The 288,358-nt window shown below is 40.7% G+C and overlaps 1 protein-coding gene and 1 pseudogene across 6 annotated transcripts; one reads left to right on the forward strand and one right to left on the reverse strand.

Annotated features, from left to right (window-relative positions):
* The first annotated feature begins 113,600 nt into the window (after positions 1 to 113,600).
* Positions 113,601 to 220,955, forward strand: LRRC3B (leucine rich repeat containing 3B). Of its 6 annotated transcripts, none has more exons than XM_070072881.1 (3): positions 114,119 to 114,207; positions 115,774 to 116,039; positions 219,695 to 220,955. In XM_070072881.1, exon 3 carries the CDS (start codon positions 219,855 to 219,857, stop codon positions 220,632 to 220,634), a length of 780 nt encoding a protein of 259 aa, XP_069928982.1. In that variant the 5' UTR covers positions 114,119 to 114,207; positions 115,774 to 116,039; positions 219,695 to 219,854; the 3' UTR covers positions 220,635 to 220,955. The 6 variants fall into 6 exon arrangements, 5 of the variants coding, with proteins under 5 accessions (XP_008264298.1, XP_008264300.1, XP_008264299.1 ...); XM_008266075.4 differs by lacking the exons at positions 114,119 to 114,207; positions 115,774 to 116,039 and adding exons at positions 201,280 to 201,341; positions 217,561 to 217,616; XM_008266076.4 differs by lacking the exons at positions 114,119 to 114,207; positions 115,774 to 116,039 and adding an exon at positions 113,601 to 113,738.
* Positions 132,853 to 133,549, reverse strand: LOC100352939 (signal peptidase complex catalytic subunit SEC11C pseudogene; annotated as a pseudogene).
* Positions 220,956 to 288,358: the final 67,403 nt, after the last annotated feature.

The following is a 288,358-nucleotide window of genomic DNA, read 5'->3' on the forward strand; positions in this document are numbered from 1 at the left end:
ACTTAGTATACAGGGTTTTTCTTGAATTTCAAGTAAAATGAGCTGATATGGTCTAATACACTGCTCCAGGGTTCAGTAAAGGAAAGCCCAATGATAATTAGTTATGTCTATATGGACATATAGAGACAAATGTTCTGAGAAATGTTAGCACTATCACTCAAGGAAACCTTTTAAATTGCAGATTCCCAGGCTCCACTCAACACTACTGTACCAAAACTCTGAAGGTGGGACCCAGCTGTCTTTTTTCAGTGTGCCCTCCTGATAATTCCAGTCCTTAACAAACCTGGAACCTCGAATTTAGAGAATATCAATAACCAAACTACCTAAATGTATACAATCATCCCAAACAGTGATTTCTTGTGTTTCTGTCACTATTAGAGGGCTTCAGAAAGCTTATAGAAAATATACACTACATTTTAATTCTATTGTTTCATAAACCTTTTGAAATATTCCATTAAAAAATCCATTTCATTGCCTTTCCGTTTCCTCATGCCCTATCTTATGAATCCTTAGGTTCAAATTTAAGGCAATTTTCTAATGGGATAGATATTATGTGATATTTTGACAGTGGTGCCTCTGGCAAAGTGTGATATTTTGGTCTGACAGACATTTTATATATCCAAAAGAAAGGATAGCACTGCAAAAATATTTATTCAGAACTACAGAAACTACTTGGAATCAGGGAAAACTAAAAGCAGATGCAGTTCCTAGATTAGGAGAAATGAAGCAAGAAAAAAAGGTTTTCCAAACATACCCAAAAAGTCATTCTGACAGCCATTAGGTTCTTTGGGTGTCTACTGCTGTATAATAAACTATCCCAAAGTGCCTTAAGAAACAGCCATTCTGCATGCTCAAGACTCTGTGGAGCAGAAATTGGGACAAAGCACAGCAGGAAGGGCTCACCCCTGCTCCAGGAGACACATGCCGAGCAGGATACACAACACAAGATTCTCCTTCTCTGGTAGACCTGGACTCTCAGCCATGACAGCTTGGAAAGCGGGGGCGGGTGGGGTTGGGGGAGGAGGCCTTGGTCTTTCCAAGAGAGTGGATGGGATGACAAAAGCAGAAGGAGACAAAACTGCCACTTAAAGGCTAGGATCCAGACTGACACAGCCGTATGCCCCCCACATTCTAGTCCAGTTCAGGAGAATATTGACGGAAAGCACATGCTGACAGCAGGAGGATATGTATAGCCATACTTTGTTACTTTTTTAATTTATTTGAAAGACTGGGGGTGGGGAGATCTCCCATCCTCTGGTTTGCTCACCAAACGGCGACCACAGTCCAGGTTGGGCCAAGCTGAAGCCTGGAGCCTGCTACTCCATCTGCTGAAACTCCATCTGGGTCTCCCAGGTGGGTGACAGGGGACTAAGTACCTGGGCAGCCATCCACAGGCATGTTTGTGAAGAGCTGGACTGGAAGCTTAGCAACCGGGACTGGAGCTGGAGTTTATCTGGGATACCAGCATCTCAGGCGGTGGTTAAACCTGCTGTGCCACAACACGGACTCCTCTTACTGCCTTTAATCCACTATCCCAATGGGTAAATTCTGTCTGTTAGAGGATTTTACTAATTACTTTGAAATAATAAATTTTTTTGCAGTAATCTTTGTTGTCATAATTAATACAATATACACATTGGACACTTCAAAGACAATAATTGAATTTTTGGAGTTTGAAATACATTATCTGGTACATTCTAAGCATTTAATAAATGGGTGTTGGGAGAATTAATATGTTTTGTAAATAAATGTATATCATCATACATTAGGCTATACTCTGGTAACAAATGTCACCTTGTTGTGATTTCTCTTGTTACAGTTTCTTTCCAACTTTGTGCTGAGTGTAGCCCTAAACAGAGAGAGCCACTGTCAAGGAGAACCCTGTTTTGGAAGGAAAGAAGGGAGAGTGAGATTTAGGTATGGATGTCAGGGAGACACCAAGGAAGTTACACCAAAGTGCATGAAACCTAAGACGTTTATTTTTCACAGGCTAGGGATGCTGATGGGAGACTGGCTGCCCAGAAGAGAGAGGCCCTCAACCAATGAGTAAGAAGAAGCAGCAGTTAGGGAGAGAGACAGAGACACAGAGCCTGTGCTTATGGGATTTTGCCTTGATAAAGCCGCATGGACATTTGGGTATTATCTTTAGGCTTTCCTATGGTAAAGGGAGGGGTCTGAGGGGTCTGGTGAATTGACTGATCTGAAAACAGCTGCATGAGAGAACTTATTCACATGATTCTCGTATTGACTGTTGATAGATTTGTTATCACCAACAGTTGTGATGTGTGTTGGATTTGGGGTTAGTGAGACGGGGATCATGGAGAGTATTTCCCAAGCAACCATATATGGAGGGAAGTTTTGAGCAGGCCACGAAAGAAACTCTATTAAACAGAATTGTGACGCTCTATATCTTACAACCTGCCTGCCTGGGGTGATTTAACGCTCTGCTGGGCATAGTCATCATTTTGGGACCCAGAGTGATAGGGCAGGGATTCTCTTTGGGATGTCACAGGCTTGGTGGAAGAGGGAAAAGAGAATGGTGGACGCCCAAGTGGTACTCATCACTTCTTAGCATTTCATACTGGCCAAAGCAAGCCCAGGATCAAGGCTGATTTCAATAAGATAAGGTTGTATATTCCTCCAACGGGAAGAAGAAATGCATAATAATGTTATCCACCATGAAAAAGAGGTCTAGAGCGAAAAAAATACACTTAGTGGCTTTATTTTTTACAACATTGTTTGTTCTAGTGTTCTTCAGCAGTGGGATGATGACAGTTTACAATAATTTATCATTTATTTTATAAAGAACTGGAACAAAGGACCTTGAAGGTTCCCAATACAAAGAAATGATAAACATTTAAGGAGATGGGAATGTCAACTACCCTGATTAGATCTGTTGTATACCAGTCTTGAATTATCACAATGTTTCCAAATAAATATGTACCATTTAAAAATGTAAAGGAAAAATATTTAAGGATAATTAGAACATGATCATATTGTTACAGAAGCTCTTTAAAAAGAATTACTATGGTGTATCATTCTTTCTTTGAAGGAAGATATTGACACAGCATAAACACTCAACAATGAACTTATTCAACAATGATACTGGAAAGTAAAGTTGCTAACTCACTCCTAATGGCAATGTTTTGTTTTAAATTAATGGAAAACAGGAAATATGTTAAGTTCAATTCAATAATTTGATCCTTTGCTCAAAGGATCAAAGCATTGACAGCTGCTGTCTGAAACTAAGCCGTATTGAAGGGACCGCTCTACAATCAGAGTGGGCCAGGGCATGTCAACAAGTTCTTTTAATTTTTTTTAAAAATTTTTTAACTTTATTTAATGAATATAAATTTCCAAAGTACAGCTTATGGATTACAATGGTTTGCCCCCATAACGTCCCTCCCACCCGCAACCCTCCCCTTTCCCACTCCCTGTCCCCTTCCATTCACATAAGATTCATTTTTGATTCTCTTTATATACAGAAGATCAGTTTAGCATACATTAAGTAAAGATTTCAACAGTTTGCTCCCACACAGAAACATAAAGTGAAAAATACTGTTTGAGTACTAATTATAGCATTAAATCTCAATGTACAGCACACTAAGGACAAAGATCCTACATGAGGAGTAAGTGCACAGTGACTCCTGTTGTTGACTTAACAAATTGACACTCTTGTTTATGGCGTCAGTAATCACCCTAGGCTCTTGTCATGAGCTGCCAAGGCTATGGAAGCCCCCTGAGTTCACCGACTCTGATCATATTTAGACAAGGCCATGGTCAAAGTGGAAGTTCTCTCCTCCCTTCAGAGAAAGGTACCTCCTTCTTTGATGACCTGTTCTTTCCACTGGGATCTCACTCGTGGAGATCTTTCATTTAGGTTTTTTTTTTTTCCCCCAGAGTGTCTTGGCTTTCCATGCCTGAAATACTCTCATAGGCTTTTCAGCCGGATCTGCCTGCCTTAGGGATGATTCTGAGGCCAGGGTGTTGTTTAGGACATCTGCCATTCTATGGGTCTGCTGTGTATCTCACTTCCCATGTTGGATCATTCTCTCCCTTTTGATTCTATCAGCTAGTATTTGCAGACACTATTCTTGTTTATGTGATCCCTTTGGTTCTTAGTCCTATCATTACGGTCAATTGTGAACAGAAATTGATCACTGGGACTAGTGAGATGGCATTGGTACATGCCACCTAATTTTTTATAGATTTATTTATTTAAAATCAGAGTGACAGACAGAGAGGGTGAGACACAGAGAGAAAGAGATCTTCCAACTGCGGGTTCATTCTCTAAATTGACACAATTGCTGGGGCTGAGCCAGGCCTAAGACCGGAGCCTAGAACGCCATCTGGGTCTCCCATGTGGGTTGGCAGGGACCCACGTATACTTGGGCCATTTTCCACCGCTTTCCCAGGTGCTTTTTCAGGGAGCTATACTGAAAGTGGTGCTGCCGGGACTCAAATAGCTACTCGGATACGGGATGCTACTGTCACAAGCAATGCTAGCTCCCATTCTTTTAATTTTTAAGTTGCTTTTGCACAATTCTAGCAATTCTTGTTTTATGAAAGCCAGTTTGATGGTGAGGAAATGTTCCACATGTTATGGATTGTGTTAGAGGAAAGGGTACTTCCGAAGGATGTCACACACAGTTGATCTGAGTTTTTCTGAGGCAAGCTGTGCTCTGTTTATAAATGCATGCATTAAGCTATTATTTGGAGATTTATCTATGCATGATATTTTTCTCCAACAGATTCAAATAAGCATCTGAGTAGCTTAGAAACATTTTTTAGAAGATTACACCAAAATCCTGCATTTAATCTGGAAACATTAGTGAGTTTCCTTCCTTACTGGTAGCATTCACATTCCTTTTCATTTTCTTCCTTTAGTCCAAAGGCCACAAGGCCTGGAAAGGAAACAGTCTCTGTGATTGCAAATGCCCGTGACCGCCCAATCTCTGCCCTGCCTGTGTTGCTTTCTTTTTTTTTTTTTTTAATTTTTTTTTTTTTTTTTTTTGACAGGCAGAGTGGACAGTGAGAGAGAGAGACAGAGAGAAAGGTCTTCCTTTTCCATTGGTTCACCCTCCAATGGCCACCACAGCCGGCGTGCTGCGGCCGGCACACCGAACTGATCCGATGGCAGGAGCCAGGTGCTTCTCCAGGTCTCCCATGGGGTGCAGGGCTCAAGCACTTGGGCCATCCTCCACTGCACTTCCAGGCCACAGCAGAGAGCTGGCCTGGAAGAGGGGCAACCGGGACAGAATCCGGCGCCCCAACCGGGACTAGAACCCGGTGTGCCGGCACCGCAAGGCGGAGGATTAGCCTAGTGAGCTGTGGTGCCGGCCATGTGTTGCTTTCAAAACAGAATAATGCAGTCTGCCAGCCAAAGAACCAATGACTACTCTGAAGTTGGGTGGCAGGTTAGTTTACAGATTAACATTCTGTGGATGCATATTTATGGCCTAGAATCCCAAGTACTCACTTTATAATAGAACGTGTGAGAGATGATAAAGTGGCATAACCCGGCACATCATCCCCATGGCAACCGTATCACAATGAAAAGTTACTGCTGGTGTAAAGGAAAGATGTTTTTCTCCACAATGCAAAATATTGCCTTCAAAATCTGTAAACTGGGAAGGGGCTCAGACGAGCTATTTCACTCTCTATCTTGCTTTCTCCTTCTCAACTGCTATCTCTCTGTCTTTTCACATTTTTCCTCTTTCTCCTCTTTTATGTAACCATGAATAGTCAAGGAAAATGGATATCTTTTTTGCTAAGCTTTTTCACCATTCCTAAGCTTAATAACCACAAAGTCAGTTTCAAATGATGCAATTATCAGATAGCAGAGGATTCTTCAAAACCAAGCAGACCTACAAAAAGTTTGTGGTTTTTAATTTCTTCCACAGTGCTCTGGACTTCCAAATAACATGTTATAATTATGCACATACAGCAGTATTTGCCTAACAATTGACTGCATTTTTTAATTTGTTAAGTAAATTATTCTGAGCCCTAAAAGGGGGCAAGCTTCCACCTAGCTTGAAGAAAAAAGGTGACTGTGATCATCACGTGATCTCAGAATATTCAGAATATCAGTGAAAGAAACTTAAACTGATACTGTGAACTAAGCGTCATTTTCTCTTGCTTATACCAATTTCTTGTCCCCTAGAAAACTGTTTCTATGTGGAAAGATTTCCAGTTTCCCTTAATAAAAGCCAGGATTGTCTAGATGGCTTCTTCTCTTCTAAGCATTGATAGTTTCTTTCTTTTCATGTGTTGGGCATTCAAAGTGCCTCCTAGTTTTGATAATATTAAGTCAGTCACCTTTATCTATAAGAGAAAATAAGAGAGGAAAAATTCCTTCCACTATCACAACTATGTAAGTGCAACTATGTACAGTAGTATGTATGCACTCATGTCAATATTTGTTGGGTAAGAGTAATCAGGTGACAGAGAGACAGAAAGGGTATCCAAATTAGAAAAGAGGAAGTCTATTTGTCACTGTTTGTAAATGAAATAATCCTATATTTAGAAAACCCCAAAGACTTCACCAAAAGCCTATTAGAACTAATAAATTCAGCAAAGTTGCAGGATGCAAAATCAAAAATCAGTAGCAATTATATACACAAATAGCAAATTACCCAAAGAAGAAACCTAGAAAACATTCATAATTTAAAAGTTACAAAAATACCTAGGAATGAATTTAAATAAAGACTTGAAAGATGCTATCATGAAAACTATGTAACACTTGTTGAAGAAACTGAGGAAGGCACAAATAAATGGAAAATAAAACCATCCTATCCTCATGGATTGGAAGATTTAATTATGTTGGCATGTACATACTACTCAAAGCAATATCTGAATTGAATACATTCCCTGTGAAAATACCTATGAGATTCTTCACAGAACTAGAAAAAAATCCTAAAATTATCATGAACTGCCCTCAAAAATCTCAATAGTCAAAGTAATCTTGACCAAAAAGAACAAAGAAGTAGTCATTAAGCTACCTTATGTCAAAATACTCTATAAAACCATAATAACCAAAATAACATGTTAGCATAAAAACAGACACATCATTGGAGCAGAATAGAAAAGCTAGAAGTAAACCCTTGTATCCATACCCAACCGATACTCAACAAAGTTGCTAAAAACATGCATTGGGGAAAGCGTAGTCTGTTCAAGAATTGGCATCAGGAAAATTGGATATCCATATTTGGAAGAATGAAACTATAGATCCATCTTTCACTGTGTAAAATGAACTCAAAATGGATTGAACACCTAACAACCTCAAGCTATGAAATTACTAGAATAAATCACAGGGAAATGCTACAGGATTTTGGAAAAAGGCAGGATTTTTTATAAGATTCCAAAAACACAGGAAACAAAAGCAAAAATGGGCAAATGGAATTTTATCAAACTAAAAGTTTCTGCACAAAAAAGGAAACAACAGAGTAATACGATGACTTATAGAAAGGAAAAAATAAAGTACACATCTGAGGAGAGGTTAATATGCAGAATATATAAAGAACTCAAACAACTCAGTGGCAAAAATACAAGTAATCTAATTTAAACATGCACAGTAGACCTAAAGAGACATTTCTCAATTACATCCAAATGGTCAACAGGTATTGCAAACAACGGTAAACCGTGCTAATCATTAGGAAAGTGCAAATTCAAACTGCAATGAGATATCAGCTCACTCCAGTTGTAATGGCAGTTATCAAAAATACAAAAGATAACAAGTGGTGGTGAGAATGTGAAACAAAGGGACTTCTTGCACACTGCTGGAAGGAGTGTAATTTGACACAACAACTACAGAAAACAACATACATTCCTCAAAAATTAGAATAATGTATGTTCCAGCTATCCCACCACTAAGTATATTTGAAGGAAATAAAATCAGTATATTGAAAACATATCAACATTCCTGTGTTTATTATGGCACTATTCATAATAGCCTACAAATTAAACAGTCCACATGTTGATCAGTTAATGAATGGATGAAAAATATGGCAGAATACTATCAGCAGAATACTATTCAGTCATAAAAGGATGAAATCCTGGATGGAACATGGGTTCTTATATTAAGTGAAATAATCCAGGCACAGAAAGAAAAGTACTGCATGATCTCATTCATATGTGGAAATTCAGAAAGTTGACCTCATAGAAATGTAGAGTAGTATGGTGGTTACCACGGGTTATGGAGAATCAGAGGAGAGAGGGATGGTAAAAGGTTGACCAGTGGGCATTAAGTGATATTTACATAGGAGAAATGGGTTCTGGTGTTGTAGAGCATGGTAAAGTGACTGCAGATAATGATAATTTATGATATATTTCAAAAACAGCTTGGGGAAAGCATTTTGAATATGGAAATTGGTAAATTGTTGAGATAAATATATTTACTCTGATTTGAGCATCACATAATGTATTCATATATTGAAATATCACATGGTACCCAATAGGTATGTACAATTTGCATGTGTCAATTTGAAAAATAAAGATTTGAAGTATGTGTTGATAAGTACCACCACAGATTTGCCTTTTTCCCTGTGCTAAATGTAAACTGGCAATTAGACAATAGCACATTAATTAACAGCATATCCAAGCACTAAATATTGGGATAAAATTTTGAACTAGTGGTATGTTGCTTGCAAACTTCAAAATTCATCAATGCAGCTTATTAATGAGTTTATGACTTTCTCTCACTGAGCACAGACAAAACATCAGAACTCTTTTAACACAGTTCTCAGCAGCTACTATCAATTAGTTGGAACTGATCCATAATACAAATCCTGTTTTCTATTTCCTAAAAAGATGATGAATCAACTTTAAAATATGCAATACAGCACTAGACTTAAAATGGAAATAAATTAGCACAAGTTCAGCAACATGAAGGAAATCTAAGGGTATGTTATTAGATACAAATTGAAGGGTGTCATAGGACATAGCTTCCACAATTCATGGTTAACTCTTCAAGGGCAAGGCACAGAGATTATTTATCTTCAGACTCCTCGGCTCTCTCTCCAATAATTTGCATTAATTCTCTTAAATGAATGCTTATTCAATTCAGCTGAAATTCCAGAAAGGCTGGCCAAAAGAAGATGGTGTGTGAAATACACAGTCATTCAAAGAAACATGTGAACACTAAGATAGACATGAATCAAGGTAACTCTTGATAAAAGCCATTTCTCCATTTGCAATATCTGCATTACTACCTCTTTTTCTTTCACTGCTTGCTTTGACATAAGGGTGGACATAGGACCCATTTACATGAATCTATGCATCTCACCTCATGGCTACAGGTGAAATGCCCAATGGCTAAGCATAAAATCTAAGCAAAATCAACCAGAGGCTTCATTAGGTTATTTCATACTAAATTATGAAACACTCTTGAGGTGGCTCCAAGATGGCAGAATAGGGAGGGAGTGCACTGATAGTCCAGGAAAAGATAGTTCAATAAAAGTGGAGCTACTGTAGTTTCAGGGAAGAGTTAGGGAAAAAATTGCAGAGGAAACTCTTCTAGAACTAGTGGGACATGGTGGAGGGCACGGGCACCCACGGCGTGGGACCCCAGCCGCCAAATCTACGCACCAACGCTGGAAAGGGAGGTGGGGTGAAAATGCAGTAGCCCGAGACACTGGTGCGGCAGGGGCAGGAGCCTAGAGGGAACGAGGCTTGAAGCCCCATGGGGGAAAGTTCACCAGGCTAACTACAGGAGAGATAAATAAATAAATAAATAAATGGGACCAGTAAGGACATGATTCTCTCTCTCTACACACCTTACAAAGGCAAGCAAGACAAAGAGCAGGCACCACTCTGTACATACATAACAGCTGTGCTAGCTCAGGGCTGCACCCGCCCTCAGCCAAACAGAAAAACCTGACTGTGGTGGGGAGAAACAACAGGAAGTTAAGACCTAATGAATGTGTAGAGCTATGAACTGGGAATGTGAAAAAAAAAAAAAAAAAAAAAAAAACAAAAACAAAAAAAACAAAAACAACAACAACAACAACAAAAAAAAACAGAGGGTGTGTGGGAGAACTCATGGAATGCCTGAGACATAGTCTCGGTGGGAGACGCTACATACTCCATAACCTTGGCAACCCAGTGGGAGATTTCAGGGGAATCTGAGCTTACACTGAGGACTGCATAGACCCTTTGTGTGGTCCTTGGGACAGAGCAGAAGAATATTATAACCAAAGGGGCTAGTGCTCAGGCACTGATTGCCATCAAGGACAAAAGCTCAGCTGTGTGGAATTACTTCCCTTCTGAATAAGAGAGAGAGAGAGAGAAAGAGAAGGTTTACCATGCCAAACCTGGGTGTGTCACCTTAGGCACAACTTTAACCCTGAAGAACTGAACAGAGCTCTCTGGCCACACCCACCACAATCCTCTAAAGAATCTCCAAAAACAGACAGTCCACTTAATCTAGAGTCAGAGTATAATGAGAAAAGCCACCACAGCAAGGGAAAAAAAAAGAAGAAGAAATCAAAGAATCCTGTACCAGGGGACTCCAATTCAATCCCATTAAGGTGGCATGTACCAATGCCATCTCACTAGTCAAAGTGATCAGTTTCAATTCACAATTGATCATACTGATAGGTCTAAGAGTCCAAGTGATCACATAAACAAGACTAGTGTCTGCTAATACTGATAGAATTAAAAAGGAGAGAATGATCCAACATTGGAAGTGCAATGCACAGTAGACTCATAGAATGGCAAATTCCTAAACAGCACTCTGGCCTCAGAATCAGCCCTTAAGACATTCGGATCTGGCTGAAGAGCCCATGAGAGTATTTTAGGCATAAAATCCAAGACACTCCAGAAAATAAAAAAAAAAAAAAAAAACTAAATGAAAGATCTCCATGAGTGAGATCCCAGTGGAAAGAACAGGTCATCAAAGAAGGAGGTACCTTTCTCTGAAGGGAGGAGAGAATTTCCACTTTGACTATGACCTTTTCTAAATAAGATTGGAGTTGGCAAACTCAAAAGGCCTTGGCAACTCATGACAAGAGCCTAGGGTGATTACTGATGCCATAAACAAGAGTGTCAATTGTTAAGTCAACAACAGGAGTCACTGTGCACTTACTCCCCATGTAGGATCTCTGTCCTTAATGTGCTGTACCTTGTGAATTAATGCTATAACTAATACTCAAATAGTGCGTGTTTCTGTGTGGGAGCAAACTGTTGAAATCTTTACTTAATATATACTAAACTGATCTTCTGTATATAAAGAGAATTGAAAATGAATCTTGATGTGAATGGAATGGGAGAGGGAGCAGGAGATGGGAGGGTTGCGGGTAGGAGGGAAGTTATGGGGGGGGGAATCCATTGTAATCCATAAGCTGTACTTTGGAAATTTATATTTATTCAAATAAAAGTTAAAAAAAAGAAACACTGTCTTTCTCCTCCAGTCATGAAGCTATATGGATAGTAAGTCTAAATCTCCCAGTGGACATAGTCCATGCTAAGGAGAGAAAACTAATATAAGGTGGTGGAGCAAATAGACTGAAAGAAATAATTGAGGATCAAACCATGAGGTTATTTTCTGAATCTGGTTCTCATTTTTCTGAGCCCAGAGTCACCCCTCCCCTTTCTGTATTTGACTCTGCTTACCAGTACCTCTTTTTCCATAAGCTAATTTGGCTTCTATTTGAATTTTTTGAAGATTTATAATTAATGCAGTAAACATTCTGACTGCTTATCAAAGGGTCCCCTGCAGAAGTGTGAAGCATGCAGTCAAGCATGTCTTTAAATTAGCAGTATATGGAGCACCCTCTAGGCCGTCAGGTGACCAGACCAGAAAGGTGGGAAAGCAGGAAGCAGCACAAACCAATGGATGAGGCTAAAAGACAGGCTGGTGGAGTAAAGCAGTACCTTCCAAGGAGTGGTCTATCAGGAGGATTATCAAGAGAGGCATTTAGATGCTAAGCAGTGAGGGTAGAGGCTTAGCCATATCTCATAAGAGAGAATCTTGTCCTAAGACCAAAACAATGATGTCAGGGCATGATTTGATGATAATTTACTTTTAAGTTATGGATTTCATCATTTTACTCTGGCTATAGGTCCCAGTCAGAGCAATACACACATCCTAGGCAGAAGTCAATCTAGGGACCAAAATGATCTGAAATTCAGACTTCCCAGCTCTGCAGCTACAACGGCTTTCCTGCCAAAGTGCAAACAGTGAGTACGAAGGATTAGGATCCTAAAAATTAGAATGGGAACTCATGAAGCTGGGGACCTTCAACCCTGGGATTCTTCTGCTGGTCTTGACAGCAGATGTAACCCTTCCCTTCTATCCCAGGAGCTCCCATTTCCTTTACCAAAAGAATCTATACTGGCCTTCCCTTACAAGGCAATGCTATTCTTCCTCAGGCCTTCTTCCCATGGCCTTCTCTGTTTTCAGACGTGTGACTAGTCTCAGATCTCAGCAGGAACCAATGGATGAGGTACAAAGATTTACAAAGATACAATACAACCCAAAGAGCTGAATTTTTTTTTCTAACTATATAGACAGAAATCTGGGTGATATTTCTAAGAATGAACACTTAGAATATGAGTTTGTGGTGAAAATGTATAATATTGGATCAGGTTGAATTTACTGATATATCCCAACAAAGCAAAGAATTTAATTTGAATTTTTTATCTCAAGGGGTAGGAATGGTTCTAAGATTTAACTAAAATATAGAGTTGGGGCTCTTGTAGTATAGTAGGTTAGGCTGATACCTGCAAAGCTGGATCCAGTATCGGAGCACCAACTCTGCTTCTGATACAGCCTTTTGCTAATGTGTCTGGGAGAGCAGTGAAAGAAGACTCAAATATTGGGCCACTGCCACCCAAGTGGGAGACTGGGTGGAGTTCCAGGATCCTGGCTTTGGCCTGCCCTCGTCCCAGCCATTGAGGCCAGCTAGGGAGTGAAAAAGTGGATGTAAGATCTCTCTCCCTCTTTCCGTGTCGCTCCATCTTTCAAATAAATAAATAAATCTTTGAAATATAGAGCCAGTAATAGTCTACATTAAATAAAGTCAAAATGCCACAACTGCCTGAGTGTTGTATTGAGGAAGTATTCAAAGATTTAGGGTGATAGGAATATCACTCTTGAATTGTCATGCTGATATGGCATGTTGATCAGCTGATCACAGTCTTAGAAGTGAAAAGAGATGGATCAGACATGAAGGACAGCGGTGAAATGAAATCCTCTTGGGTTCAGAACTTTGAACAGTATACTTGATTATTCATTTGGCCTAGAAGGTGTGAGTCTGAATCAATTCATGGACTGTGGCCAATATTTTGGCTAGATGATCAAGGGCTTCTGAGAAAATTTTTAGAAGATTTATTTATTTATTTCAAAGGCAGAGTGACAGAGAGAAAGTGAGACACACACACACACACACAGATCTTTTAATTTCAGATTCACTCCCCCAAATAGCTGCAACCAGATCTCCCACGTGGGTAACAGGGGCACAAGCACTTGGGCCATCTCCGTCTGCCTTCCTAAGCACATTAACAGGGAGCTGGATTGGAAACAGAGTGGCCAGAACTCAAACCTGTGCTGAGACATGGGAGGCTAGCATCGCAAGTGGTGGCTTAACCTGCTGTGCCACAACACTGGCCTCGATATAAGAAGGTGGGGCCTTTAGGCAGTATTAGGTCATGAGGGTAGAGTCTTCTTAAAGGAGATCTGTCCCCTGTAAGAAGAGACCAGAGATCTAACTGGTTTTCTGCCATGTGAGGACACAACAATAAGTTGGTGGTCTGCAATTTAGAGAAAGACCCTCAACAGTTCTTGACAATGCCAGATGTCAGCCTCCTGAACTGTGTAAGATACATTTCCATTTGTATAAGTCACCAGTTTATGGTACTGTGTTATAGTAGCCTCAATTAAGATGGCATGTGTATATACGAAAAAAAAATTATGAATATTTATTCACATGTACCTGAAATACTTTTCTTTGCTCTTATGCCATATCAGCTTATATATATATATATATATATATGTATATATGTATATTAAAAGTTGTCAATTTTATATCTCAATTTTAAGTTACAGGATATCAAAGAATAATGAGAAGACTCAGTATCACCCAACAATTATTCATCCTCATCTAGGGAAAGAGAATGTTTTGGTGTGTGTGGTATACTTCTATCATATGAGTCTGTAATTTGACTTTGTGTCTTTTTTTGGAGATTAAGTTTGGTTTAAGAAGATGTTTATGAATTTCAGGTCGATAAGGAGTAGACTGTGCTGGTTCTTGTGATGCATTAACTTGGCAACTAGGCTAGGGTCCCCAGTCAGTTTTAGGTGTTAGTATAAAGTTGTGCAAATGTAATTAAGGTCCCACATCAGGTGACTGTAAGTAATGGAGATGGTCCTGTATAAAATTGATTGTCCTTAAAACCTGGGCTGGGACTTTTCACAAAGGAGAAAGAAAAGAAGCAGTTAGAGAGAAAAGGGAGAGAGAGGGAGGGAGGGACAGAGGGAGGGAGGGAGAGAGAAAGAGAGTGAGAGCGGGAGATTCCACCTGTCGACATTTGGCTCATGACTGGTCCTTCCCTTCCTGAATGCATGCTCTAAAGTATACAAAGTTTGGAATTCCAGACTTGCTTAGGTAGTACCCACAATGATAGAAGTCAGTTTCTTATAATAAAAAAATTTGTAACAGGGATTTGTAGTCTGTGTCTTACATTGAAATACCTGGGTTCAATTCTCAACTTTGGCCCCTGACTCCAGTTTCCAGTTAATGCAGATCCTAGGAGGTAACAGCGATGGCTTAAATAACTGGATTTCTGCACCCACGTGAGAACTGACATTAAGTTGCCAGCTTCCAAACTCAGCCTTGCCCTCAGACATTACAAGAATTTGGGGAGTGAACCAGCAGATAGTAGCTGTGGTGTGTGTGTGTGTGTGTGTGTGTGTGATTCTCTTTCTGTGTCTCTGACTCTGAAATATAGAAAATTTAAATAAACTAATTTTGAAAGAGACATATATACCTACGTATATTTCTGTGATTGTGTGTTTGTGTATAAGTGTGTCTGACTGGTTCTGCTTTTTTGCTTAAATTCTGGCTGATGTGTGTGATTTGCAGAATCCCCACCCCGGATTCACAAAGTAGAGTTTAGAAGAGCCGGTTTGAGGCTGGGAAATAAGGTGAGAACCAGCATGTGGAGCTTTCCACCAAAGGAAACTGCAAACTGAGGTGAGCTTGGAGAATGCTGAGAGCTTCTCTTTCTTAGGCTCAGGAAGATGAAGACTTAGATAGGTGACTGCCCTGGAAGTCCCTTCCACCTCGCTCTCTAGGAGCTGTCAATATAACAAGGCGATTGTGTGGCTTGTGAAGCTTGGAAAAGCTCAGTATTCAAAGCACTGTGGGGTGTGCAGCTGGATCTATGGTAACCCAGCACATCCAGGGCAGCAACTAGCACAGAGATACTTCTAGTTGCATCCTTGATCAGAGAGCCATGGGGAGGCCACCAGCAGCAGATGGGACCTCTGAGTTCTTTCTAGCCTCCTACATTGCTGCCCTCAGTGGTAGACCCAGCAGGAACAGAACCTATGTCAGGATTCAAGGTGAATCTGGTGATAAAGGTAGCTCACCTGAGCCCCAGTCCTGCCAGCAGCATCAATGCAAGAATGAATGACCTAGAGGAGCAGAGGAAACCTGGATAAGACGGAAAGAATTAGGAGAATATTCTGACAGTAATAGGATGTCTCTAGTACATTCCGGAACTACCAGAATTGTCATAATTCTAATCAGGAAATTTTGAGGTTTTATAAGTAAAGAAACCAAAAGCATCAACTTCAGTACCCAGAGGGACAACAGGTAGTATAAATGCACAGAGTAGTTCAAGTGTGAACTAGAGAGCGTGCTCCATCCAAAACAGCAAATTCCACACAGCCCCGGCCCACTGAGGCCAAGAGGGAGCTTGGGCCTCTATTGACAAATATTCTGATTTTCTTTTTAAAAGAAGCCAAAAAGTAATCCTGGTTTTGATACTTTTTCCAATTTTTAAATTTGCATCATTTTTTTTTCAAACACGGTATAGTTCAAAGAAAAATACATCTGTGGCCACAGCTGTGTGCATCTCAGGACTAGTCACTGGGGAAATTGGAGATAAAGTAGGATTATCTTTAATCTCATTTTGTTTTCTCTCCTTCCTGTCACTCCAAGTTTGTCTGATCTGAAATGGCTTCTCCATTTGAGGGCATTTTTGTTGACCAGGCATCACAAATCACATTACAAAGTAATTTGAAAGAGGAAATAATGCTCAGTTTACCAGATATGAAAACTCATACAGAAAACCATGTAGGCAAACCCTAAGACTCACCCAACACATCAAGTTTGAATGGATTTATTGGTGAATTCAAATGGAGCTTGAAATTTGAAGAGTGTATTTTTGAGGATTTTATTCTTTTTTTAAAAAAGGATTTACTTATTTATTTATTTGAAAGGGGGAGATATATATGTGTATATATATGTGTATGTATATGTGTATATATGTGTGTATACATATGTGCATATATACATATATATGTATGTGTATACATATATGTGTGTATAAATATGTGTGTATACATATATATGTATGTGTGTGTATATATATATGTGTGAGTATGTGTGTGTATATCTTTCCTCCAGTGGCTCAAACTCAAAGCCCAGAACAATCAAATGATCAAAACTGCCCTGGCTGAGCTAGGTAGGCTGAAACCAGAAGCCCAAAACTCTGTCCAGATCTTTAGTGTGGGTGGCAGGGGTCAAACTTCACTGCTTTCCCAGGTGGGTTAGCAGGGAGCAGGGTAGGAAGCCGAGCAGCATCCTTTGTTTTGTGGATATCTGTCTTCCAACCATATTCAGCATCATGAAGATTTAAATCAACTTTTAAGGGAAGCACTTAGAATTCTCCTGAAAGCAATTATCTGAAAGTGCTTATTTTGATGTGGCTTCCTTGAAAAGTAATTAACGACTTGCGTACTGAGGGAGCTGTTGGCTCTGTCTTAATTTGTGAAATGTGCTGCTTAATCCTAGTCTGCAGTGAGCACTTTACTAGATTTTTTCAGAAATGCTACTTCAAACTTAGATCCAAAATCTATCTGTGGGTTGCACTGATTAAAAGAAAAGAACAAAAGAGTTTTAAGTAAGGCTCTCATAGAGAAGTTGAGTATCAGTTAAGTTACTTTTAAAATATTTCCCCAAACCTGAAGTTGAACATTGGCAGGTATGTAAAAGAGATGAGCTATTTCACATCACAAAACACAGCAGTAAATTTATCTCTATAAATGCTGGCAAAGAGAATAGAAGTTTGAAATGGATTTTCCAATATGCACAAAGAATGAAAATATCTTTTAGTGTTGTGTCTGAATGTTTTCCATGTAACTAAAATCGAACACAGAACAATTTAAAAAGAATCTGAACATTTCCCTGTGGGGGATTTTGTTTTACATGGATCACTGCCCTCACTAAGGTAGAAGAAAAAATAAAATGCAGGGCTAAAGGTGTGAATCTTACAAGATAATGGACACAACATCTGACCTTGGCTTTAGGGCCCCACCTACCTAGAGAGTAGGAATTCGCATCCAAGGAGATAAAATTGTGAAAATTATATCTTCTTTCACATTTAGTAATGCATGATTATTTTAATTACAAATATTGATGAAGATATTTCATTACCTTCTTATTACAATGTTATTAAAGTTATTTATACTGATATTTGAGTGTAACAACATTAGGCTTGTCATAAAGGAAAAGTAAGACAGAGAAAGGAGGTGTATATTTAGCTGAGCAAGAGAGAAGCCAATGTATTCAGGCAAAAAGACTTAGAATCTCCAAAGCCACTTTCAGCAGTTCTCATTGATCATGAGCTGTTTCATCTGATTGTATGTTTAAATTACGCGAGGGGCTGTCAAATTATTCCATTGTTTAGGAAAACCCAGTAGCTGGCTCATCTACTAATCTTTCTTTGTTGCTTGCCCACATAATGGGACCTCCTGCTACTGCTTGTGCAGATCAGAGTCCAGGAATCCATGTCTCTGTAACTGGTGTCTTCTTGTGTCTTCAGTATTCCAGCAGCTCCTGTTACGGCCCTCAGTTAAGCTCAGAATGCCTAAGGCACAAGTAGAAGTGGAGCAGTGTGCATGTTCTTAGTAAGGATGTGAAGGTCAGAAAACTTGAAGCTTGTCCTCCTCTTGTCCACTTTCTGTTTTTGAATATCTGTTCCTCTCACTGTTAAATAGATAGAAAATAGAAAACAATATCAGTATCCTGCAGGGGAAAGAGCTTTGGCTTCAGATAAGTGGACAATCCCATCTCCTCTATTCATTGCAAGAAGTCCCGTGGTGCATTCAATCACTTTAGAGCGGGTATTCTCTTTGTCTAAGAGAATACCTCTCCAGGGCATTGCCAATTGGCCAGGATAGTGTGTGGCTTTTAGAAAGTAGTCAGAAAAATGGCTATTATCATCACTGTTGAAACAGCCACCTCATCTTCTGCTTACATTTTCCTTCCCTGCCTGTGATGCTGTGGAGGTTGCAGCTATTTTATATAAAATGTTCCAGACACCATACAGTAGGATAATACAAAATAGTATTTATAGTACTACTGATTCTCTATAATTTAAACTACTTTTAAGTTTTATTCTTTTATTTTCAAAAGTCCTTAATAAAATGAGAAAAGAGCGTTATCCTCATGTTCGGATGTGCAGTATAATGATTGGTCCCAAACTCTACAGCCCAGAGTAACATTGATTGTGTATGAATCTATGAGTCAGGAATCTGGGTTGAACTCACAGGGAAAATTCCATTTCAGTTAAAAGGCTTCAAACATGTGGATTATGTTGGACTGGTGGAGCCAGGACAACCTTGCTCATATGCCTGGGCATTGGTCTGAGTTGAGAGATGGGTGATGAGATGGTTTGAATATTTTGACCTTCAAATTCATGCAGATGTTCAAATCCCAAAGTCGTAACTTAATGATACCAAGCAGATGAACGATATTCCAATTCTGATCTCTTTCTTCAATAAGAAAGCCTTATTCCAAAAGAACAAAGCAAAGCTGTTGGTCCTCTTATGGCTGAAGCTGCACCTGACATAGCATCAATTCTGCTGAATCCTGCTGAACAAGCCAATTCATAGGAATTGGATTAAGGATTAAGAGGAGAGGACAAAGATTCCACTATTTGCTGTGAAGAATGATGTGTGTGTGTGTGTGTGTGTGTATAGGCAGAATTATTATTTGTTTAACGTCACATAGTCAATATATGGCAGAACTAAAATGAAAACCCAGCCCTTAAATAAGCCCAAGTGCAATGGTTAAACAGATATGATGGTGGTAATATTTTTACAGAGAAACAGAGGGATGGGAATGGTCAACCCTAAATAACTCAGTTATGGAGGACTTAGAGATCTGCGTAGACCTTCCATAACCACTGGTTGAGGATGTTGGAAAAGAAGTGACAGTGTGGCCCCCCAACTAGTATTATAGTGTCCACAAGTGTTTACATCTAGAATTTAGTATTGCACTTAGCTCTGACTCCTGGGTTCTAACCAGCACAGCAGTATGAGCAAATACCACCACTGCCAATGTCATTCTAGGAAATATTCCATTTCAATAATGTATAATCTGGCTCCAAGTATGGACATTGATCTTTATTCATCTGTAATCAGAAGAAAATGTTTTTCTTGGGGTTCTACCCAGTATCATAACTGCTGTATATTCTAGGAAAAATAAATAAATTTAAAATATGCTGAGATCTACACTATCCACAGAACATTATTTTGATCATCAAGTAGCCATGACAATAAGTCTTCCTTGTAACTTTATTTCTAATGAAAAATTATTCCCAATAGAAAAAGCAAATATGGCCGGCGCCTTGGCTCAATAGGCTAATCTTCCACCTGCAGCGATGGCACTCCGGGTTCTAGTCCCGGTCGGGGCACCGGATTTTGTCCCGGTTGCTCCTCTTCTAGTCCATCTCTCTGCTGTGGCCCAGGGGTGCAGTGGAGGATGGCCCAAGTGTTTGGCTCTGCACCCACATGGGAGACTAGGAGAAGCACCTGGCTCCTGGCTTCGGATCAGCACGGTGCGCCGGCCACAGCGACCATTGGAGGGTGAACCAATGGTAAAGGAAGACCTTTCTCTCTGTCTCTCTCTCTCACTGTCCACTCTGCCTGTCAAAAAATAAAAATAAAAAAAAGCAAATACTCAGAAGAATAAGAATAAGCAAGTGAGATTCTTGGATTAATGGTCAGGAAATTCAAATGGAAGTCAGACAATACAGATCCTATCCCAGGAGATTTTGGATGAATGCTGTAAGATAATTGAGAAGTGGTTATGAGTGTAGGCTTTTCTGATTCAGTAGCCAAAGGAACTGCTGAGCTAAAGCCAGCCCAAGAGTGTAGGCTTTTTTTTTTTTTTTTTTTTTTTTTTTTTTTTTGACAGGCAGAGTGGACAGTGAGAGAGAGACAGAGAGAAAGGTCTTCCTTTGCCGTTGGTTCACCCTCCAATGGCCGCCGCAGCCAGCGCGCTGCGGCCGGCGCACCGCGCTGATCCGATGGCAGGAGCCAGGAGCCAGGTGCTTTTCCTGGTCTCCCATGGGGTACAGGGCCCAAGCACCTGGGCCATTCTCCACTGCACTCCCTGGCCACAGCAGAGAGCTGGCCTGGAAGAGGGGCAACCAGGACAGAATCTGGCGCCCCGACCGAGACTAGAACCCGGTGTGCCGGCGCCGCTAGGCGGAGGATTAGCCTAGTGAGCCGCGGCGCCGGCCGAGTGTAGGCTTTTCTAAATAGTCGGTCACATGTGTAATGTTCATGGAGTCACTGTGGTCAGTTATTTTTTGAGGCCAGCTTCAGGACACCATGGCCTTGGCCTCCTCTGTGTGATAGGAAGAGCCCAAACCAGTGTGGGGTCGCAGAAAAACCAAATTTATTCTATTTCAGGAATTCTTATTTCCTTGGCTCCCCAATCACTCTAAAATGAGCAAACATGGATACACATTCTTAAACAAAGCCCTGATTGATGTGGGCATGTTTCAGCAAAGGCGGTATTATTGCTTCGTTTGGTTTCCAATCCTTTGTGCCCTGACAATCATATGTGTCCCTGTGAGTGGACATGATTGTGGATGGCTGCGATTCTCATGGACCCTCTCACCAAGCCTAGGCTGCTGCTGTGCCAGTACTAAAGTGTTTTGTATGAGCAAGAACACTCAGCTGACCACTGCAGCCCAGATGTGGCAGGGGCCAATCATATTGTGCTTTTTTCAGCTCCTCTCATCAATCAAGAGGCTGGCCTCTCAGGATCTGTCAGCTCCAAATGTACTCCATTAAAGCTGAGACTCATTTCTGTTTGGATTAATTGCTCTTCAGATTGCTCCACTAAGTGAGGGGCATGCTTACTGGCTCAACCACTTTACATTTTATTTTGAAAGACATTTTGATTTCACTTAGTTATCACTTTAATTGCACTAATAATTAAAGCTTTCAATAATTTAACATTTGTCTACACATAGTACTACATTGTGCTACACATAGTACTTTTAATTTTCGATATATCAAGTACTACCTTAAAGCCTTGAGTAATTTCAACTATTCATAGTTCCTACTTTTCATTTTTGTTCCTAAGGTCAATAAATTCTGTAACTACTATTTAAAAGATAAATAAGATTTAGGGGCTGTCACTATGGTGCAGAGGGTAAAACTGCCGCTTGCAGTGCTGGTTCCTATATGGGTGCTGGTTTAAATCCTGGCTGCTCTACTTCCAATTCAGTTCTCTGCTGTGGTCTGGGAAACCAGTAGAAGATGGCCCAAGTCCTTGGGCCCTGCACTCATGTGGGAGAGCCAGAAGAAGCTTCTGGCTCCTGGCTTCAGATCAGCCCAGCTCCAGCCATTGTGGCCATTTGGGGAGTGAAGGAGCAGATGGAATACCTTTCAAATAAAAAGATTTATTTATTTGAAAGGCAGAGTTACAGAGAGAGAGAGACAGGAAGACAGAAGGAGAGAGAGGGAGAAAAAGATCTTCCATCTTCTGGCTTACCTTGTAAATGGCCAGTGCCGGGACAGGCCAAAGACAGGAGCCAGGAGCTTTTTCTGGGTCTGCCACATGGGTCAGGGACCCAAGTACTAGGGTCATTCTCCGCTGCTTTCCTAGGCACATTATCAGGGTGCTGGATTGAAACTGGAGTACTTGGGACCTGAGCTGGCACCCTGTTTAAGTCGGTACACCATAGTTCTGGCCTCTGCAGCTATTCTTTAAATGACCCCTTATGTAGATTCCTAAGCAATACTCTCCAGATAGGTGGGGCCCTAAAGCCAAGGTCAGATGCTATGTCTCATGGCAGGGTTATACTTCAGTACAGGAATCAATGTCTAAAATATTATCTTGCAAAGATTTTAAGGAGTTGTATGCCATCAAATTGGGAAAACTAGAAGAAATGGATAGATTCCTGGACACATACACTCTACCAAAATTGAGTCAGAAAGACATAGGAAACCTAAACAGACCAATAATCAAGACAAAGATCTCTATAATGAAAATTACAAAACATTAAAGAAAGAAATAGAAGAAGACATTAAAATGGAAAAATATTCCATGTTCATGGATTGGAAGCATCAATATCATAAAAAATTTCCATATTATCAAAAATAATTTACAGATTCAATGCAACCTCAGTCAAAATATCAATGACATTCTTCTCAGATCAAGAAAATATAATGCTAAAATTCATATGGAAACCCAAGAGACCCCATATAGCTAAAGCAATCTTATACAACAAAAACCAAGCCAGAGGTATCACAATACCATATTTCAAGACGTACAACAAGGCAGTTATAATCGCAACAGCCTGGTACTGGCAGAAAATCAGGTGGATAGACCAATGGGACAGAATAGAAACTCCAGAAATCAATCCATGCATCTACAACCAACTTAACTTTGACAAAGGAGCTAAAATGAATCCATGGAGCTAGTACAGTCTCTTCAGCAAATGGTGCTGGAAAAACTTGATCTCCACATGCTGAAGCAAGACCTTTCTCTTATACCTCACACAAAAATCCACTCAAAATGGATTGAAGACCTAAATCTATAACCCAATATCATCAAATTACTAGAAAACATTGGGGAAACTCAGAAAGACACTGGCATATGGAAAGACTTCCTGGAAAAGACCCCAGAAGCACAGTCAATCAAAGCTAAAATTGACATTACATGGGATTGCATCAAGCTGAGAAATTTCTGCGCTGTAAAAGAAACACTCAACAAAGTGAAGAGGCAAGTTACAGAATGGGAGAAATTATTTGCAAACTATGCAACTGATATAGTGTTGATATATAGAATCTATAAAGAATTTAAAGAGTTCAAGAAATTTAAACAATAATGAAATAAACAATCCAGTAAAGAAATGATTGATGGATTTGAACAGGCATATTTCAAGAGAAGAAATTCAAATGGCCAACAGACACTTAAAAAAGTGTGCAGGGTCACTAGCCACCAGGGAAATGCAAATCAAAACCACAATGAGATTTCACCTCACCCCAGTTAGAATGGCTCTCATACAGATATCAACAAACAATGAATGCTGGCGAGGATGTGGGGAATAAGGTACTCTAATCCACCGTTAGTGGAAATATAAACTGATACAGCCACTGTGGAAGACTGTTTGGAGATACCTCAGAAATCTGAATGTAGACCTACCATATGACCCAGCCATCTCACTCCTGAGAATTTACCCAAGGGAAATGAAATCACCTTATGAAAGTTATCTGCACGTCCATGTTCATTGCAGCTCAATTCACAATAGCTAAGGTACGGAATCAACCCAAATGTCCATCAACTGAAGACTGGATAAAGAAATTTTGGTATTTATTTACTATGGAGTACTACTCAGGTGTAAAAAAAAAAATGAAATCCTGCCATTTGCAACAAGATGGAAGCAACTGCAAACCATTATACTTAGTGAAATAAGGCAGTCCACAAAAGACAGATACGTTTTCCCTGATCAAAGTGCCTAAAAGGTAATGTATTGAAGTGAAGTGGACATTTTAAGATTCACTGATTATTTATAGCTCTTGTCTCTTCTGTTGAGGATCTTTTTTTTTCTTCACACTATTTGTTGAACTCTTTTACTTAGTGTAAGGCTAACCTTACAATAATTAAATAAACTGAAAGTAGATCACTGCAAAAAAAAAAAAAAACAGTCCAAATGTGTATTTATGAAATACTTTTTTAAAAATGTTAAAACAAAACAAAATAAAGGAGTAGCTAAGAGGCCAGTGGTTAAGGGAAGAAACAAATCCTCATGGGATCTACCCGGCATAGAGCATTTTCTTTTTTTTTTTTTTTTTTTAAACTTTTATTTAATGCATATAAATTTCCAAAGTACGACTTATGGATTACAATGGCTTTCCCCCCATACCGTCCCTCCCACCCACAACCCTCCCCTTTCCCACTCCCTCTCCCCTTCCATTCACATCAAGATTCATTTTCGATTATCTTAATATACAGAAGATCAGCTTAGTATACATTAAGTATGGATTTCAACAGTTTGCTCCCACACAGAAACATAAAGTGAAAAATAATAGATGATTTTTTAAAATGATGATGAAATCAGAGCAGACCTATTGTCATGTTTAATCCCAGTGAGAATCAAGTTGGGAATTGATAATTTCTTTTTTTTTTTTTTTTTTTTTTTTTTTTTTTTTTTTTTTACAGAGGATCAGTTTAGTATGCATTAAGTAAGCATTTCAACAGTTTGCATAGAGCATTTTCTACTTTACAGGTCTCTGATGTACATTTGCCATACAGAATTTTACTTCACCTGTATAGGTGATGCCTATTTAACATGCAAAAACTGAGGCTGTTGGGTCTAACTTTCGCTTGTTCTGTAAAAGAGCTAGCAAGTAGAGCTAGCAATAAGCAGTAGATTTAAACAGGACCTTAAATCCCATTCTGTCTGACATCAATGCATTAAACTGAGCTTTAAAAATAACAAGGCAAAAGCCAAGAAGTTCAACAAGCCCTGCAGACAAGTGTTAAAGAACTGAGCACAAATGGAGAATCTGGTGTCAGGTCAGAGTGAATGTTTGCAGAAGACAAGAGGGAGAACTAGGAATTGTTCCCCAGCAGCGTTCCTGCAGTTGTTTAGAAAATGTTTCTGAGACTGAGACTGGGCTGGGAGGGCTTAAGGCACAAATTGAGAGTGAACAGAAGCCTCAAGGGAACCCGCTACTGCAGAGCAGCACACGTGCCGGAAAAGCCTAGGGCCGGGTGCACAGCAGATGCAGGCTCCGCTCTCTAAGGAGTTCTGAACACGGTTCATCCTCTCTGGCCCAGCCACAATGAAACTTTGTTTTAAACCTCTCGACCTGTAAGTTGTTAAATGGTGAAAAATATTACTCACATACATTACATTTTTAAAAATTTTTTGACAGATGTGTGTGTTTTGCCTAGAGGTTAATAAGACAGGCTTGGGATGCCAGTAGCCCCCATCAGAGAACCAGGTTCAAGTCCAAGCTTCTTTTCTGATTCCTTCTTTCTGTTATGTGCATCCTGGGAGGTAGCAGGTGATGGCTCAAGTATCTGAAACCCTGCCACCCATGTGTAAGACTAGCATGAGTCTAGGCTCCTGACTTAGGTCAGGCCCAGCCCCAGCCCCCACTGTGGCCGATATCTAGGGAATAAATCAGGATGAAGAATTCTATTTCTCTCTGTCATTCTCTCTCTCTCTTTTTTTTTTTTTTTTTTTTTTTTTTTTTTTGACAGGCAAAGTGGACAGTGAGAGAGAGAGACAGAGAGAAAGGTCTCCCTTTGCCGTTGGTTCACCCTCCAATGGCCGCCGCGGCCGGTGTGCTGCGACCGGCGCACCACGCTGATCCAAAGGCAGGAGCCAGGTACTTATCCTAGTCTCCCATGGGGTGCAGGGCCCAAGCACTTGGGCCATCCTCCACTGCACTCCCTGGCCACAGCAGAGAGCTGGCCTGGAAGAGGGGCAACCGAGACAGAATCCGGCGCCCCGACCAGGACTAGAACCCAGTGTGCCGGCGCCGCAAGGCGGAGGATTAGCCTAGTGAGCCGCGGCGCCGGCCCTGTCATTCTCTCTTTGTTTCTCTGCTGTTCAAATAACAAGAAAAATAGCACAAAAATTAGAAATAATTTTATTGACATGTAGTAATTATTATATATATTTATGGAGTATAATTTATGTGTACATGCTTAAACTCCTCAAATTCCAATTTTAACCTTCAAAGCAGAAAATAAGGATTCTTATAGCATAATGCATTTTTATATAAGTAAAATTTTATAACATGATAAAAGAAAGTATGAGGCCGGCGCCATGGCTCACTAGGCTAATCCTCTGCCTTGCGGCGCCGGCACTCTGGGTTCTAGTTCCGGTTGGGGCACCGGTCCTGTCCCAGTTGCTCCTCTTCCAGTCCAGCTCTCTGCTGTGGCCCAGAAAGGCAGTGGAGGATGGCCCAAGTGCTTGGGCCCTGCACCCGCATGGGAGACCAGGAGGAAGCACCTGGCTCCTGGCTTCGGATCGGCGCAGCACTGGCTGTGGCGGCCATTTAGGGGGTGAACTAACAGAAGGAAGACCTTTCTCTCTGTCTCTCTCTCTCTCACTGTCTAACTCTGCCTTTCAAAAAAAAATATGAAACGAGACATATTTGTGTTTTTCTTGGGGAAGGGATATTTTACACAATAACAATAATTATAATGTGAATTATTTATCCATCATTCTTCATGTAGCAGATATTCTACTAATTACTTTACATCATGTCATTTATTCCTTTGTGCAATTCAGTTGGATAACTAGTAGCCTCATTTCACAAGTGAAGAAACTAAATTTTAGTAGTGGGGCCAAATCTTCATAGCAATTGTCATTCCTTTTTAGCAATTAAATTGTGTCCTGTTAGCAAGGTAAGTATTTCCCTTGGCCTGTGTATGTCTATATGTCTGTTTCAATAATCCTCAGGCTTATAGGGCAGAAATAGGCATGTAAGTACCGGCATTCAAAACAGGCTGGATGCTTGTCCAGTTATTGCATTTCCTACCATAGTGGCACTTTGCCAATGTTATGTGCGTGTCAAGCACCCAATTGTCTTGTTTAAATGCAGATGAATATACAGCAGATCTGGATTGGGTCCTGAGGTTTTTGTGTTTCTAACAAGTACAGAAGTGACTATTCTGAGGGCCAGACTTTCAGTAGCAAAGATTAAGGTTTTGCTTCCGATACATTCCGATATGTTCCATTCTGCTTGCTGAAACATAATATCTTAGACTACATTATTTGTAAGCAACAGAAGTGTGCTGTTCACAGTTCTGAAGGCTGGGAAGTCCAAGATTGAGGCAACTGACAGTTCTGATAAGGCCCCATTCCTCATCCATGCACTTTTTTTTTTTTATTTTTAGTACTTTTTTAGATTCATTGTATTCATTTGAAAGACAGAGTTACAGCGAGAGAGACAGAGAAAGAGAGAGAGATAGAGGTCTTCCATCCGCTGGTGCACTCCCCAAATGGTCTCAACAGCTAGGCCAGTCAGAACCTGCTGTGCCGCAGTGCTGGTCCCTGCACTTTCTATCTGCATGCTTCCATAATGGAAGAGCTGTCAAGGCCCCTCAATCCTCTATTAGATGGGCATTGAGTCCATTCATGACAGTGGAGCCCTCATGACTTCATCACTTCCCCAAAACCCCATCTCTTAATACCACCACACTGCAAATTATGTTTTAAGGTATGAATTTGGGGAAGACACAAACATTCAGACACTAGAAGCCTCCAAATTCAGACTGGCAGTGTCAAATGGATTCTGGATTTGCTGAGGGCAGCCCCATCTCAGATGTCTCTGTGGGTCCTTGTGTGTTGCACTGAAAACCTTGTCAAGACATGCGCATTGAGGGGTAAGAGGACAGCATTCCATGGGCTATCAGTTTACGGTAAGCAAGGGAAGATTTCCTTCTCCTTGGCTCTACAGGGGCAGCTACAGGTTTGGACGGCTATGCTGCTATGAGCTTGTGTTAGAGTGCTTGCATCAATACCAGACCCCGGGGTTATTTCTGTTCTATTGGGCTAGTGATTAAGTGCTATTCTAAGATTAAGAGTTCATAGCTGCACGGCTAGTATTGGTAAATAAAAGATTCTTCAGTATTATTTTTTAGCTTTTGCTGGAGGCTGAATAGAGACCAGATGCTTCATACTACTTTGCGTGGCAGTGCAGTTTTTCCCAACGAATATGTAGTGAGGATGAGTACTGGCTTGCCTTGCCTTACATGACTACTGTGCTGAGTTCACTTTAAATTGGATTTGTGGCTGTAAGTATAAGTTTCCCAATGACTTATATACCATGATTTCAGATTGATCATAGTTATTTTTTAAAGATTCATTTGTTTATTTATTCATTTGAAAGTCAGAATTACAGAGGGAGGGAGACACACAGAGAGGGAGATCTCTCTTCTGCTGTTTCACTCCCCACATAGCCAACAAAGGCAAGTCTGGGCCAGGCCAGAGCCAAGAGCCAGGAGCTTCTTCTGGGTCTCTCATAAGGCTATCAGGAGCCCAAGCACTTAGGCCATCTTTTGCTGCTTTTCTGAGGCCATTAGCAGGGAGTGGGACCAGAAGTGGAACAGCTGGGACATAAATCAGCATCCATTTGGAATGCCAGTCTTGCAGGCAGCAGCTTTACTCACTACACCACAATGCTGCCCCGAACCTTATATTATTTTTATATTGCTGTATAGTAGGCAGTGAGCCTTAGCTGATTTTAATCTTTTTGTGTGATTATGTAACCTTGAGCAAATTGTCACCTTTCTTGGGAAAGAATGTACCCAAGAGGATTAGCATCCACATAACCACAGACAGCACACAAAGCTCAGGGCGGCAGTTTTCTTACCTGTCAAATGACAGGGTCCTTTCCATCTTTATGAATCCATAATATTATTAAATTTTATCACTTATTTTAAAAAGTCTATTCAATTTTTATCTACTTTAAAGGCAGAATGAGAGAGAGAGAGAGAGAGAGAGTGTGTGTGTGTGTGTAAAAGAGAGAGAGAGGGAGAGACAGAGAGAGAGAGAGATTTTCCATCCACTGGTTCACTCCCCAAATGCCTGCAATAGCTAAGTCTGGGCCATGCTGAAGTCAGGAACCAGGAGATCCATCAGAGTCTCCCAGATGGTTGGCAGGGGCCTAAACACTTGGGCCATTATCTGTTGCCCCCCAGGATTCATTAGTTGAAAGCCGAATCGGAAGCTGAGGCATTGGGTCTCAAACCGGCACTCCAGAAGCTGAACCTGCGGCACTGACACAGATGATTATTAAATGTGATTATTAAATAATTATTAAATGATTAAATGATTATTAAAGACTGTAATGCTTGGAGTTCATTTTGGTATTTTGTTATGCTATGAATCACTATTTAACATTTCTGGGTTAATGCCCCAGATTCTTCACTGCTGCTTCTTTTTTAAAAAGAATCATTTATTTATCTGAAAGGCAGAGTTGAGAGAGAAAGAGGGATCTTCCATCCATTGGTTTACTCCTCAAAAGCTACAACAGCTGGGCCTGGGTCTAGATGAAGAGAGGAGCCTAGAAATCCATCCAGGTCTCCCACATGGGTGTCAAGGGCCTAACCACTTGAACCATTCTCCACCGCTTTCCCAGGGATCTAGATCAGAATTGGAGCATTCAGAACGTGAATCAGCACTTCAATATGGGATGCAGGTGGCAGCTTAACCTGATGCACCACAATGCAGATGACAAGATTCTTCATGTCTAATAAGTACCTAGGAAGATGGGGTATGGGCTATGGAATCTTTGTACTATCTTCCAAATTTTTGATTATTCAGTTTTAATATCAGTACTTGTCTTATCAAGAATTGTCAGACTTTTCTCCAAGATGGCAGCCATGGTTTGTATTATATGCTCCTTGCTTTTCCATCCTAGGTATAGCTGAACATATGCTGACCCACAGCTTTGGCATGAAAGCACGTGATGAACAAGTTAGGTTTTTTCAGTAATTTGAACTCAAAAACATAGAATGTGTTTGGTAGTGAGCATGAGAGCTGAAGATAAAAGGACGTTTAACTAAAGCTACGTGAAAGTAGAAGTTGGTAGGGAGTCATGAAAATATGCATGAGCAACTGAAAAAATCAATAGGAAGAACAAACATGTGCCCCCTGGAACAAGGAGAGATCAATCATTGGATCTGCCTCAATTCTCAATCAGATTCATGACCAAACTCAGATACATTTACCACAAAATATTCTTTGTACAGAAATTTAGGGTCAGATATTTCCATAAAATTTGCTAAAACCAAGTAACATCATTCTGAGACTGACTTTGATAGTTTGACTACGCATTGAGTGATTTTATCTACTCTTTTGAATAGAGACAAGTCTCCTAAAGACTGACGTTTTTGCACGTCAGTAGACCCTTCTAATCTATTAGCCAATAAATGGTGTGAGTGGTTAAGCTTATGGAACTAAACTCCTTACTAAATCCCCGGGCACACAATTTATTGGGCAGAGAATAAACATGCAAAAGACTTTGATATGAGGGTAAATATGTGATAGTTTCCAGTTGCAATGGATCCTTGCTGACAAATGATAAATTTCCAATCCTGGGCAAGTTTTCTCATGAAACATATGCATGGAGTATATCAAGGCTCATCATTATAGGAACTGAACAATGATTATGTAAAAATAATATGGATGATTTTCCCTAGTTTCCTATAACCCTTCCCTGCTTCTGTCTGGAAATCCTAATTCTTAAATGAGAAATTTCAGCCAAACAAATAAAATACTAGGAGTGAACTATACTTCCTCTTTATTGTAGCATGCTGAGTTATCGTTTATGGACTAGTTCAATGAAATGGAAGTAGCATATCAGGTACTTGTACCACTCCTGAGATATTTTTTTTTTAACTTTTATTTAATGAATATAAATTTCCAAAGTACAGCTTATGGATTACAATGGCTTCCCCCCCCCCATAACGTCCCTCCCACCTGCAACCCTCCCCTTTCCCACTCCCTGTCCCCTTCCATTCACATCAAAATTCATTTTGGATTCTCTTTATATACAGAAGATCAGTTTAGCATATATTAAGTAAAGATTTCAACAGTTTTCATCCACACAGAAACACAAAGTGAAAAATACTGTTTGAGTACTAGTTATAGCATTAAATCACAATGTACAGCACATTAAGGACAGAGATCCTACATGAGGAGTAAGTGCACAGTGACTCCTGTTGTTGACTTAACAAGTTGACACTCTTGTTTATGGCATCAGTAATCATCCTAGGCTCTTGTCATGAGTTGCCAAGGCTATGGAAGCCTTTTGAGTTCACCAACTCTGATCATATTTAGACAAGGTCATAATCAGAGTGGAAGTTCTCTCCTCCCTTCAGAGAAAGGTACCTCCTTTGATGACCTGTTCTTTCCACTGGGATCTCACTCATGGAGATCTTTCATTTAGGTCATTTTTTTTTTTTGTCAGAGTGTCTTGGCTTTCCATGCCTGAAATGCTCTCATGGGCTCTTCAGCCATATCCGAATGCCTTAAGGGCTGATTCTGAGGCCAGAGTGCTGTTTAGGACATCTGCCATTCTATGAGTCTGCTGTGTAACCCACTTCCCATGTTGGATCATTCTCTCCCTTTTTTATTCTATCAGCTAGTATTCGCAGACACTATTCTTCTTTATGTGATCCCTTTGGCTCTGAGTCCTATCATTATGATCAATTGTGAACAGAAATTGATCACTTGGACTTTTCCCTTTGAATCCCCAGCAAATTTACAGATTTTTTATTGGTTCCAAGTTGAAATGAAGCTCACATAAATTAGGTGAACAGACTCAATGATCTAATTTCTTCCATTACACACAGGCAACATACTTCCTATTTGGAGAGTGCATTGATGACGTTTTGTCACTAAGGACTGTGGCCTGCTATGTGTCCCTAAAGACAACAATGGTATTTAAAAGGGATTACAATTGCCAGACTGTGTTAATGCTCCTTGAGATCCTAGATATGCCTGGTAGTTACCTAATACCCCAACATCCCCTAAGCAAATGAAACCAAAGACTTCCTGTGCCATCTGGTATACAATATTTTTATGCAGAAAACTAAACAAACCCGTAAGCATGAGGTTTCAATGCAATTACATTGCCTGTGAAAGCGGCAATAATCCAATCAATAATGAACACATTAAAATGTCTTTTTGTTCAAAACTGCCAGTGAGAAGGACATGAAGATCAGAAAAAGATGGTCTCTAACCTCAGTGAACTCACAGCAGAGCAGGAAAAATAGAAGCACAAAGTATCAATTTCACAAAAAAAATGCTTAATTGTGTTTAGAAATAAAGTTAAGGAGGAAGGACTCACATTTAGAGGGTGAAGATGGGTCAGATAAAGGATTATAGAGGAGGTACAAGAAATTTGGGCCCAAAAGATTTCCCAAGACAAAAGGCAAGAAAAGGACATACTAAGGGCAGCAAGTAGAAAAATCAAAGATGTGGCAGTATAAAAATGTCGATATGGTGGGTGAAATTGGGTAAGAGTAGAGAGCTAGAATGGTGATCTTCAAAATAAAGTCCATGGCCCAGCAGCATGAGCACTGTAACCTGGAAGTGAAGACTATCAGACCTTGTTCCATTCTGCCTTAAGGAGTAGAAAAAGCACCCTGCCATCTGGATTGTATCTACCTGTCTGGATGATTCTATTGAAAGTTTAGGTAGCATTAAAGCATTAAAATTATGGAAACTGGAGACAGAGAAAAGTTACAGAGCAGACTGTAAGTGGGACCAGGTTTTGAAAATCATTTTCAATAATTAAGCCAACTAAAAACATAATGAACAGAATGAGTGATCAGCTTTAGAATAGTAATACTAAATGAACTCAACATAAACAATCTTGGCTTATGAATGTCACAGTGATGACTCAAGAACAAGGAACTAAATAAATGCATGTGACTTATGAAGACAAAAGCAGAATCAACCCAAATTAAACCTTAAGAAAGGGATATGAAATAGACTGAAATATCTATCCTGAAAAAGAGTACAACAGACATGGGAGTTGAAATAAAGCTAGAGTTTACCTTTCATTGGCCAAGTTCTCTTAACCATCCCTTTCATTCAACATGTATTGACATCTACTATGTACTAAATATTTTGCACATACCAGGTATATGAAGCAAATTAGATATTACCTGGTCTCAGGGATATTAGAACTGCTTGAGTAATGACTATTGTTATTTGTGGGTTGTCCACAAAGTACCAATCACTACTAGTGTTAGAAACAGTCTTAATCTCTGAGCCACATGTTGAGTAACTTCTTCAAATCTGTGTGATCCTAAAGCTCCTACTTACTTTTTAAATCATGTCATGTCTTTGCATGGTCAGAGGAACTTCATTAGTAACAATGCTGCTAAATACATTTCTAGACTGAATAGATCAAAGACTGAACTACTGATAGAGTGGAAAGCCGGCCAGTGGGACTGAAGCACAATGAGTGAGGAGACTGAGATGTGGTGAGAGAAGGAAACAGGACTAGATCCCACGGGACCTTGTAAACTAGTATGTAAGTACTTTGGAAATTACATTATAGGCAATAGAAAGCCAATGATGTGTATTGTTGATAATACAATTTGTTTTTAAGATATCCTACTCTTTACTGTGTGAGAATGAAGAGTGGATGATGCTGAGGGAACACCTAGGAATTATTGTAGTGGACCAGGTAAGACATAGTTGTTACTTGAACTAAGAAGCTGGCTCTGGACTTGGGGAAAAATAAATAGGTTAGAGATTAATTTTGAAGATAAAATGGACAGAACCAAGATAGTAGAAGAAGAGCAAATCAAGGATGATTGAGGGCTTTTATAAATAGAGAAGACTAGGGGGAAATGTAGGCTTATGGCAAAAGAGGTGAGAAGTTATCCAAAGCTTTGATTTTAGCCACAGTAACTTTGAAGGAACTATTCCAAGAACTGCTGGAATGTTAGATAAACAGGTACGCGAAATGTTTGAGTTGGATTCATGGGAATGGGTAAGATTCCACAAGGAGGTAGTGTTGGTACAAAAGAAGAGGGCATTAGTTCAAGCACTAAGAAAGGTGATCAGAAAGACTAGAGTGATGGAGAACCTGTATATGGCAATGGGAAGGGGCAACTTATGAGAGGAACCTAAAAGACGAGTGCTTCAAGAAGGAAGGAGGGATGAGCTGTGCTGGGAGTTACTGAGGATGAGTAAGAACATGGAGCAGATATTCATTTGATTTGGCAACTTGGAGGATGTTGACAGAATTATCAAAAACATTTTCTGTGACTGAAAAGTGGAGAACTATATGAATAGTGAACAATTTCAAGAATTTTTAGTAAGAAAGGAGAGAGAGTGGATAATGTCTGGAGAACAAGGTGAGGCTGAAAGGAAGGTGTTACAGTTATTTCTTGTTTTGTACCTTTACTTATTATCAAAATAGAACATATACTTATCTCAAAATATTAAATAATATTAATAACCTTAAATTAATAAAAACAGCAACAGCAAAGAAACCCAACAGAACTTTGCTGGTCCTACCAGAGACAACCATTTTTTTTTACTTTTAGCTGTTCTGGTCTTTGTCAATGATATTTGTAAACTATTAAATAAGGAGGAGGTCATCAGTCCGAAATATCTCCATACATTCATTTACCAGGTAATGAATCACTAATAAGTCTAACTTAGTATGTTAATAAAGGAAACCTAACTAGGAGTGTAAACAATGACAGTCTCAACCAATCGCAAGTAGCCAAGCTTCAGCCAGTTATAGGCAGCCGCCTGATCCAGCCATGCCCCATAAGGCAACTCTCTAGCTATATCCAGTCAAGCTATTTCTGTACTTACTTTGATGTACTGTCCAAAAATAGTCACTGCCCACTGTTACAGAGCAGAGCTCTTGAGCCTCTCCTTGTTCTGAGTGCTACCTAATTCATGAATCACTCTTTGCTCAAATGGATTCTTATATTTATCTAAAGCTTTTATTTTAACAAAGCAATATACTCATAAACTATTTATCAGTTTATTGGGATAATTTCTCCTAACATACTGATCTAAGATACTAACTGCGGTTTTTCCTCTGTTCCTTTAAATGATATATACTAAATCAAAGATTGGTAAGATTTTTCTGTAAAGGGCCAGATATTTTAGGCTGTGTAGATTATTTGCTCTTGATTGCAACTATTGAACACTGCTGTCGTGGCATGGAAGAAAATACAGACAATCCATACATGAACAAACAAAACCGAGTTTCAATAAAACTTTATTTCCCAAAATAGGCAGTGGGCCAGATTCAGCCTGCACACTGTCATTTGTCAACCTGTGTTGAGAGCATGTGCTTGTTTTGGGACTGATTCAGAAGAGCCATGGTGACTAATGATGCAGCTCCTAACTAAAGGTTTTGAAATGGTAAAGTACAACACAGCAGTTCATGTGCTGTCCAGGCCCGTCTGTCTTCGTGTCTCACTGCATTCTCAGCACTGTGGCAATAGCACAGGAGCTGCTTGACTTCCTGCAGGTGGATATTCCTGTCCCCTTGGGCAGGGCTCTTATTCACACACTATATTTAGATAGAACTAATTTTTCCACTTGGTAATGCAACAAGTGAGCTCATCTCTTCCATATGGCTCTATTTGCAGACCCTGCTCTCCCTCCCACCCAGAACTCAGAAATCAGAGACAATTGGCATCAACTATTACAGTTGGTGGAACCAAAGAATACACACGAGACCTGTATGTTCCTTTAGAGAAACTTGCTTTAAAAAGGTTACACACCAGGTTTCCATGATCCTACTGTTAAGCTATAGTTCTTCCCTAAAAATGACTTCAGTTTTTCCAGGCCATAATACCCAGTTGTTCAAGGACAGGATATTGTCCTTGACAAATTGAGTAAACTGTAAACAGCCTTAAAAATAGACACTGCTAAATTATCCCTGCATCCTGAGGGCCTTCCTTGTTCCTGTGGCTGTAGCATGGCAGAGACAAAATGAGAGCCCCAGTGCCACCCATCTTGCCTGACACGGGTGACTCAAGACAATGGTACCTCATAAAATGGTCACTTAGTTCTAAGTTTGGTGGGGGATATACAGCTTGCTGGTCAGTATTATTTTTAATAGACTACATTTAGAAGAGCTTTGGGTTTACCCAAAATTGAGCATAAGGTACAGAGATTTCCCATCTGCCCCTACCTTCACACACGCTCATCTTCTCCCACTATCAAATTCCCAACCAGAGTGGAACATTTGTTACAACTGATGGGCCTGGATTGACACATCATTACCACCCCAAGTTCATAACTTACAACGGGGCTCACTCTTGGTGTTGCACCTTCTGTGGGCTTTGGCAAATGTATAATGCCATTTACCACCATTGGGAATACCATACAGAATAGTTTTACAGCCCTAAAAATCCTGTGTTCCACTTTTAGTTCTTTTATGGTGATGTAGAATTTACACTATGATTATTTACTTAAAATGTCTCAGGCTTGACCAAAATAAAATGTAATCTTCTACCAAAATATGCTTTCTTGGATATTTTAAAAATCCATTAGTGATTTATTTAAAGTCACTGCTTATTTTATTTATCAGGGATGTTGCACTGTGTTATATAAAGCAAAGAATCTCACATGGATTTCATGGTAATATTTTTATATGGGATGGTATATGTTTGTATATGACGTGAAAACTCAACTTCCTGTGGCTTAGAATCTAGGAAAATTCATATCTTTAAGAATAATTCATTATCCAGGGGTTGGAAGACCTATCTGGATTTAGAATTTTCTTATCAGCCAGCTACATGTTGAGGCAGAGAGACCTGGCATACAAGTATTCTTTTTGTCCTCGTTCTAATTTGTAGTTGTAAAAATAACTAAAGTTACATATTCAACCTGTACTGACATTTGTCCAGGGTCAATGGGGATTTTCTTGGACAGCAAATCTGGTTTGGAGCTCCAGTTGATCTGAGGATAAGGCTATGTGAGGCTGGTCACTGAAACCTCATGGGTAAAGTCCAGACTTAGGAAAAAATGGTCAGGGCTGGCACTGTGGCGTAGCGGGTAAAGCCACTGCCTGCAGTGCTGGCATCCCATATGGACCCCCGGTCAAGTCCTGGCTGCTCCACTTCCAATCCAGCTCTCCGCTATGGCAGAAAGCAGTAGAAGATGGCCCAAGTCCATGGGCCCCTGCAAGTGCGTGGGGAGACCCAGAAGAAGCTCCTGGTTCCTGGCTCCTGGTTTTGGATCAGTGCAGCTCCGGCTGTGGGGAGTGAACCAGCTGATGGAAGACATTTCTCTCTCTCTCTCTCTCTCTCTCTCTCTCTCTCTCTCTGCCTCTCCTTCTCTCTGTGTGTAACTCTGAGTTTCAAATAAATAAATCAATCTTTAAAAAAAAGAAAAGAAAAAATGGTCAGAGCAATCTGGCTAGCCTAGTGTTCTAAATCCTACAAGTTAGAAGAACTATGCCATTCTGGCTATGGTGGGAGTCTAGTCAGAGCTCACCTTGGAACAGCAAGCTCACATCTGCTGCAAACCAAGTTAGCTGACCTTTCAGAGAGAACAAGTGTCCACTGCTCAGTGCTCCCAGGAAACGATTTTTGATGGTGACAGTGAATGAATGAATCCACCCTGAGGTATCTAGTACTTTACATTAGACAGAAAGAGAAAATTCACAGCAGTGGAATCTTCTACAGTCTCCACTGGCTCCACATTGTAACAACCTCAATTCCTCCTCACAACACCTGTCACCACCTATTGTCCATTCCACTTCTTTTAGATCTATTTTTTGCTGCCCTTGTTGCTGCTTTGAAGTTGCAAAAAGCAGGAGATGAAATTGGAAAGTGAGGCAAGGGACATGTCTTGTGTCTGGTACCCAGTATCAGACCTTAAGCTGAGGCTTCACGTGCAGGTTGTTTATTAAGGAAGTGCTCTCAGAAGGAGTGTGAGAAGCAAGGAAGGAAAGAGAAAGCCAACTGAGGGATGATCTCTGGCAATTTCAGGAAGAGAGGATCTTCCTCTTCATCCCAGGGGAAACTATGCAGTGTAATCTGTGCCCATTGCTAGCATTGTCCTTGACTGAGGCAAGGGGACTAGGCTTCCAAACACTGACTGGCACATTTACTGCTTTCAAGTGGTCAGCAACCTAAAGCAAGTTCATTGAGGAACTGCCACAAAGTACAGCCGTGGATAGCATATGGAAGCCAGGGAGGGCACACGGTCATGATCAAAGTATCCAGGAGGATCTGGACAAACACTGACATGGTACTGCTTAGAGCAACTATAAAAAGGTTTATATCTGTGAAGCTCTCTACTATGTGTAAGACACTGTTCTAAATACTAGTACACATCATCTCATTGACTCTCCACTCAAGGATGTATATTATTGTTCCCCTTGTATTATGCAAGAGGAAAATTAGGCTCAAAGCAATTAAATAACTTGCCTGATGTCAGTATCAATTAAGTTTTTGCTACTTATTTAGAAGAATATTTCAAAATGTTTATGGTAAGTGGAATTAAAACATAAGCTTATCTTGGTGCAGAAATATTTTGAAATCCATGCATTTCTCAATCATATGCATTTCAATGAACTTTTTGAAGGTTTCTTGTATGTAAGGATTTTGAAATTTCTACATCAAAATAAACTTAATTTTAATCCCATTTTCCATTAACTTTATGAGATATCCTCATATTCAGTCTAACTAATCTCCCCTTGCAATCCTGCCTATCCACCCCATACCATTCATCCAGTCACCAACACTTAGGTTTTCCTGCTTGAAATCATAATACTATTGATGGAACCATGGTAGCTGGCAGCAGTGGGGGGAGCTACTATATCTCACAGAAGATAAAACATCCATCACAATTCAGGATTGCAAAATTAGCAGTGCAATCTAACAATGCAGCCAGAGAGCATGGTCAGGTAGGCCACTCCATGGATGGGTCTCCTCCAGCTCTAACACAGGACTGTGTGTGTGATTTATAGCTCATTTGCCTTGTGATGAATGTTGGGGTCATCCTTCATGTATCTGACAGACTTGAGAAGACTCCATTATAACTGGGTTGACTTTGGGATAATACCTTGAGAATTCAGGGGAGTAAGATCAAAAGTCTAACAAATACCTTTCCCATTCTGTTTTTACCTAACTTACACTAAAATTAATTCTGTCAGTGACAACTCCCATTCTCCACACATCTGTTCCCGCAAACCTAGCCTCTGTTTCTCATCGCCAAGTCCACTCTCAATCTGGTTAATCTAAGTTGACTTCATCTAACAAGAAGAGATTAGAGTCCATCAAACAAGAGCAGTGAGACTTAGAGTCTGCCCATCTGCTAGGAACACACTCCTTCTGCAGAAAGCACATTTCTGAGAGGCTTTCCAAAGATCTTTCTTCACCCCTTACTATCATGCTTTGCATTTTCCATATTCTGTGATTTTGAAAGAAATTACTCACCCTTTCTCCAAGTTTGGATCTTAATTGGTTTAAGCTTATCCTACTCTTCCATGCAGTTCTTCAGCTAGTGACTCAGCAATGAGTATGTGGTCCAGGTCATGCCAACAACAGACAGGTCTTTTTCTTTCTGACAGCATTAGATCAAAGAAGCCTCTCTCCGGCAAATACACAGCCATTGCATGGCCATGGGATTAAAGAAGCTTGTAACTGAAAGAAAAGCCGAGAACAGTCTCACTGCTTGAATTTTAGATAAGACCAGACTTCAGGACATTTCTACCAATGATTTTCCAGTAATGACTGATTTTTAGCTAAAGCAAATAAAACAAAACCACCATCTTATACCAGTTTATATACTTCTTTCTGTTATTTGCAACCCAGAAGCCCTGATTGATGTATTCTGAGATCTATTGCTTCAAGGGCTTGCTTAGATAGCTTGCTTAGATAGCTTGAAGTATACGTACTACTGTCTACACAGCCCTCCCTCTCTTCCAGAATGAACACATACAGTTATTACAAGGAAGGTATGTTATAGGCAGCTTGGAAGTAAAAAATTATAGATAGGTTACAAATAACCTAGCATCAAATTTATCCTACACTGCAGGGGATAGTGGCAACCCTGAGTCATCCACTGCCTTATGGTTAAACTGACAGTTTTCCCTTCATGTTGAATAAGATACAATTGATTTCTTAGCTATATATAACATTTTTCTTTATGTTAAAGTTCTTCACTTAAAATGATGCATTTTGAATTATCCAGTAGACAATTAGTTTACTCACAAGACATTCCTGATCCATCTACCTTATTATCTGATAAGCTCAAGTTTGGTGGGCAAATTCAGCTACTTAATAATGCCTTTAACAAAGCCTTGTATTTATCTAAACTTCATTTTTAGAAGGTGAATTTACTTATTACTAAATACTGATATCTGCTCATTTACTTCTTAAAAAAAGACAGAAAGATGAACTTTAAATCTACTTTGGAGAAATAATTTACAAAAAGTGAAAGAAATCATGTTAATGGAAGGATTTATCTAGCACCACAATGCTGATGACAACCTAATTTGCCAATTATATTTTAAGCCAACGAGAAGCTTTTCTTAAAGAGTTGTTTCTAAAGTACACAGAGCATCAGTCTAAATGCTATCCCAATGCAGGAAACTTCACATCAAGGGACACTCATTAGGACTCAATTTGCCAAATGATACATTGTAGGAATTTGCTTCTGATTTGGGGGCTTGGAGAAAAAAAAATATTCAACATTTTATATATATATATATATTTATGTATGTATGTATGTATGTATATGTATATATATGTATATATTAAATAAAAAATGTATCTCCACATTATCCTAGCAAAATGTTGTGCCAGGTAATCTCACAAAAGCAGCATAGTCTATAAACTAACCCAGGGGTTTTGTCCTGTTGTTGGTTTCTGGTAACCCAATGAAACTGGTGGACCCCTTGTTGGGGAATGCTTTTAGGTCCATAAAATAAAGCACATAAGACTACAAAAGAAACTAATTGCATTACCATACAGTCATCCAAATATTTAAAAATTATGATTATTACTTTTGGTTTTTTATTGAAGAATTAAATAATAAGACCTAATAGGAATTCTGATAATTACTATAATTTCAAAGTCATGTCAAGGGTAAACAATATCTCATGATGTTTGTAAGAACTCTAATGTGATGTGAAAATTAGCGTTTTTGAGTCTGACAAAATTACAGGTGATATTTAGCAGAACTGTGGGTTGTTATCATATTCACAATGAAAGCAAATACTAAATTTCACTTAGAAGTAAAAATAAAGAAATAACTTTTTCTCATTCAAGTTCATGGACTCCCAGAACTCCTAGCTGGAAACCTTTGTTCTGAGAGCATCGGCTCTGGAATGAATCTAGTTTTTCTAACTTTTTGGACTTCGTCTTGACAAGGGGTCTTGGGTCCCTCTAACATTTGAATTAAAGCTGTGGACATGCTTTACTTTTACATACACAGAGATGTTTGCATGCACTCTCCTGGTGGAGGGTTTAAGGGAATTCACGTTAACAATCATAGTGCTGCATTCCATACACAGTGCATGAATGAGCCCATTATCCAGGTCTCATGCTTACTAGCTTGCTTGATTGCTTCACCATGGAAATAAGTGCTTTCAAGTAAAGATTATGACAATGATGACAAAGAGAATGGAGAATATAAAAGTGATGATAAAAAGTAGAGACAATAGCAGGCAAATGTAAAAGATTCAAGCCATCAGGAAATAAGTAAAATATTCTGAAGAAATTTTTTTCTGTGGCTCATGTAGATACAGTGGATAACATTCTGGTCACCTGTGTAAAATATTTACCGCTTTTACCTGCTAGGTGTCCCTTTCTTTTTCATTTCATATTCACATTTTTCCTTTTCATATTCACAATTTTCCTTTGGAAACAAATACCCCCACTCTTCACCTCTCTTCTTAGTTCATGTTAATTGAATGGGGTTATGTTTACCTTCAGTCACAGAACTGGTCCCATGTCTTGTCATTCAGAAAATTCCCTTTCCTGTTCTACAGAAGTTAGATCAGACATTGGCTTGCAATCTAAGTCAGACAGATGATTCTCAATTCCAAGACATTTGGTGGAAAATGTAGGCAAGGGAAGTCCTACAAGGGATGAAGGGGAAGAAAGATAATTGGCCACTCTGAAGGAACAATTATCTATCAGCTATCTATTTAAAATATATGAAAGAATTGGTAGAGGCATCACAAGATCCATGTCTAAGACTGCATGAATGAGCCCACGTATGCGGGTATTTCAAAGCCAGATAAAATCCATGTTTACCATGACTTCACATTATTCCTTACTTATTTTTTACACATTTGAATTTGTTATTAATAGCTATGAATGATCAAAATAATATACAATCAAAACAGTGTACCTTTTTGGAAAAGGAAGGTATACCTGAGATGAATTGGAAGTTTTGTAAAGCTTAACCAAAGTGATCCTGATATATTAAAAGTCCTTTAGAGAAGATAGGTTAAAAAAGTGGAGAGTGCAGTCTCAGAGAAGAGTTAAAGAGAAAACAGCAGGAAAGTAAAGAGGAAATGGACAGAATGGGAGAAATAATTTGCAAACAATGCAACTGATAAAGGATTAATACCAGAATATATAAAGAGATCAAGAAACCCCCCAACAACAAAACAAACAACCCAGTTAATAAATGGGCAAAAGACTTAAACAGACATTTTTCAAAAGAGGAAATCCAAATGGCCAACAGGCACATGAAAAAATGTTCAGGATCACTAGCCATCAGGGGAATGCAAATCAAAACCACAATGAGGTTCCACCTCAACCTAGTTAGAATGGCTTCCATACAGAAATCAACAAACAACAAATGCTGACAAGGATGTGGGGAAAAAGGTACACTAATCCATTGTTGGTGGGGGTATAAACTGGTAAAATCACTAAGGAAGTCAGTTTGGAGATATCTCAGAAACCTGAATATAGACCTACCATATGACCTAGCCATCCCACTTCTGGGAATTTACCCAAGAGAAATTAAATCAGCAAATAAAAGAGCTATCTGCACCTCTGTGTTTATTGCAGTTCAATTCACAATAGCTAAGACATGGAATCAACCTAAATGCCCAGCAATTGAAGACTGGATAAAGAAATTATGCAATATGTACACTATGGAATACTACACAGCAGTACAAAAAAATGAAATCTGGTTGGTCATTTGCAACAAAATGGATAAACCTAGAAATCATCATACTTAGTGAAATAAGGCAGTCCCAAAGGGATAAATACCATATGTTCTCCCTAATCTATGCTAACTAATAGAGCACCTAAAAGGAAATCTGTAGAAGTGAAATGGAAACTTTGAGAAGCATTGATTTGAATAGCATTGACTTTTCAATGCTTCATCATCTGAATACACATGATGCCAATGGAGATCCTTCTTGATTTTTCTTCCTCTTCTTTCTACCAGGTTTGTAACTAGATTACCACATTCAAGTCTGATGTTGTAGAAGATAGTTTGAATATGGTATGACCTTGTGATAACTTGATTATTGAGGAATAGTTTTTTTTTTCTTAATGGAGAATGGGACTGTGAATGGGAGAGGGAGGAGGAGTTGGGGTGGGAGTGAAGGTGGGAGGGTGTTTATGGTGGGAAGAATCACATTCCTACAGTTGTGCATATGAAATTCATACTCATTAAATAAAAGGTTTCTTTGCAAGAAAAAAAAGTTCTTTAAAAGAGACCAACACTACTGGAGCTGGCGCTGTGGTGCAGTGTGTAAGGCTGCTGCCTGCAGTGCAAGTATCCCATATGGATGTCATTGGAGACCTGGCTGCTCCACTTCCGATCCAGCTCTCTGCCATGACCTGGGAAGCAGTGGAAGATGGCCCAAGTCCTTGGGTCCCTGCACCTGTGAGGGAGACCTGTAGGAGGCTCCTGGCTCCTGGCTTAAGATCGGTTGCCGCCAATTGAGTACTGAACCAGTGGATGGAAGACCTCTCTATCACTCTGCCTCTCCTTCTTTCTCTCTATGTAGCTCTGACTTTCAAATAAGTAAATAAATCTTTAAGAGAGAGAGAGAGAGATACCAGCACTGCAGTTGAAAATCTAATCATTTTATACCTTCTTGTATTCCTCAGATATTAATTAAGCAGTTAATATTATGCTTCCCACTATTCCAGGCTTAAGGGAATCAATGATTAACAATTGACAGTCAAGGTCCCTACTCACAGATAGCTTCTGACAGTAGGGGAGGGAGAAAATACATAACAAACAAATGAATAATAAACAAATGAACAAGATAAATTGAACTATAAGTTAATGCTGTGAACAAAATCAAAAGGACAATGTATCAGAGAATGACTTAGTAGGAGGGAGTAGTCTTTAGTATACAGCTTCTGTCATTAGAGCTTGGCTTTGCTAGCCAACTGGAATTTGCATATGGCCCTCTTAGGGGTGTAAATTCATGCAAACACTTTGCAAAACTGAACTATCTACTCAGGTTGCATGCTTTTATTGTGAAGTAATTTCTCAATCAGTAACTTTTCAATCCTTCATCGTCTGAATACACATGATGCCAATGGAGATCCTTCTTGATTGTTCTTCCTCTTCTTTCTACCAGGTTTATAACTAGATTACCACATTCAAGTTTGATGTTGTGAAGACAGCTTGAGTATGGTATGACTTTGTGATAATAGTCAAGACCACAACATAATATTAGCAATAGTAATGCAGACTAAGTTACCTAAATACGTGCACTGAAAATTGAAACAAGTTTATTTTGGTGAAATTTTAAAAAATTCCATGTATATGAAATTCACAAAAAAGCATATTATGAAAACTATGGATTTCAAAATGTGTATTTTATTTGTAAGATTATCTGAGAAAGTAGCAATGAGGGAGGTACACAAAACAAAGGGGAAAAAAAGGCTACCTGAAGATATGTTATTAAGGTTATGGGCACTGGGAAAGTTAATTATTCCATGACCTTTTAAGAATAATACAAAAGCTGCCTCTTAGATTTGCTTACCTCCATATCATGAAACTGAAGCATTTATCCACCACCTCCTAGGTCATTGATTGAGTCATGTCCTGGGATGTTAACTTCAATGGAATTTCAAATTGTCTTTGCAATGCTAGTTGAACACAAACTTTCTGACATCAGAGAAGACCCTGCACAGCATGCTGAGATTTCTGGTTCAGAATGTCCAATAAAGCAGAAGTTAAAATAAGAGGAAGGTCAGGGGGATATGCCATTAGGCACCAAAAATATCTGCAACCCCTATTTTTATCAGGTCAGGTTACTTTTAGAGATTATCCAGAACAGATTGTCTGAATATAATAGACAAATGTTATAGCTGCACATCTTTCAAAGAAAACAAATTAGTCTGTAATTTCCATTACCTTCTCGTCTCTACTATTGTGATTGAACAATTGAAAATTCATAGGCAAAAATGGGCTTTGTTCTATTTTTCACATTATACAAAAATTAATTCAAAATGTATCATATAGTTAAAAATAAACTCTAAATCTGTAAAATTATAGATAAAAACATAAAAGAAAAATCCTATGACCTAACATTAAGCTAAGCATTATGCATGAAAGAAAAAAAGAATGAATTGCACTTCATCAAATTTAAGAAATTCTTTCAAAATGTCACTGTTAAGAGAATAAAATGACAAACAACTGTTGGGCAGAAAATATTCGCAAATCAGATACTTACAACAATAATAATAAAGCAAGCAACACAATAAAACAGTAGACAAAATATTTGAACAGACATTTTGCAGAATAAGTTACACTGATGGCAAATAAACACAGGAAAACATATTCCATGTCATTAGTCCTTAGGGAAATTCAAAATAACATCACAATGAGATCTATAAAGTCACTGACCACACCAAGTGTTTGCATTGATGTGGGATGTCCAGAATGCTCACACATTGGTAGTGGGAGAGTAAAGTGCTAGAACCACTTTGGACACAGTTTAGGAGCTACTTACAAAGTTAAACATATGCATAACCATACACCCAGCCATTTTTCTCTCTCCCAAGGGACTGAAAGCACATAAATGATGTGTATCAATGTTTAGAGGGGTGTTATCGGCAATCACCAGAAACTGGAAACAACTGGAAAGTTGAACAGGTGATTGAATAAATTTAACTCTAAAACTCATGGAAAAGTGCTTAGCAAGAAAAAAGAATAAGCCATTGATCCAAGAAAATAGCATGGGGTAATCTCAATTATGTTTCATGTAAAAAGTGTACAAGAAACATTGTATAAGTCTATTTAAATGCAGTCCTTTAGAATGTAAACTGATCTATGGTGATAGAAATAAGCTCAACGTTGGGGAGAGAGAAACAATAAAAGGACATTAAAGAATTTTGGGGGCTGATGGAAATGCTCACTATTTTGATCATGATTATTTCACAGCTATATTCATGTTAAATTTTAACAAATTGTACAATCAAAACATCTACAGTTTACTGAATGTAGAGTAAAATCATTGAAATTCATTATGATGAAGTTGCCACTGACTTAAGAGTGGGGGAACTGCCAGTACAGTCTCTCTAACCCATGCATGGCTGCTCTTGAACGGAAGTTATAAATGGCCACCTATTTTGTCTGCTCACAAGGCCACATTTAACGTGTTCCTTCCAGATCTCTTATGAAAGGAAAGTCATTAAGTAGTCTTTAGGCCTGATTTGTGCATATGTTTATGTTTGTGCATTTGCCATTGCATTGGGATTAATGCTTTAGATACCTCACTGTTACGGTCATTAATCCCAGGTCCAGATGGCAATGTGTCTAGAGAGAGATTAAATTTCATCCTCATCTTTCTTCAGAAGACTGGGCAAAGGCTTCACTGGGAGGGGCTCTGGGTCTCACTGGAAAGAAACACGCTCCTCAGGAAGAAGGTTATCCTTAGAAAGAAATCTGATGTCTTGTGAATGAAAGAAGGGGCGCTCAGTTTGTGGCAGATGCTTAGAATGCCTCATGTCACATACAGGCACTAATTTTAGAGCAGCTGTGGTATACAGTTGCATGTACCGGCTATTGACATAACTCTGACCCAAGCTCACTTTTTTTTTCTTCTGTGCTTGTAGAAGTTAGGCAGCCCCCCCCCTCCCCAGCCTGTAACCTGGTACAGACTAGAATTCAGAGGAATTTAATATGCCTGAGAGCAACCCTGAAATAACAGGGCATGTGAGTTGACAGAAAATGCTACAACATTGACATTCCGTGACCTTTGAGAGAGGAATTCTATGATATGTTGTATATGAGGCACGGGAGGATCTATCTTAGCCTGTTTTGTGTTGCTTTAATAAAGTACTTGAGGCTAGCAACTTACAAACTGAAGAGGTCTATTTGGCTCATGATCCTTTGGCCGGAGGGTCTAAACAGCATGGTGCAAGAATCCTGACAAGGGGTCCCTGGTAGATAAGCAGAAAGAGAAAGCAGCTATGGACAAAAAGAATGCATATTTAAGCAAGGGAGGAAATGAGTGGAGAGGAGCCAGGGCCACTCTTTAATAGCAATCTGCACTCACAGGAAGTGACCCAGTCCTGTGAGACCTGACCCACTGTCACAAGACAGAAACAATCTATGAGCTAATTACCTTCTCCTGGGCATGACCATGTAAGGAATCTACCACCTGAATACCACTACACAGGGACCAGACTTCCAACACCTGAAACTTTGCAAACTCAAACTAAAGAAGGTTCTCTGAAATGACTGAGTCGCAAAATTCATACGGAAAAACAGATAATAGTAACCCTTATCCAAGGTTCCACTTTCTGTGGTTTCAGTTGCCTATGGTCACCTGTGATCCAAAAATAGTAATTGGAATTTTATAAATAAACAATTCTTAAGTTTTAAATTACCTGCTGTTCTGTATGATGGACTCTTGTGTCATCCTATCCAGCATGTAAATTATCATCTGAACATTATATACACACGATGTATATGACTTTCCCATTAGTCACTTAGTAGCCATCTTTGTTATCAGTGTGACTATTAATTAGTGCAGTGTTTGCATTCAAGTAGCCCCTAGGAAGTAGCCTGATGCAATGTCAGTTCATATATCATTCACCTCACTTCAGCTCATTACATAGTCTTGTATAATTTCACATCATCACAAGAATGGTGAGTATAGTACAATAGCATCAGTTTCATTACACTATATAGTTTTAATGATTCTATTTTATTACTAGTTGCGTTGTTAATTTTTACCCACATTATGTACAAATTAAACTTTACCATCAGTATGTATGTATAGGAAAAAAAATCAGGATCACTACTATCCAAAGTTTTAATCAGCCATTGGAGGTCTTGCACTATCTTCCCCAAGAATAAGGAGGACTATTGTGTATACCATGATTGTTTGATAACTTCTGCTTCCTATTCCTGATAACTTATTCTTCTAGAGATCACTTCCCAAACCAGCTACCTTGTATTCCTTGTATCAAACTCTTCTTTTCATTGTTACCACACCAGAATCTGTACTTTTGAACAGTAAGTTGAATATCTAAATTATATATTAGTCTAGAAAATAAGTTCAACAAAGAACTTTAGGAGTGGAGTATGTTTTTCATTACTCTAATTACTAACATAAACTTGATTATTTCCTTTGACCTCTTATCCTCTTTTTATTAAGACAGCTTCAATATTCCACTCACAGGTTAAAAATTTACTTGTGTATGGGGCCGGTGCTGTGGTGTAGCGGGTAAAGCTGCTGCCTGTGGTGCCGGCATCCCATATGGGCACCTGTTCTAGTCCCAGCTGCTTTACTTCTGATCCAGCTCTGTACTATGGCCTGGGAAAAGCAGTGGAAGATGGCGCAAGTGCTTGGGCCCCTGCACCAGTGTGGGAGACCTGGAAGAAGCTCCTGGCTCCTGGCTCCTGGCTTCGAATCAGCCTAGCATTGCAGCCATCTGGGGAGTAAACCAGCGGATGGAAGATCTCTCTCTCTCTCTCTCTCTCTCTTTCTCTCTCTCTCTTTCTCTCTGCCTCTGCTTCTGTGTAACCTTGCCTTTCAAGCAAATAAGTAAATCTTAAAAAAAATTTAATTGTGAGAATAATGAGGAATAAATATTTTCATTTAAAGGCAAGACCAGTGGGCCTGGGGTGTTGTGGCTCAGTGGGTTAAGCTAGCATTTGTGATGCCAGTATTCTATATCAGAGTGCTGGTTTGAATCCCAACTGCTTCACTTTTGATCCAATTCCCTGCTAATATACATGGGGAGGCAGAGTAAAATGTCCCAAGTTCTTGGGCCCCTACCACCCAACTAGGGAGTCCCTGCCACCACATGGGAGACCCAGAAAAAGCTCTGAAATCCTAGCTTCAGCCTGGAGCAGCCCTGGCCATTGTGAACATCTAGGGGGTAAACCAGCAGATGAAATATCTCTTTCTCTGTCTCCCTCAGTTTCTGTTACTTTTTCAAATGAATAAGAAAATCTTTTTAAAAGTTTAAAAATAAAATAAGAACCAGTTTTACAAGAGAAATCAAATCCAATAGGGTTTTGTCAGGCTCATTGTCATCGGCAATCAATGTCACAGAAGTCTGAAAACATTATCTGCAGGGAAATCATACTGTGCTGCCCTAAACCGTTAGAGCAGCATTAGAACTCTCATTCCACACTACGAAGTCTATTTTCGCTTCACCTATTGACTACTCATTTTTGCCTAGGAGACTTCTGCTGTCACTAGTTATGACTTTAAAACTAAAACTTAGATGCCAAATGTTAGTTCAATTTATTATTTAGAATAAAATCATTTGTGTCATACTACACTTGTGATGATTGTTGGTTATCCTTGAAAGAAATCAGTCCATGGAAAAATATCATCTATGGATGTCTAAATGAACCCTTTTATTTAACAGTGCATACATTGTTATCACTCAAATGATGAGTTTTCTTTGTCTAGTTCAGAATATATAACTGATAACTTCAACACAAAGAAACTCAATCAAGCTATGTTAGGTCATCATGCTCTTCAACATTTCCTTTATATGAAGTGAACATATTTTTGCTTACTTTAAGAATATCATAAAGAAAGTTACATAAACAGAGTTGAAATAAGAGACTGAATGGAAAGATAAACAAATGAAAGCTGATTATGTGATATGAGTGCTTGAGAGTACTCTAATATTAATTTGTGAGTTGCTAGGAATACATGGCCACAGTTCCAAGAATACAATCTGGAGATATCAGTCCTGCTTTTCAATTGTGTCCTAAAAGAAAACAAAGCATAGTGGTTAAAAGCCAATGCTGTGGAATCACACTTAGGTTCAAATCTAAGCTCTTCTCTTTATTAACTAAAGGACCTTAGTTAAATTACTTCATTTCAGAGTTTTAGTGTCCTTTAATCTAAACAAAGGTTTATAATACCTATCTGACTGGGTTATTGTGAGAACTGAATGAATTAAAGACCGAATAAACTTATAAAATGATTGGCAAATGCAAGCATTCAAAAATTGTCTACTGGAATGAAAATGTGGTCATCATTAGATTGCTTACTGTGTGTAAATTGTGTTCCATTCTCCCAAATGTTCATAAGTTGAAATATTAACTCTCAGTACAACAGAAATGGACCATATTTAGGAGGGAATTTAAAGAGAAGTTTCGGTTAAAATGAAGTCATTCTTGCAGGCCCTAATCCAAGATAATTATTAGAACATAGGTACCTAATGGATATCTAATAAAAATATTCAGAAATGAAGTGGCCATATACAAACCAAGGTTAGAAACCGCAAAAGAAACCTATGTGCCAACACCTTGATCTGGCACTTCTAGCTTCGCAAATAATAAGAAAATAAGTTCCTGTCCTTAAGTCTCTCATCTGTTGCTTTATTATAGCAGCCCAACAGATGAATACACATAGATAAAATGACTGTTTTCAAACACTGTACAACAGGAAGCAAAGTAAGGGATCCATGAGAAAAGGAAAATAAAATAGTTGAAATCAGTACTTGTCCTGGCTTTCTGCCTGGTGACATTTTTGAAAACGTAGTGTCGGAAGGGGAAACAGTGAAACTTGGTGACCTCCCCAGTTAGTAGAGACAGATCAAAGTCCAGAGGATTTGAGATACATAGAGTCTACGGGAGCAAATTTTACTGAAGTAAAGAAAGGACTCAGGGGCCAGCACTGTGGTGTAGTGGGTAAAGCCGCCACCTGCAGTGCCAGCATCCCATATGGGCACCTGTTCAAGTCCCGGCTGCTCTACTTTTGATCTAGCACTCCTCAAAGGCCTAGGAAACCAGTAGAAGATGATCCAAGTCCTTGGGCCCCTACACCCACATGGGAGACCTGGAAGAAGTTCCTGGCTCCTGGCTTCGGATTGGCACAGCTGCAGCCATCTGGAGAGTGAACCAGCGGATGGAAGACCTCTCTCTCTCTCTCTGCCTCTGCGTCTTTGTAACTCTGCCTTTCAAATAAAATAATCTTAAAAAAAAAAGAAAGGACTCTAAAAATCTGTAAAAGATCCCTGTACATCATTGGCTGAAGACTAAATTGTATACATGTGGGTTACAAGTTCATGAGGACAAGAAAGAATAATTCCTAGAACAACTTTCAGGGAAAAACAACTACCAGGCATCTGTTAATTCCTGAATAATTCCCAGAATCCACATGGGATTGGCTAGCCAGAGGGGAGCATTCTCAAAGCACATTGACTGGTGGCCCTAGGAATGGAGTAAATTAACTGTAGAGGAGATCTTGTCCTCATAATTCTTGGAAACAGGCAAGAAAGAATAAGACTGTTCTATAAGTAAATTAAAGAAAGTCATTCATAATAATAAATGATTCTATTCACTGAATCATAGTAATTTTAAATGTTTGTACAACTAAAACAGTGCTTCAGAATATGTGAAGCAATAAATAGCAGAAATAAATGAAGTGGAAAATCAGCAATTATATTTGCATATTTCAGTGTAGAAGAAAAAGCATAATAAACAAATAAGCATCCACCTTAAGAAGCCAGGAAAAAGCAGAGCAAATGAAATTCAAAGATAGAAGAAAAGAAATTTTTAAAGATAAAAGTGGAAGGTAACAAAATAGACAATAAACATACAACTGAAAAACAATAAAACTAAAGCTTTTTCTTTAAAAAATCAATAAATGCATAAATCTCTAGAGATATGAATAAATAAAAGGGGGAATTCACAAACAAAAATATCAGAAATGAAAGAGGATATCACTACAAATACTATGTACCTCTAAAGAATCTAGAGGGAATGTTATTCATAACAAAAGTAATTTGTAAATTTATACTAATAAACCTAACAATTTAGATGACATTGACAAATTCCTTGATGCAAAAAAAATCAAAATGATATAAAACAGAAAATTTGGGTAGCTCTGTATCTACAAAAGTGAATTGATTTAATTAGTAAGATCCTTTCCACAAAGAAAACTCCAGGCCCAAATGATCTTACTGGTGAATTCTATCAAACACAAAGGATGAGGGGCAGGTGCTGTGGCGTAGCAGGTATGATGTACAATGAGGTACCCCTGATGGGAGACTGGGAGACTAGAAGCAGAGAAGAGATTGTGGTGAAGAAGAAAAAAAAAAGTTAGTAGACCTATAATTAAGTCCCTGGTTTAGTTAATAGTGTTGTACCAGTATTAAATTCTTGCATTTGATAAATTCATCATAGATATAAGATACCAACATTATAAGAAAATAGGTGTAGAGTGAAGGGGAGAGAATACTTCACGCAATCATTGCAACTCTTTTGTAGGTCTAGAATTATTTTATAATTTGTAAAGATTAAATCTGTCCTTAATGTGCTGTGCATTGAGATTTAATGCTATAACGAGTACTCAAACAATATATTTCACTTTGTGTTTCTATGGGGGTGCAAACTGTTGAAATCTTTACTTAATGCATACTAAACTGATCCTCTGTAAAAAAAAAAAAAAAAAAAAAAAAAAAAAAAAAAAAAAAATTATCAATTCCCAACTTGACCCTCACTGGGATTAAACATGACAATAGGTCTGCTCTGATTTCATCATCATTTAAAAAAAATCATCTATTATTTTTCACTTTGTGTTTCTGTGTGGGAGCAGACTGTTGAAGTCCTTACTTAGTGTATACTGAGCTGATCTTCTGTATATTAGGATGGTCGAGAATGAATCTTGATGTGAATGGAAGGGGAGAGGGAGTGGGAGAGGGGAGGGTTGTGGGTGGGAGGGACGGTATGGGGGGAAGCCATTGTAATCCATGGGTCGTACTTTGGAAATTTATATTCATTAAATAAAAGTTTAAAAAAAAAGATTAAAAAGCATCCAAATTGTAAAGGAAGTTGAAGAACCGTTGCTATTCATAGGTAACATGGCTGACTCTGAAGAAAATGTTAAAGATAAAATAGGTACTAGATAAATATGTAATTTTAGTAGACTTTTTAAATAAGAACTTATTTTAATATCCATATGAAATAGAATGGCTCTATATTAGCCAACTATGAAAGTTTATCCTACATAACTTTAAGATATACTGCATAGCTACAGAAATCAAAACAGTATGGAGTCAGGATAAATGTTGTCAAATAAATCAATAGAATAGAATTTAGAGTCCAGAAATACACTTACACATATATGGTCTGGTGATTTATTTATTTATTTATTTGACAGATAGAGTTATAGACAGTGAGAGAGAGAGACAGAGAGAAAGGTCTTCCTTCCGTTGGTTCACTTCCCAAATGACCGCTACAGCTGGAGCTGCACCAATTTGAAGCCAGGAGCCAGGTGCTTCTTCCCAGTCTCCCATGCTGGTGCAGGGGCCCAAGCACTTGGGCCATCTTCCACTGCTTTCCCAGGCCACAGCAGAGAGCTGGACCTGAAGAGGAGCAACAGGGACTAGAACCCGGCGCCTATATGGGATGCCGGAGCCGCAGGCGGAGGATTAACCAAGTGAGCCATGGTACTGGCCCCTGGTGATTTTTGAATGAGGTTCAACAACAATTTGATGGAGAAAGGACAGACTCTTCAACAAATAGTACTAACATAATTCAATATCCATATGCAAAAAATAAATCTCAATTCATACCTCTAGCTATATAAAAAAATCTCAGTTGGTCTGCTAAATGTAAAACCACAAACTATGAGGCTAGTGAAAAGAAACACCAGAAAAAATTTATAGGCTCCAAGACTTGAGCTCTGCTTTGTTGAGACTCCATTCCTTCCCTTGTGCCATCTTTAGTGGGTATGTGCAGCCATGCAGGTCACCCTGGACTTCACAACCCACAACTCCAGCTACTGCCCTTAGGACCCATGGTTCTGCACTGCTAGCATTGTTTATAATGAAAGTGGATATAGAGGGATGACACTTCAGCAGCCAAATGGGACCAAAGACAAAATAGCCCACCAAATTGGCCCCCAAATGCACATCTTCAGAGAGAAACTTTCACTCCACGAAAGCCACCATTTTAGAGCAATAGAGGCAAGTGATCTGCCAAATGTGCAAATACCACTGTAATAACATGGAAGTCTGAAAAAGTAAGGTGTCATGATGCCTTGAAAGAAACACACTAGCAGCTTAGTATCAGACTTCAATGAAAAGGAGATTGATGGAACACTAAAGAACTCAAAAGAATAACTATAAGGCTATAAAGAGATGCAAAATAATACAAACAGGCAGTTTGATGATTAGAAAATAAGTGCATGATATGGATGAGGAATTCAGTGAGGATATAGAAATGAGCAACTCAATGAGTCAAATAAAAAGTACAGTTGAAAGCTTAAACATGAGACTTGATCAAGCAGAAGAAAGAATATCCAAATTTGATGACAGGTTTTTTGGAAAGATTTCAGAAAAACAAATTAAAAAGAATGAAGACAGTCTCTGTGACATTTAGGACAATATTAAATGATCAAATGTTGGAATCTAGGGAACTCCTGAGTGAGAAAACAGGTCTAAAGACATAGGAAACTAAATTCAATGAATAATAACTAAAAACTTCCCCATTCTTGGAAAAAGATTTGGACATAAACATATAGACAGCATAGACATGACCAGAAAAGATCCTGACCATGATATTGTCAAACTGTAAAAAGTACAAGACAAGGAGGAATTCTAAAAGCTACAAGAGAGATTGGTCGGGGCGGAGCCAAGATGGCGAAATAGTGAGGGCGCGCACCAATAGTCCGGGAAAATTTAGTTTAATAAAAGGGGAGTTACAGTAGCCGCAGAAAAAAGAACCAGGAAAATATTGCAGGGGAAACCCTTCTGGATGAATCGCAGGACCTACTGGGAGTACAAGGTCGCCCACCGCGCGGAAGCCAAGTCGCGGGACCGAGCCGCGGAAGCCCCAGGGTCTGCGCGCCAGTGCTCGAAGGGGAGCGCATGCCACACAGACAACAGCGGGGAGACTTGGGACGCTCAGGGCACCGAGTCCACACATCGGCGCTGGAAGGGGAGGTGAGCTCAATAACCCGAGACATTGATGGGGAAACGGGGGTCAGAATCTAGAGGGGGGCCGGAAAGTGCAGCAAACTCACTACCGGAAAGAAGGAAAAAAAAAGCTTCGGGGTTTCTCTTCCCCTAACCTTGCAAAGGTTACAAGGCTGCAAGGCTTGAAGAAGTCCCAAGAGACAAAGAGCAGGCCTCCTCTCTGGATTTACATATCAATGGGGGAGAGCTAAGGAACTGAGTCACTACAATTCAGTAGCCTAGGCAACCCAGTGGGAGTCCAGAGGAGCTCAAAGACTGGAAGTGAAATACCATCAATTCTGCACGGCCATGCCATGCGGTGTTACCCCCTGAATAAATTAAATACATAAATAAATAAAAAGAGAGAGATTTACCACGCATAACCTGAGGGTGTCACCTTTGCACACCCTTAACCAGGAAGAACCAGGCAGAGCTCTCAGGCCGCACCCATCTCAAGCCTCCAAGGCTCCTCCAACAGCAGGCAGTCCACTTAACACGGACACAGTATAAAAAAAAAAAAAAAAAACAAAAAAAAAAAACAAAAAAAAAACAACCGCACAGTGACGCTAGAAGAATTAACTATGCCGAGTAACAAACACAGAAATAGAGGGAGCAAGATCAACGATGACACTATGATGCCTCCAAATAAACAAAACACCCAAAGCAAAGATTATGAAGATGATGAGATAGAAGAAATGCAAGATACGGATTTCAAAAAATTTATGATAAGAACATTTAGAAGTTTTCAAAAGCAAATCCTTGAACTACAGAAATCCTTAATGGACAAGATTGAAAATCTCTCTCATGAAAATGAAATTTTAAGGAAGAGTCAAAATGAAACTCAGAAACTAGTAGAACAGGAAAGTGTTATAGTGAAGAGAAATCAAAATGAAATGAAGAGCTCAATAGATCAAATGACAAACACATTAGAAAGCCTTAAAAACAGAATGGGTGAAGCAGAAGAGAGAATATCGGACTTAGAAGATAGAGCACAGGAAAACATACAGTCAAACCAAAGAAAAGAAGAGGAAATTAGAAATCTAAAAAATATTGTTGGGAACCTACAGGATACTATTAAAAAAAACCAACATTCGAGTTCTAGGAGTTCCTGAAGGCATGGAGAGAGAGAAAGGATTGGAAGGCCTTTTTAGTGAGATACTAGCAGAGAACTTTCCAGGTTTGGAGAAGGACAGAGATATCCTAGTACAGGAAGCTCATAGAACCCCCAATAAACATGACCAAAAGAGATCCTCACCACGACACGTGGTAATTAAACTTACCACAGTGAAACATAAAGAAAAGATCCTAAAATGTGCAAGAGAGAAACGTCAGATTACTCTCAGAGGATCTCCAATCAGACTCACAGCTGACTTCTCATCAGAAACACTACAGGCTAGGAGGGAATGGCGAGACATAGCACAGGTGCTAAGAGAGAAAAATTGCCAGCCCAGAATATTATATCCTGCCAAGCTCTCATTTGTGAATGAAGGTGAAATAAAGACCTTTCATAGCAAACAGAAATTGAAAGACTTTGTGGCCACTTGTCCGGCCCTGCAAAAGATACTTAAAGATGTGCTACACTCAGAAACACAGAAACACCGCCATCAATATGAAAGAAGGGAAAGGAAGAACACCTACCAGTAAAAGAGCATGGGAAGCTCAAAGCATATACTAGAAAATATTTCCGGGAAAATGGCAGGGCAAAGTCACTACGTATCAATACTCACATTGAACATTAATGGTCTGAATTCTTCAGTTAAAAGACACCGTTTGGCTGACTGGCTCACAGAACACAACCCAACTATTTGTTGCCTACAAGAAACACATCTCTCTAACAAAGAGGCATGCAGACTGAAAGTGAAAGGTTGGAAAAAGATATTCCATGCCAACAGAAACCAAAAAAAAGCAGGTGTAGCCATATTAATATCAGACAAAATAAACTTTAATACAAAAACTGTTAAGAGAGACAAAGAGGGACACTATATAATGATTAAGGGTTCAATTCAACAGGAAGATGTAACTATTATAAATGTATATGCACCTAATTACAGGGCACCGGTCTATTTAAAAGATATGTTAAGGGACTTAAAGGGAGATTTAGATTCAATACAATAGTACTGGGGGACTTCAATACTCCACTCTCAGAAATAGACAGATCATCCGGACAGAAGATCAACAAGGAAACAGCAGATTTAATTGACACTATTGCCCAAATGGATCTAACAGATATCGACAGAACTTTCAACCCTATATCTACAGACTTCACATTCTTCTCAGCAGTGCATGGAACCTTCTCTAGGATTGATCACATACTAGGCCATAAAGCAAGTCTCAGCAAATTTAAAAGAATTAGAATCATACCATGCAACTTCTCAGACCACAGCGGAATGAAGCTGGAAATTAGCAACTCAGGAAACCCCAGAAAGTATGCAAACACATGGAGACTGAACAACATGCTCCTGAATGAACACTGGGTCATTCAAGAAATCAAAAGAGAAATCAAAAACTTTCTGGAAGTAAATGAAGACAACAACGCAACATATCAAAACTTATGGGATACAGCAAAAGCAGTATTGAGAGGCAAATTTATAGCAATAGGTGCCTATATCAAGAAATTGGAAAGGTACCAAATAAATGAGCTTTCAGCGCACCTCAAGGACCTAGAAAAACTGCAGCAAACCAAACCCAAATCTAGTAGGAGAAGAGAAATAATTAAAACCAGAGAAGAAATTAACAGGATTGAATCCAAAAAAACATTACAAAAAATCAGCCAAACGAGGAGCTGGTTTTTTGAAAAAATAAACAAAATTGACACCCCATTGGCCCAACTAACTAAAAAAAGAAGAGAAAAGACGCAAATCAATAAAATCAGAGATGAAAAAGGAAACGTAACAACAGACACCACAGAAATAAAAAGAATCATCAGAAATTACTACAAGGACCTGTATGCCAGCAAACAGGAAAACCTATCAGAAATGGATAGATTCCTGGACACATGCAATCTACCAAAATTGAACCATGAAGACATAGAAAACCTAAATAGACCCATAACTGAAACAGAAATTGAAACAGTAATAAAGGCCCTCCCAACAAAGAAAAGCCCAGGACCAGATGGATTCACTGCTGAATTCTACCAGACATTTAAAGAAGAACTAACTCCAATTCTTCTCAAACTATTCAGAACAATCGAAAAAGAGGGAATCCTCCCAAATTCTTTCTATGAAGCCAGCATCACCTTAATCCCTAAGCCAGAGAAAGATGCAGCACTGAAAGAGAATTACAGACCAATATCCCTGATGAACATAGACGCAAAAATCCTCAATAAAATTCTGGCCAATAGAGTACAACAACACATCAGGAAAATCATCCACCCAGACCAAGTGGGATTCATCCCTGGTATGAAGGGATGGTTCAACATTCGCAAATCAATCAATGTGATTCACCACATTAACAGACTGCAAAAGAAAAACCATATGATTATCTCAATTGATGCAGAGAAAGCATTTGATAAAATTCAACACCCTTTCATGATGAAAACTCTAAGCAAATTGGGTATAGAAGGAACATTCCTCAATATAATCAAAGCAATTTATAAAAAACCCACAGCCAGCATCCTATTGAATGGGGAAAAGTTGGAAGCATTTCCACTGAAATCTGGCACCAGGCAGGGATGCCCACTCTCACCACTGCTATTTAACATAGTTCTGGAAGTTTTAGCCAGAGCCATCAGACAAGAAAAAGAAATCAAAGGAATACAAATCAAGAAGGAAGAAGTCAAACTATCCCTCTTTGCAGACGATATGATTCTGTACTTAGAGGATCCAAAGAACTCTACTAAGAGACAATTGGAACTCATAGAGGAGTTTGGCAAAGTGGCAGGATATAAAATCAATGCACAAAAATCAACAGCCTTTGTATACACAAGCAATGCCATGACTGAGAAAGAACTGCTAAGATCAATCCCATTCACAATAGCTACAAAAACAATCAAATACCTTGGAATAAACTTAACCAAGACGTTAAAGATCTCTACGATGAAAATTACAAAATCTTAAAGAAAGAAATAGAAGAGGATACCAAAAAATGGAAAAATCTTCCATGCTCATGGATTGGAAGAATCAACATCATCAAAATGTCCATTCTCCCAAAAGCAATTTATACATTCAATGCAATCCCAATCAAGATACCAAAGACCTTCTTCTCAGATCTAGAAAAAATGATGCTGAAATTCATATGGAGGCACAAGAGACCTCGAATAGCTAAAGCAATCTTGTACAACAAAAACAAAGCCAGAGGCATCACAATACCAGATTTCAGGACATACTACAGGGCAGTTGTAATCAAAACAGCATGGTACTGGTACAGAAACAGATGGATAGACCAATGGAACAGAATTGAAACACCAGAAATCAATCCAAACATCTACAGCCAACTTATATTTGATCAAGGATCTAAAACTAATTCCTGGAGCAAGGACAGTCTATTCAATAAATGGTGCTGGGAAAACTGGATTTCCACGTGCAGAAGCATGAAGCAAGACCCCTACCTTACACCTTACACAAAAATTCACTCAACGTAGATTAAAGACCTAAATCTACGTCCTGACACCATTAAGTTGTTAGAGAACATTGGAGAAAGCCTTCAAGATATTGGCACAGGCAAAGAATTTCTGGAAAAGACCCGGGAGGCACAGGCAGTCAAAGCCAAAATCAACTATTGGGATTGCATCAAATTGAGAAGTTTCTGTACTGCAAAAGAAACAGTCAGGAGAGTGAAGAGACAACCGACAGAATGGGAAAAAATATTTGCAAACTATGCAACAGATAAAGGGTTAATAACCAGAATCTACAAAGAGATCAAGAAACTCCACAAAAACAAAACCAACAACCCACTTAAGAGATGGGCCAAGGACTTCAATAGACATTTTTCAAAAGAGCAAATCCAAATGGCCAACAGGCACATGAAAAAATGTTCAAGGTCACTAGCAATCAGGGAAATGCAAATCAAAACCACAATGAGGTTTCACCTCACCCCGGTTAGAATGGCTCACATACAGAAGTGTACCAACAACAAATGCTGGCGAGGATGTGGGGAAAAAGGGACACTAACCCACTGTTGGTGGGAATGCAAACTGATCAAGCCACTATGGAAATCAGTCTGGAGATTCCTCAGAAACCTGAATATAACCCTACCGTTCGACCCAGCCACCCCACTCCTTGGAATTTACCCAAAGGAGTTTAAATTGGCAAACAAAAAAGCGGTCTGCACCCTAATGTTTATTGCAGCACAATTCACAATAGCCAAGACCTGGAACCAACCTAAATGCCCATCAACGGTAGACTGGATAAAGAAATTATGGGATATGTATTCTTTAGAATACTATACCGCAGTAAGAAACAATGAAATCCAGTCATTTGCAACAAAATGGAGGAATCTGGAACACATCATGCTGAGTGAAGTAAGCCAGTCCCAAAGGGACAAATACCATATGTTCTCCCTGATCGGTGACAACTGACTGAACACCAAAAAGGAAACCTCCTGAAGTGAAATGGACACTATGAGAAATGGTGACTTGATCAGCATAGCCCTGACTGCTAATGAACAACTTAATACATTATCCCTCTTAGTATTTTTTTTTTGTCTGTTCTACTTAATATGACTGGTCTAATTCTGTAATTATCACACAGTTATTCTTACGTGTTGAAAATTAACTGAAATGTGATCCCTGTTAAACATAAGAGTGGGAATAAGAGAGGGAAGAGATGTATAATTTGGGGCATGCTCGGGCTGACTTGCCCCAATTGGTAGAGTTGGAAACATACCAGGGGATTCCAGTTCAATCCCATCAAGGTGGCATGTGCCAATGCCATCTCACTATTCCAAGTGATCAATTTCAGTTCACAATTGATCATAATGAAAGGGCTAAGAGTCAAAGGGAGCACATAAACAAGTCTAGTACCTGCTAACACTAACCGATAGAATAAATAAAGGGGAGAGTGATCCAACATGGGAAGTGAGATACTCAGCAGACTCATAGAATGGCGGATGTCCTAAATAGCACTCTGGCCTCAGAATCAGCCCTAAAGGCACTCGGATCTGGCTGAAAAGCCCATTTTCAGGCATGGAAAGCCAAGACACTCTGGCAAAAAGATCTCTGTGAGTGAGATCCCAGTGGAAAGAACAGGTCTTCAAAGAGGGAGGTGCCTTTCTCTGAAGGGAGGAGAGAACCTCCACTTTGACTATGACCGTGTCTAAACAAGATAAGAGTCGGAGAACTCAAGGGGCTTCCATAGCCTTGGAAACTCATAACTGGTGAATAGGGAGATTACTGATGCCATAGACAGGAGTGTCAATTTGTAAAGTCAACAACAGGAGTCACTGTGCACTTACTCCTCATGTAGGATCTCTGTCCTTAATGTGCTGTACACTGAGGCTTAATGCTATAACGAGTACTCAAACAGTATATTTCACTTTGTGTTTCTATGGGGGTGCAAACGATTGAAATCTTTACTTAAGGTACACTAAACTGATCTTCCTAAAAAAAAAAAAAAAAAAAAGAAAAGAAAAAGAAATTATCAATTCCCAACTTGACTCTCACTGGGATTAAACATGACAATAGGTCTGCTCTGATTTCATCATCATTTAAAAAAAAATCATCTATTATTTTTCACTTTATGTTTCTGTGTGGGAGCAAACTGTTGAAATCCTTACTTAAGGTATACTAAGCTGATCTTCTGTATATTAAGATAATCGAAAATGAATCTTTATGTGAATGGAAGGGGAGAGGGAGTGGGAAAGGGGAGGGTTGTGGGTGGGAGGGACGGTATGGGGTGGGGAGCCATTGTAACCCATGAGTCGTACTTTGGAAATTTATATTCATTAAATAAAAGATAAAAAAAAAGCTACAAGAGAAAAGTTTCAAGCTACTTTAAAGGACATAAAATAGAACTATAAACCAAAAAATATAGCATTGGAAATACTGGAAATACATTTTTATGCATAGGCCAATGTAAAAAAAAAAATAGAAATCCCAGATGAAGCACCAAAAACACTCACTGAAGAAAGAATGGTCTCTTCCATAAATAAACTGGATACTTACATGCAGAAGACTGACACTTGATTAATCTCTGTAGGCCTGTACAAGAAAATGGATCAAAGACCCAAATGTAACATCTGAAACTATTAAATAATTAGAAGATAATGTAGAGAAAACACTCCAAGACACTTCAAGTTTAGGCACAGATTTTTTTTTTTTGGATGAGACCTCAAAAGCACAGGCAATAAGTGCAACAATAGACAGATGTGATCATATCCGACGAAGAAACTTCTTTGAAGCAAAGAAAGCAATCAACGTAATTGGAGAAAATATTTGAAAACTGTTCATTTGAAAGTTTTCATATCCAGAATATTTGAAAAAAAAAAACCCTCAACAACTAAGAATCCCTCACAACACAAAATTCAACAAATATATGAAAAAAGAAGTTCAATAACTCTAGCCATCAGGAAAATGTAAATCAAAACCCAGCTGTCCCACTTCTGGGTTGCTATCCCAATGTCATGAAACCAGCATATCAAAGAAATACCTGCACTCCCATGTTCATTTCAGCACTACTTATCATACTCGAAATAGGGACTTAACCTAGATGTGAACCAGTAGACAAATGGAAAAAGAAACTATGGTACATGTTTGTAATGGAATATTATTCAGCCATAAAATGAATGAAATCCTGACACTTGCAGCAAGAGGAGGTCATTATGTTAAGTGAAATAAACCACACATAGAAAGATAAATAGTACATAGTCTCCCTTTTATGGAAAATCTAAAAGAAACCCAAAAAAAGTACTAGATTTTAACTTACAGTATCTGGGAGAGGTGTGGGGAGAGGGGTGCAGGAGGATAAAAGGAAGTTGGGTAGCAGGTACCAAAGCCCAGTCAGGTGTTCCATAGCATAGCAAGGCAACCACAGTTTGCAACAGTGTATTACAGACTGCGGAAATAACTGAAAGAGAGGGTATAGTAGGCTCCAAACCAAAGAAAAGATACAGAAATGGAAAAACTGGTTGCCTGATTAGTTCAGTTTACACTGTGTTGCAATGTGCCACAAGAAAAGGCAAAAGCATTATTTGCTGATCAGTAATTTTTTTAACTAAAAATAAGAGCTCATACAGGAGAGAGAGAGGGAGAGGGAATACTAGGTATCAAAACACAGTTAGGAAGAAAATACAAGAAGTCCTGGTGCTCTACAGCACAAAACATTATGTAACCTATTATACATTTAAGAATAGCTGGAAAGAGGAGCTTGAAGTCTCTGAACAAGGAGTATGATGAGGAGATGGAGCTATTGATTGCTGTAACTTAATCACTACAGCCGGTGCACTCATGCATGTGTCTGTGTTACAGTTACTCCAGCAGTACATATTAGTAAAAATTTATAAAGAATTATATAAGGCAATGGAAGTACCAGTTACCCTCTGTCTACTACATATTATATCTATGTAATGATCTATCACACTGTATTCCACAAAAATTCACAATAAAATTAAATGTTTTTGAAAAAAGAAAATTCAGAAAGCAAAAAGATAAGGACAAAAGGTTTGAAAATATACAAATGACAAATACACACATGAAACATGTTCACATTGTTATTAGAAACTGTAAATTAAAGCAAAAATGAGATACCACTAATAGAAATCAGAGTGCCTAAAATTAGAAAGACTTGGTGATACTAAGGGTTGGTAAAAATGTGGAGCAACTGGAACTTTCTGGAACGCAAAATGATATAATCACATTGGAAAACAGCTTGATAATTTTTCAAAATATTAAACATACACTCACAATATGACCCAGCCATTCTTCTCAGGATTTTTCCAGAATAATTGACAACATATGCTCACATAAACATTTGGTCATAAATGTTCACAGCATCTTTATTTCTAATAGTTAAAAACTAAAAAAAAAAAATCCAAGTGTTCATTAACAGCTGAAAGTATAAACAGATTATGTTACAGCCATAAAATGGAGAACCATTCAGCAAGAAAAAGAAATGTTACTCCCTGTATGAAAAAATATGGATCTTTAAATAATTAAGCTGAGTGAAAAAAAGCCAGACTGCAAGAATACATAACATATAATTCTATTTATGTATAATTCCAGAAAATGCAGACTAATCTATACAGATAGAAAATTAATCAGTAGTTTCCTACAAATGAAAACATTGATGATAAGGGTTTGGAGGGAAGAAATATAAAAGAAGCCCTGGGGATGTTCATTTTGTGGTCTAGATGATGATTTCCCATATGTACATGTCAGAATTCATCAAGTTGTATATTTTGAAGGTGTCTAGTTAATATATTTCCAATATATCTCTAAGAAACTATAAAACAGCATAGAAAAACCTAATGTTTGACTAAGTAGTGCTTACATACATTTATCAAATTGTATATACTATCTAATACCATGCACTTTGTGTAGATGGCTATATACCATAAGTATCATCCAAAACAACTAAATATTAGATGAAAAATGCAGGATGTTTGCGCTTAATTCTACTATTACATTTCCAGAATGAGAAGTGAAAAATTATGTGAATTGTGAGAAACAGAGTGGGCACATTCGTTCTCTTTATGGCTTTACCATTAACCCTGTATTCAGACAGGATCCATTAGTCTGGGAAAATTAGCACCAGAGCTTCTGAATTCACTGATTCACTCCTAAAATACCTGCAACATCCAACACTGGGCCAGGCCAAAATCATGATCATGGAATTCAATCTGAGTCTCCCACGTAGGCAGTAGTGACCCAACTTACTTGAGCCACCCTTGCAGAGTCCTAGAGTGCTCCTTAGCACCTGGAAACTGAAACACAGAGTAGAGCCAGGAACGGAACCCAGACACTCTTATGTGAGCTGCAGGCATATCCAGCAGCAGCTAAACCCCTGTGCCTGCGCCTGCCTCTGCTTTTGCTATTCGTTGTCTGCATCTACAGCTGGCTCTGAACAACTGCTCTCAGACAGCTCTACGTTCCTGTATGGCCTCTCGGGGCAGTTTTTGCCAATGACATATTAACATCTGTTGTGAAGTCCCAGCTTACTTGCTTTGAGTTAAAGACAAACTACGGGCCAGCGCCGCAGCTCACTAGGCTAATCCTCTGCCTTGTGGCGCCGGCACACCGGGTTCTAGTCCCGGTCGGGGCGCCGGATTCTGTCCCGGTTGTCCCTCTTCCAGGTCAGCTCTCTGCTGTGGCCAGGGAGTGCAGTGGAGGATGGCCCAAGTACTTGGGCCCTGCACCCTATGGGAGACCAGGATAAGTACCTGGCTCCTGGCTTTGGATCTGCGCGATGCGCTGGCAGCAGCATGCCGGCTGCGGCGGCCATTGGAGGGTGAACCAACGGCAAAGGAAGACCTTTCTCTGTGTCTCTCTCTCTCTCTCACTGTCCACTCTGCCAGTCAAAAAACAAAGTCAAATTACGAGAACCTTACTAAAAAATTTCCCTTCAGGATAAGACTGCAACTATTTGCCTGATATCACACCTTTGTTTAGTTTCTTCTTCTCAATCCTGCTCTCTATTCTCCAAGGTTTTTCCTGGGATTGCTGCTTTAACAAGGAATTTGCACGTGAATCCTGGTCTGAGTTTGAGTCTGGGAAATCTGAGTTAATAAAAACTAAATACTTCCAAAGTCACTAGCAATAGAAAATGCATCTCAGATGGGTGTAAACAATAAAAGAAGCTTATTGGCTTTAATAACCAGAAATGTTCGCAATAGGAACAGTCTCAATGATCAGTAATAACATGGAGGACATGGTTTCTCACCTCCCTCTTGTTCTGTCTTTAAGCTGCCTTCATTTATGGTACAAAACTGGCTGAAGCAGTTCCAGCCATCGTATCTACAAAACCTTACCCCTAAGAAAAGAAATCTTCTCTTGTGATCACTTCTTTACAAAGGCATACCCCGCCCCCACTAGGTTGCTCTCAGAAAACATCTCCTTGCATCTTTTTGGCTCTAGTTGGGTCATGTGTTCACCACTTAAAAGTCTCTGTGGATGTGGTTACGTTATACACAGGCAGATACGTGAATGTCCACCTGGCCCTATTAAAAAGTGGGAATTAGAGGATAGGTGCTAACCTGGCAACAGATTCTCCTGTCTTGGAGTCACAGGAAGTGTTCAATGACATGGAGTTAGCAATAGAAAGAGAGAATCAGGACCTCAAGCTCAGAAGACCACATGGACTCTACTTTGAATATTCTACTGCCTGAAATTTATTCAGGTCCAATCAATTTTGCTCTATATTTCTACATTCTAAAATTTAGATTCCTCAGGGAGCAACTTTGATTGGTACAACTTGCATTAGGGGCAGGATCTGTAGAGGATTTGCTACCACCAAGGCACTCCTGCATGTGAGACTGTTCCTAGAAAAGGCAATACAGTTGCCAGACTGGCACCAGCTCTGGGGGCTGGTTATAACCAGGTAATGCTCTCAGTGTTCAGAAATTAATTAGGCTCTGATTAGGGGTTCACCGTCCTCGTGCTATGGTAACATATAATCTCTGATTACCATGCCCCCCAACCACCACATCTCATCAAAATGAAAAAAAAAATTACCATAACATCCAAAAGGATTGATACAATTGTAATATTTCCTATGATCACAGTTTCAGTGTTTTTCCTCCCTTAGGGAAAATAAAAAAAAAAATACTATTAGAAGGAGGAGAGAGGGAGAGAAAGTGAGAAGCATTGTTATGTTCTTAAAACATGCATACATGTGGGCGGCGCAGCGGCTCACTAGGCTAATCCTCCACCTTGCGGCGCCAGCACACCAGGATCTAGTCCCGGTTGGGGAGCCGGACTCTGTCCTGGTTGCCCCTCTTCCAGGCCAGCTCTCTGCTGTGGCCAGGGAGTGCAGTGGAGGATGGCCCAAGTACTTGGGCCCTGCACCCCATGGGAGACCAGGAGAAGTACCTGGCTCCTGCCAGCGGATCAGCGCGGTGCACCGGCCGCAGCGCGCCAGCTGTGGTGGCCATTGGAGGGTGAACCAATGGCAAAGGAGGACCTTTCTCTCTGTCTCTCTCTCTCACTGTCCACTCTGCCTGTCAAAAAAATAAAAAAAAATGCATACATGTAATTTGTTCTCTTATATTAATTAATAATAAATTTTTTTGATGGCCCCGTTCTTTCCACTGGGATCTCACTCGCAGAGATCTTTCATTTAGGTCTTTTAAAACAGCATTAGTTCCTCTGTGATCTAACATGGATCTCTATCATGGAGTTTATTAAGAATTCAGAATCAAGCTCCAGGAATGCAGTAAATGAGCAGGACAGCCTGCAGAGCCAGATGCAGGAAATGCAGGAGAGCAGTCTCAATTGCTGATGATGCTGGAGGATGCTATAGCAGACACTGCCGCAGACCCACTCAAATCACAACAGCACTCACCGTTCCCGGGGACGTGAGCCTGCCAGCACCTACAACTCTCTGGCTGAGAGCTTTCACTGGCCAGAGCAGTGTGCTCGGCAGACGGTAATGCTTCTGGGAGCACTGACAATGTGATATGTGGGACAACTGTGGGAAGCCACAACCATCACGGCTCCTTTCAGCAAGATGGAGCCTGACTTGGTCACGCAGATTCTCCACTCCCCTGACTTACTGCTCCTCTTCCCTTTGGGTGCTCTGAGGGATCATTGCCATAACAAACTACTTGCAGTGAAATCATTATATCAAGATTCTTTGGAACCTAACCAAACAGGCAGCCAGGAGGAGCTATAACCGAGGGAAGGCTGGGACCTGGCCATCGGGAAGCCTCACAGGTGCTGTTTCCTACCTGAATTCACGACTGGAACATGACTATGCAGACAGAGAAATGAGATCGTCTCAGTTCACTGGCCCGATTAGTGTCCCAGACTTCTAAGTACACTTGCCTAGTAATATGCCAGAGATCCAAGGAGCACTTTTGTACCAAGAGAAGAGTTTGTTCTGGAATCATTATGCTTTTCTTTCCATCAGTAGTACCCTTATTAAAGTGTCTAAAGCCCAGTGAGTCATCAGAAAGTTGCCAGGTTGGCGTTGATACAGAACAAAGGGAAATGGTATTTGTGGCGTTATTGATCCCAGCCATGGCAAGTTCTGCAGGCACTCCCTTGGCCTATAAGAGAGACCTCTCTTACCAACAGCCAGGATTCTCACGACCTCAGGTTGAAAAATTCTCTCTGCAGCAATAGTAAACTGTCAGATGGGCTTCTCTGAGTCCAGTTTCCACCTGAGTTAGCCCTTACAACTGAACTATTCCTTCTGCACATGGAGCACCCGTCTGTAAGTACACTCCCCAAAGCACTGTCTCGCTTCCACCATGTGGGCTGTCTTTATGTCCCTTCCTCGAGGACAAGTATTTTCACTTCTTCCAAGAATTGAGTGAACCTCCAACTCCCAGTACTGCCTGCAAGCAATTTTTGAAATGTTTGTACGAGGGGACTTCAAAAAACCTCATAGAACATATAATGAAAAGATATTTATCCTGGTGCAAGAAATTTTGAAATCCCGCATGAAAGTACCTGGATTGGATTCCCGGTTCTGACTCCTGGCTCCAGCTCCTGGCAAATGCACATACTAGGAGCCATCAGCAATGGCTCAAGTAGTTGGTTTCCCACCACCCCTGTGGGAGACCTGGGTTGCATCCCTTGCTCCTGGCTTCATTCCCAGCCTAGCTCAGCTGTTGCGGGTTTTGGGGAGGTGAAACAGCAGATGGGAGTTCTCTGCCTGTCCGGCTCTCTGTCTCTCAAATGGGCAAACAAAAGTTAAAAAAAAAATAAAATGAAGTCACTATGACATGCCAATTTTATTCTAAGTTTCCTTAACACGGTAGGGGATTAAATCTACAAATATCAAGGCACCCATAGAAGCCTCAGTGTCCACAGCTCCTGGAAACCAGCGTTTGTTCCCCATGTGGGACACAAGGTCTTTTGCTCATCCACACAGGAGCCTCTGTTAAATTGAAGGGAGAGCATGCTCATAGGCCTTACAGGCTTCCTTGCCACCTCAAACCCAAACAGCAATAACCAAAGTTCTCCTTCCCTTCTTAGATCCCCTCCTGCCAAGAAGAAACAGAATCAGAGAGGTGCCATGAAAATAAATGGACTTAGTACTATCTATTTATTTCCAAAGCCTCCACTCTGACAAACAGCAGCTAGAGCCTTTGTCATTTGAAAAGAATGAAGCTGAAAATATGAATGGTGCTGCTGCTTTTCAGACGCATGCAGGCACTTTCCCTTCCCTCCCTCTGCACGCGCCCTTCCCCCCCTCAGCATGCACCCTTCCCCATTTATTTTCATGGTGACAATTTCCAGATCTTTCCGGTTTGATTTCCTCCTAATGAAATTTTGCTAAAAGGAGATCACAGGGGTTTTCAAGAGGAATTTCTAGCTTGACAGACGATGGCCATTGCAATTACTTTAATTAAGTCCTAAATGCTTTAAGAAAACATAGCAAACCAACAACAATAACAAAGAAAGAAAAGAGCCTCAGCTTTCCCATCAGCAAAATATTAAAGTGAAGTAATGCCATTTTATCTTTTATTTCTGATGCTGTGCTCAAACTGGGGCTGTCCTGGAATTTTTTGCTACGTGACCTACGACGGAGCAATGTAAAAGTAACCCTCTCTTTCCAGAGCCTACCTCATCTGTGGGATACGACTTTGCAGGTTGAACTACCTATCTCAAGCTTTCCTTTGCTTTTTTTTTTTTTTTTTTTGACAGGAAGAGTGGACAGTGAGAGAGAGAGACAGAGAGAAAGGTCTTCCTTTGCCATTGGTTCACCCCCCAGTGGCTGCCTTGGCTGGCGTGCTGCGGCCGGCGCACCGCGCCTATCCGAAGGCAGGAGCCAGGTGCTTATCCTGGTCTCCCATGGGGTGCAGGGCCCAAGGACTTGGGCCATCCTCCACTGCACTCCCTGGCCACAGCAGAGAGCTGGCCTGGAAGAGGGGCAACCAGGACAGAATCCGGTGCCCCGACCAGGACTAGAACCCGGAGTGCCGGCGCCGCAAGGCTGAGGATTAGCCTAGTGAGCCGCGGCACCGGCCTCCTTTGCTTCTTTTTTTTTTTTTTATCTTTTATTTAATGAATATAAATTTCCAAAGTACGACTCATGGGTTACAATGGCTTCCCCCCCCATACCGTCCCTCCCACCCACAACCCTCCCCTTTCCCACTCCCTCTCCCCTTCCATTCACATCAAGATTCATTTTAGATTATCTTAATATACAGAAGATCAGCTTAGTATACCTTAAGTAAGGATTTCAACAGTTTGCTCCCACACAGAAACATAAAGTGAAAAATAATAGATGATTTTTTTTAAATGATGATGAAATCAGATCAGACCTATTGTCATGTTTAATCCCAGTGAGAGTCAAGTTGGGAATTGATAATTTCTTTTTTTTTTTTTTTTTTTTTACAGAAGATCAGTTTAGTGTACATTAAGTAAAGATTTCAATCGTTTGCACCCCCATAGAAACACAAAGCGAAATATACTGTTTGAGTACTCGTTATAGCATTAAGCCTCAGTGTACAGCACATTAAGGACAGAGAGCCTACATGAGGAGTAAGTGCACAGTGACTCCTGTTGTTGATTTTACAAATTGACACTCCTGTTTATGGCATCAGTAATCTCCCTATGCACCAGTCATGAGTTTCCAAGGCTATGGAAGCCCCTTGAGTTCTCCGACTCTTATCTTGTTTAGACACGGTCATAGTCAAAGTGGAGGTTCTCTCCTCCCTTCAGAGAAAGGCACCTCCCTCTTTGAAGACCTGTTCTTTCCTCTGGGATCTCACTCACAGAGATCTTTTTGCCACAGTGTCTTGGCTTTCCATGCCTGAAATACTCTCATGGGCTTTTCAGCCAGATCCGAGTGCCTTTAGGGCTGATTCTGAGGCCAGAGTGCTATTTAGGACATCTGCCATTCTATGAGTCTGCTGAGTATCTCACTTCCCATGTTGGATCACTCTCCCCTTTATTTATTCTATCGGTTAGTGTTAGCAGATACTAGACTTGTTTATGTGCTCCATTTGACTCTTAGTCCTTTCATTATGATCAATTGTGAACTGAAATTGATCACTTGGAATAGTGAGATGGCATTGGCACATGCCACCTTGATGGGACTGAATTGGAATCCCCTGGTATGTTTCCAACTCTACCAATTGGGGCAAGTCAGCCCGAGCATGCCCCAAATTATACATCTCTTCCCTCTCTTATTCCCACTCTTATGTTTAACAGGGATCACATTTCAGTTAATTTTCAACACTTAAGAATAACTGTGTGATAATTACAGAATTAGACCAGTCATATTAAGTAGAACAGACAAAAAAAAAATACTAAGAGGGATAATGTATTAAGTTGTTCATTAGCAGTCAGGGCTATGCTGATCAAGTCACCATTTCTCATAGTGTCCATTTCACTTCAGGAGGTTTCCTTTTTGGTGTTCAGTCAGTTGTCACCGATCAGGAGCCTCCTTTGCTTCTAACAAGAAGAGAGAACTGCATTTCAGAGATGCATGGAAATCTCATGCTGCAAACAAGCCTAAACCTTTCTGGCCCCAGATGACTCTAACCATGCACCCTGCTTACAGAATGAAATGACCCAGGGACTAAGTCTTCTTTGACATTTAATTGTAATCATTGATTCACTAAAGTAGTAGTTATCCAAACTATGCTCAATCTCTGTAGTTTCTTTTTTAAATTTTTTTGAAAATAGAATGATGCAACCATTATGGAAAACAGTGTGACAATTTCTTAAAAACTAGAAATATACTTGCCATGTGATCCAGCAATCCCTCTACTGGGTATACACATACCCGAAAGACTTGAACACAATGCACATACCCGAAAGACTTGAACACAATGCATCAAAGAGATGCTGCATCACCATGTATATAGCAGGACTGTTCACAATAGCCAAAAATTGGAACCAACCAAAGTGTCCATCATCAGTTGAGTGGATAAAGAACATGTGGTATACATACACAATGGGTTATTATTCAGCTATAAAAAAAAAGAATAAAATGCTACCATTTGCAGCAAAATGGATGTAACTGGAGGATATCTTGTTGATTGAAATAAGCTGGATCCAGAAAGACAAACACTAAATGTTCTCCCTTAAATGTGGTATTTAAAATTAAAAAAACAAACAAAATAAAATATAAATAACCTCTGTATTTATCAGTGTTAATGAAAATATAGTTTAGTAAAGCTTTGTTTTATACTTTTGTCAAACCAATGGTTAAGAATGTTATACTGTTATAGTTTTAATGATCTGTGATTATTTTAAAATGTACTATATATGAATGAAACTCTGTCACTTTTCCATTCAATGATTATTTATAGCTATTCTCTATATTCCCACTAAACCAGGGTCTTTTTGCTTTATACTTGTTAAATTTCTTATTCAGTGAAGTATTAAGACTTATTACTGTAATGTAAACTTAAAATATGTTATCTCAGCTGGCGCTGCAGCTCACTAGGCTAATCCTCCACCTGCAGCTTGGCACCCTGGGTTCTAGTCCCAGTTGGGGCGCTGGATTCTGTCCCGGTTGCTTCTCTTCCAGTCCAGCTCTCTGCTGTGGCCCGGGAAGGCAGCGGAGGATGGCCCAGGTGCTTGGGCCCTGCACCCACATGGGAGACCAGGAGGAAGTACCTGGCTCCTGGCTTCGGATCGGCACACCGCGCCGGCCGTAGCAGCCATCTGGGGGGTGAACCAACGATAGGAAGACTTTTCTCTCTGTTCCTCTCTCTCTCTCTAACTCTGCTTGATATATATATATATATATATATATATATATATATATGTAATCTCAAAAACTAAAAAGAGGAATGAAAGGGAGAAGAAAGAAGGGTGGGAAAGAGGAGAGGAGGGAGGAAGGGAATATGATTATGTTCTTAGAATTGCATCTACAACTCACATTGAATCTCTTAAAAGCTAAATAAAATTAAAATTAAAATTAAAAAACAAAAGTGTGAAAGCCATTCTGAAGAGTTTTAAGAGATAGCAAAGTATTTCTTTTATAAGTCCTCATTTTAAAAAATTATTTTGAGTCTCCTGCATCTCTATACTGGTGATAAGGACAGCCTCTATCACATAAGATGCATATGAGAATTTAAAGAGATAATAGGGACAGGCATTTAGTGCAGCAGTTAAGATGCTACTTGGGAGGCCCACATCTCATATAAGAGTGTTTGGGTTCTAATCTGGCTCTGTTTCTCATCCAGCTTCCTGCTACTGTGTGCCCTGGGGTGCAGCACATGATAGCTCAAATACTTGGGCTTCTGCCACTCACATGGGAGACTTGGACTGAGTTCAGAGCTCCCAACTTCATTCTGGTCCAGCCCTGGCTATTGCTAAGCAGATGGAAGATCTCTCTCTCTCTCTCTCTCTCTCTCTTTCTGTCTCTCTCTCTCGGTCTGTCTCACTCTCTGCCTTTCAAATAAACAAATATTTCTTAGAAGAGAAAATAAATGTCAAGTTTTGGGCACCGTGTCTGAAGCATGGTAAACAGTAACTTAGTTATTTTTAGTAGCAGTATTTCTCTTTTTAATAATCATACATTGAGCACATCTGAGTCATGGACTTTTAATGAACACTTAATAAGCGCTTTTTTTGCACAGTTCTCTATTATCTTCACAAGAACACTGAAAAATTAGCTCAATAAGTTTTTCTTTTTATTGATTATGGAGTAATACATACTCTTTGTAGGAAATTCATAAAATGAAGAAAAGTATATATAAGAAAATAGAAATCATCTATTGTCTCATCATCAAGAATTAATCACTCTTAAATATCTTGGCATATTTTCTCTCAATGATTACTCCTACCTATAAAATATATAGATGCTTCACACAGTTGGAGTCATACTATAAGTAGGGGGAGCTCAAATGGTTTGTGGAAAATAATATCAAAATATAAGTTTATTTTAGTGCAAGAAATGTCTAAATCCTTGTGTAGTTTTTTTTCATAATACACATTTTACATGAATTTTTTGAAAAACCCATGCAAATGTGACCTCTTTTACTCACTTAGTTTGTAACATCAGTCTTTTCCCAGAGCATTTACTGTTTTCAAACAACTTTAACTATTGAATGTACCGCTGAGAAAATGCATAACAATTCATTAGACATTCTGCAAGGTAGCTATTATTGTCTACAATTTACAGCTGGAGTAATTGAAGCTAGGAAAGCAGGGTGATATGCTGAGCCAGAGCTAACATTCAAAGTCCAGTATCCTGCGCTCAAACCACATGTTTCACTACTCCTCCCATGTGCCTTTGGCCTTCCTTGGAGGTCACCAGCTGACATGCTGGGCACAGGAATGGTTTCTGTTGCTTTTCTGATGAAGTTGCTCTCTAGCCATAGGGAATGTGCTTGGCTGCACATGTCACAACTGGTAAGTGCCTGGATTAAGACTCCAGGGTGGGGTGGGAGTTGATGCCTAAATACCTGGGCTTACTCACCTCTGCCTCTCTCCTGGACAATTCCAAGGAGTGCCCTACACACTTCAGAAGATCCACAGTGGGATTATGCACCTGCTGCCCACAGTAGTAGCTGAGTTATTTGTGTATACCCTTTACTGCTTTCTTCCTGCCCTTTCTCCCTTCACCATTCCTTCACAGTGCTTCCCAAAGAAGCGATGTGAACAAAAGCCTCCTCTTGGTGCTTTCTTCAAGCTAAGGCAAACTCAGGCATATTAGATGTGTCTAATATCCCTCACAGTTCTTGGTGACCTACCCCCACATCCTCTTTGGTGTATCTTATCATTTCATTAACACAGGATCTTTAAGGTGATGATGGCATTTGCAACTGTGAAAACTTTCTTGTCTATTGGTTAAATGGCTTAGAAAGTTCTTTTATATGTTATTTCAATTTTTAGCTGTAATCTTCATATAAAATCTAATAGATGAACAAGTCAATTATCATCAGACCCATTTTAAAGATGAAGTAAAATTGGCCCAGATGGATGAGTTGTGCTATGCAGGGCCTCAGAGAAATTTAATTATTATTTTCTGCCGTTTCCTATTGAATTCTACCAGCTATAGATCTTGTGCTGAGTACCCCTGGATTTGTCTGTAGTTCATAGTCTAGAAGAATATGGAACTATGATTGATGGGCGATTGTAGAGAAAAAATTAATGAAAAATAAAAGATGGTTATAGTTTTAATGCTCTTAAGTTTGCTTTCCCCATGACTTCAATGAATTAGTGATACAGTTCAAACAGTAAGGAATTTTAACCTTACTTGCTACAAAGGATGAATAAAATATGAAAATTAAAAGGTCACAGTATGGAGAAATAAGCATTCTCTCTCCTTTGTGTATACATTTTTCCCCTAACAAAACTTCCTGATTGAACTAATTGGTCAACATAGGGAAGTGTGAAAAAGAACTCCCTTCTGTGTGGAAAATTTTGACTTGTTAGCCTAAGACGGAGTTGCTCTGCATCGAAGTCTGAGACTGCAATATCACTAAAGTTACTCAGGAATTATTTGTATGTTATGTATGGCTACACAAGCACATGGCTCACACAGAACTAACCCATTGTTAATTGCATTTCTTGTTCCCCCGACTGCAGCCCTGTGCTCTGTTTTTCATAGGGTCTCAATCTTAGAGCGCCTATCATTCCTACCCCTTTAGACCACACTCTTCATGGATCTTTCTTAAACTAAAACTCAAATTCCCTCCTTTTATTCAGACTCCAGCTTATTTTTAACTACCAGCTAGAATTTTTATTTAAATGCCCTAGTATGGCTTCAAAGTCATTGGGTCTGGTAGTAAATAGTTGTATTATTTTCCAACACCACAGTCTATGTCCATATTCTCATTTACTCTACAAATCTTATATCTTTAACTCATATTTCTTAGTTTTCCATTTCCAAAGATTAATTTCTATCATTTTTTCTATACATAGTGGCACCCCACTACCACCACGTCATGTAATCACATCTGCCTTTGTTACAACAAGGTCTCCCTCCATCCACTTGGCCTTTCCATGTCCTCCAGTTTCATTGCTACTCCATATATCACTGGGCTCCTTGCACCAGGTGCAATATCCTCGATTTTGTTTTTAAGACCCTTCTTAACACATCCTTATTTGTGTCCAATTTTATTCTTGTTATTCTACTATGTGTATTTTCAATGTTGATTAATGTTCAAAGCCAGGAGATTTCCAATCTTTCAACTCACATTTAAAGAAATTTTGACTACTACTGTTTATTTATATGCATAATTTTTATTTTTTATGTGTGAGAGAGTGAAAGAGAGACAGAGTGAGAGATAGTCCAAAACCATCCCAGATAATGATTTGGTAGTTTGAAGTGGAGACCAGGTATGAGCAATTGTTAAAAGCTCCCCAGGAAATTCTGAGAAACATCCAGAATTAGAAATCATTGTTCTAGATGTAGCAGTATTAGGTAGGTATATGTTTCTTTTCTGCCTTAGAAGTCTAGGATTTGAATAAATAAACCAAGATGTACCTGTGCTACGAAAATGAAGCTTTGTGGAGGAAGATTAAGTTATATGCTCCCTATCATTTATTTTGATTCTCCCACATAGCAGAATATATTACAGTTAGATGTTTCTGCTACTCCCCTTCAAAAGGTTGAAGGAAATAGGCCTATGGCTCACATGAACTTTAAGGATTCGGAATGAGTAGAATTTTCAACATCTATTGAGCTCACATCTCAGAGCAAAAAGTATTTTAAGTCTAATTGGAAATATTCTTTCAATCCTGTCAAGTAGATAAGGTTCAACACTGAGTCAAGGAATAGGACATCTTCATGTAGAAATCTGTGAACCGGGACAAATTCAAATGGCATCCACTTAAAGGAAATTGACGCATTTATAATGAAGGAAACAGAAATTTCTACTTTCTCCGAATAGTTTTTAAGAAAAAATAAACCTCCATAGTTTCTATTTCCTGAAATGTCTATCATCTTCTCTTACACCCTTTTCCATTTTCCTTTTCAGTAATATGCTTTAATTCCCATATGGAATGTCAGATTACATCACTAGTCAACCTATTAACAAAATTCTATGGGATATGTTGATCTCACACAGAGAGGCTTGATAGATCCTTGCCTCCACCTTCAAGTGTGTTTTGAATTTAAAACATCACCAAGTGGATTTTCACTTTGAAATGAGGAAAATTACTGTCTCAGAACCCAGCTGCCCATTGCTGGAATTGAATGCACAACTGATGACCTTCCTGGGACTCTCCTCTATAGATCACTCTTTTGCAATCAACAGAACATTACACTCTTGGTGTCAGTTGATTTAAGAAGCCCCATAGAGAAAAAAAGATGTATTTTCCTCTTTAGAACAAAACCATGAAGACCTGAAATTCCACAAACTATTCAGTCCTTTGGATTAATATGTTTCTAGGTTTTATATAGTTAACCTGTTCATAGTCATTTACATCATAGTGGGAGCTAGTTCATTATCCACTTTCTGCTGTGCCCTCCAGCTGTTATTTTCATCTGTACCAGGCAGAATAAGATGGATAGAGTCATTTCTAGGATATAATGAATTGAAGAAAGCCCAGTGGTCACTTAAGGAAGGGTCAGGAATTCTACTGTAGCAATTAAACTTTTCTGTATGAGCAGTGAGGTAGCCTCTCCTGGGAAAAAAATTATTCCTCCCGCAGAAATAAGAAATGATCTAAGGTATAAAAACATACACTTAGCCTCTGACATTCTCTACCCACTTAGCCACTAACTGGAAAAAGAAAATTAGTAATCTCCTGGATTCCAAATGTCTCCACCTAGATTTGGGTTGAATTTGGAAGGTCCTGTTTGCACCTGTGCTTGACTTTATTTGTACAAAGTTTTCAGCTGTATCATGGTAAGTAAACTGGGGAGAACGAGATGGAGAGTGAATTCTCTGCAGCCTTCTCCCTCCCCCACCCACCTTGAGATAGTCCTAGACAGATGATGAGTTTTAGAGTGAAATCTCCCCATGCTTGATTAAAGAACCCTGGTGGTCTGAGCAATTGGATGCAGCAGGAGTATTAGATATGAGAGCACCTATGCACAGAGATTAAATGCTTGGGAGAAAGTGAATAGACAAATTCAGAAAAGAGAAGTAGGGTATTCCTGGCAGAATTGCCTCTACCTATGATGCCATCATCTTTCCACTCAGACAAATGAGCCCATGGAAGGCATCCTGGATTCTTCGTCAGCACCATCAGTTGTCAAGCAGAAGCTGCATTGATGAATATTCCCCCGCTGGCATCTCTCTTCCCAGGCACAACACTTCTCAGTTGAGACTTCATCACCCTATCCTGGGCTAGAGCAACTTCTTTCCACCTGCTCTGTGATCATCTCTTTCCCATAAATAATACACCATGATATAGCCAGAAACATTCCCAAAGATATACATTTCCTATCCCAAAGTATCTCAAAGACTTTCATACCATTCCAAGACAGTTTCCCTAACAGTGGGACATTTTCCATTAGCAACTCACAGAGTATTTTCAGAGACACAGTGACAGCATCACTTCTTTCCTGATCTCCTAGTAGCTACCCCCAAGATCCTTCTCTATCCAAGTGAGAGTTTTATTAAAGGCACGCTTTGTGACTGTCACACTCCTAGAAAACCTTCTTAGCCAATAAGTAGTTAATCTCAGGACCAGAGGCTTTAGCTGGCAAAAGTTATCTAGCAAGAGTTTAATAATAATATAGTTTTCATATTGTTTGTTGCATTATTGCATAATTATGACAAATGGTACATGTTATTATTTACAATAGCAGTGAATTTTTCTTGTAAACTAAATTTACTAGGTTAAAAAAAGATGAGAACTTAAAGATATTAAATAAAAGATTAAGAGCTGCTGCATTACTCAGATTTGGCAAACCCTTAGAAGTTGCTACTGGCTGATTGAAGTTTGAGAAACCCTGACATCGGGACTTACAGTCCATGCCACTTACCACACAATTCAAGGCCTTTAGCATCTGCTTGCTCTTTTCTCCCTCTCCAGCCATACTGCTGACTACCTTGTCTTCTCCCATTGCAACTTGTCACTGAGCTGGAGTCCTGCAGTCTGCCTCCTCCTGCTTGGTATGCTTTAATTCCTTTGAGTCTAAGCTCAGTGTTCTGTTCTTCTGAGTTCTTACACTTTCCCTTTCCGTTCCCATTGGCTGAGGTAGCTCACCCTTCTAATCTCATTTATTCTTGATCTACTGCATGCCAGGGCCACCCTCCACCCCATGAAAGACTCAGTCTAGTGGGACTGTGACAAACATGAAGGATTAGTGACTTTTTGTCATTCAACAATCAGGATGCTAATGAGGCTAATGCTATTGAATGCATATTATGTGCCAAATTCCTACATACAGTGCTTAATAATCTTCACAACATTAATACTATGAAGGAGATTCTGTTAATATAACACTAAAGATATGAGAACACCTACGCGCAGAGATTAAACGCTTGTCTCATAGAACTACAAATGGACAGCAACTAATTTTGTAAGGAAGGGATGCAGTGGAGGGGATGTTTTGGATGCATGGTGTTGACTCAAAGCACATTTTCATGTAAATGTGGGACAGGTATTTAGCTAAACTGCCACCCAGAACATAGACAGTCTGAATTCAATTGTTGGCTCTGGCTCCTGACTCCAATTTCATACTTCACAGGCCCTGGAAGACAATGGTGATGGTTCAAGAATTTGGGTTTCTGCCACCCTTGTGGGAGACTTGGACTCAGTTTCTGGTTCCCAGTTTTGGCCCTCCTGAATGTAAGCATTTGAAAAGAGAACCAACTGATGAGGGTTCACTTTTTTTCTCTCCTCTGTCTTTTTCTATGGCTCTCAAATTAAAAAAGTAATTTTGAAAATAAATGTAAATGAACTTGAGTGTCACAGCCTTGAACATTTGCCATCCTGCAGGGGGGCATGAGGGCGGTTGGATATCGTGGCTGTAGCAGGAGTCAGCAGTGCCTGATTGTGCTTTCCCTTCTGATCTGAGAGCACAAAGCTGCTTGTACTTAAGGGGGTGAAGCAGCAGAGGACATGTGACAGTGCCAATAGCATTGCGACTGCACACCTTAGAAGAGTTGATCGTAGAAGCAGGCTACATTTTCCTCATATTTTAAAATGACTTCATTATCTCTAAATGCTCCTGCTTTAGAATAGCAGTGCATTTTCATTCACATTATCTCATTTCTGCTCATTCCCACCCTGGGATAGCTGGCCTTTGCTTACAACATAAGGGATGCTTTTTAAGTCCCGCTTAGTAGCTAAGAAAACTGAAGCTCAGAGAAGCTAAGCATTTTGTCCAAGAGCACACAACTGCTTAATCATAAGAGTTAAGACTTGAATCTGAACAGTTAGTCCCTAAACCAGTGTTTTATTTATTTTTTCCTTATGGTATAATACCTGTCCCCCAAGTAAGAAGTCAGAGTTGTTGATTTGGATTCACCTTACCTCTGAACATGGCATATTATCCAGCTGGGGATTTTTTTTTTCTAGTGTAGGATGGTAACAAAAAAGAATAGATTGTTTAATGAGTTAACCTAGACCTGACGTCTTCATGAGCCACATCAGTAAGTAAAGCACTGGCTTCTGTGGAACAGTTGTGTCTAGACTGGCATTGCTATTGAAAACCACTGGTGTCACTACAAAGAGCCAGAAGGGATGCCCCCCGGGCATAGCCAGGCACCTGCTCTCCTTTGAGATCCATCAGGTTGGAGTCCAAGATTCAACTCCCTCCTACTTCTCTTCCACTGCTCAGTTCCTATCATTAGGTCGAGTGCAGATGATGAAGGTTTTACCACTCTCTAGAATCCCAGCAGTGGGGCTCTGTGCCATGGTCTTCCACAATGGGAAACTGAACATCAGTCCCAGGCAGAGGCTGCTGGGGATATCTTGTTGCCTGATGGTGCTGCATGATGGGATAGGAGCCATTCCTTCAGTTCCTCTTGCACTTCCAAAGATGGCATTTCCACCTTGGTGAGGGAGCAGATGACTCTTTTTGAACTTTTCCCCATCCAGCTTTATCTCCCTGAATTTTCCCATGATTTAAGCTCACCAGATTCCACCACATTTCCCTAGGAGATCTGTGACTCTTGTGGCCTCATAGCCTTGAGCATTTCTTGGTCTAGAATAAGCTGCTTAAATATCCTGTGTCTAAAAAGGCCACCTATCTGTAACATTCAACTCAAGTATCACCTCTCGGGGAATTGCTCACTGTTTCTGCCCGCCTTCTCTGAAGCTCCCTAACTCCATTGTTCCAACACCTCTATACACAGGTCATGAGCACTTGTTTTAGAGTCATATGAATCTTGGCTCAAAACTCAGTCCCTCCAATTACTGATAATGATACTGCTTACTCATTGTGCTGAATTATTCTTTACTCACTTTGAAATGAAAAAAAAAAAAAACAATTACATTAGCTTCCTCAGGAGTCCACTTTGGTGCTAACTGGCACAGAATAGGAACACATATCTAGCAATCTAGAATGATGCCACAATACAATAATGAGATTATAGTGGTTAGTTTTACTTCTCTTGTTACAAGATTTTCTACTCCATACTTTGCAAGAGAGTTACTTGGACACATGTCATACATTGATTGCAGCCTCAGCTTCCCCTATGCGTTCAATCTCTGGGTCTCCCAAAGGGAGTGAGTGTGGAAGGGGATCAATAATGAGGGAATGGAGACTGAAGGCAACACAGGTTCCACCTTGTCATTTTTGTCCTGTGGAAGGCTACTAGACTCACTGACATGCTCCTGCTACCCAAGCTTGTAGTCATTTATGTCAGATTTATGAACTTGTCAGTACAGTGGCTTCCTTTTCAAAGCCTGTGATAGTGTGAGGAATCTGAGATAACTTCAGCTTTCCTCTTTTAGGAGTTTTAATTTTTATTCCCAAAACCCAGGAACATCCCTGAGAGGTGTGGTCTAGGAGGTACTGCAGTGAAAAATGTGACAGCCTCTTTGTGTAAATAGAAACAACTAATACTAACTTGGAGTTTCCCGTGTGTTTGGTATCCTTTTGAGCACTTTACAGATATTGTCTTGCTTAATTCTCCTAATGACCTGAGAGAGTCATCTCTATTATTATCCTCATTTTACAGATGAGGAGACTGAGGCATTAAAGATGCTGACTTACCCAGGTTGGACAGCTGAGAAGTCACAGAGCTGGGATGCAAGTGACAGCCCATGATTGTAACCTCTAAACCACACCCCATCAATAGACAAGCAGATGGAATGTCACTCCCACAGACATGGATCTGAAGATCGGTTTCAGTTCTCTGTGAGGCACAACCGCATCCTTATCTCTCACCTCGGGATTGCTTCCCTCTAGAAACTTCCTCTAGCACCTGCTGCATCCTCTTTCCTAAATGGATGCAGGTTCTCCTTCCTTCTTTCTCCTCATTCTGGGTCCACCTCAGTTTGGTTCCCATTCCATCCACACCTAGACTATGCGTTCTGGAGAACATATGTGTTTGCTCTTCTTGGCCACGTCAGTGTCCAGCACAATGCCTAACATAGCAATCTTGGTGAATGAATGAGTAGATGATTGAGGTTATTTATCTATTAAGTCTCTGGCAGTCCATCTATCGTATCTCACTCTGCAAAGCCAGATCTATGCTTTACATCTCCCAAATGCCAGATAGCTCTCTCATAATGAGAGATCCATAAATGCTGGTTAAAGGGATGCATGAGTAAATAACACTTCTCTGGAATTCCAGGTAAAATTCAGTTTGCCCCTTCTCCCTGGCTAATGCTTTAGCCTGCACAAGTTTCATCTGTGCAGCTTATTCATTTTTAAAAATGAAAATGACACTTTACCATCTTAGAAATACTCTAGACTCTGCTATTTTTAAAAGGGACAAGTGCAATTGTGGTTACAGATCTATGCAAGAAACAGCAGGAGTTTATCATTTGTTGGTACTGTGGAATAATTCCAACATTTATGGTTCATTTCTCCCTTTCTCTCCCCCTTGGATTCTCTCAGTTCCTGAGCTAGATAATGTCCCTGCCATATTATGAGAAAAATTGTACAAAATTGGTTAGTGAGCCAGTGTCCAGGGAGTCTGGAAATGTGTCCTTTCTCTCTCTTCTCAACAAAAATGGGGATGAGTGTATGTTGAAAGAGGTTAACTGCCCTGAGCTTATCGCATGCAATTATAGTTCCTCAAAGAAGCATCCGTCTAAGATACTCTTAGATTCCTGACCCCTCAGAAGCTGAGTAAGATCAAAGCTATTTGTTGTTTTAAGCTGCAAATTTATTATTTTAAGATTTTATTGGGGCTGGTGCTTTGGCATAGTAGGTTAATCCTCCACCAGCAGTGCCGGCATCCCATATGGGCACCAGTTCTAGTCCCAGCTGCTCCTCTTCTGAGCCAGCTCTTTACTATGGGAAAGCAGTAGAAGACGGCCCAAGTCCTTGGGCCCCTGCACCCACATGGGAGACCCGGAAGAAGCTCCTGGCTTCTGGCTTTACAGACAGTGAGAGGGAGAGACAGAGAGAGAGGTCTTCCATCTGCTGGTTCACTCTCCAAATGGCTGCAATGGCCACATGGGTGCTGGGGCCCAAGCACTTGAGCCATCTTCCACTGCATTTCCCAGGCACATTAGCAGGAACCTGGATCAGAATTGGAGCAGTTGGGGCTCCAACCAATATCTATATGAGATGTTGGTAATCCAAGGCAGTGGCTTTACTGGCTATGCCACAGTGCCAGACCCCTAAGAATATTTTTAATCTGTGGTTGTTTGCACCTAATGATGCACACACACACACACACACACACACACATTTTCTTTATCCTTTCACCTATTGACAGATACTTAAGTTGTTTCCATAGCTTGACCATCATAAAAAATGCTGCAACTTACATGATTGCATCTATTTTTTTCAACATGTTTATTTCCTTTTCTTTGGGCAAATATTCAGTAGAAGGACTGTCTGATCACATAATAGTTCAATTTTTAGGTTTATAGGAACTTCCACTTATTTTTCATAATGGTTGGACCAATTTATATTCCTACCAGCAGTGTAAAGTGTTAATTTTCTCCACATTTTGCCAAAACTTCTTATTTTTTATTTTTTTGTTAAAAGTCATCCTAACAGTTGTGCTGTGATGTCTCATTGTAGTTTGGATTTGCATTATCCTGGTTGTTAGAGATATTGAGCATTTTTTGTGTATCTGTTGGCCATTTTTTATGGTTTTATTTTTTATTTTTTTGGTAACAATATCTATTCAATTCCTCTGTCCATTTTTAATCAGGTCATTTGTTTACTTTTGCTGTTGAGTTGCATGATTCCTGATATATTTTGAATACTATCCCCGTTCATATATACAGTTGGCAAAATATTTTCTGCAATTCCACATTTCTTTTCCATTTTGTTAAGTGTTTCCTTTGCTGCTCAAAAACTTTTTATCTTCATGCATTCCATTTTTTTTTGTTTTGTTCTTGTGGCCTGTGCTTTTAGCATCATATCTAAAAGTTCACTTCCAAGACTAATGTCAAGAAATATTTCTTCTATACTGTATTCTTACATTTTTGTAGTTTCAAATCTTATCTGAAGGTCTGTAATCCATGTTTAGTTAGCCACCTCAATGGTATCTGACACTCTTCCCTCAAACCTGCACAACCCTCCTTGCTACCCACCCCTATTGGAATTTACCACCCTCTGTAGCTTACTAATTTGCTTTACACTGTAAGTCAGGCAAGAAATTCTGCTTGTTGATTCAGCCTGTGTTCTCAGAACCTATGTCTGGTACCTTGAATACACTCTGTAAAAGCTTAGTATGTTAATCAATATTGGCAGGACTTTGAGAATGGACATGTACCCTATTTTGTCATGTTTCAATGTCATGAGTGTGTGATAGCAACTTAATATTCATAAAATCTTTCCTATACCTTATCCCATCTTGATTCTCACCTCAGGCTGACATAGCCACTACTATTATCATATTCACTCTGTGAAAAATCAGGCTCAGACATGACATTATGTTTCCAAATTCATGCAGCTAAGAAGTGACATCACTTTGACCTGAGCCGGGTATTGGATTATAATGAGCTATGACTTGAACATTTTCTTAGATATGTGGGCAAAGAAGAACTCTAAAAGCCAAAAGCTTTCATGTTTTTCTATTACTAAAACCTTGCTCTCCCCTCCCCTGGCTTTGGAAAAAAATTAAAGTCATCAAGCACTTGGTCTTCTATTGGGATCAAGGATAGATAGAAAGCAAGATTTTTTTAGTTAAGTAATTTCACTTATTGGAAAATAGCCAGATGAGCACATTGAGCAGCTTGAGGCTACCTGGTAGCTTGTGATAGACAAGGGTCTTGGTGGGGTGGGGGAATCTCTCCAGGAATTTGTTTCCCTCTCAGCACAAGATTGTGGAGTGGAGTGAACCATGGACTGCTTGACGGAGTTCCTGGAGACATGGTCAGGCCTGTTGCACTAGCAAACCCAGTGGGAGGCTGAATTCATTCAGAGACCTCCAGGAAAATGTTTGTTAATTAGAACAAGTACTTGGCTGCAGACAGACATGGGTTCTGATCTGAGCCTTGTGACTTGTTACCATTGGGACTTGTGGCAAGTTAATTAAGCTTTCTAAATCTTGATTCTTTATAAGAAAAATAGCATCAAACCTGGCCCAACATTACTTGACCTAGAATCCTGGCTTCTCTATTAACCAGTTGTGCAAACTTGAACATGAATGTTAACACGTATGCCTTGCATTTCTCATCTGTAAATGGGGACGATTTAGTGTCCTTATTGTTACATGACATACAGATTAACTAAATTAAAATGTGTACAAATTTAGAAGAGTGAATAGTCATTCTCGTTGTCATATCATTTGACCCTATTTACTTCTTGGCATCAGATGGAATACATATATTGTCTTTACTGGCTTCCTTCAAAAGCAGACCTTGTGGCAGAAGCTTAGATGTAAGTAATTTGTCTGGCGGCATTGCTAGTGGGGGTCAGGAAGTGAGAGAGAAGGATGGCAGTTCACAATGTATGTATTAGGGGTCGGTCAGTGTACTGTTGTGGGCATTGAAGCCGCAATCTTGCAGACATTCTCTGGGGAAAAGAGAAGGAATGCCTGAGAACTCCCTCTCCCAAGAGTTGAAGGACTTGCTTACGCATCCACTGGTTGTAGTCCATTGTTGGTTGAAAGTTGCTTTGGGTATATTCATTCTTTCTCAATTTCTAGCGACAGAAAAAATATACTTTGAAGGGCAGAAAAGCCAGGCCTTAGGCAGAAGGTGTAAGGCATTCCTGTTGAGAAATTTAGGGGTTCAGAAGTGAGTTCTTGGGGCAAGAAGACAGTCTTGCCATAGGCAAGTGTCAACCTGGCTCCTAACTGGTTCTTAATAATTTTCTGAAACCTTCCTTCTACCATTTAAAAAAAAGTTCTTCAGGTCAGATTCTGTTCTTGCAGTCTACGTAAACCATTGTCTCAGAAAGAAGGAGACAGAAATTTGAGGGCAAGTAACCGACTTGAAGGATGACACTGGAAAACAACCTTGAGATTGGGGAAATGAGCCAGAAACTAGATTTCAACCAACAGGAAATGCACTGTTGTTGAAGGCACTGCTGTGGTCACTGGGCCTCATTCCTTCATGGACACTCTGGGGGCAGTGCAGGGAACACCTCAGAGTTGTCTCTGGCAAGGAGCAAGGAGGCTGCAGTGATACTGATCTACCAAGTCCCTTTCAGTCAAGAGATGGATGACAGCTGCTTCAGAGCATTAACTCTACAGTGAGAGGGAGCAGTTTGCTAATCCTGCTCCTCATTGCAGTATCTGCTTACGAATTAGAGGTTAAAGAATGTTGCCTTCTGCCCAGCGCCGTGGCTCACTAGGCTAATCCTCTGCCTTGCGGCGCCAGCACACCGGGTTCTAGTCCCTGTCGGGGCGCTGGATTTTGTCCCAGTTGCCCCTCTTCCAGGCCAGTTCTCTGCTGTGGCCAGGGAGTGCAGTGGAGGATGGCCCAAGTGCTAGGGCCCTGCACCCCATGGGAGACCAGGGTAAGTACCTGGCTCCTGCCATGGAATCAGCGCAGTGCGCTGGCCGCGGCGGCCATTGGAGGGTGAACCAACGGCAAAGGAAGACCTTTCTCTCTGTGTCTCTCTCTCACTGTCCACTCTGCCTGTCAAAAAAAAAAAAAAAAGAATGTTGCCTTCTCTTCAGCACATATCCTCTGTTGTAGCAAAAAGCTGATCACTGAAAAAGGATAGTGCACTGAGTCATCACTAGTCCCATCTTTTGCCTCCCCTCCCTATTGATGCAACATCACATGAGACCTGTGCCCTCTGATCTGCAAGATAGAGACATATTTGTCTGGTCCCATAAAGTCCTACATTGACACTTATGCGATCCAGACAGATTTTCCACCAGGCTCTTAGGATAAACCTCCTATCATTAGGTGGCATTTCCCATGTACTGTTTACAAGTCACATTCATGTGACAAGTGCATCCCAGAGACCTGAAGTTCTAACTGCAAATGCCAAACATGTTTTCAAGAATGCTTTGGAGTTGAGTCACATTGAATGAAACCTGAACTCAGACTTCTGGTGGGCCCAATCCAGACTGAGTTATGTTTCCTTCATAACAACATAAAAACACAGCAATGAGATATTGCAGGAACAATTCTGATGGCTCAAAGCTGCTCTCTATACCAGGGTGCATTCACTGTGATGGGCTGAGGAGCCTGCAATGTCAATCCAATGTCATCACCCTTGGTAAACTCATTATCACAAGGTAGTTCTGGTACAACTGCTTTGGAAAGAACTTGGTTTGACATCATCTTAATTAACATGGACTCTTTCTCCTGCAAAGATGAGAATTAAGCCAAAATCCTATACCTAGCTACTGTTTTCTAGCCCCCTGAAAGCCACTCTGGTTTATACCCAGAAAGAGAAATGAACACATTCAAACTGCTAAATTTGGCCCATGTCATTCCTACACCTGGATTGCCTTATTTCCAGGCAATGCTGCACGTGCTGCCAGTCCCACTCAAACGAGCTTCTTATCTGTGTGCGCACAATCCTTCCTATCACTTCTCATGGAATCGGCTGGTGGTCTTTCACTCACAAGCATGCTACAGTCAGTCAATACATGTGAAATATGTAACTTCTTCTCTTAGGTTTGTCGCTCCCCGTCTTCGTGGAGGAACGACACAGGACCCTGCGCTGTTCTTTTGTCTGCTCGGCCCTCCCCGGGTTTGCTGCTGGTTCTTCCCGGGTTGGCTACCAACCCTTCCACCTCTGTGGAAGGGCGGTTCCCCCTAGTCACTTTCCCCACTTCCGCGGGGGAGCTGCACACCGCCGGCCGGCTCTCTCGGGGGCTGCTCAGATGTTCCTTCAGATAGATGTTCCCCTTAGATGTTCCTGGTGCATGTTGTCTCTCTCCTCCTTTATAGTCCTCTTCCGCCAATCCCAACTCTGCTACCCACATGCCGAGTACGCTGCCCTCCTCCAATCAGGAGCAGGTCCTGCTGTTTATTGGTTGAACTGGAGGCAGCTGTGTAGAAGCTGTTTCTCCCTTCTCAGCGCCATATTGTGGGAGAGCAGATGCATAGAATAAGTCTTAATTCCAGTAACTTAGTCTAGTCCGAGTTGCTCCCCACAGATCCCCCTTTCTTTTTATTTTTTTGGCGTTGATACGCGCCTGTCTTCGGTGCCCCGCGGCACACACTCTGCTCTGCGTGCTAGAGTTGCCCACAGGTGCTTACAAGTCCTACCAATCAGGCAAACAGAATCCGGGTCCTCTCTTCGCCATGTTGTGAGGAGGTTTTTAGGCGCTGATGCGTGCCTGTGTTCGGTGCCCTGCAGCGCATGCTCTGCTCTGCTAGAACTGCCTGCAGGTGCTTACAAGCCCTACCAATCAGGCAAACCAAATCCAAGCCTTCTCATTGCCATATTGTGGGGAGACTTATTGGTGTTGATTCGTGCCTATCTTCGGTGACCTGCAGCTCATACTCTGGTCGAGCTGCCTACTGGTGCTTATCGCCTTACTAATCAGGCAGACCGAATCCAAGCCTTCTCATTGCGGTATTGTGGGGAGACTTATTGATGTTAATTCGTGCCTGTCTTCTGTGACCTGCGGCACATAAGCTGCTAGCCGCCCGCAGGTGCTCACCACCTCCCTAATCAGGCAGACCGAATCCAAGCTCTCTCATTGCCATGTTGAGGGAAGGCCTTATTTTTCTCTATTTCTCTACCTCCGGGCATTCCTATTTCTCCTATTTTACTTCTATTTACCAGCATTCCTATTTCTCTCCTTTTACTTCTAAAACTTCTGTTTCTCTTATCCCTGCGGCTTCCTGGCGCCCGCCCCGAGGCTGCTTCTCGGTGGCTTCCCGGCTCTGAGCCGCTTCAGCCCGCGCTTCTCTCATCTGCACGGCTTCCCGGCTTCGCGCCCGCACCACGGCCTCGCACTAGCCCCACGTTCCCTATCTATTCACGTCCCGTGCTCTCTCTGCACGCCGCGGCTTCCGCGAATCACATAGCCTAGCTCACGTTTCCGCCACTGGTATTCAGTCTAAGTTCCCCGGGCTAACCTGGCGAATTCAACCTAGCTTACGCGTCTCCGCCTTATGGTTTGGCTTCCCGTCTTTTGCTCCCCGGGCTAATCTGATGGATTCCAACCTGGCCTATGCGTCTCCGCCTCTGGTTTTAGATTTTCGCCTTTTGCTCCCCGGGCTAACTTGATGAATCCCAAGCTGGCTTCCGTCTCCGCCTCAGCCTGCCCCCGCGGCTTCAATTTCCCTAACATTTTTCTCTACCTGGTATGTTTCCCTAAGTTTTCTTCCAACAATATTCCTCCCTCATTTCTCCTGGCTTCTCCCCACAGTCCGTATCCGAGTCTGTTTGTTCTAGCTTTCACTTTCGCTTTCAACCTTAGAGATTTCTCCCAGCTTCCCCCCGTAGTCCGTATCTGTGTCTATGCCTAGGCTTTTGATAGCTTCTTCCGGCACCTTTTCCGTCCGGCTTTTCCCTAGGCTCTTTGCTAGTCTCTCTCTCCGGTATTTTCCCACTTCTTCCCGTTTCTTCTCTCCTAAGTTTCCTATCCGAGTCACGGCACCATTATGTCGCTCCCCGTCTTCGTGGAGGAACGACACAGGACCCTGCGCTGTTCTTTTGTCTGCTCGGCCCTCCCCGGGTTTGCTGCTGGTTCTTCCCGGGTTGGCTACCGACCCTTTCACCTCCGTGGAAGGGCGGTTCCCCCTGCCACATTCCCCACTTCCGCGGGGGAGCTGCACACCGCCGGCCGGCTCTCTCGGGGGCTGCTCAGGTGTTCCTTCAGATAGATGTTCCTGGTGCATGTTGTCTCTCTCCTCCTTTATAGTCCTCTTCCACCAATCCCAACTCTGCTACCCACACACCGAGTACACTGCTCTCCTCAATCAGGAGCAGGTCCTACAGTTTATTGGTTGAACTGGAGGCAGCTGTGTAGAAGCTGTTACTCCCTTCTCAGTGCCATATTGTGGGAGAGCAGATGCATAGAATAAGTCTTAATTCCAGTAACTTAGTCTAGTCCGAGTTGCTCCCCACAAGGTTGATCACTAATTTCCTGAGTGCAGGAAGTCTGCACCATTGATATTCCACACTTGACTCTTCATAAATGGGTGCTGAATTGAATGTAATCCACACAGCTGAACTGAAGGATATGTTATATCAAAAATAACCAAATAGCCTAAAAAAAAAAAAAAACATAAAAATCTGAAAAAATTGGCGGCGCCACGGCTCACTAGGCTAATCCTCCACCTTGCGGCGCCAGCACACCGGGTTCTAGTCCCAGTTGGGGTGCTGGATTCTTCCCGGTTGCCCCTCTTCCAGGCCAGCTCTCTGCTGTGGCCCGGCAGTGCAGTGGAGGATGGTCCAGGTGCTTGGGCCCTGCACCCCATGGGAGACCAGGAGAAGCACCTGGCTCCTGCCATTGGATCAGCGCCGTGCGCTGGCCGCAGCGCGCCGGCCTCTGCGGCCATTGGAGGGTGAACCAATGGCAAAGGAAGACCTTTCTCTCTGTCTCTCTCTCTCTCACTGTCCACTCTGCCTAACAAAAAGAAAAAAAAATTATGGGACACCTCAAACCTACAAGAAAAATGTTAAGATCTAAAAGACATGGATCATACATAAAGTTATTCAAGCAATTGGAGATTTATTTGAAAAGATACGTATATGTAGAAAGACAAATACACAGTAACTCTTGGCATTACATAATCAGCACCAAAATTACATAAACAGTAAAAAGAATCCAGGATGTAAAGGAAGGCAATAGAGACTCACCAGATGAGGAGACCAAGGATAAACTTATAAGGCAAAGCCTCTGCTAAGCCTTGAGGAATGCCTGGGATTTAGATAAATGGAGAAGAAGCTGAAAAGACAGAGAAAACATATGTCAAAAAAGCAAATCTGAAGCTCTCCATTCTGTCAGTTAGAGCCTTTCTTTTTGTATTATTAAATTTTTAAAATTTATGTAAATGGAACAAATTTCATGTATCTCATACATAGAATTTTAAGAACATAATGACACTTCCCACTGCATGCTCCCTCCTTCACTCAGTCTCACTCTTCCTCCTACTTCCTTTCTTATTTTTCTTTTAATTTTTGTAATAATATGCTTTTTTTCTTTGAGAACAAGTTTTATCATTAATTGAAGAAGCACCTAAGGAAACAAGCAATGGCATTGGACCCTTAGGCTTATTTAAAACTTATGAGACATAAGAATATCCTCTACTTAATACACTAAAACAAAGTAAATTTTTGAGAACAAGTTTTGCTATTAGCTTTCATATTATAACTCTTTGAGGACAGAGGTCCTGCATGGGAAGTTAGTGCACAGTGACTCTTATTGTTAATTTAACAATTAACACTCTTATGTATGACATCAGTGATCACCCAAGGCTCTTGACATGAGCTTCCTAGGCTATGGAAGCCTTTTGAATCCACAGATTCCATCAATATTTAGACAAGGTCATAAGCAAAGTAGAAGTTCTTTCCTCCCTTCAGAGAAAAGTACATCCTTCTTTGATGACCACTTCTTTCCATTGGGGTCTTACCCATAGAGAACCTTCATGTAGGTCAATTTTTTCCCCAGTGTCTTGACTTTTCATGCCTGAAATGCTCTTGTGGGCTTTTCAGCCAGACCAGAATGCCTTGAGGGCTGATTCTGAGATCATAATGCTACTTTAAGCAATTGTTGTTCTATGAGTCTGCTTTGTGGACTGCTTATAGGTAAAGGCAGTACCAACCTATATACATGTATTCTGATCCAGAACTTCTCAGTACTTACTACATCCAGACATTATTTTGTGCACTAAAGATGCAAAAGCTAAACCTACAGAGGAAGCTTATGTCCTGGTAGAATAACAGAATAACATAAATGAATATGTAAACCAAGGTAGCATTATAGAAAATGATAGGGTGATGTGTTTTAAACTAGACTCTTGGGAAAGTTCATTCTGAAGAGGAGACTTTTGTGCTGAGGCTCCAATGTTGAGAAGAACATAGTCATTGAAAGAAAGGGAGAACTTCAGGCAGAGAAACAGCAAGGCTAAAACCTAGAGAAGGTAACAACCTCATCTAGCTCACAGGGCATGAAGAAGACCATCATCACAGAGATAAGGGCTGTGATTTATACAGATTTGCTGTACTGAATCCAAGATGCTACAAAGCCTTTCAGGCCAGAGAAAGGGATTTGGATTTGATTCTAATAGAAATGGGAAATATTTGAGGGAGGCTTTTTAAAAAATGTTTTATTTATTTATTTGAAAAGCTGAGGGGAGAAAGAGAGAGAGAGAGAGAGAAAGAGAGAGAGAGAGAGAAATCTTCTACCTGCTGGTTTACTCCCCAGCCACAATAGCCAGGGCTGGGCAAGGCCAATGTCCAGAGCCAGGAGCTTCATCCCTATCTCCCACAAGCGCTTGTACCATTTCAGCTGCTTTCTAGGCACATTAGCAGGGAGCTGGGTCCAGAAGTGAAGCAGCTGGGATGTGAATTAGCTAATGTGACATGATTTCTTCTTTGTTCAGTGTGTGGACAAGATTATGAGCCAAGGGACAAAGGGAGATGTGGAAACAGGAAATGCCCACAGAAATCCTTTAAAGAATTCCAGGTGAATGAAGGTGGTGGTGTTGTCTGGAGCTATAATGGTAGCAATGGGGAAAAAAAGAGATGATTTTGAATTTCATTTTAAATTAGAATGAGTAGAACATGCTGAGACCTTTTCCAAACCAATCCATCAGTAATCCACATTTTACCCTGTTCCTGCCACAACAGACAGCCATAATAGACAAAGCTGTCATTACTTAACCTCTCCCTCTTCCGGCCACATCCAACAATCAAGCTGTTTCTCAAACAGAGCTTCTCCTTCATAAATGTCGCTAAAGGCGCCTTCCCATTCTCAGGATGAGTCCGATCTTACCTTTTCCTCAAAGGCTCCCAAATTTATTATATGTAATATGATTTGATACATCATATTATATATAACCTGAGCATAACAATAATTTCTCATATGTTTTTATGTGATCTCATCCACAAGAAATACTACTGAATAAAGAGAACTAGATCCAGCTGAGAAAAGTCCCATTGAAAAACCCAAATTCATGCCCAGGTATACCTTAAACATATACCAACTACCTCAGTTCAGAGCATGCATTATGAACTACAGCCATTCATATCTGACATCATAAATTTCTGATTGATTTCATATAACCCTCTTTCTACCGCTTCACAATAATTCACAAAGTTCAACCATTCCAAAGCACATTTTTACAAGCAAATTTCAGGTGTTGATTGAGGTAAAGTTCCATAATTATTGCAATATGTGTGTATCCATTAACTTTATTATGACTGCTTTCCTATATTTGTATATGTTATTGTCTTGGTCTATCATGGCTAATATAACAACATGTCATAAAGTGTTTGGCTTTTAAGCAAGGAAATTTATTTATTACAGTTCCAGAGGCTAGGAAGTTCAAGATTCGGATGCCTGCAGATTTGTTGTCTGGGGAGCGCTCATTTCCTGATAGACAGCCATCTCCTTCCCAGAACCTCATATGGTGGAAGGTGTGAGGGATCTCTTTGGGGTCTCATTCAGGAAGATTCTATTTTCTTGATCTGATCACATGTCAGTAGCCCTTCTTAAGAGCATCACCTTAGGGGTTAGCATTTCAACATGAATTTAACAGGGGTGGTTGGATATAAATATTCAGACTTTGTAGTTGCTGATGGAGCTTTTATTGTTATTCTCCAGACTCCATGTTTCCTATAAGTCCTGTTTTTTCTTATTGAATAAGTTTTTGTGCAATATTGGAATGCGTATGTTGCATTACAGCAGAATTTACTGTGGTTGGTTGGAAACAGGAATATGGATCTAAGAAAAAGTTAAGATATACAGACTTTGCAATCATCAGTGGGTCAACAGTAGTCAAGTCTGTGGGAATTAATGAAGGTGCTCTGTGAGAACTTGTAGAAAGAGACTGATGAGGAATTCAGAAAACATCACATTGGTACAAAAAAAGAACCAGTGAATGAAATTAAGAATAAACTGTGTAAAGAAGAGGAATCTGCAGAAGACAATTCTGTGGAAATCATAAGGAAGCGAAATTCTAGAAGGAAGAGAGATGGCTATAAAAAGAAAAGTTCAAATCAAGTAGGTTGGTCAAAGAGTGAGAAAGTTAAGAAATGGCCACTAGATTTAATTTCCTCTATCATTAGTCCTTCTTGTTAGCCACAGGTGAGAAGAGTCTGACCACCCAAAGGAGCACAGTAATCAGAGCCATTTGGCACTAGACTCAGAGACATAGAGTGAATGAAAATGCTTATTCAAACCACAGGGGAAAGAGCATTAGAGAAAAATGGTAAAATGATACAGTGACAAATACCAGATTGAGGCTCAGAAGCTCTATTCAATTCTTGAAAATGTTGCCAAATAGTGGAATGGTTTTAAATACTTTTTCTAGGCACATTCTCTAGCATTTTCTTTAACAAAAATTCATCTTTATTATGCATGCATTTTGTAAGTCTAACTCGAGTAATAATTGTATTTTCCTATTTTACAATGAGTTGCCTATTTGGCATAAGTGATGGGAAACCACTTCTAGGAAATCCAGGCTTTCTAGATCATAAGGCCAGAAATGACACATCATTGACTTGGCAGCAATATCATCTAATTGTAGGCAAAGTGCTGGGTTGAAAGCACAGAGAATTGATGGTAGACTGAGAAGACACATAAAACATGACTTCTGATCAGAGGTGGGACAAACTATGGCCCAAGGGCCTTGCCCATTGCCTGCTTTCATTAATAAAATGTTACTGGAACACAATCATGTCAATTTGTTTATGTGTTGTATATGGCTGCTTTTGAAATGCAGTGACAGAAGTGAGTAGTTGTAACAGAGACCGCATAACCCACACGACCCAATAAATTCACTTTCTGGTTTTGCACAGGAAAAGTCTGCTGCTGCCTGTCTATGTCAAGAGGAATACGGAGAATCCAAATAAGAATGTACATCCAAAGTTGGGAGAATTAAATTAAATTTTCTAATTACTGGTCATGGCATTTTTTCCAATTAAAGGGAATTCACTTTAATGTTTCCATCTTAAATCTTTAAAGTTAAACCATGGGCCGGCGCCGCGGCTCAATAGGCTAATCCTCCACCTAGCGGTGCCGGTACACCAGATTCTAGTCCCGGTCGGGGCGCCGGATTCTTTCCCGGTTACCCCTCTTCCAGGCCAGCTCTCTACTGTGGCCCGGGAAGGCAGTGGAGGATGGCCCAAGTGCTTGGGCCCTGCACCCCATGGGAGACCAGGAGAAGCACCTGGCTCCTGCCTTCGGATCAGCGCGGGGCACCGGCCGCAGCGCGCCAGCCATGGTGGCCATTGGAGGGTGAACCAACGGCAAAAGGAAGACCTTTCTCTCTGTCTCTCTCTCTCACTATCCACTCTGCCTGTCAAAAAAAAAAAAAAAAAAGGCATATAAAGTTAAACCATGCATCATGTCCTAATTTATATAAAATGGCTCTTAATGATAAATATTACATATGTAAGAATACAAATGACTTTAGAAAGTAGTTTAGAAGAAAAGAAAGAAGGAATTAAGATTAACTGATGTGCCGGGTTCTGTATTATACCAGTTTTCCTGTTTCCCAGGAAAGAAAATCAATGCTTCAGAGCACCTTTTCAGCTTTATCCACAGAGATAGTGGATCGGCTTGGAATGATCCCAAAGATTGTTCCAAGTTCTCTATTAATGGTTCTCAACCAGGGTGATTTTGTCCTCTGGGGACATTTGACAATGTGAAGAGAAACAGATAGGGCACATGCCACCACTAACACCTACACAGCAGAGGCTAAGATACTGCTCAATAGACTACAATATACAGGATTTCTCCAAACACTGATGAGGTTGAGAAACTCCGGGCTACCTGACACTGTTTTAGACATTTATTAGGTAGCAGTGGGAGTTTGATACAATGCCTTAAGTCACCGCTTGGGACATCTTTATCCCATATCAGAGTGCCTGGTTTGAGTACCGGCTATTCTGCCTCCAGTCCAACTTCCTGGTAGTGTGCATCCTGGGAAGAACAGATAATGGCTCAAGTACTTAAGTCCTTATTACCCATGTGGGAGACCTGGATAGAATTCCTGGTTCCTGGATTTTACCTAGCCCATCCCTGGCTGTTGCTGACAGTTTGGAAGTGAACCAGCAGTTGGAAGCACTCTCTCTCTCTCTCTCTCTCTCTCTCTCTTGCTATTTCTCAATGTGTGTGTGTGTTTCTCTGTCCCTCTCCTTTTCAAATAAAATGAAAATAAGTAACTAAAAACTTTTAAAAGAGAGTTAAAAATAAATAAATGAGAAGAAAATATATGCAAGTAAAACTTCTCAAGGACTTGCTGAAATGGTTTCAGTTAATTACTGTTCAAAATTTTTGACAAAATGGACACTAAAAAAATCTTCGTTTGATGTTTTCACATTTATTCACCTTATCCACTCTTCTCTGAGATTTAATATGTCTCTTTGTAAAATGCTTGGAGTGATTTGTCACTGCAAGTACTGAGTGGACATTGTCCTACATTGAAAGAAGTTCAGAGTGATAGACATTGTCCTCAGGCCATGAGGAATAATTCTGTGCCAAGCATTTACGCCAAGAGAGAGTGCTTTGGGTTGGTCTTTGTTTTTAAATGGTCTGTAATTCATGAACCATTGTGACTCTGGCATATATGAGGCACAAGCAGTCAGAGAATCATCCAAGCCCTTCACAGAACAAGGACATCTCTTCCACCGAACACTCAGCTTTCTTCTTGGAGAAATAGCATCCATGGAATGGAAGCTCCTCACCTGCAAGGGTAGACCCCGCCCTACTGAGCTGCCAAAGACTAAGGACTGATGACAAAGGAATGTGAAAGAATGTTCTTGTGTATAGGTGTGTCCATTCTGTGGAACACCAGCACTGCATATTCCAGGCTAAAGAGGACTTCAGTCAAGAATACACTTTGGTTTAGATTTCTTCCTATTCTCTATTCTGCTTCCTATACTCCCCATCTCCTGGGAGTAGCCCATAATAAATCATTTTCACAAAATTACCCACAGTAGGCTCTGATTCAAAACACATTGGGAGATAGGTTGTGCTATGTCACAGCAGGTAAAGTTGCTGCTTATAGTGCCAGCATACCATACGGACACTGGTTCTAATCCCAGATGCTCCACTTCCGATCCAGCTCTCTGCTATGACCTGGGAATGCAGTGGAAGATGGCCCAAGTCCATGGGCCCCTGCACCCGCATGGGAGACCTGGAAGAAGTTTCTGGCTCCTGGCTTTGGATCGGCCCAGCTCCAGCCATTGCGGCCATCTGGGGAGTGAATCAGCAGATGGAAGACCTCTCTCTGCCTCTGCCTCTCTCTCTCTCTCTGTAACTCTGCCTTTCAAGTAAATAAATAAATCTTTAAAAAAACACATACACATGGGATCACAGGGGCCTCCTCCATGCTAAGCTAACCTTCCCATTGTCTTTTAGCCAGGAGGCTAAAGGAGTTGCCTAGAGCCAATCGTTCTGGTTGGAGATGACATTATATTCTGTCTGCTGATCAAGGGACTGTTGGGAATCTGTCTCTTCAAAGTCAAACCTTTTCCTGAGTGGAGGAATGTTTCCTGGGCTGGAAACCAGACTCTAAGGCAACTGCAGTTCTGCCAATCACTCAGCACCCACCATTGTTAATGTAAAGAAAATGCCACCATTCCTATTGAAATTACACATTTAATATTGTCAACACAATGTATTCTGAACTTTGTATCCCATAATAAGACATTTGATTGCATCTGATGTGGCTAGATCTAATTGAACATTCTTAATTCCTGAAGCACTTGAGAAACACACTGGCCTATTCACAAGGATCAGGATTGGCCGCCAAATAATTAAAATAACAATTAGGACTTTTTTTTTAAGTACAATTTTGCCACAGTCCTTGGTGAATGTGGGATTTTTTTCCTGCAATATTAGGTTTTTCAAGCGTGCAGATATCAAGTCAATGGTAGTTTATTATTTTTCTCATATTTTCAGTATATTTTTATCTCTATGTTGACATACATTTATTTATTCAGTCCCTGTATATTAGTCTGATGATTTCTCTGTGCCAGAAGCTATTTTAGGTATTGAAGAGACAGAGATGTGCAAAAGCACAAAGTCCCTACCCTCCTGGAGCTCATTTTGTAGTAGAGGGGGGGGAATGATAATAAACAGAATACACTACTGAATGACCATTATAAAGCAATATCAGATTCTGACCAATGAAATGAAGAAACAGTAGAATTACCCATTAATTGAACAAAGGGAAGGACAATTTAGCTAACAACACTGCAACTTAATGTTTCTTTCCTGAGATGACAATTTAGGTGAGACCCAAATGAAGGGAGAGAGAGCAAAGATGCATGAATATTTGAACAGAGCTTTTCAGGTAGTGATCAACTTGTGCCAAGTCCCTGAGATCGAAAGATGATTGGCAGGTTGGAGGAACCCTAGGGTGGTCAATGAGAGAGCAGAATGAGAAGAAGAATACATTAGGCAGTGAGTCATTGCATGTTACTGGAGATGCCAAAACACCTGGAGCAAGTCGGTTCTTTATGATTTCTGTCACTGCGGGACAATTAGCTTATTTGCACCCAGGCACAAAATGTTAGTAGCATCTGTCTTACTGTGACAACCAAAAACATGTCTCATACTTTTCCAAAAAACACACTAGGATATGACATCAGTACCAGTGGAGGACTAAGCTTTAAAATAAGGAAGTGACCTGATCAAGTTTAAACTGTTAAGGACATCATAGCTGCAGAGCAGAAAACAGCCCGAATGAGCAGAGAGTTGAGGACAAATAACTTAGGATGCTATTGCAGTGGCCCACGCCAAAGGTAAGGATGGCCAGGGTAAGTGTTATCAGAGAAAGTGGTAAGAAGCAGCTGATTGGGGAACACAGTTTGAATGTGAAACTGGCAGCAAATGCTCATGTTGGAAGTGAAGCCAAAGTGAAAAAGAGCATCCCAGAAAACTGACATGAGCTCGTGTTAGTATTGTGCTTTGTTTTGTATATAACCAACTGTTGGAAAAAATGTAGACAGTAATGTTACCCTTTTTGGTCATCTTTCTGCATGCATTCACGTCTGTGTGTGAAGATATGCACGAAAGCCTTTGCAAAAGTGGCAATGAGTCTGTGGCCATAAGTTTTGTATTTACTAATGTGAACTTGGGGAAGATGCTAACTCTCACAGGGCTCTGCTGCTTTATGTGAATTTATCGTCAATGTCAGGCTACCTCAAAAAGCTCATAGAAAATCTAATGAAATTATGTTTATTTTACTTGACACAAAAATTTTTGAATTCTGTGCATAGTTTTCCATACTATGCATGATCTATGTGCATTTTGAAGACCCATCACATGCATAGAGTATGAGAAAGGCAGCTGTTAACCCAAGTAAGAAAATCTACAACTTCCTTAACAAAGTTCTACTTTCTAGGGAATCAATTTCCACTGAATTTCAAATGAATAGTGCCCCTAAAAGCTTATTATTATAACTACAAAATTAGCTTTTCTTCTGGGGGTGAAAAAAATGGCCCCTCCAATTATAGGACTGATTTTTTTCTATCTAGATCATAATTTAAATAGGGGAAATTTCACATTAGGCAATTTCACATTCTGAAATAACTTTTACAATTTTCCTATTTTCAAGACAACTGGGGATTTACAGCCACAGCTGTCTACATACGGGGCTTTATCAGGTAATTTGGTCAAAGTTTAACATTAGTTCACACAGCATTATATTATTGTAGACACTGCTGGGGATTCTTTTGCTACATTCAGGTACATTTCTTTGCCCCATGAGGTGTCTGCAAACAGATAAAATTGTTTCAATAGTGGGGGAAACTTTTTTTTCTGTCAAGGGCCATTTGTATATTTATAACATCATTAATGGGTCATACAAAATGATCAAGTTAAAAATTAGCTGCTATAGATTTATTTAATTTTAAGGCCCACTGAAACCCTGGCAGAAGCAGACCAAATGATTACACAGGCCTTATATAGCTTGTGGGCTGGACATTCCATACCCCTGAACTTCAGTAGCAATAATTTCTAAATTATCTCACATAACTCCCAAAACTATTTTGAAATGACTTCCTCTCAGTAACTATACAATTTTTCTTATCCCCTCCAAAACTTGAGATTGATGGGTGTTCAAAATCAGAAGTTTGGTCCTTATCTGAATATATTGAGATGGATATAGGCTCATCTCTTCTCTAATCAGAGCAGAGTTGGGGGAAAATCCGACATGTCTTTTTCTTAAGTATTGAAATTTGCTTATCTCATCTTTAGTGCCTGTTGCTTCACCAGATATTGAGAAAGCAGGCCTCACAGAATTATAGGATGACCTATGAAGGTTTATTTACAGGTAGATAAAATAGAAAGTCAAATAACATTGCTGTGTATCTGTGCATGTGTTGCTAGATGGCTAAAAGCTATTATGTGTGTGTGTGCACGTGTGTGTGTATGTCCTCTATTGAGATGACCTATGTGCAGGATTTCTACATTATGAAATCTATAGATGCTTTTTATTAAATGAAAAAAGTTAAATCAATTTTCTATATTTATCCTAGTATTCTTGCTTCTCTAAGCTTGGCCACTGCCAGAGCCTTTTAAGGAAAGCAAAGTCAGCTAACATTCACCTGAACTTTTTGGCTTTTGCTGAATTCTAGGAGGTCAGGATTTCCTCCTTGGTCTTTGTTAGTGGTCAATTATTGATTTTCATAGATGAATTGATTCAAGATATTGATTACTTTAAATTAAGGCACAATTTTTTTTATCAAATAGTCCCAACAGGGATGGATCTCATGACTTCACAAGGGTAAACTTTGAGATGACTTTCATTATTTTGATGACAACAAGGCAATTAAAATACTAGCCATAAGGATCCTGAATGGCTAGGAATGCCTCACTAAGTCAGCACATGGAAGAAATGATTAAAATCCATCATAACATGGGTCATGTAGCTAACTTCAGATGCCTTAATTTATCTCAGAACCATTTGCCCTCTTTGATGCATGCATGCCTCACCACCTCTCCTTCTGTTGTTTTGATGTAAAAAGACTGACATTTCTCACACTTTCAATGGCAGCCCTCAACCTGGAATTGTCCTAGTGAATGCACGTGTGACCATCTTAACAGAAGACTGTAAGAATCCTGAATGGTCTTTCTATCCTCATCCCCCATTACGTTCCAAACATCCTGAGTGAGCAATCAGAGACTTCCAGCCTGCAAATGCAACTGACACACACCTGCTCAAAATTCTAAAATGTTCTCATCTTCCATGATAAAATATTAACTCTACAATATAATATTTAAGTCTCATAATTTCTTCTCTGTTATTGTCAAGCCTCATTTGCCAATACTTCTCACTAAAAAGCAAAGTCAAATTCTTGGATATTTAAAAGAATGTGAGAAAAATTTTGTTAAAACTTATGATTAAGCTAAATGGGTATTGATGGAACAAAGACCTACGCCTCGGCCATTCTTGCCCATTGCCCTAAAGAGATAAACATTGGAGTGCATTCCTTGCTCTTGAACCTCACTTGGGTCTCTGCCTACTGCCTTCATCCCCACCCTGCATTCTTTTCCAGGTCCCCAAGGCCCCGCCCAGTTCCAGGAATTCACCTCTGCCTGCTGCCCCGAATCCCCACCCCCATCCCATCCCTAGCCCTCCTAAGATATAAAAAGTCCTGGCCCAGGGGATGGGGCCTTCTGCCACGTGTTCTATCAATGTGCATGCGGGCAGTTGGCCACCCACCTCTATGAATTCATTTTCTCTGAATAAATTCAGTCGGGCTATAAAGCTGTACACTGCCTCCTTTCTATTATGCAGCTCTTTTCCTAACATTTATGGTGCCCCGTATGAGGAGGCACCAATCTGCAACTCTTTTCCTAACAGGTACAAAGATATCAACTTAAGAATTTCTTTAAATATCCTGCAGCCCTTGAAGAGTGATTCCTGGGCTTTCTTTGATTCGGAACATCTAAATTTTCCAATTCACTCCATATGCTAGACACTTGGTCATTAAGGTCATCCTCAAATATGCCAGGAGGCTGCCAGAGTGATGACTACAGGGCCTTTCCATTCCCTGCTGGGCTGAGAATCATTTGCAGTCAAGTTTCTTATTTTCTTAATATTTCCTCAGTTTGTCTTCTGTTCCATTATTTATTAACTTCTACCCAAGACCAGAGGACTCTCTGACTCATTGACTTTTCAGTACACATGACTTTTACTACTAATATATCTTCTCACTCTCTCATTACTTTTGTTGTTCTGCCAGGTATAGCTCATATCCTGTTTATTTTCTTCTCCTTTCCTCCACCCCAAGTATGATACTTTTAGTAAAAATCACCAGCATGCCGCCTAACATATATTAGATGCTTCATGAATGCTCTTTCCATTCTCTTCTTTATGCATTTGATGAATGCCTCTTATCCTGTTCAGAGTTAAAGAGATGAAGATCCAACACATGATCTCAAGAAGATGGTCACTTTTGAGTCCACCAGTAAAACGCTGATTTGATTGTTGACATGTTGGAAGCATAGAGATAGAACTATAAGAATTGTAAGGCCACCACAAAACACACCAAACACCGGAGTAAGGGAAAGAGTTTATTGGGAGAAGCCCAACAGACTGGATGGAAGGGGCAAAGAAAGAAAAGAAGGAGAAGGAGAGCATTAGAGAGAGAGAGACAGAGACAGGGAGAGAGAGATCAGGAGATGGAGAGAAAGAAAGAGAGAGAGAGAGAGAGAGAGAGAGAGAGAGAGAGACATGTGTTCAGGAACAGATCCTTTTAAAACTTTGCAGGGGCGGGGGTGGTGGGCAGGGAAGTGGGAACAGCGAATCCCAATAGGATGGGGGTGGGGCTGACACCGGTGGTTGGGCCATATGGCCACCTGGCTTCCAGAAATGGCGGCCGGGGGCTAGAGCCTAGGATGGTGTCAGGGTGTAGATGACCCATAGATGAGACTGTGCCATTTTACTAACAAGAATGAGAACCAACTAGCTCTCAGGTCTGCCTGGAAAGTTAGGAATGCCATCTCTGGAGGGTGTTGGTGAAGGACCCAGACAAGGTAAGGAGTAATCATCTGCATGAGATGGAGATGCCAGGTGCTATTCTAGTGACAGGGGCAAGATTGTGGTGAATTTGGGGGAACTGTGAGCATCTGAGCTTGGTTGGACCTAGAAGAAGGGAGAATGGCAGAGGGTTGTAAAGAGACTTTTACACCACGTATTGAATTTGAATTTGATCATGAGCCACTGGAAAATCTAGAGGGAGGCAGATCAGAGGTGTATTTGCAGGCTAGAAGCTGCTGTGCAGAAAATGGAAAGGGGTAGGGCAGCGAGAGCTGAGGATGGGAGAGGCCTTTTAGGAGAGTGTTGTCCTGCTCAGGTGAGGAGTGATAATGTTCTGAATCAAGATCCCAATGGGGAAGGGGAAGGGAAGTTGTCCTGTGGACCATAAGGTATGTAGTAGGTAAATGTGGTTATGTTCAGTGATTCCTGTGAAGGGTAAAGGTGAACTAAATGTGCATATGTGTTGTGTGAAGTGAAGAATACCACTTCCAGTGCCTTCATTGGGAAGAGATCCCTCTTTCTTTAATGCATGGTTCCTTGGCTACAAATGTGTGACAGACATATCCAACAACCTGTGTACTAACTCAGTCTTGATTCCTGAAAAAACCCTAGCAAGTGTCCATCTCCATTTAACTATTGGAGAACTGAGCATCTTGGCTTATAGAAGAAGAGCATTGGCCATGTATGAATATTGCGCTTTTTTCTCTTGGGTACAATCTCTATTTTTATTGAACAACTGTCAGTAGGCCATGCAGCATTGCCAACAACACACTGAAAATAGAATGAAGCCAATTACCTCAGCAAAGATTAACGCAGAAAGTAAAATTGCACTTATGTAATACTCATCTTCCAGGCGCTGAGACCAGCTTTGGCTTGCTTTCTCTGTATCTGTGTCAGTACCTTAACAGAACACCACCACCCATGCCTATGGTGGAAACTCCCCCTGGATTCCATCCCTTTTCCTGCATTCTCTAAACCTCTAATCAGAGCAGACACCACAGCCTTGAATGGCTCCTGGTGATGATTTCCCAGCAAGACACTGCAGACAGATGAAAGATAATATTAGCTAACAACATATCAGCACTCCTCTGGTGTTTGGCAACTACTTGTCAGTAAACTTCAAGAAAATGCTTGTATTTCAGAGCATGTCAGACCTGAGCGGAACTTCAGAGATGAGTTAGACCAACTGTCTTATTTTACAGAAGAAAACAGTGAAAGCTGGGGGATTAGTTATCTCATCTGTTACTTCCTTTTGCCCTTAAGTTTAGAAAAAGGACTGAAAACCCAGCCTCCACTCTAGCAGGGGCATGTCCCCCACGCCCTTGGCTTCTTACAAAGAAATGGAGATGATAGGGAAAGCTTCCTTGTCAAATCCCTGAAACACCCCCAGTGGGTGGAGAAAAGCTTCACATAAAAGAAGAAAAGCAACCCCATAATTAGATACAGAACTGACTCCAGACCAACAAACAGAAATTTGTGTTGGCTTCCCTAAGTGCTACAAGGGGGAAGGAAACCCTGCATCAGCAACTTGAGGCTTCCATGTGGGTCTGGTGGAACAGAATCATTTTCATAAAACACCAATAATAATGATAACAGCTGCAGGGTGTGGGGGAAGGAACAAGAACAAATAATTGCTAAGGAGGACCACTTTGGCACCAATTATTAATGTCACTCTGATTTTCCCTGCTTTGGACCTCTGGCATTGCACACTGGGCAGGCACATTACAACTATTAAATTGTAGTAATATAAATTAGTAATATAAATACTAACCCCATGGCTGGAACTTTGATCCCATCTTCTCAGGCCAAATTTTACATCTTGAAAAGTAATGGGAAGATGTGAAGGATAATGATCTTAGGAAGAATAGGAATATCCTTGACACAGAAATGGTGCCCTGTATATCAGGGTCCCTATTTTAGTTAGAAAAATAGAGCAAGGAAGAGAGGAGAGAGAGACAGAAACAGACAATAGGCAAGATATAGTGGTGTCATATACATCATCTGAACTGATTCTTAGAAGCACTGTATACGATTAATAGTTTATATTTACAGAGAAATTACAGACCATATAGGGTTCTCATTCATCTTTTACCAACTTCTCCTTGTATTAACACTTTGCATAGGCCTAACATAGCAGCTCCCACCCCCACTTATGTATAGTAAATTTTAAAACAATCACAGATCATTAAAGCTATTTAAGAGCTTTATTAGAATGCAAATCACATACCATACAATTCATTTATTTAAAATTTATATTTCAACAATTTTTAGTATACTCACAGATATGGACAACCATCATTTCAGTTGATTTTAGAACATTTTTCATCACTGCAAAAGGAAATCCCACACACTTTGGCTATCACTCCTTTTTCCCTCCCCAACCCACACCCCAGCTCTAGGCAACCGCTGATCTAGTTTCTGTCTGTATATTTCCTGTCCTGGATGTTTCATATGAATAGAATCATGCAATGTGTGTCCTTTTGTTCCTGGTTTCCTTCACTAACAATGTTTTCAAGGTCCATTCATATCATTGCATATATTAACACTTTATTCCTTTTCAAGGCCAAATAACATTCTGTTGTATAGATATAGATACAAATGGATTTTGTCAGTCCATTTGTCAGTTGATAGGCAACTGGGTTGCTTCTGCTTTTTGACTGTATTGAAGTTTGTGTACTAATTTTGATGGAGATAAAAATGCCTAATGTATTACTAAAAAGCTTACTAGGAAATATGATTTTTAGATCTGTAAAGATCCAGAAATGTCCTAATGCATCACTCCCAAGTTGAAGTGATTTGTCAACAAGATCTTCCCAGGAGGAAAAACCCTTAAGAACAGGGCAGAGGGCAAAACAAATACGTGTGTACTATGAACTTGCTATATCCAAAAAAGAAGAATGTGAAGGAAAATGCTCAGTTTCTTTTCTTAAACTCATTGGTCAGATAGTTTGACTCTTGTATGAGTCAGGAGTGAACGGGCCAGAGAGATGCCTTAATCTGGATTATTCCAGAAGCAGACCCTTACAATAAGAGTGTGAATTAAAGTAGTGTATTTGAAGATTCTAAGAGATGTTTATGGAAGTGAGACATGGAAAGTAAAAAAGCTAAAAAAGTATCGATTTTGAGCCAATTAATTTTGTGGGTTTTTAGCAGTCATGCGTATGGGCACTGGTTTAAGACCTGGCTGCTCTGCTTCCAATCTAGCTCCCTGCTAATGTGCCTGTAAAACACTAGAAGATGGTCTGAGTGCTTGCGCCCCTGCACCCACATGAGCGACATAGAAGAAGCTTCCTGGTTTCAGACCAGCCCAGCCCTGGCTGTTGTGGCCATTTGGGGAGTGAACCAGTGGATGGAAGATTCTCTCTCTCTCTCTCTCTCTCTCTCTCTCTCTCTGGATGTGTGTGTATTTGTCTATGTCTGTGTGTGCGTTTCTCCCTCTCTCTAACTTTCAATCATATTGAGGTCTTCTGGAAGACAGTGTAAAACATTCCTTAGAGGCATAGCAAAGGAAGAGTAGTGTGTGAGATACTTATCCCTCAGTTTCCATGCCTAGCACTTCTTGGATACTCCTCAAAGGAGTAGCAGGTGCCTACAGTTAAAAGCTATGAGGTTGAAAATGGTAATATCAAAGGGATGTAGTGGGACACCAAGAGCTAAAGGCATCATGGTGTTATGAAGTTCCCTTATGGAAAGGTATTGAGCGTCCATCTTGATAATGAGAGTTTTCCAAGGGGACCATGTCTCTGAATCCAACAGGCAGTCCCATAGACCTCACTTGTTTGTCCATAAAATGGGGACTGAGTCTGTTTTCATTAAATCCTGAAACTGGAATCATATGTGAAACAAAATACCAGTCCAATTATACTTCTTCTGCTTACTGCCCCAGAAGAAATGTTTGCCATCTAGATAAATATTACACGTGATTATGGTGCTGTAGAGAAAAGTACACATGTTGGAGACAGATTATCCTAGGTTCAAATCCTGGCCTCAACATATGAAACCTGTTTCTCTCAAATTGTTTAACCTACTAAAGCAAGTCTTCTCAATCCATAGATGCTTTTCATTTCCATTCCAAGGTCTGGTAAGAAATTAACTGACATTTTTGGTACTTTATCATAATGGATGCATAATAGTATCAGTTTAATAAATAATGGCATTTTTCATATTTCTACAGGAAATAAGGAAGAAGTATGAGAAATATATACATTAACTCATTGAATAAATTAAGTTCCTCCTGTGAGAGGGGTTCTATTTCAGTTGCCATGAGAAGAGTGGCAAAAGACCCAAAGCTCTGCCTTCTTGAAACTTATATTCTTGTAAATCACAAAGTCTGGGATTATGTTTTTACTTTTAAGGTCCTATTTTTTATTATATGGAAAGATGGTTTCAATATTATTTTTCACTGGGTTTTTAACCTCAAAAATTGTAAGCCTCATATCAAAGCATCCCCAAGTTCTCTCTCTCCAAGCTTTCATCAAACATTTTCTGAGAGGCATTTCTCAAATCTTTCTTCAGTGTAGTGTTAGTTGGAGTTCTCTTGGTCCCAAGTGACAGAAATCAAATTTGAACTACTTTAAACAAAAAGGATAACTTACCAAAATGAAAAGATGGATAAAAATCTGTGGAAAAGCAGAATAGAGACAGAGTTGGACCTCCAAATAACAGGACCAGGGACGCAGAGCCTACAGAGAATCACTGTGTGTTTCTGTCATCATCACAATATGGCAGCTTTATCACTTACATGGAAGTGTGGCTTCCTCCAATTATAGAAAATATACCTGCTCCAGATTCCGCCAATTTACATCTTGCAGGTTTGACAGCCAGAGAGGCTAACACAATCTTCCCAATTTTCTTGTATAAAATTCCTGGGGAAGAGAGACACATAATTTCAGCCTGGGACAGGGCTTCTCTATTAGATCCTGTACCTTTGTAGTTACATGGTAGTAATTACATAGTTAGAGCACTCCTAGAATCCTGTAGACAGCTATACTATTTATTAAGACACAGAAACCCCAAAGGCTGATTCTCATGTGATGGTCATCTTTCCAGCAACAAGAAGGTCTAAAGAGCAGCTCCAAAGGCTGGAGAACTGAACAAACAGCAGAGTCAGAAGAAGCTTTGTCTTACTCAGTCTACACAAGGTGTCCATTAGTAAAAAGGAGCCAACAATGCACTACTTTCTGCAAATTTGTCAAGTATATTCAAAACAACCACATTAAAAAGGGATTACTCAATATTTATGTGCCAAGGAAGTAATAATAATGTCTTTATTAAATATATGAATGTTCTTGAGAGCTTCTAAAGTGCTATGGAACTTCAAAATATTTTCCAGTTTCAGAGAATTAATTAGCTCCCCTGTGGAGTAGCTCACAAGCAATCTTGCCATTTTGGAGATGGAATGATTGAGTTGGAGAGGCAAGAGGTGTTGAATTATTCATCTTTTCAATAAGTAAGTATCAAGTATATACTCCATGCATGGCTCTGTGCTGAGGGCCATGAAGACATAAACTGGGAGAAGTGTCTGTTCTCAAGGAACTTACAGTCTAATACTACAACAGGCAGATTTGTCAAATGCTAGCCCTACTACCAATCAAAACTCAGGGCCCAAATGAGACAGAGAAACATGAGAAGCTAGAGGAAGTGATGGGATACAACTGGGAAGACAGGTGAACTGCCGAGGTTTTTGAAAACCATGGTCAGGAATTTGGTCTCATTATGTGGATTCAACATTAAAATTTAAAACATATATATATATATATATATATAAGAAATTATTACTAAGCCATTTAATTGACTAGTCCTCCAATTCTTGATGAAATTATCCCAATAAATGGAAAAAAAATGATCTATTTGCCTAAGTCATCCAAATGATCAGCAGTTCACTTTGCCCGATGTGTTCTGGATTCAAATTTATATCAAATGAAGACCAGCTCAACTTGTATAATTGACAATGCAAGTCATTCAGGTTTCATTCTCCAGGCAAGAGTGATCCTTACTGGGACTTTCTTTGTGACCCCAATAGCATGCAGTGAGGATGTCATATGAAGACCTGTGGAGAAGTATACATAGAGGAAAGTCAAAGTCCCAACCTTCAGCTCCTACCAAGAACTTAGCCAACAGCCAGCAAATAGCCTGCCAGACAAAAGAACGGGACATGTAGCATGGGGATTTTCCTGTTCTTCTTCAAGGGACTCCAGTGTGACTTGTGTGTGGCCAAGGTAAGTCTTCCTCCGTGAACCTCATCCAAATTCCAGATTCAGATTAAATAAATGACTCTCGTTATTTTAAGCCAAAAGGCTTTAGGATAGTTTGTGGTTAACTGGAATACCTTCCACAAAGAGTTCTTGATAACAGTATCTTCATGCCATGAGCCCATGAAATTCATTAGATAGCAGGATTTCAGGTTCTGCATTCATATTTCAAGAACTCAATTCATGTGCTCAAGGAATATGTTCCTATCCTTGTAGAGAGTTCCAGGGGGGAATACGATTCAACATTTAAGGAATTTCCTTACATGAAGAATGTTCTGGAACTTATCGATTTTAACAATGTACTCCAGTTTCTAAAGAAAATTAAAGTGAAAAAAATCAATAACCTATGTTCACCTTTATATTTCTATAACATTTTTAGTATACACAGAGAACATTTATGAAAGATCTCCCTCCAACCCAGAAGAGCCACTACTATAGATGGGAAGGTCATTGAATCCCATGACCATTCTTCTCTAGTCTTCTTTCACTAGGCTTTCTTCTCTAGTTCATTCATTGTAGTTACAAATACAGTGTTTGATGTCTCCTTTCTCCTCTTTCTTTTAATTGGCTGTCAAGACAAGGCAGAGGTAGCAACCAATCAGCTCTTCATATTAAACAGCATATTTTGCTGAGCCGGACTTGACTCCTGGTTGCTACAAAACAAATCTAAGTTTATATCAGAGGTGACAAACTCCATGCCCTGTCATTTATCCTTTTTATAGCATGGGTGACACCAGCAGTCAGCAAGTCATGTTGATGACTTGTTGATGAATCAACTAAAGCAGAAACCAACCAAATGTAGAGGTTTCCTAAATCAGTAGTTGGAAATGTTTTGTTATTTTAATTAAAAGGGAACTAAATTAAAAGCAAATTCCATTGTTTTTTGGTATAGAAATTTTACTTTTTGGTTATTATAAAATATTTAAAAGACATCCAAAACCTCAGTAAGAAAAGAGATGACCACTTTTAACACTGGAGTACTACTGTAATCACTGTAGGAATATCTTACTTATTATATGTATATATACATACATATAAACTAAATTTTATATATTTCATGACTGCCAAAGGAGTGAGATTTTACTATGTACAAGGTATTGCACTAAATGTGCTTTGAATACTATTTCATTTAAAGCACAACACTGCCATGAGATAAATAACACTAACCCAATTGCATCGTTGAGGAACTGAAGCTCAAACTCAAGATTACATAGCCAAAAAATAGAAATGCCTAGTGTCAAACCCAGATCTGTTAACTCCAGACTTTGATTTTTATTAATCTATGTCTTATCTCAACACCAAATTTCTGTTAGGACAAATAATACCAAATTATATACTTACTTTAGATATAAACCTATGTCTGGTCCTCAAATCTCATTAAAAAATACTTCAAACTACACCTTTTCAAATATAAATATAAAATCTTAGAAGATCTGTTAGGAGTCATTTTGTCTGATACCCAGTATTATAGACCTTTTCCATAGTGCACTGCTGCTCTGCAGTTTCAATCCTGTAATTCACAGGAGATGGGACAGAAAATGAAGAATGAGTCAAAGTATCCCTAAAAACTACCATGTACACTTTTCCATTTCTCAGAGATTGTTCAAACTATTCTAAAATTCATCCAGGATAAGAAGTCTCATTGGAAATGAGGAACCTTTGGCAGGCTTTCAACATACTTGACACAGGTCATGAAATGATAAAGATTTTTTGGTCATTCTCCACCTGGAATGGGTTTGCTCTAGGTGCTGGCTGGTACTGCATGCATAACTCTTGCTCAATGCAGTCACTTTGTAGCTAGGATTCCTTTGGCCTTTGGGAATTCAGCAAACAGAAGCGGGATGGGCAGTAGGAGAAGCAGACTGTCTAAAAGAAGAAATGAATTAAATGATTTTACATTTTTAGCAAAGGGGCTGTGAGTGTAATGATGTGTTCCCACCTCCTCCAGAAGCGCTTCAAAGTTTTATCATCCGAGTCCCTGCAATTCTAAGGACACTGGGATTGAGTTGTTCTTGAAGGAGAAAATGACCTTCAGAAAAGCACTCCTTCAGTGCCCAGTAGATACAAAGCACTGCTGCACATTGCAGTGGGAACAGAAGAAAAAAGATACAGATCAGCGAAATGATAGAAATCTACAAATATGTAAGATTTGCAAGCTATTGACAAATAAACTATTATAAAAAGAGATAAAGGGAGAGATTAATTTTACCTAGGAGCAAGGAGAAGGGCAGAAAGGGACTTTAGGAAGAAGGAGATGTTTGTGGAGTCTTGGGATTTAAGTTCATATGTCCCAATATATTATCTGATAATTAACTAAAATCGTGAAATAAAAATATCCCTAAAGCCAAGTTTCCCGTATTCCTGAAAACCACAGGCACACACTTTCTCAAGAGGCCCACGGGCTCCATTTCAGCAGCACATGGAAGGTTATCACCGGAAGGGGAAGGTAAAATTGAGGGCTAGCATCTTCTGCTTTGGGAAGATGCACTTGTTGGGGGCAATGACAGGGGCCACAGGACAACCTCAAAACTTTGAGGTTCAGCAACTGCAGGGGAGACTGATTCTGAAACAATGGAATCTTGGGGAGAGGGAGGGCAACCTTATTCACCCCCCCCCCAATAGCCTAGCACAGTATTTCGCACCCACTAGACAACCATCTGTGGGACTGATTTTAAGCGTTCACTTTCTCCCCATTGGAGGCAATGAAACATTGCCACGTTTTGCTTCTATGAGCTTGGGAGCTCAGTAGTTAGAAAAACAGGAGAAAAAAATAGGGTTATAGAATCCTGCAAGTGGAGCTGTGCAGGGGTATGAGAAAAGAAGGCGAGAGCAACGGAGGGGCTCTAACGCCCACCACGGCTGGCTCCTCTCCTCCCGAAGCCACAGCTCAGCCCCCGCCCCGCCCCCTCTCTCGGTGCCGGATCCCCTAAGCCCGAGGCGAAGGAGCAGGGCCCGCGGAGCGACGGCAGGGCTCTGCCGTCACGTTCGAGCCCTGCTGTTCCGTGAGTCCCCAGCCGCCTCGCCCCTCCTCCCTCAGCCCCAGCCGAGGCTTGGAGGCGATTCCCCTCTAGTGACTGAGCCCGACTGACTGCATCTGGGCGTCTTTGTCTCCTCCTCCCGGCGCAGGGTCTGCAGCAGCCACCGCAGCAGCCGGAGCCCAGGCGTGCCCCGCACGGCCGCCCTGGGCCGCACCCTCACTCGGTGACGGCGCCCCAAGACGCCCGCCGCGCCACGCACTGCCTGCGTCCCGCGCCCAGCCACCTCGCGTCAACGCCGCCGCCGCCGCCGCCGTAGCCCGAGAGCCGAGCCCGCTCTGCCAGCCGGGTCTGGGGTGGGCAGCCGGGTTTGCAGTCGGTTGGAGGTGGCGGCCGCTGCAGCCCTTGGCCGGGCGCACACCGGTAGGCAGACGCACCCAGCGCTTCCTCCCTACGCCACGAGGATGGAGCAGCCGCCCCGGCCCGGGACTGGCGCAAGGTAAGGTGCAGCCGCCTGTTGCTTTTCGCAGAGCGCGGGATCGTCCCTGTGTCCGGGTGCCTAGGCCGCCCCACCCGGAACAGGTAGAAAAGAACTATCACCCCAGTTCTGATCCATGTCTGCCCAAGCCCCGTGGTCGCCTTGGCGCAAACCTTTGGGGAGACCCCGCCTGACGAAGGGGAGTCGACCCTCTCTGCTCCCGTGCAGCAGCCGGCTGCCAGGCACTAGTCTGCAAAGTTTTGTGGACCCCCCTCCACCCCCCCGCCTCTTCTTCCCTGTGCGTTGATGGCCCGGCGCCGTGCAAGTTGCTCGCCTAGTTCTCACGTGCACGCTCCCCCACCCGCCTTGCCGTATGCCTCTGCCCGTTTGGCTCTGTGTTCGTACCGGTCGACTTTTCACTCCCTGCAGCTCCCGCTCGAGACCCAGCGGTGCTCATCCTGCCTGTGGGAGCTAGGCAGGAGCAGAGAAGGTGAACTAGGAGAGGTGGGGCGCAGAGGAAGGCAGAGGCCACCCCGGGGCTCTGTCCAGCGCGGTGGGAGTTGGGCCACCCGGGTGCACGCCACCCCCAACTCGGTAATGAAACCCTTGGAGTGGCTGTGGGCTGTGCGCCGGTGGGAACTGCCGGTGCAGATCCGGGTGTGTGTGGGGGGAGTAAGTGTTTCGGGGAGGGAAGGGTAGCTAGTGGGGGTGGGAGAAGCTGAGGGTCCTGGCAGATCTGCCCACAGGTGAGGGGGACGAAACGGCTCTGCTCATGTGGGCGAGGGACCCACTCGGAGCGGTCATCTGACAAGGAGGGAATGGGCCAGGAGTCTGGAGGGCGCTGGCCTGGGTGTGTAAATACAGGTGGGGGAGGGGCTGGGTACCTGGCGAGGCTCAGAGACCTGGAATCAAGCCTCGGAATGGTGGGGCGAGGGGCGGGGGAGCTGCGGGGGGGGGGGGTGCTGGAAAAGAGAAGCTGCTGGGTGCCTGGGATGGGGCTATCTCCCTCCCCAGGAGCAAACCAACCTCCCCTGGAGAATCTGAATGCGCTGGCATCTGGGGCGGTGACTGAACGGTCAGATACTGGACCAGGGATGCTTTTCCTGGCTCTGAGAAGATCACAGCCCCTTCCCTTCTCCCATACGGGCTACACCCGTTCACCTCCGCAGCCCAGTCGGTAGACCCACGCCCACCTTCCCTGTCAGGAGCTTGGAAGTCAAGGATGTCTCCACAGCCGCAGGGAGCGAAGGGGACTCCTGGCCTCCAGGGGGAGACGAGCGAGCCGGGTAGGAGGGTAGTGCCCAGCGCCAGGCGAGTAGGCAGGGGTCCTAGCTGAGGGGGAGCGCAGGGACGGAGGCTGCAGGGGGAGCCCCCGGCTCGCCTCCCACCCCCTCCCTTCCCCGCCCCGCGCCTCTCCACAAATCGCACCTGGGCGGAGCGAAGGAGTGGGGGAGCCCTGCGCCGCGCCGCCGGGGAGGATCCGGAGCTCAGAGCTGGAGGGCGTGCGGGGAAACGCAGCGCTAGGGGGTGTGGACGTCGGGTGAGGGCAGGCTCCGCTCGCAGATTTGGGGCCCCAGGCAGAGGTGGGTCTGTGCGCCTTGCAGCTCCTAGGTGCATCCTTCCTGTCCCAGATGCTTTGGCAGGTGCACTAAGGAGAGGGTCTTTTTTCCTTTTGCGCAGGAGGACAAGACCCTTTGAGGTAGGGGACCTAGCGTGCTGCTGCGAATAAGAGGCAGCCTCCCGGCTTCCAGACTCCAACCCCCGCTTTTCCAGATGGTCGTGGTGGGGGGCACACTGGATTGCCAAGGCCAAGAGGCACCTCACTTAACCCTTTTCTCCCCAAAGAGGTACACGCCCCTCTCCAGGTGGAGCCTTGAGTTGAGAGTTGCTGGTTCTTACTTGCCCTATAGAGAAGCAATTGGAGGTCCCCTGGGTGGGGAGCAGGTTTCCAACTTCAGGTACTCTGGGTTCAGGCCCTCTACATACAGGTTTTAAGGAGCACAACCATCTCTCTGCGGGTGCTCGTTAGACGCCTCCTGCTCTCTTGTACCAGCAGAATTCCGTATAGTCCACTTTTCTGGGCTCCACGACTTGGCCAGACCTTCAGGGGAAGTGACCCCACAGGGCTCCTGGGGGTGATCACGAGGCCGATCACTCCTATTCCGGAACATACTTGGAGCAGCGAGCCCCAAGGCACAGCATCGGGGGATTCCCTCCCTGCAGGGTCTGGGTGCAGCGCCCAAGCAGAAAGGCCGCATCCTCTAGGCCAGGTCTCTCCGGTGATGGAGCGCAGGCTTCCTCCGAATTCCGTGGATACCTGAGGTAGGATCCCAGCCCTCAGCCCTTGCTTCATGCCCCCAAATTTAGTTTCTGATGGCCGTTTCTTTTTGGAAATTTCTCGCCTGGGTTTGTGCGCTGTCCACTCCCGTTTGCATGTTGAAACAGGCTCGAACAAGTAGGGACTTGTGGAAGACTCACATCCACACTTAGTTTTCTCAGGTTGCTGCAGAGGTATGGTTGCTGGTGTATATTGAATTTTTACTATGCACCAGGCATAATTCTAGATATCTCAGGGGGTTGTGTTGGTTTCAAGTTATGCAACAATCCTGAAAGATAAGTAAATTAACTTTTCCGATTTTATGGGTGACAATAACAAGCCATGGAGGAATTAAGTTCTTTGCCTATTATTGTCTACTAGTAAGTGGTGAGGTTGATTCCTCTTCTGAGCAGAGATCACTGGGTGCATCCCATGCTCCCAGCCCAATTTGTACTTAGCTCTTTTAGTCCATAAGGAAACATAGGTGAAATCCTGTATAACCCTTTACTCCAAATCCCAGAAACATAAAGATAAGTAAGTGCCTGTCCTTAATTGGGGAGACTGATGTTGCAGAGCACCTGCCTTGGCGTCTGTTGGGTTGCACCTTGGTAAGATGGAATACTAGAGCTGGAAGCTGGTAGAGCATTGGCTAATGGCACTGGGCTTCTCTTCTGAACCTGTTGGTAGATATTCCTTTTTATAAAATACAAGGAGGAATGGGAGGAGGGATCTAAATGTGAACAGACATTTGCTTCAGGGTCAAAAACCAGAAGCAGTTTGAGGTATTACTGTGTATATTCTGCAAATGAGTGCTTCTCTGGAGATTGGATCACAGAATGTTAGGGCTATAAGGGGTCTCAGGTAGCATCCCTCCCAATCCAGACTCCGAGACAAGATTGCATGGTGAGTTCAAGGCCATTCACTGCATTTGCCGCGTAACTAATGCTAGAAGCACTCTCCTTTGACATTTGGTCAAATAAAGTATGTTTATGAATATATAGATTATGTTCACTGCTGCTGTTTTCTACATCTTAAAATTAATTAGGGAAAGGCCTTTTTATTAAAAGCAGAAACTCTCCCCCCCCCCGAAATTCTTCTCAATCAACATAATCAGAAAAGTCACTATCACATAATAGATCAAGTATCAGCAATATGCCTCTTTAGTAAAAATTGAAGTAGAATATTTATAAGCCTTCAGATCAACACAAATTAACCATGCAACCCTTTCAATGATTCTGAGTAAGACATAATGGACTCCCAATCACTGTAGCAAAGCCTGGTTTAGTAGCTCTGTCCTACCATATTCCCAATTATTTGTGAAAGAAAGAGAAAATGTAGTGCAGCAGAGGGAAAAGCCCCTTTGAGTGTAGTGAACTGCATTGAGGTGTTTTTTTCCTGGATTTCTGATCCTTGGACTAAACTTTATACTGATGTGAATTGGGAGCAAAGCAGTATATTTCTTTTTTTTTTTTTTTTTAAGATTTATGTATTTATTTGAAAGTCAGAGTTACACAGAAAGAGAAGGAGAGGCAGAGAGAGAGAGGTCTTCCATCTGATGGTTCACCCCCAAGTTGGCTGCAATGGCCAGAGCTGTGCTTATCGGAGCCAGGAGCCAGGAGTGTCCTCCAGGTCTTCCCACAAGGGTGCAGGGGCCCAAGCACTTGAGCCATCTTCTACTGCTTTCCCAGGCCACAGCAGAGAGCTAGATCTGAAGTGGAGCAACAGGGACTTGAAGTGGCATCCATAAGTGATGCCAGCACTGCAGGTGGCGGCTTTACCTGCTACGCCACAGTGCTGGCCCCAAAGCAATATACTTCTGGTAGATATACTTAGGGTACAGAAAAGGGGGAAAAATTCTTGGCCACTTCCTCACTCATGGTATCCCTTCATCCAAGAGATTTTGTCCAGACACTAAGGGATTCCATAGACCCCTGGAATTCTGGTTTCTCAGAATATCCCAGGTCTTTTTTGGGTAGCTTCAGTACCAGGAAACTTCCCCTTAGATTTAAAACAATAGGACATCCACTGGAATAAACAGGGGCAGAGAGTGAGAATAGCCTGCTTGGCACCACATCAGGGTGGCAAGAATCACAGGCAGATATGCAAACCTGACGCCTTGGGTGTCCCCTAGAACAAGATCACTCTCCCTAATGCTGTGACACACCACATCAGAGGCCCTTGGGCAGTGTCTGGGGTGAAAGAAGGTAAAGTGACAGGGAGGGAATGGCTTGGCTGAGGAGGGGCCCGCTGTGACAGAAATGCCTTCCGAGAGCAAGCAGGCACTAGAGCGTTTCTTCTTCCCCACTTCCTTTCCTGCCCATGACCTCAATCTTCCATCCATGTCAGGTTGGCTGATCCAAGAGCTCCCAGTTATGTCAGGGGGAAGCATTCGCTTTCTAGAGAAATCTTCGGGAATGAATGTTGTTTTTATGTAAGCAGGAAAAAAATTGCAAAGCCACGTCCCTCTTCAGGGAAAGCCACTGGGAAACCCGGTGGTGCAGAGGGGCGACCCTCTGCAGGGGATGCTTTGGTAAGCTGGATTGCAGCATTGTTAAGGAGATGAGAGGTAATATGGAAATCAAGTGAGACAAAAGAAACATTCTCTCTTTGGAAACCACAAGAAGAATACTGTTGGCCATGGGCAGAGCATCCTGGTTTGCAATTCCTCTTTTTGTAGTGGAAGTAGGAGAGTGAATTGTATCTTCATCCTATTTATATGGTAGATGTTCCTGCTCATTGGTTTTCTGTAGCTTCTGTGCAGTGTGGTAACAAAGGACTCACAAACACATTCTTCTGGGACAGATTTTTTGGGGGGTGTGTATCTTAAATCATATAAATATGAGTGTGTTGACATTTAGCGTGTTATATAGATATACATGTCTGTTTATCTTAAATCACATAAATATGAGTGTGTTAACAATTACTCTTTGAGTTGTGTGTTGTGAACAAAGGATATGAAAAGTCTTTAGTCAGAATACAAAGAATAAGTACGTTTGTGCCATACATCATGTGAGTTAAAATTCTCATTTCAGATTAGATATTTAAAAATAAAAAACACTCAAGATCCAGAGCATCTGAACTTGACCCATCTTTAATAACAAGAGAAGTCAAATGATAAGATTGTGTGGAAAGAGTTTGAAAAAATGATGGAAACAAAAAAAGTAAAAACTGGAGTAGAATCTGAGAAACTATGGATTTTATCCTAAATAAATATATAATGACTTAGTCTGTGTATATATTTGAATGATCCATAAGATAAGTAAATTCAGTACTCGTTTAATTGGCAGATTGTGACTGATGATCTTTTGCAAACAGTTGGGAGCCATCATGGAAGCTCTTATATCTGATATTCTAGTATACATTTGAAGGCATCGGGTTCCACTATCTGCCTGTGACTCTTGCCGCACTGATGTGATGCCAAGCAGGCTTTTCTCACTCTCTGCCCCTGTTTATTCCAGTGGATGTTCTGTTGGATTGTCTCCAAGGGGAGGATTCCTGGTACTGAAGCTACCCAGAAAAGACCTGGGATGTTCTGAGAAACCAGAATTCTAGGGGTCTATGGAATCCCCTGTGTCTGGACAAAATCTCTTGGATGAAGGGGCACCATGAGTGAAGAAGTGACAAAGAACATTTCCCTCCTTTCTGCACCCCAAGTATATCCACTAAATATATATATATATATTTGCATATACTTTATAAAAACTAATAAGACATGAGATCAGGCGCGTTCAGGGTGGTATGGCCGTAGACAAAACTAATAGGACATGAAATAACCATTTCTTATGAGAATGAAATCTGAAATTTCAAGCACTGATGCTTGTGGGGCACACTTTCTGCAAAGGTGTCAAGTTAATACTAAGAGTCATACCATTCTTTCAAAATAAACAAATGAATCAATACTGAAGAAAGAACAACCTCTAATCAGAACAGATTTTCTTCTTTAAGGGGATCAATGGACAGATTAGTAAAGGTTATGACATATATAGTTTCATTTTATCCTAAGCTCTCTAAGCTGTATTTTATGTTAATACTTATCCAGTGCAAATGTCACTACACTTTACGTTTTTTAGAAAGTGTTTTGTGACTTTTATTAGAAGTAAAATGAAAACAAATATTATAAAAAATATGTGCAGCCATTCTCAAGTATGAAATAACACTTGACAAAGCAGTAAATATGTTACACATATATGTTAGTTTCATTAATTTCTTTTTCCATCCCTCTCTAACTTCCTTTTCCATATCCTTCCTTCTTTTCTTATGTTAGTGATAAAATAAATGTTGAGTGTCTTACTGGGGCAGATTGATTTTTCAGAACAAATGTCTCCCCTGATAAAGGCAGGGTTGAAGGTACAGTGCACCTGTGTATTTGTCCAGAGCTAAGGCACAAAAATCCCAAGGTCTCATTGGCTTTCTCCCAGTTTTCTATCCTCTGCTCTGATTCAGAGACGCAATCCTTGTGGAGACCAGCTTTGCAGGGACTCCCTCTGTTAGCAATGACTAAGCAAGATGCTTTTCTCAGGCTACACTAGGATTTTTTCTCTGAGAAGAGTGCCAGTCCAGCCTGCTGATCTTCCCTAGATGTTTGGTCTTCAAGGATTACCAAGCAGGAAACTTTCCGTCTTTTCTACATACTGTATTTATGCATTAGTTTTCAAGTTCTTGTCTTCCCCCTATGGAATGTTACATAGTCATTTAATGGGGAGGGCAGTCTGTTTTCAGTTGTGTCTCAGAAATACTTCCTGTAAATAAAATGAATATTACTCCTTAGTAGAAAGTATAGTAAAGACTGAAGCTGCCCAAAGCATCTGCTACATTTATGCAGGAGGGATGCTGTATGGTCATGGTGAGTGGCATCAGATAGGGCAGGTGAGTGGTATATAAAGGGTAATAAGAGAGGCATGGATGCAAGCGAAACAAACCACCTAGAGGGAGTAAGCCCAGCAGATCATCCCAGGAGGAGATTCCTCTTACTGGAGAAAAGCTAGAATGAAGGACATATGGGAAAGGCCCAAGACTAAGAGAAGACAGAGAATGGGATTAATAAAACCTGAAGAAGAGGTATGAAAGGAAAATGAATGGACCCAATGACTTCTACTTTTCTGGACAAACTCAAAGGCAAGCCAGCTGCTCAGCCAGAGGGCAAGGTGTCTCTCAGACCCTAGAGAACCTTATTTATGCGGCTTCTCAGTCACTCAAGGTTCTCCGTGATGTCCTTTGACAATCTGACAATATATTGGTGTGCTTAAATGCATAAAAGGTAGTACATAAGACTATAACATAAGCCCATTTTATTTAACTGTCTAGTTACGGACTGTAAAAAGTTGTAACTAATGTGTATGTTTCTTACATAAGTGCATATGACAAGATCTAGTGCTGGGACTAAAGACTACACCATCATTTCAAAGTAAGGATGAGCATAAATGCTACTGTGAGATAATGATAGCAATTGCATTATGATATGAAAATACTTGATTTATATTGGTGACAAAATCCCTAGTATTGCTCCTACATTTGAGGCTTATGGTCCACTTTCATAATGGAATGAAATGCTATGTTGCATTTTAAGGCTAATGAACAAAGTTAAAGTTTGTTCATTTTTTTTCCCTTCAAGTTCTTAGATCCCTGGGATTCTGTTGGTAGATGCCTTGGAGGTTTGCGCTGTCAATACTTCCAGACGAGACTGGCTATGTATCACTGGGATTCTTCAAAGAATGACAGTGATCTTAATTCCTCCAAGACAATAGCTATAATATAGAATCATCCTATATGCTTTGAGCTCCCTGGGATCTTTCTCCCCAGTATTTCACTTCTGGGGCCCAAGAATTTGATGTATCTGCCAGACTCATGGGGATTAAAGCTGTGGATACTGATGGGCACTAAGGACTAGAGAAGACCTTCAGCTGAGAGAAGGTCCCATGTCAAGGCCACAACCAGTTTATGAGATGCCTTTGTAAGAACTGAAAAACTGGATTTTCAAGGAGCAGCAGAGGCCTTCCAGATTCTGGCTGAATGAACACTGGCTTGCATTTTAGTTCCCAATGTCCCCTTTGGCTAGGTTCCTTGTGGTGTTGGCCAATATCACCTGAATTGAGGATGAATTATCAGACTATATTGCATTTCAGCCAAAAGTTTCAACTTCCCCTCCAACAAATTTTTTTTTAAATAGAACTGCCACAATACTTTTGAAAGGTTTACTTCCTTTCCCTGCCCACTACCTAGTTATCAGGAAATGGCCTCAAGGAGGGAGGGTGGATGGAGACCCGTGGGAAAATGTCAGCATCTGAATAATTCGTCAACTGAGTGATGGAGAGGGGTCTGTGGTCATGGAGTGTTTCCAAAACAGATGGCTCACATTGTTGGCTGTTGGGGGAAGATGACAGAGTGTCCCTGCTCCTGGAGAGCGACACATTTTATCTTTCTTAATTGGTGAAATGGCACCTGATTGATGGAAGGAACTATTCTCCTAAGAAATTCTTTGACTTTGCAGGGAGAAGAAACATGATAGGCAACACTCTCTTTATGTGCTGTAGACCATTTGACTAGGAACCAGGCAACCTGGTATAGTTCCAGCATTGGCACTAACCAGCATGGTGATGTTTGGCTGGTTCCTTCAACTGCTCTGTGCTCTACTCCTGCAGAAGAGTGCGACTGGGAAGTAAATGGTTTTAAAATCCCTTCTGGCTCTCTGGCCTTTGATGTCAAGGATGTATCAGACACTGTTTTATTTATCTTCCATCTGCTGGCTTTCCTGTTGAAGCTGTTTCAGGCTTGCACTTTCATTTAGGCCTCTGAACCTTCACATGCCACAGATTCAATAATAAGAGATGGCATTGTATAATCCTCAGGGTCTGTGACACCTGGCACACTTCTGGGAGCCTAGACAAACGAGGTGGGAGTGGGGATTATGGAGGAAAGACCACTGACTGGTAAAGGTACAGGGTTGCAAAGGATGAAACAACTGATCCCTCTCTTTGTAATTGTCATGCAGGCCAGATATAGGAAAGATGGAGAGGTTCTTAAAATGTTGTCTGTGTACCCATCTTGTGTCCAACTCTTTTTGCCTATATGACAACATAGCCCTCTGTTAAAAACTTGGGAGTTACTCTTCATTATCTATAGGAAGCTTCTAGCCTAAGAACAGTCCCATAAGCCTTTACTTCCTGGTTGTTCCTTGCCTTTGTATAAGCACTTTTCCTATGGCTGGGAGTGTTGGAGCTGGCTCATGTTGACAGTTGCCCATTCCCTCCCTCCAGTTGTGTGTTCAGTGATATGTTGTTGGTAGCTTCAAATCAGTCATAATAGGAATATTTACACTGTAGACACTTCATAGCAGGGCTCTTTCCCCAGATAGGTGGTTACGAGAAATATTAGCACAAACCAATGCTCCGGCCCCATGAAAAGGCTTGCAGTACCTGCAGCAGAAAATACCTTCCGTCTCTCTCTTTCCATTTGACATTTCTTATTCCCGAGAGTTCATTTATTCACTCCTCCCTCCTCGACTTTCTCTTCTTCTGTCCTTGCCTTCATCCTCTCTAACTGTTCATCCTATGCATCTATCCATCTATCCATCCATCCATAGCCAGAAGAAGTTCTAATTTTTCTGCCATTTAATAACTGAGTGAGTGACTGTGAGAAAATTCTTTATGCCCTGCAGGATTAGAATCATGTAGCAATCACCAAGATGTCTTCTTGTGCCCTGCAGAGCAGCAGCCTCAGCCACATCTGGGGTTACTTAAGTCACAGCTAGGGCTAGGATGCACTGTGTTAGATTGTGGGGAGCAGTATCCAGGAGGCAGTGAATTTGTGGAAGGCAGCAGCCTCATGGAAAAACGCCAGGTAAGTCCCATGAAATCTTTACCACTGGGCCTGTGATGGATTGGGGACCCTCACAGGTCTCTGAAGCACCTTTGGGACCATTCTCCCATTGTCTGGATGAATAGCACCTGATTCACTTTTATTTGTATTGATCTCTTTAGTTTCTAGTTGCCTGGCTGCACTTTTGCCCGTTTTACCACCATTTACATGACTAGGATGAGAATGTTCTAGATTTCTATGCTCTGCTTCCCTTTTAATTATAAATGCTGCCTTTAGGTCATCTCCTTACTCTCTCATTTCAGTGTAGGCAGTTAGAGGTAGCCATGCAGTAGAATGAATGTTTTGCTGTCCAGATATTTCTTCCACCACAAATCTTAGTTCATCACTCTTAAGTTCCACTTTCCACAAAGCCCTAGGGCATGGACACAATGCAGCCAATTTCTTTGCACCTGTATGACAAGGGTAGCCTTTACTCCAATTCCCAATAAGATGTGCCTCATTTCCATCTGAAACCTTGTCTGAAGGACTTTCTCAGTCCTTATCAGCATTCTGATCATAGCTTCTAAAGTAACCTCCAGGAAGTTCCTAACTTTCCTTCATCTTCTTGTTTTCTGAGCCCTCACTATGATCACTCTTACTGCTCTGTTTGTAGCATTCTGACTTCCCCTAGCCTGCTTCTCCAAATTCCCACAGCCTTTACCCATTTTCCAGCTCCAATGCCGCTTTCACATTTGCAGGTATCATTATAGCCACACTCTACTCAGTACCAATTTTCTGTCTTAACTCATTTTCTGTTGCTATAACAGAATCCCAGAGCTGGGTACCTTATAAAGAAAATGTATATTTGACTCATGATTCTTCAGGCTAAAAATTCATGAGCATTGCATTGACTTCTCAGCTTTTTGTGGAGGCCTGGTGTTGCTTCAACTCAAGGTGGAAAGCAGAAGGACAAGCTCACACATGCAAAAAGAAAAGAGCTCAGAATTCCTGTGATAGCTAACCCATTCCTGAAGAAGGCATCAATCCTGCCGGCGCCGCAGCTCACTAGGCTAATCCTCTGCCTTGTGGCACCGGCACACCGGGTTCAAGTCCTGGTCGGGGCACCAGATTCTGTCCTGGTTGCCCCTCTTCCAGGCCAGCTCTCTGCTGTGACCCAGGAGTGCAGTGGAGGATGGCCCAAGTACTTGGGCCCTGCACCCCATGGGAGACCAGGATAAGTACCTGGCTCCTGCCTTCGGATCAGTGCGGTGCGCCTGCCACGGCGGCCATTGGAGGGTGAACCAACGGCAAACGAAGACCTTTCTCTCTGTCTCTCTCACTGTCCACTCTGCCTGTCAAAAAAAAAAAAAAAAAAAAAAAAAAAAAAGAAAAAGAAGAAAAAGAAGAAGAAAGCATCAATCCATTGATCCAAGTAGCTCTCATTAGCCTCCACCTCCCAGTATGCTGCCTTGAAGAATGGAAGTTCTAACACATAAACTTGTGGGGGACACACACAAACCATTACACACATAATAACTTCTACTTCAGTCATTGTTATTAGTATTATGTAAAGCATTACTAAGTGTTTACTGAGCACCCAGGATTGCATATGCACAATGAAACAAGCACAAGAAAATGGTTAAGAGTCCTGAACAGAACCTGCAGAGTTATTCCAGAGATATAAGAACTGACTTCATGGAGTCAGGACATTTGATCCAACTCCTGAAAGATGATCACCTATCCCCACCAAACTGACAAAACAGACAAGGGCATCCTAGGAGTGGAGAAGCTATGTGAACACAGGCACAGAAAGTTACAGAATGAATGGCCAGCTAGTGTTTTGTGTATCTAAGCATGAGAAAATAGAGCAAGAGGGTCAGCTTTGATTTGTGGAAAAATTCTCTAGGAAGTCGGTTGCAATCTCTTTTAAGTTCTACTTTTCTGTTGCCTACACCAGTACAGGTCTGAGTTTCAAATTTTTTCTAAAAAAGTCAGCAATCCAGATTTTTATATGAAAGCTCCTTATGTGTAATGATAGTTAATTAAATTTAAAAAAATAAATAAAATGAAAGGCAAAACCAAACACATCTGCAGGCTCCCACAGAAAAGTGCAGCCCTAGGTTCTCAAGCTTCTTTAAAATGCTAAGACCTGCAGTTGAAATTCCTGAGTTTGAATAAGATTCTGGCATTCATTGAGGGACCACAAGTGAGATTCCCTGAAGTTCTCTCAGCCTATTTTCTGCCCAAAAAGCTAGTGTGTCTCTTGTTCACATACCTTTCTGTTGGGAGCTTTTTGAATGATGGAAATGAAAGTCCTTGCAAAGGACCAGAGAAGTGAGAGAATGATCCCTAAGCTCTAGCAGCTGTGAAAGAGCCATACACTCAGTACAGCCCAAGCATGGTTTTTAAGTCACCCGGAATTACAGGAATATCCTCACCTGACTTGCTAATTTTAACAGTAGATGGGGGAAGAAAATGTAGGTGTATTTTTTTCCCTTCATTCTGTTAAAAACAGCTCGACATTCCATTTTGGAAGTCAGTATGTCAGAGACCCAGCTAATAGATACTGATAGATTCAGCATGGATTCGGGATGACAGGGAAAGGGTACACTTCACCTCTACATGGTGTGTGGTGTTTCCTTGAGATGGGGTGTGCAGTGGGAAGGATTCCTGAAAGCAAACAGCTGCACTAGATGTTTGTCAGGCTCAGGCCAAAGTCTGCACTTGCATGTGAGTAATTTCCCATCTTTTGATCCCATTCCATTCCAGACTGACTTTGGTCAGGTTTTTAAGGAAATGATCAAACCCTCAAAGGGTCAAATTATTTTTAGTTGCAGGGCCAGGCTCCGTGAATCGTGGCTTTCGGTGCAGGGAGAGGTCCATGCCCCAGCCTGCTTCATCAGGCCTGGTTAAAAGAGCTCTGTAATTGCAGCTTTGCAAAAACTTCAGCCTTCTTAAAACAATTTGAATCTTGATGTTGTCTGATTTGTGTTATCTTTCTTGGTTGTGCTTGTACGGCCTGATTGGATTCCATCATAAGAAGCTTCAAAGATGTAGGAGGGCCCTAAAGTAAGGACACTTGACTTGCAAAAGCACATCCAGCATGGATTTCAGCTCCTCTGCAGAGGTCTTACCACCTCTGCTTCAGGAGCTGACCTGAGCCACAGTCTGATTCAACTGCTAAGCCCTGAGCTCCTGTGTCCTCTGGTGCCACTCTGTCCCCTCCCACTGCTGCTGCCTGGGGCCCTGTCCTCATAACAGCAGGGGCCAAGGCCCTTGTGAGATGCATTTGAAACTTATCATTCTATTGAGTTAACAATGTAAGTGAGATAGCACATTTAGTGTCAAGAGGTGTCATGTCTATACTCTGAATGGTGATGGTGTTTGGATACGGGGTCTTTGGGAGGTAATTAGGTTTAGACAAGGTCTCGATGGTGGGGTCATCATGACAGGATCTTTGCCCCTATAAGAAAAGACAACAGAAAGCTTCCTCCCTCCCTCTCTGCACCCACACACACCAAGGCAGATCTGTGTGAGGACACAGTGGGAAGACAGCCACCAGCAACTCAAGGAGGGAGCCTGCACTAGAGATCTACCCTGCTGTCATGGTATCTTTTCCAGATATGAGAAATAGGTGCAGCCTATGACACCTTGGTATGGCAGCCTAATCTGACTGAAACTAGAATTTACTATAGGTTAGCTTTGGGCACCTAGCTACTGTGTAAAGTATCTTGTGCAGAGGAAGGGAGAGAGGAGATATGCTTTTTTTTTTTTTAAGACTTGCACATAGTAGGCATTCAGTAACTATCTATTGAGTAAATGAATGGACATATATTAGTGGAGTGAAATTATCCAGTTTATAAGCAAACATCTGGAAAGCAACTCATTCAAATATAGAGGATTTCCTGCAATCAAGAAATTGTGGTTTGAGATGAAGGAAAATGAATTATTTTAGGGATATACACACATACTTGTGTATATGGTTATATCCACACAAATATACATATACTTCCCGATGTTAACAGCCTTTACTGTTTTTACTAGCTCACCCGACAGAGACATAATGGCAGTAAAATAAATAGTCACAGTGCTTTCCTATTTACCTGGCATGTCTGCTGGTGACAGTTTCTAAGCATTTGCAATTTCGTCAAGGTCTCTTAGAACTGTTCTCAATAAAGAGATGCTGCATTGGACCGCTGACCTGCAAAAATCTAATTAACTTGAATTTATAAAAATAAAAAAGAAAGTCTTTCCTTTATGAAAGAACCCTAGAACCTTAACAGTGCAAGGGACTTCTGAGATCCCTTTTAACTTGCAATCCCCATATACAGGTTGCCATAGAAGGATGGGATTCTTCTGACACAGGGGTGAATCTGGGATTCTTCTTGTTCTAAGAAATCTCTCAGGCACTACCAGGAGTTTGCTCTGTGGCATTTGAGAATGGAGAAGCTACTCCCTCAAGATGCTCTTCATCGTTATTCATATCTGAATGCAGATGAGTTTAGAACGTGTGGGTGTGGGATTTGAGGAGTCTGAAGTGCTTAGGTAACAGTTGGCATGCCAGTTGTGCAATGAAGAGCATGTATTGACAATATTAAGTTGTGGGCTGAATCTCCTTTTGGGTGTTAAAAAAAAAAAAAAAGAACAAAAGTTCTAAAAGAGACAGCGTTGTTTTCATGCCAGGGGTGTTTCTGGATGTTGGGACCACAGTGCTGAGAAACATGGGCCTCCACTATGCACAGAGCTCTTCTGCCCTGCCTGGACTTACTGTGTCAGCCCCACATAGCTTTCTTTTTCACGGAGATTGCTGTGCTGTTTCTAAATAGATATGCACATCATACTCGACTGATTGAGGGAAGCTTCACTATTAACAGGTAAGACTAATTCACCTCTCATATTAAGGGGGAAGAGTCAATTTTTCTAGAAAAAAAGCTCATTTTTCTAGAAAAGTTAGCAATAATGTTTTGAGTTTCTAGGAAGCTGGTGTTTGCTTTTCAACCTCTGACATTCCAAAGTCGCCATCAATTTCTAGGGCTTTCTGTGGTGAAATGGTGCTGTTGTCTCTTTATTTAATGTTTTTTAACTTAATATTTTATTATTTTTTGAGATTATTTATGTTTGCTTTTTTAAGATTTATTTTATTTATTTGAAAAGCAGAGTTACAGAGAGAGAGAGACAGAGAGGTTTTCCATCCGCTGGTTCACTCCCCAAATGGCTACAACAACTGTGGCTGGATCAGACCAAAGCCAGGAACCAGGAACTTCTTCCGGGTCTCCCATGTGGGTGCAGGAGCTCAAGCACTTGGCCTGTCTTCCACTGCTTTTCCTAGGTGATTTAGGAGGGAGCTGGATCAGAAGTAGAACAGCTGGGACTTGAATGAATGTCCATATGGGATGCCAGTGCTGTAGATGTTGGCTTTTCTCACTAAGCTACAACACTGGTCTGAGATAATTTATTTTTAATTTGCATTATAGTCAAAAGTTTAATGCTTCAGTAAACATAGTTCAACAAATAATTAGCAAAAAGGCCATAGTTCAGCAGGAAATAGGCAAGAGCCAGGGCTGGTGTTGTGGTGTAGCAGATAAAGCCGATGACTGCAAAACCAGCATCCCATATGGCTGCAGGTTCTAGTCTCAGCTTCTCCACTTCCTGTCCAGCTCCCTGCTAATGCACTTGGGAAGATGGTAGAAGATGGCCCAAGTGCTTGGGCCCCTGTGACCCATGTGGGAGACACATAAGAAGCTCCTGGTTTTTAATCAGTGTAGTTCTGGCCATTGAGAACATTTGGGGAGTGAACCAACGAATGGAAGACCTCTCTTTCCCACTCTCTCTCTCTCAACAACTCTGCCTTTCAAATAAAAAGTAAAGAAAATAAGCAAGGGCCAAAAACAATAATAAATATAATAGATGCTCAACTTTACCAATTGCCTCTTTTAAAAAGCTGTGTTTCTTTCTCTACCCTTTCTTTGTGCTGCAAGCAAAGGTGAAATCTTCTTTCTACTCAGATGTGAGTGGAGTAGGAAATATGAGCACTACTATGACCGGGGATCAGTACCATTTGTGGACCTGACATACAGCGGGTGTTTGTGTAATAACACATGGACACCCAGGTTGTGGATGTGTCAAGGGTTGCCAACAACAGGGGTTTAAGTGGTAGTCCTCCTCTATGGATCCTTTTGGTAGTCTGATGAATTCTGTGCACCATTCTCAGAATAGTATTTTCAAATGTAATTGATAAAATACATAGGCTTACAGTGGCATAACAACAGAACTGGTTCTCACAGAACTCACGACATTATGCATGCCCAGTAACATTGTCCAAGGGGTCATCAATAATAAATTGCTTTGAGTTATACACTTCAGTGGTTTGCTTAACCATGAGTTCTGATTGAATTTGCCCTGTCTAGCCCACCTGACTGTCATATTTCCAAAGGTAATATCAATTTACCAGAATTAAAAGTTCTCACTTGGACTGTCTAGTTTTGCAAAAATATAAGGACTAATTTAAATGAATGATTCCATGCAGTGATTAAGATCACACACACGTGGATAGGGATGATGGCAAAGTGTCAGAGGCATTCGGCCACTAGGATGAAAGATGCATCTTTCACTTGTCCTGGCTGAATGACTCACAGAGGAAGAGTACTTACTTCTGTGTGTGATGAGGTCTAAGATCAGACTCTCCTAATGTTAAAGACAAGATATACACAAAGTGATATTTCAGGAACAACTGAATTATCAATTTCCATTTAAAAAGTTGTGATTTTTATTATTGGTGATGTCCGGGCACTGACTGAGAATGGTAATAAAGTTTGTTGCCTGCCTTTAAAATAGAATGAAATACTAAATGGGAGTTGAAGATCAGTAGGGAAAAAATCAGAAGGAATCCTGCAGAGTTAAGAATCTCTGTATTCTAGCATGGCCTTATTGAAGGGTAGCTATGGACTACATGTTAAAAACCAAGTTTAAAGGTGTGAATCAACACCAGTGACATGGAAAACAACAATAAAAATCATTCTCAGATTGATGACAGACCTATATATAGGATTATAAAAGAATGCTATTTTCTGATTGTTAGTCACATTGATGAACATGCCAGAATTCAACCTAAAGATGGGAGTTGGTCTTAAAAATGGCCCCTTTAGAGAGAGATACTGTTGTCTTCATTTCCAGAAGCATTAGGTCTTCTTTGAGAACCAATGGGATAAAGTTTTGAATATTCTCATTAATGCTTATTCTTAAACTGTTTGGAGGGGGTGGATCAGGTGTTTTTAAATAAGTCCAAGTCATTTGAAGTTAGGCTGCTGAATGTAGAGGAGGGCAAGATATGGGAGCACCAGATAGGTACTTGAAAGTTCTTAGGCTTTGTCTCAGAAGGGGCTCATCAGCCCTGAGGTCTCCTCCATAGCAATATGAGATCCAGGTAGGACTGAATTTCCAGAATCGTATCAGCCTTGGAATCAATTGATAGTGCCCTGGGGTGACTACCTTATAAAGGGATGCTCATTCCTTTCTATAAAGGATGTTCCAAGATAGTTTCAAAATACTTAGTCACCACATTCATTATTCACAATTTATGAAATATTTTTTAAAAGATTTATTTATTTATTTGAAAAGCAGGGTTACAGAGAGAGAAAATAGTGACAGAGAGGGAGATCTTACGTCTACTGGTTCACACTCCAAATAACCACAACAGCTAGAGCTTCCTCCAGGTCTCCCACTGAAAGTGGAATAGTTGTGACTCAAACTGGTGCCTATGCAGGATGCCAGCACTGCAGACAGTAACTTAACCAGCTGTGCCATAGTGCTGGCTCCTCTATGAATAAAGTCTTGAATAGAACTTCTCTGTTAAATAGAAAGACAATGCTAGCCACTTCTGCCATTTTAAAATTTCCTACCAGCCACATTAAAGATGTAAAAACATACAATTCATTTTAATAATATACTTATCTCAATATATTCAAAATTTTCATTGAACATAAGAAACGAGATTGAATTTTACTCATACCAAGTCATTGAGGTCTTGTGTATATTTTGTACTTACAGTAGGTTGATCTTTGGACACTGAATTTTCATCAGAATTATTTTATCTGTGTTCATATTTCTTAAAATTTACAGTTGAAAAACAAGTTCATATATCTAAGTTGTTCAAACATACTCATGTTTTCTAACACTAGATGATTAATTTTACATTTAAATTAATCATAATAAAATAAAATGAATTATTTAGTTTCTTAGTGCACTGGGCATAGTTGAAGTGCTTAGTAGCTACATTGAGGCTAATGACTAACGTATTGGACAGTTTATATGGGGAAATAATGGAGAGGGGTCCATAGGCCTGATGTGGACATGTACTTTGCATGAATCACTTGCTTTAGCCTTTTTAATCCAGTGTCTTTCCAAAAGCTACCCATTTTCTTTTTAGAAACCTTTTATGTGGCCCCACCACTCCTCTTGCCAAGGGCCTTTGCTTAGGAGTGCTCTGAACATCCAAGGCCACCGCATAGGCTCTGCTTCAAAGACAGGAGGTTGGGGGGCAGGGTGTGGTGGCTGAAGACATGGGATTACTGCCCCTGTCCCAGGTATTGATGACTAAGCAGTTAAACCACAGAACCTTCTGATTCTGAAGGGTTAGGGCCCAGGAATCTGCATTTCATAGCATCTCCCTTGTCCCTCACCATCTCCAGGAAGGGATTTGGAAGAACCTGATTTAAGAACTGTTACCATAAGGACCCATCCTGCAACTATATTCTTTTTGCCAGTGGCTCTCAAGGTGTGTTTTGAGGACCTTTTTCATGAGAATATCTGGCATTCTTTAAATTGAAGAGGTTCTAGGCCTACCTCACCCCCCACTAAATCAAAATACCTGAAAGTATTGTACTAGGCATCTTCATTTTTAACAAACTCCTTAAGTAATTTTATATCTAATAATTGCAAATGCAGTTTTAAATCCAGTAAACCACTGCTGTATGCAAACGTCCAGTTTAGAAATATGGAATTCTTTCACCCCACACTTCCCCACACTTTTTTTTTTTTTTTTTTTTTTTTACTGATGAATCATTTATTTGGACAAGACAAAAACGTCTCCACACTGTTTCCTTTTATACAGGGACATTTCAAATATATTAGTTTTTCTCTTTTTCAACACACTTCATCTCAGTCTGGTCCCAGGAACCATGTCTCATTTTAGGATTCACGTTTTAGTAACACACATGCACCCATCACAGCCAGAAGGGCGCACTTGAACTTTGGATAGTCATTCATTATTATGGTGACCAAGCCAACATACGGCAAAAACCCTCTTGCTCTTCCCACCACATCCTTCTTCTCGAGTCAGTTCTGGCTTTCTTTGTGCAATCCTCTGTCGTCAACTTCATTATTATCTCCTTTAGTCAGAAATTTGATGTCTCCATTATCTTTTTCGTGAACTTTGATTACTCTGTGAACTATTGGAATGTCTCGTCCTTCCACTTTAAAAACAGCGATTTCCCCGGCTCTGATCAGGTCTTTTGTGAGGAACAGGAGGTCTCCCCTGTGAAAGGCTGGCTCCGTGCTGCCACTCAGCACCACCACCACGATGGGGCTCTCGCTGCCGGTGAGGACGATCAAGCCTTTCCAGGTTATGAGTGCGGAAGACACGATCATGGCCAAGTTTAAAACCTGGTAATAGAGCTGGCGCTTGTTCACCTTTCTCAGGTCCCCGAAGATGTCCAGGCCGGACGCTGGCTCCGGGAGTCTCCGACCCCCACACTTTCTCATTCATCTTCTTTTCCATGCCTGGCATTGAGAAATCTGTAGAGTTATACTTATTCTCCTCTCTCTTCAGATCTTTTAACAAATATGGGGCTGAGAAAACAAAGATACAGGTAGTAAGATCCTGTCTCTGATCTCAGAGAGCTTGCAGACATAGAAGGGAGAGACAGGCCTGTGGAAAACTGAGTTCATAAAGCACGGCGGGCAGAGTGCACGTGGCCACGCTGGGTGCGGCGAGAACATGAAGAAGACGAAAGGCATAGCCAGTTGGGCTGTGAGTTAGTGAGATGACTAAGAACGGCATCAGGGACCCTGAGTTGATTCAGGAAAGATAAAAGTGGTGTTCCGCCAGATGAAGGGAGCCGGGGAAAAACACAGGCGACTTCTATGAATTAAGGTGTGAACAGGGGAGCAAAACAACGGTGAGTGACATGGAATAATGGATTTGTTGCCAAATCAGAGTTTCACAGTCTTGGAAGATGTGAAGATGCAAAGGTCTGGCAGGGCACAGGTGAGGGGGCAGAGAAATCGCTGAGTGAGTACTACAGGTTACCTGAAGGTGTCCAGGGAAGGTTTTGTCTCTGCTGTCGCTGGAGGGCCTGAAGCTATTAGCCAGCAGGGCTGAGGGGAAGACTTCAGGACTGACGTGGGAGTAAAGGACGCTGTGTGCACCAACCACTCAGGTGGTCTGGAGAGGAGCTGCACATGCAGACTCAGAACCTGAGCGTGAAGACCTTGGAGAGCTGGAGGCCTGTGAGCCCCTCTGCCCGCACCACTGAGACAGGCCAGCAGGTGAGCAGCGTTGCGTCCTGCAGCAGGACAGCCTTCTCACCATCAGAGCCCCAAGGGAAGGGAAACGAGGTCTCACTGCTGAGTGAACACAGTGCAGTACCACTGCAGTGGACTTAGGAAACCCGTGATGGCATGGCTAGGAGCAGCCTAGGGCAAATCAAGTGAGGCGTCAGGAAGGAAGGCAGGGGGTTAGCCCAGAAAGAGGCAGCTCAACAGTGGATGGGGATGGGTGCCCTGATAAACAGGCTGGACTTGACCTCTCGACATCAGTGGATTAAATGGAGGAGTATCTTGATGAAATTAGCTTTCATTCCATATTCATCAAACTTGGAAAGCTTTTTGGCTTCAGAAACCTTTTGGGTGCTCAATCAGTAGAGAGGAATCCAGAGAAGTTTTGTTCATGTGGGTCATATTTATCAATATTAGCCATATTAGAAATTAAAACTGATAGAGGTACATGTTTGGCATAGGGGTTAAAGTGCCTAGCTTTGAGTTCTAGCTTCACTCCAAATTCCAGCTTTATCCTAATGTGCTCCCCAGGAGGCAGCAGGTTATGGATCAAGAAACGGGGTCCCTGCTACCCATGTTGGGGACCTGGATTGACTTCTTGATGCCTGGGTTCAGCCTGGTCCAGCCCCTAGCTGATAGGGCATTTGAGGAGTGAACCAGAGGATAGGAGCTCTGTCTATCTGTCTGTCTTTCTCTGCCTTTCAAATAAGGTAACAAATAAAAATTCTAATAAACTGATCAAATATATACTAACTTATTAAAATAATAAAGCTATTCTAGAATAACAAAAACAAATTCTTATGAAAAATAAATTGTATTCTCCAAGACAAAAATAACTTGATGAGAAGAATGGCATTGTCGTACATTTCTGCGCATCTCTGTTATGTCTGGCTTAATAGAAGACTGCTGGATTCTTGTATCTGCTTCTGCTTTCACTCTGTCGTGATATCTCACATTAGGAAGGCTTTGGAAAATGTCACTGAACATTTGTGCGTGAGTATGAATAGAAAAGGCAAATCAAGAGTTGTGCACATAGTCTCTCCTTTAGGAATCTGTGAAAGGGTCCTAGGCACTTTCTTGAGTTGTTGGACCAGACTTTGGGAGTCTCTGGTGTCATGTGGAAGTGGCCCAGCAGGAAGTGCAGCAGGAGTACCAGAAAGGTGACAGCTGGGGGGCCTGCACCTAAGCAGGTCCCAGGGATGGACAAGAGAATGGATGGGAGAGAAGCTGTGGAGACAGAAACCACAAAAGTTGGTAACCAATGTGATACGAGGATGGAGAAGAGTCAAGTCCCTAAGAATGTGCTGGTCAGTGGAGAACTGGCTGCCTTCCAGCTGCCTGTTCAGGCGTGGGGGCATCCCTCAGTTATTCCTGAGCCAGCCAGGCCTCCTGCTGCACAAGCTCTGAGAGAGCAAGTCCAGTTCCAGAACAGTGACGGACTTTTTATAGTGTGATTACACATTAACAAGCAGTTACTAGGAGTAGTGGAGTGTGGGCTGGCCCATAATGTATGGAGCCAGGAAAGGTGGATGCTTGGTAAGCAGCAAGGAAGACAAGCTGTGAGGCCTGCAGCAGTCCCCTCTCCTGGGGGCTGGGCACATTGTGATTATCCGAGTGCTTGGGAGAAATTCATAACCAGGATGGTTATGTGCTCTTACACATAACCTGTATGCATGCATGTATGTGTACATATACCATAAATGTGCATGTATATGTGTATGGCATGACTGTACATACTTTGTTGCTATGTGTACAAATACCCATATACAGATATGCACATATATAGCATACACTTGTGCATGTATATATTATATGTGTGTCTCTCTATGTGTATGGGGTTTCTATATAAATGGTTTTATGTATAAGTGAGCTCATCAGCCCAAGCCTTGGCATGAGTTGTGCAACAGGCTGGACTGGATTTCTGGAATAATGGAGGCACCTCCTGGCTTTTCACCCAGCAGCTGTGTGATCTTGGACATATCACCAATGGTCTCTGGGCTGCAGTGTCCTTGCCTGGGAAATACAGAGGGTGTACAATGTCAGGAATCCTGTGATGCAATACAGACTTAAAAACTATTTATTTATTTATTTATTTGACACAGACAGAGACAGACAGGCACACAACATAAACACATTAGGGGTGAGGAGTGAAGAGGGAGGGAAGGAGAGAAAGAGATAGAGATAAAGAGAGAGAGAGAGAGAGAGAGAGAGAGAGAAATATGAATTAGAGAGCCAGAACTCCCATCTTCTGGTTTACTCTCCAAATGCCCAAAGCAGTTGGGTATGGGCCAGGTAGAAGCCAGGATCCTGTAGCTCAATCCAGGTCTCCCATGTGGGTGGCAGGGACCCAGCTACTTGAGTCACCACTGGACTTGCTGCTTGCCAGGACAATAAGCAGCTAGAATTAGAAGCTGGAACACAGGCACTCCGACAACATGGATGCTGGTGTTCCAAATAGCATCTTAGCTTCTAGGCCAGACGCTCCTTCCCTCATACTTGTTTTTGTACAAGCCACAGTGGTTTTCTGGAGTGCACAAGAATTCCATCACTGTCAGAGATGCTTGAGTGGCATTTTTCTGAGCCCCTTTTCAGTCTCGTCAGTTGAATGATTTGGAAATGCATGAGGAAGCCATCAATCTGATGTCAGGGGACTATATATAGCAGCAGGTCTTGTCATTTGTTTGGATGTTGTCCCCAGTTTGGCCTGGCACCCTTGGTACCTTCTCGTTTCCCTCGTTCTAGAGAAGCCCTTTCTTGACAGCTAAGTCTACACAGACACACACTCACAGACGTGCACATATGCATACATATGCACCCACACAAAGAAATTTTATCTCACTCTCCTCACTGTTTCCGAAGTACATCAGTGTGGTATTGGAGATAAATCCAAATGTGTATTTTTCTTTCATTATGTATGTAAACTTGGATAGACATTATAAAAATAGCATAGGAAATCTATTTGTACAGAGTATTTCTTGGGATATGACATACTTTTAGTAAGTAAACTGACTTAAAGAAGAAAGACTATGTAAGTGCAGAGGTAGAACTTTGGATGTAGCAAGTCTTGAAGCTAGTAGATGAGTGATTAACACTTGGGGTTTATCATTTTGGTAAAGCTTTTTTTTTTTTTTTTTTTTTTAACAAATTCAGAAGAGGAGACTCCTGACTCAAGTCAGAAGTGATTTTATTCTGCATTACTTTGGTGATTCAGTCTAAAAATTCCTTTTGGGAGCATGAGTTGGTTAACATCTGCATTATAGTGGTTATATTTGGTATTTAGGATGTTAGACTTTAATCTGGAAATAATTAGGGGGAGCAATCAAGTAAAATAAAATGAAGGGAAATTATGCAAAACAATTGGCCCTGGACTATACAAAAATGTCAGTATCATAAGAAACCAATAAATAAATAAATAAGAAAGAAAGAAAGAAAGAAAGAAAGAAAGAAAGAAAGAAAGAAAGAAAGAAAGAAAGAAAGAGAGAGAGGAAAGCTATGGAGCTATGGATGGGGAACTATCTGAATTTAAGTAAGAATAATGAGATATGACTAACAAATACAATATGTGATCCTTAATGGATTTTGGATTAAAAAAGAAAGTAATAAAGGATATTTTGGAATACTTAAAGAAATTTGAAAACCAACTGCTTATTAGAAAATAGCACAGTTATCAATTTTAGATTTCCTAAGTGTGATAGTTGCAGTATAGGATAATATTCCTTGTCTTGGGAGATTCTTACTGAATATTTAGTGTCTACAACTAACACCCAAATAGTTCAGAAAATATATTTATATGCATATATGAGTATATGCATGTTTATATATGTGTACTCTTATATATGAGTGTATATATATACATATATATAGTATATATATACATATATATATAGTGCCCACCATATATACATATACATACACAGATAACATACCTATATGAACACATACATCCACACGTATGCACACAGACATACATATATGATGAAAAAAGTCATGCATGGATTTCAAAGCATTTTACACCAAAATAAACCTATCTTTTAATTCCATTTCCATGAGCTTTAAGTCACCTTAAATAAATGGAGAGGGAAAGCAACTGTGATAGAACATTTATAGTTAATCAATCCAGAGTGTTCATTTTGCAATTCTTGCAAACTTTCTGTAGATTTAGACTTACATTTTGTTAAAATTAAAAGTTGCCAAAGATATTAGATTTTTGAGTTAGAGAAGTCTCAGAGATAAATCTAAAATTTTTGTTGCATAGATCAATGAGTAGGTGTGGAGGAGATTAAATATTTTAATTGAGCCTAGTGGGGGGCCAGTGCTGTGGCGTAGCGGGTAAAGCTACTGCCTGCAGTGCTGGCATCCCATATGGGCACTGGTTCGAGTTCTGGCTGCCCCACTTCCAATCTAGCTCCCTGATATGGCAGTGGAAGATGGCCCAAGTCCTTGGGCCCCAGCACCTGTGTGGGAGACCTGGAGGAAGCTCCTGGCTCCTGGCTTCAGATTGGCACAGCTCTGGCCATGGTGGCCAATTGGGGAGTGAAACAGTGGATGGAAGACTTCTCTCTCTCTCTGCCTCTCCTTCTCTCTCTGTGTAGCTCTGACTTTCAAATAAAATAAATAAATCTTTAAAAAAAAATTTTTAATTGAGCCTACTAAGGGGCATCTACTTTGTCCAGAGACCTTCAATGGCTTTAGAACTCTATTCCACAGGAAAGTCTGTCCATTGAGGACCCCAGATATACAGTCAGCCCTTGGGCAGCAGAACTGGGGATGGTTCAAAGTCACTTCTTGGTTCTGACCTTCACAGACTTCATAGTAACAGTTTACCTAACAAGATTACTGCACCTGCCATGGTATATATGATTTCTGTGTCTTCAATATTTCTTGCATATATTTATGTATTTATTTAAATATTTATTTATTTATTTGAAAGTCAGAGTTACACAGAGAGAGGAGAGGTAGAGAGAGAGAGAGAGAGAGAGAGAGAGATAAAGGTCTTCCATCCGATGGTTCACTCCCCAACTGGTCACAATGGCTGGAGCTGCGCCGATCCGAAGCCAGGATCCAGGAGCTTCTTCCAGGTCTCCCACGTGGGTTCAAGGGCCCAAGACTTGGGCCATCTTCTACTGCTTTCCCAGGCCGTAGCAGAGAGCTTGATCGAAAGTGGAGCAGCCAGGTCTGGAACTGGCATCCATATGGGATGCTGGCACTTCAGGCCAGTGCGTTAACCCACTGCTCCACAGCATCGGCCTCATAAACATTTATTGAGTAACTCTCATGTTCCCTACACTGTCTCTGGGTTCTCATGGCCACTAAATTAAGATCCTACTTCTTGTGGAGTCTGCTTGCTGCAATGCAAGGGATAGAAAACAGCCAAATAAGTTATTAGATGAATGTGGTGATGTCAAATATTGCTAAGTTTGAAAAGAAAAGAAAATTATCAGAAAAACACTATCAAGAATGGCCATGAGCAATTTTTTTTTTTGCAGAAATAACCAGACATTAAAATTAGGAGGGAGGATATTTTATTTTCCATGTCTCTGCTACTGATTCCTAGTTCCCAAGCCTTTGAGTTCATCCTAATATCGAGATCCTGAAACCTGATGGGACTGCTGAGCTAGCCCAGAGTCTGTGTTTCCAGTTGAGGTCATGGCACGTGCCCACAGAGTGGCAGCCACCCAAGGGTGTCTCTTGTTTCCTCCTCTTGTAGATAATGCAGGTGTTCTCTGTGTCCTTGCCGTTCACAGTGTGGGCCATCTTGTCTTCACGACTGACTTTTAAAGAAGTTTAATCCCAAAACACAGAAATCCCATCATTTGCTTGTCATGACACATGGTGATGAAAGTGACTTAGAGTCCCCGAATAATACCACAGGAAGCCTTCCAAGCAGCAATTTTCAATAATGCCACATTGGCACCCCTCTGAATTACTATCTTCTTTTGCTAATTCAATATGACAGGTTTCTAAAGCAATTTGAGTTCATGTAAAAGCAGTGAGAGAAAGAGAGAGTGATGATTCAAACTTGTTTAAAAGAAGGTAGTGGGAAGAACTTGTATTTCAGTCTCCTTGCGACATGGGTCAAGTTCCATTTGGATTTGTTTGCTGGAGGCATTTTCTCTTTTCTTTCTCAGTCACCTTTTAAGCATCCTCTGATAATTATAATCTCTCTGCAGTACTTGAATTTACTCGAGCATAGAACTAGTGTGCTGATTCTCCAGTCTGGGGGGCACTAAGGATGGGAAGCAAAGGCAATTCTCCCTTACAGTTAGGGAACTTCTGCCTTTTAAAATTCATGCAAAGAATATGCTTTTCATGGAAAAGTCACGCTGGAGTTAGGCCAGCAGGTACACAGGATCCTTAGTAGGATTTGGAGTATCAGAGTGCCTTCTATTTCCACATTCCACCTAGGTGAACCAAAACTGCACGGCAGCAGCATGTACTGTAGATGTATAGGATTCGGAATCAGAGATTCTGGTTTGAAGCCCAGTGTCACCATTTATTGCTATGGGCTTGGCTCAGGCCTGGTCTATAGGAAACACTCAGCAAATATGAACCCCCCTTTCAAGCACTCAGCAAAAAATGAACCCTCCTTTCCTCTGTGTTGACCATTGAGGTTCTTTTTACTCAACTAAGGAGTTCTTGCTCCCCTCCAACTCATCTCTTACCACTCCCTGTCTCAGCTGCAGCCGTGGTGCCCTTCTTTCTGTTTGTTGACTGTAACAAGCATGCTCCTGCTTTAAAGCTGCTAACTTTACCCTGCTTTCCACTCGATATGTCCCTCCCTAAGATCACCCAGTGGCCTGCTGCTCACTTCTCAGCTCAGATGTTACAACTCAGGGTAGCTTTCACACTTCGGCCCATCTCTACTGCATTGCCCTCATGGTTTTTCTTCAAAGCAGCTCTCACTGCCTTGAGTTTTCATGATGACTCATTTGTGTTTTGTGTTTATTATCTCTTTCTTCCTAACCCGGAGCCCCATGGAAGTAGAGACCTTGACCTTGTTCTCACCCCTGTACACCAGTACCTGGAACAGATTGGTTGTTCAATGAATACTAGATGGAAGTTAGCTGGAACTCCAAACTGAATTGAACAGCCTCACAGGGCTGTTCCAAGGATCAGATGATGCAATGTTTCTGAGAGCACTTTGGAAATGATCAAATATGCAAATAACACTGTTAAGATATCCCCACTTTGTCCATGAAGAGCGCCTTCTCATTGCCACCATCTAGCTACCACCTTCCTGTTCGTACAGCATTATGCCTACTGTAAACACATGGCATTTCTGGCACATGATGTTAACTCTTTTAAATGCATACATATATATTTAATAATGTATTAACTATTTAATACATTATAAGTTAAATAAATATGTATGTATTTTCTATATCATATATACATATATATTTGAACAAATGAACACACTTCTATCATTCATTCACTCCCCAGCTGCCAGCAATGGCAGGAGCCAGAAAAATCATCCAGATCTCTCACATGGGTGACAGGAACCCAACTACTTGAGCCATTTTAGTTGGCTTCCAGGGTCTGCGTGGACAGGAAGCTGAGTCAGGAACCAGAACCAGGACCCAAACCCAGGCATTCTGATAGAGGATATAGGTGTCTCAAGCACTATACTAAATGCTTGCTTCCCCTTTTCTTTTCAAAATTTTTATTTTTGACTTGATTCTTGATACAGATTATTATAAGGATTTTTTTTTTTTTTGACAGGCAGAGTGGACAGTGAGAGAGAGAGACAGAGAGAAAGGTCTTCCTTTGCCGTTGGTTCACCCTCCAATGGCCGCCGTGGCAGGCGCACCGCACTGATCCGAAGGCAGGAGCCAGGTACTTATCCTGGTCTCCCATGGGGTGCAGGGCCCAAGCACCTGGGCCATCCTCCACTGCACTCCCTGGCCACAGCAGAGAGCTGGCCTGGAAGAGGGGCAACCAGGACAGAATCCGGCGCCCCAACCGGGACTAGAACCCGGTGTGCCGGCGCCGCTAGGCGGAGGATTAGCTTAGTGAGCCGCAGCGCCGGCCATAAGGATTTTCAAATGAAACTCGGAGGCAATTGAAGCAAAAGGGACACTCTCTCAGCTTGCAGCTTGCTACTCAGTCATTTACAGGGGGTAAACTTGAATCCTATGGAGTAGTACCCAGAGTGTACATTTAAATAATGCCTAGCATCAGAGGGAGAGTGCATTAAGAATTGAAGCTACAGATAGCTTCCCTGTGTAAAATTTGACTTAACAAAAATGGCATGATACACCTAGTTTAGGAGAGGCCAAAAAGTATGCAGAGAGGATCCAGCTTGGAGGTAAACACAATGGCGACACGTGTTCCTGTGGATAACAGTGCACTGTTTTTACAGTCAGTGTTGGTGACGAGTATGCCTTGCCTGTGTATGGCACAAGGAGTATTTTTTTTTAATCTACTTACCTACACAGAAAATTTTCAACCTTTACTATTTATAAAATTTTCAGGCTTCAATCAAGATGTAGTATGCTGACTTTGAAAGAGATTGATTTAAATTGTGGAGGGAAAGGAAGGGGATTTCAGAAATCTCAATCCATTATTCATGATGTTTAGAAAGATGTGGTTTTTTTTTAGAAGTGTGAAAATCGTCCTGGTAGTGACTGAATCAGGCAATGATCAGTGCTGATTTCAAACGGTAGAAAGTCTTCCTTTCCTGCCCCCTTGTAGATACAGCACGGAACGGTGTCCTGTGCCTCCCCACCCCGCCCAGCCCAGACTCTCTCCTTTTTAACAAGAAATGAAAGGATATTCTTTTTGCTTTGTTTTAGTAGAGATTAAAACCTCCAGTTTAAGAAAATAAAGCTGAATCTTGAACCTGGGAAAAGTCACCACACCCTGGGCTTTAAGAATGGATGCACCCCCTTTTCTGGGAATCTCAGGCCTTGCTTTCAGTCTATCTTCTCCTTTCCCTGCCCTGGAGAGCCGGAATCCTGCCCACACTTCCGAGGAAGCAGGGCCTGTTTATTAAACTCCCGAGAACACTCATAAATCCTACTGTCTACTGGGAAAAAATGTGTATAGCACAAGAATTTTGACGCTTGATTCATGATATTTTAGCTATAGCATTTTGTTTTATTGGAATGGCATGAAGAACGGACAATTGCAACACCAAATTTGTAATATAGAATGTGCCTTAGAAATCATCAAATTATGTGTAATAAAGACAATAAATATGCTGGCTGTTTTACACCCTCAACACTTACATTTCTCCCATAAGGTGACCCATAATTAAGAATGGGGTATTTTGATCTTACACAGAGCTGAGAGGTTTCCTATAGTGGGCTTTACTTAAAGGAGAAAGCTAGATTAAGTAGCACAGAAGAAAAATCACAAATTGAGTAAGGCTGGCCCTGAAATACAGCCAATTCAGAGGATTAAGACACATTTTTTCGTAAAAGTGTTTATAATAGAAGCTACTTATGTTTTCAAGAAAAGAATTGGAACTACTCATATAAGAATAACTTAAGTTCCTAGAAAGATCTAAGGGTTTCACATCATACCATCTGACTCAAGGCCAATCTGTCACAAAAGGGCAAACCACCAGACAGAATTTTCTTATCATATTGTGCAAGTGATTCCTTGTTTCTTTCTTTCTTTCTTTCTTTCTTTCTTTCTTTCTTTCTTTCTTTCTTATTTCTTATTTCTTTATTTCTTTTCTTATATTTGAAGAACCTATATCAGAAAGGTGAAGCTCTAACTCTAATTGGCACTCCCTGTGGGAGGCGGGCATCCCAAGCTGCACCTTACTCCCCATCCTGAGTTCTAGCTTTCAAAGACGAGTTCTTTGGCCCTCCGATTTCTCCTCTGTACTGTTTATTTGGGAAATTTGAGATCACAATATGCAATAAAGAAAACCATTTCTTTTCTTTTCTTTTCTTCTTCTTCTTTTTTTTTTTTTTTTTGGCTTGGGGTGGGTGTCTCCATCACGTTTTATGTGACTGGTTGAGTCCTAGCTACTTCACTTTTTTTTTTAAAGATTTATTTTATGTATTTGAAAGAGTTACAGAGAGAGGTAGAGACAGAGAGAGGTCTTCCATCCGCTGGTTCACTCCCCAGATGGCTGCAACGGCTGGAGCTGGGCTGTTCCAAAGCCAAGAGCCAGGAGCTTCTTCCGGGTCTCCCAGATGGGTACAGGGGCCCAAGGACTTGGGCCATCTTCTACTGCTTTCCCAGGCCACAGCAGGGAGCCAGATTGGAAGTAGAGCAGCTGGGACTAGAACTGGCACCCGTATGGGATGCCAGCGCTTCAGGGCAGAGCTTTAACCCTCTGCGCCACAGCGCCGGCCCCTAAAGAAAACCATTTCAAGGAGTTGCAGAGAAAAGAGAACTTGCCTACTTAACAGGTTTCCTCAGATCCTTGTCTTCTTCATAATACCTAAATTAAAAATACTCTTGTCTTCATATTCCCCAAATTAAAAATAAATTCAAACTCTGAGTTTTAATTTTGTAATGCTTGATCCCTTGTCCAAATGTCATGCATTTCAATTTCATTTTATTTCTTTAAGATTTATTTGTTTATTCGAAAATCAGAGTTACACAGAGAAAAGGAGAGGCAGAGAGAGAGGTCTTCCATCCACTGGTTCACTCCCCAGTTGGCCGCAACAGCCGGAGCTGCACCTATCCGAAGCCAGGACCCAGGAGCTTCTTCTGGATCTCCAACATGGGTGCAGGGGCCCATGGACTTGGGCCATTTCCACTGCTTTCCCAAGCCATAACAGAGAACTGGATCAGAAGTGGAGCAGCCAGGACTCAAATCAGTGCCCATATGGGATGCCGGCACAGCAGGCGGCAGCTATATCTGCTATGCCACAGTGCCGGCCCCTCCATTTTTGCCTCCCAGGTTGTACATTGGCAGGAAGCTGGATCAGAAGCAGAATAAATGGTACTTGAACCCTCCACTCTGATATATGATGCTAGCATTCCAAGTGGTGACTCAACCAGTGCACCACATGCCCACTCAGATTTCTATTCTACTTGAAGGTGAATTTCCCTAATTCAGGTCTTTAGCATATTGTGCTTTGTCTACATTTGTTTCTTTTTTGGCGTCTTCCTTTTCCTTCATGTCGACTACATTCATCTTCCTAAAATACCACTTTAATTTGGTTGCTTTCTTGTTTCAAGTACTTGGTGACTTTCATCTATCCATAAGTCACATTATTTAACCTGTCACACAAGGCCACCCCTTGGGCCTCTCCTGCTGTGCTAATGGTGCTTTGAACATCCTCCAAACCAGTGCTTGAGTTCTTAATGCACTCTGCCTTTTCTATCTTCCTGACGTAGTCTCCACTTCGTCTCTCATCTTCCTCTTTACTTATCCAATATTATTTCATCATTTTGAGACCCAGGGCAAAGTCAAGACTACTTCAAAAAGTTCATAGAGAACGAAACTAAACGGTCCCAGGACACAGCTCTGGAAGTAAAAGGATCTAATGCAATTGCCAGGACCAGTGGAAAAACACATTTGATTACCATAGAATGGGACCTGTAGGATTCACGAGGAAAGTGTGAAGTGTTTTTGGAAGAAGAGATGGTACTCTGTGTGGATATGAGGAGACAGAGCCACACAGCACCCCTCATTGGTGGCCTTCCTGGGCAAAGCAGGAGAGCAGCGTCCACTGTGTGCAAGCAGGAAGCCTGTACGTAGACAACGTAAAGTGATCAATTCAGACAAACTCTGTCTTTGCGAACTGACACAGATTTGTTGTTGTCCACTCAACAACAAGTGCCTGATGATTCTGGATCCTTGCTACATGAACAGCTTGTGTCTTCAGCCTCAGTTAATACTGTGTTCAGCTGGCGCTGCGGCTCACTAGGCTAATCCTCCACCTTGCGGCACCAGCACACCGGGTTCTAGTCCCGGTCGGGGCGCCGGATTCTGTCCCAGTTGCCCCTCTTTCAGGCCAGCTCTCTGCTGTGGCCAGGGAGTGCAGTGGAGGATGGCCCAATTACTTGGGCCCTGCACCCCATGGGAGACCAGGATAAGCACCTGGCTCCTGCCATCGGATCAGCGCGGTGCGCCGGCAGTGGCGGCCATTGGAGGGTGAACCAACGGCAAAGGAAGACCTTTCTCTCTGTGTCTCTCTCTCACTGTCCACTCTGCCTGTCAAAAAAATAAATAAATAAAATAAAATAAAAAAATACTGTGTTCTTGGCTTCTTTATTTTTAGTTTTATTTATTTTAAAAGCAGAGAGACATAGAGAGATCTTCCATCTGTTGGATCATACCTCAAATGTCCACAACAGCCAGGTCTGGGCCGGGCTGAAGCCAGGAACTCAGAACTAAGGGTCTCCTGTGCATGGCAGGACCCAAGTTCTTGAGTGGCTGCAAACTATCCTTCAGGATATACCTACAGAAATGGAGCCGGAACTCAACTCAAGCACTCTGATACAAGATGGAGCCCCCCTAAGCGGCAGCTTGACCCCTGCCCCAAACACCCAGCCCAACCACAGTTGGAAATGAAGCACAGTAATTGTAAAAATGAAGAAATGAACCTTGATTTTGATTAATTCTTTCTTATGTGGGACCATTTGTTGTTTTTATTCATGTTTCACATTGAGACAAAGCACAGAACAAGGCCTTGTTTGTGAGTGAACAATTTAATTTACGCATGTAATGTTCCATTTCACGATTACCACAGTAATTCACTTTTTCATGTGAGAAGGGATATGTAACATGATTTATTCTGAGTCCTGTGTACCAGGGGCTCCTGGGAATCAGATGTGCTTTTGTTTTACTGTAGAACCATTTCCTTGGAGGTCCTTAGAGAAGATAACACTCAGGTATTATCAGAGAAACTGCCTCTGACCAGTCTCCTGAAATTTGCCATACTTTTTTATCCTTTTTCCCCTTATTCTCTGTCATTTGTACCCATTTTTCTCCACACCACTCATCACCACCTCAACTTTTATAAATGAGCACAAGGGTGTGTCTATTTACATGCTTAGAATTTTCCCTCTCTGCTGATCTCTAACTCCATGGGGTCAGGAAATCTACCTTAACAATGCTGTGTGTTGGACACCTATATAATTGTCTGATATGAAGTCAGTGTTCAATAAACATTTGTTGAATGTGTGAGAGAGTGAATGAATGAATGGGAGAAATGTCATAATATGCAGGTACTTCAAAAAATTATTTGAAATGGAAATAAAGGATAAGTTTTTTTGGTAGAAAAGAATTTTGAAATCCATGCATAAAGAGTCTTCAAAAAGTTCATGAAAAATGCATATTATGAGAAAAAGAAAACTCTGCATGGATTTCAATAATTTTTGCAACAGCATAATTTATCTTTTATTTCTACTTTTTTCAGACTTAAGTATCCTCGTATATCCTGAAAAGACCTTGTATCTGGAGCCAACTTGAAGTGGAGAGAGTAAGCTAGCCTTCCAGTGGGTTACAGTAATACCTTTTGTGTCACCTAATGATGTGGAGTTTAGGAAAGGTGTTTGGCCCAGTGGTTAAGATTCCCACAGGCCGTATCAGAGTACTTGGGCTCAACACCTGGCTCCAGCTGCTCACGCCAGCTTCCTGCTAATGCAGACCCTGGGAGGCAGCAGTGATGGCTCTGGTAATTAGGTTCCTACTCATGTGGGAGGCCTGGATTTAGTTCCAGCTCCCAGCTTCAGCCCTGGCCCAGCCCTGGTTATTGTGGACATTTTGAAGTGAACTAGCAGATGGAGACACTCTCTATATATCTGTTTTTCTCCCTCTCTCCCTCTCAAAGAAAAAGAAAAGAAATCTTCAAGTCAATGGAAAACTGCTTCAGCTTTCTCACTTTCCAGATCAGTCTGCAAATGTAACTTGGATGGTGGTGACCCTGTTATAAAAATTACCATGCGTTGAGAGTTTACTACAGTTAGAACCTTTACTATGCAGTATATCAATGGATTGTCAAGAGTAGCTATCTTATACATAAGAAAAATGATGGTTTACTATGCTAGCACTCACACTAGATCTGGGATCCTGAAACGAGAAAGCACAAGAGGTTGGATCTGAACTTTCAGAGGTTGACTCTCAGCTGCTGCAGGCTCCAGATGCTGTGCTGCCTCTCGTGCTTTCCTGGGTGGTGATGGAAGCAGAGGGAAGGCTGGGTGCAGAGTCTGTGACACCATGGCACATCCTGCACAATGGAAGAAAAGCCAGAGCACTTTCTCCCAGGTGAGATGGTCTTTGGCTTTTTGCAGTCCCTGAAACATGCTGCATGTACCTGTAGAGCTGGCACTAGTGTGATTTGCTGGGCAGTCCTGTCCCTGGGCCCAGGGAGGAAGGGCAGCTTCCAGCCCTTCGTGGGATCCTCTCCATTTCTCTGTCTCCACTGCTTTGGCACTTGCTCCTGCTGACATATGCTGCCAGGAAATGCTGGATGTCACCTCACAGCTGCGAAGTGGGGAGGAAGGGAGAAGTCAGGGGAGAGGCACGGAAGAATAGGGAAACAAAATGCAAGCCTGCAGTGGAGGAGGGGTGGGGAGGTAGGAGGACTGAGAGCCTGATCAAATCCTGCAAGGGGAAGGAGACAGTCTCCTGGGGGAGAAAGTCCAAGACCCATGCTGTACACAGAGCCTCTTTGTCGGCAGGGTGGACTACTTTGCTATCTCCATGTCCTAAAGACACCTCTGCCAAAGCACTCATTAGTTCCTGTCTCCCTGCTTGGATTACCCACCTCCAAAGCCTACTGTACTACTTTTTAAGAATAATTATCTAAGTATCTAAAGACTTTTTGAGATTTATTAAGCCAGCTTTTAAACAAGCATGTTTTTTTAAATTAAAATTTTGCTAACAAAATTTTTACAGTGCTAAGGAAAATCAACAGACCATTTCTCTGCAGTTCACCACCCTAAAAATATTGCCACTGAGTCTGGGTTCGTCCCATTTCACTCCTTGCCCATATCTGTGCATATTTTTGTTGTGGCATCATTATTATCATTAATGTGCTTCAATCTCTCTCTGCAAGGAACTGTTGTCTCCACTGTTTCCAGCACAAGGCAAGGCCAGGGGCAAGGGTGAGATGACAGGGATGGACAGCACCCCTGGGGGATTCTTACTCAATTGGAGGTTGCCCCCAAACCTGAGGCTGTACTTGCAGATCTGAGTACTAAACAAAGAATGAGATATTAGGAAAGATGCTAAGGACAGGGAACAAAAGTACTTTAAAGGCTGCATGAGAAAATTGAACAGATATTGGTAAGGAAAGGGAACAGCGAGGGAAGAAGAAAGTATTAGTGGGAATTATTGAAAAGAAAATGACTTGTGTCTTCCTGACATTATTACCAGGCCCAATTCCTGCATAGTTTATCCATGAAATCTAGAACTCCTGCCATTTTTCTGCAGACAGAGGACTGACATCTGCAGAAAGACTGATTTGAAATATTCTCAGAGATGGGCTTGAGTATACATGTGAGTTCAGATGTTGCAGGAATTGGTCTGTCATTAATAATGGTTTAGGAGAAGCTGACATGTCATTTCTCAGTGATTTAAGCTTCTGGGAGGCTGAGAGAGATGGAGTATAAAACAAAACATGTAAACTGTCAAAAAAAGAAGCCACAGCAAAGAAGGCTGACAATGTCCTTTAAGCAACAGTAAGACAATCTGCAGTGGAGCCGATATTTTGAAAACTTGATTATGCTGGGTGTTTTGGGTCCCTGAGTCATTATTCTGATTACAGCTCAGGGCCAGGTGTTAGAGAAATTATATAATGTCACCTATTTAAACTCATTGTGAACTGTTATTGAGACTTGATTGTCCCCTTGTGTTTGTGCTGATGTGCTTAGTATGGCTGCCCTGAAAGACCCCATCCTGAAAACAGATGTGACATCTAGTTTATATAGAGGTGGTTTATGATACTGGAAAGAAGGCTTATAGTGTCCATACCTCATGGCACTACACAACCATCTTTCTCCATGACTGATTAATAAATTAAAATAGCCTATACAATACATTTCCTAGACAGAAAAGCAGTCCAAAGCCTGGCTTCATTGCTGTGGCTCTTTCTTGTTGCTGGTGGTCTGATTCCAATAACCTGAACAGTAAGGTAATAGAATTATGTTTTAAAATCTGTCAGAGATGTAGATGTCTTGGAACAAGATCAGGATGGGTTTAGAAAAGTGCTGAAGAAGACACTTGAGTGTATCTCTCCTTGACAACCCATCTACATCAAGACAAGCAAACACAAGCAGCTGACTGCCTAATGGCAGGAGAGACAATACCATAAAATAAGGTGTGGTATAATAAATGCTAATGAGAAATACCTACATGCTCGTGGAGTACTTCAGAAAAAAGAGAAACAGTAAAATTTCTTGGGCAGGGAATGTGAGGGATGTTCTAGGCTGAGGGAACAGAAGAAAAGTGGAGCTGGAAAGTACATAGCAGGTCAATGCTGTTCTTTTTGTCTATAGCCTGGAGACATAATTGAGTAGCAAGAGAGAATGTCGGAATAGCAGAATATGCTATAAAGGGGCTTGGATATCAGGCTCATGCAATCTTCTATGTATTTTCATATACAAAGTTAATCATTGGAGGAAGCTTTTTTGTTTATTTTTTAATGAACACAGCATAAATGAGTAAACAGTGCCAGGAAGAAGGCAGAAATTATAGCCTGTATCATAGTAGAAGGCTAATATTACATTGTAATGTCACTTCCTAACTTGTCGTTACCTTACCAAACCCTTGATTTTTGTGTGTGATTTCCTAACATTTTTCTTTATATTTTATTTTTTGCTTAAATGTATCTATATATAATATCTATCAATTTTTCCATCTACCTACCTATCAAATACTTATATTACTCCTCAATTGAAAACTGGTATCACTTTTTATAAACAGAATTTTAACTTTATAAATCAATATGATTAAAAAAAAAAAAGCAAGGTTTTTTGTTAGATACTCTTCACCTGCTACAGATTTGGAGTTTGAGGCCTGGTCTCCTTGCTCAAAATGGGATATTTGCAAGTGGTGGTAAAGACAGAGCAACATTAAGGCAGGAGAGTTGCCTTGAGGCTGGACAAAGGGAAATGGAATGGCACGCACAGCTCTTGGCAAGGGGTGCTTGTAGGGTCTGCCCAACGGCAATGGGCATTCTGTCAACATTTACCTAGAGAAGTCAGCAAGTGTCTGCAGCGTGCCAACTTCAGTGCTAAACACTTGCAAGGGATGTGGCTGAGAAACAAAGTAAACATCAAAGTATGCCATCTGTGGAGGTGCCTTCAGATCTAGTCATTCTTTCCCACCTGCAGAAAGGGCAACTCCTATTGTTCTGATAATCCTGGGAAGAATATACTTACTTTCAGTGTGAATGCATCTATTTACTTATCTGCCAATCATCTATATATCTATCCACCTCTCTGTCCTTCAGTCTACCTACTCACCCATCCATCCATCCACCATCCATCCACCATCCATCCACCCATCCATCCACCCACCCATCCAACCATCCATACACCCACCCATCCATCCACCCATCCACCCACCATCCATCCACCCATTCATCTACCATCCATCCACCCATCCATCCACCATCCAACCACCCATATACCCACCCATCCACCATCCATCTACTATCCATCCACCCATCCATCCACCCATCCAACCATCCATATACCCACCCATCCACCATCCATCCACCCACCCATCCAACCATCCATACACCCACCCATCCATCCACCCATCCACCCACCATCCATCCACCCATTCATCTACCATCCATCCACCATCCATCCACCCATCCATCCATCCATCCATCTATCCATTCATCCATACACCCATCCATCCACCCATCCACCCACCATCCATCCACCCATTCATCTACCATCCATCCACCATCCATCCACCCACCCATCCACCCATCCATCCACCCATCCATCCATACACCCATTCATCCATCCATCAACCCATCCACCCATCCACCCATCCATCCATCCTCCATCCATCCATCCATCCATCCATCTATCCATCCAACCAACAATCCATCTTACAGGTAAGGAAATCCAGATTCAGAGCGTCTAAGGGACTGACCAGTTTTTGCATAGCTGATAAATGGCAAGGATGGAAATCACATGGAAGCTGGTTTGACTGCAAATCCTGGCCTCATCTGCTTCTTCATGCTGCCTCCAAATGATTTTTGCAGGTTGTTCATTTCTCCAGGTTATAGTGGCTCAGTCATTTGTGAATACCCTGAGAATCACTGCAGGGATGGATCTGATGGTCTCTGTGAAGCAGAAGAGACATGTTGCTGTCCTGCTGCCCCAGTAAGTGGTCATGCAGGGTGTATTCAAACTAAGGTAGTCTAATAACAAATTGACATAAACATAATGAGTCAACACACCAACAGTGTATTCCTTCATCACAAGGTTGACCAGTACTGTTTGAGGCTGGTGGTAAAGTGGGAGGCAAAAGTAACTTTGCTCCATGCAGTGGATCAGGTACCTAGGATGACTTGGGCTCTGTTCTATGCAATACATGGCTTCTAGGGTTGCTGTTGTCATCTCTACTGCAGTCAGTTAGAAGGTTAAAAAAAAAAAAACTTACAGACACATACATGGGATGACTTAGGCCACAGAAGAGGAATCCAGTCCTTGCACTCCTATTCTGTTAACTAGAATTCATTCACATGGCCGTAATTGATTTCAAACAAGGGAGTGAACTGTACTTAATCTAGGTACCCAAAAAGCAGAAGAAATAGATTTTAAAGAGCACCCACATCAGAAAAGAGAGGAAAGACTTAAGACGAAGAATCTGAAGATTGGGGTTTCAGTCCTGATGACCCATTGCTAGGGCCACTTGACAAGTTTCTCATCTGAAAATCAGAATCAAGTGGTGCCTGCTGCTTTCTACTCCACAGGATAATCTAAGATCAAAATTGGAATGAAATAGGACGTGGACATGCTTTGTAAAGCAATTTAGGGCTTAGTATGAGAGAGCAGACAAAGGCCTAGATAGGGAAGCGCAGTCTAAGTTCAGGTTCTTTTTGCTGTTATGTCCGCGCTGTGCAAGTATGACTCACACATTCAAACTCTCTGAGCTGCAAACCCGTTCCTGTTCATTTAGCAACCAACGTACTTGCCTCACTTTCTGTGTAATCTAGAGTATACTAATCAGTAGCCTTTTGCAAATGACTAGATATCAAAGAGATATTAAGTTTGTTTTTAATGCCATCATCATAACCTTCTACTTAACAATCTATTGCCTGGAAAGTTGCTTTCTGTATCCAAATCTTCCAGCTTAACCATCCATAGCTGAATAAAATGAGCATTTATGCATGGAAATAGTAACTTTTTAAAACTATTTGTTAATATATATTTATTTATTGGAACATTAGAGTTAGAGTGAGAGAGATCCTGCATCTATTGGTTCACCACTCCCTACTCCAACCAAGTGGCTGGAATGGCCAGGGCTGGGCCAGTCCTAAGCCAGAAGCCAAGAGCTTCATCTGGGCCTCCAATGTGGATTTCAGGGGTCCAAGCAATTGGATCATCCTCTGCTGTTGTCCCCAGGCCTTTAGCAGGGGGTTGGATTTGATGTGGAGCAGCCAGGACATGGACCAGTGCCCATAGGGGATGCCACCATCAAAAGTGGCAGCTTTACTGGCTATGCCATCATGTAGGCCTTGCAAATAGTAAATTTTGTTTTACTATTTATAAAGAATTTAGGAAGTACATGTTCACTCTCACACACCCCACGGGTGATTACAAATCCTGTGGGGGATCAGACTGATTCACTTCTGTTTGAACTTCCCAGGGCACCACTGTTTCTTATTTATGCTTGATTGATAATTACTGAGTAACATTCAATTTTCAACTATACTTTCTGACAAAATGTGACAAAAGTGACAAAAATGTCCAGGGAGCTGCACAACAGTAGTGATTCCCTGGCTTGAAGTGAAACATGTGAAATGAAATTTGTGTTCCCAAGTGTCTCTTTGAGGGCAGGTTTGTCCTGAGTGATCACATTCCGCCTTTCTTTTTGCTAAGTCACTTCTCTGAATTGATAGTATTAGTCACTTACACGGACTCATGCCTTGAATAGTCCCAGAATTGCAGTGATTCATTAAGTTATTTTCCTTTCTCTCTCTCTCTCTCTTTTTTTTTTTTTTTTGTTGGATTCTCATGAAACTTCCTAATTCTAGCTGAAGCACTCATTACCTTTGAGGTTGGCTTCTGCGCCACATTTCACAGCGGGATGATTGCCTGGACCAGCTTCCCATTCATTTCTGGGCTCACCCAGCTATGAATTGAGAGGCATAACCAATTCTTCTAATTGTGTAGTGGGATGACTCACTCTTATTTTCCTGGATTGTTGCAGGTGAGCCCGTATCTGCCTTTTTAGTCTTTAATACGTTAAATAATAAGAGATATTAGAGAAAATTGGGGAAAGACTAGCTGCCTTTGGTTCTAGAATGTTTGCTACAGGGTATCATGATTTTGAGTATAGAATTAAGATAAGATTGAGTTTGCCACCACTGAAACACTGGCAGCGTGTCCACTCCTTAAAGGACCCCTACAATGAAAGAGCTAGTCCTGTGCTTCTTAAATTTCCATGGCCCTTGGGATGATCTGGGATCTTCAAAATGCAGATCCTTTGCAGTAGATCTAGGATGGGGCAGAGGTTTGGCATTCTCTACACATTCCCCAGGGGTGCTGCTGGCCCAGCTACTTCACACTGAGGCAGAGAGAGGAGCTGATGAGGCGGGTCTCAGTGTTTCTCAGGGCCTCCTCTTTCACACAAGACATTTTCAGATGATGTAACATCTATGCTAAAGAGTGCTAACCAGGCTACACTTGTGGAAATAGATAGCAAATTGCAATGAGGCCAAGGTAAGCTATTTTGTTGTTCTAAGTTACGATATTTTTACACAGTGTTTCCTCTGGGCTATTTGTGATTTTGCATAATTTAGGCAGCTCCAAGTCTAACATTACATCTATGCAGACAACAAACAGGAAAATAACAGGGTCTATTCTATCTGAGTGGTGATGTGGTTCTGACTACAACAGATTATCTGACCAAATGAATGATTAACTCTAAGTGCAGGAATATGTAGGGATCCACAGTAAATTAACAATGTGTGTTGTGTTGTGATCATGTGCAAACTTGCTAATGATTTTGCATAGCACATTAGGAGTTTAAGGATATCTGAATATAAATATTGAGAATAAAGCATCACAACTATACTCATATTAAATAGGGGAGGTGAAATCACATATATGTATGTGTATTAACCCATTATGTCTCACATTTCCAATTCTGCAAATACTTCAGTGATAAAAGATTTATTTCAAAGTTACCATGAGTAGTATATTTATTGCTGAATTGCAGTTTTTAGAGATGTTCTGTATATCTGACATGGCCACAATGGGTTAATAATAACAGCCACATGTATGGTGCTTACCAGTATTTGCAATGCACTTTGCAAATATTAACTCTTCACAGCTCTCTGAAGTAGGTAGTATTATTGTCTGTACTTTAGAAAGAAATTGAATCCCAAAAAGGTTAAGTACATCTCTCAGAGCAATAGAACTCTGGTTTTGAATCTATGCAGGCCGACAGCCAGGCGCATTCTCATGCCATGTTTCCCTGAACTCACATATGGATTCATATGTGATTTAAGTTCAGATCCTTGCAACTCTTTTGTTTATCCATCTCAGTTCTGTCATCTGTTAAATGGGTCAAAAATGCCGCAGCAATCTCTCAGGACTGTTAAGATATTAAAATAAGATAATATGCATGAAATATTAGAGATGATATACAAATATACAAATAGATTCAAGGATTAAGTGGAAGCAATACTTGCATTTAATTGATATTGGAATAATTTGAATAATAGTCTGTAAACATCCTACCTATTTCTTTTTTGTATTTTTTGCTACTTTTTTCAGAAAGAACCAATTTGGACTGGATACTTAAATGAAAAGCAAAAAAAAAATTATTTTTGTATTCCCTTCGTTTAGGTTTTCTGAAAACAATGTTCCATAGAGGCTAAAAACCAATAAAGGCCCATTCGGCTGATCTCATTCATTTTTACATTGTGAACCATTATTCCCTGGAGATTCTTCTCTGAAGTGTTGGCCCATCTGGATTGAAATAATTCTCCAACGCCTCCTGTATTTAGCTCTTCATTTGGAAAGGTGTTTTGCGATGAAAGTGATTTCACCGTAGACTTTTGCATTCAGATTTAGCTCATTTTTTTCTGTTGCTTTGCTTCATCCCAGAAAATTTCTTATTCTGTGAAAGTCCTCACTTTTCTTAGAGTTTGGACTCCTCAAGCTGCAACATTTTTCTCTATCTGATTTTTAGCAGTAGATAATGTAGGGATCTCATCATAATTGTATTACTCTGTCCCTGGTTGGTTCAAGAATTCCAGGAAACTAGAAGACAAAATTGTGATAAGGAAGGATTAAAGAAGGTTTGGCTTTTTACCTTGTCTCTGGTTCCTGGATGCATGTGGCAGAGGAGCTTCCTGAATATAAATGAAGTTTCTTTTCTCTTTGTGAGAAAGCCACGGAAGAAAAGCAAGTGGATTTTAAACCAGAGCTTTCCTGTTTCATTTCATTTAGCCATATTAGCATTTGTTTCCTTTGAGCCCACATACCAAGATAAGTTTTTCAGGCTCAGTGTTAATGTTAGATAAGATTATTTTTCTTAAATAAATTAATAAATTCAAAACAGAACAAAGATGAAGTGAATTTTGTGTTTGTAGGTGACATTTTAAAACTGGTTTAATAGAAGGAAAACCATTAGATAATTACATCATCATTTTCCTTAACTGTGGCTACAATGATAGGGTTCCTTTAAGGTTTAGAAGTTGGAAATGTTATAGAATCAAGTACCTAATATGTGTCTGTGTCCTAGAGCAAATGTTGACAGGAGGCTGGTCTGTGAGGACTGCTGACATCCAGGGTATCTAGGTGTATAGTATTTCTGATGCTGAAACTTCAGACGAAAGTGTGTTATTAGCTTAGAGGTAAAGACACCCACATCTCATAATGGAGTGCCTGGGTTTGATATGGAGATCTGGCTCCCCAATTCCAGCTTCCTGCCACTGTGTATCCTAGGAGACTTTAGGTGATGGCTCAACTAATTGGCCAACTAATGGTCCCTGCCATATGGGGAACTTGGATTGAGTTCTCAGCTTCTGATCGCAACCTGGCCCAACTATTGCCATTGTGGGCATCTGGTGAGTCAACCAGGAGATGGGAGCTCTCTTTATCTGCCTCATAAATAAATAAATGAATAATTTTTTTTGAAAACAGAAAATGCAGTAACTAGTCAAAAATGAAGATCTTGAGGCTGGAGTTGTTGTGTAGTGGCTTAAGCCACCCCTGCAACAGCAGCATCCCATATGCATTTCTGGTTCAGGTCTCGACTGCTCCAGTTCCAATCCCTCTCCTTGCTAATGGCCTGGGAAAACAGTGGAGCATGGCCAAAGTGTTTGGGCCCCTGCCACCCACATGGGAGATCCAGATGAAGCTTCTGACTCCTGGCTTCAGCCTTCCCTAGTCCTGGCTGTAGCAAGCTATCTGGGGAGTAAACTGGCAAATGGAAGATTCCCTCTCTCTCTTTCTGTCTCTCTCTGTCTCTGTCTCTCTCTCTTCTCAACTCTGACTTTCAAATAAGTAAAAAAACTCTTTAAAAAAAAAAAGATGAATATCTTGAGACCAGAGGACATTCAGTTCAAATCCTATCATTTTCACTTCTCAGCTGAATGACCTTAAGTGATTGTCCTTACAATGGTGATAATAACAGTCTCTATTTCAGGAAGTTGTTGCAGCCGGGCTTATACAATCATAGTGAGTGTGGCTTATGGTAAATATCTTTAAAAATAATAAACACTGTCAATATAAGAGTTAGTTTTTAGAAAAATTTGTCCTTGAGCTAGAATTACCCATTTGGCATCAAAGTAGCTGCAGTACATTTTCTTACACATTTGAACAGTTGGTAAAACATGTTTAATGGATTAGGAGTGCATTTCAAACCAATCAATAGAAAAGCTGGCCCCTAAAGGAGTGTGCATCATTGATTGAAATTCTTTCTCCACCTTGGCACATAGGACATTGAATTTTGTTTAGGGGAAGGTCTTCTGCCAGAAAACACAGCGCTGTAGTTTCCAATGGGAACCCAAAAAAGATTTTTTTTTATTATTTATATATATATATATATATAAAAGATTTATTTATTTGAAGGGTAGTGTTACGGAGAGGCAGAGGCGGAGAGAGAGAGGCAGAGAGAGAGAGAGAGAGAGAGAGGTCTTCCACCTGCTAGTTTACTCTCAAAGATGGCCACAATGGCCAGAGCTATGCCAATCTGAAGCCAGGAGCCAGGAACTTCAACCAGATCTCGTATGTGGATGCAGGGGCCCAAGGACTTGGGCCATCTTCTGTTGCTTTTCCAGGCCACAGCAGAGAGCTGGATTGGAAGCACTGCAGCCAGGACTTGAACCAGAGTCCATGTGGGATGCTGGCACTGTAGGTGGTGGCTTCACCCGGTATGCCGCAGCGCTGGCCCTGGATGACTCTCTTAGTAAGACCACACTTACTACTTACAAGAACCTGTTGATAGTGCACATTCCTACATTTCATCCAAAGACCACTGTTGTTTCAGCTGATATTATTACTACCTGCTTATATAAAGTAAATTGGCAAAGTGCTAATAAACTAGAAGATAAAGAAATGCCACTCAAAATCTCATTACCCACACCCAAACATTGATAATATTTTGGTGATTTTTATGTCTTTATTTAATTTTTGTTAATGTTGATCACACTGTATAGATAATTTTGTATCTTCCCTTTCACTATATTTTAAAAACATTTCCAGGCAATTTTGAAGTTTTTATTAACATCATTTTCCCAGAGTTTTTGTTGGGGCTTTATTGCATGGGCAGGGTTATTTGAATCATTGCCTGAATTATTATATTCAACGTCTAGGCACACTCTTCCCAGGTCAGGTAAGTATAAGTTCCACACCTCTAATCATGTGGTTGGTCTTTATTTAAATTTTAGTTAAAGGGGGCTGGTACTGTGGCTCAGCTGGTTAACATCCTGGCCTGAAGTGCCAGCATCCCATATGGGCTCTGGTTCAAGTCCTGGCTGCTCCACTTCTGATCCAGCTCTCTGCTATGGCCTGGGAAAGCAGTGGAAGATGGCCCAAGTCCTTGGCCTCTGCACCCATGTGGGAGACCCTGAAGAAGCTCCTGGCTACTGGTTTTGGATCAGCGCAGCTCTAGTGTTGCAGCCATCTGGGGAGTGAACCATCGGATGGAAGACCTCTCTCTCTCTCTCTCTACCCTCTCTCTCTCTCCCTCTCTCTCTGCCTCTCCTTTCTCTATGTAACTCTGACTTTCAAATAAATAAATAAATCTTTAAAAAACATAAATTTTAGTTAAGGTAAACAAATTTCATGTATTTCATATATACAGATTTAGGAACATAGTAATACTTTCCCCCTATTCTCTCTTCTGCCCACACTCCCACCCTTCCTGCTCCTTCCTCTCTTATTCTCTCTCTTAATCTTTACAGTGATGTAGTTTCAGTTTATTTTATACCCATAAGATTAAACCTACACTAAGTAAAGAGTTCCACAAATAGTAAAAAAAAAAGGGGGGGGGGACTCTTCCTCAGCAGTATAGATAAGAGCTGTAAACAATTATCAGATCTCAAAATGTCAATATCACTCCTTTTTTTTTTTTTTGACAGGCAGAGTGGACAGTGAGAGAGAGAGAGAGAGAGAGAGAAAGGTCTTCCTTTTGCCGTTGGTTCACCCTCCAATGGCCGCCACTGCCGGCGCACCGCGCTGATCCGAAGCCAGGAACCAGGTGCTTCTCCTGGTCTCCCATGGGGTGCAGGGCCCAAGCACTTGGGCCATCGTCCACTGCACTCCCTGGCCACAGCAGAGAGCTGGCCTGGAAGAGGGGCAACCGGGACAGAATCCGGTGCCCCGACCGGGACTAGAACCTGGTGTGCCGGCGCCGCAAGGTGGAGGATTAGCCTAGTGAGCCGTGGCGCCGGTTCCAATATCACTCCTATACATTATATTTTTGGTACTCTATTAGTTGCCACAGATCAGGGAAGACATATGGTATTTGTCTTTTTGGGACTGGTTTATTCCACTAAGTATAATGGTTTCCAGTTACTTCCATTTTGTTCAAAAGACAGGATTTCATTCAATTTTTACAACTGAGTAGTATTCCACAGTGTATGTATACCATAATTTCTTTATCTAGTCATCTGTTGATGGATATCTGAGTTAATTCCATATCTTAGTTATTGTGAATTGAGTTGCAATAAAAATGAGAGTACAAATAACTCTTTCATTTGCTGATTTCACTTCATTTGGGTAAATTCCCAGGAGTGAGATTGCTGGGTCATTTGGTAGAGCTATTTTCATCTTTCTAAGGTATCTCTATAACCATCATTTTAATGGCTGTGTAACATCCCATTGAATGGATATGCTGCAGTTACTCAGGGTTCCTCAGGGGACATACCACAGCTATGTGTTCTGATCGCTATAAAACAGTTAGGATTTCCCATTTCTTTGCTGTTGTAAACACAGCTGTCATGAACATCTTTGTGCACACGTTCGCTGCTGCATTTATGGCAATAATCACACCTGTCCTGCTTATGCCAAATCTGTAAAAATCGTTACAGTTGGAACCTGATGCAACTGCCATCAATTTCTTACACCACGTTTACTCTGAGTTTCCTGGTTTTATTAGATTCTTAAAGCTCAAGGTCAACACCAAGGGGCTGGCACTGTAGTGCAGTGGGTTAAGGCACTGCTTGAGATGCAGGCATCTCATATGGGCCTTGATTTGAGTCCAGGCTGAGTTCCAATCCAGCACCCTGCTAATATGCCCAGGAGGGCCCAGAGGATGACCCAAGTATTTGGATTCCTGCCACCTATGTGGGAGATGCGGATGGTGTTCGAAGCTGCTGATTCCAGCCTGGTCCAGATCTGGCCAGCCATTAGTGGCCATCTGGGGAATGAACCAGCAGATGGAAGATCTCTTTCTCTCTCTCTGTATCTCATTCTCTCTCTGTAACTCTACTTTCCAAGTAAGTAAGATCTTTAAAAGGAAATCGAAACAGATTTTTTCTATGACATTTTTGTGCCTTTTAAAATCTGGAAGATCACAGAAAGATCCAGAATGGAGTCATTTCTCAGGGAACGTAGCACAGCTATGTTGTTCTGATCTCTGTGACCTTCAGAAACTTCTAGTAACACCTCAAGGGTCCTGAAGATCCTTTGCAAAGTGCTGCTGTCATTAACCTATCACCTCAGTATTCATTTAACACTTCCAACAAGCTAGTCATGCTCTTAACACGAGTCTCTTACCACCAAAACATTCAAATTTCAAATCTTCTAAAGTTCTTTGCCTTTCTTTTGAGTTAGATAATCGAATAATTTTTCTAGCTATCGATGAAAGCTTGCTCTAATTCTGCCTCCACACCCTGGACCATTTTACTCAATTAAAATTCATCAGCTGTCCTTCGACTCTCTGCCTTGCCCTACTTGGATTCCATATTTTGAGATTTGAACAATTCAAGAGGGATATTCTGATTTGCTAGGACTGATAGTCATCTGATGTGTATGGGGACAAGCATACCCTTGTTGAAATATTGAAATGAGTTAGTACTGATGGGAAATTTCTGCCCCTCTTCTCCCTTAAAGTGCCCATTTGCCCTTTAAATCCCTCCTTCCTCTGCTATACTGTGGCAGCCCCAGGAGCATCTCTGAAATCTCAAGCTGCAACATTGTCCCTTCTGACTAGTTGTTCATGTTGATAGACAGAGATTGATAGGTTGATAGACGTGTGTGTGTGTGTGTGTGTGTGTGAACACTGTGCTTGCATTATTCAAGCAGATTTGAGTGAGTTTGCAGCTGAGTTTCTTGGACAGTGTGTCTGCTTTGGTGCTAGTGATATTTTCTGTGAATCTTTTGAATATTTCAAAACATTTGTCACCAAAATTAATTTAGTTTTATTTTCCATGAACATTTCCCAAGTATCCGTTTAATCATCATTGTACTGTTCTCTCTTCCACTAAACTTTTACATATCTCTATCTAATTCTCCAAAGACTTAGAAATTTATTTCTTCCCTATGAAATACTGGGAAATTTCATAAGCTTTTAGATTAAAATATTCGTGCTTAAATTGTGTTAACCTGAAAAGGCTTGTGTGTTAACTACGCCTGGTTTTGGGGTTGATTAGACACAATTCTGTACTAGTGCTAATCAGAGCTGTCCGATGTCTTTCAGTGCTGGTGAAGTTTTCCACTGACTGTGTTGATCTTGAACGTTAGCTGTATCTAGCTTTCCCAAGGGAGGACAGCAATTCTCAGCATGACTGTTTTAGTCCTCATGCTGAACTTGCAAAGTGGAAGCAATTATGACTCTAAGTTAATTGCATCACCCAAGCCAGAAACTTGGGTTCATTTTTGCCTTTTTCCTTCCTGTCATTCAGGACAACATTTATTCAGTCAAAATTTTGCCAGCTTTAACTGTTAACTATTTCCTGTCTTCCACACCCTCCTAGTTCAGGCCCTTCTATGTCAGCTTGGACTATCACAATAACCTTTGACTTGGTCTTCCTATTGGGATTGCCACTCTTAATTTAGCCAGCGAATTTTTTATGTGCACATCAGACGCTGTAACTGTCCTGCTTACAATCTGTCAGCAGACATGCATTGCTCACAGAATAAAGCCCACACGACTTAGAAGAGTGTGGAAGTATTGCTGTGCTGTAGAACTCTATTTTTCCAGCTTTATCACGTGCCCTTCCTCAATTCAAACTTCATGCCACATGAACATCAGATTATGTATGGTTCTTCTCTGATTCCTACTCTTATGTTTTGTCCATGTGCTTAGAATACTTTGCTTAGTTTTCATATTCTGACTGTTTTTTGTCCACACTTTGGTAGTTAGTTTGGTCTTTGCCTTTCCAGGAATTTGGTGCAAAATTGCTATAGCCACTGCTGAGAAGGTCAATGTTGCTGTATTTACAATATCCATTTGTGTATCTGTTCCCCTCCACTACCAACGTGGACCTTAGCTTCCCTGAGGACAGAGCAAATCATATCTACATCCTCCGCTTTAGGACCTGGTGTCTTGTAACTCTTGCTAATGTCATGCCAGGTCATTAGGATGTAACCAGTGAACTTGACATTTTTTACTTACTTCCCTAGAAGCAGACTGAAGATTCCTGTGAAACTGACCTATTGGGAAGTGACCCTAGGAAGCAATGGTAGAAAGTGAGGAAGTGAGAGAGGGCGGTGAAGAGAAAGAAGCCAAGTAAGGTTGTGTTACCCAGACAGTCCCACAGAGAACAATTTTGTCTATGGTCTGCTAGGAAGTTCTTTAGATGGTTCAGGTCCCATGCTTTCACTGCTGTCAGCAATGGCTAAGGGCTGCCTTCTCCAAAAAATAGACACTCTCAGAGACTTGGCTGTTCTATGTGTGCATCAGTGGGTCTTAAGATTGAGTATGTATCAGATTGCTGCGACCCACTTCTAGAGTTTCTCATTCAGTAGGTCTGGGGCAGGAAAAATAACTTGCATTTACAACTCGTCCCCAGATGATGCTGGTGTTGCTGGCCTGCAGATCAAACTTTGAGAAGTGCTTATTTGAAACGGAACAGGTTACAGCAGTGAGGGCCACCCTGCCATAAACTCATGGGTGCAGGCTGCGGGAAGTGGATGCCCATCAGAACCTAGCATGTGGGGATGCGGGTAGCACATCAACATCCTCTGCTTCTGGGGATTGGGTCCTGAATCATGATTAACGGGACATAAGCTGCTGAGAGCAGGGTCCTGCTGGCTGCTTTCTAATCCAAAGCCAGATCCTACTTTGGATACCTGACTTATCTCAGGATTCCATTTCTAAATCAAATTTCAGTTTGCTGGGTCTGAAAACCTCATTTAGTAAGCTTAGTTTTCTTATCATCTCTGTTCTCTTCTTACCCTCCTCATTCAGTTCTGCTAAAAATACATCCTAGAAGCTTCGTTGCTTCGTCTTGTTGATTTACTTTTCTTCTCAGCTGACTTCTGGTGTGTCCTCTCTTATTACAACCTACCAAAACAAACTTCAGAATTTTTGCATCTAGGCAGAAAGGAATAGACTGCAGAATTGACAGATACAGGTGATGGAGTTGAGGCAAAACTCCTAGAAGTAAGTACAAATAATAACTAATTAATGGGATACTAAGATTGAATGAGCAACAAAAGAAAAGGAATAAAAATTATCTTGTTGAATTACTATGAGTTCTTTGTAGGTAAGTGAGGAACTTTTTGGTGATTTTGGGAACTCTAGTCAAACCTTTGTTTTTCTAAAGGAGAATTTTCTTCACTGTATTCATGTCAGTTGTTTGAGAAAGTTCGTGGAACTCCCAGAGGTATCTGATGCTCAGCAAAGTAGCTCATGTACTGGAAAATCTGTCTAACTTAGAGTTTTGAAATAAATATGAGGGAGCTGAAAGTTTGATGTCGTAATTAAATCTGACATCATATTGGAATGTTTGCAAAGGTAATAAACCATTCAACACTTATGAAACAGTCCTTTTACTCTACTCCTTGTTCATTAATTCAAAATCAATTTAACAGAAACACACTGAGCACCAGCTCTGTGCAAAGCCATGGTGGGAGAGAAGCGGAAGAACCAGGGAGGAAAGAGGACCTTTTGTTCTTCGCAAGCTTACGGTGGGGACCTTGTGAGAGCACTTTGTGAGTGATCTTTGGGATCCCAGAGGCTGTCAAATGTGTCAATTTAGGAAGACTACAGAAATAATATACTTAAAAGAAGAAGGAAGAGTGACTGGATGGAGACCTGAATAAAAATAGTTATTGATGGTGGAGAAGGAAAAGGGGAGGAGACATACAGCCATCTTTGAATTAATGACAATTTATTGCAAAAGAATGACAAAACAGAAGGAGTGCTTGTCAAAGAATTTCCTGAAAATGGAAAATGTTTAGGGCTTGTGGTATTTGTGTGTTTTCTTGAAGGGGAGGATGATAACATCTATTGGGTTCCTATTACAAGCCCAAAGCCTTATACCTATTATGTCAACCAGTCATCCTGCCCACCTGGTGATAGATATTGCTATTTTCAAAATATATTTTAAAATTTAAATTCTGTGTTGAGATTCAGAATGGTAATAAAAACAGAACAAAGCATTCCTATATACCTTCACCCATTTTCCCCTGATGTTCATATCTTGTATTAGTCTGATAATTTATTACAATTTATTGTTGCTATCAATTGAACTCCAGAGATTGGTTTCCCTGCTAATGCACTTCCCCCCAAGTATCCAAGGACCAGTATCCAGGGTCCATGCTGCAATTACTTGTCATGTATTGTCCTCTGTTCTGTGGCAGCTTCTTAATCCTTTTTTCTTTCCAAGATCTTGATAGTTTTGAGTAGTACTGGTCAGATACATCTTCGAAAAGAAATTGCTGTTTTAATAGAAATATATCAACTATATAGCATTTTCTGCAAAGATGGGGATTTGGGCTGAAACAGAGAAACAATACTAAAACAATTTACCAGCAATGCCCATTAAATCTAAAAATTATTTTGTAGGGATGCCTAGACTTCTTAAATTCTGGTAAATTATCTTGTGAAATTTTTTTTACTCTTATTAAATGTTCATTTTCAAGGGCAAAAAATTCAGTTCAGACTGGTATACCTAATCCAAAGGCCTTTTAGCCCCTGGGAGATTTGATGAAAATGCAAGCCTTCTAATGAATTCCTAAGGATCAAATGTACTTAATATTCACTTACTGGACTTAGTGCATTATTAATTTTATTAAGGATTCTACTTCTGTATTCTGCTAAATTGCTGGGTTATCATGCAGAGCTCCATATATCCTTTAAGAATAGGTTTGGCCACAAGTACAGAGCCTGAAAATAAACTGGCCTGCAAATACAATGACTTACAGAAGGGAACGGTTTATTCTTGTCTCACATAGCAACAAGGCATAATAGGCAGCCCAGAGTTACAATGGGAGCCACAGAAATTACTCAAGGATGTAGGCACTTTCCAGCTCACTCTTCTGCCTAGAGTTTGGCCACCACCAACTCTTATGATCCAAAAATGGAGAAAACTCCAGCCCTTGCATCCATATTTCATGCGAATGGATGGAACAAGAGAAGGATCTGCCATTTTCAGTTATAATAAGACGTTTCCTCCTTATATCTCTTTGTCCAAAACCTAGTCTCATGGGTACTCCTGGCTGCAAAAGAGTTTGGGAAATAATATCTTCACTGTACATGGCAATGTGCCTACAAAACAGAGTATCTCTCACCAAAGAGTAAAGTGAGCCTGGACATTGGGCTTTAAACGGTGCCAGTTATCACACCTGACCCTGTTGTACATCTCTCCCCTGCAACTTACAGACACAGATGTTTGGATTACCAAAAATCTTCAGTGAGCCATCAATATGGGTATCTTTGACATGGTTTTGAATCTCTGGTTAATTTTGCCTAGACAATGTTTTGAACATGCAATTTCCAAATACCTAGATGATGGGGGATATATCTGATGTGCAGTTAATATTAACATAAATGACTTTTCTCTTATTATAATCTATGTTGGGACTGTATAGAATAGATAAGTTATCTTTTTCACCCCATAAATGAGCTCTGTTAAGACAATTTGTGATCTTTTATTCCACAGGATATGTTTGAGAAATGACAAGACTCTTCCAAGAGGTATCAAAGAAGCAAACCTCATGACAGAGTCAAAGTAGACTGGGTGATCATGAGGCTAGAGAATTTAATGGAACAGGTTTGGATGCTTTTCACTTGAAAGTGCCCTAGTCAATGAGGAAGCCATTGAAGGACTTAAAGGAGCATGATAGAGTGACTTTTGCTATGGGATTGTAGTTGTTTGGGCCAGAAACTTGGCTTTTATGGAGTGTCACAGTAGTGGAAGGTACATTTGGGTTGATATGGTTTACTATGTCACTTGATAGAAATAGGTCCTTAGTAAAAGGTGGAAGAAACTGTTAAAGATGTTTTCTAAGAATATGGATTTTAAGTTTACAGAGAACTGCTAGGACCTTCTTTGTGTTATGTCATTGAGACATTTTGCTAAGTTTATTGTTTATGTAAGCAATTGTTGAAAATTTGAAAGATCACATCTTGACATGTTTTGGGGGTTTTCTTTGCTTAGAGCCCCTCCTGATGCTATAACAGGAGGTTTCTGAATTAAATAGATTTTTTCTGCTCAAAAAAATGCAGAGAAGCAAATAAGCCAATAAACTGTCCTATACTATTACAGCCAGCAATTACTAGATGTAATTTCAGTGTAATATCCTCTGGCTCCTTTTTAATGATATGAACTCCAAATTTTGCAGGATAATATGCTAGAGTGCCTTCTAAAAGTCTATTTTTATACCATGTAGTAGAAGAAAAAGAATTTAGTAATTCTCATTTGTCAGTTAAAGTCCCCAGGAAGCAATGGATTACTCACAACGGTGCTCAAACCACATGCTTATCATGCTTATTATCTATAGACTGAAAAATTAACATATTGCTGCACACACACACACATAAACATATATACGTATTCAACCACTGAGAAAACATAAAAAGATATTATTCATTGTAGTAAATGCAAATTCATTCAAAATTCCTACTGAGTTTAAAGTAGTTTGCTGTCGTTAGTTTTTTTGCAGTCAATGAACATTAAATGAGCCCAACTATTTTATGGTAGGTCCACTGACTTTCTAATGTTTCAAAAGGTCCTTGTGTTTGACGAAAAGATGACTAACTTGTAGAGTCATTGCTGCTTCCACCATTCATACATGAACTCATGTGAGTCATTGGCTTCCAGAACACCTCCACTCGTCTCGATTTTCCCTTCTAGCTCCTTTCACTAACAGAAGAAAGTAGCTCACATCATCGGATGGTCCTTTTCTATAGTTAGTTTAACAAACTAAACTGGCTTAGCTAGATCCAGGAAATGAAATATTTAGTTCTTTAAACAAAAATGTCCAAATTTATAAGCTTTCATTTAAAAAGTAGAAACATTAGTCATTTTTTGATCACTGTAATGAATTGCCTGAGGCAGCCTAACATTCTAAAGAAAAGAGGTTTATGTTGGTCATGGTTCAGATATTTCCAGTGCAAGTACAAGCAGGCTCCATTGGTTTGGCCTCTAGTGATGGCACTCTTACTATCAAGAGTTCCAAAAGTTTCAGTGCACTACATAGCAAGACAATGCTTTTCTCTCTCTTCCTCTTTGTTCCTGTCTCTCCCTCTCTTTATCTTTCCCTCCCTTCTTCTAAAGCTGTCAGGGTTTAATTATGAGGATTCTACACTAATGTTATAACCTAATCTTAATCATTTCCCAAACGTCCTCGCTCCTAATACCCTAGCTGTATGAAGCTTCTCCTCTCTCAGTACCATTAGCTTTTGACATTTGTGTTTAAACTCCTGCATGAGTTTAGGGCTAAATAATATCCACACCATAACAGAACATGATGATCATTACCTTTTAACACCACTATGACCTTTAGAATTATGTAGCTGAACTTCAATTTTCACTAATTGCTTTATTCTTGTTCTTTAATATTACTCTCTTAGTAGAAGATGATGTTTGGAGAAAGAACAAACCAATAACTTAAAAAAATAAAAACAAATTCCCTAGTTGTCATTTAAAATAACCTATTTTCACACTTCAATACATTTTGTTTTTCCAAAATTGAATCTTACTTGATGTCATATGGTTGCTGGTGAAAGACGACTTTTTGTATTTTTCGTAAGCAGGATGTGCTAAAAGATACCCCTTCCATGAACTTCCACAACTTTCATTTTCAGTCCTTTTAGTTTGGTTCAATTCAGTTAGGTTCAGTTTGGTTCCTTAGGGGAGGGGACCAACTCCTAAGTGAAAAGGCAAATCTTCATCCATTCCTTTGTATTTCCATTATAATCCCATTTCTGTGCTTAATAAAATGGTTCTACCCTGCTTTCTTTCTTTTTTGGGGGGAAGATTTATGTATGTATTTGTGTATTCAAAATGCAAAATAAGGCTGGCGCTGCGGCTCACTGGGCTAATCCTCCGCCTGCGGCGCTGGCACTCCAGGTTCTAGTCCCTGTTGGGGTGCCGGATTCTGTCCCGGTTGCTCCTCTTCCAGTCCAGCTCTCTGCTGTGGCCCGGGAGTGCTTGGACCCTGCACCCGCATGGGAGACCAGGAGGAAGCACCTGGCTCCTGGTTTCGGATCAGTGCAGCGCGCTGGCCTCAACACACCGGCCATAGCGGCCACTTGAGGGATGAACCAAGGGAAAAAGGAAGACCTTTCTCTCTCTCTCTCTCTCTCTCTCTCTCTCTCTCTCTGTCTAACTCTGCCTTTCCAAAAAAAAAAAAAGCAAAATAGGAGACACAAAGAGAGGGAAAGTGAGAGAGAGAGAGAGAGAGAGAGAGAGAGAGAGAGAGAGAAAGAGAGCAAGCCAGGACTCTCCTGGGCACAAGCAAGAGACCAGAGCTCCATCTGGGTCTCCCAAGTGGGTGGCAGGAGCCTATGTACTTGGGCCAGCATCAGCTGCCTTCCCAGCTGCATTAACAGGGAGCTGGAGCAGAAGTGGAGCATCCAGGGCTTCCTATAGGATTCCACTGTTGAAAGAGGCAGCTTAACCTTCTGCGCCACAACGTCAGCCCTGCTTTTTCTTTTCAAGTTATTGAAAATAATATTCCTGATGATTCCTGGAGCTGATTGAGTTTTCTATCAGTTCTTCGCCTTATTCTAATAACTTTTCTCCTTTCTCTTCTTTGTCCATTCATTTTTATCCTATGTATGCTGCTAATTAATATAGTTCTTTTATAATAGAAGAAGAAAGTGTGAGTGTTTCATGAAATAATGTATGTTTCCTGGTGGGTGCTCAGTTCCAAAAAGTAATCAATTTGCCTTTCAGAAATGAGAGACAGGAAGCATTCCTCTAGTCTACAGGGACACATTTAGTAGTGCATTTCCCAAAATAACTAAAAGGATTTGGTTTTGAGCTCTGTCCCCTTCCTCTCAGTCCATTGCTTGCTCGAAGTTTGCAGCTGGTGATCCAGTGGCGTGTTCATTGTTATGATTCTGAAGCCTTACAATCTTGTTTACCCTGAAACAGATCCTTGGGCAAAGTTTTAGTCTATGAAATGGAGCTAATGACATCCCCAGTTTATTTAAAAATCCCAAGAAATACTACATATGCTATTAAAATGTCAGAAATTATTATCGCATCAAAGGTTTTCTAAATAAGCTTAAGGCAAAAGTAATTTATTTATTTATCGTAGAGAGAGGTAATGAGTCCAGATATGAATGCCCAGGTCTGTTAACTAACTGTGCAACCTTGAGCAAGTGACTTGATCTCCTTGTGTCTCAGTTTCCCCAGGCATACTAGAGAGGTAATCACAATTACTATCTTCATAGCTTAGGACAATGATAAGCAATGTCTTACATGAAAAGTTCATAATGGTATTGGGAGCATAAAAAAAGCTCAATTACCATGAATGTCTTGATTATTACCTACAAAGAACTATCAGGGGAAATTCTGATATTTTAGTTACTTCATTAAGTTTATGTTCGCCGCATACTAAACTAGTTGCAAAACACTCTGATCAGCACTGGGGGCCATAGACAGAGTTCATCTTCTTATGCATCACAAAAGTGATTTTCACATATGGAGGGATCAAGTTTAACCCCATTTTGCAGTTGAAGAAATTGAGGCTTTCAAAATGTGGCGCTTACTCAGGATGTAAAGCAAATTATTTTATCCAGAATCATACTGAGCCTTCAGATTTCTGTCATAGGGTTCTTTCTTTCACATATGCGAACTTGAGGTTGACATTCTTCTTTGAGAGAAATCTCCCAGCATAGCCAAGAAATAAAACATGGATTTTAAGTACAAGATCTATTTAGTTGGAGGAAAATTGAAAACTCGATGAACTAACAATGACTCATTGTTAAATTTTAAATGTATTTTAAAGGCCTTTCAAAAACATCAGGTTTTATCTACCCCTACACTCCATCCTCAGTTTCTGGCTTCAAGCAAATAAAATAAATGTTTTCCAGGACCTGAGGTGTTTATCCCTTAGAAAAAAATGCTTTTTGGTTCAGCAACTCTTCCATTCTGTATTTATGTGTTTCTTTTTTTTTTTTTTTTTTGTTTAAGATTTATTTATTTGAAATGCAGAGGGACAGAGAGGAGGAGAGAAAGAGAGAAAATGCACACTTCTATCCACTGGTTCACTCACTCCCCAGATGGCTGCATGTTTCTGGCTGGACCAGGCTGAAGCCAATGACACCCAAACTCCACCTGGATCTCCTACATAAGTGGCAGAGCCTTAAGACTTTGAACCACCATCTGCTGCTTTCTTAGGTGCATTATCAGGGAGCTGGATTGGAAGCAGAGCAGCCAGAACTAAAATACACATTCTGATATTGGATGCTGGCCTCCAAAGTAGTGGCTTAACCCATTGTTGCACCACAACAATGTCACTGTGTTTTGATTCACTGGAATAAATGCTGAATATACAGATATCAAATATATATGCATACAGAATCTCTTCTCAGCCTTTGGGCTAAGATCAAGTGAAATATATATGCACACAAAGAAGCATGTACATTTTTCTATATTATAAATAAATGCTGGCATTTTAACACATATTATAAATTAATATTAATAATATTTTTCATACACACACATACACATACCCTAGGGCTATGTCAACTTTTAAAATTTGATCCTTGGGGCTGGTGTTGTGATAGTGCATAAAGCTGCTGTCTTTGATGCAGGCATCCCATGTGAATATCAGGTAGAGTCCCAGCTTCTCCACTTCCAAACCAGCTCCCTGCTAATTGCCTGGGAAAGCACTGGAAGATGGCCCAAGTGGCTTGGCTCCTGCACCCACATGTGAGATCTGAATGAAGCTCCTGGCACATGGCTTTGGCCTGGCCTAGCCTTGGCAGTTGTGGCCATTTGGGGATTGAACTAGTGAGTAGAAGATCTCTCTTCTTGTCTCTCTTATCTCTCTCTCTCTCTCTTTCTCTGTAACTCTCCCTTTCAAAGAAATAAAATAGATCTTTCGGGGCCAGTGCCGTGGCTCACTTGGTTAATCCCCCACCTGTGGCGCCGGCATCTCATATGTGCGCCGGGTTCTAGTCCTGGTTGCTCCTCTTCCAGTCCAGCTCTCTGCTGTGACCTGAGAAAGCAGTGGAGGATGGCCCAAGTGCTTGGGCCCTGCACCTGCATGGGAAACCAGAGGGAAGCACCTGGCTCCTGGCTTCAGATCGGCATAGTTCCAGCCGTAGCGGCTGTTTGGGTGGTGAACCAATGGAAGGAAGACCTTTCTCTCTGTCTCTCTCTCTCTCACTGTCTAACTCTGTCAAAAATAAATAAATAAATAAGCCGGCGCCATGGCTCACTAGGCTAATCCTCCGCCTTGCGGCACCCGCACACCGGGTTCTAGTCCCGGTCGGGGCGCCAGATTCTGTCCCAGTTGCCCCTCTTCCAGGCCAGCTCTCTGCTGTGGCCAGGGAGTGCAGTGGAGGATGGCCCAATTACTTGGGCCCTGCACCCCATGGGAGACCAGCAGAAACACCTGGCTCCTGCCATCGGATCAGCACGGTGCACCAGCCACAGCGTGCCAGCCACGGCGGCCATTGGAGGGTGAACCAGTGGCAAAGGAAGACCTTTCTCTCTGTCTCTCTCTCTCACTGTCCACTCTGCCTGTCAAAAAAATAAATAAATAAAAAATAAATAAGTAAAATAGATCTTTAAAAAATGCAATCCTTATTTCAACACTTAAGTATAATTGTATATTAATTACAGAGTTCAACCAATAGTATTAAGTAGAACAAAAAAATACTAAAAGGGATTAAGTATTAAGTTGTTCATCAACGGTCAGGGCAAGGGCTGATCAAGTCACTGTTTCTCATAGTGTCCATTTCACATCAACAGGTTTCCTCCCTGTTAAATATAAGAGTGGGAATAAGAGAGGGAGGAGATGTACAATTTGGGACATGCTCAATCGGACTTGCCCCAAATGTTAGAGTTAGAAACGTGCCAGGGGATTCCAATTCAATCCCATCAAGGTGGCATGTGCCAATGCCATCTCACTAGTCCAAGTGACCAATTTCTGTTCACAATTGATCATAATGATAGGACTAAGAGTCAAAGGGATCACATAAACAAGACTAGTGTCTAAAAATACTAACTGATAGAATAAAATAGGGAGAGAACAATCCAACATGGAAAGCAGGATACACAGCGCACTCATAGAATGGCAGATGTCCTAAACAGCACTCTGGCCTCAGAATCAGCCCTTAAGGCATTCGGATCTGGCTGAAGAGCCCATGAGAGTATTTTAGGCATGGAAAGCCAAGACACTCTGGGAAAAAAAAAAAAAAAAACTATATGAAAGATCTCTGTGAGTGAGATCCCAGTGGAAAGAACAGGTCATCAAAGAAGGAGGTACCTTTTTCTGAAGGGAGGAGAGAATTTCCACTTTTACTATGACCTTGTCTAAATAAGATGAGAGTCGGCGAACTCAAAAGGCCTCCATAGCCTTGGAAACTCATGACGAGAGCCTAGGGTGATTACTGATGCCATAAACAAGAGTGTGTATTTGTTAAGTCAACAACAGTAGTCACTGTACACTTACTCCTCATGTAGGATCTGTGTCCTAAATGTGCTGTACATTGTGATTTAATGCTATAACGAGTACTCAAACAGTATATTACACTTTGTGTTTCTGTGTGGGTGCAAACTGTTGAAATCTTTACTTAATATATGCTAAATTGATCTTCTGTTTATACAGATAATTGAAAATGAATCTTGATGTGAATTGAATGGGAGAGGGAGTGGGAGAGGGGTGGGTCGTGGGTGGGAGGGAAGTTATGAGGGGGAAAAATGCCATTGTAATCCATAAGCTGTACTTTGGAAATTTATATTCATTAAATAAAAGTTAAAAAAATGTAATCCTTAAAATTAAAATTGAATCGTATGTATTTAATCTAGCAGTTAAGATGCCAGCATCCCATATCATAATGTCTACCTTCAATTCTGAGCTCCAGCACTTGACTCCAGCTTCTAGTTAATGTGTACCCTGAGAGGCAGCAGTGACAACTCAAGTGGTTGGGTTCCTGCTACTGACATGGGAGACCTGAATTGAGTTCCTGGCTGTTACAGGCATTTAGGAATGAACCAGAGGATGTGAGCTTTTTCTCTTTGTGTGCCCCTCAAATAACTTTTAATTAAAGTTGAATAAGATAATTTTGAAGATAAAACACAATTTGAAGTTAATAATTTTGATTTTTCAAAAAGCAAAGCAAAGTTTCTAAGCAATTAATAATTATATAAATTCCTAGAATCCAATCAGTACTTCTCAGGGCAGGAGGGTGTGATAATAGATTGCAACAGGCTATGCACTCACTGTTACCAGCCTGATCATATAACTTTTATTTTTCAGTTGCTGGGTCGGTTCTTAACTGATAGGAGTTGGCTATGATGAAGCAAAATGGGTATGTCTCCCTATGATTTCATGTTAATTGCAGGAATCTAAGAAAAGGAGACCCTTCACTTGGGTGCTAACACTAGTTGACCATCTATCATTTGGAAATCAATATTTGTTCTATCACCCATATCTTGCACTATAGTTCAAACTTAAACTCTGCTCACAGCCTCCAACGTAGTCAGCCTAATGGCATTACCACTTTTATTATTAAACATAAAATCTGAAATCTGCTATCCAGTTTCCATCAGCAACTGTCACCACAGCCCCAAATCAGCTCAGAGTGGAGTGGCTAAGCCAAGTACCTGATTATGATTTTTGGCTTCAGTATATGTGATCCTTCTCCGTTTTTGTGTCTCAGATTTGCATTTCTAATAGAATGCATCCTAGTCTCTTTGGACTGTCTCAATTCAGAAGCTGTATAATTTGCTTATACTAGGCAGGCACTTTTTGGAGAGTAACAATATTTTTAGCTGTCCACAAGAAGGCAGGAACAGTATTTTTGGCTGCTCTATTTTTTAATTATTTGACAGGCAGAGTTAGACAGTGAGAGAGAGAGAGAGAGAGAGAGAGAGAGAGAGAGAAAGGTCTTCCTTCCGCTGGTTCACCCCCCAAATGGCCACTATGGCTAGCGCTGTGCCGATCTGAAGCCAGGAGCCAGGTGCTTCCTTCTGGTCTCCCATGCAGGTGCAGGGCCCAAGCACTTGGACCATCCTCCACTGCCTTCCCGGGCCACAGCGGAGAGCTGGACTGGAAGAGGAGCAACCAGGACTAGAACCCAGCACACATATGGGATGCTGGTGCTGCAGAAAGAGGATTGACCAAGTGAGCCACAGCGCCGGCCCCTTGACTGCTCTTGCACAGAGCTGCCATACAAGATGACTGTGAGAGCATACGAGGCGAGCGTGCGGGTTGACAGGCTGGGTATACTCACTGTTCACAGCCTTCACTCCAATCCCTCGGTCATACAGCATCTGGGATTCAACTTCTAGCCTTGGCAAATGTCGTGTGGCTATGAGAAATAAATCTTAGGAATTACTCCTGAATAGTCCAAACGGAGGTATGATGCATTGCTGGAGTCTTTTTGCACAAATGGCTTATAAAGGAAAGTCGTATTGGTCATCGATTGTCCTTTTTTCTACAATTCATGTTCTTTAACACAAATCAGAACCTGCAGTATCTAAAGTGGAGCTTACGCATCTTTTCTCTCTCTTATCTCGAGGGTTTCATTTCAAGCCACGCTGGTTGTAGTGCTGTGCTTTTAGAGATACTTGTGTGAGATGAAAACCCAGTGATGCTAAAGAGAGCAATGAGGGATATGCAAAGAGAGAGAAAAAATGGCACCGAAGTTGAGCCACAGAACGATGAAAATGTGCTTCTATTGAAGATTTCTCAGCTGTGGGGAGACTATGAAGAGCAGTCTTAGAAAGTGGGGCAGTCAGTAGGTAGGGGTGGATACAAATATGTACTAGTGAGTGCTCAGTGCTCCCATACCTAGTCCCAACATGTGAAACAGAGGAGAATATTCCAGTGGTTCCTCCTGGCATAGCATGGAGTGAAGGTGGTACCTTCAGTCTTGCTTCCTGCGTTAGATCTCTCTGGCTGCTCTGCCTTCTACATTTCATAGGTGAGGTTCATGAGAAGTTAATTTTGGGAAATGTGGCACTGACTTTCATCACCTCCCAAAGTTAATTAATGGAGAAAATAATTTTACTATCTCCAATTCAACAGGTTATTTATGGAGATTTGGTAAATATTTTTGATCATGCTGTCATGGGACAAAAGCAAAACATTTACTCGTGAATATGAAAAACATTAAGATGAAATTAAATGAACTAAAATAAAATTTAAGGATTTGACTAATTTAGCCAGATCAAAATAAAATAAAATATTGGAATTATGTAAATGATTTGGTACATGGCTTCTATTTTTGTTTCTTTATAAAAAGCAATGAAAGATATTCCTTAAAATTTCCAAATGAATTATATATTTATAAACCAGTTTCCTCAAAGAATGAAAGCATTCTGTTACTCTAGAAATTGCTAGTTGAAATCTAGGTTCTCTATGACAGCAGGGCCTGTGTCCTTTCTTACCCCTAGCACCTGGTATGTGTTTGGCGTTTGGTAAAACTATAGAGTAAATAATTTTAGATTACTGAGTGAATTTGTAAATACCTACTAGATATCACAGCCTGGAAGTCCCATTAACACCTCAACCTGAGCACTTGCAAAATAATCTCCTCCTTGTCCCTTTCTTATCTTCTCAACCCCTGACCTACTTGTGCCAGGTTTTCTTTCGCAGTGAAAAGTAACCAAACCTGACATCTGGGTATCAGTGTAGACCAAGTCCTATCCATTGTCCCAACTGAATGTTTCTCAAATAGCATGTGCCTAAATATAATTGCAAATGTGTTCAAAGAGTTTCATATTTGGTTATTGTGGTGATGTTCCATGATTTGACTTGATACCATTAGAGAAACCCTCTGGGATATTACAAGCAGAAATGACAAGAAATCTTTTTTCTTCATAATTTCTAGTCTTTGATCTTGGTTTTCTTTATACTTACATAGTGTCTTCCCTTTGTAATTCTTCCTACTTTATTTTCACTGTATAAAAATAGATATCTGTATAGGTAGGTAGATACCATATAGACAGGAACTTTGTTTCTTTTCTTATAAAATGGATAACCTCAGGTATAGCACTCAAGACAGTGATTCTCCAAATAACTTCTGCATTTGTCTCTTAGACCTGCATCAAGTGAATTCCCACCTGAGAGGGTGCTGGGATTGTGAGTCTGACCCTGAGTCTCAGCAGTGGCTCAAAATGTCCACCCCCCTTCCTGTAACACTTGCTACCTTCAGCCAGACACACAATCTGCCAACTACCCACTGTCTTTCTGGCTCTCAGAAAAAGAGAATGTGGGGAAAGCAGCTGGTGGCATGGAAACAATTAATTCTCAACTTCTTTCAGTTTGCCCAGAATATTCCAAGCTGTGTGAAGAAGCCCAGTGAGTGTTGTTCCCATTTTTGCTAAACAGTATGTGAAACTGGAGGTTTGATGATGGTATTGATAAAAAAAGAAGTTAATTGGAATAACTGTTTTTCTTGTATTGTTGAGCTTATATATATCTAAGCTTATATATATCTAGTTGGATATACTAGTATATGCTCAAATGTACTCAGATGGACAAACGTGTCGAACAATTACATACAAATCATAAGTAAAGAAAATTGTTTAACTGTCTTACATTTAAATGACTTGAAAGATATTTACATAGGATGGTAGAAAATGCTTTAATGGTTGTTTCCTAGCAAAAACTATCCCTTATGCTAAAATGTTTCCATTCTACATGTGTGTGTGTGTGTGTGTGGTGAAGTGAAATATGTCACTTCTTATATGAAATAATGGTGGTGGTTGTTGTTGACAAAATGAAATGTGACAGTCCTACATCAGTCCTTGGTTTACATTCTTTTTGCATTTGCCCATCATGGACACTGGTTTAGCAACATGGGTTGTGAGATGCAAGCAGTTCAGGCTCTGCTGTGGATACTCCTGGTTTGAGAAATAGATTAGAAATGTTTATGCCTCAGAATTCAGCATAAAGTAGGGTTGAGTGAGGTTTTATGGTGGAATAGCACTAGTGTACAGGTCAGAAACTGCTGCTGAGGTCCCAGAGCTCATGCCCTCATTCTCACTCCATCATTGATTGGTCATGAGGTATGTCATCAATGTTGTCATCTGAGCGGTGGAGATAAAAGCCATGCCTTCCTTGCTGGGCAGGATGCTGAACAATCAATGAAGAACAATATTCATTAAGTACTTTGAAGACTGGACAGTACCATACAAAGAGAAGGCACTAATCAGTCAATTCAGCTATGTTTTCATGATTCAATTTTACTAAATTGTGTGTATCCAGAAATCTATCCATTCTTCAAGACTTTCCAGTGTACTGGCCTATAGCTATTTGTAGTAGTTCCTGATTATTTGTTTTTTAATTTGTGGTATCCATTGTAACATCTCCTTTTTCATCTTCGATTTAATTAATTCAGATCCTCTCCCTTTTTGTGCTTAGTTTGTCAATGACATATCAATATTGTTTATTTTTTCAAAAAACCAGCTCTTCATTTCACTGATGTTTTGTATCTGTCAATTTTATTTGTTTCTTCTCCAATTTTAATTTTTTCTTTCCTTCTAATTTTGTTTTTGCTTTTCTAGGTTCTTGGGATTCATTATTAGATCATTTATTTGACTCATTTCCAATTTCTTGATGTAGGCACTAATTGCTATAAACTTTCCCCTAACACTGCAGTTGCTGTGTCCTATAAGTTTTGATATGTTGTGTTGTTTTCTTCATTTGTTTCTAAGAATATTTTTATTTCCCTCTGATTTCTTCCATGACCCACCATTCATTCTGGAGCATGTTGTTTTGTCATCTATGTTTGCATATTTTCTAGAGTTTCTTAAGTTGTTAATTTCCAGCCTCATTCCATTGTGGTCAGAAAAGATACATGGTATGATTTCAGTTTTTTAAAAATTTGTTGAGACTTGCTTTGTGGCCTAGTATATGGTCTGTCCTAGAGAATGTTCCATGCACTGATGAAAAGAATGTGTATTCTGCAGCTGTGAGATGAATGTTCTGTAGATAGCAATTAGGTCCATTTGGTCCATAGTTTAGATTAGCTTTTTTGTTTCTTTGTTGATTTTTTTTCTAGTTGAGCTGCCTATTGATGAAAGTGGGGTGCTCTCCCCAATTATTATTATATTGTAGCCTATTCCTACCTTTAGATCCATTAAAATTTGTTTTAAATGCCCAGGCACTCTAGCATTGGGTACATATATATTTACTATAGTCACACCTCTCTGTTGAATCTATCCATTAATCATTACATAATGCCATTCTTTGTCTCTGTGAACAGTTTTTGCATTAAAGGCTATTTTGCATGCTTATTAGCATGGCTACACCTGCTCTTATTTGCTTTATGTTAGCAAGACATATCTTTCCATCCTTTCACTTTCATTCTATGTGTATCTTTGTTGGTGAGGTGTGTTTCTTGCAGACAACAAATATGGGTCTTGTTTTTTTTTTTTTTAATCCATTCAGCCAGTCTGTATCCTTTAATTACAGAGTGTAGGTCATTCATATTCAAGATTGTTATTGATAAGTAATGACTTGGTCCTGCTATTTTTCCGTAAATATTTCTATTGTTTGCTTTGAATTTCCCTGTACTTTTATTGAGAGAATTTCTGCCTTTATATTTTTTATAATAGTAGCTATCATTCTGTGATTCTGTGTGTAGCACATCTTTAAGTTTCATTTGTCAGGCTGGACAAGTGTTGATAAATTCTTTCAATGTTTGATCTGGAAGGTCTTTATTTCACCTTCACTTATAATTGAGAACTTTGTTGGACACCATATTCTGGGTTGACAATTTGTTTTTCTTTTAGGACTTGGACTATGTCTCTCTGTTCTCTCCTAGACTTTAGGGCTTCTGGTGAGAAATCAGCTATTAGTCTAATTGGAGAGCCTCTGAAGGTAATCTGGCATTTCTTTCAGGAACATGTGAGAATCTTTTCTTTCTGTTTTAGTGTTGAAAGTTTGACTATGCTATGTAATGGTGAATATCATTTCTGATCATGTCTATTAGCAGTTACACATGCTTCCTGTACTTGCATGTTCCAATGTTTCTTCAAATTAGGGAGGTTTTCTGCTATTGTTTCACTGAATAGGCCTTCTAATCCATTCTCTCTCTCTTTTTTTTAACTTTTATTTAATGAATATAAATTTCCAAAGTACAGCTTATGGATTACAATGGCTCCCCCCCCCATAACTTCCCTCCCACCCGCAACCCTCCCTTTTCCCTCTCCCTCCCCCCTTCCATTCACATCAAGATTCATTTTCAATTCTCTTTATATACAGAAGATCAGTTTAGCATATATTAAGTAAAGATTTCAACAGTTTGCACCCACATAGAAACACAAAGTGAAAAATACTGCTTGAGTACTAGTTATAGCATTAAATCTCAATGTACAGCACATTAAGGACAGCAATCCATTCTCTCTTTCCACAGCTCAGGAACTCCTAAGACACGTATGTTTGTTTGATAGTATCTCATAAATCTTGAACATTATTTCCAGTTTTTCTTATGTTTTCTTTCTCTATTTCCAAAAATTTGTCTTCTAGGTTGAATATCATTTATTCTGCCTCACCAAGTCTGTTGTTAAGGCTTTCCACTGCACTTTTGAATTCATCATTTCTAATATTTCAATTTGATTTCTCATCAATATCTCTACCGACTGGCATGTCCTGTATGGATTTCATTCATGTGGAATATAGATTCCTTTATCTCATGTATTTGTTTTTCTGTGTTTTTGAGTAATCTTTTTTTTTTTTTTTTTTACATTTTCTTAGCTTAATATAGGTAACCTCCTGTTAGGTTTGATGGCCTTCAGGAGAGACCTGATTATGCATTTCATTGCAAGTTATTTTTTATTGTACATGCTGCCCCCCACCAACCTCCAGGGCAGAATCCAAGTCAGTGGAAAGCTTGACTTTATCCCTCCAGTAAAATCCCCCAGTCATGTGTGGGTCACAGCAGCCTCTAATCACCTTATTAAAGTGGTGTTTCCTCCTTTCTGTCTGTCGGGTGCCTTGCTCCAAGAAGATGGTGTGCTCTCCAGACACTGGCTATGAGAGTCACTGGTGATGTCCTGTGCTCACTGCCATGTGATTAAACTGTCCGCTCTGTGCCACGGTGTCTTCTTTTGTAGAATTTCCACTGCAAACTACTCTCCAGTTGTCCCCTGGAATGCAGCTCGTATTCTTCTTTTACCTTCCTGTGGTGGGAATCAGTATGTCTTTTCCCTGTTCAGACATGTTGGGTCTCTTGATTCTCCATTTCTGGGTGACTGAGCTGAGGCCTGCTGCTGCAAGTCCACAGGCCAGAGCAGGGCAATGGTTACAAAACACCTGTGCACACAGGCACGTCCCGTCGTTCCCAATCCCCTGCTCCACGTTCCTCTTCTTTGTGTCACAGGTGCAGGGGAACCTTGGTTAGTGAGAGTGCAACAAGAAGGCCTTGATGAAGCAAGGTTCAGGCAATGAAGAAAAACTCCCCCAAATTAGTTCTCATGAGCATCTCCTTCCATGCTACGTTCGATTTTTTAAAAGGTTATTAAAGGCTAAGGAAAGTATAAAATAGCAAAAGCTAGACAACCTGGAATTCTGGGCTTTAGATTTTTTACTTCATCTATTTTAAAAAGTACATCTTATTTTCTCAGATTTTGTTTTACATTTCAAGGGGAAAGGGAAACCTTGTCCTGAGCTCTCTTCCCTGCTCAACGTTACATAATTTCAATTTCTGTGCAGCTCATCTCCACTGAAGTTTCAAAATAACACAAGGGCTTTTATTTGTGAAATTTGGGTAGTTAGTTCCTTGATGAGGTTTGATATCAGCTTATCAAGGGTTCTTTCTTATCCTTGACTGTGGGAAATGATGCTCACTTTGGTCGCTGGGTTATGAATTGGCACAGCATTAGCACAACTGGAGAATTTTGTCAGTAGCTCAGAATCTGGGGTGGTCAGTAAAACCTAATGGCAGGTTGCCTTTTCCAGTGAGGAATGAGATCTTCGTGTTAGAAAGCATAGATGTCATGTACCTGTAATCCTCTTGAAGATTTTCTTGCCAGAACAAGAAAGTAGTTTCCCTCTGTATTTCATTTATAAATAGCAAGTGAAGACCAAAGACACATGAGAGACTACATGGCTTGCTCACAGCTTGCAAATAAGTTCACAGACTCTCAGAGCAGTTAGGTCAGCCATCTGGAATCACACAGCCCAGCCAGGACTGCAAATCAGTGAGCCCTGAGCTCTCTTATCTCATGGTGCCCTGCTATTACTAATATTTAGACATAGGGATCATTTGTCTAATAGGTAGATAGTGCCCATCTTACCTGTGAGATGTCTATGTTGTGAAGGCAGAGGCTCTCTGCAGTATTTATTTCTGCACACAGCTCCATACTCAATACCGGACACCTAGAAGGCTCTACAGACACAATGATGAGTGCATGGATGTCATTGCTACCTGGCAGGATGAATATTCTACCTTACGGAGCATTGCCCTGGACTCATGGGCTGTGGCCATGGCTGTTGCAGGCTGAGAAGGATGCACTGTGGTCGTGTTTTTTGTGCCATGCTTTTTCCCTCCGGCAGTGTTGCACACCCTCCTTGTCTTCTGAGTATTCACATCTCCTCTTCTCTACCCTCATCAGCCCAAGACAGACAGAGTCATCCCTGGGATCCTCATCTAGTATCTCTTATGAGAAAGCTCAGATCCTTCTACCACTCTTCCATCACAGCCAGATAGCAAAAATGAAGCAGGGCCCATCCCAGCAGCATGCCTCACGAATGAAGGTTGTGATGTACAAACCAGATACCACTTTACCACCTACCATCACAGTCCAGAGTGCAAATCCCTACCTTTATCATTTCAAGGATGTTTTATATTAGCTTAATATAGGTAACCTCCTGTCAAGTTTGATGGTCTTCAGGAGAGACCTGATTGCACATTTCATTGCAAGTTATTTTTTATTGTACAGAAGGAAGTTCCAAGTATTACTTCTGCCTGATATCAAAAGATGCCTGACCAGCATGAAATGCTTTTCCCCTGCAGGTTTGGATCATCCGTTTTAGCCACTCCAACTAAGGACAAAATTGAGAATTAGCCCAACAGCCATGAAACAGATACCAATTCTTGAGGTTGGGGCAGCTATTGTCTCCTTTTTACAAATAGGAAAACTGAACAACAGAGGGCTAAATAATTCACTGAGAGATATACAATTGATAACTAGCAGATTCATGGAATAAAATTAGCTTTTTAATCAAACATTTTCATTGAGAAGGGTATGCACAAAGTTTCAGTATTAACTGAAATTAATTCTCAGAAAAAATTTTCACAGGTTTCTAAATCTCCTGGCTCCTGCTATGTCAGTTTTCCCTTCTTATATTAATCCAAAGGTACCAATAAATTGTGGCTTTTGTCCCAAAGTCTCAAGAAATTTCCAATAAAATCATTCACTGAGAGGAATAAAATTACATGTATAATTGTTCTTGAAGTTTTTATGATTAGGAATCTTCCAGTTTTGAAATATTTGTCTCAGTCTATTTAGGAAATGGATGTCTTCGTTCACAAGTAAAACAAAAGAAAGTTCTGATGGGATTTCTCCTTTGTAGGTCTAATGTCAGGGGCAGAGATTGTAAGTTTATCTATGAGCATGGGGAATGCGATTTTATATCTCACCAACTTGCTGGGAGGTTAAATCAGAAATGCCCCACATAAGACACTTCACGACATGTTCAAAGCTTCACTGTCACTCATATCACAAGCATGCAATTCCGACTCTACAGCCCAGAATTGTCTGAACAATTGACCTTCTGTTCCTTCACATAGAATGTTGAAAGCCAATAGACAATGTGCAAAAACTGTTTGACATTGCTTTTGGTAGGGGAAATACATAGTTAGGTTTTGCCTCCATGTCTACAATAGCTTTTGTGATCCAAAGAAACAAAGTACTCATACAATCTATCCCAGGAAGGGGACCTATTTTGGCATCTCCTGAAACAGACATCGCCAAACATCTCAGAGTAGTGTCTTTACCTAGAAAGGTGGCATTATCTCTTATATTTTGTTGTCAATTGTAGGATTTTGCTTTGGAATCCAAACACCATGGCAATATGAACAAAGAAGGAAAAACATCTGATCTTTTGTCCTCAAATATTTATTTTTGTCATACTACACAAGACAATTTAATTGCTGTGGTCTAGACCAGCATTTGAGGGAATGTGAAAGAAGGAAGAAAAGGTTGGAAATCAAGAGAATTGGTATATAGTTTCAGTTCTGGTTGACATTAGCTTGTATTTTTTAATTGTTCTTTTGTGTTTATAAAAGTTTTTCTAGACATAGCTGAAGTGTTATCCATGCAGTGGGATAGGACTTAATTAGATTAACAAACATAATTACAGGTGTAGATTTTGTAAACAAAACATGGTATTGTATATGTAGTTTTAACAGGGAAATTGTTTATTTGAAAAGTCAGGCTAAATTAAATATGATGGTACTTTAAAAATTTATGGGAGAATGAAATTAACAAAAAATTTGGCATAAAAAACTTTTGAAATGTAAGCATAGTTTTTTTTTATAATACATATTTTCCATGAGCTTATTGAAGACCATTCACATGCCTGTGAGAATGTTAGTAACACATATAATTCTGCTACTCAGTCTACTTGGGAAGAAGACATAAACCCCATCACATCCTTTCAGGAAGAAACAGTATCCTATAATGTTTATGAGCTTAGGCTGTGAATCTGGATCGCAATCCAGGCTTTACCACTGATTCAAGCAAGCTTCTTAGAGCCTTTATTTCCTCATCTGTAAAATTCCCAACTTTCAAGGAAGTGCTGAATATAGAATAAGATTGTGCATGAAGCACCAACTCCCAAATGATGGCCAAATAAATGTCAGTCACTACAGTTATAATAATTATTCTTATCACTATATTATTAGTATTAATCATTGTCTGGTACAAACAGCTACCAGATGGTTGGTGAACTTGGTATAAATAAAATACTTCTGAAATGAGCAAAAGCTCTTGAGTTGAATATTTAAACAAAATGATTCATTTAGTAAGTCAGTATCTGCAATGTGTTTACCAGATTTAGTCGTCAGCTGAATCCATTTTACATTATAAGCTAGTTAAATAGTTAATTCCAAATCCTTTCACACATGGGATCTGGCAGTAGCTTTGTAGCTGGCACCTCCTCTTGTCCAACTCTTATTTAATGATGTTTTTGCTTTTTCTTACACATCACCTAGGTTTGAGATCCTCTGTCCAAATACTGGCATCTCATTGATTCTAATCTTTACCGAACAAACTGTTAAATTCACTCCCCCCTCCTCCTTGGCTTCCCTTCCCCATGTTCTTCCACACACACATTGTCCCCTGCAGAAGAGAACTTCCTTGGTTTCTTTGTCATCAGGTCACCTGCTTTACCGAATAGCTATGTTTCCTTTTGCTTTTGTACCTGGTGGGAAGAGCTATTTATTTTTTCCCCAGGAAGTCTGGCCGTTGAGAGGGGAAAATATGTTTCCTGGCCAAGTGCCACTGGAAGGACATCCCCCCAGCCTGAAGACAAAGGAAATGCCCCCTTTGGTGTTAGTTATTGTTGATTTTGAAGCATCACTGGCCCTCCAGTGGCTCCTTCCTTCAGGTTCTTACAATGGTGTTATTTAGCCACAGTATATGAGCATCAGAAAATTGCTGTTTTTCCTTCTGCATCAATTAGCCCTCTCTTTCTTATTTCACTTTTCCATTGTGTTTACCCGAAACAATGCAAGATCTGAGATTTCCTAGTTTACACCCTGTTTCTGTACATAGACATTCTACAGCATGTTAGAATTACACGCAAAAGCAATCTCATCTTCATTTTTTTTACACCAATTAAACTCAGGCAGCTCAATTCTGAGGTCTTTTATATTCCACTCATGCTTACTTGAATGACATGCTGGTACATCTGTGCATCAATTGGGAGCAGAGGATGTTAGGACAGGTCAGGAAAAGGTAAACTAAGAGGCTATGGGAGTGGTGCGGTTAAGTCCCTGCTTGGGACACCTGTATTCTGTATCAGAGGGCCTATCTGAGTCCTGGTTTATGTTTCTGATCCAGTTTCCCGCTAATGTGTATCCTGGGAGACAGCAGATAATGGTTCATATACTCGGGTCCATGTGGGAGAATTGGATAGAGTTCCTGGCTCCTGGCTTCTGCCTGGCCCAGCCCTGATTGTTATTGGTATTCAGGGGAGTGAACTGGTAGATGAAAGATTCTCTCTCTCTCTTCCTTTTTTGTCTACCTCTCCTTCTTTTACTGTTTCCCTTTTAAATAAAATAAAATGAAAATAAATAAATAAATAAATAAATAAATAAATAAAAAGAAAGAAAAGAGACTTGATGGCATCTCTTGTCCCACCCAGGAAGGGAATAGCAGTTCAAATTACACCTATAATGATGTGATAAACACTGGTTTGAGAGAGGGTAGTGTTTTAACACCACAGCCATCTGACCTGTAAGGTAAATTGTGACAGCAGCAGCTGGAATCTCCAAATGTTGTCAGAACCATATGGGAATAGTTGCAGCATCACAATTCCTGGAGTCCATTGAATCCAAGGATGGGGAACATCCAGCCCACAGGCCATGTAAGACCCATGAATTTATTTGGTCTGGCCCTGCCAGAGCAAGTGCAGGTGGGACTTGAAATTCAATAAACCTATAGTAGGCTAATTTTGAACTTGATAATTTTGTATGGCCCATAAATGATAGTGTAAATATCCAAAATGCCCTTGTCATAGAAAAAGTTCCCAAGCAAGACCTGTGGAAATAAAAGTCTGGTAAAGGCGCAGTGGGAACTGGATCCCCAGAGGGCCAAAGGTTCCTGACAGGGTCCCACCAGCAGGTGTTAAATGGAAATCAGAAACAAATATGTGGCCATTTTCTTTTTTTTAACTTTTATTTAATGAATATAAATTTCCAAAGTACAGCTTATGGATTACAATGGCTTCCCCCCCAACCCCATAACTTCCCTCCCACCCACAACCCTCCCCTTTCCCTCTCTGTCCACCCTTCCATTCACATCAAGATTCATTTTCAATTCTCTTTATATACAGAAGATCAGTTTAGCATATATTAAGTAAAGATTTCAACAGTTTGCACCCACATAGAAACACAAAGTGAAAAATACTGTTTGAGTACTAGTTATAGCATTAAATCACAATGTACAGCACATTAAGGACAGAGATCCTACATGAGGAGTAAGTGCACAGTGACTCCTAGTCCAGTCCAACATGGGATGGCAGGGTTGTGGCTGAGTGGACCCATAGGTACGTAAAGCTTACACCTTACTGAGGCAGTGGCAGTAATCACAGACCCCTTTCCAAAATGCTACTTACTCAAAGCAGGATCACTGTACCACTCTGGGCAGCCTGTCAGTCATCCCATTGGCTGGCCTCTGACAGCAAGCTTGCCAGATTTTCACTCTGTATCTCCCTTTCCCAGCTCTGCTTACTGTGCAGAGCTGGGATGCCCACTTCTAAGACAGCAGCAGCAGGGCTTCTCAGGAAGGAACCTCTGTTCTCACTTTGTAGCACTTTGCCAGACAAAACTTGGCACAGTTCTCAGGACTCTTTGCTGCATGTGTGACATACTGCTGTCTGACAGAGGCTGATCCTTAGCCCACAGGTCTTGAGTGTCTCAATATTTTCCTCTTCCTGCTGTGCACTTGTCCCATTTCTGCAGGTGAATCAGCCAACTTAGATGATTTGTTCAAGTTATTCGGTTAGTATCATGATCAATTCCTTGGAAGCCCTCCCCCACTCTTTTTTTAAACAGTGTTGGAAAAGTTCCAGCTCTCTCTGTAAACCCTTCATTTTTCTAATAGCAACCAAGGAACCAAGTGGGGAGGCAATTTTTATGAAAATGGTCAGTCCAGCTGCTTCCCAGGAAATCGAGTCAAGTCTCAGCCTTTGTGGCTTTTAAGAGATCATGCCGTATCAGGAGTCGGGCAGGTTAATCTGAAACTCTTGGTGGAGTCCTGGCGTTGGCCAGGATATGTGTTGCTTCTACATTTATCCTCTTCTTCTATCTCTTCTCTGATAATTTCTGTTTCTTTGCATCAGCTCTCTTACTGACTGCTTTAGTAACTACATGCACTTAGAGTTCTTTCTGTACTGCTGTAGCAGAACAACAAAGATAGGGTAATGAATAATGAACCAAAATTTATTTCCTTGCAGTTCTGGAAGCTGGAAAGTCCAAGGTTGAAGGACAGCAACTGTGAGGCCTCATATGATGGGAGGTAGAAGGGCAAGGAGATGAAAGGGGGCCACATTTCTGCTTTTATAACCCCATGAGTCACCTCCCAAAGGTCCCACCTTTTAATGCTGTTACATTGGCAACCAAGTTTCAACATGAGTTTTGGAAGGGGAAAGCATTCAAACCGCAGCACTGACTTCCTGTAAACACATTTATCAAGTTCAGAATGAATGCATTGTCCAAGTGGCATTCAGGACCCTACGTTCACCAGCAGCCACCCTCTGCTACTCTGTTCCCTCAACACACTGAAGCACTTACAGTTGCTTCAAGACAGTTTTTTCCCTTTGGCTTCCTGATTTTGATCGACTTTCATGCTTCCTGAAATGCTCCCTTCCTTTCAATCTCTGCTTCCCAATGTGCTGCTCATCTTTCTAGTATGTGGCCACAGGCAACTCATTATATTTCCATGGGTCTTTTTTGTTTGTTTGTTTGTTTTTTTGACAGGCAGAGTTAGACAGTGAGAGAGAGAGAGAGAGACAGACAGAGAGAAAGGTCTTCCTTCCGTTGGTTCACCCCCTAAGTGGCTGCTATGGCTGGAGCATTGCGGCTGGTGCACTGCGCTGATCTGAAGCCAGGAGCCAGGTACTTCTCCTGGTCTCCCATGCAGGTGCAGGGCCCAAGGACTTGGGCCATCCTCCACTGCACTCCCAGGCCACAGCAGAGAGCTGGACTGGAAGAGGAGCAACTGGGACAGAATCTGGCACCCCAATGGGGACTAGAACCCGGGGTGCCGGCGCCTCAGGCAGAGGATTAGCATAGTGAGCTGTGGCGGCGGCCTCCATGGGTCTTAATGTCTCCATCTGTGGAAGGAGAGCCAGAACCAAGAGGATAGGCTCAGCAATGCTGTGGGATCCCAATTCTCAAAGTTTAGAAGGACAAAGGCTGTTTTTCATTAATGTTCTATGTCTAGCAGGATCAGTGATGGGTTCCTCCTCTTTCTAGTTACTTAGTGACCCCCAGGAAGTCTGGGGAGTGGTGTGTGAGGTGGGGATTGAGAGGAACTTCAAAACCCTCATAAGTTCTGCTCAGAATTCATTAGCCAAGGTGATTACACGGAAGCACCTAAATTCAGAGGGGTGAAGGATGCTGCTGCTTCACTTCCTGGAAGAAGAAGAATGGAAATTTCTGGGAAGCATTGTAACACAGACCATACATAATGAAGGTGCAGGTGAAGTCCCAAGACACCATTCACGTACCTCCTTTGCAAGAGCCAGCTTCTAGGTGTGAAGGGGTAGAGAGTGGAAGAGAGATTTCAGTTCACTCAGGATGCTCTTTAATTGCGCCGGCATCTCCACAGTGGGACAAAGCCCATTACCGTACTTAGGCTCGGTTCTGTGTGGGTTCCAATCCTGACTCAATCCCTTACTAGCTCTGTGACTGTGAGAAAGCTCTTCTGTGTCTTGATTTTGTCCCGTGGAAAATAAGATCAATAATTATAAATTCCTCAAAGGATGGTTATGTGTATTAAACAAATTAATAATTATGAAGTTATCAGAGTGGTACCTCATGCTTTCTATGTGCTTGTATTTGCTGATTGAAATGTAATTATGTCTCTCTCACACACACTATTCTGATATTGGCATTTTTTCCTTATAATATTATGTTGTAGCAATCTCTCTGTCTCTCCCTCTTTCTCTTCCTTTCTCCCTTCTTCTCTGCTGCATATATGTACATATTTATATGCCTCATTTGTACATACACCTCATGTGTGTGTTCGTATTCCAGTGTATTTTTTAAAAACAGCTTTGTACTATTCTATTTTATTTTTATACCTTAATTTACTACTGAGGTGGCTCAACTAGTGGAATTTTTCTGTGAGATGATTCAGGAAGATTTTAGTCACATGAATTGCCATTCGCTGAGCAGTTTCCTGCTTTATTCTGCTCAGATCTGGGATTGAGATACTTTGATTAATGGTGCAGTGGAAGATGTGTCCACATGTGCCCTGTCAATAACAGTCCAGCCTCTCAATTATGATATTGTCACTTGCTGACAAATATTCTCTCAAGTCCCCTGAGTAGAAAATACTGTATTATCGGTCAAAAAAAGAAAAAAGGTGACATGGCCATTAAGAGGCTCAGTCATGAGATACGATCCGCAGAGACGAGGTCACTTGCCTTGCCCAAGTGAACTCCATACCTACACCTTTCTAAGTTCTCTTATCAATGGTTGGATCTATGATGGGGGCCATAAACGTTTCTTGACTGATGTAGTTGTTTTTCTTCATTCCCCATGTTGCTTATGGATTACTTCAGCACTGTTTCATTTACTATTTAACTTGCAGCCCAGACTCTTCAATTCCTGCTGGGGTCATTGATAGTTTTTCATCTTCTGCATCTCCACCTCCCCAGTTGCACTTTGATGTCTTTCCTACCTTCTCATTTCCAAAAATAAATCTCCAGCTCAGCAAATGTGATCACCTATGTCCCAGGCAGGGTGAGCACAAAACAGGGCCATTCACTACTGCATGTTAGGATTCCAAGGGAGAAGACCCTGCAATGAAATTTAGCATGCACGAGGCTTAATAAAGAGCATCCTCGAGACCAACACTCATGGGTCGGATGGGAAGGACTGGAGAGAGGGAGAAGTCTAGATGTGATGCAGACCCAGTGGGAACCTCGGTGAACCCCACAGGCAACTCAGGATTTAGAACTGTCCTTCAGGGATTTCTCAGTAGGGCTGCGGTGGCCAAGTCTTGCTCCTCCCCACTGGCCAGTCACTGGATGTGTGCTGTCCCTTGAAGCTAAGTGGTTCTCTGCCACAGAGATGATCCCCAAATGGATCACTAACTGAAAGTGCTGCTCCAGCGCCACTCCCAGCAGCTGGGACAGTCCTTCCCTGCAGGGGCACCCAGGTGGTGTCTCAGTGCCCACCAGGACAGGACACCGGGGACTGTAGCTCAGCCCTTTCCCATTTCATAAGCTCAGAGAGGCGAAGGCAGTTCCGTCTGCTCAGGTTCTTCCCCCAGCCTGCCATCTCACCTTTGCTGGAGACAGTGGTTTTAGAGTTCTTAATGCATTTCCCTTCTTTTCAGCATCATTTAGCAATTTAACGCAGCCCTAGCTTTTGCTTTTGCTGTCCTTGGCATAATCTTTTAAGGAGACTTCCTCGTTTTCTTTTGGCTGCTATGACAGCAGTGCATCCTCTGCATTATAATTGCTCGGAATATGGTCCCAGCATCCCTTTTGCTCTGATTCTGAGGGGATAGTGTGCTTCCAAACACGAATTTGTCTAATAAAATTTGGACTGCTCTGTGCAGCATGCAGCCACTGAGCATATAATTCCTTTTCCTTTTCTTTGAAGAAGCAAGCTTCTGTTAGAGACAGCCCCCCACCTATCCCTTCTCTCATCGCAGAGATAATTTCCATACAGCCCACTCGATCTTGCCTGGCAGCACGGGAGCCCAGAATAGCGTGGAGAATTGAGAGTCACAGAAGAGAAGCAGCCTCCTCCCCTATACACTTGCGAGCTGAGCTGCTAACAAGTGGCAGAATTGATTCATTTGAATTTCCTCTCCCTTCATTTCCTCTACCTTCCCTCTGGTGCTGCTGATAATGAGCAGAGAAAATGACCCAGGACCAGGGAGGCAGATGGAAAGGGAAGAGAACCAGAGCTTGAGATAATCCAGAGTTTGAATAATTAAGAACCAGCCTCAGCTCCTCCACCTCGCACACCTCCACACTCCTCAGCAGCCATGGGACAGAGCCACTAAAGCAGGAGACAGTGTGCAAACAGCCTTGGGAAAGACTGTCGGATGTCCTTGCTTGGGCAACATAAAGGCAGCTCCCTGAAGTGTCCGCCTTGGCCACCTGAGAAAGGGGCTGAGGTGCCCTTAGTGCACGTAAAAGCTCATAGCATGGAAGTTGGATGATGACAGATTAGTAGAAAAGGGATGAACCTTCAAAAGTCTGCCTGCAGCTCTTTGTAGACAACCAGGAATCTGTCCTTGGACACAAGAGAAAAAGAACCAATGACCAGAGCAAGAACTGTGCTCCTTCTCCAAGCTCCTGGACAGAGCACACTTGCCAGCACTAGTAGAGAATCATGCCTATCCCCATCCCACCCTATAGTCGCTGCTAAGAGGATTTCTGCATCTACTCCCAAACAGCAAGCACTACCCCTGCTGTAGAGTTGTTGTTCGGGGAGTGAAAAGACCTGGAGAGAAATGTACTCTTCCCATGGAAATGCCTCGGTTTCCCCATTGTGGGATGATTGCTGCCTGTTCCAGAAGAGACCTGGAGTCCCGCAGCCCTGATTTGTTTACATCCTCTGCAGGGAATCTCAGATGCTGAGCACAAAGAGTCCCAGAGGAGTCTCTGGTATCCTGATGCCTAAGGGTTTGTCGTGCTGCCTTTCCTTCAGATCAGAGACAGTGGAAAGGAAAGGGTAGATGCTGGCACATTTGAAGAGAGAAGCCCACTTCTTGTAGACCCAGTCTCTCCCTACCTCTCACTCCCAGAACTAGTTCATCTCCATGCTTTGACTGTGTTGCTGAATCCTTTGGCCCAGGCCAGTGTCTCGGGCTTGATGACGGTGCACCCAGGACACCAGGACCAGTGCTGACACATTCAACAGGGACGACCCCTCATGCAGCCTGACCTCGCCCTACCAGTAACCTCAGCTTTCTGGGAGAGCAGAGGCATCATCCTCTTAATCTTGCCAAATACGACTTCATGAGTTAGACTCTGCCTTCTCCATTTACTCAGTGAGAGAAGCTATCCTTTTTTTTTTAACTTTTATTTAATGAGTATAAATTTCCAAAGTACAGCTTATGGATTACAATGGCTTCCCCCACCCCCATAACTTCTCTCCCACCCGCAACCCTCCCCTTTTCCGCTCCCTCTCCCCTTCCATTCACATCAAGATTCATTTTCAATTATCTGTATATGCAGAAGATCAGTTTAGCATATATTAAGTAAAGATTTCAACAGTTTACACCCACATAGAAGCACAAAGTGAAAAATACTGTTTGAGTACTAGTTATAGCATTAAATCACAATGTACAGCACATTAAGGACAGAGATCCTACATGAAGAGTAAGTGCACAGTGACTCCTGTTGTTGACTTAACAAGTTGCCACTCTTGTTTATGGCATCAGTAATCACCCTAGGCTCTTGTCATGAGTTTCCAAGGCTATGGAAGCCTTTTGAGTTCACCGCCTCTGATCATATTTAGACAAGGTCGTAGTCAAAGTGGAAGTTCTCTCCTCCAGAAGCTATCTTTTTTAATTTCAAACCTGATTGTGCAAGGCGAAGTTCACAATTAGGGGCTTCCTCCTTCCTCTTCACCATCCTCTTCCCTCCTCCCTCCTCACCCCTGGCCTGGTGCTCCTCTATTTCTGTATGGACTGCCACACACACGAGGATGGCAAAATCTGCACTGATGAAGGTAGGGTGGCGTGTCCTGGCCTTAATTTTTTAGCTTCTTAAGAAGCCTGCATCATGTTTGCAGTGTTTAGTCCTTTATTGGGCAAACAGGCCCTGAGCACACTCTCGTGCCATTGGCTCTAAGGCAGCCGGAGGGGTGCTCACTGCTGTATTATTCACAAGGACCACTGGCCCATCCAGGCACAGGTGTTCCACCCTGCTCTGTCCAGTGCTCCCATCTGTGACTAGCAATTGCTGAATTGGCAACAGAGAAAGGGAAGGTAGTGCTGAGCCTCTGTTTACACTGTTACTACATCAGAGAACTGAGGGGACCATGCCAGGCCCAGCAGAAAGCCATAGGTGGTCAGGCATGTTTTGAGTTGTGTGTAAAAATCAGTTTATTGTAGTACCAGTTTAGTCACAATTTTTTTTTAAATTTATTTTATTTATTTGAAAGAGTTACGGAGAGAGGTAGAGACATACAGAGAGAGAGAGGGGGCTTCCATCCTCTGGTTCACTCCCCAAATGGCCACAACAGCTGGAACTGAGACAATCCAAAGCTAGGAGCTTCTTCTGGGTCTCCTATGCAGGTGTAGGGGTCCAAGGGCTTAGGCCATCTTCTAGTGCTTTTCCAGGTGCATTAGTAGGGAGCTGGATTGGAAGTGGAGCAGCCACGTCTTGAACCGGCACCCATATGGGATGCCAGCGCTGCAGGCCAGGGCTTTAACCCACTGTGCCACAGTACTGGCCCCTGGTCACAATTTATGAAACCTTCTCGCAGGGAGTGAAATGGGTGACAACATGTAATGATGATGATCTACATTTATCAGTTATGCAAGCATTTAGAGGCAACAGGAGGGGGGATTCACATTATCATGTTACAGAAACAGCTCTCTCTTGTTGCTTGACTTTCCTGGTTTCAGCTGGACGTCCTCCTACCATTGTTACTTATCTCACTGCTGGCTGTGCCTCTGAAATAGATAGTAAGGTGAAGAATACCAACTCCGTTTTATTTCAGCTGGCTTGTTATGTCTGAGCAAGGAGGTAGGGGAAGTTGTACTGTGTCAGGCAGACAATTAAATGGGTTTGGAAAGTCTTATTTGGTTTGTTGTTGACAAAAGCTAACCCCTTAGGTAGCTGTTAATTTTTCCGGGTGGTTCCCAGAAGAAAATCAAGCGAACTCAGGGCAACATATATCCCAGTGGAATTTCAATGAAATGCAACCTATGGAAAAAAAATGCACCCTAATCTCAATGGTGGTTTCCATGGCGGGGGGGTTCTCTACTGTGAAATGAAGTTTTCTCTAGATTGTTAAAAACCTGTGTCTAACTCAGAAGGTAAATGGCTCAGGTGGAGAATAGGGAGGCGAGGAAAAATCTCGAATGGATTGAAGCCACTGATAGAACATGGGGTGGCTCATTGATCCACTGATATAAATAGGTCAACAGGAGTGAGCCTGTCTGATGATTCTACTCTTAAAATTAAAGGGCCATCAACAGTACCGAGGCAAGTTCTTGGTTCGGCTTCGTAGTTCCAATGACATTAGTTGGTTGGTGTTTCCAGTCTTTTCTGTAAGGAAGACGTGGGTTTCTCTGAAAAACATCATAGGAGAAAATAAATGAGGAAAACTCTGACCCTGCTTGATCCCCCATGTGACCACTGAGAAGATAAAACTTGAAAAAGTACGTCCGGGTGCTTGAGAGAATGAGAACTCTAAATCTGAAATCAAGGGCGAGTTACATGACAGTCAGGGGTGATGTATTCATTACTTGGCTCTTGCTAACAGGTTCCCCTTGGCTTAATAGATGGTGGTTCTGGAAAGGAAGAATTATGGGATGCCAAAGAGCTGCTTCAGTTATGTGGTGATTCTTGACTACCTGAATCATCATTAATTCCTTATCTGTTTAATCTGCTTCAACTCCGAGCTTCTTACCCTCTTCACTGACTCTGTAAAAAAAATTAATTTCTTGATTAGGACAAACATTGGAAGGAAGGATAAGCGGGAGGAAAATTATTTCCCTATTCTCTACATGAAATCAAGATCCAGACATCAATCTCAGGTCATCAGCCTGGATAAGTCAGTGAAAATTTGTCTGAAGCTACAGTTCCAGCCAATACTTACTTGGGCGAGGGAGGCAGCAAATGACCAAACTGAAAAGGAGGGGAGTGTACACTTCAGGCCTGGGTAACAGGGAGTGGGCACCATTGGATGGGAGACCTTGCAGAGAAAATATGGGGGGAGAATTTAATGCTATCCATATGTGGCCATGACTTCTGGATTAAGAAAATGCTATTTATTTCAGTTCTGTTTCAACAGGACTGCTAATACGTGACATCTAAATTCCTCAGTGAATCTCTAGACCCTGCACATCCTTTGTAGTCTTCTCTTTGATGTTTGCTTTCATATTTACAGGACAATTTTTGAGAGCTAGAGAGAGCTACAAGCACTAGGATGGCTGTACATGTGTGCCCAAAATTCCTGCACAGACTCTGAGCCCACAATATGTTTAAAACAAAGTCATTCAATCACAAGAGGAATAAGGGTGCTTTAAAAAGTTCATGGAAGTTGATATTAAAAATAAGCTTGGGGGCCAGCGTTGTGGCATAGCAGGTAAAGCTGCCACCTGCAGTATATGGGCACCAGTTCATGTGCCGGCTGCTCCACTTCCAATCCAGCTATGACCTGGGAAAGCTATAGAAGACAGCCCAAGTCCTTGGGCCCCTGTACCCATGTGGGAGACCTGGAATAAACTCCTGGCTCCTGGCTTCAGATCGCCATAGCTCTGGCTGTTGCAGCCATCTGGGGAATGAACCAGCTGATGGAAGATCTCTCTCTCTCTTTCTCTCTCTCTCTCTCTCTCTCTCTGCCTCAGCCTCTCTGTAGCTCTGCCTTTCAAATAAATGAATAAATAAATAAATAATTTTTTTTAAAAAATAAGCTTGTTTTGGTGCAAAAAATTTTGAAAGCATACATATGATGGATCTTCAAAAATTCATGGAAATTCATATTAGGAAAAAAATTGTAAATAAACATCATTTGATTATATTTTCCACAGAACATTTTTTTTAAAGTTTTATTTATTTTGAAATTCAGAGTTACAGAGAGAGAGGACACACACACACACACACAGAGAGAGAGAGAGAGAGAGAGAATCTTCTATCCATTGTTTCACTCCCCAGATGGCCATAATGGCCAGCACTGGGCCAGGCTGAAGTCAGGAGTCAGGAGCTTCATGCAGGTGTCCCACCAAACACTTGGACCATCCACCACTGCTTTTTCCAGGCCACTTTCAGGGAGCTGAATCAAAAGTAGAGCAGCTGGGACACAGACCAGAGCCTATATGGGGTTTTAGTATAGCAGGCAGTGACTTTACCTGCTCAGCTACAATGCCAGCCCCTCCAAAGAACTTTCTGAAGTACTCTCATGACTGACATGTGTTGTGCACTGACTGTGTGAAGTCGTATTCTAAGTACTTTACCCAAATAGTCTCACTAAATGCCTAGAAGTAGGCACTGCTGTTATACTCATTTTACAGATAGGGAAATAGAGTCAAGGCAAGGTTATCAAAGAAGCTGGGGGTTAGACAGTCAGACTCCTGAGTCTCTGCTTGTATCATCTGGCTGCACTGGTAGAGCAAGGACTCCATGCCAGACACTCTGCTGGACATCAGTGATCTGTGAGTAAACAGTCTTTAATGTTAGGCTGATTTTGTCTTACAACCGGATGGGTGTCCTTCCTCTGTGTGTCAGTTGTCCTAGCTGCTGGGAGGTTACCATGACAACTTGAACATTGTTGACTGTCATCGTCACCCAATAGGAGTAAATAATTTGCTTTCTCATGACAATGGAACTACTGATGCCCTTTACAATTGAGCAATTATGACATTTTGAAATGAGGTTTCTCTTACACATTTATTAAGGACACTCTAAGTTGTTAATATATGTGTTAAATAAATATCAGTCAGGCCAGATGATAAGAAACATCAGTATATCAAATGACTTAACTGTTAGAATAGTCCTGTAGGTGTGTTAGAGTTGGCTGCATAACAAATATCCCCCAGCTGAGTAGCATTGATTGCATTCACAAGCCTGTGAGTTGCTTAGTGGTTCTTCAAGGCTTTGATGGGTTCACTCATTCATCTGTGGTCAGCTGCTGGTCAAATAGTTGGCTCTGATGATCTCAACAGGGCTTTCTTAGTGTTTGTAGTGTGGATGGCACTAGACTAGGAGGCCTCAGCAGAGAAAACTGGCTTCTCCTTTATGCAGTCTCTCATCATCCAGCAAGCTAGTGAATGCTTTTCCCCAGGGTGGCTGGACAGGTGCCCTATGCAACAGCAGGAATATGCAAAGCCATTGGAGAAGCCTAAGATGAGAACCAGTACCACCAACAGTCAAAGCAAATCTCAGAGCAGCCTAGATTCACAAGGAATGGGAAAAGAGGCTCTACTTCTTGGTGGGAGGAGCTTTAAAGTCACAGTGTGAAAGAGCATGAATGGGGAATAATCAAAACCATTTTGGGAAAACAGGTTGCCGAATAATGTGAACTAGCCATTATCACGTCCAATTTAGAGATCAAAACACTGAGATCCAGTGCTAAATAACATGCCCTAAAAAATCACAAAACTTATCAGTAGTAACTTACTAGCAATAACTGGTAACTGAGTGACAAGTTTAGACAAGAACAGGTATGTCGAACTCCTAAGTCCTTCTTTAAAAATTTTAAGCATATTTTCATACATATTTATGGGGCATCAAGTGATGTTTCAATACAGGTATACATTATGTAATGTTCAAACCAGAGTAAGCATGTATTTATCTTTTTTTAAATTTTATTTAAGGTATACAAATTTCATATACACAGATTTAGGAACGTAGTGATACTTCCCATGCTAGCCTCCCTCCTGCCCATGCTCATAGCCTTCCAGCTTCTTCCTCTCCTATTCCCATTCTTAATGTTGACAAAGATCTGTTTTCAGTTTACTTTATACTCATAAGATTAACCCTACACTAAGGAAAACGTTCAACAAACAGTATGAAGAAAAAAAACATTGTTCCTCCACAGTAGAGTCAAGGGCTGTAAACAATCATCGAGTCTCAAAATGTCAATTTCACTCCTACACATTACTCTTTTTTTTTTACTTGCTTTTTTTTCCCCCAAAGAAACCTTTTATTTCATGAGTACAAATTTTATAAGTACCCCTTTAGGAATATAGTGATTCTTCCCACCATACCCACCTTCCCACCCCCACTCCCACCCACCTCCTCCTCCCTCTTCCATTCCCAGTCTCATTCTCCATTAAGATTTATTTTCAATTGACTTTATACACAGAAGACCAACTCTATACTAAGTAAAGATTTCAATAATTTGCACACACACACACACACACACACACACAAAACTGTTTGAGAACAAGTTTTACAGTTAGTTCTCATTGTACAACTCATTGAGGACAGAAGTCCTGCATGGGAAGTAAGTGCACACTGACTCCTGTTGTTAATTTAACAATTAACACTCTTATGTATGACTTCAGTGATCATCCAAGGCTCTCGACATGAGCTGCCATGGCTATGAAAGCCTTTTGAATTCACAGTTTCCATCAGTATTTAGACAAGGCCATAATCAAAGTGGAAGTTCTCTCCTCCTTTTAGAGAAAAGTGCATCCTTCTTTAATGGCTTCTCCTTTCCACTGAGGTCTCGCTCACGGAGATCCTTCATGTAGGATTTTTTGTTTCAGAGTGTCTTGGCTTTCCATACCTGAAATGCTCTTATGGGCTTTCCAGCAAGACCAGAATGCCTTAAGCACTAATTCTGAGGTCAGAGTGCTATTTAGAGTGATTGTCATTCTATGAGCCTGCTGTGTGGACTGCTTCCCATGTTGGAACATTCTCTCTTTAAATTCTATCTATCTATTATTATTAGACACTTGATCTTATTTATATGATCCTTTTAACACTTAATCCTAACTATATGATCACTAACATTTAATATGATCACTTTAACACTTAAACACTAATTTTTGCATTTTCAAAACATTCAAAGTCTTTTCTTCTAGCTTTTTTGCAGTATATAGTACTTTACCATCACACGTAGTCATTATACTATGCTGTAGGTACTGGAGCTTTATTCCTACCTCACTGTAACTTAACCTTTTTTAAAAAAAATTATCACTTTGGCCAGCGCCGCAGCTCAATAGGTTAATCCTCCACCTGCGGCGCTTGACACACCGGGTTCTAGTCCCAGTTGGGGCACCAGATTCTGTCCCAGTTGCTACTCTTCCTGTCCAGCTCTCTGCTGTGGCCCAGGAGAGCAGTGAAGGATGGCCCAGGTCCTTGGGCCCTGCACCCACATGGGAGACCAGGAGAGGCGCCTGGCTCCTGGTTTTGGATCAGTGTGGTGTGCCGGCCGCAGTGTGCCAGCCGCAGCGGCCATTGGAGGGTGAACCAACGGCAAAGGAAGACCTTTCTCTCTGTCTCTCTCTCTGTCTCTCACTGTCCACTCTGCCTGTTTAAAAAAAATCACTTTATAATATTTTCGTCTCCTTTAAGGATTGTATTATTAAATGATCCCTTAAAAAATAAAAGTGGTGGCTAAAGGTGAGAAAATAGAGTATTAAAATTTAAACAAAATAATAGGCTATTCATTTCCATTTAGTTATAGGCATGAATAGTTTTAATCAAAGAGAATTCTTTAATTAAACAGAAAATGACCCTTAGCGATAGCTGTGGACTATTAACTTTTATCTCTGACAACAATGGACATTAGTTGGTGTTTGATTTTTCTCTATAATAATATTATTCAGTCTAATAGTGATCAAGTGCAGCTAGAAATCTCTTTTGCAAACTCCTCACCTCATACTCCTCCAGAATATTTGGCTAAAGTGAGAGGGTGTTAGTGGTAGTTTTAGTAGCAGTAGAGGTAGTACTAAATATAGTTCAATTACATCTGAATTTATGAAATGTCTTTTTTTGTGAGTGGATGCAATATAAGCATGATGGGATGGAGGGAGACTTTTCAGGACAATGTATTTGGAAAATTCTAGGTTAGTAGTTATTTACTGAAATTCTCTTGAACAGGCTGATGTCCATTGTGACCTATAGCATTCACTTGGTAGAATTCTCAGACCTCTAGCTTTCTATTGAGCCCTTCAGAACTATGAGCTTGATTCTGATCTTTGCAGGTATAGTCAAAATCAATAATATTTTTAAAGTATCTAGTTTGAGACAGATGTTATCAGAAGTGTATGTAATAGACATTATTGCTATTCATAGTTGGGGCAACTGAGACTCTGAACCATTAAAAGGCTTGCCTAAGATCCCTCAGCTGGTATCAGAAGTGACAGTTCTACCTGAATTTATCAACCTTTAGGCCTGTGGTGTTTCCTGTACACTTTACTGGGAATAAGGAAATTTAAATGGCTGTCCAGCTTGCCTAGCTAGTAAGGAGAGATAATGTCTCAAATACGTTTTTGTCCTGCATAGCTGCTAACAGAAAATAGATTTTTAGTCAACATCTATAGGCCAATCCCTTACTTTATGTCCAATTTATCATAATGATTATGCTCTTGGTGAGGAAGTACAACAGTAGAAAATGATATAGAGAAAGAATGAAAATTTTCCGCCCTATCATCAGGTTCCAGAACCCCTGGGGGTAAGACTGTTACAAATCTTTTATTTTTTTCCATAACGTTTTAAAGTTTTTACCAGAGTGTACGTGCATGTGTGTACATAATCCTTCCATCTGTCATACACACATAAGTTCATACATGCAAATGTGTCCCTTGATAAGATATATTTGATATAATTTTATCAGAACTTGAGATTGATTCAGTCTTTTTATTTTTTTATTTTATTTTTTAAAGTATTTTTTTGACAGGCAGAGTTAGAGAGAGAGAGACAGAAAGGTCTTCCTTCCGTTGGTTCACCCCCCAAATGGCTGCTACGGCTGGCATGCTGTGCCAATCCGAAGCCAGGAGCCAAGTGTTTCCTCCTGGTCTCCCATGTGGGTGCAGGGCCCAAGCACTTGGGCCATCCTCCACTACCTTCCCGGGCCACAGCAGAGAGCTGGACTGGAAGAGGAGCAACCAGGACAGAACCGGCACCCCTACTGGGACTAGAACCCGGTGTGCCAGCGCCGCAGGCGGAGGATTAGCCTAGTGAGCTGTGGTGCCGGCTGATTCAGTCTTTTCATTAATGTACCACATTTATTGGATTAGTCTCTTTGTGAGAGGCATCTATATTAATTCCAGTTTTAAAACCTTATTTTTTGTGATAATAAACATTGTTTAAGTAAAATTAAATTTAATACTTATATATTTGCACAATGATAGTTTTTTCTTTAAACTTTTATTTTTTGTTAACACTAATTGCACCTACAAGTGCTCCTGAAAAAGTTCATGGATGGGCCAACATGGTCGTGCAGCAGATCCAAGCTGCCCTGTGCAACACTGGCATCTCTTTTCGGAGCATCAATTTGACTCCTGGCTGCTCAGCTTCCAGTTCAGCTCCCTGTTAACATAGGTAGGAGGGCAACAACAGATGGCCCAAGTACTTGGACCCCTGCCACACACATGGAGTTCCTAGCTCTTGGCTTTGGTGTGGCTCAGCTCCAACCATTGTAGCCATTTGGGAAGTGAACCACTGGATGGAAGACTCTCTCTCTCTCTTTTTCTCTCTCTCATCTTTCCCTATATGCATTCAAATAAACAAAATAAATCTGTTTTTAAAAGTTCATGGAAAATACACATTATCCTTCATTACTTTTTTTCATGACCTTTTGAAATATCCACTTTATGGGATACAGTGAGATAATTCAACACATGTCTACAATTTGTAAAGGGCAAATTGGGGGTAATTTGCATTCCATCTCTTCACTTGGGGCCTTTAAACTCCTGTCTTCTAAATCTCTCTAAAATATAAATTCAGTTATTGTAGTGCAGTCGTCCTACTGTGTTGGAGAGCTTATTTCTCCAATCTGACGTTATCCAGCCTTCCCTAACCTTGTTCCCCCCACCTTTTGAGTCTCCAGCAATTACAATTCTATTCTGTCATCGAAAACACATAAAGGCCATGGTTTCCCCCATTAACACTTCTTGTATAAAAGAGTGGACTATTGCCAAGAAAGGGTTATAAAAGCCTTAAGTGACAGTTTTTGTAATATAAATAAAATTTTTGATCAAAAAAGTAGGACCTGATTTTTGATCTGCTTTGTTCTAATCACGGATAGAAAGGGACCAAAATAATAGTCTCCATCAGATGCCTCTGTGATAGGATTCACAATGCCTAACATCAGGAGAGGGCAAATCAGCCTCTTCAATCTGCTCCTTTCCCTCAAAAACAGTTCTGTGTTTGTTTTGATGTTCTGGACATGGATTTTATTCAATCTCTATAGATGTAGCCAACTCTTTCTTATGTTAAAGACTGGGGCCCTCACCATGGCTCACTATGCTAATCCTCCTGCAGTGCTGTTATTCTGGGTTCTAGTCCCGGTTGGGGCACCGGGTTCTGATCCCTGTTGCTCCTCTTCCAGTCCAGCTCACTGCTGTGGTCCGGGAGGGCAGTGGAGGATGGCTCAAGTGTTTGGGCTCCTGCACCCGCGTGGAAGACCAGGAATAGGCACTTGGCTCCTGGCTCCGGATCAGTGCAGCGCTGGCCATAGCTGTCATTTGGGGAATGAACCAACGAATGGAAGACCTTTCTCTCTGTCTCTCTCTCACACTGTCTATAACTCTTCCTGTCAAATAATAAAAAAAAAAAAAAGACACTGCTCAGTATGTTATCAGTGAATAGAAGTATTCCAATTCTACATTACTTATAATCGCACAAAAAGGAATACAATTTAAAGATCTAACAAAAGAAACATGTAGATAGATCAAATATATAACCTTATTCACTGGGGCACTAGGCAGTCATTAAAATGATGACGCTCACGGTGGACGTTTGGTACATCAGTTAAGGTCTTGGGCCGTCTGCATCCCATATTAGAGTGCCTAAGTTTGAGTCCCATCTTTGCCCCTGATTCCAGCTTCCTGCAAACTAGACCCTAGGAAGATGGCTTGCAAGGTGCGATCACCGTCGCCATGTGTGAGGCCTAGGTTTAGTTCTGGGTTCCCAACTTCAACCTGGCCCATCCCAGCTGTTGCAGGGTTTTTTTGGAGGGTGAATCAGTGGATGGCAGATATCTCTTTCTCTCTTCATTTCAAATCAAATGAATAAATAAAATTGTTAACATGATGAAGGTCCTGAGAACTTTGATCTTTGAAAAATGCAGAAACACAACCTGTAAAATAGCCTGGTGGAATAAAATATTGTATTTCTTGCATATTTGTATTCCAAATAGTTGTCTTAATCTATTAAAACAAAACATTATATCTGTTTCATAATGCTCTTTGTAAACTTCAAGTTCATGGTCCCCGGAAGTTATTCTCCACTGAGGTTTGGGAAGACTGGGAGCCCTTAGCAGAGCTGTGTCTCGGGCTCGGGCAGGGATTGACATCCTGCAGGTCTGATGAGAGGCTGCCCTAACTCTGAAGGATGCTTGCTTGCAAAGGAGATGAAACGTGTCTCGTTTTGCCTGGCTATAGATCCAATCTGAGCCTATTGTTCCAACATAATTGTTACTAGCCCTGGTTTTCATTATCAGTTGTGTCTTTGTAGAACAAATTTCATGGACACTCTCACTAAAAGGGACATGCTAGCTATGCTGCTTTGTCAGTTTTCTATCCCACCCCAGTTTTATTCTGCATCTCTAGTAAATATCATCCCTAAATGATCATTTAACTTTCCACAACTTCAAACATCTTTCACAGATCAATGATTTCATGTCATGCCTAAGGACAAAGAAGAATATGTCAGCATCATCACTGAAATTTCAAAGACATTACCCATTATGTTGTGTGATGGCCTTTACCCAGGCTCCTTTAAAAATCCTGAAACTTGAAAATGTTATCTCTGCTAATTGTTCATCAGCTCATCATCTGTCACTGTATTAGATAATAGCTGTTTTGTAATTTGACATTTTTGTTTCTTTATTTTGGCTTACAGGAAATTCAGAGTTAAGCCAGAAGCTCAGCTGCAGCAGAAGCTCTTACACTGTGTAATGGGTGTCAGGTAGAGCTGGCTTGGAGTTCCAGTCTCTACTTGCTACTGTGTTAGTTTCCAGTGGCTTCTGTTAAAATTTCCCACAAGCCTGGTAGCTAAAATCAATGCACATCTGCTGCTTAGTAGACGCAGAGGCAGAAGTTTGAAATCAATTTCGATGGGAAATATCAATTTGTTGGCAGGAGCCCATTTTCTCTCAAGAGTAAAAGGGAGAATCTATTCCTTGCTACTCGGAACTTCTGGTGGCTTCTAGAATTTTCTGATCTGTGCCGATATCACTTTGATTTCTTACTGGTAACACTACCTGAGCCCCTTCTGTGTCAAGTATCTCTGTCTCCCTCTTTTATTTACTCATTTATTTATTTGAAAGGCAGCACATTAGATACAAATGCCCACAGCAGCCAGGATTGGGCCAGGTTGAAACCAAGAGTCTGGAACCCCATCTGGGTCTCTCGCATGGGTGGCAGTGCCTCAAGCACTTGGGCCATCTTCTACTCTTTCATAGGACCATTAGGAGGGAGTTGGGTCTGAAGCAGAGCAGCCAGAACTTGAACGGGCACTCCCATATGGGATGCTGGTATTGCAAGCAATGACTTAACCCACTGAGCCACACACTAGCCCTTTCATTTCTGTAAAATTATATTTATATGACTTGAGTAATCCAGGATAATTTCCATAAATCAAGATCCCTAACAATCACAAATGAAAAGTCTCTTTTTCAATAAAAAATGTATGTACACATTCCAGATATTTGGACTAGATATTTGGGGGAAATTTTTGGCCTACCACAGCCCATCCTCTGTTCTCAAAATTCAAACTTTCCTTCAAACAAAATATATTCATCACATCTTAACACTCCTTGAATCCTCAAAAGTCTTAACCCATTAAGAGTATAAACCCAAAGTCCAAAATCTTACCTAAATATCATCAATGCAAATGTTCCAAATTTCATCATTGTAATCATTTAAGTAAGATATAGGAATACTTTAACTATGAGTCATCTTGGGCAAAATTCCTTTCCATCTTTAAAGTAAAGCATTTGGTTCAGTGCCTTGTAAATAGTGGACACCCACACAATCTTAGTCACTATCAGAATTATCCCCTCTGTTGATACACTCATGAAATACTTTATTTTCTTTACCATTCTGTGATTCTTCTACCATTCCATGATCTGTGGACCACTCAGATCCTTCGTGGAGTAACATAGGAAGGTGAACGATAAATGAAAAAATATAATAATTGATTTTTTAGGAAAAAAATAGGATAAAGGACTTTCAGAATGAGAGCAATGAGAGGGAAGTGGAAGTGTTCCATAGGCTGTGCATTGTCATGGTAGAGAGAAGACAGATGTCGAAGGAGTGTGGCAGCCATGACAGGAGGAAGAACAACAGTCATAGTAACTTCTCTGATAGTTTATCATGTAGCAGAACACTTTTATAAGTGCTTTACCTGTCTTATCTCAACCAATCCTTATGGTAACCTTGGCAACTCTTACTGCCTTTGGTTCAGATGAGACAACTGTAGCCAAATCCTAATCTCTGTGTTCCCTGATCAAAACCAGGTTCACGCTGCACACCTCTCATGTGGTAACATACCAGTCCTTTTTCTAGTCCTGGAGTTCATGAAACACAATTTCAGAGAGGTGCAGCTCAGTTTACCCTGGGTTTCCATTTTATGTCACTACAGGAGAATAAGTCGTGCTGTAGCTGGGATTCCTGAAACTCTCCTGCTTCACCAGAAAGGATTTTTTCCCCTCTTCTAATTTTTTTTTAAGATTTTATTTATTTATTTGAGAGGTAGTTACAGACAGTGAGAGGGAGAGTCAGAGAGAAAGGTCTTCCATCCGTTGGTTCACTCCCCAGATGGCTGCAACAGCTGGAGCCGCACTGATCCGAAGCCAAGAGCCAGGAGCTTCTTCCAGGTCTCCCACGTCGGTGCAGGGGCCCAAGGACTTGGGCCATCTTCCACTGCTTTTCCAGGCCACAGCAGAGAGCTGGATTGGAAGAGGGGCAGCCAGGACTAGAACCCGCACCCATATGGGATGCCAGCGAATCAGGCGGAGAATTAACCTACTGTGCCACGGAGCCGGCCCCTTCTAATTCTTTTTTTTAAGAAGTAGAAGCTCTCCCTCCTATTCCAGATTTTCATTTAAAACAAAACTTGAAATTTTCAGACAAGTTGAAAAGTCGATGCCATGAAGTCTTTTTATGCAACACCTTTCCTTTACAGACTGTTATTATCTGTCACTTCTGTATCTTTCTGCTTGTAGACAGATATAGTTTATTTTTGCTGAACAATTTTAAAGCTGTAAATGTCATGGCAATTTGCCTCCAAATACATCAATATGTGCCTTCTTAGAATAAGGACTATCTCTACCCTATTTATCCATATCATAATAAGTCCTAAGAAATTTGAATTTGATGCAATAATACCTAACTAAAGTCTATATTCAAATTTCCCCAATTGTTCCAAATTTTATGGTTTTTAATCTAGAAATCAATTTCTTGTAACATTTTTAATTGTGACATCTCTGCATTTAATCTAGAATAGATAGCCTTCTTTTGTTGTTTTGTAATGTGTTTTTCCTTCAATGACTTTCAATAGTCCAGAACTTTAAAATGCCACAATATCGGTATTAGTTTGATCCTTTCCTCTTGATTAGCCACAGGTTAAACACAATTTGACAACAATTCTGTATAGGTGAGGGGAGAATCATTGTTCACTTGATTATGCTTCAGAAAAAATAAATGTAAGGCTCTCAAACCAGAATGATTTAGGAAAACAAAAAAGCTCTAAAATCTATGGCAGACCACTCTTTAAGCAGTCAATGCGAATTTCTGAAACACATCTTACGGGTATTTCATTTTTTCCCATTACGAAGAACCCAGTGATGTGGATGCTATTGATGATAGTTCTGGGGCACCTAAAGCTTGGAAATGCGTGTGTGATTTTCAAAATTCCTGGTTCTCATTCCTTGGAAATGAGATTTGAATCCGGTTTCTCAACCTTTGCTTTGGTTCTCAATCCTGTACTTTTCTCGAAAAGCCAGTGTAAGACGAATAATGCAGGGTTAAGTAGGATGATTTTTTTCCTACAAAAATGGTAACAGTTGCTCAACCTACTCAGAAACATAAGCGAATTCAGCATAAGCTAGAACTTTCTAGAGGCAGATTTCAAGTTATCCTGGACTCTGTTGAGCCTTTGGGAGCCTACATTTATGCAGATTCTGTGTTAAAAGTTTGCAGAGCTCTCCTTGCTGCAAATGTCACAGGCGCTTGCTGGGAATTGTAATAACGAAGCAGAAAGAAACCACGATGGATGGATTCTCACTCTGTCTCCCTATAAACTTGCAGCAGGTTGCATAATAAATATATATGTCAGCAAAGTCTGCTCAGTAGCACCAGAGAGGTGAATGCTGGGTTTGAAAAGAGTGGGTTTTAAAATTTATTTATATTTCCAGTGGGTTCACGGGTAGGAGGAGTTACTACATCCTCCTTAAAGATCTACGAGCACCAGACCATGTAGGATGGAAGCAATGTGTTCAGAAGAGGAAAAGTTTCCCAATATGTTGAGGCTTTCCTTGAAGATTTATTTTGTGAAATGGTTTTCAAAAGAGGAGCACTGGTGTACAAACTGACTGAAATCCAGAACAAATGGATTTCATGTCATTTTGACAAAAGTTTCATATATTTTAAGAAATTTTAATAGGAGAGAAAGTGGTCTCCCTCCTTGACTTTCTCAAAGTTTATATAAAGAAGGCAGCAGAGGGTTGTTTTGGCATTTGAAAGTCAGCTCTTGTGTTGCCAGATTCTTTATGTCAAAAAGTGGCCAGTAAGAGAGATGCATAAACCAATGAAGGTTGAAGTGATCTAAGATCCAGTGCTTCCGCTAAACCAGTGGGGGTCTTTGAGGGGTCTCCACCCTGTGGGGTTCCTCCATCGGACTGAAATAAGACTGATGATGTCACCATGTGTATCTGAAAGAGTTGTTTACAGGTGATCAAATCAGAGCATATTCATACACTTGCCCCACAGGCATCTAAAGTTGTTCACAAATGTAAAGCAAATGTTTCACTTTATATTTTTAAAGATTTATTTATCTATTTGAAAGGCAGAGCTACAGAGACAAAGAGGGAGAGAGAGTGAGGAGAGAGAGAGAGACACAGAGAGAGAGAGAGAGAGAGAGAGAGGTCTTCCATATGCTGGTTTACTCCCCAAGTGGCTGAAAAGGCTGGAGCTGAGCCGATCTGAAGCCAGGAGCCAGGAGCCAGGAGCTTCTTCCAGGTCTCTCACATGGGTGCAGGGGCCCAAGGACTTGGATCATAATCTGCTGTTTTCCCAGGCCATAGCAGAAGTGGAACGGCTGGGTCTTGAAGTGGCTTCCCTATGGGATGCTGGTGCGTCAGGCCGGGGCTTTAACCCATTGCACCACAGTGCCAGACCCACGTTTCACTTCAGAGTTGACTGAGAAGCACATTTCCGTCTTTGTTGCTTCTTCCCCGTTTACCACCTGCCTTTCTCTACAGCATGCAGCAATCACTTCATTGTAAAATTCATCTTGGTCTTTACTCCTTATTCCTTGGTCTTTACTCTCTCTCTCTCTACCTGTCTTTCCCTCTCCCTCTGTAACCCTGCCTTGCAAATAAATGAATAAATCTTAAAGAAAGAAAAATCTTGCCTGTCACTTAGCAGCTCAATTTGTTTATCTGTGCAAGGGTCACAACTACTGTCTTTCAGATTTGTGATGTATGTGTAGCTAGAACAAAATACAACTTGACTTTGGTCTCCACCATCCCTTTAGTCTCTATTCTCTTGATTATCCTCCTCTATTTCCTGAAGAAAAAAAAAAATCCCCATACTGTTGTGCTTGATTTAAGGCAATCGATTGTTTTACCATTATTTTAAATTACAAAAAAAGTTTTACCAAAGTAAAAATTAAATATGGTCATTTAAATGCCTGATCCAAGACATTAGCAAACACAGTAAGTTTCATTTAATATTCAACTCTTCTGAATTCAGCTTGATTTCTCCTCTTCTTCCAACCCACCCCCAGGTCAGCACAACTGGGTGTCGGCTGCTCTGGGTGGGAGACAGAATGGAGGGTTCATAATCTCTGGGCAAGTTGTTTCTCTCCTAGGATTCTTTCATGCCTCACTCCCATCCCAACACAACTCCCATGACTCTGGTTGTGGATGCATTCCAGATAGCCATGTAACCCAGATTTTAGCATTTACTCTTTAGTTTCTTATGGCTGGAGTCCCTCTCCCCTACCAAAGAATCATTTGGGAGAGTGAAGCTCGAGCGACAGAATTTCCTCTTGTGGCTGTCTTTCCCCCAGTGACCCACTGGAAATAGATTCATACCCCCATTGACAAACTCTGTGGGTACAGGCTCGGGAAAAGATCACCCAATTCCACCTCCAAACAATAGGTTACTGATTCTTGTTCTGCGCTCTTCTGGTCCCCAGCTCTAGAATTATGTAATAAATTCTCTCTTCTTTAGGTGGCAACAGGAAGATACCTCTTGGCCTTCTTTACCTTCAAAGTAGGCAAGATGTTAGATTCACAAGTGCTGTTAGCACAAGTGCCGCCAAGCCTCCTTATCCACTCACTTTAGAATGCTATGTCCATTTGACCAGAACCTTGTCGAATCTTTATTTTACTATCTAATTAGATTGGCTTATCACATAGCAAATACTCTGCAAGTAGATAGCAAGTAAACAATAGCTGTTTTATGATAAAATCATAATGGATTCTAATTCATGTTAATAAATATTTATTGAATTCTTATCATGGGCAATGTGAGAATTTAAAAGTGGATGACCTGACCCTACCCTTGTCTGTAATAGGGAAAATAGTTTATGTCTTTAATATGAGTAGAAAACAGTAAATCATACAGTAGGAGCTATCTTATTGGAGAAGGGAGATTTCAAGAGCTCTCTTAGGCCAGCGCCGCGGCTCACTAAGCTAATCCTCCGCCTTGCAGCACCAGCACACTGGGTTCTAGTCCCATTCGGAGCGCTGGATTCTGTCCCGGTTGCCCCTCTTCCAGGCCAGCTCTCTGCTGTGGCCCAGGAAGGCAGTGGAGGATGGCCCGAGTCCTTGGGCCCTGCACCCCATGGGAGACCAGGAGAGGCACCTGGCTCCTGCCATCGGATCAGCGCGGTGCACCAGCCACAGCGCGCAGGCCGCGGTGGCCATTGGAGGGTGCACCAACGGCAAAAGGAAAACCTTTCTCTCTGTCTCTCTCTCTCACTGTCCACTCTGCCTGTCAAAAAAAATTAAAAAAAAAAAAAAAGAGCTCTCTTAAACACTTTAAGATCTGAAACCAGCTCCATTTAAATGTGTCTCCACTATTCCTCCTATGTCTGTTGCTTTGTCAGCTCATATCTTTGAATAAATGATCACAGCCATTGTCAGTCATGGACCAGATATTTAACACTGGATTTGAAATCAGTAAATCTGCACATTAGAGAAGTTGGCATGATTTCTGACTAATGTCATATGTGTAGAATAAAGAACCATTCACCATCTACTTTCTTTTAGAAAACTTTTATTTAATAAATATAAATTTGAAAGTACAAATTTTGGATTATAGCAGTTTTTTCCCCTTCCCACCTGCAAACCATCCCATCTCCCACTCCCTCTCCCATCCCATTCTTCATTAAGATTCATTTTTAATTACCTTTATATACAGAAGATCAACTTAGTATATACTAAGTAAAGATTTCAACGGACTGCACCCACACAGACACACAAAGTATGAAGTACTGTTTGAGTACTAGTTTTACCGTTAATTCGCATAGTACAACACATTAAGGACAGAGGTCCTACATGGGGAGTAAGTGCACAGTGACTCCTGTTGTTGATTTAACAATTGAGACTCTATTTATTTATTTATTTATTTTTGAGACTCTTATTTAAGATGTCAGTAATCACCTGAGGCTCTTGTCATGAGCTGCCAAGGCTATGGAAGCCTCTTGAGTTCACAAACTCTGACCTTATTTAGACAAGGCAATAATCAAAGTGGAAGTTCTCTCCTCCCTTCAGAGAAAGGTACCTCCTTCTTTGACCATCTAGTTTCTATTTGGTATGTGTTTATTGAGCTCGGGTTTTGGTGTCTGTGAAGCATGGTGGGAGATACAGCTGGAAGAGCAAGTCATTGTGAACAATCGGGGGCCATGAAAGCTTTTAGATCTGAAGATGACACAGAGTGTTGCTTTAACCCAACATTGGGGAACAGAAGTAGAGACAGAGAACAGACACAAGGCAGCTTAGGAAGGACAGTTTTATTCTCCCTTTTCAGAACAAAATACTGGAGGTTTAAATAAGGAAGGAGGCATTAGGAATGCAAAGCAAGGGCAAGGTGGGAAGGAGAATGAAAATGAAAACTTTCATTTTGAGAGATCAGGAGGGAAGAACAGGTGGTTTATTGTGGAGACGGAGGTTGCTGAGTGGAGCTGAAAAGTGAAATTTTTAATTTTACTTTTAGATATACCTCCTCTAAATTTTCTTGTGGAAGGGGCTTATGAACGTACATGCAGAACTAGCATCTATGGTCTGACTCCAAGCTAAAAGTGGGAATGAAGGAGTTGTGTCTATAAACATGAGCCCAAAGAACAGCCAGGAGGAAATTTCCCTACAATTCACTCATCTGAATTATTCATGCCACCATTCTGTTTCCGTAATTTTTTGGGTCAGGAAACACACAGATATAGGGCTTGTACAACCTATACTTAGTTTACAGAGAAGCTGATGATATGAAGAATTCAGGATAGAATTTCTATGATGGGTTATAAAAGCTAACTTTGGAAATATTGCCTTGAAAATATCAAGTCCTCAAACTTTAGATTTTGTGAAAATAAATGGAAACCACTAAACTGGGATCAAGCAAAGATTATTTCTTTCTGAAGTGTCTACAGAAAGGGAACCAGCGAGCATCTTTTGCATTTGGCAGACTCCAAGGGTGGCAGAGAAGTGTAAAAGCCTCATAGTGGAGGAAAAATAAAGTCTTCGGGTCTGCACTCATCGCTAACTGGAGGTCTTGAGACCAGCCCAAGTAGAAGCACCGCATCCTGTGGATTGGCCGGGGTGCATATTTGCCTTTGTCCCATTGGTCCAAAGTTGTAAGCATCTGTCAGTGATTGAGCAAGTCTTGGTTGATTTGGGCAATTGTTGCACAGGTTGTTGCTTGGCCTTCTAAGCTGGCTGTTGCAGGTTATAGGTCAGAGTCCTGTTTTGGCAAATGACTGTTGTCTGTTTGTATATGTTCATTTTGACACATGTTCTGATTTTTAAAGTTTGTCTTCTCAGTTGCTTTTGGCCATCATTGACTAACCTTTTCATGCACTGAACAGTTATTTTTCTGAGGAACTACATTTGGGTTCATTGTCTTGCTAATCCCTGGTCCTTTTGTGGTGTGATCTTTTTATTCCTTGTTACAAAATAAGGCAAAATATACCTTTATACTGCTCCACTTCCAATTCAGCTTCCTGCTAATGTGCCTGGGAAAGCAGAAGAAGATGATCCAAGTACTTGGGCCTCTACCACACATATAGGAGACCAGGATGGAGTGTCTGGCTCCTGGCTTTGGTCTGGATGAGCTCCATTTGTTGTGGCCATTTAGGTAGTGAATTGGGGATGGAATCTCTCTCTCCCTTTCTCTCTGTCTTTAAAATAAATTAATAAATATTAAAAAAAAACACAGAAAAGTATAAGCTTAAAAGACAATTGCTCCTTTCCCCCTATGGATTTTCAGTTCCACTACTCACTATGTTAGCCATTATTAAAGTTTCTGAAACATTCAAACAAGTGAGCATATTAATTACACACCTACATCTCTATATTAACCCCTTTTAAAAAATTTCACATTAACATGTTGTAAATAGCATTTAAAATATTTATTGGTGCATTTGAAAGGCAGAGTGACAGAGAGAGAGGAAGAGACATACTGTGAGATGTTTCATCGCTGGTTCACTCTCCAAACACTGCAACAGCTGGTGCTGGGCCAGGCTGAAGCCAAGGGCCTGCAACTCTATCCTGGCTTCCTGTGTGGGTGTCAGGGGACCAAGTACTTGGGCCAGCTTTGCTGCTTTCCCAGGCATATTATCAGGAAGATAGATTGGAAGCACAGAAACCAGAACTTGACCAGCACTCTGATACGGGGTGAGGAGGTCATAAGCGGCAGCTTAACCTGCTGCCCCACATGACTATCCCTATGGTACCCATTTTATCAAGCTATTTTGAGGAGGGTCAACGTTGGACATTTTGATACCAACACAAGCTGGTTCTTACATTATAAAATTTTGGTGGATATTTCCAGATAGCTAATACAAAAAGAACTCACCAGTCCACCTTCTCATTAAGTGTTTGAGAATGCTTTGTTCTTCCAGTTTACTAACGTGTGATAATATTCACAATTTTTACCATGATGATTGGTATTTCACCTGAAATATGGTTTACTGCTCATGGAAACTAAGAATCTTTCCATATAGCTTATTTTGTATAAATCGTATATATTATATACATTGTTGGTTGCATATATAGTTTTCCTATCCATTTTTCTATTAGATAAGCTTCTTACTCTTTTACTTTTTGTATGTTTAAGAAACTGTCACCATGTTTTGCCATCTATCCTTTGACCTTGTGTATAGTCTTATTAATTATGCCACACAGAATATGTCAGTTTTAAGTACTTAGGTATATGAGCTTCCTTCCCACATTAGTTTGAATTTTGTGTTGTGAATTAAAAGACTTTCCTGTTTTGGTAATTTTTTTTCTTTTTAATTAAACTCTCCTGTTTGGAAACAGAGTGTCATAGAACATTGTTGAAAGAAGTTGGTCTATCTAGTACTTCTTTCTGAATTGATATCCTCAGTTATCTTGGAAGGGCTAAGAAAGGCGTTTGGATTAGAATCCTAAGTATCCTGGACCATCCTTGAAGGATGAGAAAAAAGAAATTGAAAGCAAGACAGAGTTGTTAATCTGCCACTGAATGAACTGTCTTCTCACTGAATGAGCCGTCTGCTAAGTGAACTTTTTCTTTTCCTTCTGTAAACAATATTGAATGGTTGCTGCCCGATCCCAACATTAACTGTTATAGCTCAGGAATTTGTGTGGCAGGAAAATGTGAACAAAACATGAGTCTGGATAACATTTTGGTTCTCTTTTGGAGCACACAGCTTATACCCAAACACCACATCCAGATATATTTGACGGGTCCTTGTGGATGGGGACCAGGCTGTCCCGTGAGTTGAGAATTGCAGAGAGAAAATTAGAAGAAACAATGCTGCTTAACTTGGTCCATCCCTTTAGAGGAACTGGTTCCTTATCAGGAGGACAGGCAGTGGCTGCTTTTGCTGTTCCTGTATTCACCAACATGACCCCTCACTCATTCTGAAGTTCCTACAGGGGCTCTCTTTGCCAGAAGCATAGCTTATTTGCAATTTTGGGTTTGTGTGGAGATGGAATTGGAAACAGAGCAGATGGAGGCTGAGGTTCGCCACTCCGTTGAGTGTTGTGCTTTGCTGGATGAAAACCAGTCAGAGGAGTCTACCATGTTCTTCACTGAGGCACCTCGTCTCATGTCTTCCTTTTCCAACAGCCACTTTTGGTTCATCCACTAAGGCAGTGTCAAACTGATAAAGTGTTTGGAAACTAGTGATTCAACATCATGGCGTAGAGAGGCAGCTCTCTCATCCTTCTTGGTGAAGATGACTTTGACTTGATAACTTGACTTTGCTATTTAACTTCTGGACATATATTTTAGTCCACTTGTGCTGCTAAAACATCATAAGTTTATTTCTCACCATTCAGGAGTCTGGGAAGTCCGTGATCATGTTGACAAAGGATTTGGTCTCTGGTGGGGGCATGTTTCAAGGTTCATAGATGGTTGTCTTCATTCTGTGTCCTCACATGGCAGAAGTGGCAAGGGGGTTCTCTGAATATGCTTTTATAAGGACACTAATTCTGCTACAGAGGGCTCTGCTTTCATGACCTGTTCACCCCCACCAAAGGCCCCACTTCCAGATATCCTCACATTAGGAATTAAATTTCAACATATAAGTCTATGGGGCTAAGCTGTACACATCTCTTGTGCAACTCTTATAACTTTATCCTGACTGAGGTAGGAGGCTCTAGAGGTGAAGTCATGGTGGTCCAGCAATCTAGCCAATTCCAGGATATTCTGCTGTTTTCAGCAGTCATCACAGAGAGAGAAGGGAATACTTAGCTTGAGTCCAACCTCTTTGAATGTACTTCTAACAACATTCCATCTAGTGTAAGGGTGGATCATTCAGGGCATGATTGATCTTGTCTCAAGAGGGCTTGTGCTTTAATAGTGAGAACTCAAGCTGTTTCCTAACCATTTTCTGTGCGAAACAATGACCATTGGACTGTTCATTCTGGAGAAACAATGGTTAAGTCTTGAGGAAGCTACTGAAAAAGAATTCCATTCTTCCTTCCATTTCTTAGGAGCCTGCTTTTTTAATGACTTTTCCAAAGTCCAGCATTTTGCCATGAAAAACCTATAGACATTTGATATTCCATGTTTAGTTTTATTTTGTATTATTTGTTTCCATTTCATTTGAAAGGCAGAGATATAGAAAGAGACAGAGACAGATAAAGAGAGATCTGCCATCTGCTGACTCATTCTCTAAATGCCCACAACAGCTGGACCAGGCTTAGCTAGGAGCTTGGAATTCCATCCAAGTCTCCCACATGGGTGGCAGGGACCCAAGTACTTGAGCCATCATCTGCTGCCTCCCAGGGTGTGCATTAGCAAGAAACTGAACTGGAAGCAATGGAGCCAGGAGTCAAACAAGGCACTCCCATATCTGGAATGCAAATATCCTAAGTGGCATCTTAACCACTGCATCAAATACCCACCTCAAAATAATAAATATAATCAAAATAGGGAATCCAAAGTATAGCTATACCCTTCAAATTATTATTATTTCATCAAAGCAACAGATATTCATTTACCCTTACTATTTGCCAAGCCTTATGCTCCACGTTGTAAATGTATCTGAGAATAATAATAATCAGTATATTTAACAAATATTGAGTTCATACTACCCATAAAACACTATGCTAAGTGCTCTATGTGAATCAGCTCATATAATTCTCAAATCAATCTTGTAATTAAGTGCTCTTCTAATCATCGAATGAAGATGAAGAAAATGAGAGTTAGAGAGGTTGAATAACTTGCCCAGGAGCACAGTACTAATAAAGTTGAAGCTGGGATAAAAGTTTACTGAACCTTCCACTTTTTAATTATTTACTGTTGTTTCTACTTGATGCAGAAACAAGTCCATGCCTTCAAGGAGCTTATAGTCTGAGTTAAAGAACACTTCCACAGGTAATCAGGAGAAATGGGAAGGGTCTTCCAGGGGAGCCTTCCTGCCTTTCACTAGGTTTTAGGGTGGTCTCACCTACTTAGCCTTTTCCCTTTCATTTTCATGTTTCCCATCTCCCATGTCCTCCTATGTCCACCGTGCAGCAATCTTTGCTTTAGCCTTCTGCTCCTCTCTTTCTTCCCTGAGTTTTCTCCCTTATTCATCTGTTTATTCTTTCTTTCTCCCATCTAGTTTATTACTGGAGGCCCTAAATACCATGCAATGCAGTTTTGAAGGCAAACATAAAAAGGAGGGATACATTCACTGTAAATGAAATGAGCTGTTGATAGATGGCTTTGCAAGCTTATGAGCCCTTCTTTAGCATTCTCTGGCATTTAAGGGACTCAGCATTCCAAAAGCACATCCACTCCATTCTGCTGTTGCTAATCTCATTTTTTCCATGATTAACAACCCAGTTCATTATGTTTTCAGCTCACATTAATCATCTCTTCTGTGAGTTTGGTAACATTTGGAGTCATTTCCCTCTGTATTTATCCATCTGGGATCTTTATAAAAGATAAGTTTGCAGAAAGTCATTTGTTGTTCATGCAGAAATTCATTTGATGCTCACTGCTATGCAAGAAGTGAATGTTCTCCTTGTTTCTCAGATCCTGTGGGGGAATCTTCTAAAATCAGGCATGGATTCCCTTCCCAATGCAGAAGGCCTCCTCAATCGAGCCCCATGGGGCACTTAACTTGGAGCAAGATTCACAGCACAAAGGATTAGGCTGCAACACAACAGCATTAGAAATCACAAGCAATGCTGGCTGGTTCCTGTCTATCCTCAAGGAGCAGATGGGTTGGGAAGAGAGCTGTGGGGGTAGCGGAATGGGTTGTGAGATTAATGAGTCAGAACAAAGGCCTTGGCTTTAGTCCTGTCCCTACACCTACAAACTATTTGACCTTGGGCAAGACACATAATCCCTCTGAAATCCACTAGTCTCCTCTATGAATTGGTTTCATCTATAACACCTCATCTTTCTAAATTGGAGAATAGTTTTTAGAGTTAACTTAATACTTTCATCTCCTCTCTATGCTGTTGAGTAAGCTTTATAACCTTCATCATATCACTTTAGTTTGCAATTTCTGTGGTCTCTTCCAACACTAGCAGTAGCTATATATATATATATATATATATATATATATATATAGTAACTACATAAAAAGTAACTACATATATATATGTGTGTAGTAACTATATCATATAAATATATATAGTAACTATATATATTATATATATATAATCTGTCAGGGAAATCTTACAGGCTAATTTCTTAATTCTCTTTTTATATTAAAAAAACTGTATATATGTGTGTCATATTTGTTTGCAGATCTAGTGGGAGGGGATATATGCTGTTTAGAAAACACAGAGAGAATCCATGGAAGTTTAGATAAAAGCATCCTCAGGAGTACATTGTAATCTTAGAATGTCAAAAGAGAAGCAACTCTTCTGAAGGTCCTTGCTTGTCCACCCCAGCAGCATTTTGTTATGAATGTTGGAATGCATTCACTCATTTTCTCATTGGAGTAAGATGTTTCTTTAGTGACAATATTCCACATTGGGCACTTGTTCCAAAGGATGGCAGATATTCTTGTTAATGATCATTAACCATAAAATATTAGAATTATTTCTCATTTCTGCCCAAGTTCCAGGGCTAAATTGCATTAATGAAACTGTTGTTGTACGAAGGGTGAAAGACATCATTAAATGTTTTTGTTGTAGAATGTTGAGAGGGTCCAGGCTATGGAGAGGAATGGTAGAGATGAAAGAAACTGGGACTGTTTGCTCTAATTTTGCTCAACCTGAAACAAGGAGGTAGAATTCGGAAATGTTGTCATTTACTGCTAGTCCTCTCTCCCAGCACCGGGGATTTGCACAGGAGACTCCCGTTAGGCACATAAGTCCCAGTGGTGCTAATGGAAATTACCTGCATAACTACCCTTCCTGCCTACCTAGGATGCCAGACGCCTGAGCACTCTTTTAATTGCCATGCACCTCCCTTTGCAAAGAACTAATTGCATCTGCTTCCCTTTCCTTTAGGTGTTCAAGCAAGGACAGGAATAATGAAGAGTCGGATGTATTAGCTGCAGCCTTTTGAACCACAGAAGAAGGAAGTCAACAGTGTGGACAGGGTTGGAAGCATTGCCACACTTGTTGGAATAAATGAGGAATGGGCTTGTGATTATGCTGACATTCCAGCATGAATCTGGTAGACCTGTGGTTAACTCGCTCCCTCTCCATGTGTCTCCTCCTACAAAGTTTTGTTCTTATGATACTGTGCTTTCATTCTGCCAGTATGTGTCCCAAGGGCTGTCTTTGTTCTTCCTCTGGGGGTTTAAATGTCACCTGTAGCAATGCAAATCTCAAGGAAATACCCAGAGATCTTCCTCCTGAGACGGTCTTATTGTATCTGGACTCCAATCAGATCACATCTATACCCAACGAGATTTTCAAGGACCTTCATCAACTGAGAGTTCTTAACCTGTCCAAAAATGGCATTGAATTTATTGATGAGCATGCCTTCAAAGGAGTTGCTGAAACTTTGCAGAGTCTGGACTTGTCTGACAATAGGATTCAAAGCGTGCACAAAAATGCCTTCAACAACCTGAAGGCCAGGGCCAGAATTGCCAACAATCCCTGGCACTGTGACTGTACGCTACAGCAAGTTCTGAGGAGCATGGCCTCCAATCACGAGACAGCCCACAATGTGATCTGTAAGACCTCTGTGTTGGATGAGCATGCTGGAAGACCATTCCTCAATGCTGCCAATGATGCTGACCTTTGTAACCTCCCTAAAAAAACTACTGATTATGCCATGCTGGTCACCATGTTTGGCTGGTTCACCATGGTTATTTCATATGTGGTATATTATGTCAGGCAAAACCAGGAGGATGCACGGAGACACCTTGAATACTTGAAATCCCTGCCAAGCAGGCAAAAGAAAGCAGACGAACCTGATGACATTAGCACTGTGGTATAGTGTCCAAACTGACTGGCACTGAGAAGAAAGTAGTTTGCAATTTCAGTAGAATAAGTGGTTTACTTCTTCCATCTGTTGTAAACATTAAAAACTTTGTATTTTGGTTTCTTTTGAATTATGCCAATGTTGGACTTTTAACAAACACGACAACATAAAAGTTCTTTTAGTTTAGATGGTCCACCCCTTTAATTGTACCCCTGGTGGTATATTCTTAAGTAAGCTGCTGTCTGAACATTAGTTAGATTCATCTCACTATTTAATAATGAAATTTATTTTTTTAATTTAAAACCAAATAAAAGCTTAACTTTGAACCACGGAAAACAGAGTGAATTATTGGTCAAGAAAACAGCTCAGTGATTCCACTTGCTCTAAAGAAAAACAGATAACCCTTGTGAAGCTAAAGAACAATTGTAATGAAAGATGTGTTATTAAGTGCTACTATGCTCTGGGAAGTCATAGCTGAACCACTAACCAAGTTTAGTATCTGTCAGACTTTAAAGCAGTGAGCCTTAGCAAACTCAGGTGTTTACATACAAATGTGGCATCTGAGGAAGTTTAAGATGGGACATTTGTTCTTCAAAACGAGCCTTTCTCAGCCATAAAGACCAAATATTTATTGTGCTTTATTCAATGCTGGACACAATTAAACAGAAAGATAGCACACATATTCTATCCTCAAGACTATCTTTTTGATGGACAGGGAGGTGTGACAAATACAGAAATAGCTATACTGGAAGGAAAAGCCTTAATCATGCAACATCAATTTTGTGAAAGCACTGAGTGAAGCATTTTTATCTTATCATTTTCTCTAAACCCTTATTGCGCAAAACAACCGTATTTACATAGGTGAAACTGCAAGTGAGAGATTTAAGGATTTGCCAGGTAGAAACTAGCATCTTTCTGCCTCCAAAGACTGAGTTCTTCTCATTTTGTTCATATTGAATTGGCTTCTAGAGGTGTAATTTACATGTTTAAAATGTGCCCACACTAAGTGTATAGTTATCTGACTTTTGAAAAATGTGAATCTAGCACATAATCAAAATACTGTGTTCTGTCACTAGTCAGGGGGAGGAAAAAACACTTTTGGTTCTTGGAGTACAAAACTGTGAGTTTGGGTCATTTTCAAGTGCCATTACAGATCATGTTTGAGACTTGGCTGTCACCCAGTGAGATGATGATGTAGGCAGAGAGGAGAGAGAAAGATCAAGATGTAAGAAGGTATTTTGGGTTGAGAGCCTCTGTGTAGAGGAGAGACAGTTTGGAGCTATTTGATAGGTATCTCAATTTCAGAATGAGGAATAAACAGTATTATTTTATCAAGTAACATTTATGAAACATATACTATGCAACTAGTACTTTCTTGGATTTTCTTAGTTAATACTTGGAACCACCCAATGAGATTATCTTTTGTGGATCAGGAACAAGAGACTCGGGAATTAAGAAAGTAATTCAGGATGCTAGAGCTTACAACAGGTATAGCAGGTTTTGAAATCCAGTTGGTCAACTCCCTTTGTACCTCTTCACCACTAAATTGCACTGCCTCATAGTTATAAATTTTCCTCTCCATAAAGTTGCTGGTTCCCCAGATCTGTAGACTTTGAGACTCCCATGTCTTCATTAAAAAATAGCAGCAGAAATAGCTCTTTGTAAAGCTTATGCCGAAAAGAGGGAACCTCTGCTGTTTTGAGGTATATAGCTTCTCCAACCCTTATGTATCCTTGGTCCTCCAATAACATTTCTTCCCTTGGAAAGTCCTAGAATCCTTGTCTGTGGCAATGATCTCTTTAAAGCTATACTAGAGAAGACCAGGGTCAGCCAACCCAAGACCTGGGCATGGCATGACACTCAGAATTCAAGCTGGGCTCAGCTCCCAGCAGACACTGCAGGACTTGGGTTTTTCGGGTCCATGTAAAGCGTACTGCAAAGTGTAAGGTCTAGTCTGGAAGGCTAAGATAACTTCTAAATGTGAAATTCAGGATATGGGCCTACAGCTGCTGAATTCTGGTGAAAGTTGAGCTGTGTGCTGTTACTAACTGGATTTGAGTACCTTCCAGGGAAATTGGAGGTTTGCTGGAGATTTAACGCCCCCTAGAGGAAAACATTATAATATATCTTTGCAAGTGCTACCATGAAAAGATGCCTAACTGAACTGAATACACATGTTTTTGCCTGAAGATTAGGAAAATCAAGCCTTTACTAAAACAACTCTTTAGAAGGTGAATCAACTGTATTTATTTGAGTGGTAGGGTGCATTCAGTTTATAGAAGTCTTCACAAATCTGATAATCCATTCTGGGTTGCTCCTTCCAAAATAATTATTATATCCATATTGATAAGAGCTTGTTTTCCTAGCCAATTGCACTGGCTACGTGAAACTGTGAGTAAAGTAAAACCTCTAAGGAGCGTTAAGTATACTCACATACTTGTTCAGAAGCAGGAAAGTTAAATTCCTACGTATTTAGTTGATAATTCACCCTACACATAGAGCTGAGAGTTGTGTCATAGGTTGGTAAAAATTCCACTGCCTGAATCCTATATGGAAATTATCAGTTAAAAGTATCACCAGGGCTTTAAAAAAAGCAGACAAATTAAATGTAGGCCTTGGAAGAGAAAATAAACTCTCAAAAAATATTTATATAGGAGACTATTGGGTCTATTTGTGACCATATATGAAAATAAAATGCTCTTTCTGTCAGCTTGTAGGGTTGTCTTGCCCTACCAGGCTAGCAGTGTATGGTGCCAATAAGTAGAAAGAACTTACTGAGATTCACGTCTGTAGAGAAAAATGTGACACAGATACACTCTAGTTTTTTTAAAAAAATATTTATTTGAAAAGCATAGTCAGAGAGAGATAGAGACAGAGAGGGAGGAGAGAGAGAGAGAGAGAGAGAGAGAGAGAGAGAGAGAGAGAACAGAGAGATATTTCATTTACTGGTTCAGTCCCCCAAATGGTTGCAACAGTCGTGTCTGGACCAAGCCAAAGACAGGTATCAGAAACTACATCCTGACCTCTCTGAGCCCAAGCACCCAGGTCATCCTCTGCTGCTTTTCCAGGTGCATTTGCAGGGAGCTGGATCAGCAGTGGAACAACCAGGACTCTGAGCTAGCACTCTGATATGGGGTGCAGGCATTGCTAGTGGCAGCAAAACCCACTGCAACACGATGTTCTAGCTTTGCTAGATATATGATTCTACTCATGGATATCTATGCATTTAGGACTGTATCATTTTTGGAATTAACTATTGTCTCATTATCTGAGGCATACCTGCCTCCTAAATAATTTAAATAACAGAGTCTTTTCTCAACCTTCTCTTTTGGGATCCGTCTCATAAGTTCAAACTCTTAAATTCAAAAAATATCTGGGAATTTTAGTCTAATCTTTGACAATGTGTTTATCTCTGAGGATAGGCAAATCATAAAACATACAAGCCAACGAGAATGTTTTTTAGAAAGTGGTAAAAATTATGTAATGGAAGATTTAATTTTCAAGCACATTTTGGCAAACTGCAATGCACTGATATGCAAAAGCTGCCAGGTATGTCTTCTTCCTTCTCAGATCCTTCTCTGATTCCCCGCAATCATTCTCATTCTGACATCAGCAAGCATAGAACAGTCTGGGATGTCAGATAGGTTTTCCTTTGTGGCTCACGACTTTCAATTCATATAGTAAGTTCTCCCAAATATTTGGCAGAGTTGAGGAGTGGAAAATTCTGCTCAATTAAATGTTCAGTTTACTAGAGATAAGTGAACTCCTAGAATTTCAGGGCTGGAAAAGTCCTAAGAATGATCTCACCCATCTATTTCGCAAGTGTTGACATTGAAATCCTTGCAGGTTTGTGGATTAGCGCTGTTTTGTCCATCTTCCAAACCCAGTTTTTCTTCCTAGACATCAATTTCCTCTCCTGGAAAACTGTTTCCCAATTGCCAATGAAGTAAAAAACCTAATAATACACAAGCACCCTATGACAATACCACAGGATATCAGTAAATGTGAGTATTCATAATGTATATAAGGCTCCTACTTTGCCACACATTCATAAATTTAAAAATCTGTGATTCATTAAACATTCTTATTTCTCCAAATATAATTAAGGGGTCTGTTTGTCTTTACAAATAGCCCCTAGATGTCTCAACACCAGGAAAAAGAAGGAGACATGATCCTGGTGTAACTTCTAGAGAAGGAGAGGGTCGATTAACATTTGTTTCCTTAAGTGGCAGCATAACCGTTTGAGGTTACATGTATCTCTACTGCCCTTAAATGCTGTCTTTCTCCATTTCTAGAGCTCTTGTCATCCTGGCTTCCCTAAGTCATATCAATAATTCATTAATTTGCTGAGTCTGACCCAGACAAACCAAACCAGAGGCAAACTCAGCTACTATGTGTTTGTAAAGGCGTTCCTCAACTCTTTTCAGATCCAAATAGCTGAATCAGAATAGATGGAAAAGGATTCTTCAGCTGCATTTGCACACACTGTTGACATGTGTGGTCACAAACACAACAAATAGCATAGTGGGTCACGCAGATCCCACCAAGGGCACTCCTTGAGGTCAAAGATCCACAGAACTTCTGTCATATGAATGTCTAGACAGCTATGGAAGTAAATGGATTATTCTTTTTGAAAGCAGTGATCAAGATGCATAACATTTCCAACCCAGGAAAAATTATGCCCTTGAGGCCACAAGGTGGATGTAAAGTGCGATGATTTAATGAACTATTGTATGTCACTTAAGGAGTTCCACATGCATGTATACCCATGTGAACCTTGGGGTTAAATAGGGAATTAGATCCTGAAAATATTAAGACAAGAAATCATGGAAACAGAAAGCAAAGTGTACCTCAGTCAGTTGGCTTAGGGATAGCCTGTGTTTCAGGTTCTTGGAGAAATTATTGGAGATATTTCTAAGGCTGTCCCAAGTTCAGCAAAAACATTTACACTTTTTATTAAAGAAAATGGAGACCAACTTCACGACCTATGTTCCTTCTTTGGCTGCCAAATGTTATGCATCTTGATCACTGCTTTCAAAAAGAATAATCCATTTACTTCCATAGCTGTCTAGACATTCATATGACGGAAGTTCTGTGGATCTGGCCTTAAAAGCTTGGCTTGAAATGAATATATTGTGAGTCTCTCTGAGGTTATGACCATAATCCCATGTTATTTTCCTTATTTAATTTTCTTTTAGAGAAGAATTTGTAAAATAGAAGGCAATCTGTAATCTGACTGTTGGCCTAAGGACTGACAAACTATCTTTTGCGCTAATGTCATTGATTATTGAATAGGTATTAAAAGAAAATGGCCCCAAAGCCAGTGGTGTGGCACAGGAGGTTAAGCCACCCCTTGCAAAACCAGAATCCCATTTCAGAGCACTGGTTTCAGTCCTGACCGTCCTGCTTCTTATCCAGCTCCTTGATAATGCACTTGGGAAGGCAGCAGAGGATGGCCCAAGTGCTTGGGCATCTGCCAACCATGGGGGACACCAGAATGGATTTCCTGGATGCTGACTGATGCCTGGTCCAGCCCCAGCCATTGAAGTCATTATGGTTTCAAATAAAAATAAATAAATAAACACTTAATGACATGTTAGGGGTAGGATAGGATTAATCACAGCACTGTGGTATATAGTAGGTTACGCCTCTGCCTGTGGCACTGGCATCCCATATGGTTGCTGGTTCCTGTCCCAGCTGCTCCTTTTCCAGTCCAGCTCTCTGTTTATTGCCTGGGAAAGCAGTGGAGGATGGCCCAGCTGCTTGAGCCCTGCACCCACATGGAAGACCTGGAGAAATCTCCTGGCTTCTGGCTTTAGATCGGCACAGCCCTGGCCAATGCAGCCATTTGGGGAACAGACAAGCAGATGGAAGACCTCTCTCTGTCTCTCCCTCTTTCTGTCTGTAAATCTGCCCTCAAATGAATGAATACATCTTTAAAAAACAATGAGTTTCTTTTTGATTGTCTCCATTTCTTCTGAAGGAGAATATTCAAAACATACTGGTCTTCTCTCAAAGTCTGCATCCCTCTAGACAACCCTGCCAATTCCAGAACTCCCTGGGGAGTGAGTTGCAGTGACAGGAGGAGAATCTCAAATGAGAAAAGAAGAAAATCTGGAGAAAGTACAATCTGAGGCAAGGCTGTGGGGATCAACAGCACTGATAGTTCATTACTCTGCCATTGAGAAGAAATACCTTCACATTAAAATATGAATGGAGGAATCCCAGTGTGTAAATCAAAGATAAAGAATCTTTTATCAAATAATTTCATCTTTACCTATCAACAGTTACATTTACTTGGCATAGTGCAAGGTTTTGTTCTTGCATTCCCTACTTCTCACAACAGCCCTTCAAAGCATTATTGGGTGCCAGTGCTTTGCACAGCGGGTTAAGCAGAAGCCTGCAGTGCCAGAATCCCATCAGGCTGCTGGTTGGATCCCTGGATGCTCTACTTTTGATCCAGCTCCCTGCTAATGCACCTGGGAAAGCAGTGGAGGAGGCCCAAGTTTCTGGGTTCCTGCACCCATGTGGGAAATCCAAAAAAACTCATGACTCCTGGCTTTGGCCTAGCTTAGCCCCCATCATTGTGGCCATCTGGGGAGTAAACCAGTGGATGGAAAACCTCTCTCTGATCCTACCTCTCTCTGTAACTCTGCCTTGCAAATAAAAATATGCAAACAAATCTTTAAAAAATTATTTTCAGGGCTGGCACTGTGGTTTAGTGGGGTAGTCACTGCCTACAGTGCCAGCATCCCATATGGGAGCCTGTTCAAGTCCAGGCTGCTCCACTTCTGATCCAGCTCTGTTGTGGCTTGGAAAAGCAGTAGAAGATGGCCCAAATCCTTGGGCCCCTGCACCCACATGGAAAACCAGGAAGAAGCTCCTGGCTTCTGGCTTTGGATTGGTGCAGCTCTGGGCAGTGTGGCCATTTAGGGAGTAAACCAGTGTATGGAAGACCTCTGCCTCTCTCTCTCTCTCTCTCTTTCTGCCTCTCTATGGCTCTGCCTTTAAAATAAATAAATAAATTTTTTTAAAATTATCATTTTCTCCATTTTACAGATGAGGAAAGTAAGACCCAGAAACCATCCTGCATGAGATAACACAGCTTGTGCAGTTGTGGGCCAGGTCTAACTATGTGTAAGGTCCTTGGTTCCACCTGCATCACAGTGCCTAGCTATGCATCATCCTTTAATTTTATGAAGTCTCTCCTTAAAATCCATGATAACAAAGGGAGGAGGACAGGGGAAGGCATTTTTATTAATTTGCACAGGAGGAAAGCAAGGTTCAGGAGAGCAAAGCAAACCTAGCTCACTTAGCTAGTTGACAGGCTGGGTGCTTGGTGACTACAATGATCATCCCTTGTTAATATCCATTCCTCTATGCCCAGCTCTGAAGCCCATATATCCCCAGAGTGAACCAGGCTCTTGGGCAGCGGAGATGCACACATGGCTCTCAATCATTGAAATGAGGACTCTGTGTTCCCGGCTTGCTCTTGGGATGCTGGTGAGGGTGGTGTCAATTCATTGCTTTGTAGCAGCCCCTTTGACCTCATTCCTCCCGTATCTATGTGCACCTCCATATCCCAACTACCCCTTCCTGTGTTTGTCTGAGGGTTTTCTCAGACACCACAGTGTACCTTGCACATAAACACATTAGGGATGCTGGGAGTTGACACTTGATGTAGAAACAGTCAGTGCCCTCCCTCTCAGAAGCATTTTTCTCACTGTGTAAGGCAGAGCTTCTGCAACAGGATGGAATTCTGCTCCCCCTTCATGGTAATGCGCTTTGTGAGATGCCTATTTTTGTTGTCTTCCCTACTTTATTTCAGTTCTCCACTCCTTCCACTCCTTTGTCATTGTTTCCTTCACCTCCCAAGAAAATTCTTTGCACTCAAATCCTTGTCTTAATGTCTGCTTATAGGAGGAATCCAGACCAATAGCTGAATCCGCCCTGTGTCAGTGATTTCCACACCTGGCTAATGATCTGTCACGTCAAGATCTTGAGAAAAATGTAAATACTGCTGCTTTCCCCAGACTAATGAACTGGAATCTCAGGAGGTTAAGCCTGGTTCTCTGTATTTCCTGTTGGACCTGCTGTCCCCTGTAGTTCAGGCTTATTAGCCCAAGTGGTAACACTGACCCATAGGGCACCCTGCACTAGAAATTTCTTCTAGAATGTTGTGCTTGGCAAAATTAGATGCCATAAAAAAGTGAACTTTGTCATCTCATGGAGAGTGAGTGTCATGTAAATCCCTAGTATGGTTCCCTTCTTGCCTCGCATGCTTGGAAATTCAGAGTAATCAGTCTGTGTTTCATGGTTAGTGCCTATATGTGATCTCATAACCAATCCAGCTGGAGTCTAGTTCCTTCTGCTTTTGGACATCTATTACACATAAGTCATCACTTATTCTGATTGTTTTTTAATTTATTATTTGCATGTTTGCATTCCATTATAATTATTTCCTTAAGATCTCACAAACCTTTTAGATAATGAAATAGGAAGAAATTTGTGTTCATTTGCTCCCTTTTATGTTTTCCTAAAATACATGGATGTTCCCAGATGTATTCTATATTGTTCAAGTCCTGGTTTCCTTTCATTCATTTCTCCAGACTTGCTGGTATGTTCTAGAAATCTCTGCTATCCAATGGTCCTTTGCTATGAAACGGTGTGCCTGAATCACTGAGACTCAAGGTCAAACACATGCTGAAGTCTCCCAATCCCATAGGACCCCAGTGGGCTTTGTCCATTTTGTTTTCCACCTACCTTTTAAGAACGGAGCTGAGAGTGGATGAGAGCATAATTCTCCAACTGAGGACACTAGAAGCTGAGTGGCAAGTGACCCACCAAGGTGTCGCTGGGGAATAAATGAGAGAAATGGGACTTTCCAGCCCCTGACTGGCACCAGAGCTCCTGCTCTGTCCACTTTTCTGTGAAGTATGAACACTTTTGGAGAGACTTCAGGAATTCTCAAGAAAGGTGATGATCTGGCTTAAGAGAAAATTAGGATTTTTGGGGGGTTGGTAGAAGGGAGCCATTAAGAAGCCAATATTTATCTCTTTACTCAGTGTTGGCAATTACGCTGCCATTGTTGCTGATATTATAAGGGAGCAAGCAATATTTTAGTTGCTTTATTGTTTTGTTTCACAATTAACATCATATATTGTAGACTGAACTGTGCCCCCACTACAGGTTGTATATTGAAATCCTACCCACCCCCAGTACCTCAGAAAGTGACTGTATTTGGAAATAGAACTTTTAGAGAGATCATCGAGTTAGAATGAAGCTGTTCATCTGGGCTGTAATCCAATCTCACTGGTGTCGTTATAGGAAGAGGAGAGTGGGAGAGGCACAGAGAGGCAGCAGGAATGTGTAGCCACAGAGGTAAGGCCCACAGAGGCAAGGCTAAGAAGACACAGCAGGAAGCTGGGCATCTCCCATCCAAGGAGAGAGAGTTCCCATGAAACCAAACCTGCTGACTCCTTCATCTTGGCCTAGAGCTGTATGAAGGTGAACTCCTGTTTAAACTACATATTCCACGGTATCCTCTTGTGGTGGCTCTGGGGAGTACCAACCGTTGATCTCCAGGGAGTGTTTAGGAGGGTTTTCTTGGGAAGCGATCTCAGAAAATCGTAGCAAATGTAGTGAATCAATGAATGCCATCACATTTTTTCTCCCATGCCCGTTTCTTTCAGTGTGATCTTTACTTTCCAGGGGCAATTTGCTTTTGCAATGGATGTTCATTTTCTGGAAATGTCCCCTGCTGAGAAGCAAGCACGGTAACTCAGAAATGAGGACTTTGCTGTAGCTACAGGAGAGAAAAAGGAGCCAAAGTAAACAGATGATCTGATTGTCCTGATTTCATTTCCAGGTAACTATTTTAAAGGGGAAATGGCCATAGGTAATAAAACATCTTAATTGGAAGAATGATATAATTATCTGCATGCCTTCTATTTTATGACTGAATTCTGAGTGCAGTTCCTGCTTGGCTTCCTTAGGGATTTTCCTCAGAGCAGAAAGTTCCAACTACTCCATTAAAATAGTTGTCCTTAAAAGCAGGACATTTAAAATGGGAAGAAGGTTTTTATAAATTCTCTTCCAGTGCTTTTCACAGTAGATTGGCTCAGTTTACAACTCCAATGATCACCTCTCTGATTAGGGGCTTTAAAAACTCTGACCAGGATTATAAATGAGGTTCTTGTCTCTCACCTCTCAGAGAAAAACAGAAACACTATAATTAGAATCGGCTTAGCATTTGGTCGATGATACACACAGCTGGCTCTGCTCAGCTAGCAGGAACTGTGGTTCTGCCAGCAAGAAACTCACAAGCCTTCTCCACACAAGACACCTGGAAGCCAGGACAGTGTGAAGCCTTTCAGAAAACACTTCACCGTGCCCTGGATTCAGCTGCAGGGAGAGGCGAGAGCTGTCAGTGCAGAGACACCCAATTAACCTGGTGTTTTAATTTGCCTCGTAGGGTGGTAGAACAGGCCACAGGACTTGTTCTATTTTGCTTGCAAAGTGAATATGACTTCAATGCTTTAAAGTCTGAAAGGATAGACAGTTGTGGAAAATGAGAGCAATATTAAAGAACACATGAAAAAACATACATTGCTTCAAAGTGCAATACTCAGAAGGAACTACTCATGATTTTGAACTTTATTACAGATCTCTCCTTTTCTCTCTGTATGTACATTTATAAAATTCCACATAGAGGGGGCATGCATATTCGTATACATTTAATTCCTGCCAACTTTCCTCTCAGTAATGCTCTGGGTGGACCCCTCCTAGTTACTGTCATGACCCTTCCTAATTAAGCCTGTTCAGTTTTCCAGAATGACTGCTTGTCTCTAGTCCCATGATCTTCCAGGTTTCTGCCTGCTCTATCTCAAGTTCCCTGCTGTGCCCTATGAGGTCCACTGAAGAGTTTCCAGCTGTCATGGGAGCAATGAGCTTTCCATTTCTGAAGGGTAACTGGCAGCACATTCAGAGTGAATGATCAGAGACTAGGGAAACACAGGGATGAGAAACCCAGAACATGGCTATGTTCAGTGCAAGTGGGAAAAATACTTAGTGGCCCAAACAAGAGTTGTAGCAATAGAGATATAAAGCAAGTAATTTGAGATGTGCTTGAGAGAAACAATAAGGCGTGTATTTGATTCTATCATTTATATCTATTTATCTATCCATTATCTATCTATATATTTATCTATCTGTTTATCGGCAGCAGCATTTTTAGTTATTGTTGCTGTGCTGTTGTTATACTTTGGCCTTCAAGTTTAATGATGATGAGTTTGATGATTAAAATACCTAGAATCAATAAGACTTCGTAAAGACAGCTTAATTATTCTAGCCGGGCAGTATGGTTTTACTGTCAACTTCAACATGATCTAGCCAAAAATAGAGTTGATTTAAATTATATCATAGATCAAATGACCTTAAACCTTTTCTCCTCTTGGTCAGAAAGGGATGGCGTTAATTTTATCTGAAGACCTGTTCTAATGAAGGCTTTAAATCAAAAACTGTTACCACTGTCACATTGCAGGAAAATGTCTGAGCTCAAGTTCATGCAATTTATTAAATTTCTTGTCTAGTTCTTGACCTGAGGGTTGTAATCAGCTGGGATCCGTGCCCAGGCAATTCTGTTTCATTTCTACATATGTGTGAAACTGTTTCTGGGAAATCCTGGGTGACGTCTGTGTCTCTATTTAGCAGATTACAGTATGTGAGGCTGTGCTTTGGGATAACTAAAAGAGATGTTCTTTAAAAGCATGTGAAATCCATTGACTATTCTTTCCCAAGCTACTCAACTACCATCTCGCAGAATCTAAAAGACCAACCTAAAATGTCACAAAGGATTAGAACATGTGACTGTCAAATTCAGATGAAGTACATTGTATTTGTTTTTTTTTTTTTTTTTTTTTTTTTTTTTTTTTTTTTGACAGGCAGAGTGGACAGTGAGAGAGAGAGACAGAGAGAAAGGTCTTCCTTTTGCTGTTGGTTCACCCTCCAATGGCCGCTGCGGCTGGCGCACCGCGCTGATCCGATGGCAGGAGCCAGGTGCTCCTCCTGGTCTCCCATGGGGGTGCAGGGCCCAAGCACTTGGGCCATCCTCCACTGCACTCCCTGGCCACAGCAGAGAGCTGGCCTGGAAGAGGGGCAACTGGGACAGAATCCGGCGCCCCGACCGGGACTAGAACCCAATGTGCCAGCGCCGCTAGGTGGAGGATTAGCCTATTGAGCCGCAGCGCCGGCCACATTGTTCTTAAATTTCAATATAATATTATGTTTTCTGCAATCTTTTCATGTGGTATAAATTTAATACATAGAGAAAATAATGAAAATAATAATTTTCATATGGTAATGTTTATTTTTTCCCAGAAATCTTTTATTTAAGGAATACAAGCTTCATGAATTTCATAAGTACATTAGGAATGTAGTGATTCTTCCTTCTGCACCCGCCCTCCCACCCACACTCACAACCCTCCCCCTACTCCCCCACCTATTCCCATTTTTATTTTTTACTAAGAGCTATTTTCAATGAACTTTACACACATGTGATCACCTCTATACTAAATGAAGAGTTCAATGAGTAGTATGTTTATTAAGCAAGTATTATGTGCTAAACTCTTTCTAGCCATTCCTAATTATTCTTCACAGCAACTCTCTGAACAAAGTACTACTACAGTTCACATTTTGCGCTGAAAGAATTGGAAGTCAGAGAAGAAATAATTCACCAAAAGGCATACTTTCAAATGGGTACAGGAATTGCAATTCAATCTGATTCCAGAGACCACATCACCAAGCCACCACTTCACAATGCTGGATCAGGTTTTTCATCATCATGATAAGTAACACTTGAGTTACATTATTTAAGTCCAAAAATATACATTATTTACCATTCTGACCCCCATAGCCAAAACCTTTTAGTGTCACCAGGTTTTCCATGTCAGTAAGGCAGAAAGGGGACCGTAACCTCAGTTCTGAAGTATAGTAGGTTGTGCTGTCCCTCCTGTGTCAACATCACGTAATCCCATTTCAAGTGTGTGCTATCAGTGCTGAGTTTAGTTTTTGTCATGGAGAAAAGTTGCCAAACTTAATCTTGTATGTTTTAACCAAGCTACTGTTTTTCAATCATGTTATCATGATTCAATAAGAACTTTTGTTCATGATTATAAATATACTAGACAATGTAATAGCTATGTGCTTGGTTGAGTTTCACATACATTGCTAGAACTGAGACTCTACTAACCATTTGAACCACTGACAATTATACTCACGGTAAGAGGTCTTACTCAAGGCAGCAAATTAAAAAGCACTGAATTCTGGGCATGTGCTGATTCATGATTTATGAACACTCACATTGTTTTACTCTATGACAAATTAGGTGATTTAGCTATAACATGCACATTTTTCTTTGAGAAAGTATGTAATAAATTCGGTTTCCAATTTTTCCTAATCAGAGAGAGAGAGAGATCTTCAAAACACAACTTCTTGATTCATCTTTAAGAAATTCAAAAAGAAGAAAAATAGCAGCTTGGGGGTGAAGTAATTCCTGTATAATTTTCATCTTTTTCTTAGTGCTTAGACTTGCCTAAATTAAATGACATTTTAAAGTGGCTTTTCCTATAGCTCTTTACTGTGGTTTTATCTATAGATAGCCTCAAAGATAAAGATCTATAGACAGAGGAGCCAGGAGGCAAAATTTAAAGGTGCAAAAAGTAGGAAAACAAATCCCCCTGCCACAGATTGGATCTTGCTCCCTTCACTTCTGATCTAGCATCATGTGACGAGGAGTACCTCCCTTTATAAGTAATGGTGCACTAATTCAGAGCCAAGACTTAGGAGGTGTCAAATGTTCTGCCCACCTTCCTGAGCTTCTGCTGTTCATTGTTAAGAGGAATGTGTCTCAGGTAGCCACTGATTGAAGGAGGATGATAGACCTGTTAAGCATATCTCCTGAATTCCCTGAAATGCGCCATCTGATAGCTTATACTATAGTCACCTTTGTTGACTTTCAGAACAGTGAGCAAGAAAGGAAACTTTCCTCCTTCAAGCCGCTGTGACTTTTAGGTTGTTTGTTATGTGGTATTATGGCTTCAATAGTTACCTACTGGAACCCATAAAAAATAACCCTAGAAAGAGACTTAAAGATAAAGGGATAATAAGGAAAAGAATGTGCATAGGATTGTGCCTGATGTTATAAGTGGATGGACTCCAACATTAATCGACAGAAACCAACCAGTGACCCTGGAGGTTATAATCACTTTCTTGTAGGAGGAAGTATGCATCGCTTCTCAGCCTTTTGGCCAAGAACAAGTGTGTAGGAGGAAGTATACATGTGATTTGCTTTATAAAATTATTTAGAAAAGCTCCTAATGAATAGCAAAATGCCCCCTTTTGTGTGTTCAATTTTATTCTGATATAAAATATAAATGACAGTAGACAGCAATGCCCATTAATGTTTAACTCACTTATGAAAGCCACCACAAATGAGGTTTATTAGAACCATATCAAACCACGTGTCTACATCTTAACCTAACGTGTCTCCTTGGAATTGACCTAAAAACTTCATAGAATTCTAGGGAAGTATCATCCATGGGAAATGGAATCTGTCTGGATTTTGTAAGATGACTTAATACTTTGCTTAAGGACCAAGGTATTCATGTACCCAAGGCTTCTCATGCTCATTGAGAACATGCTAAGTAGGGAGCAGTAGCATCAAGAATTTCCACTCCATTTTCTCATTTATATCCTGATGTCAAAATGCAGCATTAATTGCAAATTTAACTTGGTATCGTTCATAAAGAAACTCACAATCTGTGTTTCTGTACATGTCATAGCTATAGAATGAGTTAGATCTAGGCTTGAATCTCAGATTATCCATTTTCTGAAAAACTACCTGAGATAAGTTAAATTTTATGAACTTACATTTCCTTGACTCTAAAATAAAAGGTAATAATAGCTCTATAGTAAAGTTAAGAAGGTTAAATGAGATAATGTATGAGAATGTGAAGTAAGACCTACAATTAAACTTCAATATTACGTGCCACCTTGACATTGGGTGAAATAGAGAAGGACCTGGATGACTTAACTGTAGATTCCCCACCCCTCCTCCCATGCCCAGGGTCCCCTAGCTAAACTCTCCTAGTCATGAGAACAAGGGACAGTCCTTGCTTACCCCGAGTATGCTCTGGCTCCCCACCAGATTACAGCATTACTCAGACAAGCTAATCACATCCTTCTGTAGGAGCCCAGGGGTACCTCACCCTCATGGTGATAAGCAGTTTGCCTCCCATTGCTACTAGCTGTCCACCCTGTTCCCAAGTGCAACTCTTATGTAAGACTGTGTGATACATAGTATTATCCTCCTCTGGAATGTGAGTATATGTGATTAGTAATGGCTGTGAACCTCATCTGTCCCGTGTAAGGTATCATGCCTTTGGCCATTTTCATAACTAGTGAAGGACTCTCTTTTTCAACAAAGTGAGGAAGAGAAATTGATCGAAAGAAGCACCTAAAACATTGTAAATAGTAAATAATGGGTGATGCTATAATTATTCTCCAACTTCTCTGAAACCACTTCACTCTTTCCCGAAGTAGAGAGAATTGCAAACTTCTGGGTCTTATCCCCCAGAAGCTGACATTTGGATTCTGAGACTATGGGAAAAGATTGAAGGGTACAACTGGGGTGGAGTCAAGGGGCACTTTTTTTTATATGATTCCTGTTTGGCATGGAAACGCAAATAATAAAAAATCAGGTTCAGTAATATAATAATTATCTCAACTTTCCTAAGGTCTTTCATCCCACTATGGTCTTATGGGCCATCCAAGGGAACATGTCAGAATTTTTGGCTGTGTCTCAGCATTCTGGAATATTCTTGGCTTATTAGCCTGTGCATCTCTCCCCAGATAGATGAAGAGAAGTCTAAATCAAAGACCCTTGGCAGTTCTTAGAAGACTAGAGTAGGAGACAGCACAGCCTCAGCCGCTGATTCCCACTTCTTCCTGTGAGACACATCTTTTTGATGATGCAACCATTACATTAAAAAGAGTGACTGTGTTGTTTATTGCTTTTTTCAATGTCCTGATTACGATGCCTCAGATGTACAGAACTTTCAGCAAACATGTGGTGACTGAACTGTTGATGAAATGAATCAAATATTAAATGAGTTTACTACACACTTAGATAGTAAGAGTGAGGATTAGAAAATTAGGTCTGAAGAGATAAAGAGTAAAAGACGTGTGGGGCAAGGGGGAAGTCAGTGTGGAAGAAGAGTTGTTGGTGGCTCTCTGAAGAAGAAAGAGAATTAAGCTGAGTCTGGATGGAGAATGAGAAGAAAAAAAGAGTCAGCTAGGAGTGACAGCAAGGTGAACAAATGTCTGTGCTTTCCCTCTGAAGCTTATCCTATGTTTCTTGCCCTTATTTCAAGAAGAAAGAAGCAAAAATGTCAGTGAATAGGCACAAGGTATTCTGCAGGAAATGCTTGTGAGCCTTTCTAATAAATTGTCTTCATGCATCACATTCAAAGTATGCAAATTAAATCGAAGGGTTTCTTCTGAAAAGGAAGAGACAGCAATTTTGTCCCATTTAGCTTTCTTTTGAATAGCAACATTATCAATTTTGAATGTTCTCATCTAGGAAATGTAGTGTACCCAGTGTGATACTAAAATATCGTTGATCCCATGTAAATGAATTCCAGCTTCTGAAATAGACTCATGAAAAGTGTCAGTTTTCCCTTGACGCTCTTGCTCATTATGTGCAGGATAAAAAGAACCATGGTGTAATGAAGACCTGACAAAGCAACATTGAGGTGACAAATATCTGAAGCATAGAAGTACAATCACTAAAGGAAGATAGTGGTACCTCTCAAAGTGAAAAAAATAAAAAAATATAAAAAACCTCCCTTATAGGAATAGAAAAACAGGAGTCATGGTTTTAGGAAAAAACATAAAGCCAAATTCTTTCTCTCCTATTATAGGAGTGTGGTTCTATGTCAAAATATTAAGAGTAGAAGTTGAAATAGTCTTAAAATCCTTGTTTAATGGACAAAATCACATTAGCAGTATAAAAACAGTGCTAACCTTCGGAATAAAAATAGTTACATTTTGAGAAATTATCTTAACTCCATTGTGATTGGAAAGATACAGCACATTTACTAATGATATTTTAATGTTTGAGGCTGGTGTAAATAGCTTTTCAGTATCAATTTTTAACACACACACACACATGAGATAATTCTTTCCTATAATTAGAAATTCTAGATAAAAATCATTGATGGTATTGACTAGCATTTTCAGGGACTGGGACCTTATTATTTGGATTTAAAGAATATCTATTATGGTAACACAATGTGCTTTGAATTAACTCAGGGAAAGTGGAGAATGATTTATAAGTCATTATATGACCTCACTATGAGTTCACAAGAAAGAAAGTAAAAATTTAGTTAAGTTTTAGTTAATATGAAGACTAGTTTTTCCTAAAGAATCCAAGAAGGAATTAAACCTTTTTGGGTTGTCATGTCTTTGAATCTACTTATTCCTGCAAGTCACCCACCACTGCTTGGAGTCCAGCTCTCTGTCAGTCTTCCCCTCAGTGCATGGGAATCAAGCTTAGGCCCTTTATCATAGGCGTCTTAGAGGCTGTGTGATAAGCAATACCAATCACAATAAAAAAGATATAAAACGTTGCTGTCAAATGTTTAAGATTGTAAAATTTATAGGATAAAGGAAAGGCCAGATGGAGACTAAAATTTGCCCACATTCTCAGAAATCTAGTTGTTCCCAAAAGAAAAATATGGACAGTGGAGTTCACTGAATGAAAAAGGAGTTAAATGGACAATTTTTTTTGACAGGCAGAGTGGACAGTGAGGGAGAGAGACAGAGAGAAAGGTCTTCCTTTGGCTGTTGGTTCACCCTCCAATGGCCGCCACGGCTGGCGCGCTGTGGCCGGCGCACCGTGCTGATCCGAAGCCAGGAGCCAGGTGCTCCTCCTGGTCTCCCATGGGGTGCAGGGCCCAAGCACTTGGGCCATCCTCCACTGCACTCCCTGGCCACAGCAGAGAGCTGGCCTGGAAGAGGGGCAACCGGGACAGAATCCGGCGCCCCGACTGGGACCAGAACCCAGTGTGCTGGTGCCACTAGGCGGAGGATTAGCCTATTGAGCCGCGGCGCTGGCCGGACAAATTTTTTTTAAACTTTTATTTAGTGAATATAAATTTCCAAAGTATAGCTTATGGATTACAATGGCTCCCCCCCCCCATAACTTCCCTCCCACCTGCAACAGGTGTCCCACAGGGACAAAAATTTTAAGAAGTGGGAGGAACAAACAAGTGAGAAGGAGACCTGTGGTTGACACCTCCCTTCTGAGAGCTATTTTGTGTATATTACCTAAAATGGAGTATCTGCCTGACGCCAAATGTTTCCACCTTCTAACTCAGCTCTCCACTTCTTCAGGATAATCCCCAAAGCCACTCTAGTTGGGGACTTTTCCAGGATTCTTTGGGATCCACTGAGTAAAAAGAAAATATCCATCCTGTTCCTTCCTGATCATAGGTGGGCAAAAACAGCCACCACAGCACCAATCTCCAGGCAGGGAGAAGCTCCTCTGGCAGATCAAGCACACAGTAGGAGGCACTGGAAGATTGATTCAACAGGACTTAATTCTTCTCCATAACATGGGAGAAGGACGAATGGTGGTAGGAGTATAGTATTGGGTGTTTGGTTACTGTTTTAATTATGTTTTTCAGTTGCAGAACTTCCTATGTTAACATGAAAGAATAAACAGAGAAAATCAATCAAGAAATCAAATACTAGGCAGAATAGCTTACTCAAGCAGCCGATGTCTTACTTCCTTACCTACATCAAGCCCCATGAGCAGAAGGACTATGGCACTGTGCCAGATCTGAAACAAAAATCCAAAACATGAGTGCTCAACCCACTCTAAGTGGAACCAATGCCTCTCTGAAGCTGCTTCTTCACTCAGGCCAATTCCCAAAGAAATTCAGCGATGATTGGAGATGAGTAAGATGGAGGAAGGGCGGTAAAGGGAAAGAGATGTGAGCTCAGTGGCCCTTGGATTTTCATCCAGTGGTTGCAGATGTTGACCAAACATGAAAAATCACTTGGGATAACTGCAGAAGTCCTGATGCCCAAGTACCCCCTGAACCAAATAACTCAGCATCCTAATGGGTAGGATCCAGGAACATAGTATTTATAGCTCTTCAGGTAACTCGGAGGTGCAATTAGGATTGGGAATTGCTGTGTTGTTCAATTGTCATGTCCAAAGCTATTAGCAATCAGATTCAATTCCTCAGCTGCTTCAAGAGTTTGGCAAGTCCCAGAGAATGAATATCTACTAAAATTTTGATGTGGATGACAATGGTTCTCAAATTTAGCTGCATATCAGAATTACCTGGGGAGTTTAATTAAAAGAAAAATCACTTTGCACAGGTCACAGACTGGACTGATTAAATGATAACTTCATATAAAGTTAGAAAGCACATACAATGCTTTGAAAGTATTTATTCTTTTTTGAATCCTGTTTTTATAGCTTCTCATATTGTAATATGTAAAGGAATCACCTGTGGAAACTGACAAATGCAGAGACTCAGTAAGTCTGAGGTAGAACCCAAGATTTGACATCTATAATAAACTCCCAGCTAAGTTGACGCTGCTTTCAATATACCATGCTTTGAGTAGCAAGGATTTAGTCTTCTTAATCAGAAAGACAACAGGGAACATAAATACGTGTTAGTAGCTGCTTGGTAGGCCCCTGTGCTCTTTCCAAATGATGGAGAAAAACAAAAAGGAAAACTCATGCCTGTTCTTGACACCTCGCTCTTTCATGACCAGGTCTGAATGCTCTGCTCATAGGAGATAAGCTGAGCTCACAATCTGTAGTCTGTGGGCCCTTAAAGCATTTTTGCCTTCGGTCCTGCTTTTACTGGTTATGATGTGGATAACATAGCAACTTATTCTGTTATGTGAAAGTCAAGACTGAACATCATGCTAACCAAGGGGAGAAAGGATTGTCTACAGTTCTCTAACTGTCAGATCTTCCAGGGACACAATTCAATATATCTAATACCACTTTCTGTTTCATTTGATGGAACTGAAAGGGGGCACTGGTAAGGAGGCAGTGGAAAGCATTAGAGAATTTTGGTTTCAAAAAGATACAAAATGATGAATTCTAATAGAAATTAAGGCTATGTCTTGCACTTAAGACTCAATAAATCAACTGCATAATTGATTGTTTACAAGTTGAGAATAATGAATATAAAAGATGTTCATGTTTTAGCTAAATGCAATGGCAAATTGAGTCAGTATAGTCATGGTGCTACCATTTATAAGTTCAATTTTTTAAAAAAAATGTAAGTCAAGTCTGGGGTTAGGCAGTATATTATAGAAAGTGAGAACTGTTTATATCTAGTAATGAGGAAGTTATAAATAACCCTCTGAAGAATAAGTGTAGATTCTGAAGCCAAAGCTGTATTAACTCTCCTCCTCTTCGCTGGTTCACTTTCCTCTGAAACATCTCTGCAACAAACTTCTTAAGAGGGGCATTGACAAAGCACACATTTTTAGGAAGCTACCAAAGGAACAAAAAGTTTACAAATATAATTAAGTTTGAAAGAAAGGGGTACCTAAGGGAAGTTTTGCCATGGTTTTCAAATATAATTTCAAATATAGGAAGAGTGGTAATTTAGAATTAGAATGGAGTGGGGCCGGCACAGTGGTGTAGTAGGCTAAGCCTCTGCCTGTGGAACCACCATCCCATATGGGTGCCAGTTCATGTCCCCATTGCTCCTCTTCCAATCCGGTTCTCTGCTATGGTCTGGGGAAGCATTAGAAGGTGGCCCAAGTGCTTAGGCCCCTGCACCTGTGTGGCAGAGCACATGGGAGAGTGATTTGGAGGAGAAAAATCCTCAGGTTTCAGGGGCATCTTCAAATGACACCCAATGTGTGATTAAAGACATACATGAATCTGAAACTCAGACACATTCCCTTAGCACAGACCAGACTCCCAGGTTGGTTTTCACCTGTGTAGGGTCTAGCTTGTGTCCAGCTTTTGCAGTTCCCCCTTCCATGAATCATAACCCTGATGAAGTTCAACTATATTACCAGTAATGGAATTCCCCTATCCAGCATGCACAATAGACAACAAAAGTCATCTACCCTGGATGAACAGGGGGACTCAAGTTTTCTCCTATTTCTGAAACACGTTGTCTTATATTTGCTGACCATCCAAAAGAAAGTATTTAAACTTTAACATCCTTTCCATCATTTTTACACTTCACTTATTCCCGACAAGTGAAACTGGAGTGTTTCCTACTGGTACCCTATTCCACATTATTTCTCATTATTACATGCAGATCTCTAGTGATGCTCAGAGCCATTACTACAAAGTAGGTTACTTTTCCTAAAACTACTATAAAGCATTTCTAGCATCAGTACCAGTCTCGCCAGAATTAATAATGAGTCCTCACCTATTCCACCAGTCTTTTTTTCCATTCTTAGCAGAGTCCATTTTTGAGTCCAAAGCATAGAGTTCTTCTCTTTAAATCACCAATCTACAAATTTTACTTGAACATTCTAGGCTTTGGGTTTAAACGTCAGATTTAAGGAAAAAAAAATCAGGATAAGAGAAGAAATCATTCCTTGGCTCAGCAAATTAATCTGGATAATCCTGCCACAAATCCTCCTGTTAGGGGCAGATTTGCAAAGCCTCAGTCAACACAAAGGAGCCTTTCATAAAAGCATCTCTTTGCCACATAATGCTTTGTTCCCTTATTCTCAGGCCTTTCCAGCAAGATGCCTAGCACTCCCTATGATGTAAAGTCTTTTTATCCTGTCTTAAGGTTTGCTGTGATGAAATGTAAGATCAAGAAATTGTAAATGTCACCATAATAACATGCACATAAAATTTGCAAAACTCTCTTATCCTTACAATTACATGTTTTGCCCTATTATTTCCTGTATGTTTATAATTATCTCATTTTCTTTTTATTTTCAGTTGCTCTTTTCTTCCCTTTTGATCTGTGCAGAGCTACCCCTAGAATGTATTCCACGGGAAGTTTCTAGAGAAATATGGCTTTCCTGAATTTTCAAAGAGATGGTTTCTTCTCATGCACTCCTATCTCCTTTGCAACAAAATGTGGCGTTTGGCTACAAGACTTCTCAGCTTCTTTGCAGCTGAAGATGAAGGGAAGAATGACAGGAAGTTTTCTATTTTTACCTGCAGAGTTTCTAGTCGACAATTTGGCTTGGGGTGATTTTTATCACTTTAAAAGTTGAAAGAGGACAAAGATTGATTCACTTCATTCTAAAAGAAAAAAAATACAGCAATTGTGATATCCTGTAGAAATAATGCCCTCTCGGGGACAAACAGCTTTCATTTCAGAGTTTTCTGGAACTCTGCAGCACACTTCAGGGAGAATGACCTGGAATCCTAAGGTAGGGATTGTTATAACTCAAACGGAGGATACCTATCTAGGAAAAACATGCATGTTTCAGCTTCAGGAACAGCCATGGCAATGGAACTGAGCACTTGCGAGCTATAGCTTAGCTCCAGACCAGATCCAGTCACTCTCCCTTCTATGGAGATCATCTAAGAAGGAATTATTTTGGTCAATTTGGCATGGGGTAACTAGGCAGGGAGTTAGGGCTAGGTAAGCTAGAAATTTTTTTTAAGTTTTTAAATGATGTCCTTGTTTACTTGAAAGGTAGTTACAGAGAAAGGGAGAGACAAAGGGACCTTCGGTCTGCTGGTTCACTCATGCTAAGGGATCTTTCTCTGGCTTTCTCTCTCTCTTCATAGGCCATGGTCTGGCTCACTCATCATAGCTATTACTCTGTGTGGGGAGGCCCACACTCATACATCACCATTTGTCCACTCTTTCCCTCAACTTTGAAAAGTAAACCCTGTTCTCACTTCTGACTGTATTATGCCTAGATTTTGAATTTCTACCTTTGTGGGAGACAATAACCCTGGAGTAAAGATCAAGGTGTCTAGGCCCATATGAAATAATTATCTTAACTGGGTTATTTAAAATGATATTTTAAAATGCTACACAAGTTCTTGCCACATTGTATGCTAGGCATTACTTTACTATTCCCTATCCTTTCAAATTGCTTTTCATTATTTGAAATCATAAATTATGTTACATTTTATTTTCAGAAAAAATTATTTTTATTTATTTAAAAGCCCAGAGTTACAGAGAGAGAGAGAGAGAGAAATCCTGCACCCACTGGTTCACTCCCCAAATGCCCACAACAGCAGGGGCTGGGCCAGGCCAAAGCCAGGAGCCTAGAGTTTCTTCCAGGTTTCCTGTATGGGTACAGGGATCCAAGCACTTGAGCCATCCTCTGCTGCCTTCCCAGGGGCATTAGCAGGGAGCTGGATTGGATATTGGCCTTGCAGGCAGCCGCTTAATCCGCTACACCACAACACCAGGCCCTACATTTTTTTGGTTTGTTTTTTTGGCACCTATCCTGTAAGTAGGAGACAAAGGCATGAATTAGCCATTTTTTAAAAATATTTGTTTATGTACTTAAAAGGCAAGATTATGGGGGAGGGGAGAGAGAGAGAGATCCTCAATCTGCTGGTTTACTCCACAAAGGGCTGCAATGATTGGTACTGGACCAGGTCTAGATAGGAGCCAGAAGCTTCATCCAGGTTTTCCACATGGGTGTAGGGACCCAAAGACTTCGGTCATTTTCCACTGCAGTGCCAAGCACATTAGCAGGAAGGTGGATTAGAAGTGGGGCAGCAGGAGCTTTTACCTGCACCTGTGTGGGTTGCTGGCAAAGCCAGCGGCAGCTTAACACACTACACCACAATGCTAGCCCTGAGTTAGCCATTTTTTAATGTGTCAGGTAAGAAAACATGAGTCAGGCTGGTTTTTTTTTTAAACTTTTATTTAATGAATATAAATTTCCAAAGTACGGCTTATGGATTACAATGGCTTCCCCCCCCCATAACATCCCTCCCACCCGCAACTCTCCCCTTTCCCATTCCCTCTCCCCTTCCATTCACATGAGGATTCATTTTCGATTCTCTTTATATACAGAAGATCAGTTTAGCATACATTAAGTAAAGATTTCAACAGTTTGCTCCCACACAGAAACAGAAAGTGAAAAATAATAGATGATTTTTTTAAATGATGATGAAATCAGATCAGACCTATTGTCATGTTTAATCCCAGTGAGAGTCAAGTTGGGAATTGATAATTTCTTTTTCTTTCTTTTTTTTTTTTTTTTTACAGAAGATCGGTTTAGTATACATTAAGTAAAGATTTCAACAGTTTGCACCCCCATAGAAACACAAAGTGAAATATACTGTTTGAGTACTCGTTATAGCATTAAGTCTCAATGTACAGCACATTAAGGACAGAGATCCTACATGAGGAGTAAGTGCACAGTGACTCCTGTTGTTGACTTTACAAATTGACACTCCTGTCTATGGCATCAGTAATCTCCCTATGCACCAGTCATGAGTTTCCAAGGCTATGGAAGCCCCTTGAGTTCTCCGACTCTTATCTTGTTTAGACAAGGTCATAGTCAAAGTGGAGGTTCTCTCCTCCCTTCAGAGAAAGGTACCTCCTTCTTTGAAGACCTGTTCTTTCCACTGGGATCTCACTCACAGAAATCTTTCATTTAGGTGTTTGTGTTTTTTTTGTTTTTTGTTTTTTTTTTTTTTTTGCCAGAGTGTCTTGGCTTTCCATGCCTGAAATACTCTCATGGGCTTTTCAGCCAGATCCGAATGCCTTTAGGGCTGATTCTGAGGCCAGAGTGCTGTTTAAGACATCTGCCATTCTATGAGTCTGCTGAGTATCTCGCTTCCCATGTTGGATCACTCTCCCCTTTATTTATTCTATCGGTTAGTATTAGCAGGTACTAGACTTGTTTATGTGCTCCCTTTGACTCTTAGTCCTTTCATTATGATCAGTTGTGAACTGAAATTGATCACTTGGAATAGTGAGATGGCATTGGTTTAAATGGTAAAGGGAATCTGAACATTCTAGAACTAAGGTTAGCTGCAAGTGAGGGTTCAGAAGCAGTGATGATTTCTTTCTGTTTCTTCTCGGTGGCATCCATGGGCTTCAGGTTTACGTCTAGCCTGGGTGTCAGGTGAGTGTAGAAGCTCTAAGTCTCAGAGCTGGTGCACATAGAAATCAGACAATGAGGAGCCAGCTCGGGAGGAAGAGTGTCTGTGTCTGAAAGCCCAGGAACAGCCTGCAGGACTGCTGCAGTGCCTCACTCGTCTCTGATGCACTGACTGAAGGCAGTGCACGGGACCTTCAGCTGGGCTTAAGCCCATCAGGATCCTCCCCATGAATTCAGTAGGATCAAATCTACAGAAACCACACTTTCCTGAATATGGATGGCATGAATTCCGAAGGAAAAAGAGGGTAACTGCGGTAGAAAAACGATAAATGGATGGTTTGAGAAAAACACACAAAAAATTGTTTGAAACACGTAATCAGCGCTTGTTAAACAAATTAAAAAATTAAGTTAATAAAATTCTTATTAGAATTTATTATTATTAGGATTTGTTGGAATCATTGTTATGTTAGAAGCAACATGTACTGCTTACTAAAATTCAGCCTGAGAATTACTGAAGTCATATTCATTTGTTTATTTTTCTAAGATTTAAAAAATTATTTAAGATATACAAATTGAAAGTATTTCACATAGAGATTCTGTAACATAGTGATATTTTCCACGCTACCCTCCCTCCTGCCTACCTGTCCACCCTTCTTCCTCCTACCTCTCTTATTCCCATTCTTAATTTTTACAAATATCTGTTTTCAGTTAACTTTATACTCATAAGATTAACCTTACTAATTAAAGAGTTCAACAAATAGTATGAAGAAAAAATAAATACTGTTATTCAATAGTCCAGCAAAGAACTGTTAAAAACCATCACATCTCAGGCCTGTGCAGTGGTGTAGTGTGCTAAGTCTCCGCCTGCAGTGCCAGCACCACATATGGGTGCCAGTGTATGTCCTGGCTGCGACTCTTCCAGTCCAGCTCTCTGCTATGGCCTGGGAAGGCAGTGGAGGATGGCCCAAATGCTCAGGTCCCACACCTGTGTCCTGTGTGGTATGGAGGACCATGAAGAAGCTCCTGGCTCCTGGCTTTGGGTTGGCTCAGCTCCAGTCATTGCAGCCATTTGGAGAGTGAACCAGCAAGGATGGAAGACCTTTATCTCTGTTTCTCCCTCTCTCTGTCTGTAACTCTGCCTCTCTAACAAATACATAAAAAAAAAAATCCTTAAAACAAAATCATCACATCTCAAAGTACCAATTTCACTCCTATGAAGTGATATTCATTTAAAGACATCCTCATGGTCATCAATGTGACTGATTTTTTTTCATACCTGAAAAGTGCACTTTTTTGTGAGCTTTGTGATTGTTTGAATTCTAGATAAACATACTGTTTTCAATAAGCTTACAAGTCAAAGAAAGCGCAAAATATATGGAAAGGGCCCAAGAATGTATTCAGAAGAAAAGTCTGCATTGGTGGTTTAGATTCCAAAGTATGTAAAAAATATTTAACAGTCTATACACAGTTCTTTCTGAACCTATGGACTGTCAAGTCAGAGGAAACACAATTGGTTCCTTAAAGCCACATGATGGAAAGAGGACTTAAAGGGGTCTCAGCACTCTGTCACTTCAAACATGCACATACCTAATAGTTTAAAATCCTTTAATAGTGGACAAAGATGTTCCAAAGACATAAAGCATATAAAGGCAACCATCTGCAGAGTAAGGTCAAAAAATTCCTTCCTTGGAGAAGTCTCCTCCATAACCTTGTATGCTCCTGAGATATTGACAGAATCTTTGCAAGAGAAAATAGTTCTTTTTTTTTTTTTTTTAAAAAGTTTATTTTCATATGCTTGAAAGAGTGATGAGAGGGAGGGAGGGAGGAAGAGAGAGAGAGAAGAGATATGAATCTTCCATCCATTGGTTCATTCCTCAAATGCTTACAGAAGCCTGGCCTGGGCCAGACCAAAGCCAGAATCTGGAAACTCCATCTGGGTCTCCCACATGAGTGTCAGGGGCCCAATTATTTGAGCAGTCACCCTCTGCCTCCTAGGATGCACTAACAAGAATTTGAACTGGAAGTGGAGCAAACAAGACTCAAACCAACATACAATCCAATGTGGCATGCAGGCACCTTGAGAAGTGGTTTAAACCCACAGAGCCACCGTGCAGTTACCCAGAGTTGTGTTCTGAAACAGGTGGAAGTAGAACTTATAAATGACAAACCCATTGTTTCTGCCAATGGTAGATATTGTTCTACTTTTCTGTTCATGAATTTCTATTGATCCTATAAAACCCTACTCTGATCCATTCTGATATTCTCCAGGGCTGACCTGAACATTGCTCAAACTGAAAGAGTTAACGCTGTCAAATAGTATTCACAGAAAAAATTAAAACCACCACAAGCAAAAAACAGTAGTCAGGATTCCTGCTGGTATTAAATTCCTCCCCTATATTGAGTTTTCACTGTTTATCATGCATATAAGTGTCCTTTTGAAATTGGAGAGCAGAAGATTAAAAATAAAAATATGTTATAAGATTCAATATTTAGTTAGAAATTCATGTGGCGGGTAAGGGAGGAGGGAAGAAGTGCTCAGTTTTTGGTTTTATGCTATTCTTTTGTTAATCTCTTATTCATTTATGCCACCATTTACTTAAAAATAATTTTAAGTAAGCTTGAACCTATTTTAAACAAGACAGAAAGGTTATGTTTAGTTTTTCAATAATTTACTTTGGGGGTGAAACACTCCAGAGAAATGACTCATTGTGGTTACTGTCACCCCCAAAATTTTCTCTCCTTAGGGCATCAAGGAAAGAGAGTGCAATCAGTTTACATAAAACAAAACAAAGCTAAAATATGGCTTCTCCACTGAAAAGGCAGTTCACTTAGTTTTCTGTCTGGTGTGCTTTCCTCTCCCTTACAGCCAGGCATCATGTCCTTACCACTGATGTGGACTCTCTCATCTATTAAAGGAAAAGCAAATTGGTGATGAATGTAGATTGTAGAAGAGAGGCATGGGAACTGAATGGATCAAGAGCTCAGCAGAGACATGAGTTGGAATACAAAATGGGCCCTCCTTTTGTGAGCCCATAAAACCCTGATAAACATAAGCTAGATTCCTCTAAGAAGCCATTAGAAGGAAGAGAAGGCTGAGTTGAGTAGCAATCTAGATTTAGGCACTGCCTAAATTGAACACTTCACAAAGACGGGGTGTAAGTGGAAGGCGCCATAGTATTTGTGACTGGGAATTTGTATGGAGGTCAAGGAGAGCTGTGGTTTTCAAACTCTCCCCTGGAATGACAGACTCAGTGAAATCTGGCTTGCCTATGGCTACAGAGTCAACAGCAAGCCCTGTGGCCTTGCCTACCTCTCTCCATATTTCCTCCACCATATCAAGTTTTTCATCACCACTCCTTTGTCTTCTGGCCACAAATAGGAGGTGTCTGAAAGACTATTGTGTGAGTCTTTCCATTTGGATTTTATTTATGCCCTCCCTACATTTGACACACTGAGCTAACACCTACTTAGGTCTTAATTTACACAGCAGAATTCTTGTTCCTGATTTAAAAATAATTGACTTTTCTTTCTCAGGGAGAAAATATTTTAATTGTGTTAACTAGATGCTTATATCTCATTATTCTTTCTCAATTCTGTCTGCAAGTCTCAGGATGGGAATTTAGGGCATTTCATTTTTAATTCATTTTCATTGAAGGAGATACATAATTGGATGAAATGACCAGTGAGATTCAGAGCCCCATGGGGAATGGAAAACCCAACGTTTCCCAGGTCACAGAATTCCCCTTTTGAACAAAATGTAGCAGAGAAGTTGTCATTATCACCAAAAACACAGCACTTGCCTGTGGAGGAATATCTTCACTTCTCTATTGTGGAATGGTTGCTTTATGAATTACAAGCATGCAGAATCCAGCTGGATTTCTCAAATTCCAGGTCCAGTGCAATCCCACCAAATAGTTCTCTAGAGCAAAGGTAAGGTACAAATTTGAAAGCAGCCCCCTGTGGGGATAACACCCCTCCTTGGGAATCTCACTCACTGTTACTCTATATGCCTTTTTACTCATCATTTTCTTTGGTGGAACCAAGCAAGGAAACAAAATAAGCAGAGAGTATATCTCTGTTTAGGGCACATGGTCTCTCACTGTAATTCTAGCTCCAACCTATGAGGACTTCTGGGAAGTAAAGTGAAGCATGCAATACAAGCAAGCCCAGGGCTTAGCAAATGAGATCCCAAAGTAAGGTCCTCAGAAGCAAAATTTCTCTCTAGTATTTTCCTGTTCTCCTGTCTCCTGCTCTCTTTTCTTCTGCCCAGGCAAACCATGGGGACTAGAGTTTCTCTTCCCCAAGATGGGTCATAGAAATTAGAACCTACTTTCCCCAAAGCCAGCCATAAAATCTAAAAATGTTATTCACATCTTCCCTTGCCTTTCTGTCCTAACTTTGGTTGTAAAGAAATTTTTTGATCTATCTTTTCTGATAGTAAATCTTAAGTTCTATGCTTCAAAAGGGATCCTGTCCAGTACCTAAGAGGAAGGAATGCTAAACAAAGAACCAAAGAAGAATCTGAGCAGGAAAGTCTTTCGGGTTTCCCCAGTGGAAATGTCCTGTCACACATGTACAGGGCTGTCCATACTACATAGAACCTAACCATAAAAATGGAAAGTTTTATCTGGGTCCTGAGATCTTCATTTTTCTGTGTCAAATAAAGCTATAATCAAGTAAATTCTATGCTTTTCTTTTTTTTTTTTTTTTGACAGGCTATCATAAGCCTGATTTTTGGTATGGGGTATCAGCCATGAGCTTCTATAAAAGCAAGAAAGGGATTACCCTTTGCTACTCTACTAGCTACACTACTAACCAGCAATGCAGCTGCAGATAGATCATTGATTTCTCTGTCAATTAGCTCCTTCAATGAAAATAAAAGACCAAGACTGGCTTTCTGGAGGCTTCTCCTTTACCACAGGTCATAGAGAAGGTTCATGAGTTCTGTCTTCTTTCTATGGTCTATGAAATAAGGTCCAAGGTTATCATATTGTACTTTTAATAATTGATTCCAATTTGTACTTCCCTCCCCTTATTCCTGCCAATGCCCCCCCCACACACACACACACAAATCCTTTTAAACAAGGACCGAAAACAAGGGAATTCATTGTGAGGCTGACAAAATCATTGATAACTGTGAGTCTATCCTCATAAGTAGAGATTGGCACATTGTAAGTATTCAATGAGTGCTGATAAAATGAAGGAATACAATGTGTTACTTATACTATAGCCATTTGTTTATTAACTAAAGATGTATGAAGGTTAAAATTGCTGATCTTCAAGTACCAGTGAGTAGCAATTGCATCATGAACCATAAGGAATTCTTTTTATGCACAGAAAGTCTGTCTCCTGGTAGTCACATGCCCCATTTAGCCCCCAGTGATGTGGCATTCCCAACTTTTCATCCTTTTCTAATGGAGTCCGGTACCAGCCACAAAATTTTCACAATCTGTTGGCACATATTCATCTTTTCCCTTATTTTTTAGCATATATTTTACCATTCACTTTATACTCATTTACTAGTACTTACAGTTTTACAAGGCATGAGGCCATGAGAACCAAATTCTAGTCCTCAATCACCACCAACTAGTTCTGAGATTAATGAAGCAGGCTCCTCCTTCACTGGATAAATGTGGGGATTTGATTAATCTGACTTGCAAGTAAATTTAACATTTTGTCCTTAGTAATTGATAGGTTCTGTCTAGACTAGTGTTCTGTAAAGAACTTAAAGGCAGTCTTAAGGATCTATAGGAAAGAGTTTAATTAACAACAGCTCCTGTGGTCAGAGCAGTAATGGTATCCCAGGATAGGAATCAGGAGTGTTATGAGAGTAAAGGGACATGTGTAGTTTTCCTTGAGTGGTCTCAGTATTACCCGTGCTTCATATATCTCTGGGAGATTACAGACTTTAGCTCTGGGTCCAGCAGCTCATTGCTGTTTTATTAAGGTATTTTGAATGAGTAAGTGAGCATTTAAGCCAGTCTTAAATTTGAAAGGCTGCCATTTAAATGGAATCAAAATGTATTTGAAGAAATATACAGATTTCTTTTTCCAAAGCATTTTTTTTTGAGATTTTACTTTCACTTCACTATTTTGAGACTGAAAATGTGAATTTCTCTGGAAAGATGTCCATATATCCAATATGATGATGATAACTTCTGAATGCCACTAGAGGGTTATAGCCATATGTTTGATGAATTCCACATGAATAAGAACTTCTTTCACACATTCATTTTTGCATTTTTAAAATAATAGTTCTCTTCAGCTGTATACCATACCCTAAAGTTTACCATTTTAAAGTGTATAATTTAGTAATTTTTAATATATTAGAATTCTTTATTCATAATCACTATAAAACTCTAGAATAAACCCTCTATTTATTAGCAGTTACTCTTTTTTCTTTTCTTCTCCTAGCCTCTGGCAATTACTAAACTCCTTTCTGTCTCTATAGGTCTACCTGTTTTGGATATGTTAGATAAGTATAACTATACAATATGTGATATATATATATATACACACACATATATATATAGCAAAAAAAGAAAACCATGCTTGCTTTTCAAACTTTGAAGGATTCCACATAATTAGGCAACAGTGATATATCTTTTTTCTTTTCAAACATTTATGTACCAAAAATAAATGGTACTAACTTGTTATAACACATATGAACAGGATCTAGCTCGAGGCACTATGAAGGCTAAAACATCAGTTTGAAAAAAGCCCCTGTCAGAACAACATGAATCTTATAAAAATTGAAGCAAAAGAAACATAAAATTTATGATGATACTTCAGTAGAGGAATGATGGAACCATTGATCCTTTATGAAATGTTTATGTGAACAATGCCCCAAAGAAACCAGCAGCTTATAACTGTATAACTCATTTCAAGAAGGAATGAGCTAATGTTGAAGATGAATCTCAGAACAGAAGAACATCCACATCAATTGATGAGAAAGAAAAATTAACCTTGCTTTACCCTAATTGAAGAGGACAATGACTATCAACGGAAACATCAGCCAACACTTCAACTGGTTTAGTTTATACAATTCTAACTGGAAATTTATGGTGGAGCAAACTTTCTGTTTCATGGTTCCAGAACTTTTGCATAAAGATTAGGTAGTACAAGAGCAGAGCTTTCTATGGAACTGTTTCAACCAGTGGATGCAAGATCCTGAAATTTTCTTCAAGTAATTGTAAAGAAAATGAAACATTGCTTTACTAATACTGTCCTGAACACAAAGTACAATCAGAGCACTGGCTACCAAGCAGTGAAAGCAGTCCAGTCAAAAAAAAAAAAAATGTACTAGCCAAAAACAAAAGGCAATATGTTTTTGGGATGCACATTTTGCTTGTTGGGTTTCAGGAAGGCCAAATAGAAAAATAGTCTAGGCTCCAAATATCTGGACTTCCTTGGATTTCTAACCTGACTACCCTAAGACACATAGATTCTATTGTTTTGGAACCCAAATTCTCCTGCTTTTCTGATCTATGAAACTTTCTGCTGAGATGAACATAGTGCTAAACTGAAATAAAGATGGAATCTTCTAGCATGGATAACAAGTCCCCAGGTTTCATAGAAGTGACACAGAATTATTGTGAAGCTGGAAAGGGTTAAGTGTGCTCAAGGGTTCATGTAATTATTATTACTGATGTGCTAAGGTCATAAAAACACAGAGATACAAATCCCTACATGTCTGGTGAATGCATGTGAGAAAAGGGTGGGATATTCCAAAGAGGAAAATATAATATTTAAAACATCTGCTTTAGACTACCAGACTCAACAGATTTCACCTTGCCTTTCTGAGCAATAGTATATCAAACTAAAAATTATATTCTAAACACCCTATGAAGCTAGAAAGCCATAGATGAACTACATTTTACCAAACAGACTTGATTCTACATGTCTCACAGAGGAAGAGACCCAGTGGAAGCAGTGCCCACATGAGACTATTCAGCCTTTGGCAAATGAGTGCTGTTATGAACCATAAGAAACACTGTAAGATCCAGAACTTTGTATCGTATTTCTGAGTGGGAGGTGGTATCAGCAGTTATGTTCTAGCAGAGCCTTTTTGCTGCGATTTGTTTTATGCAGCTGCCTTATTCTTCACTGAGCCTGGATTACTGTGAGCTACACAGAACCATCTCACATTACTTTCTGATTAATAATGTTCTGTTGTCAGTGATGAAGAACTTCAGCGAAGAGTACTACATGAAGGCATCTTCCTGAGAGTGAGAAAGAGCCACTGCATTCAAATTTAATAAAACATTTGGAAAAGATAAAAAGAGGTGTTATTTTAAAAAATAACTCTATAATATAGTTAACGTTATGAAGCTGAGAAGTAAGTAGAAATTGCACTCCCATTATCGCAGCCATGTTGGTTCTATATATTTGCAACCTTGATATAATCAACAGAGTTTTTAAATAAAGCCCATTTTTCCTCTTTAATATTTCCAGACCTTTCTTCTAGATCTGTTTTCCTCAAATTAAGAACAGCAGTTTTCTGCCAGAAGTTAATAAGCATGTTTTAATTAGTGTGAGGAAAGCCTCCTAATTTGCAAACATAGATACTTTCAAATGATGATTTGTAAAATTAAATTAAGCATATTTTGCCCTTTGGGGGACATTCTACTGTAGGATTCCTGTTTTTTTTTTTTTCATATCTAAGACCTCAGGGCACTACATATAATTCTTGGCTTTTGTCTTGGAAGAGACAAGAAAAACCACTTAAAGATCACCTAGCAACTGGCTTACTGCCTTGGTTCTAATTAAAAATGCTCAAATCACTCTCAAGTTCAAAAAGCTGGACACTCATCCTATTTCTTCTAAGCTGAATCTCTGCCCTATTCTTGTGTGGATTTCCTAGACTATGGTCTTTACTTGCCAGGGAACTGTACTCTGTTGGAGAAATTCAAAGATTATTCCCCTGTATACCCACAGCCATACTTGTTATTTTTACATAGTTAATCAGTTCATGAATGGTTGGGATTGCTTTGTATTTACCACAAATCATTTCCGCTTGTGGCTGACATAATAAGGCCCTACCAAAGACCCAAGATGCACACATCAGAGCTATTAAACCTTGGAAATATTTGATCTTACATAGAAACAGCAAATTTGCAGATATTATTTAAAAATGTTGATGTGGGGAGATTATCTCAGATTGTCTGGGTAGGTCTTAAGTAATCACAAAGATCCTCATTACAGATTGAGTAGGGCATGTCTCCTCAAAACTCGTGCAGATATTAATGTTAATGGTTGATGGGTTAAGAATAGAGAGTTGATCTGATTATGGCATGCGGTGGATCTGGTGAGTCATTGGGGGCCTTACTCTTTAAGGGCAGTGCTTTTTAGAGGTTTGATGGCTTGAGTACAAGTTCTGCCTAGTTACCCTCTCTGTTTCCTGGCTCACCACATGATTTGTCCACACCTGCTATGACCTGCCTCCACCAGAAGGCTACTCAATCCTGAACTGTAACCTTTAAACTGTAAGCTGAAATAAACCTTTCCTTCCCAAGAAACTTATTTCAGGTATTCTAGTTAAAGACATGAAAAGTGTACTGATAGTGTCTTTATCATAAGAGAGCAGTAAGATCAAAGTAAGAAAGGAATCTGTGATGAGTGCCCAGCATTGTAGAAGAGTGGATTAAACTGCTGCCTGGAAAGATGGGATCCCATATGAGCACCAGTTAAAGTCGCAGCAGCTTCCACTTCTGATCCAGCTCCCTGATAATGCACCTGAGAAAACAGAGGAAGATGGCCCAAGTAGTTGGGCCCCATCTAGCCGTGTGAGAGAGCTGAATGGAGTTCCAGGCTCCTGGCTTTGGCCTGGGCCAACTCTGGCCATTGAACAGATAGAAGATTTCTCGATATAGATATAGATATAGATATAGATATAGATATAGATATAGATATAGATATAGATATAGATATAGATATATGTATATATATATATATGTGTGTGTGTGTATTGTGTCCCTCTCTCTGTAGCTCTGCCTTTCAAATAAATAATTAAGTCTTTTAAAAAAGAGTATGTGCACATGTAGAGGTCAGAGAGAAAGAGACTGAAGAGGATGTGCTGCTCGATTTGAAGATGAATGAAGGAACCGTGGTACAATGCCTCTAGAAACTGGAAAAGGCACAGAATGGATTCAACACTAGAGCCTCCCTAAGGAAAGCATCCTGTCAACACATTCTGACTTCCAGAAATAAAGGGTTGCAGTGTTGTGCTGTTTTAATATATCAAGCTGTTGGGAATTTGTTAAAAGAAGGAACAGTATACTGATACTTCCTCCTGAATATTTAGTTAAACTACATTTCCCAACTTCCTTTGCTAATGAATGTGTCCCTGTAACTAAGTTATGGCTAATAGAATGTGGCAAAAATAAGATGCACAATTTCCAGGGTGGGCCAATAAAATCCTTTCTCATGATTTTGCATAATCCTTGTCCTTTTACTAGAAGTGCAAGAATATTCAACACAGAACACGAAAACTGCCAGAAGCTAGAGCCAGAGTGTGCAAGGATCTGCATCCCTTAATCTCTACATGAACCATAACCCAGCAAAGAACTACACAAGACTTACTCATAGGCAAAAACTAAAGTCACTGCTTTCTTTCTTTGGGAGACAGAAATAGAAAAAGACGCCAAGAATTCCCATCTTGGGTCATTCTTCAAGCATTTACTAATAAATAGAGCAGACCCAGGCCCAAACTAGGAGATGAGACTTCAATCCAGGTCTCCCATGTGGGTGAAAGTAACCCAATTATCTCAGCCATTACCTCTGCCTCAGGCTCTACATTAGCTGGAAATCAGTCAGGAGGATGAGCCAGGTATCAAACCTCTAAAACTAAAATTCTAGTATGTTAAGCCATTGAGATTTTAGGTACATTTGTTATGTGATAACTACTGCACCCTGACTAATTAATCATTCAGCATTATTGTTCAAGATTATTATTAACATCTGCACTAAATTAATGACTAATAAAATTATAAAAATGGACAGGTGTATTTTCTTCTTAGAAAATATGTAGTGTTCTTAGGTATCTTCCTACCTTCTTGGTGAAAAACTTGATACCTCTCATTAACACTAAACAATGCTAAAGCCTATCACCTATGCAGAGATGTGTGAAGAAAATTGTGACTGATGTTAGCGACTGGATTAATAATAGATTAGTGTCTCATATGTAGAAATAAAAATAACTAAATCAGACCATGCTAACTTTATTACAACCTGAAAAACTCAGTGTTGTATTACAATAAAGTGTACTTTCCCTCTTTTCAGACCACTGTGAGAATCTTTGGGGTAACCCCTGTGGGGGTGCCTTGGAGGTCACACAGAGAGAGAAGAGGCAGAGAGAGAGAGAGAGAGAGAGAGAAAGAGAGGGAGAGAGAGAGAGAGGTCTTCCATCCGATGGTTCACTCCCCACTTGGCTGCAATGGCTGGAGTTGTGCTGATCCAAAGCCAGAAGCCAGGAGCCTCTTCCGGGTCTTCCACATGGGTACAGGGGCCCAAAGACTTGGGCCATCTTCTACTGCTATCCTGCACCACAGCAGAGAGCTGGATCGGAAGTGGAGCAGCCAGGTCTCGAATTGGCACCCAGATGGGATGCCTACACTTCAGGCCAGGGTGTTAACCTGCTGCTCCACAGCGCCAGCCCTATCTTCATTTTGTTGCACCGAGGCTCCTCCAGCATTCTCCAGTTGGAGGAGTGACGAACATGTGAGGAAGGTACCCAGGTGTCTGTATGTAGCTAGGACAATGATGATACACACCACTTCCCCACACATGCCATTAACCAGAACTAGTCACATGAGCCCTCTAGGGACAAAGGCATTGAGAAGCATAGTCCCTTGATAGTTAATCAGTTCCCATGAATTACTCAGTGATTAGTGAGCAGTAATTTTATTATGTATTTATTTATTTATTTATTTATTTTCATCTACATGAATGGGAGGGAGAGAGTGAAACAGAGAAAAGAGAGAGCTATCTTCTATCTTTGCATCTGCTGGTTCTTTCCCCAAATGTTTGTCATAATCAGGGCTGGATCAAACCAAGTCCAGGAGGCAAAAACTGCATCTACATCTCCCACAAGGATTGCAGTAGCTCAAGCTCTTGATCTGTCACCCACTGCCTCTCAGGATGCATTAGCACACAGCTGGACAGGAAGCAGAAAAGCCAGGACTCAAACCCGTCCTCTAATGTGGGATGTGGGTGTCCTAAATGGTGACTTAAACTGCTGTACCACAATGCCCACCTTGAGCAACTACTTTATAGAGATCTTGTAATACAGTCTCAGGGAAACCTCTTGAGGTGGATATTATTTCCCTAAAATTGCAGTTGAGGAACTTAAGTCCTAGAAAGTCTCATTGTCAAGCTTCTGTGGACACTGTAAGGGAAAATCCAGAGTTTCAGGAAGTTTTCAAACTTATATTCTGAGTACTTACAGAGGACCTAAAAATCAAAGAAACAGGCAATAAAATGAAGTAGAAAAGAGATTAGCACTAACTTGCTTGTTGTGAAGATAGAATTGCATCTCACCTTCCAAAAGGGGCATTTACAACATCTTGGGAAACAGGTGCAACTGAAAAATGAGAGCCCTAAGGTTTTGCTTGTAGAGGAAGAAGAATGATTCTTTCTTCACCTCCATTACAGCCAAGAGCTCAGTCCATTCTGGTGCCAGGATTGCTCAATGCTGGAGCTCTATCTCTAGCCCAGCCTCCCATCACCATCATCACAGTATACATATTCATCCTGGGAATTTAAAACGTTAGAACGTTCTAATGCTGAATGCTCAGAGTCTATCCAGGTGTGAACCACTCCTTAGAATTTTACTTCTCTCTCTTAAGGGGGTTGGAGGTCCATATGATTTCCCATAGAATACTCCTGCACCTGCCCTGGAGCAGAAGTCAAAGAACTCCATGTTTGCTTTTGAATGCCTCATACTGATTGATTACATTGACACCTACCTTTTAGAGAAAGAGAATTGGATTTCATTGTATACAGACAAAACCCGCTACTGTTTATGCTATGGAACCAGATGATGATGATGATAGTGATGATGTTGCTGCTGCTGCAGCTGCTGGAAGCCACAGGAAAATGATTGTCATTAATATTAGAAGAAAATCCTAGCACAACAGCTCCGTCGGTTTCACAGATTGCAGCTACAAGCATATTCAGCTCAACGTAAGACAAAAGTAGAGTTCAGTTCCGTGGTTAGGTAAGGTTGAGAACTGGGTGGGTCATGTGCTCTGCAATGCTCAGTCCCCAGCTGTAGGGCAGGGGAAGTCTTTTTTTCCCCCAAGAATGGTCCTTTCAAAGAAACCTTCACTCACCATCCCAGGCAGAGCTCACTGTAGCTCCTATATGATTGTGTTGGGGCTCCTTGTGTTTGTCTGTGTCCCCAGCTTCAATGTCAGAGTACAGGTACAGTACAGGTACAGGTGCAACTGTATTTCCTGCTTTTCCTTCTTAAACACAGTCTCTATCTACTGCACTGGATGGCCTTTGTTGTGAGAAGAGGAGAAAGCAATGGCTTGTTTAAAAGCTGCTGTTGACTGGGATAGTGAGATAAAAAGAAGAATTTGTCCTGTTAAGAAGGCAAGAATGAGCCCAAGGCAGAGAGCAGCCATTCTCCAAGTGATCAGCTAAGAGGGATTCCTCTGTGAGGAAGAAAGTTCCCAGTTTACCTTCTTAGGAGGGTTCACTTAAAAACACTAACAGAAGAACTTTCTTTGTACTGGGTTGGGTAGCAACTTGAACTTGGGGAAGAGAAGAAATTGGAGAAGAATCTATTCTGAATGCTGGTAGCCCCTCAGATCCCAGATGACAAGGCAGTGTGCTTTATCAGGGCTTTCCAGAAAAGCAACGGTGTGTGTGCACAAGTGTGTAAAAGAGAGAGATTGAGATTGAGATTTTAATGGGTTGTCACTCCAAGTTTGGAAGCTAAGAAAATCCAAATGTCAAAATCCTCTGGGCAGAATGGCAGGTTGCAGTCCCAAGGAAGAACTGATGCTGTGGGAAATCTAATTGACTCAAATGTGAATTTCATATTAAAAACACCTTCACTGAGACATCTAGAATCATGCTTGATTAGGTCTCTGGATACCATGGCCTTACCAAGCTGAGAGGTAAAATTGCCCATCTCAAAATGTATCCGTGAGATTCTCCAGGAAGACTGCTGATGCTCAGGGGACCCTGGCTGCATTCCACCTTTTATCCATAGAGTAGGAGTCTGGGTTCAAGTTTGATAGGGTGTACTACTTAGGGAATTGTAGTAGCCCTCTTTGAAAAAGAATCAAAACACATGAAACATTGTCCACTTTTCACCTCAGACACAATGTACAAAGAAAGAAAGAAACACTTCGAAAATAAGTTTGTCAGTTTTTCGTGAAAATGATCATTTGCTACCCTGTGGCAAAGAAATCTTTCCCAATATAAAAGTCTAGATCCACCAAAAGGCTGAACAGAAATTTTCTAACACCTTTATGCCCAATAGATCTACAGTGAAAACAACTACAATGTTCATTATGAAGCAGATTACAAAACAATAGAGCATTCACACAATGTAATCCTATGAAACAATGGAAAGCAATCAGAAACAAAAACATGACAAAATATCAGAAACATGATCCTGAACCAAGGAAAAGTGATGTAAGGGTATTCCATGTGTTACTGAATGTCTACGACATTCTAAATCAAATGAAACTAATCCATAGTGAATGCAGATCAGTAGTTCCCCAGAGCCAAGGATGGAAAGTGACTTACTTCAAAAGGACACAGGAAAACTTTCTATGGTGATGGAAATCTCCTAGGGAAAAGTGATTACACTTGTCATACTCGTCAAACTCATTGAATTATTTAAAAGGGATACAGTTTATTTTATGTAAATTACTCCTCAATAAAATTGACCTAAACAGAACTACAAAACAAAATGATACAGGCAAATATTTATTTATGATTAAGAAATCTCTTTTTTTTTTTATCAAGCTTCTTTGATTCCCTCTGGTCTCTTCTTCACGCTCTGGTTAGAACACATTTCTGAAAGTGTCAAGGTTTAACTCATCACACAGGATCCGTTATATACTGACCCTGGTATCACATCTCTTTCCAACCTGACACACTCTTCCCTCTGACATAAGGAAAAATTGTAATTACTCCAACAAATATTTACTAATCAAAGCAAAATCCTTGGGGGTGGACATTTAGTGCAATAATTAAGAAACTGCCCATGATGTCCAAACCACTTTTCAAAGTAACTGAGTATGAGTCTGGCTCTGCTTTGAATTCTAGCTTCCTGCTAATGCACAGCCTGGGAGACAGCAGGTAATAGCCCAAGTAATTGGGTCCCTGGCCCCCATGTGGGAGACCTGGAGTTAGTTCTTGGCTCCTGGCTTTGGCTTGGCATACCAGACATAGCAATTGAGGGTCTGGAGTGTGAATCAACAGATGGAAGAGCCTCCTTCCTTCCTTCTTTTCCTTCCTTCCTTCCTTCCTTCCTTCCTTCCTTCCTTCCTTCCTTCCTTCCTTCCTTCCTTCTGTCATCATCTAGCTTTCAAATAAGTAACAAAGGAAAGAAAGAAAAAAAGAAAGAAAAAATTTGCAAACTCTTGGGTTCAATGGGTTCTGTTCCATCTCCATTTATGTGTACCTGCAGTTCCTTCTTCAACATTGTCTCTGCACCCACTCCATGGCAGACGCTAGTTTCCTTTCCTTTAAAGCTCAGCTTGTACAACTCCTTCTGGTAAAGTTCATTCACACCTTCCCATTTATCAGGATTCTGAACTTGAGTTCCTACAGCTCTCTCTTACCAGAACATTAAGATGTTCATTACACCGTTTCTAGTCTGTGTCCCAAAACGTGTGTGTATTGAGAGGAAAGACAATATAGTATTTAAATTCTTGACCCAGGCACAGGGCCTGGCTCATCACAGATCCTCAGTAAATACTTTCTAAGTCCACTAAAGAATCCAAAACAGAAATACCAATGCTGAGTCTTATTTAGTTTGTTTCATCAATAAAATCTAACATTTATATTTTAAAAGGTGAAATAATTTTCCTCCCACTAATCAGCAAAAAAAGGCATTCCCCAGTCTTGTATAAGAAGGTTACTGAAAAACTGTAGGAGAGCTTTTAAATTGTTTTCAAAAACTCTACCCAAAAGGCATCCCAAAAGAAGTAAATAAGCATTTACATAAGAAAATTTGACAATGGTATATTTATGTGGGAGTATTCAGGCTTCCCAAGGATTCAAGCCAAGAAAAATACCAGATTGTATTCTTGTCTCAATTTTGTTATTTTAATAAAAGTTTCATTTTTAGCTGAATTTTGTAGAACATTGCATGAACAGCGAAGTGAGCAGATGTGCTCCTCTTTTAGCCACCTGATGGTTACAAAGTCTGATTCATTGAAAAAAATCATACAGGGCATTCTTCACTTTATGAAAAGACTTACCTAACATGTCTCCCCACCAGCATCACTGAACATTTAATGTGATTTGCTTTCTTAAAAACATATGCATGAGAATTTTTCAGAGCCCACAATATTTTAAATTATTTTTAGGCCTATACACACTTTACAAAATATTTACCTATTAGTATATAATATTATCTTCCCATAATTAATTATGTTGCTAAGGCAATAATGATACTCTAAATTATCCTGACAATAATAAATGACAATAATAACACTGGTGATGATGGCTATTTACTGACCATTTACAGTAGGCCACATGCCATTTTAATGTTTTCTACATAATTGACGCTAATCTTTCTGATGTCTATCAGATAGGTTACCAATGATATCACAATAGGTAACATACTGAGTCCCACTGTGCTGAATTCCATTCAGCTTCTCATATTGTCTGTAATGTGTTGACTGGTATTACCAAAAATGGTATGTCTAACTCTTAATTCCCAGTATCACTGAAAGTGATTATTTCACACAGTTCTAGAAGCCAAAAGTCCCAAATCAGAGTTTCAGCAGGACTATACTCTCTTTAAAGTGTCGTGGGGAAAAATTCTTACAACTTCTGGTTTCAGGTGGTTCTTGGTGTTTCATAGCATGTTTTCCCTGGCCATAAGCAGAGAGCTGGATGAGAAGAAGAACAACCAGAACATGAACTGGTGCCCATATGGGATGGTGCTGCCACAAGCAGAGGTTAGCCTGCCACACCTTAGTGCCAGCCAGCGTAAATGGCTCTACAACTCAATAGTAAAAATACTTATAACTCACTTAAAAATGGACTGCAGACATTAATAGGCATTTCTCAAAAAAAGCATGTAAAAATGCTAATTGTCAGGCAAATGCAAATCAAATCCACAATGAGATATTATCTCACATCTGTCAGAATAGTTATTATCAATAGCACAAGATCATAGTGCTGGAAAGGATGAGGAGAAAATGGAATGTTTGCACAGTGTGGGAATACAAAATGGCAGACTGCCATGGAAAACAGTATAGAGGTTCTTCAGAAGATTAAAAGTAGAACTATCATGTGAGCCAGCAATCACACTATGGTGTATTTAATCAAAAGAATCACAATCAGGATCCCAAAGAGATGTAAGCATCCCTGTGTACACACTCACAATGGAATACTGTTCTGTCTTTAAAAAGAAGAAAATTCTTTAATATGCAACAAGATGGATGAAATTTGGCCAGCGCCATGGCTCACTAGGCTAATCCTCTGCCTGCAGCACCAGCACCCTGGGTTCTAGTCCCGGTTGGGACGCTGGATTCTGTCCCGGTTGCTCTTCTTCCAGTCCAGCTTTCTGCTGTGACCTGGGAAGGCAGTGGAGGATAGCACAAGTGCTTGGGCCCTGCACCAGCATGGGAGACCAGGAGGAAGCGCCTGGCTCCTGGCTTCGGATTGGCGCGGCACACCGGCCGCAGCACCCCGGCCATAGCAGCCCTTTGGGGGGGTAAACCAGCAGAAGGAAGACCTTTCTTTCTGTCTCTCCCTCTCTCTCACTGTCTAACTCTGCCTGTCAAAAAAAAAAAAAAAGATGGATGAAATTTAAGGTCACCATGTTAAGTGAAATAATCCAGCCATAGGTTGACAAATACTACCTGATTCCTCTTATAGGAGTTATCTAAAATTTTCAAATTCATACAAAATGGAATTATGGTTGACAGGGGCAATGGTGGGGTGAAATGGAGAGTTACTAATTTACAGGCACAAAGTTCAGTCAAGCAGAATGAATCAACTCTAGAGATCTGCTGTACAGCATTGTACCTGCAGTGAACAACAAGGCATTGCACACTGAAGAAATTTGTTGAGGGTGGATCTCACATGAACTGCTCTTACCACAATGCACTATGTCTGAAATCTGTGTATTCATCTAAGTGTTCTACTTCTCTTTTGATTGACTTTATCACAGATGGCTTTTGCCAATGTGGTGGAAAAAATTACCATCCAGCAGCAACTCCCAGCTTGAATTCAACTGGCTTAGAAATCCCTAAGAAAGAAGCGTAACTCTTTCCTGTGGTTCTGGGGAAAAGCTTTAAATTGAGATCTGAATTAGTTTCTTATTGTGACTACAACAAATTACCACAAACGTAGTTGCTTAAAACAATGCAGATTTACTCTTAGGAGTCTGAAATTCAGAAATTCCAAATGGATAGACTGGGCTATTTCCTTGTAAAGGCTCCAGGAGAAGGCATGTTTGCTTCATGTTTACAATTTTTAAAGCCTGTCTGTATTGCTCATGCATGGCCCCCTCTTTGCATCTTCAAGGCCAGCACCACAGCATCTCAAATCTATCTATCTATCTATCTATCTATCTATCTATCTATCTATCCATCCATCCTTCCACCCATCCACCCATCTTTCTGATTTCTATTTCTGTGTTTATTTCTCACTCTCTGTTTGATAGCTAATTTTATGCATTGATATGAATGGATTATGGGGCCCAGATATTTGGTCAAACATTGTTCTGGGTGTTATGTCATATATGTGAGGATATTTTTGGATGAGATTAACATTTCAGTCAGTATACTGAGTAAAGCAGGTTGCCTCCCTAATATGAGTAGTCTCATCCAGTCAACTGAAGGTCTGCATGGAACAAAAGACTCTCCTTCCATATATACCCATATATAAATTCTGCTGGTTCCATTTCTCTGGAAAACTCTATTAAACCTGATTCAGATATCTTCCTTTTTACAAGGATGCTGATGACTTTATTCACACACACTTTATGGGATCTGTTGAAATCATTCCCAGTTCTATGTGGCCGTTGTTGTTGAAGTCCATTACTTAAGAAATAAACAGCACCCTTCCAAGAGGGCATGAGGAAAACATATAGCACGTGAGTGTTCTGCAAACATACAGCGCTCTGCAAATACTAACTAATGACACTGGGGAAGAATGGTCTCAAGATATTTTGCTAATTTTTATCAGTGCTTATGCATAATTGTAATTAAAATATCAGAGGAGATATGGTCACATAGGACTGGATATGACTTCAAAAGATTGTAAAAGAGCGTGTGAATAAAGTCATGAGCATCCTTGTAAAAAGATAATATCAGCATCAGGGTTTATTAGAGTTTTCCAGAGAAATGGAATCAGTAGCATGTAGATTGGGTATATATGGAGGGGGAGAGAGTCTTTTGTTCCATGCAGACCTTCAGCCTCACAACAGTACATAGTAGGTTTGGCATGTCAATAGTGAAGGCGGAAAAGGAGGAAAGTGATGCGTAGTAAACATATTGTGGTAGGGATTGAACTTCACTTGCTCTGGGTTGGTGAAAGCACTGGAGGAGGAAGTGAGTAAGATGTGATTGGTCACTTCCAGCAAGTCTTCCATAACAGGAAGAGTCTACATGTCTTTAAATAAAATCTGAGTTTATACACTGGCCTCATTTCCCTGATACCATCTGACCTGGAAAAATGATCAGGGTCAGTAAAGTCAGTTCTTGTGAGAAGATAACTTTGGAACTTGTGATATTAAAATATTTGTGGTGGAAGGTCCAGCATTGTGGTACAGCGGGCTAAGCTGTCACTTGAGACACTGACATCCAATATTGGAGTGCCAGCTTGAGTCCTGGGTGCTATGCTTCCAATCCAGTTCTTTTTAACGGGAGGGCAGGTAAGGGGGGAAGAACTGCTATATTCCTAAAGCTGTACCTATGAAATTTATATTTATTAAGTAAAGTTTCTAAAAAAAGAATATAAAAAATAATGCACTTTGGAATGCAGAAGATGATGACCCAAGTACTTGGGCCCCTGCCAACAATGTCTGAAACTTAGTTGGAATTCCAGGCCTGTAGCTTTGGCCTAGCCTGTCCCTGACTGTTACAACCATTTGTGGATTGAGCCAAACGGAGGATCTCTCTCCAACTCTCCCTCTCTGTCGCTCTGTATTTCAAATAAATAAATAAATAAATCTTTAAAAATAAATTAGAACCATTGAATATCACAAGACCACAAGCAATTAAATAAGGAGCTCAGATCTGAGTCAGGCTCCTAGTAAATCTTGGGTGAAACACTAGCTTTGTAATCTTTTAAGGGAAACTTTGCTCTCTGAATTTGTCTATTCATCTGGAACTCAGATGGTTTAGATGAAATGACCTGAAATGACCCTTTTAACACAAGTAGCCTGTGATTCTCCGAGGAACATGTTCCATGAAATTCTACTTAGTTATCTTCCCTAAGAATCACACGCACTATTCACGATTTTCCTATTGGGAATGCTCCCACCAAACTACCAGAGCAAACAGCTTTTTCCAAAGGGATCAATAGTATTTCACCATAACTTATGGACAATTATAACATTTCTTATTTTTCTGATAAATCAGTTTTTCCTTCAAGGCAGTGACTCTGTCTGATACACATTTGAACTCCAGCTCCAGCACAAAACACTAGCACAAAATAAATGTTCAATAAACTTTGCAGAAAATTGAGTAGAACTTTTCATGGTATCCCAGGATCATCAGGCAATCCCCAGATCTGAAAATAAACAAACTGTAAGTATTAAAGTTTCTGTTAACATTTATTAAAACTGGGCAACAACTCTCAATTATTCAATATGAGTAGAAAACTATAAAAAGAGAAGAAAGATAAAGAAAGAACTCATTAAATTCAGTAACTGCCAATTTAGCAGTCGTGTGGATACTCTTGCTACCTGGAAAACAGGTGATAGGAGTAAGGAGAGGGAAATGAGAGTGATGGGGGGACAATGAAGCAGTCTGAGAGGTTAAATAGGTGTATTCTGATGTCACATTCTCTGGCAGTAAAATCTCATTCCCAACAATTATCCAACACCACTTTGCCATAATTCATTATCTGTGCAACAGAGATAGGAATAATGCCCACCACACAATGTTTTGTGAAATTAAATTAGTTATATATAATACTTAGAATTATATAAATAATTATAATTATTTTATGTATGTGATGATACATTTTAAATGAAATAAATATAATTTTACTATGAAAATAAAATAGTGAATGTGTCCCGCATCCAAAATGCATTGCCTCATTTGGAATCCTGGTTTGATAACTTATTAACTTTGAATTCCTGGTCAATGCACTTGCCAAAGGAACAAAACTGCATATGGGTAGCCGCTGAGTTCCTCTACTAGTGGCAAAAACTAGTTTCCCAGTCAAAACTGACTTATTGCCCAGTGTGTGAGGTCCATGGAAGAAATGAGCAGCACTGGGTACAAGGCTATGGATGGAGAGAAAACATGCATTCAGATTTTAGTTCTGATGTGTGTTATCTGTACAGCTGTATTCCAGTTACTCAGCAAACCGGTCCCTGCTTCCTAGAACCTAAACTGCGATGAGGGTACCTACCCATGTTAGTAAAATTCAAAAGGAAACAATGCATGTGAAATATTGAGCACAGAGGCTAATATACAAAATAACTTCTATTTTTATTGCTCGATTGAGAAATAACGGAGAGGCTGGCATAGTGCCACCATGGATTAAGCTGTCACTCGTGATGCTGGTATTCCATATAAACACCAGCTGTTCCACGTGTAATCTAATGCACCTGGGAAAGGAGCAGAACATGGTTCATGTGCTTGGGCTCCTGCCACCCGTATAGGAGATCTGGAAGAAGTGCCAGGATCCTGGCTTCAGTCTGTCCATCCCAAGTCTTTGAAGCCATTTGAGGAGTGAACCAAAAGATGAGAGATATGTCTCTTTCTGTAATTCTTTCAAATAAACACATAAATTACTTTAAAAAATAAATGATGGATAAGGGAGAAGGACAGAAAAGGAACTTTGGGCCAATGAAGACCGTACTGATTAGTATAAATCTTATTGAAAAGCTTCAATTAGGCTTTTTGCTGGTCTAGACTAGTGGTTCAGTTCTGAATCTGGAACCAACAGACAGTTATGGGATGAGAGAGATCTTCATGGGTAGGTGGGAGTTCATGGAAAAGCCCCTTTGGAAGAGGATATAATTTGGCACAAGAGTGAAAAGGATGGGAGCAGTTGAAAGGGAAAAATAGAGAAGAGGCAACTGACTTCTGAGTGACAGTACTGGAAACCTTGTCAAAGCATTGTCCTCTTTCTGCATCCTGCCAGAAAATGGGATTTAGAAGTTTCTTAAAGATTACTCATAGCTCTTTGCTCAAGAACCTTGGGAGGCATTAAAGCCTCTAATAATGAAAGCACAGCATAAGCAGAAGGTCATGAAAAGTGTCCCACAGTCCCAAAACCACCAGCAGATTGACAGTCTGCATCTCCTCAAGGTCTGCTCTGTGGGCTCTGTGGCGATGTGCAGTGCAGGACACAAGATCAACGCTGTTGACCTCCACAGTGAGTAGCCACCAGCAAGGGGCCCCTGGGACTCCGACGCTGCAACACGCACTCATGTGCCCTGAATGGCCCATTCAGTTCCCCCACTACTACCTGAGGGCTTGTAGCCTCCCACTGAGCACCATAATTTCATTTCAGGGCATAATTCTTCTACCTTTGGATAAAGCTCCAAGAAACTATGAACTTTCCTGAGAATATTTATTGTCTAAACATGGACCTAAGACCACAACCCACACTTCTGTTTCAAATTTAATCGTGCTTTTTAGCTCAAAATGCATGGAGGATGCTGTGGGGATAGCATGAGGATGAAGATGGGGAACCAGGGAAGACCTGGTCCAGCACAAATCTCAGGTCTTTCGTGGTGGAAGGATCCACAGAACCCTTTCTTCATCCCCATCTAAACGTCTTCCTCCAGCTCTGTTCTGAAAAGGCTGCTCCTTTTCTTTAGGGCTCACAGAACTCATTCCCCTTCACTTATGTTTACTCCAGCCTCAGCTTCCAGAAAATAGTTTGCAATCCCACTGGACAAGCAGAGGAAGAATGGGCAAGTATAGGAAATGTAGTACTTCATGATGGTAAGTTATGGCAATGCATGTGAAAATACACTGGTGCATTGCACTTTCAGGCATGCGTTACCCCCATTTAATTAGCATTATCAGCTTAGCCCATGGAGTTATCAAATGTTATAGTATGCATTAAAATCACCTAGAAGCCTTATTAAACCACTGAGATAGATTATTGAATCCTGTCCCAACAATCTCTTATTCAGGTATGTCTGACAATTTGTATTTTCCAAATAGGATTTAATGTTGGTATGAGAAGACACTCTGAGGAAATCCAACCCAATGATTGGGTATTGTAGGAGAAGGCCCTTGGAGTAATTGCTTGGCACCCAAATTCTCCCTCATCTCTACACGAATGGTTCCCTATTAGGTTGCACCGAGGTCATGCTGGACATGTTCTGAGCTGTGTAACTGTGATTCCTTGCCATAGCTGCTTGACCCCGTAGGTGGATTGCTTGTCCGTGAAGGGGAAATGTTCCAAGAGGATCTGCCAAGCATATAAAATTGGGAGCTTTTCCACTGAAAACTCTCCAAGACTTTCTCAGAGCTTTTAGAATAAAAAAGCATCTTTACTATGTGTGTTAGTCAGGGTGAGCTATTTACTCTAATAAAGGATTACTTCTAGCTTAATTTTCAATCATACAAAGTTGGCAGAAAATGGGTCTGCTCTATGCAGTCATTCAGGGACCAAAGACCTTCCAGTTGGAGGTTCTAGCATCTGTTAGGACTTGGGGGATGGCCCAGTATATAAAATAAGTAAGTGTGGGGTTTTAGTGTGAGGTTTTAAGGGCAACACCTGTCGATGATGTTTATCAATTCTCATCCACATTCCATGAGTTAGAACCTACCCAAGCAGCTGCACTCAGTTGCAAACCTGGCTGTGGGCCCAAGAGGAAAAGGTAACATTTTGTGAAACAGAAACACACATCTTTCATGTGGCTTTTTAGTCTTTTGTGATCTAGTCTTTGCCTACTTTCACAGCACTGAATTCTTTTCCAACCACAGGGCATGTACTTTTCCTTCATGTGACGTGTTCTTTGCCACTCTGTTGCTTATAAATATCTAGTTATCCTCCCAATTGTAATACCCAACTATAATTTCCAATTATAACTAGGAAGGTAACTAGGGAGAACCTACTCTATTATGTATATTTTAGTAGAACCATTCTCCTCTTCTTGAATTTGTAATTGCAAGGTGTCCGGCGCGTGACAAATCTTCCCAGGCAGAAGAATCAATGAATTCACAGGCTTTTATTGGGGTTCTTCTCCCGGGCGAGGTTCACCGGTCCCAACAGAGCAACAGAGCAGGGGCCGGGGAGGTCACGCGTCAGAGATTGGGAGGGCTCCTTTTATAGATTCAGGGCATGGGAGTTAAAGGTTGAGGCAGGTCTGATCCTCATTGGTTGACCTTTAGGCACCCGTGGGGACCTTGACAAGGACTTTTCTTCCCAAGAAGTACAGGTAGGGACTCTCCATTCCTGGAAGTATAGGCCTTCCTTCCATGCGGATCCCAAAGCTACCACTAATAGCTGCAATTATTCTTATATCTGTGTGATTACCTCATTAATACTACATTTTTTTATTTATTCTACATTCCTCACGAGTCCATAAATTCCATAATGGTAGGTACTATTTCAGTTTTGCTTGTTAGGTCCCCGTTGCCATCACAGTGTTGACTGAATAGCAGGCATGCAATAAAATTTTGATTAATGAAAGAAGGGAAGACGGGAGGAAGGCAAGGGTGGAAAGAAGGAGGGAAGGAGGATAGAAAATCAGTAGAACTGCTTTTTATTAAATGGTTTTATTAAATTTATTAAATAAGTACATGGTTCTTACACACTTGAAGTTATGTCCATTTCTGATTTTTAAAAGTTTTTATTTATTTATTTGAGAGACAGAAAGACAAGGGAGAGAGAGAGAGAGAGAGAGAGAGAGAGAGAGGAAGAACGAGCCTCTGATTTATTCTCAAATTCTTGCCACAACCAGGGTTAGGCCAGGCCAAAGCTGGTAGCCAGGAACTCAATCCAGTTCTCCCGCATTTGTGGAAGAAGCTCAATTACTTGGACCATCACTTTTGATTTCCTAGAGTCTTTATTAGCACAGAGCTGGAATCAGGAAATAGCAACTGGAAATGAACCCACACACTCGGTTATGGGATGCCGGCATTCTAACCACTAGAGCAAATGCCCACCATCTTTTCTGATTCTTGTATGGTCAATTCCTCCTTCTATTCTTTGGGGTTCACCAAACCATTCTGGTAAATTCACCTCCTGAAGTTTAAATTAAGCAGAGTCAGTTTATGCTGCTTCCTAACAAAACAATTCCAAATTTCTTAAATTTTAGTTTGTATGAATACCACAGGGATCTGGTTATGATGGACATTCTGTTTCAATAGGTCTTTGGATGGGACGAGGTCTGAAATTTTGTATTTTGAATGAGCTCCCAGATGACTCTGATTGTGCTTGTTTGTGGCCCATGTTTTAAGGAACAAGACCTAGTTTACATACAATAATCATTCAAAGAATTTGATCTGGAATGCTACTGCAACTCGGTCCTTAACGAAGGAGCAGATTCTCTGCACATGCCATACTTCTCTGCTAGAAAATCCGTTCCACCTCTTTCAATCCTCATTTTCCAGCTACTCTCAGGGCAATTGCATCCATGCTGAATGTTGGCTTTCATTCCCTGACTCATGCTCTAATTCAAAATTCAATGCTCGCATCACTTGCCTGTTCACTGGAATGCATGACTGTTTACTGCCAGCATTTAACTGACCAGGGAAACAAATTAACTATCAAGATGCCAAGCCTGATAGATACAGCCTATTGTCTATAAATGGTACTTTCAGCACTGTTACTTTATTTTTTTATTTTTTATTTTTGACAAGCAGAGTGGACAGTGAGAGAGAGAGACAGAGAGAAAGGTCTTCCTTTTGCCGTTGGTTCACCCTCCAATGGCCGCCGTGGCCACTGTGCTGTGGCCGGCGCATCGCGCTGATCCGAAGCCAGGAGCCAGGTGCTTCTCCTGGTCTCCCATGCGGGTGCAGGGCCCAAGGGCTTGGGCCATCCTCCACTGCACTCCTGGGCCATAGCAGAGAGCTGGCCTGGAAGAGGGGCAACTGGGACAGAATCTGGTGCCCTGACCGGGACTAGAACCCCGGGTGCCAGCGCCATAGATGGAGGATTAGCCTACTGAGCCGTGGCACCGGCCAGCACTGTTACTTTAAAAAGTTCAGTAACTGTCATCACTGTGGTACTAATTGGGCCTATTACTTTGGAAAATACTAACCCTCTCAAGATTCTATGCTTGGTAATCTTTTTTCTTATTTATTTTTATAAGGAGGACAGATTCCACCTATTTTGTATGTACAATTACAAGAATAGGATATTTCCCGCCCATCTTTTCTTCCTTGCTCCTCCTTCCTTTTTTTCTATTATTTTTGTGATGACATACATTTAAGTTTTTTATAATCACAAGCTTAATCTTCCACTATATAAATAATTCAACAAGTAGTAAGGAGAAAGAGCACTGTTTCTCAGGTGTATAGACTAGGTCTATAAAGAATAATCAAACCTCAAGATGTCAATTTCACTCATATACAATCTTAAGTAGTAAGAATAAAGTGGGGGGCCGGCGCCGCGGCTCAATAGGCTAATCCTCCGCCTAGCGGCGCCGGCACACCGGGTTCTAGTCCCGGTCGGGGCGCCGGATGCTGTCCCGGTTGCCCCCTTCCAGGCCAGCCCTCTGCTGTGGCCAGGGAGTGCAGTGGAGGATGGCCCAGGTGCTTGGGCCCTGCACCCCATGGGAGACCAGGAAAAGCACCTGGCTCCTGGCTCCTGCCATCGGATCAGCGCGGTGCGCCGGCCGCAGCGTGCCGGCCGCAGCAGCCATTGGAGGGTGAACCAACGGCAAAAGGAAGACCTTTCTCTCTGTCTCTCTCTCTCACTGTCCACTCTGCCTGTCAAAAAAAAAAAAAAAAAAAAAAAAAAAAAGAATAAAGTGGGGGCATCACAATACCATATTTCAAGACATACTGCAGGGCTATTATAATCAAAATAGCATGATATGGTCATAAGAATAGACACATAGACTAATGGAATGGAATAGAAACCCCACAAATAAATGCTAAGATCTGCAACCAACTAATCTTTGACAAGCAAGCTAAAATCATTCCCTGGATAAAGGACAATATCTTCAACAATGGTGTTGGGAAAATGGGATTTCCCCATACAGAAGACACATATCTTATATCCTACACAAAAATGAACTCAAAATTCATCAAGGATCTAAATTTGAGACCTTAAACAGTTAAATAACTAGAGGAAAGTAGGGGAGACATTGTAGGATATTGGCCTAGGCAAAGAATTTTTGGGTATTCCTACAAAGGATAGACAATAAAAGCAAAAAGAGACAAATGACATTATAACAAGCTAAGAAGCATCTGCATAACAAAAAAATTAAAAGTGAAGAGACAACTGGTAGAATGGAAGAAAATATTTGCAAGCTATGTGTCAGATAAAGGATTAATAACAAGAATATTTAAGGAGCTCAAGAAACTCAACAATAAAACAAACAATCCAGTTAGGAAATAGACAAAGGATATGAATAGATCTTACTAAAGAAGTAATACAAATGGTTAATAGAAACATGAAAAAATGTTCATCAGGAGAATGCAAATAAAAACTTTCTTGAGATTTCACCTCACTCCAGTTAGAATGATTATTATCCAAAAATCAAGAACTTAAATATGGTGGTGAGGTTGTGGAGAAAAGGGTGCTAGTTCACTGTTGATGGAAATGAAAATTGGCAGCACTATTACAGAAAGTAGTATGAGGATTCCTAAAAAGCTAAAACATGAATCCATCACATGACCCAGGTATCCAACATCTGAGAATAAATCCAAAGGAAATGAATCAGTGTATAAAAGGGATATCCAAACCCACAAGTTTATAGCAGCCCAATTCACAACAATAAAGATATGGATTCATTAACTGATGACTGGATAAAGAAAATGCAGTGTTTGTACATGATGGAATATAACTCAGCCATATTAAATAATGAAATCTCAACATTGATAACAAAATGAATGCAACTGAAGATCATTGTGCTAAATGAAGTAAGCCATACCCAGAAAGACAAATATCATGCATTTTATCTTATATATAGAAGTTAATATAGAAAGAGTATAAAAAATGTGTAGGTGTCATATTATTCAGTATATAGTTACAAATATTGCTTTATTGAATTGTACCATGTAGAGTGAAATATACCCTCTTTCTCTATTTTATGATCATGGCCTTGAATCCTATATTTTGTGATATTAATATCCTTGTGCTCAAGAAAAATGTAGTATATGTATATGTATATAATATCTACATATGAAGTGAATATGCCAAAACACTAAAAATTCTTAGCTCTGAAATTTTTTTAAAAATTTGCTTTCATTGAATTTTTCTGGATAAATAATTACAATACATTATGTTTGGATAATTCTTCATACCTTACAAAATTACTGATGTGTGTCATTTCATTCTCTTGTCCCATCCCTTAAATTAGTTCCTCATTATCTTTGTGAATGACATCTCTTAGAATGATGGATTGCATCATATGAATGTACAGTGTCCTGCAGTACCAATAACCACAGTTTGTGTAACAATCTTGTATAGAGATAACCGTTTTCTGCGAAGCTCTGTGAATGTAGCTGCACCATGTTGAGTTCCACTTACTGTGTGACAAGCACTGAGCTGGGCATGTGGCATCCTCGTTGAGTTGCTGTTTAGGGCACCCACATCCCATGTCAGAGTGCCTGTTTCAAGTCCTAGTTACTGCTATTCTGAGTCACCTTTCTGCTGATGCAGACTCTCAGAGGCATCAGGTGATGATGGTCCAAGGATCTGAGTCACTGCTTTCCATGTGGGAGACCAGAATGAGGTTCTGCACTTGTGGTTTGTCCTGATCCAGCCATGGCTGTTGTGGGCATTTGGGAATAAAACAGAAGATGGACGATCTCTCCATCTATCTCTCTGTTTCTGTCATTATATCTTTCAAATAAAATGAAAGTAAATATGAATAAAAAGCTTTAAAAAATATTTAAAAAAATACATTTTACCCAAATGCAATGGTACATACACAACAGCTGATTCTACAGGAAGGCAGTGTCACCCTCCAGGCCCCCAGGGCAGCATATCAGATGAGGAAAGAACCATGTTTATTTGTAGAACTCTATTCCAAAATGAGGTGACTATTTGATTGTTTTCAGGCATTCAGGAAATTAATGGAAAATAAGACATTTTTAAATCCACATATGAAAGAAAGTTCAAACATTGTTGTGTTGTATCAACCAGATCATTCTGAGTGCTCCTGGGTATGGTGTGGAGATAACAGAACACAGAAAAGGCCTGAGGGTATAGGCTTGCTCAACAGCACAAAGGAGCCTTCTCCTGAAAGGTCTGTGAAAAAAGAACAAGGAGAAAGGGAATTTGAATGTTATTGCTGTTTTCCCTTTTTGCATTAACAGACTGGGATTTCTGGAAAAGAAGGAGATGCAGCTCAGTTTTTTTTTTTTTTTAATAAAGATTTATTTATTTGAAAGTCCCAGTTACAGGGAGAGAAAGGCAGATCTTCCATAGGGTAGTTCACTCTGCAGATAGCCTCAAAGGTCGGCAGGGGCTGGGCCAGGAGCTTCTTCTAGTCTTCCATATGGATGGCGGGGGTCTGAACCCATGGGCCATCTGCTGCTGCTTTTCCCAGGCCATAAGCAGGGAACTGGATAGGAAGTGAAGCAGCCTGGACCAGCGCCTATATAAGAAGCAGGAGCTCCAGGCAGAAACTTTACCAGCTGGGCCCCAAAACTGGTCTGACTCTTTGTTTCTTGATGATTATATTTCAAAAGGTGATTCCCCAGTCTTTGAGAAAGACATTCCCAGTTTGTAGAAAACTGACATAGCCAGACTATTAATAAAATCATTTACTGCACTAAAAAATAAATAAAAATAAAAGACTTTACTCTGTTCTTAATATCTTTGAAAATTTTTCACTGGTATAGCCAGAGGGTCACATTTATTGCTTTCACTAGTAGTACCATTTGGAACACTCAGAATCAAGGCGTGTTTCCCCAAAGCATTTTAGGAACATACAAATTATTTGCTGCTAATTATTGTGAATTCTCACAGCTTTGTAAAATTAACTTTTATTAAACAATAAATTATAGCTAAATCCTAAAAGAAAAAAAAAAAGAAAACTGACATAGCAAAGAGCCAGAGAAAGAATTTGCAATTGAAAAATTTCAAAAGAAAATACTCAGGCCGGCGCAGCGACTCAATAGGCTAATCCTCCGCCTAGTGGCGCCGGCACACCGGGTTCTAGTCCCGGTTGGGGTGCCGGATTCTGTCCTGGTTGCCCCTCTTCCAGGCCAGCTCTCTGCTGTGGCCAGGGAGTGCAGTGGAGGATGGCCCAAGAGCTTGGGCCCTGCACCCCATGGGAGACCAGGAGAAGCACCTGTCTCCTGCCTTTGGATCAGCGCAGTGCGCTGGCCACAGTGCGCCTGCCACAGCGGCCATTGGAGGGTGAACCTAATGGCAAAGGAAGACCTTTCTCTCTGTCTCTCTCTTACTGTCCACTCTGCCTGTAAAAAAAAAAAAAAGAAAGAAAGAAAAAGAAAAGGAGATGGAACCTACAGTCAGGAAAATGCCCATCTAAAGTTCAGTTAAACTGAGAGAAACTTTAAAGCCATCTTGTTCAATGCACAGTGAACTATGCTATTTTAAACTTTAATTGTTAGAATATTTTCTGATATGAATTTCAGTCAGAAAATGGAATCTTCCATTGGCGGCTCAGATTTTGAAGAAATACTAGTGAATGTTATATAGTTTTAATATAAGCTAATTAATTAACTTTAGTAAAAATGTAAATATTGCCGCTTTGTGATATAGTCTGTTTTGATGCTGATGTGTCAAGCTCTACAATAACTGATATGTTTCCTCATAACACACTTCAAATTGAGTGCTATTATGTGCAGTTTAAAGATGAGAAGATAGAAGTTTAGAAAGGAAAGTAACTTGTCCAGGGTTACAGAAAGGAAGCTAAAGTCAACCTGGTTGATGAGTCCCCCAAACCTACTATTATCTATTCTTCCTTAGTGAATTTTGCATCTACTGTGCAGACCTTACTCATCATGATGTTGACACCACAGAATGAGTTCAAGAGAAGAGAGAGCTCATAGTATCTCCGCTACTTATCCGTGCTGGAATTACCTGGAACCTACTCAGCCTCTGGCTCACTGTATGATTACATGGTGTTGCCATCACATTCCATCGAGAAGAAGGAAACTGAATCTGTTCCATCAACTTTCTCTTGCTCTGTGGGGAACTTTGAGTCGCCACTAGTCCAGCAAAGTTACCTTAAGGGGCTGTGATATTATCCATTCACCCTATAGCAGTAGGCCAAGTTTTTTTTTTTTTTTTTTTTTTTTTTTTTTTTTTTTAAGATTTATTTATTTATTTGAAAGTCAGAGTTACACACAGAGAAGAGGAGAGGCAGAGAGAGAGAGAGAGAGAGAGGTCTTCCATCTGCTAGTTCACTCTCCAGATGGCCTCAACAGCTGGAGCTGACCGATCCTAAACCAGGAGCCAGGAGCTTCTTCCAGGTCTCCCACGTGGGTGCAGAGGCTCAAGGACTTGGTCCATCTTCTACTGCTTTCCCAGGCCATAGCAAAGAGCTGGATCAGAAGTGGAGCAGCGGGGTCTCAAACCAGTGCCCATATGGGATGCTGGCACTGCAGGCGGAGGCTTTACCTGCTACGCCACAGAGCCAGTCCCAGTAGCCAAGTTTTTTTCATCAAAATCAGAATTTGAGATTTTTTGTGAGCAGGAAGAAGAGCTCCTGCCCTGCCCTTCCAAATGAGAGACAGATTCCAACTACATAAATATGGATCTTTGCCAGGAGCCTTCTATCCCTCACATCCAAGAGGGATAGTAATAGGTTCCATCTTACTAACTGAAAAGAAAAACGACTTCCTTTTAACCTCCCGGTCCCTGCTTTGCCTCATTCTTTACAGATTATGGCATTTCTTCTGAGTCAAGATGATGTGAGGCAGACCCTCATAGTCTCCTAAGGAGCCAAAGAAAATCTGTTGAGAAAGAAATCCCGCAGGGCATGTTTACTGTTCCACATGCACCCCCTCCTGCCCCCAGCAAGATGAAAAACATATGCAAAGGAATCACAGACTTTGAATACTTGAAAGTGCATTCCTAAATGCTTACTGTGTGTAGGGGGAAAAATAGCCTTGGCTACAAAATGTTCCCAGCAGGGAAAAATTGTATGAGAGAAACACAAAGTGGGATGACAGGTTGAAAGGCTTGTAGGGACCCTCTGGACTATATATCATCAAAAGATCTCTCTCTATTCTGCTTTCTCTCTGTGTGTCTCTCCCTTCCTTTCAAATCAATTAATTGGTTTTAAAAAATAAAAAAGGACAAGGAGCCATAGGAAGAGGCTGCTTGTTGTTATTACTCCAAAGTCTGTCTTTCAGTTCTCATCAACCTGTCTACATAGTGCAGGAAAACCTGCTTCAGGGTCAAAGCCCGTGAATATTGGTCTTCGTGCCCCTCAGAGCTAAATCACAGTGAAAGATTCTACCTCATGGTAGACGTGTGTATCCAATCACAGGAAGGGATTCTTTTCCCCTCGCACTCAGCAGTGCAAAATCATCTTGGACTGAAGCCTCTTAGCCATACTCCACTTAAGTGCTAATTTCCAGTGTTTTAAAATGCATCTTTCAGTGAATACTAATGTTCTGATAAGAAGCCACCCAGAGACCAGCAAAACCCTGGGCAGGAAATATTTGCTTTGAAACATGCCAAAGAGTCAGCATATTGTTCATCATCATGGAAGATGTTGAGGACGTGGAGCAATCCTGCAAGATGCTGTGCGGAGACTTTCCCTGGAAACAGTGGCATCTCAATGTTGAGAGTTCCTGCAAGGTCCCCACCGTGGGGCTTGAAGTGAATGAGCTCATGTTCTCCTTGAAAGGGGAAAACACTGTCAGGCCGCAGATGTGATCCTGAGTGCTTTGTCCCACTTAGCTTTCCGATGTGGTGGAATTAGCAGACATCACTGTGTTGACTCCTGATAGATGCAGAAGGAATAGGGGATCTGCCTCCTGGAAACTAGATTTCACCAACAAGTGTGTCTCTGGTGTCTCATTGCTACAAGAGGGATTACAGACCTGTGTTCAAGCTCTGGGACTTGGAAAGCAGGGGGAAGCACTGGATTGGAAGTGTTGGTACCCAGTCTGCACTTCTGGCTATGCTATGTATCAGCTCTGCGACTTTTCTTCCTTCTGGACATTGGCTTTATTTTTATACAATAAATATAGGATAATATATTCTCCAATGTGATAGCCTTGCTACATTTGAATGAAATTAAATTAAAATTCACGTTCTTAGTCACACCAGTTAAATTTCAAATGCCACATGTGGCTAGTAGCTACCATGTTGTAAGCAGGGATTCTAAGCCCTTTCCATCGTCACAGAAAGTTCTATTAAATTGTGTTGATTGCGCTGATGAGTCTGGTCTTTTCTAACTGAAAAATTCTGAAAACATGCCCACACACCATCTGTGTCAGCCAGGATTAGAAGGCATGGACTCCTGGCCCTAGAACAGTAGCCTTTGTCTGCTAAACATGATAATGTGGATGGCATTTGTAACAGACTCAGGGGACATTGGCTGGAATCAGCATTTTCCCACCAAGCAGATGCAGCAAAGATCACAATGGAAAACCCCAATGAAGAGAGAGCTGAAAAGAGCTGGCTGGGTATATGGTACTCCTGGGTTCTTATTCCCAATCTTCTACTAGGTCAAACTCTGCAAGGAACAAAAATAAGAGACCCTATCCTCAGAGAATAACACTGTTTATTTTTTATTAACCCATAGTCAATTGACTTAGGGTAATTCAAAATTTAGAATGTTGCTGATTTGGTAAGAGCTGAACACTGAAAATAACCTGCCCCCAGAGAAGTCAGCATCGTGGGTTCACCTTGCCAGCAAGCCCATGGGAACAGACAACCTATAGTTACTTTCCGGTGCCTAAGGTGGTCAGAGAAAAAGCAGAATATGTAGGTAGCTTAGTATCTATTTCCCTGCACATAGCAGAACTTCAGGTGATATTGTGGCTGCTGAGTTTTTTAACTATTGAGCCAAAGAGAGCTCTGAGGACGGCATTTGTGGCACAGGGCTTAAGTTAGCATATCCCATATTGGAGCATTGGTTTGAGTCTCAGCTCTTCTTCTTCTGATCCAGCTTCTTGCTAAGGCACTTGAGAAGGCAGCAAACGATGGCCCAAGTACATGGGTCACTTCCACCCATGTAGAATGTAGTTCCTGGCTCTTGGCTTTGGCCTGGCTCCAAAGAGCTCCTGGCTGTTGCAGGCATTTGAAGAGTGAATCATCAGACAGAAGATCTCTTGTCTCTGTCCCTCTGCATGTCTCTTTCTGTAACTTGGTCTTTCAAATAAATAAATCTTTAAAGAGAGAGGGAGTTCTGAGTATGAAAGAGGGACACCATTGAAAGATATGAGAATCCAGGCCAAATGGAAATAAATCCTGTACACTGTTCATTCTAATGGATGGCAGCTAAATCCACAGATGACTCTCCTTGAAGTATGACCTCACTACGGAGAGCTTGGCTGATGGAAAACCCATGGGTTCCTTCTATCAGCCCAAAGCTTATAAGATGTCTTCAACCTGTGTCAGCTCTTTCTTTTACAATACAGACTGATCATAAGCATTTGTGTAGCACTAGTTATGCAACGTATATGCTTCAAATGCTTTAGATGCATTTCATCATTTCGTTGTCATCATAAACTGCTGAGGTAAGTAATTTTATATTTGCAATGTGAAGTTGAGGCACAAGTGGTTTTAAATGACCTTCACAAGATCACACGGTCATGAAATGATAGAACGGCAGTTCTCAGGAACTCTAGTTCTAGAATTTTCATGCTTTACCATGATTATATACAGTCTTTACAAATGAGATAGGTTTTTACCTGAAATCCAGCACTTGTGTGAAAGGTGTTGTTTTGAGGGGAGCAGCATTGTGGTAGGGCAGAGGAAGCTGCCACTTGCGACATCAGCATCCAATATCAGAGCATCAGTTTGAGTCCCAGCTACTTCACTTTCAATTCATTTCCCTGCTAATGCACCTAAGAAAGCAATTAATGATGGCCTTGCCATCCATACATCAGACCTGGCTTTGACCTGGATCAGTCTTGGCTGTTGCAGGCATTTGGGGAGTGCACCAGCTGATAGAAGGTCGATCTCTCTCTCTCTCTCTGTCTCTTTCTTCATTTTAAATAAACAAACAAACAAATAAATAAACTACTAAAAACTATGCCATTTTGAGATGAACACATATTAGAAAAAGATATAGAAAGAGCAGAGTTTCTGTAACAGATGCCAGGGTAAAATGGTTTACTCTGTTGTGACCAAATTAGTGACCACAACAATAAACAGATCAAAGTCCCAAACAGACTCTTGCAACAAGGACTCTGGGCTAATAGAATATTGAATAACTGAACCTTTTCTTTCCTTATTCTAGAAATATAACAAATATTAGAACAGTCATAAGGAAGGGCATTCTGAGGAAAGTGGGGGCATAAAAAAGAGACAGAGAGAAGTGAGTGTTTAATGAATAGGAGGCTTGAGAAAGGAGCCCAATTTAGAATGACCCTGTGTTCATGATGATTATCATCTTTTATGAGGACTTGACCAAGTAACAGATGAGCCACTTATTCTTAGGTTTGATGTCTGTAGTTTAGGGAGCTTCTACCCAATACCTAGGGAATATTCTAAGAGTAGAACAGAGTTAGACTGTTCCCAGACACTGGTATCCTAGAAATCAAACTATGATTTGTAATAAAATACCCTTCTCATCTGAAGCAGTTATATAACACATTTTAGTGCTTTTTAGTAAGACATTGAGAGATATAATGCGAAGCAACGTGTAAAAATTAGTTTATCTTGGGACGCACCTTTGGCACAGTGGTTACAATGCTGCTTGGGATGTCTGCATCCAGCATCAGAGTACCCGGGCTTGAATCCCAACCCCTCCACTTCTGCTCCAGCTTCCTGCTAATGCACACCCTGGAGGCAGGTGATGGTTCAATTTTCTGGGTCCCTGCTACCCATGTGGAAGGCCCAGATGGAGTTCCTGACTCCTGACATTGGCCTGCCCCAGACCTGACTATTGCTGACATTTGGGGAGGGTACCAGCAGATGCAAGAATTCTGTTTCAGCCTGTCTCTCTATCTCTCAAATTAAGAACAAAATCAGTTTATCTGAGGGCTATATGGCACCACCTCTTGTAAATTATGTTGATAGCCACTTTACCTTCAGTATTTAACAGCCTGAATTCTGTTTCTTAGAAGTAGACATTTGCTGTGGAAAGGTTAAGATTTGTCTGCTATGGCTAGTCCTCCCACCCCAAGCTTGCATCTTTCCAGCACTCAAATCCATGCTTACCCCTCAGTCTGAGTTCCAGTAGCAAAGCCAAAAGAACCAAATGTTCCTCTTACCAGTCTATGTACTTTCTATTCATTTCCACACACCCCCACCCTGCCCTCTTTCCTTCCTTAAATGATGAGCTACTCACTAGAGGCAGAGTGCCCACATTTTAGATCCAGCCATTACCAAGTCTGTATCTCATTTTGACCACTTGATAACTGTTAGTATTGGCAATGGAAACGTTGCTCTCCACTGTGAGCCTTAGTTTTGTTGTCACTAAAATAAAACTGGTGGTTCCTACATCACAGGCTTATTGGGTGCAGGTGCAATGGTGCATACTCAATGTTTAAACCTTGCATCTCTTTTAATTCTTAGTTACAGAAGCTGGACAAAGGTAGATTTGGTAAGTGCTTCCCAAATGTGTGGATGAAGGAAAGAATGACTGAGTAAGGATGGGTTTTCAGTGAGTAGCAATGATTTCAAGCTTGACACAGTAAAAACATCCTCAGGGTATACAGACTAAGTAGATTCTGGTGCTTCCCTTTCCTAAGTTCTCTCCACTGTCTTTTTACGAACTGTATGCCCCATTCCTTTTTGTGCCATCAAAATGACATGTTCCACTCCAGAAGTACAAGGAACCAATCAAAGCTATGAGCTGTGTAGTCCTAAAATCTAAGAAGATTGTGGAAATAATTCAGAACCAAGCAGGACCAATCTAATCAAATAGTAAAGCAGTATGGATTGCAAAGTTACTTGAATAGACAGAGGAGTAACATATTGATAGGACTCACACTCAGAATGGTGTGCAACCTGGCCTACTGTGCTAACAACAGGAAGCCTGCAAATAATTGTAAAAGTCTCAGTCATTATTTCTAGGTCTTGGATAAACTTCGCTAACTGAGAAGATAAAATTGTTAAGACAATACAGCTATCTCATTAATGAATAAGCTTCTTTTAACCTTGAGAAAATTTGGAAATAAATGTAGACATGTTGAAAAGAATTACAGCATTAATATGTTGTATTTAATATGTACTTGATATTTTAAGAGTTTTTAATGTTCAAAAGAATTTTGCCTTTGAGAGCAACATATCAGTTTTATAATGCCATGCAAAATGTACAACTGAGTCATTGATTCAGACACACTATTTGAGGCTGAAATCATACTATGTACATATACAATGGACTGTCTCATATAAATTTAAAGTTTTTATTTTCATGAGTTTAATTTATAGATTTGAAAGAGTGATTTAGAAAATCTGCAGGATTTTCTAATGTGTTAATCATTTTAATTCTTACAAAGGAAATTTAATGTACTAAATATGCAAATGAGATTTTTTTTAAGTTTCAAATATAAAGTTTTAAATAGGACAGAACATCAGTTGAAATTCCTTTAAATATAAGGGACTTATATTTTCTTCTTTTTATAAGTACAATGAAAAATTTGTAAGTAGAACTTAAAAATAAGAAAATAACATTTGAGATTCGATGAATTTTTACATCCCTTATCTTGACTGTTGAGGAACAGTGTTTTTTTCTTCATACTATTTGTTGAACTCTTAGTGTGAGTTAATCTTTTTTTTTTTTTTTGTAGCTCATAGAAGAATGTACTTTATTTCTATACCCATTGTTTTTTTTAACTTTTATTTAATGAATATAAATTTCCAAAGTACAGCTTATGGATTACAATGCCCCCCCCCCCATAACTTCCCTCCCACCCGTAACCCTCCTCTTTCCCTCTCCCTCTCCCCTTCCATTCACATCAAGATTCATTTATTTATTTGAAAGGCAGAGTTACATAGAGACAGAAGCAGAGAGGTCCATCTACTGGTTCACTCTCCAGATGGCCACAATGGCTGGAGCTGGGCCAATCTGAAGTCAGGATCCAGGAGCTTCTTCCAGGTCTCCCACATGGATGCAGGGGCCCAAGGACTTGGACCATCTTTTGCTGCTTTTCCAGGCACATTAGCAGGGAGCTGGATCAGAGGTGGACCAGTTGGCACACATATGGGATGCTAGCACTACAGGTGGTGGCTTTATTTGTTATGCCACAATACTGACCCCATAGAGTTAATATTATAGTGTAAATTTAACTGAAAATAGATCTTTGTAAAACTTAAGAGTGTGAATAGAAGAGGGAGGAGGAAGAAGGGTGAGAGAGTAGGATGGGAAGTATCACTATGTTCCTGAATCTGTATATAGGAAATACATGAAATTTGTATACTTTTAATAAAATTTTAAAAGGAAAAGGAAATAACTAGATTTGTAATTATTTTCAAAAATTAATATGAAGATTAGAAGTTAAGTAACATCTGAATAACTTACTGGTTATTAATGTCTTCCTAGGGAAGCCCAAATTTTGCCTTATGATTACCACTGCATTAAGCCTGTGATTACAAAGCAAATTGAAAATATATTATTGCAAAAAAAAAAGAGAAAAAATAAGGAAGGAAGGAAGGAAGGAAGGAAAGGAGGGAGATTAAGAGAGGGGAGAGGGAAGGAAGGAGGAAAAATATGGTTATCTTCTTAGAATTGCATCTATGAAATACATGAAATCTGTTTTTATATTAATAAAAAATTTTTAAAAAGTTAAAAAGAGTTAGTTTGCCTTGTGTTTCCATCTTCTTTTTGCTAAATCTCCAAGAAATGTATTAAGGAGTTGGTTACAGCCACTAGAGGCGCCAAACTACAAGGCCATAACCACAAGAAGTGAGTCAGAAAAATGACTCAAAGTCCATGAGTTTCCATGAGCAAGTTTGTCGATAAAGAGCAAAAATTGAAGTGAAGTCGCCTCCCACAAAAGAACCCAGTTCCTATCATGTGGTGAGGGTAGAGGGAAAGGATAAAGAGGATTGAAAAGAAGAAAATAATTACACAAAGCAACATCAATAGGAAAACAAAACAAAAGCACCAACTCTGCACTGAGGTGGCCAGCTGAGTAAGATGAACCTGAGTTTGGTTTAGCTGAGCAGAAAGTAAAGCATGAGTGGAGAATGTCATTCCAGCAAAATTGGTCAAGGGGTCAGTCCAAATAGCTAAAAGGTCAAGCCGTTTCATGTGCATTAAAAAAAAAGAAAACTAGAGTGAGACAGAAACTACAGAGAAGTGACAAGCATTTAACGCATATGGCAGTAATTTTGAGAGACACTTTGTGCCTTTATGTATGAAAGTTATCTTTGTCCATAATTAGTGAAAATGACCATGTATAATCAGTTTTGAATGCCAAAACGTGAAGACCTAAATTTCAATTCCCATTAAGTGATAGCTCTGCAATGTGTTAGCAAATGTAACAAGTAGCTTATGTTGAATATATAGAATGGGGCATGCATTTTTTACAAAGGGCACTGGGCTTCTTACTTACAAATGTTAGATAAAAATTACAGAACATTAATTTGAATTGTGTGCTGAGTTATGGCCTCTGGAGGACTCACAGGAAATGGGACATTTCCACTCGCTGTCATCTAGAAGCTGTGCCAAAGTTGTATAAGCCCTATGGAGCACTATCCATTTTTAGAGGATTATCTTATGCAAATACGGTATGTTTTTGTTTATAAATCTAGTGAAAATAAACTAAAGGAGCATAGGAGGAAGCTTGTCACTATAGGAAGTCAAGAATCAGAGACCAGAATAGGCATCCTGACATTCATGGGTCACGTCCAGCCACTTCCACCTAAGCAAAATTGCACCCAAAAGAAACATTTTAAAAGCCAGGCAAGAGTAAGTCAGACCACATGCTGATGTCAAATGATTATAATTCTATACAGGAGGATTTAGAAGTAGCACAGATTCGTAGAATCCTGAGAAAGCAGCTTTTGATTGAGTGGGGCTGGACTTTCCTCTTTTAAAGCATGTCACTAAAAATTACCCAGTATTGAGATTAAAAAAAGAAAAAAACTACTAAAATATCATTAACGTAGATGAATCTCAATATATTGAGATCCAAGAGCATGCTGAATGATTCCATTTGTTAGAAATTCAAGAACAGGCAAAACTTATTTATGGAGTTAGAAATGGTAAGAACACCTTTGGTGTGGGTGTTGGAGCAATGGTTAGACCATGGCTTCGGATGCCCATGTACCACATAAGCGTGTCTGATTTGAGTCCTGCATACTATGCTTCAGAATCAAGCTTCCTGCTAATGCACAGTCTGGGAGGCAGCAGATGATGGCTCAACTGCTTTGGTTCCTGACACCCATGTGGCAGACCCACATGGAATACTGGGCTCCTGGTTTTGCCCTGTCTCAGTGCTGGCTACCATGGGCATTTAGGGGAGTGAATTAACAGGTGGGAAAATTATTACCTTCCCTTCCCTATCTTTATCTCTGTCTCAATCTATCTTTTTCTTTTTCTTTTTCTTTTTTTTATTTGACAGAGTTATAGACAGTGAGAGAGAGAGACAGAGAGAAAGGTCTTTCTTCCTTTGGTTCACTCCCAAATGGCTGCTACCAATCCGAAGCCAGGAGCCAGGTGCTTCTTCTTGGTCTCCCATGCAGGTGCAGGGGCCCAAGCACTTGGGCCATCCTCCACTGCTCTCCTGGGCCACAGAAGAGACCTGGACTGGAAGAGGAGCAACCGGGACTAGAACCGGTGCCCATATAGAATGCCAGCACTGCAGGTGGAGAACTAACCAAGTGAGCCATGGTGCCGGCCCCTCAATCTATCTTTTTCTTTATCTCTGTCATCTCCCCCTATCTCTGTATCATCTCTATCATTGTATCATGTCCAGTTCTATAAATAAATACATTTTTAATTGGAAAAGTGCCTCTATAAGTGTGATGAATGAAACATGATAAGAAGGGAGTTTTTGTGGCAATGGTGTGTTCATCCTATATTTATAGAAGCAGACTACTTCATAAAGAAAATACATTTATTTTGACTCATGGTCCTGGATGTGCACAGTCGGGGCCTCATCTCATGGTGGCTTCTTGCTGGCGGAGCCCAGGTGGTGAAGGCCCCTCATGGTAAGAGAAAGGGAGCACTTCTGTCTGTCTGGTCTCTCTCCCTCATCTTACAAAGCCACCAGAATTCAATCATGGGGTTCCACCTTAATGATCTAATTTAATCTTAATGAGTTCCCAGTGGACTCTCTGCTAAAGACCATAGCTGGACTAAGTTCCTCCCCCTTAATGCCTCACAGTAGAGGTTACATTCCAGCAAAAGAGGACTTAGGGATACACTCAAGCCATATCCAAGTCATTGACGATGGAAATATTCTGCATCATTATCTGATTGATGGTTACATGTATGCATTTGTCAAAATTCATTGTGTTTAAGAGCTGTGCAATTTTGCTTTATTTGAATTACATTTTGATAAACTATTTTAAGATATATATGAACATACTGAGATACTACTACATACTAATCCTATTGGCTAAATTACAAAATAATTTTTTTTAATTTATTTGACAGGTAGAGTTATAGACCGTGAGAGAGAAAGAGACAGAAAGAAAGGTCTTCCTTCCGTTGGTTCACCCCCAAAATGGACGCTACAGCCAGCACGCTGCGCCGATCCGAACCCAGGAGCCAGGTGCTTATCCTGGTCTCCCATGGGGTGCAGGGCCCAAGCACTTGGGCCATCCTCCACTGCCCTCCCAGGCCACAGCAGAGAGTTGGACTGGAAGAGAGGCAACAGGGACTAGAACCTGGCACCCATATGGGATGCCAGCATCGCAGGTGGAGGACTAACCAAGTGAGCCACGGTGCCAGCCCACAAAATAATTTAAATACCTGGTGTTGCCATGAAGGTGAAGCAGATGGAACTGTCATATACCACTATTGAGAATATAAATTTGTAGAGTAACATTGAGAACATGTT

The sequence above is a fragment of the Oryctolagus cuniculus genome, chromosome 4, assembly GCF_964237555.1.
Source record: "Oryctolagus cuniculus chromosome 4, mOryCun1.1, whole genome shotgun sequence".
In the NCBI taxonomy this organism is placed as follows: Eukaryota; Metazoa; Chordata; class Mammalia; order Lagomorpha; family Leporidae; genus Oryctolagus; species Oryctolagus cuniculus.

Excerpts from the sequence above, each read along its gene's own strand:
- LRRC3B (XM_008266076.4), top strand. The coding sequence starts at position 219,855 with ATGAATCTGGTAGACCTGTGGTTAACTCGCTCCCTCTCCATGTGTCTC.